A 288,358-nucleotide genomic window follows, 5' to 3' on the forward strand; every position below is an offset into this window, starting at 1 on the left:
CCAACCCCCTGATCAGCCCTGCTCTGTGCCTGACAGCGGGAAGCTCCCCAACCCCCTGATCGCCCTGCGGCTCTGTGTGTGACAGGGTGCGGCGCCCCAACGCCCCTCCCCCATGGGCCCTGCTCTGTGTGTGACGGGGTAGAGCCATACTTCCCCATCGGCCCTGCCCTGAGTGTGAGAGTGGCAGCGCCCCAACCCGCTGATCAGCCCTGCTCTGTGCATGACAGGGGGGAGCTCCCCAACCCCCTGATGGGCCCTGCTCTGTGCGTGACAGGGGGCAGCGCCCCAACCCCCTGATTGGCCCTGCTTTGAGCCCGACCAGGGGCTGCACCTAGGGATTGGGCCTGCCCTCTGTCACCCGGGAGCAGGCCTAAGCCATCAGGTCGTTATCTCCCGAGGGGTCCCAGACTGCAAGAGGGCACAGGCCGGGCTGAGGGATCCCCTCTCCCCCCCAGTGCACAAATTTTTGTGCACCGGGCCTCTAGTCATTTAATATTGAAGAACAAAGAAAGAGCTTCCCAGACAAGAAAAAGGTAAAGGAGTTTATTAGCACCAAACCAGTATTACAAGAAATGTTAAAGGGCCTTCTTTCAGAAAAAGAATTAAAAAATACAGAAGAACTTAATTAAAAGATTAAAATGGCAATAAATACATCGCTGTAAATAATCACTTTAAATATAAATGAATTAAATTCTCTAATCAAAAGACATTGGGTAGCTAAATGGATAAGAAAGTAAGACGCATATGTATGCTGTCTACAAGAGACACACTTCAAAATGAAAGATACACACAGACTAAAAGTAAAGGGATGGAAAAAGATATTTCATGCAAATGGAAAGGGGAAAAAATGTAGGGGCATTTGTGAATGGGATTAGCTCCAAAATCACCTGCTTGTACTTCAATTCTTTTTTTTTAATATCTAAGGAAAAAAAAGTTTAAATATGATAATGTTACATGCAATAAACACCAATTATTCAAGAAAAATGATCTTATATATAACAATATTACATGCAATAAACATTAATATTTCAAGAATAAAAGGATTTTAAGTATAATAATATTAATGAAATTGTACTAACATAGTATGATATCACAACAGTTGTAGGAAGTATTAAAAATCTGCAAATAACAAGATTACTTCTATTATATTCTAGTATATTTTCCCCTCTGGCTCTATTTTTGATCATTAGTTTATGTTGTTCATTATATTCCATAAATGAGTGAGATCATATGATATTTATCTTTCTCAAACAAGGTTATTTCGCTTAGCATAATGATTTTAAAATCTATTTTGTCGGATATGAGCATTGCTACTCCAGATTTTTTTTTCTTTTCTATTTGCATGGAAAATGTTTTCCATCCCTTCACCTTCATCCTGTATGTATCTTTTGTTTCGAGGTGGGTCTCTTGTAGACAGCATATAATTGGGTCATGTTTTTGTATACATTCAGCTACCTTACACCTTTTGATTGGAGCATTTAATCTATTTACAATTAGGGTTACTATTGAGAGGTATTTATTTATAGCCATTTTAATTCTGTAAGGCTAGGTTTCTCTCTCTGTTTCTTCTTCTCAGCAATCCCTTACAGCAATCCCTTTAGCATTTCTTGTAATTCTGGCTTGGTGGTGGTGAACTCCTTTAACCTTTTTTTTTGCCTGGGAAGCTTTTTATTTGGCCGTCTATTTTGAATGATAGCCTTACTGGATATAGTAATCTTGGTCTCAGATCCTTGCTTTCCATTACGTTGAGTACTTCATGCCATTCCCTTCTGGCCTGTAGAGTTTCTGATAGGAAATCAGGTGTCAGCCTTATGGGGACTCCTTTGTAGGTAATAGTTTTCTTTTCTCTTGCTATCTTTAAGATTCTTTGTCTTTAATTTTTGGCATTTTAATTATGATGTGTCTGGGCATGAGTCTGTTTGAGTTCTTGTTTGGGATTCTCTGTGCCTCCTGAAATTATGTGACGTTTTCCTTTACCAGGTTAGGGAAGTTTTCTACCATTATTTCTTCAAACACCTTATCTATTCCTTTCTCCCTTTCTGCCTCTTCTGGCACACCTACTATTCTAATATTGTTACATTTCACATTGTCCCACAGCTCCCTTAAGCTGTCCTCTGTTTTTTAATTGTTTTTTCTTTTTGGTTCTCTAATTGAGTGATATTTTTAACTCTGTCTTCTAATTCACTGATTTGATTCTCAGCTTCCCCTAATCTGGTGTCTATTCCTTCCAATGTGTTCTTTATTTGTGTAATGTCATTCTTTATCTCCACACTGTTCTTTTTTCATATTTACTATATCGTTGTTCATACTGTTGAGAATTTTCTTTCTTTCTTTATTGATTAAAGTATTTGTTGAGCATTTTAAACATCATTACTCTGAATTCTGTTTCAGATAAATTTCAGGGCAGCGGAATACTTCATTTATCTCTTCTTCTGAAGAATTCGCTAGTTCTTTCATTTGGGGGTTGTTTCTTTGTTTCCTCATTTGGGTTGTCTGTTTGGGTTTGTGATTATGTTTTAGGTAGATCCTCTATACCTCTCAATTTCTAGTGCAGGACAGTGTAAAAGGCTGTTTCTGACTAATTGGATCAGGCAAAGACTTAAAGCCTCCAGATACCTCCTCAGTCTACAGACTAATAGGATTCTGGCTTTAATTGCCCCCAGGCAATTGTCCTCAGGTGTAGCGAGAGTTTTTTCAATAGGATGTGGCAGTTGCTTCTGTCTGGAGGCTAATTGTAACTTTTAATCTCTTAAGTGGCCCCAGGATAAGGTGTTTTTCAATAGGGTGTGTTGACTGTCTTTGCCCCAGGCGAGGCAGATGACTATGTGGAAAAGATGTCCTCCACTGTGTGAGGGAATGACTCATGCCCAGGAAACTTGGAGTGTCTGCCTTCTGAGCTCTATCCCTTCAGTTCCCAGTCCTGGGTTCTGCTCTCAGAGCTCCAGTCCACTTCACCATCCCTCTGCCAGAGCACAAGGTGGGTGGCTCCACAGGGAATTTTTGTGCATTGGCCCTTTAAGAGGGTGCCCAAACTTTCAGCTGCCATTCCTGGAAGACATCACCCCACTGCTTTTCACAGCTAGATGTTATGTGGGTACCCTCCTCAATTTCTCTTCTGGAGAGCCCAGCTTTGGGATTAGATCCCAGAGTCCTCAGTGGCACCCCCCACAGCTGAGATATCTCTCTGGGACTTCAGTTGCCATCTGTGGGTGCCCCGCCAGCCCTTTTGCACCTCCTCCCCTCCTACCAGTCTCTATGTAGTCTCCACCTTCGGTCCTTGGGTATCAGGGTTCTCTCCTGTGAGTTCTCCATTGATTATTCAGGAAGCATTTCCGTATTTCAATTGTAATTACAGCTTTTTCCTGGGAGCATGTCCATGCAGCATCCTCCTACTCTGATGCCACTTCTGTACTTCAATTCTTGGAGCCTCCTTTTCTTCTTTTTTCTTCTTTTTCTTTTCTCTCTTACCTTTTTTCCTTTTCTCAATATCATTTTTGCTCTCTTTTAGCTTTCCTAATTCTTTTTTATCTGGTGGTCACTTTTATTGGGGCTATTGGTGCCATGATTACATTCATGTTTTCTTCCCTTTGTGTTGTGTCTTGCTGAGCTGTTCAGTCAACATGGTAGAGAGTGAGCCACATAGCCAGATATCCTAAGAGGAAACTCCATCCATGGATGAGACAACAACTCTCAAGACCCAACTACATCAAGAGAACCCAAAATCCCAAGTAGGGGGCATACCTAGAATACCCAGCCAAGAAGACCTGAGAAATTGCACCACTGGGTCCCACAAAACATCTACTATATAAAACAAACTAATAAAATCTGTGTGGCATATCAGTTTGATCTAACACATAGAAACTATCACAAAAGAATAGCAAAAATGGGGAGTAAAGAAACAACCCCCATACAAAAGAAAACCAGGAATTGCCAGAAAAGGGAAAAAAACAAAATGGATGCAAGAAATTTGTCAGAGAAAGAATTCAGAGCAATGGTTATAAGGACACAGACAAGGATGAAAGACAAATTCAACATGTGTAAGAATTAAGAGGAAATGAAGAATGAGATAGCTGCAATAAATAACACAATAGAAGGTTTCAACAGTAGACTAGAAGAAGCTAAGGACCACATCACAGAGTTAGAAGACAGGAAGGAAAAAACCCCAAGCCAAGCAACAACTGGAAAAAAACTTAAAAAGCAGGAGGAGTGCCTAAGGAAGCTTGGGGCAACATGAAACAAAACAACATCTGCATAATAGGGGTGCCAGAAGGAGAGGAAGCTGAACAAGGAATAGAAAACCTATTTGAAGAAATAATGACAGAAAACTTCCCTGATTTGGGAAGAAACTAGTCACACAACTACAAGAAGCACACAGATTACCAAACAAGATGAACCCAAAAAGACTGACACCAAGACACATCATTAAATTGGCAAATATCAATGAAAAGTAAGAACTTAAAGGCTGAAAGAGAGAGACAGAAAGTTAACTACAAGGGATCTCCCATCAGACTATCAAGAGATTTCTCAACAGAAACACATCAGGCCAGAAGGAAATGGAATGAAATATACAAAGGAATGCAAAGCAAGGGACTGAATCCAAGAATACTATATCCAGCAAAGCTATCATTCACAATTAAAGGTGAAATCAGGAGCTTCACAGACAAAAAAAGGCTAAGGGAGTTTATTAACACCAAGCCAGCAATGCAAGAAATGCTAAAGGGACAGCTGTAAAAACAAGAAATAGAATTGGAAGAAGAAACACAGGCATAAAGAATAAAAATGGCTACAAACAAGTACCTATCAATAATTACCTTAAATGTAAATGGATTAAATGCTCCAATCAAAAGACATAGGGAACCTCAATGGATAAGAAAACATGACCCATATATTTTCTGTCTACAAGAGACCCACCTCAGAACAAAGGATTCACATGGACTGATAATGAAGGGATGGAAACAAAATTTTCAGGCAACTGGAAATTAAATAAAAACTGGGGTAGCAATACTTATATTGACAATATAGACCTTAAAATGAAGGCCACAACAAGAGATAAGGAGGGCCACTTCATAATACTGAAGGGAGCAATTCAACAAGAGGATATAACTTTGGTAAACATACACGCGCCCAATACAGGAGCACACAAATACGTAAAAAATCCTTCTGGAAGATATCAGGGGAGAGATTGACAGCAAAACAATCATAGTAGGGGACTCCAATAACCCATTGACACCACTGGATAAATCCTCTAAACAAAAAATCAGTAAAGAAACAGCAATCCTAAGTGACTCACCAGATCAGATGGAACTAATTGATATCTTCAGAACATTTCACCCCAAAGCTATGGGATATACATTCTTTGCAAGTGCATATGGGATATTTTCAAAGATAGATCACATATTGGACACAGGCAAAGTCTCTTCAAATTCAAGAAGATAGAAATTATATCAAGCATCTTCTCAGATCACAATGGCATAAAATTAGAATTCAACTACAATAAAAACAGTAAAAAAAATCAAACACTTGGAAGCCAAATAGCATGCTATTAAACAATGATTGGGTTACCAAAGAGATCAAAGAATAAATAAAAAGCATCCTGTAAACAAATGACAATGAGAACACAACAATCCAAAATCTATGGGACACAGTGAAAGCAGTCCTGAGAGGAAAGTTCATAGCTCTGTAGGCCTACCTCAAAAAACAAGAAAAAATGGTAATAAATTATCTAACGTTACTTAAGAATTAGAAAGAGAGAAACAAGAAAATCCCAGAGTAAGAAAAAGGAAGGAAATAGTAAAGATCAGAGTGGGCCGAGACCGGTTTGGCTCAGTGGATAGAGCGTCGGCCTGCGGACTGAGGGGTCCCGGGTTCGATTCCGGTCGGGGGCATGTGCCTGGGTTGCGGGCATATCCCCAGTGGGGGATGTGCAGGAGGCAGCTGGTCGATGTTTCTCTCTCATCGATGTTTCTGGCTCTCTGTCTCTCTCCCTTCCTCTCTGTAAAAAATCAATAAAAATATATTAAAAAAAAAAAAAAGATCAGAGTGGAAATAAACAATATAGAGACAAAAAAAATACAAAAGATCAATAAAACCAAGAGCTGGTTCTTTGAAAGGATAAACAAGATAGTTGAACTTCTAGCCAGGCTCACCAAAGAACAGAGAGAGAGGACACAAAAAAAAGATCATAAATGAAAGAGGTGAAGTAACAATCGACCCCACAGACACACAAAGGATTATAAAAAAAATACTATGAACAATTCCACTCCAACAAACTGAACAATCTAGACAAATTGGACATATTCCTAGAAAAATACAGTCTTCTAAAACTCAATCAGGAAGAACAAAAAAATATGAATAGGCTGATAACTGCAGATGAAATTGAAGCAATAATCAAAAAACTTCCAGCAAGCAAAAGCCCTGATCCAGATGGCATCAAAGGGGAGTTTTATGAAACATTCAAAGAGGAACTAAAACCTATCCTGCTCAAACTATTCCCGAAAATTCAAGAGGAAGGCACACTTCCAAGCTCTTTTATGAAGGCAGCATTACCCTAATACCAAAACCATATAAAGACACCACAAAGAAAGAGAATCACAGGCCAATATCCCTGATGAACATAGATGCTAAAATCCTCAACAAAATTCCAGCAAATTGGATCGAGCATTACATTAGAAAGATCATACACCATGACCAAATGGGATTTATTCCAGGGATGCCAGGATGGTACAATATACACAAATCAATAAATGTGATACATCACATAAACAAATTGAGAGACAAAAATCACATAAGCATATCAATTGATGCAGAAAAATTATTTGACATAATCCAATATGTTTTCTTGATAAAAACACTCAGCACAGTGGGAATAGAGAGAGCATACCTCAAAATAATAAAAGCCTTGTATGACAAAGCTACAGTCAACATCATACTCAATGGGCAAAATCTAAAACCATTTCTCCTAAAAACAGGAATAATACAGGGATGCCCACTTTAACCACTCCTATTCGACATAGTACTAGAAGTGCTAGCCATAGTGATCAGACAAGAAGAAATAAAAGGCATTCAACTTGGAAAAGAAGAAATAAAAGTGTCATTATTCACAGATGACATAATATTGTACATAGAAAACCCTAGACTCCATCAAAAAACTAATAGACCTAATAAATGAATTTGGCAATGTAACAGGATACAAAATTAACATCCAGAAATCTGTGGCTTTTTTATGCACCAATAATGAATTCACAGAAAATAAACTTTAAAAAAATCCTATTTACTATTGCAACAAAAAATTAACATACCTAGGAATAAACTTAACTAAGAAGGTAAAAGACTTGTACATGGAAAACTACAGGATGTTGAAAAAAGAGATAGAGGAAGACAAAAACAAGTGCAAGAATATACCATGTTCATGGATTGGTAGAATCAACATCATTAAAATGTCCATACTACCCAAAGCAATCTATAGATTCAATGCACTCCCCATTAAAATACCAGAGGCATATTTCACAGACCTAAAACAAACTCTCCAAAAATTTATATGGCATAAAAATCTTAGACGAATTCATAGGCAGCATAATACCAGAGATATGTTTTAGCAATATCTTTACCAATACAGCTCCTAGGAAAATGGAAACTAAGGAGAAAAATGAACAAATGGGAATACATCAAGATAAAAACCTTCTGCACAGCAAAGGAAATCATCAACAAAACAACAAGTGAGCCCACTGCATGGGAGAACATATTTGCCAATGTTATCTCTGATGCAGGTTTAATCTCCCAAATTTATAGGGCACTCATATAACTTAACAAAAGGAAGATAAACAATCCAATAAAAAAATGGGCAAAGGACCTAAATAGACATTTTTTGAAAGAGGACATACAGAGGACCAAAAGACATATGAAAACATGCTCAAAGTCACTAATCATCTGAGAGATGCAAATCAAAACAACAATGAGGTACCATCTCACACCTGTCAGAAAGGCTGTCATCAACAAATCAATAAACAAAAAGTGCTGGCGAGCATGTAGAGAAAAACAAACCCTCATGTACTTCTGGTGGGAATGTAGACTGGTGCAGCCACTGTAGAAAACAGTATGGAGTTTCCTCAAAAATTTAAAAATGGAATTCCCATTTGATCCAGTAATCCCACTTCTAGGAATATATTCTAAGAAATTAGAAACACCAATCAGAAAGTATATGTGCTCTGTGTTCATAGCAGCACAATTTACAATAGCTAAGATTTTGAAACAGCCTAAGTGCCCATCAGCAGATGAGTAGATTAAAAAATTGTGGTACATCTACAAAATGGAATACTATGCTGCTGTAAAATAGAAAGAACTCTTACCATTTGCAACAGTATAGATTGACCTGGAGAGAATTATGCTAAGTGAAATAAGCCAGTCAGAGAAAGATAAATATCACATGATCTCACTCATTTGTGGAATATAATGAGCAACATAAACTGATGAACAAAAGTAGATCCAGAGACAGAGAAGCATCGAACAGACCATCAAACCTCAGAGGAAAGGCAGGGGCAGGTGGGGGTTGGGGTAAGAGATCAACCAAAGGACTTGTATGCATGCATATGAGCATAACCTATGGCCACAGACAGTAGGGGTGTGAGGGCATGTGCTGGGGGGTGGGGAAAAAATAGATCCAAAAACAGAGAAGCATCGAACAGACTGGCAAACCTCAGACGGAAGGCAGGGGAGGGTGGTGGTGAGGGTTAAGAAAGCAATCAAAGGACTTGTATGCATGCATATGAGCATAATGGATGGACACAGACACAAGGGGGATGAGGGCATGTGCTGGGGGGTGGGAAGGGCCGGGGAGAGGTCAATGGGGGGAAAAGGAGACATTTGAACTAGTAATCTATATATCCTATCTAATAAAGAGGGAATATGCTAATTGACCCTCACACCATCTCAAAGATGGTGGCACCCACACCAATAAGGCAGGAATATGACAATTGACTGTCCCACCCTCAAAGATGGCGGTGCCCACAGCCACAAGATGGTGGCGTCCAGTCCCCTCAGCCCCCTGGGGCTGCACGCCCACCTCCAGAGTCCCCCAGTCCCATCAGCTCCCTAGCCCCCCAGGGCCAGCCCCAGGTGCAGACAAGCCTCAGATGGCATCTACCCAGGCGCCCAGGGCTGCTCGAGGCTCAGGTAACCAGAGCTGACTGAGGTTTGCGCTGCTGGCAGTGGCAGCAGCAGAGGTGTGATGGGGCATCGCCTTCCCCTGATCACTGGGTCGCCTCCCACCCCAGAGGGCTCTGCAAGTGGGGCAGGCCGGGATGAAAATTCATGCACTGGGCCTCTAGTACTAGTATAAAAGGCTAATATGCTAAGTGTCTGTCTGGTAATGATGTCACATAGCAACACCTTGCTTCCTCTCCCTAGTGACTAGCCTCCTTGGAGTTTCTTCAGTCCAGGAACAGGACTTGCTTTATACCCAGGTGCAAACATTTTACAGTTTAACCAAATGTTTGTGAAGTGTTTCCCATGCCTCATCTCATTTGATCCACACAGAAGTCCTGGAGTAGGTAGATAGGAGACTCAGTAGAATCCTCTTTTCTTTTCATTAGTGGGAAAACAGAGATTTAGAAAGTTTAGAAACTTGACCTAACTGAAAAGAAGTAAGACATGGTGGAACTTGAAAATGACTTCAGGTTTTCTCACTGCACAGAATGTAGTCAAACACTGCTATAGTTAAATATTTTATCCTTTGTTCTCCCTGCGTGATCTACAATAATGATATGCTTTTGTATTGATATTTACTGCTGTGTTGCTGACAATTACCTGAAAGAGAAGTTGGGGTGCTTCACTGGGCTGAAAAAAGTTTAGCTAAATCAGAAAGCAGGTCTAATTAAGCAAGTTTATTCTCTGTATATAAAAGGCTAAGTTGACTCGCGCAGGCACAATACATATAAAGCTCTTGCTGGTGCCAATCACACGCATGTGTTTTGATCTGTCATTGTCGATCGTGAATTTGGTTGACACTTCTATTATAGAGAAAGGGTGAATAGAGATATTAAAATATTTCTTCTAATTAATTTCCTTTCAATGTGCTCAAATTCATGTACCAGGCCACTATACTTTAAATAATAAAGAATTTTTAAAAAGAAATATATATATTTTAAATAGTGAATACCTCATAGGGTTATGAGGATTACATAAGCTTTATGTAAAACATTATGGGGCCTAACGCAGAGGAGGTGCAATATTTTATCTATTGCCTCAGAATAAAAAAATAAATCTATGAAGATATCTCATGCAGAAAAGTAATATGAGGTATATCTATAAAACTATTGGCTAAAGAAGTGGAAGTCAAGGGCCTACCTTTGGACTAATGGCTTTGTGGTCATATCATTGCAGTTGTGATCCAAATCTAGTTTAGGAAGCTGCTGCCACTTCTATCATCAGCACTGCTGCCACTGGTTCCTTACCAAAAACTGTGGATACACACACTGGAATGTAGAGTACATAAGCCATCAACATATCCTTGGAACTGCCTGCCAGCCAGCAAGCCCTAGGAAGATATCCTCTGCTTAACTGAAGACTTCCAAATATTGTGCAAAAGCATCTCATTGCCAAAACTGAAAATGTATAAGAACCCACATTGTATCCAGAATCCTAGCTGGAGGGGAGTCTGGGGTGGGTTTTTTTGTTTGTTTTTTAGCCTTGGGGGCAGGGGACATAAAAAAGGTAGGAATGGATGCTGAGTAGAAACATAATATCCAGCGCATATATCTTTAGATAAATAAATCCTTCCTGACTCTTGGCACCAACATTCCAACTATGGTCAAAATATAGGATATCACTGATTGGCAAAATCCTACAAAATACAAAGAGGGATGGGGATAAGATTTAAGATCAAAGAATAAGTTTGATCAGGAAAATGGATATTTTTCTAGTATTGGAATGCAAATGCTGAAAAATACAGACAGTTTATAGGTTCAGGCCAGAAGGAGAGGAGTGAAATTAAGGAAGGTTCTGTCTCAAGGCATGTATTATTTGTATAAAGTGGGGAGCAAATATCATCTGCCCTGAGTGAAAAAGGTCAAAACTGGCTAGGGGGCCTGATGTTGATGAAATAGGAAAGGAAGTTGACATAGCATGAGAAATCTTTCTGCACACCAGCTAGCTAAGTAAAGAAATGAATAAATAAATAAATAATAAATAAAAGTGATAAAAACACAGTACTTATTTTATAAAGCATTGTTATTCTCATTTATTTGAAAATGTCAATTTTTAAAGTTCAAAATAAAAACAAGTTAGAAAATTTGAGCCTGCGTAAGAAGGGACATGACAGAAGAGGAACTGAAAGGCCTCCAAGGGCAACAATTTAATTACAGGGTAACAGAAACCCATTTATAGAGTATTGTAAACAATACAACTATGGAGATACTGCTCTCAGGTTAACATGGCTTCATTTCCTTTATATTATTGTTTAGTGTGTGAGTGTGGACACCACTCTGCACAAGCTTTATTATCCAGACAACTGAGGGCCTCTCATCAGAAGGACCAAGTCCCCAAAACATGCATTTATACATGTCACTTTAAAATAAAGACCTTTCAATATTTTAAGCTATACCTTATCAACTAAAATATTTTGCAATCACAAAAATGTTTCCTATGGATATAGTTTGCACATGTATTGCAAGCCATTGACTAACCACAGACAGAGCAAATGCTAAGATCTGTGTTGTTTTTAATTTTTATGTGAAGGGTGGCATATCTAAACTGCTGTACTTAAAAACAGAACAACAGCCAATTCTTAGACATCTTCTTCACTCTTCAGCTTCCAAAGACAGCTGTGTGTGGTTGGCTGATGTTGGACAACAGGAATAGTCTATTTCCTGTGAATGGTTCATTTCTGCCGTGCAGCAAGCAGTGAACAGCCCCATACCATGCAGCTATCAGAACTTGATACCTCCAGTACTAGAAAGAAAAGGGGCTTAGGAAGCTGAGAGGTTCAAGCTTCAAGTTTGGTTTCTAAACAATATTTGCAAAATCCATATTTATAGGCACCTTTCAAATGTATCTAGAAGACAGCTTTGATTAGTCCACTGGCCCCTTGCCTCTTTTTCCAGTGATCTTCCCCACCTGGCCAAATTTCACCTCCTTGGGAGAAGTGATTTTTCAGTTGGGAGTAATTTGGATGTATGCTACTCTTCTGTGACCATCTTCTAAATCTGGTATGTCACAGCTCTAATTTCTGAGATGCTTACTAAGGCAATTGTTTGATTCCAGGAGAAACTTGAGTAAACCAGTTACAAATAATCTGCTTCATTAGTAACCAACACACAGCTACTAGAGGGGTACTTTTCCCCCCCTGGATATACAAACTGGACCAATAGCACATTTCTACAAATAATGCTTAGAGGTTGATGAATATTAAGTTTCTCATAACATATATGGGAGAGCAATATGTGAATTAAAGCTGTCTGCTGGGATACAATATCTCCTCAATGGCAAATTGTTTTAAAGATGAGAAGTTGCAATTTGAATATGCAATGTAGATATAATACCTGCTCACAGTCGATATTTTTTTTAAGTAAGCAAAGTACAAGCATACTACTTTACACACCACTTGGTATGGTTGGCTAAAAGCACTGAGGAAATATAAAACTTACAATGAGGCAGAAGGCTAGGGAAAAATTCTATTATGTATTGGAGAAGAGGTGGTCAACTCCATTGCTGAAGGGAGGACTGTCCAGTGGAGTTTGCTAATGGATTTGGTGTTGGCATGAATGACCCATAAAACTTTTGACCCACAGAACTAAAATGTTAACCAACACAAAAGGAAGGATGCTACTGTCTTCTTGGTCTTATAGACAACATTGGATAGTAATTAAAAAAAAAGTGCATTGAGGGGTAGCAAATGATGGTCCAGGGAAAGGCAGCTGGATCATTGGGCTAATGTGTTTGTCTTTCACTCTACTCTAGTCATAACTCAAAAAGCTTCGCTGTCAGTAAATTTGGTACTGAGGGGCTTCCAGGTACAGGAAAGCATTGGGGGAAAGTCAAACTCACCTTTAATAATCCATGCCTAGTAGCTTTGTGATAGTAGCCAGGCCCAAAAGGGTAATTAATGGTTGTTAAAGAGGCACTATGAATTCAAGGCCAACAGAAAATCAATTAAGTCATTTGCCTACATTAGCTTTCCTTTTGTTATTGAATAGAAAAAACACTGAGGAGACTTCTACCACCACCTCTTGCTTTTATCCCTGTCAGGAAAAATGTAACCAACCAACCAATAACCAAACAAAAACAAACAAACAAACAGAGGGAAGGGGGCTGACTCAAATACAAAATAAAAAACAAGGAAGTGAGCAAACTGAGCCAAATCATTCAGATGGACATTTTAAGATGCACTGAAGGCACACTCTGCCCAGGTACACGGTGATGGTTATGGAAGAATGGAGGTCTTGTTACTGGAGTCAGCCCGAATAAACTCATCAGTTTGCTTCAACAGCCTCCGAACGAGCTTTTCTAGGTCCCTTCTTGATTTCAATTCTTCTTCCAGGCATTGCTTCATTCTTTTATTCTCCTATTATGGGAAAAGACTTGATTACCAAACAAAGGGACCCCTTCTCAGGGCTCCTCTTGCTCATCCTCTTGGTGGTCTTCACTACGGACTACATTTTTCTTCCTCAAAATCCTTTCTCTCAGCTCCTAACACAAGGCAACTTCTTGATTCTCCTACCTCTCTCTGACAAACCTTTTGCATTCTTCTTTCTTGAAATACAACCATTCTCTAAGGCTCTGTCCCTGGCCTTCTGCTAATTCAGTACTCTTTTCTTAGTGTCTCTTCTCTTTCAACTCAAGTATCTATTAAGAGGCCTCCAAAATCTCTCTGGTACTTATTTCATCTCATCTCATGAGCACTAGGTCCCCAGTTCCCAATGCCAACTTGGTATTTCCTCCTAGATATGTTTCAAGCCCGTCAAACTCATTATGTCCTAAAGTGAACTCTATCTCCATCACCCCAAACTTCTCTTCCCTTGTGGTTGCTGATCTCCATGAAGGGCATCACCATATTAAACTAGATACCAAGGTAATAAGCTTCATCTTCAATCCCTGGCTCTTTCTTAATCCCAAAATCACACCATCATTTTCCACAGGCTCTAACTTTGCAATGTACCTTCTTTTACATTCGTTTTCCTCTGCTGTAGCCTCAGTAGCACTACCTCAGGTGAGAACTTCATCATGTCTCACCCTGAGTTTTGTAATAAGTCCTAACTGGTCTTTCAGAGTCTGGTCTCTCTTCCTTTCAATCCATCCTTTACCCTGTCCCTAGGTACAGTCAATCCTCAAACATAAGGAAGTGTGAACATCATGGAGCACTGGATCACATCTGCACTGGAGCTCACAAATTATGATTTATAATTCTGATTACATGCTCACAAATTATTTATCTTTTCTTAAGTTCTGTTAACAAATATCAGGAAACATGAAAGTTTTAAGTAAGTTTTGGACCCTATTGTAAATCACTAAATAGGTATAGAATCAAGCCTCAGAAGTTTCTACCCAAAGCCACATGGTAAAATCAACAAAACCCACCTTGATGACACAAGGAAAATAAAAATCCCCACCTCACCATTTTGTTCCTGGACCTTTCCCGAGAGCATCTACTGGTGCGTGACAAGGAAGAGGGAGTTATGATTTGAGAAAAAAGACTTATATTTCATTACCTGTTTCAGTTCTTTCACCTCATCCTTCAAGGCATAAACAGTGTCAACGAGGCTCCTAGAACATAAAGTTTAGAGATTAATAGCTGGCACTGGAGTATTGCTAAGTAACACTTAACAAGAAAAGCAGCTTTATAGAAATACAGATCCTGAAAAACAGAGGATTTTCTACCTGACCAGAGAAAATACTGCTATTAATTGTTCTTGTGTTCCTCCTTGTTATGGGCTAACCACCATCACCACGCATGCTCATGCAAACTCCGTGGGCACGGAGGATGGGCCGAGACCCGCCCCTGTGCCCACCACAGCTTTGTGGCCCACAGTTCCTTTCAAGGTGCACAAATTCAGGCACTGGGCCCCTGGTATATTCCATAAAAGGATAAAACACCCTAGCTGAGTTGTGAAGCAGTCATTTCTTCTCTGGCTCTTCCTGGACAAGAACTTTGGAGATCTGGGTTCCAGGTCTAATCCTATCACTTACCAAACAGTTAACCTTGGGTAACTAGTTCCTTCTCATTCTCTCTTGGTCTTTCTTCACATACAAAATGTGGATAATGCCACATTCCACTGAAAACCTCACAAAGTTGTAGGAGGGATTAATATAATTATAGACCCTCTCTCCACCCAGTCATCAGGTGCAGGTGGGCCCCAAGTCTGAGATCCATCAACCTGGCAAACATTGCTCACCCCACCTTGGAGTCTCCCTGAGATGTTGCTGCACACAACTTGCACACCAGACTGAACATCTGTCACTAGCTGTTCCTCACAAATCACTGGCCTCAGCCCACACTGCAGACTTTGGCTAAAATCTATCAAAGGTCTACAAACATGAAAGAAGCAGCAGTTGGATTTCACATGCCCTGTTCCTCTTGCTGAGCATGCCCAAGCTTGGCACTAGAGGCAGTCAGCCACAATTCATGGCATAGCTTCTCCCAGGCACCTCCACACCAAGGAAAGGCAGCTGTCAACTGCAAATCACTTTGTAGCTCCTGCCAGGTGGTCATGATCCAGGAAAAGGCAGTGGCTGGCACTTATCTCTATTGGAGACCCTCATAAGAGGCCGCAGAATCAATACACCTAGTGGCCAGCTTCAAACCACACAAGGCTACCACCCAATTAGCTCAACAAATGATACACCCAAAGGGTGTATTTGGCAGGCACCAGAGCCCCAATAAAGCAAACTCCACTCCATGAAGTCAGGCCCTGGACAACAGCTTATCCACTGCAGTCACAGCAGTCCTCTCAGTAAGTTAGCCTGAGGATCAATCCCACCCACCGATGTGCTAACAACAATCAAGACTGAACTACAACCAAAGGCCTCACACGACCTGCATAAGGGACACGCTTGGGGTATCTAGCTCAGGTGACCAGGGAGACTGTACCACTGGAACCCACAGGACACTTACTATGTAAGGACACCCTGCCAAGACTGGCAGGCATAAAAGATCCACCATTTAATAAATAGAAAATAACACATGGAGGCAGCCCAAAAGAGGAGACAACGAACATGTCACAAATGAAATAACAGAACTCCTGCCGAAACCGGTTTGGCTCAGTGGATAGAGCGTCGGTCTGTGGACTGAAAGGTCCCAGGTTCGATTCCGGTCAAGGGCATGTACCTGGGTTGCGGGCACATCCCCAGTGGGATATGTGCAGGAGGCAGCTGATCGATGTTTCTCTCTCATCGATGTTTCTAACTCTCTATCTCTCTCCCTTCCTCTCTGTAAAAAATCATTAAAATATATTTAAAAAAAAAGAAATAACAGAACTCCAGAAAAAGCACTAGACAAAATGGAGAAAGCATAATATCAGATACAGTGTTCAAAACATTGATTATAAGGATGCTCAATTAATTTAGGGAGAGAATAGATGAACTTGGTGAGAACTTACAAAAAGAAATAGAAACCATTAAAAAGAACCAGTCAGAAATAAAGAGTAAAATAACTGAAATGAAGATTACATTAAATGGGAATAAAATAACACGTGAAATGGAATCAATAATAGATTAGATGAAGCAGAGGATCAAATCAGTGAATTGGAAGACAAGGTAGCAAAAATGTAATTGGAACAGCAAAAAGAAAAAGATTAAAAAATATGAGAATTATTTAAGGGACCTCTGGGATGAAATCAATTGTCAACATTTGCATCATAGGGGAACCAGAAGGAGAAGAGGTAGAGCAAGTGATTGAAATCCTCTTTGAAGAAATAATGATGGAAAACTTCCTTCTCTAAATTGGTGACAGACATGGAAGTCCAAGAATCACAGAGAGCCCAAAACAAGATGAACCCAAATAGGCCAATACCAAGACACATCTCTATATATAAAAGCCCAGAAACTGACAGGCGGAACAACCAGAATGACTGGAATGACCGGCCGGATCTGGAGTAGGGCCAGACAGCCAACTTCCTGTGATCCTTCCCCCTGGCCGGCCCCACCCCTGATTGGCCTCTCCCACCCCAATCGAGGACAGGGAAGCCAGCCAAACGTCCCTGCAACCCCCTACCCCATTTGGGGGCAGGGCTGGCCGGCCCACCACCCACAGTCCCTCCCCATGGCCAGTGTCACCTCTGATCAGCCCCCACCACCCCGATCAGCCCACGGTCCCTCCCCCTAGCCAGCTCCACTCCTGATCGCCCCCCCACCAATCAGGGGTGTGGCCAGCCAGACCACCACCCACAGCCTTTCCCCACAGCCAGCCACACCTGCAATGAGCCCCCCCCCAATCGGGGGCAGGGCCTGTTGGCCAACCTCCTCCCATCTCCTCCTCACAACAGGCCCAGCCCTGATCTGCCCCGATTTGGGCCAGGCTGGCCAGACCCCACCCGTGCATGAATTCATGCACTGGGTCTCCAGTTTCTGTATATAAGGGGTGTATCACACAAACTGCACTTCAGGAAGAAGCCTGCACTAAGTTGCCTACCTCTGCATTGAACTGCCTTCCTTCACAGTGTTTCTTTAATCTGAGCCAGCCCTTACAGAGTAGTTCCTGGAATCCTATTTCAACCAATAGGACTGAGGCTTTCCCCCTTTAATAGGAGTTATGCAGCTGTATTTCCATCAGTATCTTCACTAAAAAACCGGAGTGTCTCCACTCTGACCAACCAGAATAGTGCCTTTTGGACCAACCAAATTGTGAAGATTTGGAGTCCTCATTTGCATGAGGACAAACCAATCAGGGACCAGAGACAGGGACTTCTGTCTATATGAATCAGCTCCCCTCTGGCTCAGAGAGTGCACTTTCCTTTTCCACCAAAGATGAAACATAAAAGGTGTCTTACTGGAGCAGAGCACAACTGTCTATGTGGAGAGAGGCTTGGCTCCAGGCTGCCTGGCCCCATTGCTGGCTCACCCTAGTGCTTCACAGCTGGGCTGTTAAACAGCTGTGATGCTTCGTAACTGAGCTATAACACTATTGAGCTGTTTGCACTGAATAAAGTTTCCTTTTTCATTATACCCCAAATTGGGAATTCCTGTTGGTGTTGAATTGATACCAACAACCATCATTTGACATGCTCAAACTATATAAAGAACTCATACGACTTACCACTAAAAAAACTAACAAACTAATTTTAAAAAATGAGCAGAGGACATGAGTAGACATTTCTCCAAAGACAACATACAAATGGTCAATAGATATGTGAAAAGATGCTGAATGTCACTAATCATCAGAGAAATACAAATTAAAACCACAATGAGATATACCTGAAGCTAACACTAAATAATAATGACTATAGAGAGAAACCAAGATGGCGGCATAGGTAAACACCAGAAATTGCTGCCTCCCACAACAACTTCAAAAATACAACGAAAAGACAAAATGGACAGCATCCAGAACTACAGGAAGTCTGGCTGAGTGGAAATTCTACAACCAGAAGGAAAGAGAAAAGCACACTGAGACCCAGAGGAGCGGCAGAGGTAAAGTGCAGAGGTACGGAGGCTGGAGCGCGTGCGGAAAGGGGCTGGCACCTGAGGACGCGGCTGCCTTTTGAATTGGGAGGGAGTCTCAAGCTCCCGACTGCTCTGAACTCCAGATCCTGGAAGTCTCTGGGGATCCATGACTCATACGGGGAGAAACTGGACTGTCTGGAAGCAGGCAGAACTCGGAACTTGAGGGCAGCTTTCCCTCAGAGGTGCTTGAAGCGATTACCGGGATACTGAGAGGCGGGGCCCCTTAGGGCAGGGCTGAGGATCAGCCATAGCTGCTTGCTGTGCCCTGTTGATTCCCTGAGACCCCGCCCCACCCAGGCTGCGGCAGAGGCTTTGGCCCTTTGAAATCTGAAAATGACCTAACAAATTACAGCTGAGCCAGACAGATCCAGAACTTCCAAGAGAAGGCTCAAGGCCTCACAGCAGCTTGCATTGCTTCACAACTGGGCCTCATCTTGGCACCTCCAAACCCCCAAAAAGGAAGGGGAATCTGCAGACCGCTTTGTAGCTCCTGCTGGGTAGCCTCAGGCAGAGGCTAAATTAGCACCTCCTTAGATCCAAGAGCCAGTGTACCCAGTGGTCCGAGTGGGACCATCCAGATAACAACTCCTCAGATCCATAAGGGACACACTCAGGGGGCAGACTCAGTGAGCACCAAAGCCCCACTAAAGCAAGTCTTGCCCCAGAAGGGTGTCTTCAGCACAAAAGTTCTCCCACTGCAAACACAGCTGATTCTCACAGCCAATTGGCCTGGAGGTCAATTCCTCCCAGTGACAACTACAACAATCAAGGCTTAACTACAACAATACTACAACAAGACGGTGCACAAAGCCCACAAAGGGGTGCACCAAGAATGTCCACCTTAGGTAATTGGGGAGGCTGAGCCACTGGACCCTATAGGACACTTAGCACACAAAGCCACTCTACCAACACAGGGAAGCATAAAAAATGCGGAGACAAAGAAACAGGACACAAATGACAGAAATGGAGGAAAGCAAACGACTGGATATAGAGTTCAAAATGACGGTTATAAGGTTTTTCAAGAATTTTATGGAAACCACAGATACATTTAGTGAGACCCTGGAGGATATGAAAAAAGACCAACTAGAAATTAAGCATACACTGACTGAAATAAAGAATAATATACAGAGATCCAACAGCAGAGAAGAGGATCCCAAGAATCAAGTCAAAGATTTGAAATATGAAGAAACAAAAAATACCCAACTGGAAAAGAAAAAAGAAAAAAGAATCCAAAAATATGAAGATAGTGTAAGGAGCCTCTGGGACAACTTCAAGCGAACCAACATCCGAATTATAGGGGTACAAGAAAAAGAGAGAGGGTAAGATATTGAAAACCTATTTGAAGAAATAATGACAGAAAACTTCCCCTACCTGGTCAAAGAAATAGACTTACAAGTCCAGGAAGCGTAGAGAACCCCAAACAAAAGGAACCCAAAGAGGACCACACCAAGACACATCATAATTAAAATGCCAAGAGCAAAAGACAAAGAGAGAATCTTAAAAGCAGCAAGAGAAAAAAAGTCAGTTACCTACAAGGGAGTACCCATACGACTGTCAGCTGATTTCTCAACAGAAACTATGCAGGCCAGAGGGAGTGGCAAGAAGTATTCAAAGTGATGAATAGCAAGAACCTACAACCAAGATTACTTTATCCAGCAAAGCTATCATTCCGAATTGAAGGTCTGATAAAGAGCTTCACAGATAAGAAAAAGCTAAAGGAGTTCATCACCACCAAACCAGCATTATATGAAATGCTGAAAGGTATTCTTTAGGAAGAAAAAGGTAAAGATAAAAATTATGAACAGCAAATACACATCTATCAACAAGTGAATCTAAAAATCAAGTGAATAAAAAATCTGATGAACAGAGTAAACTAGTGAATATAATAGAACCAGGAGCATGGAAAGGGAGTGGACTGACAATTCTTGGGGGGAAAGGGGTTTGAGGGTGCAGGAAGAGACTGGACAAAAATCATACACCTGTGGATGAGGACAGTGGGAGGGGTAAGGGCAGAGGGTGGGGTGGGAACTGGGTGGAGGAGAGCTATGGGGGGGGGAAAGAGGAACAATTGTAATAATCTGAACAATAAAGATTTAATTAAAAAATACAAAATAAAAATAAATAATGTCTATAAACTAGAATTGAAAAATAAAATATTAAAAAAATAATGCGATATCACCTCATACCTGTCAGAAGGGCTATCACCAATAAACCAATAAACAACATGTTTTGGTGGGTTTGCAAATTGGTACAACCAGTATGGAAAACAGTGTGGAGGTTCTTTGAAAAATTAAAACTAGAACTATCAAATGGCTCAGCAATCTCACTTCTGAGTATTTATCTAAAGAAATCCAAATCACTATTACGAAAAGAGATATCCAACCCTATGCTCACTGCAGCATTATTTAAAATAGCCAAGACATGGAAGCAACCTAAGTATCCATCAATAGACGATTGAATAAAGAAGTGGTACATATACAATGGAATATTACTTGGCCATAAAACAAATGAAATCTTATCATTTGTGACAAAATAGATGGACTTATAAGGTACTAGGGGCCTGGTGCACGAAATTCATGCACTGGGTGTGTGTGTGGGGGGGAGTGTCCCTCAGCCCAGCCTGCCCCCTCTCACATACTGGGAGCCCTCAGGCGTTGACCCCCATCACCCTCCAATCACTGGATCGTCCCCTTGCCCAGGCCTGACACCTCTGGTCTAGGCGTCTGGCCTGGGCAGCGGGGACCTGCAGTGGCAGCGGGGGGTGGGAGGGGGGGGCCGCGATCGCGTGGGCTCCGCCCCTGCCTCTGCAGGATGCCTTTAGCTGAGACGTCCAGCCCGGGCAGTGGGGACCCACAGCTGCAGCGGCCCCGCGATTGTGGGCTTCGCTTTAGGCCCAGGCAAGGGGCCCCTAGCTCCTGGGACTGCCAGCTTCGACCGTGCCCAGCTCCCATGCTGGCTCCACCCCTACTTCCTGCTATCACAGGCCAGGGCAGAAAAGGCACCTGATTCTCCAATCATGGCTGGGGGGCAGGGCAAAGGTGGCCCCAGGACCGCCTTTGCCCTGCCCCCCAGCTCTTAGCTCCCCGCTGGGTTTCCGATCACTGTCAGTGGCAGGGGGCTTCTTCCTGCTTTCCCTTTCTCCTCCCTGCATTGTGCCTACATATGCAAATTAGCCGCCATATTGTTGGCAGTTAACTGCCAATCTTAGTTGGCAGTTAATTTGCATATAGCCCTGATTAGCCAATGAAAAGGGTATCGTCGTACGCCAATTAACATTTTTCTCTTTTATTAGTGTAGATTATGCTAAGTGAAATAAGTCAGATAAAGAGAAATACCATATAATTTCACTTATATATGGAATCTAAAATACAAAATAAACAAACAAAATAGAAACAAATTCACAAATACAGGAAATAAACTTATGGTTGACTAGAGACCCGGTGCACGAAATTCATGCATGGGTAGGGTCCCTAGGCCTGGCCAGTGATCAGGGCTGATTTGGGCCTTCCAACTGCCGGCTGGGGCCTTTCTTCATTCTGCGCTGACCCCTGGTGATCAGCACATATCATAAGGAGTAATCAAACTCCTGGTCTCCCGGTTGAACTACCGAGGGAACTATTTGCATATTAGGCTTTTATATATATATAGATAGATAGATAGATAGATAGATAGGAGGGGTGTTGGGTAAAAAAGGTGAAAAGATTAAGAAGTACAAATTGGCATATACAAAATAGTCCCAGGGACGTAAAGCACAGCATAGAGAATATAGTCAATAATATTGTAATAAGTATGTATGGTGCCAGGTGGGTACTAGACTTATTGAGGATCATTTCATAAATTAGATGCATCTAACCATTATGCTATACTCGTGAAACTGATATAATACTGAATGTCAGCTGTAATTAAATTATAAAAATTTAAATAGCATAGTCCTATATAATAAAGAGGTGATATGCAAATTGACCATCACACCCTCACACAAGATAGCTGCCCCCGTGGGGTCACATAATGGCCAGCAGGGGAGGGCAGTTGGGGGTGACCAGGCCAATAGAGGAGGGAAGTTGGGGGCAACTGGGCCTGAAGGGGAGGGAGGGCAGTTGGGAGGGACCAGGCCTGCAGGGGAGGGCAGTTGGGGGGAACAGGCCTGCAGGGGAGGGCAGTTAGATGTCGATCAGGCTGGCAGGGGAGTGGTTAGGGAGTGATCAGGCTGGCAGGCAGAAGTGGTAAGGGGAAATCAGGCAGGCAGGCAGGTGAGCAATTTGGAGCCAGCAGTCCAGATTGTGAGAGGGCAGTCAGACATCCCTCGAGGGGTCCCAGATTGGAGAGGGTGCAGGCTGGGCTGAGAGACACACCCCTCCAGTGCACAAATTTCATGCACCAGGCCTCTACTTATAGTATAATCATTTATATTGAGTGATTACCATGTGTTAACCTTTATACACACTTATTATTCCATTTAAGCTCACAACAACCTGAAAGTATTACTACCATACCCATTTTAAAGATGAGGAAACTGAGGCACAGATAGATGCAGGAATTTGCCACAGGTCACACAGCCAGCAAGTGGTAGAATTTGGAGTTGAACCAGGATTGTTCTTCTCATAAGCCCAAGTGCTTTACCACTTGGCCGTTACACTCCATACACCAGATGGAAAAGTATTGTACACTGATGACGCCAAGCACTTTGAAATATGCTGTCTGCTGCAAATTTAGGCTTGATTTCAGAAATGACTCAAGCTTAAGCAAATGAATTATTTTGCTACTTTGTGTTTATTTTATGAGCCATAAGTTATTTAAGCTGATTTCCCCCCATTAGTCCACCCTCACTACTGTGCAAAGGTAGGCCAGGGACATAATCACCCTGAACCTCAGTTTCTTCATCTGTAAAAGTGGTGAAAATAATGCTTATCTCACTGATTGCTATAGGATTTTAAATGAGGTCATGTTGGTGAAAGTCCAGTGCTTGACTCAATAAATGTGAGAAGCACCCTCTAGGCAGGGAAATTGATGCCATGGCCTCCCCAGGTGCCCCCTACATCCATGTAGAGTGATAGTCATATGTATCCTGAAACACCTTACTGTATGAGGGAGTGGGCTCCAGGGGTAGCCACCATGAAGAGAGTTTTGCCTCCTGTGTCTCTCCTTCCCCCTTCCCTTTGCTGGGGGACAGCCCTCCCAAGGCTCCCAAGTGCATGATCAACAAAGATGGTCACATTCTCAGACAAGAAGGGATAGTCCTTCAGTATAGGCTTTGCAAGAGCCACATTGCCCTGCCAGAATCATCTTTCCAGCCCCTAGACAAATCAGAAAAGGTTTAGTCTACTCTACTCACTTTTCTTCGATGATGGTCTGACCATTGCTTCTGGTTTCTTCAATGATGAGTTTCTCTTCCTCGGGGAGTAAGACTTGTGGAACTGAATCTTTACGAGAACCTACAAATAAGCATTGCAAAAAGGTGGAGAGGGAAGAGTTCCTAGTGAGAACTATTTTTAGGTGTCAGTTCCTTTCTCCTATTGTTATTGAAGGGGACTTATTAATAGCATATTACAACCTTGCACCCAGACATCCACCCAACATTAATGACTAAATCTTCCTGACCTGAGAAAATTCTAAATGACCAAATATATTGATTAAATCTAGGGGAGGAGAGAATTTTGTACTCAGAAAAATTATGTGAAAGGGCCACTGTGATACCTGTATTCAACCACGACCCCATCTTTTCCTGTTTTGCCTCTTTCACAGCAAAAAAATTTGACCAGTGATCATTTGTCTATGCACATCTCCAGAGAAGAGCACACCACATCCTATGCTATGGTGTTATATAATTTTAGTACATTTAGAATAACACTACACTGTGATACAACATGCTTAAAGGGCCTCAGAAATATCACTCACTCCCATTTGTTCTCTTTGCAGTCCTATAAGGTGAGGTAGGGTCAGGAAAGACCATTTTGATTAAGGGTAGAGCCAGAGTTGGGAGATTTCTCTCTGCTCATACTGTCTATAAGATTTGGGATAAAAGAGGTGGCAGAACAGACATAGGACCTAACTAAACAGCTCTCCTGCACATCCAATCTCCCCCTCATTTCTGGATCCTTCCTCCTGAAGCTCGAGCCCTTAATCTCAAGTCTCCTTGAGTCACTGGTTTCCTATCTTCTAAACCAGTGGTTCTCAACCTTCCTAATGCCGTGACCCTTTAATACAGTTCCTCATATTGTGGTGATCCCCAACCATAAAATTATTTTCATTGCTACTTCATAACTGTAATTTTGCTACTGTTATGAATCGTAATGTAAATATCTGATATGCAGGCTGTATTTAGGCGACTCCTGTGAAAGGGTCGTTCGACCCCCAAAGGGGTCGCGACCCACAGGTTGAGAATCGCTTTTCTAAACCAAGCTCCTTCGTGTTGTGAACACTCACTGCCTTCACTTGACCACCTCCCCTTTCCTGAGGTGGATATGTCTCTACCTCATAGCACTTCATAGGTACTTAATAAATGGATAGCAGACTGACTGACCAACAATTGAATGCAGCAAGAAATAATAACAGTTTTAGAGAAACAGAACTTTTGGCTGGAGAGGGATAAAGGGTGGTAGTCACCATGATGCTAAAAGGCTTACTGTCTGCCAAGAACTGCACTTTCCACATGTAAAAGGTAGGCTGCGGAGGAACAAAATGTGATTCTTTAGGTTAGAGTACCTGCCTGCACCTCCAAGTATATCTATCAACTCTATTGATGTGAAGAGAGGTTGTGGGAAGAGGAGATGAGGTCAGATTTTGTATGAAGGATGTTGCTTCTGGTATCTCCTTGTGCCCTACTCATTCCTACTTTTCACATTAAAAACTGCTCTCACTTCCCTTTTCTGGATCCTCAAAACTTGTTAGCAGAGCTGGGTATGCCCAAAGCCACAGCCAGGTTTTGCCTGTGAAGCAGAAGTTGTGACAGTCCCTTCTTCATGGTCAAATGTGCCAACTTCCATATTGAACATTTTCCTCATGACAGTCACTTCAAAAGCATATGTCAAGGCAGTCCACCTAAGTGATCCTCTCTCACACTCGAGATGTGTCAATGGCTGTCCAAAATGGAGCATGATGGAGAATTCATTTTTTACACAGATATCAAAGCCCCACATAACCTATCCTGAGACATGATCGATGTGACCTGGCTTTTTAAAAAGCACAAAGATGAATCAGAAAACATTATCTCGCTTTCATTTTGTAACCTGAAAGTTGTTCAGGGACATACCCTCACCTAATAGTTCCCTGATAAATTGTATACATTTGAACAGCCCCTGCTAAGCAGCTACATTTCCAGATTTTCAGAGCAACTTTGAAACTTGAATTCGGTGAAGTACTGTTTGCTTAAATATGCAGCTGATCAAAGATAGTATTTTGACTTCCTTTCCAAATCTGCCTATAAGAAGAGATTAGCATCAGTTCACAGACACAGGAACTCTCTGGGCTCTTTAATTCCTAACTAGTGTTGATGAAGGTATCTGTGTACTTCAAAGGAGAATGACTTTTTTTAAAAAAAAATTTTTTTCATTTCTATCACCTCCAACTTTTTTACTCTTGCATCTCTCTTTCTCTCTGGGTGAAAAGAAACTGGGTAAACAAACCGCTTGGTAGGTAAAACCACCTTATCTGAAAGATGCAGTCCTGTACAGCTCCTCTGCACTGTTCCTCTGCACCAAGTCACCTGTTTTAAACACCCTGCACCAATGTGGGTTGCTTTTCTCTTCTTTTAAGAGGCAGTGAGCAGTAAAAAAGAAACATTACTCATTAGAGAAAGTGGTTTGGGGGAACCTACTTGAGCCATGGCCTTGTTGAATATTTGCGCTGGTACAGTAGGCTTCAATCACTTTAAGAATCTGAGCGTCCTCTTCCAGAGCAGCTGTACCTGTCAAATTTAATTAATAATTACTTTTCATAGTGATATATGCCTCTGGAGCCTCAAAATTATGCAGTGAACTCCACTGCTATGGACTGGCCTCTCTGACCAGTGGTATTTCTGAAAGACAGGAGCAAAAGCTTGTTCAATTCTCATAACGGAGTGAGAGTGACATTATTCCCAAGGAGAACTGGGACCAGCACCAGTGAGTTCAGCACCAAGGGTGGCATGCTCCCAAAGCCCATCCAGAGCTCTAAACTGGGGAGTCCTGTCAGTCTCCTCCTCAAGGCCACGTTTACAGCACTGGGCTTGATACCAGCCTCAGTTCTCATCCAATACAACACATCCTTCCTCTCAAATGTCAAGGCGCAACTTCTCTAGGAAGCTCTCTCCATTAACCCTAGACATTTTCCCAACCAACCAGGATAGTCACTGATTCTCCCTCTTCCTTCCTCCTCCTCCAACTCATTCTTGAAATGACTAGATGGCATAACCTTATTAATATGCTGACATGCATACCCAAGTGAGTGGTGAGGGAGAGGGAGGGGGATGCAGAAGCCAGAGTTAATTAACAATTTATCCAGACTGTATTTTCAACTAATACACACAGTTTTGTCACACCTGATGAGAAGCTAAGAGGGGAAAATGTATCCATAGCAAATGCTCCTTTTAATGGTTCTAAACCAGGTGGGAAAAATATTCAACATGAAAACCATACAGATGGTGTCTGCCTCAAATGACATGAAGTGCAGAGGAGGCAACTTATTAAAAAATTTTAGAGGTAACCAAAACTTTCTATGCATTTGTTGTTATATAACAGATGATGCTGGGGGGAAAATTGCTCTAACTGCTTTTAAAAAAAATTATCTGTTATTTAATCCATTACCAATTTTCAGAAAGTACAAAATGCATACTTTTCCGAATTACATATTCCTCTTCTGATGGCTTTCTTTCAGTCTTTCTTTTATGAAGAAACTTCTTCATGGTTTTGGGGCTTTTACTAGATTCCTGTAAGAATAGAGGTTTCTTTATGAATTAAACTTATCCTCCAAAAACAAATTAAAAAGAGCAAATAAAATTAAATAGAATGGTTCTCTCTTATTTTGTATGTCAGTATGAGAAGTGCATCAAAATGTAATACTATCCACAACTTTAAAAATGGTTCCAATAAATTCTGAAAGGTTAAGTAAAACAGAGGTAATGACATTGTCCTCTCAATTGCTATAGGGATGGGAGTAAGACTGGAGCGTGCCTACTAAAGATGCAGCAGATTCTCCAGGAGACCAAATGCCTTTAGGGTACCATCTGCAGAGAAAGTAATGGATGTCAATCCTAGGGAAATACAGTATTCCTAACGTGGTTTATATTCCCCACTGATACAATATTAAGGGAATTTAATAGTAATTAAATTATAACTACTACTGTACTATATACCTCTTTTCAAAGAGCTTGAAAATGATTTAAATTAATCTTCCTGTGCAACAGTCCCACAATGAAGAATATTAATTTTCATTTGTCCGATGGGAAAATTAAGACAAAGAGACTAAGTAATTTCCCCGTGGTCAGAGAGAAAGGCCAAATGAAGGATTTCCTGATAATAATTTTGGGTTAGGGGTAACGTTCCTACAGCCAAGCTCAATATACATATATAAAACTTTTTTAATTAGTATATTTAAAAAGATATAAATTATATCAATTATTGAATTTGTTTTTGCCATATGCATAAAACGACAGACATGAAAAACTCACATGTGACAAAAATAACAAAAAAATATACCTTTAAAATACAGGAAAACAGACATTTTTAAAGCATTATAAAATGACAGTTTCATATGTATTTCACAAGAGCCTGCTTTTTGAAGAAAATACTTACATGCCAGAATTGCATCTTCATATTTTAGCCACCAATAATAACAAGGGACAAAACAAGCACAAAGGAAAGCTTCATTCATAAAAGGTTACAGCACAACATTATGATGTCACTGTAAGCCAAAGATAGTGTTCTACCCTTACCTTCAAGATATAAGACATCCTCTAAAGTGAATATGTAAAGAAAGAGAAGATGAGCGTGAGAGGTCGATGATTACAATGACCAAATCCATTTATCAATACTTCTAAAACAACATTTGAAATGTTAGTGTTATCATAAATTACACAGAGAGAATATCATCACGTTTCCCACATTAGTTTTAGATGCAATATCATCATGCAAAAGCCCAAGGAATACAGTTCTGTGCAGAATAACAAATGTTGAAAATAACTAAAATACACACTGCATAGTAAGAATTTATTAATAACTCTCTTCTCCCAGCAGAAAAAAAATAATCATGCCTTAGTTTTAATGGATTAGTTCTGTGAAGGATTAAGTCAATTTTACCCCCTCAAAGCTCACCTTAATTTGAATTTAGTAACTGACAATTATGAAATATCCATCATCAAAAAGGGGACCTACATAAATATGAAGTGGCACTCCTGGTTTAGGTAATCAAAGAAAAAAATTGGATAATTGCAATTATCACAGGTCAATTTTCAAAGCAAACCTGTGGGACTGTTTCATGGCCAAATTCTGAAAAAAGGTACATAATGAAAATTCAGCTCAAGAGTTATTTTTCCTATCCTATTGGGTTGAAAGGATAAAATAGTTTTCCAGTGTCCAAATATTGTTCCATTTTTACTACACTAAGAGTTGAGGCAACAATCGAAACAGTAGCATGTGTTTCAAATAAAAACAAACTCAAAATTCAGCTAAGTCTTCATCATTCATCAAAACATACGATAGATAAATATATGCTGTCTTTGCATCATAACTCTAAGACGTGTCTCACAACTGTCATAAACTTAAATCTTCACTCACTAAGGCCTATTTAAAGAACAGTTACAAATAAATGATGATCTTTTATAAAAGCTGAAATGGTGAGCAACAGGTTAGGGGGAAAAACGACTGGATGGAAAAGGTAAACTCCACACAGCTATGGAAGCTAGTGACTGACATTTCCTGATTGCAACTTCGAGAGAAAATAAAGCCTTGAAATCCCCACACTACCCAAATACCAAATGTCCTCTACAGTTGACTTAGAAGACTCTTTTTTAAAGACATTCCTTTCATTAACCTCTTTTCCCTTTTCAACTGTAGCAAATAGTTCAGACTTTCATAGTTCAGACACATGGCTTGTTACCATAAGACTACTGATTTGGTTCAATAGATCAAAATGATCCAAAAAGTAGAATTGGGTCTGTTTGGTTGGAAATTCAACTCTAATGAAGTGGCTCTTGTTTGAGATGTGTATACATCACACCAATTTAAAAATTATCATATCATCATAAAGGTAAAACAAAGGCACTTCAAGAGAAGTTTGGGGAAACTCAGTACACATGAACCCTGTGGAAATTCAATAAATATTTGTAGATAAACAATGGGGAAAAAGAAAATTAAGAACTAAAAATCACCCTAGCTGGTTTGGCTCAGTGGATAGAGTGTCAGCCTATGGACTGAAGGGTTCCAGGTTTGATTCTGGTCAAGGGCACATGCCTGGGTTGGGGACTCGATCCCCAGCAGGCGGCATGCAGGAGGCAACCGATCAATGATTCTCTTTCATCATTGATGTTTCTCTCTCTCTCTCTCTCTCTCTCTCTCTCTCTCTCTCTCTCTCTCTCCCCCCCTGAAATCAATAAAAATATTTTTAAAAAGAAATAAAAAATCAATGAATCAAGCAATTGACTGACATGTATCACCTATCATAAATTCTAAGCACATTCCCTCAGAACTATTGGTAATAAGCTACAAAATTAGCTTGTCAGAAGCATTTTATATCATATATAGTAAAATTACCTCTTTATAACTTAGTGCTGCTGATGGTCTAAGTGGAGGTGCAGGTCGTAGACAACTTAAACTCCATGGTTTTATAATTTGAGGAGGCTCCAAGGGTCCTCGGGGCTGTCCAGTAGAGCTAAAAGACTGGGAAAATGTCTGATGAGATATTGGAAATATGCCATTTGAACCCAACCTTATGCCCCACAGTAAGAGAACATCAATAGTGTCATTGGATCAGCAGTGCCAGCCACAGAAAGGAAAGAACAAAAAACAAAAGTCTCCAGTTTAAGAACTTGCACTTTCCAGTAAAGATTATGGGGTCTCTAATACCTTAACCAATAAAGAAATTTTTTAAAAAAAGCAAAACTGGGAAAAAAAAGATTATGGGGTCTCTATGGAACAGTACTAAATGAATTCAATATCCCATACTCCTGTTCTCCCTCTCTCTTCTGCAATTTCATTAAAGTCAGAATTTTTTTCATCTATAACGGAGAACAGTCAAAATTTAATGAGTTCAGTTATATGTTTAGCACTCTATTAGATACTTAAATTGGTTATTTCATCCGAACAAACATAAGAAAAACTGTAACAAAATGAAGTAATTAGCCAGTAATTGGCAAAGCTAATATTTGAACCCAGATCTGAGGCCAAGGCCCTTGTTCTTCCTACCACAACACACAGTTCCCCAAACTGGAATTTTGGTATCACAGGTTTGAGTGTTAATAAACAACACAGCATATCTTCAGTATCACTCAGCAAGTACAGTAAAATCTCATCAATTCAAATTCCATAAATAGCTAAATTTATGATAACTTGGAAGAAAACAAACTAAGAGTTTACCCTTGAAGGCTACTGAGTGAATATCTATACTAATAAAAGGACAATATGCTAATTAGAGCAGACATCTTCCGCATGACCTTCTGGACATCCTTCTGGACAAAGCCGCAGCGGCTGCAAAGGCCAAGGCTCAAGCCAACAGTGGCAGCAGCAGCGGGGTAATGGGGACGGTGCCTTCCCCTGATCCTTCAGGTCACCTCCCACAGAGGGAGGCTAGACTGTGGCTTAGGCTGGGGCTGGAGCCAAGGCAGAGGCAGTTAGGGGCAATCAGGCTGGCAGGGGGGCAAGTTAGGGGCGATCAGGCCAGCAGGGGGGCAAGTTAGGGTCGATCAGGCCGGCATGGGGTACGTTAGGGGTGATCAGGCAGGCAGGCAGAGGGGTTAGGGGCAATCAGACAGGCAGGCAGGTGAGCAGTTAGGAGCCAGCAGTCCTGGATTGAGAGAGGGATGTCCAACTGCAGGTTTAGGCCTGATTCCACAGTTGGACATTCCCCAAAGGGTCCCAGATTGGAGAGAGTGCAGGGTGGGCTGAGGGACCCCCCCCCCACTGCATGAATTTCATGTCCTAGGCCTCTAGTGATAGTATAAATGAGATTACATGGAGATGCTTCAATACTTATGAAGGTAAACTGATGGTTTTGACTTAGCACACTATTAATATGAGAACAACAGTTGCTAACTAAAAATAAATCTTGCCTATCATTAAAACATTTTAGCAGGACTTCTGGTTAGAAAAATATTGCTAGCAGTTAGTTGGTATTCCAAGTTAAGGTCAAACTAAACTGCACACATTTAAGTAAAACTGTATTAATTTAGGAGGACCTCTCTGACAAGAAATACAAATTAGTGAGGCTTAACTGTACTTTAAAACCTACAGATATAGACTACCCAAAGATTAAGGGCATGCTCACTGCTTCTTATAAGTCCTCAGCAGACAGGATTTGACGATTTAGTAATCCCTGGACAGAACAAATGGACTACTTACAGAATGAGCACTACAAGATGATGATGATGTCTTGGATAATGAACTGCAGGAGGCAGGTCCTCTAATCAGTCTATACAGCTGTTCCAGCCATTCCTGGAAGTCCTGGTTGTTGCTGCAGTGGACCACAATTCTCTCTAATATGTGACCTGAATCACCCGCATTTGGAAACAAAAGGCAAGGAGAACCTTGAGCTTGCCTCATTCAAAAACACTTCACACAACTTGGACTCAAGTGTCTATTTTCAGGAGTTTTTATACTTAGGGGAGAACGCTTTTGAAACTACTATATAAAGAACAGATATGCTGTGATAATAAAGAAATAGTTATATCTGATTTGTAAAACCGTCCTTGATTTCTACTGCTTACAGAATCTTAGAAGTAGTATAAAACTTCACTCTAAACAAACTCACAATCCAAAAATTTAAGTAGAGTGCATTTAATTCATAATCTAAAGTGAGAATATTGTAGTTTTACCCAATATCAAAGTTGAAACAAAATCCAACTAAGACTGGTTACACCTAACACCAAATCTTTAACTCCCTATTGGGAAAAAGGAGGGTAAGGTCTGGGACCATTATCCTAGTGTTCACCATTGCACCATATCAGTGCATAAAGTACAAACCATTGACCTGGCAAAAGGGACAACAGGCTAAAATGTCAGAGAGCCAGGCATTTTCTCAATTTGTGAAAAAAGTTTTATGGCTTTTCAGCACTTTTTAGAAACATAATAAAATCTTGCTAATTCATAAGCTAATGATAAAATTGCTGATAAAATTCCACATCTTTGGCTTCTCTGCCACCAGGGAATAGATGGCAGAAAGGGGAGAAAATTGCATTAACATCAGTCCATTTTGTTATTTCTTAGCTCTAACAAGTAGCTCTTATTCAAGAGAAAATTGAAACTAATGGCAAAGCTGAGGCTTTTGAATGACCAGGAGGCTTCTCTGTTCTATAGCTGTACCCTAATTATCCCAGGAAATGATATATACTTTGTTATGCCCATGCAAAAGTTACTCGTGGACTATATAACAGAAAATAATCGCATTTATTTATTTAAACCCCACTTCTTTCCAAAAAGGATTTGAAGTAGCTACATGAAAAAAAGAAAATTACCTACCTGTGATTTCAAATGTGTAGTCATTCCCTTCAATTTCATCTAATCTAGTCACCACCATTCCTGCTATTGGTATTTTTCCCTACCAGGAAAAAAAAAAGAGAACATTTCCCATTAATTCTGTGGTTGCACATGTCTCTTCTTAGTTCTATTAGATTTTCTGACCCTCTCAGGAATCACTGCCAGATTATGGCTAGATATATTTCTCTGGTCTGTCAATAGATAATGTTTCCCTGCTTTAAATTTCAATAAGATAAGAAAGAGGAAAAACTGAGTTGTGTTTTGCTAGCACATCCTAAACCATAAGGTCAAGATTTATAAACAGCTTACTTTTCTAACAGATTTTCATGAAAAATCAGTAAACGAAGACTCAAATTTTATGAAAATTAATAATTGCTAGGCCATGATAAGAGGCAACAGTAATTTATAATACTCCATATTTAGGAAACAGACTGAAGGAAGTTTAATTTCTTAAGGAGTTTAATGATTTGCATCTCAGAAATTCAAACCATATGATGAGACTGTTAGGATGAGGTTCCAGCTTTATAGTTTTTTAACAGTAATGATATAATATGGACCTGTAAAATGCTTTTGCTAATTGATCTAGTTGCAGACTTATATTTATGTTTATACATTTATAACCAGCAGTGGACATTCAGGATAAACCCATTATAGTAATACAAAGGATCTAAGGCACATCCGCTCTTCTAAGCTATGTAATTACAATGAAGGTTCAGAACATTCTGCCTTTTTTGGATGGAGCTTTTAATGTTATAGTAGAAATATTGCATCTGAATGGAAACCTCTGTTAATTATGAGTCCTGCTATTGGTTCTATATGAAATCTACTAACCTGATAGATAAAGCCACTCATCCGAGGACTTGCAGATAACATTATCAAGACATTTGAAAATAACATGAGGTACCGCTCCTCTTTTTCCTGAAGTGGAATGAAAAATATTAAGTGAAGAATAGAAATTGGACATTTTATTTGTTAAGAATTTCTGGCCCTGGCCAGTGTGGCTCAGTTGGTTGGAGCATCATCCTGTACACCAAAAGGTCATGGGTTTGATTCCCGGTCAGAGCACATATCTAGGTTCCATCCCCAGTTGGTGCATGTACGGGGAGGCAACCTATCAATGTTTCTCACATCGATTACTTTTTTTCTGTCTCTCTCTCCCCCCATTCCTCTCTCTAAAATCAATAAACATAGCCTCTGGAATTACTATTTTGTAACATAGATCTTACATAAGGCAATGAAACATGAACAGCAAATTTAAAAGAAAGATACTCAATTTAAAAGCACAGAACTAGTTGAATTTTATTTTGAAATGGATATAAACCAAGTCTCTCTCCTTCCCAGACATACCAATTAAATACAAATAACCCTGGTTGTTTCCCAAGTATGTAAGCCTGAGAGTCACATAATTAATGCCTTCCTGCCCAAGCTGCAGCCAGAGCACAAGATAACTATCTAGGTTCACAAAAAGAAAACTATTTTATTTTGAAAAGTAGCAAAATAAAGAGTTTTTCAGGTGATAGGAAATTTATTATGTTCTAACATGTATGTTAAATTCTTATTTATAAAATTACTTTTAATCAGTAAGAACAAGATAGTTTTTGCATCTATAAAGAGAAGCAAATACTTTTTAATGGCACGAAAGAAAATTTTACACAGAAGGATTTCTCTGAACTCCTTAAACAGATATGCAATTAGTAGATGCAAACAATTACATTCAGTTTACATGTCCAGCCATCTTAGCTGCAATTATCCTTATACCTATCTCCATCTTCTTCTTCCCACTTGAGAAGAGCAACCTTTTGAAGCTAACTCTTCTAACAAGGGCTCTCCATCCTTTCACATCTTTCTCTTCCTTGGCTTCCTTCTATAGATATCTCACCTCTGTCTTCTAGCAGCCTCACCTATTCAATCAGCTTTTTCTTTTTGCTTTTAACATATGCACATTTCCTATCATAATAGGCCTTCACTTGCCCCTGTGACTACTTATACAAAATACCACTTCTTGTTATATTTCACTGGTCTATAAATAGATAATGTTTCCCTGCTTTAAATTTTAATCAGATAAGAAAGGGGGGAAACTGGGTTGTGTTTTGCTGCCTTCATGTTCTCCCTATTGATCCCTACCTACTTGCTTTGTTCTCTTAAAGTAATCAATAACTGCCTTCTAGCAAAATCCAATGGCTTCTTCTTGGTCTCCATGCTCCTTGACCTCTGAACCTTCTGTAGCACTCAGCAGGCTGACCATTTTCAAATGATTTTCCTGGAATTTCCATGACTCCACACTCTCCCAGTCCTTCTCTATCTTCCTCTTTGTCTTTTCTTTCAGGTAGTGATTCTTCCTCCCTTCATCAAAGAGGTTTATCCAAAGGTGTGAGACTCTAATAGTTAAACTCTCTGCATTAACCTCCCCCAGAGTATTTACATTTTAAATGAGATTGCTTATTAACCCTATGTAATGAATCTCTGACAGAGACCTGTCCGGGAGCATAGGAAGATGTTTTAAGAGTGGGAAGGCAATTCTAACACCAGATAAATCATACCAGTTGACATAATCAACCTTCTTCCCCTACTCTACCCCCTTCCTAAAAGACATAATACATCTTCAGCCCTCTGTGCTTCTCTCTGGATATTTACTTCCTTGGAAGGCCCATCTGTCAGAGACATCTAAGTCTCTGCCTCTAACTCTGACCTCCTACCCACACTTCTATACTTTTTTTTAACAGCTACCTACAAGACATTTTCACCTGGATACCTACAGTTACTTGAAAGCTAACACATCTAAATTACATTTGTTATTTCCTCTAGCCCACAACTTCCTATAGACTTTCCCATCTAAACATGCCTGAGATTTGCCCCTTAAGTTTCATTCTCTCCACCACTACCTTCATCAGGGGTACTTATCACTTTCCAACTCATCTATACTTTCTGTTTCTAGCCCCACCCCCTCCAGCTTACCTAACATATATGGTTGTCAGATTAAATATCCCTTTCATTATGTTTCTCTTCTACCAAAGTCTCATAGTTTCCTATTGCCTGCTGCGTCAATGTGAACTATTCTTGTCTGACATCCAAGGTTCTTCATAACCTGACTCTGACTCAATCAACTTCTCCACTCTGCCCAACATGCTTCCTCTGCTCCTAAGAGACTGGCTTCCTCACTGTGTTGTAGAAAAAAGACCATTTCCTGTTCTCTTCTGGAATAAAAATGACCTCTACCTTACAAAATCCTCTCCTTCCCTCTTCATGACCCTCCTCCTCAAATCTTATCTCCATAAAATATTCTCTTTTACTCTCCATAAAATATCCTTCTCTGAACGTCAATAGAATCTATTGTTGAGATTGCACAAACTGGCATTGATTATTTTGGTTTGTTTTCTACTTTCAACTTGTGTTTTAATTTGTTCTTAAGGAATTCTTTGAAGGCAGAGAACAATGTGTGTTCTGTCTTCCTATCTCCCATAGCACCTAGCAGTATTGGGCAAAGAATAGGTGCTCAGTTTCTTTGAATGTTCGAGCATTTGACCTTGATTAAAGAACAAATAAAGGAAGAAAAACGTGAAAAATGGGAAAAAATGGTGTTGAGATTTGAAACATCTTACCTCACATGTTCCGTACTGTACCATTACTTGTGACATAAAAATTACATTTCCCAATGTTTTAATATCCTCCCCTTCCCATGCCTGAATAGGTTCAGAAAGTATCTGCAACTCCAGCTGTTTTCGTTTTCTTAGATCTTGGCACTGTCCCTATAGAAGAAAAGCAGAGGAACAGAAATTCTTATGAAACAGACCTAAAACAAGACCAAAGTAAGATGTGGCTTTTGAGTCTCATAGACTTCCACAGTGTTCCTATTCTTCACCATGAATCCCATCACCAATGTCTTGACAGATGGAAAAATCCACTACTCTCAATTTCTAGCCTTGAGTCTCCAAAAGTTTTGTGAAGAAGAGCTACTTTTCATCTTGCCAAAATATCAAGATAAAATGGAGGAAGGAGCTTGTTTCTCCTTCCCTGCAAGGAATATGGGAAGACAAATAGCAGAATCACATCAAACAGAACCAGGAGACCAATTGGTAGATTCAGAACTTCTGGGTGATGTCCCTGCTCTAGTTCCTCTCAATCTTGTCTACCTACATAAATAGTGTTTTAATTGCAAAGCAATTTTATTTTTCTAATACATGCTCAGTTTCCAATCAACTAACATCTTAATTTTTTTTCAAAAAAGTGACTCCAGACCTGGCCAGCATGGCTCAGTGGTTGAGCATCAACCTATGAACCAGTAGGCCACGGTTCAATTTCCGGTCAGGGCACATGCCCGGGTTGTGGGCTCGATCCCCAGTGGAGAGTGTGCAGGAGGCAGCCAATCAATGATTTTCTCTCATCATTGATGTTTCTATGTCTCTCTCCATCTCCCTTCCTCTCTGAAATCAATAAAAAAATACTAAAAAAAAATAAAAATAAAAAGTGACTCCAGGAATTACAGAAAAAGAGAAAAATTAAATCTTTATGCCACAACGAATCAAACTAATCTTATAATAAAACATATGTACTATCCTATACTTTATTTAGGAACTACTAGTAAATTCTATTAAAAATACTAAATTAATTTTTATTCCTAAAAGGATTGGAAGAGATACACCTGAATTTCATGAGTACAAATGGAAAATACAAACCAAGAAACAATAGGTGGGATATAAATACAATACAATACAACACACACACACACACACACACACATACATACACACACACACCATTGCTTCAGAAAGTGTGAAATTATCTTAGAGTAATTTAACAGTACTCATTCCAAATTAAATATAAAAATAAGCATATGATTAGTTATGTCACTGTTTGCAAATGAATGTCAGGTTTTTTGGATGTGTTTTCTATAAAATTTATGCTGCCACTTTCAGCAAAATGGAAACTTGAAGAAATAAATTCATTGTACATATATTTTTGAAGCATCTATAGTGCAAATAAATATACTATCACCATTAAAGCCAGTTTTACAACATGTGTTGAACCGTGTAAAACTGCCAATATTAGACTGTTTTTGATCTATAAGAGCAATTTTAACCTAATTCCTTATTATGGTCTTCAATTTTCTGTTTAACCACGGACATGTCAGGTACTGATCTTTCAACAGCAATAAAAACGAGGTGATAGTGAATGTTGCATCACAACCTTACAGCAAGAATCAATAACTAAACATTAATCTCAATCACTTAGAATGCTACAGAAATGTCTCAACTGAAGCTAAACTTAGTCAGTTGCCCAAAATAATGTTTTATTTCCTTCTAAAATGCCACCAAGTGGTTTTACATCAGTTGGTATCAAGAAGTCATTAACTATCATGCTCAAGATACAAGATTACAGGCACATTTGATAGCAATCTATATAAAGCAATTGTATTTTAGTAGGTTTTCTTTTCCTTTTACATTTGATGAAGATTTTTTTCATATGCAAAGAATAAATTCACACCTTTTGGCATAAGTAGATGAATCTAGTATTGATGTCAGTCAGTGAACAACAAGTTGCACCAACATAAGGTGAGCAACACAAAGAGACTAAAGGAAACCCCCCACCTACACAGCAATGCTTAATGTGGCAGAGACTTCAAATGTGAGTGCTTTATACCCTCAGACTGGCAACCTTTCTTAGGTAAGCATGATTTTTGGAAGACAAATTTAAATGAATCAATCCCGGCAATATTGTCACTAGAGCTTATTGTTTCCACTCTAAAGACCTTTTCATAAGAAAATAAATGTTACACACAAATTACTCTTTTAGAAACACAGCATAAAAATGGAGAAATATAATTTTAGAGCATGACCTACCATGAGAGTTTTGAATGCTATGATGGCTTTCAGAACATCTTGATGATCTGGATGTGTATCCTATTAAATGAATACATTTTAAAACAATATTAAAAGAGAACAGATCAGTAGTTGCCAGGGGTTAGAGGTGGGAGAAGGGTGTGGCTGCAAAGAGACAAAATGAGGAAATTTTGGGGATGATGGAACTGTTTTGTATTTCAATAGTGGGAGTAGTAACACAAATCTATGCATGTCATAAAACGGACATCAAAAGAAAAAAGTCAATTTTAATGTATGCTAATGTAAAAATTTAAAGAAAGCATTTGAGCATTTGGAATGTCAGCACCACCAATTATTAGATGATTAAGAAATTAAAACCTTACTGGAGAGCTCATTTGGTTAAAGTATTGCCCTGATGCACCAAGGTTGTGGGTTTGAACCCCTGTCAGGGCATATTCAGGAAGCAACCAGTGAATGCATGGATGGGTGGAGCAATGAATCAATTTTTAAGCCCTGGCCACTCTGGCTCAGTTGGTGGAGTGTTGTCCATACAAGGAAACACCAAAAAGTTGTGGGTTCAATCCCCAGTTGGGGCGTATGGGGAAGGCACCCAATTGATGTTTTTCTCTCACATCGATGTTTCTCTCTCTCTCTCTCTCTCTCTCTCTCTCTCTCTCTCTCTCTCTCTCCTCTCCCCTTCCACTTTCTAAAATAAAATTAATTTTTTTAAAAGGTATGAAAATGCGTGGTAACACATCATTATATTTGATAACCACATATTAGGTATGGTTATTGAGGCAAAAATTACCATTTCCTTTTTTGCTGTTAATAAAAAAATAATTGGGGGCATCATTAGTCACATTGTTAGTAAATGACAATAGATAGGGAATTATGGAAACAGAGTGGTGGTTAAGAGAAAAATCAATCCAATTTTATCTCCTAAAATCCTTCTTTTTTCTTTCAGCAGACTCAAATGGCAAATGGGGGGGGGGACCCAAGTTTTATACCATATATGCCTTCTTAAGCAAAGTTATTACATATGGTCTGCAATTCCACAGTACTTACAACACCAAAAAGTGGACAGCTTCAAAAATTGCTTTGAGCAGGATTGGGGGGTGGGGGAGCAATGGGGGACCACACATTTTTAATACCTTAATCAATAAAAAATTGCTTTGAGAAATACACATCTCCATAACTGTTTATGAAGGAAAAGTAGAGCTTCTTGGGGATAGATATACACCTATATGGGGTTATATGAAGTATAGATATGTATCTAACATTGGGGGTATATATGTACCTAACCTTTGGAATTCAGCTGGAGTAATGGGAAGACAATCTGCTGCTCAACCAGCCTTGGGTGATAAAATACAGAGCTGAACAGACTAGGGGTCTGACCCAAGCCAAAACCAGCATTGTTTAATGAAAGGAAAGGTTGTATTCTTTTTATACTTAAATTTATCCTTACCCAAATCAGCTGTAAAGTTCAGGTTCTATCTTCCATTAGCCATAAGCCATACTAAACAATCAGAAAGCTGGATCAAGTGTTTCACTTGTGGTGAATCAGTGCTAAGGGTGTGTATTATCTTATGGTGGAAAATGGAAGGCAGCCAAGACAGGTAACTGACAGCAAATGGAGGTAGAAGTAGAAATGGGCTCTGATACAAGGAAGGCCAAGATAGAGGATCCAGGCAGTAGGAGATCTGGGGATTTATCTCTCCAAATTAAGTGTATATTCGTAGTTCAGCACTGAGCAGTAACAGAAACTGAGGCCACTAGTTTCTGGATTTTTGTGACAAGCAAGGAGGGGCAAACCTCAAACGGTTCATCAAATTGTTTAAGCTTTCGGAAAGGCATCCAGAGGTCAGCACCTTCCCAAGCCCTAACTGAAATTTCATTCCCGCCGGCTTTACTACTAGTTCCCCACTGCCTCCAGCTTTCTGGCAGGTCAAATAACCTGAGAATGTGGTTTTGCTCAGAGTAAATACTTTCAATCCTTACAAATGCTGACAAGACAAGCAGTGTGCAACCTTTTTTTTTTTTTTTTAGAGATAATCAAACCCTTTAAAACCTCAAACCTTTCCCCAGACACAGGAAGAGCAAGTAGGGTGAATGCAGCCTCCCCTAGCAGGCTCTCCTTTCCCACCCACACCTCAAAACCCCATGTTCATGAGCAGCTCAAGAAGCTATCCCTGTTATTTGTTTTTTAATAAAAGTGCCTGGGCTCTTGGTAAAAAAATAAAAATCAATTATCAGGCCTCACTGAAATCTTAATATTTAGAAAACATATGGCTATGTTATAGCTGTGGCAAGTTAATTGTAAGTTTATAAACAAAAATGTGAGGGGACCTTGATGTAGATGTATAGATGCAAAGAGAGATAAACTAATATTGGACCCATTTATTAATCTTTAAGGAAATACAAGAATCTTCCATTATAATCCAAAGTCAGGCAGCTGAATGACCACAGAGATCAAGAGATAAATATTCCTGTCTATATCCCACAATAAGGTTGTTCATATACCAGAACATAAGATTTCCTGGATGATTTTGATTGAACCACCATCTACAGATGAGAGGGCAGAAGAAAACCTAAGTCAACAAGTTAGCAGAGACTTGAGGGAAGCAACAGGACCAAGGCTGGGAGGGGAAAAGGAGAAAGAAGAATGATCATGAATATTTAATAGTAAAGGGTGGATAACATAAGTTCATGGTGATTATAGTTTATAACATTGTATTGTATACTTTTGCTAAGAGAGTAGATATGAAGAGTTCTCAGTATAAAAAATGGTAACTATGTGAGATGATGGATGTGTTCATTAACTTGATTGTGGTGATCATTCCCTGACATTTGTGCATATTGAATCATCACATTATACACCTTAAGAAAATCATGTTGTATACCCCAATATACACAATTTTTATTTGTCAATTATACTTCAATAAAGCTGGAAAAAATAAGTAAAAATGCATAAAGAGTAAAGAATATTCTGAAGGGGGGAAATACCCCCTTTTTGCTGCACAAAAAGAAAAACCAAAAGTCTGGGAAGAGGGGAGATTGGATCAAGTAAATTTGGAAACTACGGCTTTTTCTGAATTCTGCAATAAGGTTAAGTTTGAAGGCAGACTGACAGCTTCCTCTAAGAGCAGAGCCCCATAATTTGTGCATGAGCTTTAAAAAGCTCACCTTCCCTTACCTCCATATGCCGTTCCAACTCTTGCAAGAGAGTAACATACTTTTCCAGTCTCATGAATGGTTTGCTGAGGCTTGTTGTTAAAATGAGGATACCTGGGCTGGATGCACCTTGATTTTCCATAAATTGCTCCAGTTCATCACTACCAAAATGACAAATACAAATTTGTTACTGCTTAATCTTTCATGAAAAAAATTAACTGAACATTATTTAACGTATTTCACATAACATAGAACAAAATAAAATTTTGTTTCACTGGACTAAATGCTGTCCCTTTCATTTTAACTTAATCCAATAAAACTTTATTCAGTTCCTCTATGCAATTAGCAATGCACAGAGTGCTGGGGCTACAGTGGTAAGCCAGACATTCATGAACCCTGGCTTCATTTACTCATCCAACAATTACTGCATCTACTAAGCAACAGGCTCCATTCTCTGTTGGGAATACCACAATGAACAAAACAGAAATCCCTACCTATAAGGAGACTGCATTCATGGGAATAGGGCATACAGTCTATCAGATGACCTTGATATCAGGTTTTAAAAGCTATTTGCTTGTCGCTTCAAACATCCTAGCTATTGGCTGGTCAGATGCCAAGGGTAGCAACTCACCAAGTGCTCCCTATCACCGGAGCACCCACTTGTATTGTTCCAGAATCAAGTACTAAATTCTGATAGCAGCATGTTTGTATGACTAACTATAAAGTCACTTAGCCTAGGATCTGAAACCAGTATAGCAAGCTACCCAAACAACTTGGTTAAAAATAAAGGAGAGTGTATTAATAGTTTATTAACTATGTCCTGTAAATATCTATTCTCAGCTTGTGCTTTCTCTGCCCTTTAAGCACCCTGTGGATTGTCTTCACCAACAGGATATTGAGTCCCAAGGCTGCAAAATCATTTTAATATACATTTACACAAAATATAATTAAGAATACCTACTGCCTAACTAAACCATATTTTGAAACTTTTGTCTATCACTTGATCCCTTTACCTCTTTGCATGCCCAAGCATATCCTATCAGTCACAAGTCTTCTTGTATCTGTTTATTCCTTTCCATTCCCACTGCCACTGCCTCAGTTCAGGCTTTCTCATCTTATCTGGTTCACTTCAATAACCCAAGTGATCTTCTAGGCTTTTTCACTTCTGAACTATTCTGAATACCACCATTTTAATCCCGTTGCTTTCCTACTTGAGAACCTCTGATTGCCTATGAGATCATGTCTTATTTTTTTTTTTAGACGCCTACTGGCCTCACCAATCTTTTTCATCACTCTCCAACAGAAACCCTGAACAACTTATTCTCCCTAGGACACATCTTATCCAGTGGTCCCCAACTGTGATGCATTGCAATAAGTTGTGAAATGTGTTCAATGAAACTTATCATTATTAAATACTAGGAGGATTGAGAATGGGGTGGGTTACAGGTTATCCCTATTAACAGACATTCTCCTTCTATGATTTTTTTTTTAAGCAGGAGGGAAAAGGATGGAGATTCAGCTAATGTCTCAGCTTCCTTGAGTATCACATATGTGCCAGAGGGGGAAAAGGACTAAGAATTGCTGCCTTAAGGAAAGCTAAATCACATCTGAGTGGTCACATTTAATGATTAATGTTATTTTAGCAGTTTTTGCAATCTTGCTCCAAAAGCAGCTGAAGGGAGTGAAGTGCCCAAAACTTGGAGTCATAAAACAGATTTGCTGTGGGCACACAGTGCAAGATACAGATCTTGTAACATAGAAACCCACACCAGAAGCCTATATGATCATATTAACCAATGTCACCCCAGTAAATTTAATAATAAAAAATTTAAAAATAATAATAATGGATTTTCAACTAAAACAAAACAAACAAAAAACAGATCTGGTGACCCTGGATCAGTGACCTAGCCTCAGATGACTCATCTGTAAAATAGAAATAAAACCTACTTCCTACTACAATTATTAAGATTAAATACTTGGGGCTTGTAAGGCTACTATTTCATGCTAAGATCATTGCATACATTGGTTCTTATTTAATTCTAGAGGCCCGATGCATGAAATTGGTGCAAGAGTAGGCCTTCCTTCCCCTGCTTCCGGCACCGGCTTCCCTCTGGCACCTGGGACCCGGGCTTCCCTCGCTTTGGTGTAATGATATAAAGGGTGGGCAGAAGTCCTGGCTTCGTCTGGAAGGTCATCTGGAAGGATGTCTGGTCTAATTAGCATATTACACTTTTATTATTATAGATTCACAACATTTCAACACAGGTGTTATCCTCATTTTACAGATGAGAAACTTGAGTCTCAAGAAGAATGAGTAACAGAATGTGCATGGCTAAGTTGGGGTTCATACTCAAATGTGAAGTTAAAGCCGCAGGTCTTTCCATAACACCACACTGCCTCTGTATAGGAAAGTATTTTATAAATTTTAAAGCAGTCACTAGATGCATTTTTATTACTATTATTATTATTCCAAGGCAAATACCTTGCTAAAATAGCATCTTTAAAGCCGAAACCAGTTTGGCTCAGTGGATAGAGCGTCGGCCTGCGGACTGAAAGGTCCCAGGTTCGATTCCGGTCAAGGGCATGTACCTGGGTTGCGGGCACATCCCCAGTGGGAGATGTGCAGGAGGCAGCTGGTCGATGTTTCTCTCTCATCGATGTTTCTAACTCTCTATCTCTCTCCTTTCCTCTCTGTAAAAACTCAATAAAATATATTTTAAAAAAAAATAGCATCTTTAAAAACTACATTTTTGCAGAAACCGGTTTGGCTCAGTGGATAGAGCGTTGGCCTGCGGACTGAGAGGTCCCAGGTTCGATTCCGGTCAAGGGCATGTACCTGGGTTGCGGGCATATCCCCAGTAGGAGATGTGCAGGAGGCAGCTGATCGATGATTCTCTCTCATCGATGTTTCTAACTCTCTATCTCTCTCCCTTCCTCTCTGTAAAAAATCAATAAAATATATTAAAAAAATAAATAAATAAAAATAAAAACTACATTTTTAATTGAAATCCAATTGATGTTTAATTTCCAACCAAAAGCATAAAGTGCACAAAGAGGTTTAAAAATTCATGAAATATAAAATATAATTAGGAAAATAACTGGAACTTGGGGAGTGCATTTGAGTAGAAGTGTAATTTAGAGAAAATCACTTTCCTAATTTCTTTTCAATTTACTAAACAAGTCTTACTTTTTTCTTTCCATGACTAAGTAACCACCCATATTCTCAACATTCTACTCTAACTAATACAAGTGATACAACACTTAAAAGCAAATGCTAATGTGTTCGCTGTTATTGTTTCCCATGCAGCATTTTAACTTCTAGACTTATTAAATATTATAAAAAAGCTTTCAAAGTTTTTAGTATAATATGAGAACACTGGTTATTGGAAATAAAACACATTTTACTACTGTAATTGAAAAATAAAATTTTAAAGAGGAAAGAACATTATACTAGTACAACAAAAGAACAAAACTATCACATAAAGCAATTGTCTGTTATGATAAATAGATTATAAAATGTATATTTTCATTTAGCCAAATAAATTTAATATACAAATTAACATACACAAAAATCAATACAGGTTAAGACAAAAGTAGGTATACAGTTGTGAGTACAGGATACACAGAGTTTATTCTTGTATTATTATTTATTAATTATTATTTATTAATTATTGTATTATTTTCTATATGAACAACTGTAAATCTACTTTTGTCCACCCTGTATATCATTACACCAAAGAACAATCTGTCTATAAATGCAGTTTTTAATTTTATACAGCTTGTTTGAACAATCTGTCTATAAATGCAGTTTTTAATTTTATACAGCTTGTTTGAAAATGTGAGTTAAGACTTTCTTTTCAAGCTTAATATGTTATATATATATATATATATATATATATATATATATATATATATGATATGACACAACAGAAGCATTTCTCAATGTATAAACTTTGTTTGAAACTCAACATACATTTATCTCATAAAATTCATGGTGGATGAGGTTCTGGTATGTTCTGGGTTGGGCTGGAAAGCTCAAGAAAACTATCTCACATTGTAATATAACTACAGAGCTTAACCATATCATGTACCTGTGTTTTTGTGGAACCTCTGCATAAGATTGCTACTTTGAATAGTGATAACTCTACCTAGAACAGCTAGAAAAAGATCAGATATTTATTTCCTCTCCATACCAGCCTTTCATGGGAATCACTGTGGCCTAGAAAGGGGAGGTGAGACATGAGGATCTGGGAGGCCCTGGCCTCTAGCCAGTGGAAAATTTCAAGGATGCCGCTCAGTTGGGTTGGGTAGTTATCTATTATCCTTTTTTCATTTATCCAGTCTCAGAGACTAGGCTGTCTGCTGCTTTTTTTGTCCCCACCACATTTTGTTTGTGTCCAGTCTCACTTTCTCCTTTCCCTGGATGCTCAAAGACAGAAACAGAACAGAATCTAATCTGATTTTTTTCCTATGCTCCTTGTCCCCAAAGCAAAGACACAATTCTTTGGGTTTTTCCTAAAGTCTTCACTGCTGACAACAGTGATAACAGAGACTTAATAAAACTAACAAGAGGAAAAGTACACTGTGGTTTTTATGGTAGTTCCTGCAATAGAGACAGAAGTAAGGTCCAGATCTGTCTTAGCACCAAATCTCTTCTCCTCTCTATTAACTCCGGGTTCCTCTCCCTCACGCAAAGAATGGACATCATACTGAAGCATGGGAAGAAAGTGGGTATTTTTGTAAGGGAGAAACATAAGCTACAGCAGCAAGCCAGAGGGGAGAGAAAGGGGAAATCCCAAAAGACCTCACCCAGGGGATAGTAAAAGACTGGGGCAGCTATTCAAATATATGTAAATCTGTGAACACACCAAGGCTGGAGTCTGCTTATATATCCAAATTCAGATGATACATTACTGCATTTTTTACAAGGTACCAACAGGCAATCATAGTGTTTATTAAGGCTGCATGTTTTCTCATTGCCAACTGCCACACTAATTTCTGGTATGATATTGCCACCTGCAGGCCAAAAGGATTCAGTTCAACTGACTGGTCTGCTCAGGCTAGGAGTGATTTTCCTGCTTGTAAATATCTTACAATTCATCAGGAAAGGAACAGAAATCCATCAATGTCCTTATTTCATCTGCAACCTTCCGCTAACACAGGATTTCTATCTGAATTTTATGCAAATTTTATTCAGCTATGCTTTTCCTCTAGTATGTCAGCATAAATTAAAGATGCATATAAAGTAGCTGAGATAATATTAGAAGCACATCTGAGGAAAATCCCAAGTATTATAATTGAATTTTCACCCCTTACATGTAAATAAACCAGTAAGATAAAAATTCAATTCTAGAGGACTCCAGTGAATCTTCTTCCATTTCTAGGGATAGTATAAATCTCAAAAAAAAAATCACTAAGCAAAATCAAGCAAACAGCATAAAATAATTCCTCCAAAAGTTGTGAATCTTTAAATTAACAAATGTAACACACTTTAAATCATAAAGTTAGAAGAAATATCTATTATTATTTATAAAATTAGATTCATAATATAGGTAAATTCAGTCAGTAACATTTTAGCACACAGAGCTACCACAGAAAGTTCTCTAAATACTACAAAAGGCTGTTGTTTGAGGTACACCATTTCTTCCTGATATTTATCCAGAATGCTGTTCCCAGACTAAAAGGAAAAGAATTGTAGGTATCTCTTTTTGTTGTCATTAAGAAATCTGTCCTTATACATACAGGATGTTTATGTACCCATCACAGGAAAAACGCCCTTGAATCATTTTTTTCTTTATTGAAGATAGGTTGTAATATATGCAAACATTCTTGGAAATGATAAAAACAAATTCAGGACTGTGGTTCCTTCTGATGAGGGAGGGGGAAACAGGACATATTGGAAAGTATACACAGGACTCCAATTGCAGCTATAATTAAGCTGAATGCTTTGTGTACTTGAAATATCGCATTTTTTCAAAAAAATAATTAGAAGCTGTTAGAAGATGAATAAAGTAGAAATGGGGAGTTACAACAACTACCTTGTGCTTTATGCTGTAGACTTCGTATACATTATTTCATTTGATCCTCATACCAACCCTACAAGGTAGGTGATTTTATCCTCATTTTACAAATGAGGAAACTACAGATTAGAAGTAACAAAACTTCTAGGTGGCAGAACTGTAAACTGAAACAATATTAAAGTGGTAAAAAAATTACACTGAGATCAAGGAGTGGCACAAAGGAGCTTAAAAGGAAATGGTAAGGAGTTTTACTTTCAGCATGGTGGCATGAGATGCTCCATGGACCTTTCCCAGTGAAACAAGCATAGCTGGTGGAAACCACAAAAGCAACAGTTTTAAGTCTCTAGAAATTGTCTTAATGGCATATGATACATGAAAAAACACTTATTCAAGAAAAATATTCTAAAACTCAGAACAGGGAGAGTTCAGGCATTTGAGCCATGACCTGCTATCTCCCACTCTCCTTTCTTTTCAGCTCAGCTTGACACAAGCTCCAATCCAGGCAAGTGTGGCCAAGACAGGCCTCTCTCTCCCCTCAGCTCCCAATTCAAGGATAAAATATCTCACTAGCACATCTCATCAGCTTCAATTCTGAGTTGAAGAAGCTAAATTCCTGGCAAGTGTGGATTTAAAAAAAAAAAAAAGAAAGAAACAGGAATGTGTGATCCATACACAGGTTGGGATGGAGAAGACAACAGAAATGATCTGTGAATGTGACAAAATGTCAGATTTAATAAAGACTTCAAAGTATTAATTATAATGTGTTCCAAGAAAAAAGGAAACCATGCTTAAAGAATTAAAGGAAGCTATGACAATGTTTTATCAAATAGAGAATATCAGTAGTGAGAAATTATTTGAAAGCACCAAATAGAAATTCTGGAGTTAAAATGTACAATAACTGAATTTTAAAATTTCACTAGAGGTTCTCAATGATAGATCTCAACTAAGAAAGAATCAATGAACCTAAAGATAGAATGACAGAGATAATACAATCTGAGAAAAAAATAATAGAAAAATGAATGAGCTTCAGAGAAATGTGGGACATCGTTAAGCACAACAACATATGCATGATGAGAGTACCAAAAGGAGAGGAAATAGATAAGTAGAAAAAATAGTTGAATAAATGATTAAAAATTTCCAAAACTTGAGAAAAAATATCAATATACACATCCAAGAAGCTCAATGAATTCCAAGTAGAATAAATGCAAAGAGACCCACAGACAGAAAAATTATAGTAAAAATGCTGAAAGACAGACAAAAAGAAAATCTTGAAAAAGAGAAAGAGGAAAAACAACTCGTCATGGGCTAGGGAAGCTGAATAAGATTAATAACTAATTTTTATCAGAATTAATGGAGGTCAGAAAGCAGCGGAATGACATACTCACAGAGTCATGAAAACACTAAGCTACTAACCAATAATTCTGTATCCATTCAAAGTATCTTGCAAAAAATTTGGAATGAAAACAATCTCAGATAATAAAAAATTGAGAGAATTCTTTGCTAGAAGATCCACCTTACAAGAAATACTCAACTTACAGCATAAAAACAAGTAAATTCAGATGTTAACACAAATCGACATATAAAAACATAGAATACCAGTAAAGGTAATCATGTAATTATGAAAGGTAATTATGCAATTATAAATACATATTTCTCCTTCTTCTCTTAACTGATATAAAAACAATATTATAAAGTAATATTATATAATTGTACTGTTGGACCTATAGCATATAGAAATGTAATATATTTTATAAAGGCAGTACAATGGAGGTGGTTGGGAGCAAAGTTCTATCGGAATAAGGATATGATACCAGATAGTAACTCAAATCCACAAGAAGAAATGATGATAAACAAATAACAAATAAGAATGTTAATAAAACAAATGCCATAAATATATCCTTGCTCTCCTTTTTTCTCCCAGTTTCATTCGTAGATATAAAATTATATTAAACAATCATAACTATGTATTATTGTGCTTGTAATAGCATATATAACAATAATAGCACAAAAAGGAAAGAGGAGACAGCTATACTAGTAGTAACATTTGTATATCTCACTAGAATTACATTAGTGTAAACATGAATTAGATTTTAACAAGTTAATATACATATGGAAAGCCTCAAAACAACCACTAAATTTTTTTTAATTAACAGAATTTTTGCAGCTCTGACATGTAAAGAGCTTAAAAGTCATCCTTACTGTCTTCGTAATAAGAAAAAAACACTGAACAAACTAAAAATTGTTTGTTTGTTTTTAGATCCAGTGAGAATTGAAATTACAAGAAAATCACCACCCTCAAATCTGCAAAGACAGGCAAATACGGAGAATTAGAGCTGAAATCAGTTTCCCTCAGAAGAAGCCACTGGAGATGATAATTGATAGGAAAACACAAATGGTAATTTTGATGAATTGCAAGAGTCTGAATGTTAACTAGCTTGACAGTTAAAAACTCCCAGGAACCCAGCCTTGGGGACCCCAACACTTTTGTGGGTTCTGCATCTCAGGTTCTCATGGTAAAAATCTAAGAAAAATCCCCTTGTGGTTCAGAGAGGGAGAGAGAAAAGCAACCGCTGTGAAAAGCTCCTAGAACATTCTCCATAATAAAAGCTTGCTCTCCAAGAGAATCTAGCTTGGGGTCAGCTCCAACCCTCTCTCATCTTCCTGTCATAAGTGAGAGGAGAAAAAGAAAAGGCTAAGGAATATTTCTAAAGGTCAAAGTTCAGGAACCCAGGTCCATTAAAAATGAAATTTATTCATAACATTATAGCCTGCATCCCCTCTAGCACACCTTGCCACCACATCAACAGGACTCCAGTATAATAACAGGAGAGAGAGCTAAAGACTCAGACTCTATTTTAAAAGGAGTTCTTAGAAACACAAAGATAGAGAGACAAAAACAACAAGGAAATTCAAAGAAACTGAAGCCCAGTACTTACAAAATGCACAGGTAACAAAAGAAAAAAATAAACAAATTGGACTATTCAAACTAAAAAGCTTCTGCATAGCAAAGGAAACCAACAAAATGAAAAGGTGGCCTATTAATGAGAGAAAATACTTGCAAATCACAAATCTGATTCATACAACTCAATAGCAAAGAAACAATCAGATTAACAAATGGTCAAAGGAACTGAAAAGACATCTTTCCAAAGAAGACATACAAATCACCAACAGGTACACAAAAAGGCGTTCAACATCACTAATCAGCAGGAAAATACAAATTGAAACCACAATAAGCTATCACCTCGCATATGTTAGAATGGCTATCATAAAAAATACAAGAGATAACAAGTATTGGGGAGGATGTGGAGAAAAGGGAACCCTTGTGCATTGTTGGTGAAAATGTAAATTGGTGCAGAAACTACAGAAAATAGTATGGAAGTTCCTCAAAATATTAAAGATATTACTACCATATGATTTAGTAATTCCATTTCTGGGTATTTATCCAAAGGAAACAAAATCACTATCTGGAAGAGATATCTGCATCCCCATGTTTATAGCACCATTATTTACAACTAGAGGCCTGATGCACGAAATTCATGCACTGTGGGGGGGGGGGGGTCCCTCAGCCCAGCCTGCACTCTCTCCAATCTGGGACCTCTCAGGGGATGTCCGACTGCTGGTTTAAGCCCAATCCCACAGGCAGTCAGACATCCCTCTCAATCCGGGACCACTGGCTCCCAAAGGCTTGCCTGCCTGCCTGCCTGACTGCCCTAACCGCTTCTGCCTGCCAGCCTGATCACCCCCTAACCACTCCCCTGCCAGCCTGATCAATGCCTAACTGCTCCCCTGCCGGCCTGGTGGCCCCCAACTGCCCTCCCCTGCCAGCCTGGTTGCCCCTAACTACCCTCCCCTGCCAGCCTGGTCACCCCTAACTGCCCTCCCCTACAGGCCTGGTCACCCCCAAATGCCCTCCCCTGCTGGTCTGACAGCCCACAACTGCCCTCCCCTGCTGGCCATCTTGTGGCTGTGGGTGCCGCCATCTTTGAGGGTGTGGCAGCCAATTAGCATATTCGTTCCTTATTGGCTGTGGGTGCCGCCATCTTTGAGGGCATAGTAGTAAATCAGCATACTCCCTCCTTATTGGCTGTGGGTGCTGCCATTTTTGAGGGCAGGACAGTCAATTAGCATATTCCCTCCTTATTGGCTGTGCGTGCCACCATCTTGTGATGGTGTGAGGGTCAATTAGCATATTCCCTCTTTATTAGATAGAATAACTACGCACAAAATATATGGAAACAACCAAAGTGTCCATCAATAGATGAATGGGTAAAGAACATGTGATTAAATAGATGATAGATAGATGATAGATGATAGATAGATAGATAGATAGATAGATAGATAGATAGAGTGAAATACTACTCAGCTATAAAAAAAGAGGAAACATTGCCATTTGCAACAACATGGATGTATCTTGAGAGTATTATGCTAAGTGAAATAAGTCAAATGAAAAAGAACAAAAGCTGTGCAATTTCACTCATATGTGGAAAATAAAACTAAAAAAGAAACAAACCAACAAAACAAAAGCAAACATATAGATACAGACAACAGATTGATGGTGACCAGAATTGAAGAAGGCGGGGGAGGGCAAAATGGGTAAAGGTTAGTATATGGTGACAGATGGAAACTAGACTTTTGGTGGTAAGCACACTACAGTGTATACAGATACCAAATTATAGTATTCACAGATAATAGAGTAGTGAAGGCCTGGAAGAGGCTGGTGCGGAGTGGAAGAGGTCAATGGGGCAAACAAACAAACAAAGGGGACTTCTGTAATATTTTCAACAATAAGAAAAAAGAAAAAAATTATAGTATTGTCCACCTGAAACTCATATAATGTTATTAACTAATATTATCTCAATTGTAAAAAAAGAAACAAAAACTACAGGCCAATATCCTGAGTAATATAGATGCAAAAATCCTCAACAAAACACTAGCAAACCAAATTCAACAGCATATTAAAAGGATTATACACCATGACCAAATGAGATTTATCCCTAGGATGCAAGTAATAGTTCAACACATGAAAATCAATCAATGTTATACACCACATTAAAGAGACAAAGGATAAAAATCACACAGTCATTCCAATAGATGTAGAAAGGGCATTTGACAAGATTTAGCACTCTTTTTTATTAAGAAAACACTCAACTAATTAGGAATAGAAAGAAATTACATCAACATTAAAAGGGCATAGATGAAAAGCATGCAGTTCACATCATACTCAATTGTGAAAAACTGAAAGCTTTCCCTATAAGATTCAGAACAAGGTATGGATGTCCACTATTGCAACTTCAATTCAACATAATACTGGAAGTCCTAGCTAGAGCGATTTGACACAAAAATAATTTAAAGTCATCTAAATAGAAAAGGAAGTGAAATGATCTCTGTTTACAGATCACATGATTTTATATGTAGAAAACACTAAGTAATCCAGATCTTAGCTATTGTAAATAACACTTCTATGAATATAGGGGTGCATACATTCTTTCTGATTGGTGCTTTGGGTTTCTTTGGCTATATTCCTAGAAGTCAGATTACTGGACAAATGGAAGTTCCATATTTAATATTTTAAGGAAACTCCATACTGTTTTCCATAATGGCTGCACCAGTCTGCATTCCCACCAGCAGTGTACTAGAGTCCCCTTTTCTCCACATCCTTGCCAGCACTTGTCATTTTTTGATCTGTTGATAGTAGCCATTCTGACAGGTGAGAGCTGATATACTTCATTGTTGTTTTAATTTGCATCTCTCTGATGATTACTGACTTTGAGCATTTTTTCATACATCTCTTGGCCATCTGTATATCCACTTTGGAGAAGTCTCTATTTAGGTCCTTTGCCCATTTTTTAACTGGGTTGTTTATCTTCCTTTTGTTAGGTTGTATGTGTTCCTTACATTAACTCCTTATCAAATATATCATTGCCAAATATGTTCTCGCATACAGTGGGCTCCCTTTAATTTTGTTGATGGTTTCTTTTGCTGTGCAGGAGCTCTTTATTTTGATGTAGTCCCAGCTGTTTATTTTCTACTTGGTTTCCTTTGCCTGTATCGGTAAAGATATTGCTACAACAAATGTCCGCTATTTTGCTGCCTATAGCTTCTTCTAAGATTTTTATGGTTTCCCATCTTATATTTAAGTCCTTTATCCATTTTGAGTTTATTTTTGTGTATGGTGTAAGTTAGTGGTCTAGTTTCATTTTTTTGCATGTAACTGTCCAATTTTCCCAACACCATTTATTGAAGAGACTATCTTGACTCCATTGTATACTCTTGCCCCCTTTGTCAAATATTAATTGGCTTGGGTTGATTTCTGGGTTCTCTGTTCTGTTCCATTCATCTATATGCCTGTTCTTGTTCCAATACCAGACTGTTTTGACTACAGTGGCTTTGTAGTATAACTTGAAACCTGGTATAGACTTTTAAATCATGTGCCTGGCACATAGTCAATGTTATTATTAGCTAACTAGAGGCCCGGTGCACGAAATTTGTGCACGGATGGGGAGTTCCCTCAGCCCAGCCTGCACCCTCTCCAATTAGGGATCAGGCCTAAACCGGCAGTTGGGCATCCATCTCACAGTCTGGGACCACTGGCTCCTAACTACTCACCTGCCTGCCTGCCTAATCACCCCTAACTGCCTCTGCCTGTCAGCCTGATCACCCCTAACTGCCCTCCCCTGCCAGCCTGGTTGCCCCCAACTGCCCTCCCCTGCTGGCCTGATCTCACCCCCAACTGCCCTCCTCTGCTGGCCAATTTGGTTCTGATTGGTCAGTTTCTATGCCAGTCAGTGTCAGAAGCTCCGCCTCCTAGGCAGCCATTGGTTTTTCACAGCACCCACATTTGGTTCTGATTGGTCAGATCCTATGCCAGTAAGCATCTCTGGGCCTATCTCTGGGCCTGATCAGAGAGGCGGAGCTGAACAGTAGCCCCTGCAGAGGCCAAGAGAGAAAGAAAGGCCTGGCTGCTGGCGAAGCACGGAAAGAAAGAGGGAGAGAAAGAGAGAGGCAAGTACTGATCAACAGCTGCCACTGAAGCTACGGATCAGACCCTGCCTCTCTCTCTGGGTCTCAGCCCCCTGGGCAGTCAGTGCTGGGTCACCAGGCTGCAGCGGGACAATCAGTGCTGGGTCGCCACAGCAACCCAGTGCTGACTGAAGGACTTCCGGGTCAGTCAGCCTTCGGTCATGATTGGTCGTTACAACCCTGGCCTTTTATATATTAGGTTATGAGCTTTAAGCACTTGCCTAAATAACCCAGAGTCATGGCTTCTCTTTCTATAAATTCAACTTCCATATTTACTATTCCATAAGAATTCATAACTTTGATCAGGAGAATAAAATGTACCTTCAAATAGGAACTACTGAATTCTACATTAAAAATGTCCTTACATAACAGCTCTATGAAGTCAATAAAGCTCCTTACAAATCAGAAAAAAACACACACAAAATTACTGCCACTTCTGAGGGTCGGTATCAACTAGTGTTCTAGCCTGGCTCTAGGAGTTCAAGTTTGGGTCAGGCTAAGAGAAGAATATTCTTTTGTGTTTGTTTGTTTGTTTTTAACTAAATTTTTATTGTTCAGACTATTACAGTTGCTCCTCTTTTTTCTCCCCATACCTCCCCTCCACCCAGTTCCCACCCCACGCTCTGCCTTTACCCGCCCCCCCCCCCCACTGTCCTCATCCATAGGTGTATGATTTTTTTCCAGTCTCTTCCTGCACCCCCCACACCCGAGAATAGTCAGTCCACTCCCTTTCTATGCCCCTCATTCTATTATATTCACCAGCTTATTCTGTTCATCAGATTATTTATTCACTTGATTTTTAGATTCACTTGTTGATAGATGTGTATTTGTTGTTCATAATTTGTATCTTTACCTTTTTCTTCTTCTTCCTCTTCTTAAAGGATACCCTTCAGCATTTCATATAAAACTGGTTTGGTGGTGATGAACTCCTTTAGCTTTTTCTTATCTGTGAAGCTCTTTATCTGACCTTCAATTCTGAATGATAGCTTTGCTGGGTAAAGTAATCTTGGTTGTAGGTTCTTGGCATTCATCACTTTGAATATTTCTTGCCACTCCCTTCTGGCCTGCATAGTTTCTGTTGAGAAATCAGCTGACAGTCATATGGGTACTTCCTTGTAGGTAACTGACTTTTTTTCTCTTGCTTCTTTTAAGATTCTCTCTTTGTCTTTTGCTCTTGTCATTTTAATTATGATGTGTCCTGGTGTGGTCCTCTTTGGATTCCTTTTGTTTGGGGTTCTCTGTGCTTCCTGGACTTGTAAGTCTATTTCTTTCACCAGGTGGGGGAAGTTTTCTGTCATTATTTCTTCAAATAGGTTTTCAATATCTTGCTCTCTCTCTTCTTCTGGCACCCCCATAATTTGGATGTTGGTACACTTGAAGTTGTCCCAGAGGCTCCTTACACTATCTTCATATTTTTGGATTCTTTTTTCTTTTTGTTTTTCCTGTTGGGTGTTTCTTGCTTCTTCGTATTTCAAATCTTTGACTTGATTCTTGCGATCCTCTAGTCTGCTTTTGGAACTCTGTATAATATTCTTTATTTCAGTCAGTGTATGCTTAATTTCTAGTTTGTCCTTTTTCATAACCTCGAGGGTCTCACTAGATTTATTGAGGGTCTCACTACATTTATTAGCAGTTTCTAGAAAGTTCTTGAAAAATCTTATAACCGTGGCTTTTAACTCTATATCCAGAAGTTTGCTGTCTCCATTTCTGTCATTTGTGACCTGTTTCTTTGTCTCCGCATTTGTTATGCTTCCCTGTATTGATAGAGTGGCTTTGTGTGCTAGGTATCTTATAGGGCCCAGTGGCTCAGCCTCCCCAATTACCTGGGGTGGACACTCTTGGTGCATCCCTTTGTGGGTTTTGTGCACAGTCTTGTTGTAGTTAAGCCTTGATTGTTGTTGGTATCACTGGGAAGAATTGACCTCCAGGCCAATTGTCTGTGAGAATCAGCTGTGTCTACAGTGGGAGAACTTCTGTGCTGAAGACACCCTTATGGGGCAAGACTTGCTTCAGTGGGGCTTTGGTGCTCCCTGAGTCTGCCCCCTGAGTGTGTCGCTTATGGATCTGAGGAGTTGTAATCTGGATGGTCCCAATCTCACCACTGGGTACACTGGCTCTTGGATCTCTAAGGAGGTGCTAATTTAGCCTCTGTCTGAGGCTACCCAGCAGGAGTTATGGAGAGATCTTCAGATTCCTCTTCTTTGTTTAGGGTTTGGAGGTGCCCAGATGAGGCCCAGCTGTGAAGCAATGCAAGCTGCTGTGAGGCCTTGGGTCTTCTTTTGGAAGTTCTGGGTCTCTCTGACCCAGCTGCAGTTTGTTAGGTAATTTTCAGATTGCAAAGGGCCAGGCCTTTCATATGCAAAAGCCTCTGCAAACAGCTTCGGTGGGGCGGGGTCTCAGGGGATCAACCGGGTGGAGCAAGCAACTATTGCTGCTCCTCAGCCCTACCCTAAGAGGCCCTGCATCTCAGTGTCCAGTAATCGCTGCAAGCACCTCTGAGAGAAAGCTGCCCTCAAGGTCCGACTGATGCCAGACAGTCCAGTTTCTGGGTATGGGTCTGGGTCCCCAGAGACTCACCCGGAACTGGAGTTCAGAGCAGTTGGGAGCTTGAGACTCCCTCCCGATTGAAAAAGACAACCATGTCCTCAGTTGCCAGCCCTTTCCATGTGCGCCTCCATACCTCTGCACTTTACTCCCGCACCTCCTCTGAGTCTCAGTGTGCTTTTCTCTTTCCGTCTAGTTTTAGAATTTCCACTCAGCCAGCCTTCCTTTGGTTCTGGTTGATGTCCGTTTTGTCTTTTAGTTGTATTTTTGAAGTTGTTGTGTGAGGCAGCTATTTCCGGTGTTTACATATGCCGCCATCTTGATTTCTCTGAGAAGAATATTCTTTTCATTATTGAGCAGTCTCCAGAATCTGTGTCCATTATGAATCTAGTCTCCAGGTTAAGTCCTAAGAGCCTGTGTGTGTTGTTCTTGCTACTGTCCCACCCATATTTCTAGCACATGATTTAAAAGTTAAAGCTGCATCTTTAAGCCTATCATACAGTGTTCTCTCCCAGATAAATGTCTCAGCAAATGTGTCAGGGATAGGTAATCAGAGGGTAAAGGAAGGTAGAAGATTTATCCTAGTTCCTTGCAAGAACTCTTAAAGGAGACACTACTATTCTGTTGTTCTCCTTGGAATCAGAAACATTTATATTCAGTGTATAATTATTATAAGCCCTTTGCTTAAAGTACCTGCCACAAAGTTCACAGTGTTAGTTTCCTTCCACTTTTCCATGTTAATAGCTGCCTTTTAGCCATAACCCTGTCTGAGACTTCCCCTACCAGAAAATAGAAAATTGAAAGAGATTAACCTAAGTGGTTTAGCTACTTGCCAGCATCCCAGATAAAACATTCACTGGGGCAGGGAAAGGCTAACCCATTGGATCTAAATAGAATTTTACTTCAGGAACACCTTCTCCAATCTTCCCCTCACCCCACACTGAGTTGATACCATGTTGCAAATTCTCACTGCATCTTTTTAATTACCCTTTAGTATACAACATGTTTACAATATTTAATTTCATGCCTGCATTTCCGTCAAGATTCTATGCTCCATGAAGAGAGGGACCTTCTCTTCCTTGTTCACTGCTTTATCCCCACCAGCTAGTACAGGATCTTGCACATATTAGGTGCTCAGTAGATTATTTGTTGAATTGATAAACACTCAATACAGTGGGGCCTTGACTTATGAGTGTCCCGACTAACGAGTTTTTCAAGATACGAGCCGTCTCTTGGCCGATCTTTTGCTTTGAGTTGCGAGCTAAAATTCGGGTTACGAGCCAGTTTCAAATACCCCACCACTAGTTGGCGTAGCGAACGTCACAGTGAACGCCACAACATCAGCCCAGCATCACGTGTCTCACTCGTTCACTTTTTGATTTGACATACGAGTAATTTGAGTTACGAGCTCCGTCACAGAACAAATTAAACTCGTAAGTCAAGGCCCCACTGTACATGTAACAGTGAATCAATTCCTGGCATGATGAATGGGAATAATTAAGAGTTCTACAGGAGAACTTAGATTTCCAAATGAGATGGTTCTAGGAAAGGGTCTCACTGTAAAACAGTTTTTTTGGGAAAATGTTAATGATTTACCTGTGTTGGGTGAGTACATTTACAGCTGAAGGATGATTCGCACAGTAAGCCAAATACATGGATTTAAAATGAGGCATGAGGTTCAGTAGACAACCTCCTACTTTGTGTTGGTTTTCTGGAAATCTGTAGGTAAAACAGGTGGAACATAATGTAAAACAGAAAACAGGGGAGAAAGGAAGATGATTCAAATTAATACCAGGAACATGCAAACATTTCGAATTCTGCCAAAGTTAAAGGAGAAACTATATTACAACCATTTTATCCATGAAACACAAATTCTTGACTGCTGCTGTAACTCTAATCACCAAACATAGGCCAATACATAGGGTCAGATACTTATTTAGAAACAGTAGGTAGGGTTTTCTTCTAAAATGCTTGTTCAAATTATAATATTCAAATTTTACTGGCCATACTAAAAATACTCTTAGCTAATTTAGATGAAGGTCAAGTATAAACAAAACTAATAAAATCCAAAAAGAAGTATTACATAGTCTTGGTGGCCTGGTGCTTGCTAGGCAGGGTGGCCTCAGGATTTTTAAAATTACAAACCACCTGCTTTCATTTATGGAAAAATCAGACAAATACCAGGAAGAAAAAAAGTACTCAGGATTCCACCATTCAGAGATACCTATGATAACAATTTTGTCATATTCATTGGACTTTCTCCTACATGTTTCTCTGTAAAATGGAAAATAAAGATCACAAATCTAGTTTGTAATCTGCTCTTCTCACTTAGTGAACATCTTTCTATATGAATAATCTGGATCCTTATCTGCATTTGGAATGGCTCCTCAGATCTCTTTAGTGTGGGCTTTTACCATTGCCTTCCCTAGACAACCATCTGTGTCCCATAAAGAAATAGGTGGGGGGTGGGGGTGGCCGGGCAGAGGTCAATGGATGAAAAAGGAGATATATGTAATACTATATGTAATACTTTAAACAATAAAGAATTTTTTTAAAAAAATAAGAAATCAATTACTATTAAATAAATAAAATTTTAAAAAAAGAAACAGATAATAGCCCCAATTTCCCTATAGATGATGAAAGTCACCAACTTTTCCAAAATACACTGCTTGGAAAATTAATCCTTCTACAGAAATATGTTGCCTGACAATCATTATAGTTCATTTTGTAGTATGAAGTTGAATACTTCAACAATCTAGCTAGCCATCAAATATGTGTTTTGGTTCACAGAAAGATACTTTTCCTTTCTCCACTTTTCATCTCTTTCAACTATTAGTATAATAGACATGATACCAGGAGTAATTAAAAGAGAAAAACAAGTTTGTGAAACCGAATGAATAATCTGAATAACTTTTCCAAGTAATTTACAATGTACAAAAGAAAATACCTAATCTATGTCAAAGGCTTCATCCATAGTTAATTGAGACCTTATTTCTCTCTTATACTGACCAGAAACAGTAAACTTATATGATTTTAAAATAAAGACAAAAATACAAGTGATTTGACATTGTACAACCACCTGGTGCATCCCCTCTGCTCTGGGACAATATCAAGTTGTATTAAAAGCATAGATATAAAGTACCCCTGTCTAAGACAAAAATTAAAAGGAAAATAAAACAAAAACAATGTTGCTAGCTATCCTTATGGCAATATGTGACACTTACTTTGAACATTCTTCTAAGGCTTGGCAGAGTGTCTGCTGAAATGTGCATACTTCCTCAAAGTTCCCCAATAAAGATGTAAACTCCACAGTACTCAGACTGAAAAAAACAACAACATATACATATACATATATATATATATGTGGTGTCAGTGAATAGAACTTGACTCTAGTTATTTCTCTCTAGTCCAGTGAGCTGATAATTTGTTAGGAAGTAGCATATGAGTCAAGGGAAGCAATCCATATATTTTAACTTTTTTTTATTTATGCCAACTCCAGTTTTAAGCAACTTTCTAAAGCTTCTTTCCTTGATTTCTCTTTTCTATAATAAGAATAATGATCCTAAAGAAAACAAGTGTTTATAAGGTATTTTATGTATTTATCAGGAATTTTACAAAATGAGTAAATTAATAACAAGTACTGAATATCTAAGTATCTACAGAGAACAGATTGGTGTTTGTCACATATGAGGGGTAGGGGTTGACAAAATGGGTGAAGTCAAAAGGTATAAACTTCCAGTTATAAAATAAATGTGATGGAGATGCAATGCACAGCATGGTGACTATAGTTAATAATACTGCACTGCATATTTGAAAGCTGTTAAGAGGGTGGATCTTAGTAGTTCTCATCACAAGAAAAAAAATTTCTGTAACTATATAGGGTGATGGCTGTTAACTAGACTTATTGTGGCAATCATTTCACGATATAAACATATATCAATCAAATCATTATGCTGTACACCTGAAACTAATGCAATGATATATGTCAATTATACCTCAATAAAAACATCTTAGCATCTAAACATGTAAAATACATCATAGGTGGAGATAAATGTAAAAAAAAATGAGTACTCTCTTCTAGAGGAGCTGGGAAAGTAATTGAAAGGTATTATATATGCTAATATAATGCACAGGGGGAAAAGAAAAATCCAGTTTCTCCTATATTAAAATGCACATAAATCAACTAAAAAAATTCTATATGAGAGGAAGTAGGAGGAAAGAAAATAGCACTGATTTCTTTCTTTGTTTTTGGAGTGGAATGGAGTCAAACAAAAACAAACTGAACAATTTTGGCCAGGGCCTCTATATTAAAATTTTTCTCATTCATTCTTCCCCTATCAAAACAGAAACAGAATCACAGATACACAGAACAGACTGATAGCTGCCAGAGGGGAGAGGGGTTGGGGGACTGGGTGAAAAAGATGAAGGGATTGAGAAGTACAGATTGATAGTTACAAAATAGTCACAGGGATATCAATCACAGTATAGAAAATATAGTCAATAATCTATACTAATAAAATGGTAATATGCTAATTACACCAGACATCTTCTGGGCAACCTTCCAGATGTCCTTCTAGACAAAGCCACGGTGGTGGGGCTGAGGCAGAGGCAGTTAGGGGCGATCAGGCCGGCAGGGGAGAGCAATTAGGGGGATCAGGCTGACAGGGGAGAGCAGTTAGTTAGGGGGATCAGGCTGGCAGTTAGGGCAATCAATCTGGCAGGGGAGAGCAGTTAGGGGGATCAGGCCGGCAGGGGAGAACAGTTAGGGGCAATCAGGCAAGCAGGCAGAGTGGTTAGGGGCAATCAGGCAGGCAGGCAAGTGAGTGGTTAGGAGCCAGCGGTCCTGCATTTCAAGAGGGATTTCCGACTGCCAGTTTAAGCCTGATCCTGCAGGCATCCCCCAAGGGGTCCCAGATTGCAGAGGATTCAGGGTGGGCTGAGGGACACCCCCCCACACACATGAATTTTGTGCACTGGGCCTCTAGTATTGTAATAACTATGTATGGTGCCAGGTGGGTACTGGAAATATCTAGCCACCATGCACATTTGAAACTAATACAAAATAATATTGAATGTAAACTGTAATTGAAAAAAATACTAGTAGGTGATAACAACAAGAGCTAACAACACTCATATAGCACTTAACACTTATGCAAGCATTTTACAAATAATAACTCATTTGAACCTTACAATAACTTTATGATGTAGGTACTATTGTTTCTATCTTACATGTAAGGAAACCCAGGCACAGGAAGGTTATGCAAATCACCCCAAGTCACAAAGCCAGTAAATAGTGAAGTCAAAATTTGAATCAAAACATGCATGCATATAAGCATAAGTGATGGATGTGGACAACAGGGGGTGAGGGTGAGGGCAGGACTGGGGGGATGAGGGGACAATGGGGGGATAAGGACACATTTGTAATACTTAATCAATAAAAAAATACATAATTTAAAAAATAAATTTAAAAAAAATTCTAGCTTCAGAGCCCATACTCCTAACCACTTTTTGGAAGAAAACTTTGCTGAAGATTTACTTAAAAGGCCAGTATCTGCCACATGTCCTTTCTCCTTAGTATAGTAATACTAAGGGAATATTTCCAAGAGAGTAATTTTTTTAAAATATATTTTATTGATTTTTTACAGAGAGGAAGGGAGAGGGATAGAGAGTTAGAAACATCAATGAGAGAGAAACATCGATTAGCTGCCTCCTGCACACACCCCACTGGGGATGTGCCCACAACCAAGATACATGCCCTTGACTGGAATCGAACCTAGGACCCTTGCATCCGCAGACCAACGCTCTATCCACTGAGCCAAACCGGTTAGGGCCAAGAGAGTAATTTTTGCTGACAAAGAAAAGGAAGACCCCCAACAAATGTTACCAATAACCCCTAGAGTATAAAAAGCTCCCAGTTCCTCTACTCTAATGTCTTCCTGAACCGAGCTGGAAAACCCCTTTTATAGGTGTCGAAAGTGAAACCTTCAGCCAGCTTCCCTGGTTGTTACTCTCTCACAGCCCCAAAGAACTTGACTGGCCTTATTTGGCCCCTTTAGGATCAGACAATTAATAATCTGGTTTGGCTCAAATCATTCTGGGGTCTCCAAGACAGAACCAATGGAAATTTACTATAACTGCATTTTGAATTTATTTGGGAACAGTTCAGTTCTGACTCAGGTCTCTCACCTCCTCTAACCTGGCTCTTTTCCTTTCCTTTCCTCGTACTGTTTCTTGACTACTAATCAGTCACTACTTCATTTGAAATCTTACGATCTCCCCTCCCAGGGTTACCACTTCAGTGTCCCTCTTCTCCTCTGCCTGTCACCTCAAAAGGCACATTTCACTCGGTGGCAGGAGACAAAATGATCCAATCTGGCCACTGACTGGTTGTGTGATGGGTACAGCAGAAAGCCTTTATGGACTTCAGTTTTCTTATTTATTTAGTGGGGACAGTCATTTATTCCAGGGCACTAGACCCAGTGATTCATTGAGGTTCCATTCAGCTCTAAGAACCATGATTCATAGAACACTTCATGTTTTACATAATAATGACAAAAGACATTTTATTGATTATGTTTAAACTCTTACAAAACACAGGAATACAAAGTCCTTTCATACTGAAGTAAGATTCGCATAGTGCCAAGAAAATAACCAAGTGCAAAATTTAGCAAGACATTATGCCTAAGCAAACATGATTTGGAAAAAAAAAGAAAAGTGAAATATATTAAACTTATTCAAGCCTGAAGTCAATAGTTTAGGCAACTGTCTAACAAAATAAACTCTTACTCAAGTAAAAGAGGAGGCTTTTGTTTTCCATTATATGAACCAACTGCTAAATTTTCTATTTGACTTATAGATCATAATCTGTAGTAAAGATTAATAAATTAACATAAAAATACAAACAAATGCAGTGAGGCACTATTTGTTAAATATGTTATTCCTACAAGCACACAAAAAATGAATGGCCAATATTTTTCATTTGTGAAAATTAAGTTTTCAATTCAGGCCTCAGACAGTCACCTCAGGTTTCTAAGACCAGAATAAGTTCAGAACATTTTATTAAAAAAAACATTTTTGCATCCCTTTATCATTCACTTTTGCCTGGGTAAAATACTGCTTTGAATTGTTCTTATGAACATTCATAAAATGCCACACTTTTTCCACTCTCGGTGCATGGGAAAGAATTTCCGCCCTGGCAAGCAAACGTCAGAGTGAACAAAAGAATTTTCAGTTTATGCGCTTTCTGGATAAAAACACCAACAAGGTCTTTTTCTGTGATGTAAAACCAGATGTATCGCTTAAAACATATAGCATAAAAATTGTGAGACAGAAATGCAGATCTACTCATCCCTTCCACAGTCAGAAGAGAAAGAAAACCACGCTCTTTTCTGTTGCCTTGATCATGTTCTTAGCAACCTGTGATCTGTGGAAATTCTTCTAAAGGGCAATATCAATTATTCAGTGACATGAGAGCAATGACTCCATATTGCTGATGTTATCTTGCTTTATTTAGTGAGCGGTTTCAAATATAAATCTTACTTGTTATTGGACTGCAGGGGTCTTAAGTAAGTAACAAGAAGAGACTGAAGTTCTTTAGCATAATCTTTTTCAGTGTCTAGTATGTTCTGTAACACCTGTGGAGAAACAAAGATCAAGGCATTATAATTGTCAGGACAGTCAGTCCAAGATAAAATTAGAACTTTAGATCTTTTAATCAAATTACTAGATCAACATCCCATTTACTCAGGCTAGCAGTGTAAGTAAAAGCACAAAGTCTGAATGCACTTTGTTTCATTCTAGCAAACTACTTTTAAAATTGCATCACAAGAAAAGTCTCAGTTAGCTAACAAAGGATCATCATTCCCATTTTATGTATGGAAAAATTGAGACCAGCTACCTTAATCCATAGAGCAGGTCGTTGAATAATGTTATTTTGTTCAACATAATTTTATTACAATGTTAATGAGATGCTGTAGGAATCTAACTCTCGTTGATATCAATTAGTCCAGTGGTCGCCAACCAGTGCTCCATGGACCACTGGTGGTCTGTGAGGCCCGAAAGGTTGGAAACTGCTGATAGTCTATGGCAGTGGTCGGCAAACTGCGGCTCGCGAGCCACATGCGACTCTTTGGCCCCTTGAGTGTGGCTCTTCCTAAGCCATAGGAGTACCCTAATTAAGTTAATAACAATGTACCTACCTATATAGTTTAAGTTTAAAAAATTTGGCTCTCAAAAGAAATTTCAATCGTTGTACTGTTGATATTTGGCTCTGTTGACTAATGAGTTTGCCGACCACTGGTCTATGGTAAAATTCGTTTTGTTATACATCATTTCACTTAAAGTCATAGAACCTCTCGACGGTGTTGTGAGGAATTACTCTAGAGATTCAATCAATATCAAGATAATATAACAATAACTGATGTCAAACATCACAAACGATTTTTTAAGTTATGTTTTTGATAAGACCCTTAGGGAACAAAATCTGAGGACACTGAATTTTCAAACAGGGTTAAAACTGGTCTTTTAATAAAGATAAAAGGTGCTAGTATAAACAATTCAAAGAGAAAAGGAAGCTGAAATGTGAGAAATTTAACAAGGGAAATAATACTTACCAGTATTAATGACAAACCAATTAAATCCTATAGGCAAAACAACCAATGTATAGGCCCATAATTTCTCTTCCCCTTTTCCTAGCCTCTCTGGAGGCACCTACAGCTTTCACTTTGAGCTCCTAGGTATAACCAAGCTTACATTTTTACATATTTTCTCTCATATAGCCCTAATTCTTTCAACAAAAAATTCATTGAATATCCAGTCAATGCCAAATGCCATGTTGTCCGCAGGAAGTTTCCACTTTATTTGTAGAGGGAGATATTAAACAAGACAATGAGGGATCACAAGACAATGTAAAGCATTCTTAGCTAGGAGAGGCCCCCGAGTCTACCAATATGCCAGACATATACTCACAAGACAATGCACGATGACCTGATTTTGAAAGATGGAATGAACAATGCAAGTGGAGCCCAGGTATCAGTGGGCTTTTTTGGGAATCAACTGGTCTAGAGCGTGGTCATCCACACTTTGCTATTGACTGACAGGTTGCTTCAAATTTAAGGCTTTGCTCACCTCATCTCAAATCATGACATTTCACCTACCTTCGGTGACGACTGTGAAGAGATAGTAAGACACCTGTACAGGTAGGGGCTGGGTGAGTGGGAAACAGTCCGAGCAATTTAAGGGGTTAAAAAGGTTTCTGAGTGGCAGCAATGTTGACATTTCAGACCAGATAATTATTCGCTGTGAGGGGATGCCCTGTGCACTATAGGATGTTGAGCAGCATCCTATATCGACTAGATGCCAGTTGCATGCCATCCTCTACCCCAGTTATGACAACCAAAAATGTCTCTAGACATTGTCAAATGTCACCGGAAGGGTAATATGACCCCCTAGTTGAGAACTACTGGTTTAGAAGAACAAGGGACACAAGGGTGGCTTCAAAAACTGGGGATTATAAACAGAGAAAGACAAATACCACATGATTTCACTTATATGTGGAAACTAATTAACAAAATAAAGTGGCAAACAAAATAGAACCAGGGGTATAGATACATGGAACAAACTGACAAGTGTCAGAGGGAAGAGGGGAGGGGGGACTGGTTGAAAGAAGGTGAAGGGATTGACCAAGGAACATATATGTATACCACATACACACAAACAACAGTGTGGTGATGGCCAAAGGGAAGGGGGCTGGGGCTGGTGAAGGCTGGCAAAGGGGTAGAAAGTGGAGATATGGGTAACTGTAATAAGGTCAACAATAAAAAAGCAAAAAAAAAAAGAAAAGAAAAAGCTGGGGCTTAAATGGTAGCCCTTCCTCCCCAGCCACTAATGTCTACTCTCAGTTCCTCTATTCTTCAGAAACTATTCTTTAAAGTTATAAATGTAAATCCAGGGGCCTGGTGGGACTAAAGTTCTCTGAAATTAATCCAATAATGAAATATAAATGTCACCCTTATACAAAGTCTAAGGACAATAAAGGGAATTAGAAACTAACTTGAGGTTAATTTTTTAAAAAACATAAAAAACATATGGAATTCAGTTAAAGCAGTGCTTAGGAGACAAATATATAGCTGTGAATGCCATCAAATAATGACAATAAATACATATCCATCAACATGTGAATCTAAAAGTCAAAAATAAACAAACAAAGAATCTAATGAACAAAATAAACTGATGAATAAAATAGAATCAGAGACATGGAAGCATGGAACAGACTGACAAATCTCAGAGGGAAGCAAGGAGGGGGACGGGATGAGCTTAACCAAAGATCTTACCTATGGACAAAGACAGTAGGGTGGTGAAGGCCTGGGGCGGGGCGCAAACCAGGTGGAGGGGGGTAATGGGGGGAGGACATCTGTAGTACTCTCAACAATAAAGACTTAAAAATTAAGTTAAAAAGCCCAAAAAAAGAGATGTATTTGGACTTCTGATTTCCAGTCTTGCATTTAAGAAGCTTGTAAGTCATTACTCTATCCTAATAACAAGTAAATAGCTGAACACACTGAAAGAAAACTTGTCTTCTCTTCTATCTGTCAGTGAATTGTGGTCATGGAGAAAACACTACTCCCTAAATTGGAGAAACAGACAGAAAGATACAGAGAATCAAAACTTGCTGGAGAGGAAACCCAGGAGCAGAAGTCTCCATGGGAATTGGAACCTGGGTAGGAAAACCTGAACTGAAATGAATAGCTGGGGGTTCAATGCAAAACAGTATGAAAGTTAAAAACTCTAGGGGCCCAGTCACAGGGGAGTATACCCACACTTTTGTGACTTTTACTTCCAGTAGCTCTAAAGGGTTCTCACAATGAAGATAGGAGGATAATCCCACTCATGCTTCAGAAAATTCTGTTCTTTGTAACAAGGTTTCCTCTCAAGAGAGCAATAATTTTACCATAGCCTAACCTATTGGGGTTTTATCAGAGCCTAACATATCTAGGAGAAGGGAAATACCTAATTTTGATCTTGAAGTCCCACCTAAGGGAGGAAAAAAAAAACTGAGAAGCGCTGGTGAAGCTTACAATCTAGGGACATAAGCTCACCAAAAGATGGAGAACTAATCATAGAACATTAAAACACTTCCTCACACCTCACCATCACATTACTAAAGGCCTATTTACTACAATTCCTTTTACCTAGTACATCATGTCTGGTTTCCAAAAAAAAAATTACAAAGCATACTAAAATGTAAAAAAAAAAAAAAAAAACAGCTTAAAAAAACAGAGCAAACATTAGAATGAGAGTCAAATATGGCAGGAATGTTGGCATTATCAGACCAGGATTTTAATGTAACTATGATTAATATGCTAAGACCGGTAATAGTAAAAGTAGATAACATAAAAGAACAGATTGATATTGTAAGCAGAGAGAAATACTAAGAAAGAATAAAAATGAAATGCTGAAAATAAAAAACACTATAAAAGAAATGAAGAATGCCTTGGATGGGTTCATTAGTAGGCTGAGCCACTGAAGAATCTCTGAGCTTGAAGATATGTCAATAGAAACTTCCAAAACGTAAAAGCAAATAGGAAAAAAAGACTAAAAAATTGGAACAGAATACTTCAAAAGTGGGGGACAATACCTAACAATGTGTGATGAGAATACCAAAAGAAAGAGAAAAAGGAACAGAAGAAACATTTGAAACAATGACAGAATTTCCCTAAATTAATGTTAGACACAGAACCACAGATCCAGAAAGCAGAATAAATGCTCCCCCTGCCCCCACCAAAAAAAACCCCACCTAGTCATATTATTTTCAAACTCTAGAAAAATCAAAGATAAAGAAAAAATCTTAAAAGAAGCCAGAGGAAAAAAACAGCTTACCTATAGAGGATCTAAGATAACAATTATATTCCACTTCTCCTTATAAACCATGCAAGTAAGAGGAGAATGGAGTGAAATATTTAAAGTGTTGAGGGGAAAAAAAAATCACCAACCTGGAATTCTGTATCCTGTGAAACTTTTTTTTCAAAAGTCAAGAAGCAATGAAGACTTTATCAAGTATACAAATATTGAGGGAAATTTTTTTCAGTAGACCTGCCTTGAAAGAAATATTTTTAAAAACTTCTTCAGATCCTTAGCCAGTTTGGCTCAGTGAATAGAGCGCCAGCCTGCAGACTAAAGGGTCCCAGGTTCGATTCTGGTCAAGGGTACATGCCCCGGTTGCAGGCTCAATCCCCAGTGGGGGCCGTGCAGGAGACAGCTGATCAATGATTCTCTCTCATCATTGATGTTTCTATCTCTCCCTTCCTCTCTGAAATCAATAAAAATATATTTAAAAAAAAAACTTCAGAGAGAAGGAAAATGCTAAAGGTCAAAAACTCAAAAAGCGTGGGGGAAGGAGTAAGTGAAGGTAAAGTAAAAAGTTATTTTTCTTATTATTAGTCAATCTAATAGATAAGTTTGTTCAGAATAACAGTAGAAATAAAAATAATAGATCATATATGCTTATATATAATGCTGATATACACTTATGTATAAGTGAAATGAATGAAAAAAATGATAGAGGGGTGGGGGAAAGAATTAGGAATATGTTGTTATTATGAGGTACTTGCACTACCTGTGAAGCCATACAGTATTATTTAAAAGTGGACTTGGACTAATTCTAAATGTATATTGCAAATTGTAGGGCAATCACTTAAAAAAGTAAAATAATTTCTAGAAAGGCACAAACTACCAAAACTGACTCACAAAAAAATAGAAAATCTGAATAGATCTACAACAAGTAAAGAGGTTGAATTACTATTCAAAACAACTTGTCATAAGTTAAAGCCTAGGATGAGATGGCTGATTCTACCAAAAGCTTAAAAAATGCATACCAATCCCTCACAAACGCTTAAAATTTTGGAAAAGAAGTGCAAAGTTAGAGTGTACACTTTCCAATTTCAAAACTCACTGCAAAACTATAGTAACAAGAAAGTTTAGTACTGGCATAGGATAGATACATAGATCAATGGAATAGAATTGAGTGTCCAGAAATGAACTTATGGTCAATTGATTTTTGACAAGCATAACATAACAAGACATTTCAAAAGGAAAAAAAATAGCCTTTTCAACAAATGGTGTTGGGACCACTGGATATCTACATGCAAAAGAAAGAATTTGTATTCCTACTTCACACCACATACAAAAATTAACTCAAAATTGATTCAAGTCTTAAAATTGCAAAACTTTAAATGAAAACAAAGAAGGAAATCTACATGACCTTGGATTCATCCATGAAATCTTGGGTGACACCAAAAGCACAAGCAGAAAGAGAAAAAAATAGAGAAATTAGAATTTATGATAATTTAAAAATCTGTGTGACAAAAAGACATTATCAAAAAAGTAAAAAAGCCCTAACCAGTTTGGCTCAATGGATAGAGCATCGGCCTGCAGACTGAAGGGTCCCAGGTTCGATTCTGGTCAAAGGCATGTACCTTGGTTGCAGGCACATCCCCAGTAGGAGGTGTGCAGGAGGCAGCTGATCGATGTTTCTCTCCCATGGATGTTTCTAACTTTCTCTCCCTTCCTCTCTATAAAAAATCAATAAAATATGTTTTTTTTTAAAAGTGAAAAAACAACCCACAGAATGGGAGGAATATTTACAAATTATACATCTGATGAGGAATATATAAAAAACTCTTACAACTCAATAATAAAAATAATCAATTAAAAGTTGGGAAAATATTTGAATAGACATTTCTCCAAAGAAGATATACATGTGGCCAATGAGCACACAAAAATATGCTCAACATCATTAACCACTAGGGAAATGCTAATCAAAACCACAATAATGAGATACTACTTCACACTCATTAGAGTGGTTATAATAAAAAGAAAAAGAAAATATACAATAAGTGTTGTTGCGAAGGTGGAGAAACTGTAACCCTCATACGTTGCCAATTGGAATGTTAAAAGGTGTAGATGCTGTGGAAAACAGTGTACCAGTTCCTCAAAAAGTTAGACATAAAGTTACCAAATGACCCAGCAATTCCACTCCTAGGGAAAAGAAAACATATGTCCACACAAAAATTTGCACATGAATTTTCACAACAGCATTATTTATAGTAACCAAGAAGTGGAAATAATTCAAAGATCCATCAACTGATGAATGGATATACAAAACCTGGTATATCCATATGATGGAAGATTATCTAACCTAATAAAAGAGAAACATGCAAATTGACCATACCTCTGCTACACCCAAGCCACGCCCACCAGCCAATCAGAACAACTATATGCAAATTAACCCAACCAAGATGGCGGCCGGCAGCCATGGAGCTGGAGCAAGCAGAAGGCTTGGTTGCCCTGGCAATGGAGAAAGCCAAGCTTCCTCCCTGCCCTGGCTGGCTGTGGCCTCCACTCAAGGCAACAAAGGTTCAATTATAGAAGATAAATAAATCCCAGATACCTGCTTCCAGCCAGCCTCCACTGGGAGCTTGCGTGGCTGGGGGCCATAGTCAGCCTTCAAACAGCCATCAGCCCCTCACCCAGGATGGCCACACCCTCATGAGGTGAGGGTCCCTGGTGGGGGGCTTGGCCAGCCTGCAAACAGCCATCAGCCACTCACCCAGGCTGGCCACACCCTCATGGGGTGAGGGTCCCCACTGGGGGGCTTGACCAGCCTGCAAACGGCCATCAGCCCCTCACCCAGGTTGGCCAGGCACCCCAGGGGGGACCCCACCCTGAATGGGGTGTGGCCAGCCTGAAAACGGCCCTCAGCCCCTCACCCAGGCTGGCCAGGCACCCCAGAGGGACCCCCACCCTGATCTGGGACACCCTTCAGGGCAAACCAGCCTGCCCCACCCCATGCACCAGACCTCTATCTTATATAATAAAAGGGTAATATGCAAATTGACCCTAACTGCAGAATGACTGGGAATGACTGGTCACTGTGACACACACTGACAACCAGGGGGCAGATGCTCAATGCAGGAGCTGCCCCCTGGTGGTCAGTGCACTCCCACAGGGGGAGCTCTGCTCAGCCACAAGCCAGGCTGACGGCTGCCAGTACAGCGGTGGTAGTGGGAGCCTCTCCTGCCTCCTCAGCAGCACTAAGGATGTCCAACTGCAGCTTAGGCCTGCTCCCCGCTGGCAAATAGACATCCCCCGAGGGCTCCCAGGCTGCCAGAGGGATGTCTGACTGCCAGCTTAGGCCCAATATCCCAGGAGCAGGCCTAAGCCAGCAGGTGGTCATCCCCCGAGGGGTCCCAGCCTGGGATAGGACACAGGCTGGGCTGAGGGACCCCCCCGAGTGCACAAATTTTTGTGCACTGGGCTTCTAGTTCAGCCATAAAAAGAAAGGAAGTACTGACACATTCTACAGCATGGATGAACCTTGAAAACATTATGCTAAGTGAAAGAAGTGAGACACAAAAGAACAAATATTATATGAAATGTCCAGAATAGGCAAAATCCATAGAAACAAAAAGATTAGTGGTTGTCAAGGGCTTGGAGGGAGTACCTGCTAATGAGAATTTCTTATTAGGGTGGTGAAAATGTTATAAAATAAGCTAGTGTTGATCACACAACTCTGTTAATTTACTAAAAATCAGTGAATTTTACACTTTTAAATGGTAAGTTTAAAAGTGGTATGTGAATTATATGTCAATAAAGCTGCTATTTTAAAAATTCAAAGCACAAATTTCGCATCTGTCAATAAAACCTTCTGTTTATTTCTGACTTCAAGTCTTTATACAGTATCATGTCCCTCCAACTCAAATTTGTCCATCACTATAGCTCTCTGCCCAGCTGTGCTGTTGTTCACTGCAATACTTCAAGTAATTACTTACACTCATATATTCATATTTATATTCTTAGAAATGGAAAGAACTGCACTAGAATTCAATGGTACCATATTATACTAAGCAAAAGGTAAAGCTCATATTCATATTGCTTTATTAACAATATTTGTTTTTCTATATTATTTGTATAGGGGGAAAGATGGTGACATACCTTCTCACTTATATTCAGGAGAGAATCAAGTTATCTAATCAACTCATTTTCACATTTTTCTAAAAAGCCCATGTTTGATTGCCCAACCAGTGATGAGCATCAACCTATGAACCAGGAGGTCACGGTTCGATTCCCAGGCAGGGCACATGCCCGGGTTTCGAGCTCAGTCCCCAGTGGAGGGTATGCAGAAGGCAGCAGATCAATGATTTGCTTTCATCATTGATGTTTCTATCTTTCGCTCCCCCTCCCTTCCTCTCTGAAATCAATAAAACTATATTTAATAAATAAATAAATGAATAGACCATATTTGGTAATGAGCCATCCACATCCTTACCCTCCTTTTAGGCACTGTTGTCTATAATTGTCACAGTACCAAAATTATAATGTCTGTTGAAAAAAAGCAAAACAAAATAAAAAACCAAACCAAATAACCTTTGCCTGAAGGGAATTTTTAAATTAGAAAAATCACAGATATTATTTACAGCATAAAATGTGATTTGTATATTGTAATAACTATGTATGGTGTCAGGTGGGTACTAGACTGATCAGGATGGTCACATCATAAGGTATATAAATGTCTAATTACTATGTTATACACCTGAAACTAATATAGTATTGCATGTCAACTGTAATTAAAAATTTAAAAATCATATTGACATATTTAAAAATGTGATTTGTAAACCAATTAAACAACTTTATAATTTTTAAAACAATATAAGAAGCTTTAATTTCATGGTTGCTATAATTCAGCCTCCCTCTCCCCATTGAAACAGCTTTATCATTTTAACTTCCTTTAAAATGCTATTATCTGTGGCTTATTTATTTATTTATTTATTTATTTATTTATTTTGAATTTTAGTGTCCCGGTGCATGGATTCATGCACATTGAAAGGAAATTAATTAGAAGAAATATTTTAATATTGCTATTCACATCTTGCTAATGAAAAGAAAATAGGATTCTACCGAGTCTCCTATCTACTTACTCCAGGACTTCTGTGAGGACCAAATGAGATGAGACATGGGAAAACACTTCACAAACACTTGGTTAAACTGTAAAATGTTTGTACCTGGCTATAAAGCAAGTTGGGTTCCTGGGCTGAAGAAACTCCAAGGATGCCAGTCACTAGGGAGAGGCAGCCTGGCGTTGCTACCTGACATCATTACCCAGCACCCACAGCCACAGTTTCCAGGCTGGGCTGGGCTGTGGGCCTCATTTTGTACCATGGGGTCTTGGCAGCATTGGCTGAAATTTGGTGGGATGTCACTCTGGGGTGGTGGTGGGGCCTGTGTTCCACTTGGGAGATGCCAAGTGTTGGTTTGTCGGCACCAGGTCCATGGTGCCATTTATTTTTAAATGGCCAGTGCGCATCATGGCAGCTCCTGTGTCGAGTGTCTGCCCCCTGGTGGTCAGTGTGCATCATAGCTACCGGTCGGATGGATGGATACTTAGTCTTTTATATATATAGATTACAGTTGACATTCAATCTTATTTTGTATTAGTTTGAGGTATACTATCTGGGGCTCTTGTAAAAGAAATCACTAAGATTTTGCAAGAAAGGTACCAACTGTCCTGTTCCATGGGTTTACTTGCTAGGTGAGGCAGCACACTTTTGAGGAGTTCCATCTCTGTTGAAACCACTAGCATGGGACACACAGAAGGCAAAGGTGAGGTAAGCAAAAAGACATTTCCTGTGCCTTTGAGTGAGTTCTGGAGAGCTAAACGTAACATGTACATTGAATTCATATTGTTACCAGTTTTGAGGATGGCTGAATGCTGAATTTATAAAACTAAATTGATAAGGCTGATTAATGAGTCCTTCATTAAATAATGCAAAAAAAGGTTTTGAATGGTAATGCATTAAACAATACTGTTCATTCTGTGGTTTGAGAGGTAGACATGCTCATCAGGGTGAATGTTTGGGATTCTTTCCCAAATTTGCTTGGACATTTATTGCTTTCCTCAGTCTCAAAAGACCAACTGATGAACTTCTGATACTGGTTCTTTATTTTTCAAACCACAGGACATCTACTGCAAAAGGATAAAAAGGGAAGCAGACAGAGAAGGCTATGTGCTCCCAAACAGAAGGCCTCAGTGGTGAGTCAGAAGGCAAGGAGTTTGGCAGGCCAACCAACTTCAGAGCAGTACAATTTGATCGAGATGAAATCCATTCAAATTTACTAAAATAGACCGTGTCCAGACATTGCCTTCGCTTCCCTGTCTCTGTCTTCACAAGGACAACTGAGTATCCTTTTGTTCAATTAACCTTTGACTAAATTCAGAACAAAACAGATGGTAAAAAACCATAGAAAAAGAGGTGAAGGCCTTTTGTACCTCCATCCTAGGCTACTGATTTTCCACTAAAATATATTTCCTACATTTCCTGGAAAGTCTTTAGAGTGAGTTCATTTTTTTTATAACTCTGAGGGAAACAGTCATATAAGAATGAAGACATTATTTTATAAAGTTAATATGTATAAACAAAGGCTGAAAATAGAGATATGAAAACTACGATGGCCCCAGGAAACCTTAAATCAAATAAGAAACATCATATTATAGGATTTCTAAGATAATTATGATGCCTGTAAAAATGAGTTAATGTTGGTGAAGTCTTATGAGACTAAAAAAAGCAATATATTAATATACTGTATTTATGTTATATCTGACTTATATTCCAGTAGAGCCACCCATTTACATTCAAGTGCAGTAATTGGCTTCACAAAACAGGCAGCACTATCCCCCATTATTGACAGACAGACTCTGCAAAATACTGTCATCTCTTCTATCTACCTTCATCCCTCAGATGAAAAAGATGTGTGGAAGAGTAAGACAAGATATTGGTAGGTAAAAAAGAAGAGGGAATATAGATAAGGAATAAATAGATAGATATGTAAGGTAGTTTAGGTTGTTGGATTTTTAAAAGGTGGATGCACAGAGGATTTTCAGGACAGTGAAAATACTTTGTACGATAATATAATGATAGATGCATGTCATTACACATTTGTCCAAACCTATAGATTGTGCAACACCAAGAGTGAACCCTAATGTAAACTATGCACTCTGGGTGATAACGATGTATCAATGTAGAGTTTTCATTTATAACAAATGCACCACTCTAGTGGGAGATGCTGATAGTGGGGGAGGCTGTGCATGTGCATGGGCAGGGGGCATATGAAAAATCTCTGTAACTTCCACTTAATTTTGCTGTGAACCTAAAACTGCTCTAAAAATATAAAGTCTTTTTAAAAGGAGGGGCGGATAAGCACTAAAAAAGGTAGAGAAAATTCAGGGTAGGAGCAAGTAGGTAGATAAATGACTGAGAAAGAAAATAGGGGTAAGCAGAATGTGGGTGGCAAAAGCAAGGATTCCAGGTTTCCTGGAATTTTTATGTGATTAGCATGCCACAGACTTCTTCCTACCTTTCCAATTGCATATAGGTTCTGTGAGAAATACCCCTTAGGCATCTGTCACAAGTTATAATACAGTAGAAGAAAGTTAGAAAAAAAATAAATAATACTAGTCATTATTGATTATATTTTTTCTAATTGGAAGTAGGGAAATATCACCTCTCATTCTGCAGACAGATGCTCATATCCAGAGTTGAATATTAGTCTGAGAGTCCAGCCTATTTGTGGCAGCACAAACAATAGCAATCTTAAAGTGAGCTACACTAGTTGCAATGAATAAAGAATTCCACCTTCAGAGGGACATCTGGATGGGGGAGAAATGGATTGTAGTCTACACTATGACCTGTAGGGATGGATTGTAGGCATGTACATTCCTACCTGGGTGAATCTGCTCATATAGTTCCCCTTGCCTGAATTCTCTCTCAGCTCATCTCTGCTTATCTGTCTCCTGACACACCTAGAATCCTATCTCTTCCATTCAACCTATCCCTTTGTTGGTTCTCAAACTTTAGTTCAGTGAGCATCCAAATCACCTGGGGTGGAGGAAGGATGAGAAAGAGGCTGAGGAAGTTGTTAAAATGCCTTTTCCTGGGATCTGTGGCCAGAGATTCTGATGTAGCAAGTGTGGTGTGGGGCCCAGAGTTCTAAAGTTTTAACAAGCTCTTAGGGGCTTCGGATGCAAAGGATCCCCAACCACATTTGGAGAAACTCATTTTAGGACCTTTTATAAATTTATATCATTCTCTGCCATGCTTATGCTATCATGTCTGTACTGTCTTTCCCATAAGATTATGGGTGCCAAGAGCTAAGTACTGCATACAAACTAAGCTTGATAACTAATATAGATTCCTTTTTCTGTTCTTTACTTTTTCAATTTTGTTGAGATATAATTGACAAAGAAAATTGTATATATTTAATATAAACAACTTGATGTTTTAATATATGTATACATTGTAAAATGATTACAATTAAGCTACTTAACACACCCATTACCTCACATAGTTACCATTTTCTTTTGTTGTTCTTTATTTTTTAATCCCTCCTGGCATATAACATCAAGTTAAAAAGGACAATGAGGAGAAGGTAATTAGAAAAACAATTACTAAAAAAATGCTTTTTTTCAATGGTGAGAGAAGTTTAATAAATTGCATTGAATTTTGAGGACAATGAAAGAACCAAGGTCAGGGATAACAAAAGCCTCCATTGGCCTTCCATGTCCCTAAAGGATGCTAAACTCCCATTCAAAACAACAAGCCAGGAGTGACTAAGCCTCAGTCAGACACATTAAATATGCCTCATTGCAGATGCTGGTCTGAACTGGTTGCCTAAAGCCATTTGATCACACTGAAGAATTTAACATTTAAAATTGATTTGCCACCAGAATCACTTCAAGGCCTGAATGGGCCTGAAATCTGCAGATAATTTCTTGGAAACTTGAAAAGGGGTGGGGGGGGGGATGTCTGAACACTTGCAAATTCTAAGAGTTCTCTATCCTGTCCAAGTTTATTGGATGTGATGGTTAATCTTATGTATCAGTCATTACTTCTGGGTGTGTCTGTGAGGGTCTTTCCAGATGAAATGAATCAATAGACTAAAGAAAGCAAATTGCCTTGCTTGTGTGGGTGTGCATCATCTAATCTGTGGAGAGCCTGAATAGAACAAAAAGGTGGAAGAAGGCAGAATACATTCTCTGTCTGACTGCTCCAGTTGGGACATCAGTCTTCTGTTCTCAGAAAAGAACTTACACTATTGGTTCTGATGCTTTTCAAGCCTTTGGACATCTTTCCAGGGTCTCCAGCTTGCAGATGACAGACTGTGGTACTTCTCAGCCACCATAGTGTGTAAGCCAATTCCTTATAGTAAATCATTGGCTCTGTTTCTCTGGAGAACCCTGACTAATACACAGGACCAAAGTAAAGGGAACATGTGAACCTTCAAGGACTCACTGAATGAAAGAGTCTAAGAACATGTTTGGTCAGATAAGTATTGTCAAGGTGTGAGTATAGAAAAATCTCCATAGGCCCTGGCCGGTGGCTTAGTTGGTTAGAGCATTGTCCCAATATGCCAAGGTTGCGGATTTAATTTCCAGTCAGGGTATATACAAGAAGCAACCAATGAATGCATAAATAAGTAAAACAACAAATTGATCTCTCTCTCTCTCTCTCTCTCTCTCTCTCTCTCTCTCTCTCTTCCTCTTCCTCTCAAAAGGCAATTTTTATTTTTTTAAATATATTTATTGATTTCAGAGAGGAAGGGAGAGGAAGAGAGATAGAAACATCAATGATGACAGAGAATCATTGATCAGCTGCCTCCTGCACACCCCTTACTGGGGATCAAGCCCACAACTCAGGCATGCGCCCTTGACAGGAAATGAACCTGGGACCCTTCAGTCCCTGGGCCAGTGCTTTATCTACTGAGCCAAATTAGTCAGGGCTCAAAAGTCAATTTTTTTAAAAAAAACTTTTTAAAAAAGAAGAATCTCCATAAAGGAGAAATAATAAAAAATGCATAGTTCCACCCGGTCAGTGTAGCTTCAGTTCCCATTTTTATTTTTTGAAATATATAAATATGTATATATCCATATACATACATATATCCCAGGCTAGATATATGCACATGAGTACACACACACCTCTTACTTCAAAGAAAATTTGGCATGAGATTCACCAACATGTTACTAGTGACTATCTATGAGTGGTAGGATTACAAGTGATATTTATTTTCTTCTTTATGCTTTTGTGTTTTGTGTGTTTTTTTCAAAAAAAAAAAAACACACAACAGTTAGTTATATGATGTTATGGAATCAGAAAAAAGTCCTATCTGTTTTTAAAAAATGGATGAAAAAATCCTTCGCTGGTGTTCTTACAAAACTAGCAACAGAAAATATCTACAATTAATGACTCTTAGAGGGAAGAAGAGTTAATATAAGATCAATCATATAGGGAAAATTTGCATGCGGGTAAACTTGATTTTCCAGATCTCCAAATACTATGGGAGGGCTAGAATTTTTTTGATTTGTCTAAGCCAATCAACACAGATTGGGAGGATGATCAGAACGTATTTTGAATTAATTGCCTCTAAAATTTTGCTTAAATACTCAAAGCAAAAGAAATGTGGATAAAAACAACAACAACCAACCCAAATCCCTTCATATACTTATCTAGTTGCAATAATATATCTAACTGGTCTCAATAATTCAGGAATATTTATAAGAAAGATCTACAGCTCCTTCACAGGCCATCATGAGCTCCCCAAGGCATTCTATTTTCTTTATTATGCTTTGGGTTTTAGACAAAATCTATCAAAATTTAAAAATAAACATACAGGAGTGGGAAAAATTAGGTTTAAGTTGTTGGTGAAACACAGTTTATTCTTGTATTAATTATTTTCCATATGAACTATAAACCTACCTTTTCCCACCCTACGTGTGTGTGTGTGTGTGTGTGTGTGTGTATACCTTTTGATCTAACAATTTAACTTCTATGAACTTAACCTACAAATCTTTATATAATTTGCCAAGTTTGTAGAAGATGTTTACTGCTGAATTGTTTATAGTAGCAAGGAACTAGAAACAACATACATGAATTCCAATAAGAGGTGGATGATAAAAATAGAGTTTGTATATAGTATGTACAAGATTTACATAAGGCCCATAAGAATCACAGAGGTTAATCTGCCTTGGATAATTCCAACAATATTATAAATTGGTAGAATCAACCGAGGCAGAGAGAGAGATAAAGCAGAACGATGGATGGTATGCTCCAAATCCACAGGGAAAAGAAGCATGGTAATATATTCATCCACCATTTGAATGTATCTATCTTTGAAAATTAAATCATTGAGAGTCACCTAGAAGCTAAAAGAAGTGGTCAGAGTGGAAGGAATAAGGGAGCCTAGCTCTGTTGGGTAATATATTTTAACCTCAGAAATGTAAGAGAAAAAATAGTGACAAAATTGTCCTTGTTGATATGAAGTTCTGTCTTGATTTTTCATACCAGCTACTGCTGATATCATTATGGAGCAAATTCACTGAAGAGTGAAATTTATTTTTTTGAAAGCAAATGTATAGAGATGTTTAAAAACTGTTCATCCATGCACAAAATGAAAGGAATATGCAGTACAAACACACATAGAACACTAGGTGAAAAGTGAAACTGTATTTCAGCAGTGCAGGGGTGTGGGGGAACGATGTGGCTACCGGTCAGAGAAACTCAGAGGTTATCATGACGTGACCTTTTCATTCTGGACTGGGCCAAGTCAGGAAAGGAGACATGAAGGAAAACAGAGAGAATATTAAGGAAAAGGATATTATATCTTTTTCAAAAGGAACTTCTTTTGAGTATTGCACATGCCTTATCTATACCTAATATATTTTGACATATCTGTGTTCAAACCAGAGCCATTTGATTCCTCCCTCTGTGCCAAAGGACAACCTTCCTTTTGGCCTCTCCTCAAGAATAAAGCTGATAATATTTCAGAGGAAATCATAATGAATTGATCGATTCTAAAATAAAACCACAGTATGTAATCACTGAAAACTTACTGCATTAGAGGAACTTGATAATTCAGCTTCTAAATATCTGGTAAGTACTACTCTTTGTAATATTTTAAGCAATAAAAAAAATAAAAGTGGTAAAATATACAAAAAAAATATCTGGTAAGGCTATTTAGTGACAAAATTGACTACCTAACTGCTGAATTTCCCCATCATGTCTGTAATTTCTCTTTCACTACAGTTTAATAGGCTACAAATGAATTTTTCGGGACAGTAAATGTAAAACTTCCAGACATATATAAAAGGCCTACAGTAGAAGAGCTCTATTGTAATGCAGCTTATATTAGACCCTTGTGATGCAACTTTATCCAGTCTTCCACTTGTTTCACCTCAATACATCAGTGATTCAACAAGTGAAAAGTTTCCATATAGTCAAGAAAATTTTGTTCATCATCTGATCACTCACCACGGAATAATAATTCTTGGTAAGTGGAGTAGTTTCAAATCCTTTGATAGCCTTGGGGGAGAGAGGTCTCTCTGTGAAAAAAAATTTAATTATATTAATATCATACAAATATAAGATGAACATTTTATAACATAGGTAAACTAAAACACCATAAATATTATCAAGCGGAAAGATCAATGGAAATATCCTAAACAAGAAACCATAATTTTACCAAACCACATATGGTCAAAGTTAGATCTTCTTATCCAGATCCATCAATTTATGAGGGGGAGAATAAGACAAGGAGTTAAGGTTTAGCTACTTAATGCCAGGGTGGGGGCAAGAACTTCACTCCCAGCTTCAGGTTGTTCTACTCAGCTTATCAAAACAGATAAATAAGGAAGGCCAATGCTAACCAAATGCATATTTGTAACTTGCAACTTACAATTCAAGTATAATATAAATAATAGTAACCATACTTTCTTAGGGCTATCTACTGTGCCAAAAATAAAATAATCAGAATATATAATATACTAAAACAAGCAGAAAACTCTTCTCTTTTATGCATCATTTTAATATTAATACATTATGCTATAAAATGCTGTCTTTCTTTTACAAATTTAAGTTTACCTATTAAACTCATGACTAAGAGACATCCTAGTACCTTTTTTCTTTAGAAAAGAAAAGCAGTTAATAAAAATACAAGACATTAGTGATAAATGTTTAACAGTCACTACATACTATCTTTCCTACCCTCATTTTCTCCTTTGCTTCATTTTGTTTTATATTCCACTTTTATCTTGCTACATTGTATGTGGTTTTAACCTTTCTGAAGTATGAGGGAGTATAAATAACCAAACAATATACTAACATCAGGCATTGATTTTTCTTTTTTTTTAAATTATATTTTCTAGTTTTAAATCTATTACATATCTACCCTAAAAATGCAAAATATAGAAAATTTAGAAAAAAGAAAAACAACGGTTGGCCCATCACTCAGAGTAACATTTTGAAGTGTGTCTTCTCAAACATACACACATACAAACGGATCTTTCTTACTTTACCTACAGTTTTATAATTCTACTACTACAACATTATTTCATGGATGATTTCCCATTTAACCTTTATTTCTAATTATTATTATATTTAAAATATCCCTTATGTTTATTTGACTCATAACAGCTTTTAAAACATTTTTTTTATTTCTACAACAACCCTGTCAGGCAGAAATGATCTCATTTTGCAGGGGTCACTAAGGTTCAGAAAGGTGGTGTCAGCTGCCTAATGATATGAATCCGGGAAACACAGGTGTGCCTTGATAAGAGGCTATGCTTCTAATCAACATGAGGTCCTGAGATAAAGCTATTGAAGGTTTCAATTGATGAGTAATGGTTCCTACTGGAGTTCAGAAAGATCATCAGTTTGACTTGGGATGGTCAGAGAAGACCTTGCTGGGCAGAGGGCACGTGATCTGGCTCTGGAAGGTGGCTAGAATTCAAACAGGCATAGAAGACAATAGGGAGTTTTGTAGTCAGGGAAGATTCCAGAAACACAGCTATAGTAATGACAATGCTCAAGGCAGAACTGTTCCTGTGATGGAGAATTGTACAGCTTTGCCAGGCTGAGCAGAGTGGAAACAAAGTAAAAAGGTAACAATGAGGGCCAATTCGATCATTTCCCAGTGATGACAAATGGGGTATGGCCAGTTTGAGGAAAGTTTATGCTATTTCAAGATCTGCCTGGATCCACTTGGTGGCTTCACAAGGCTTTACTGGGTGAACCTGAGCAATGTGGAACCACCTTGCGTATTACTTGAGATTGTAAATGGCAATGACAGTACTCAAACCGAAGTATTGCATTACCAAATCTGGTGTTCTTTCCAATACGCCATGGTTTTGCACTCTTAGACATATTAAAAATTGACCATTACCAAATTCTTTTAGTTTTGTATTAGGCAAATTTTCTATAATGTAGCTATAATGGTTCTACTTAGACCTCAGTTGTTCTGTGGAATTATAATGTAAACCAGTATTGATAAAAATAAAACTTTCTAGCCCGGCCGGCATGGCTCAGTGGTTGAGTGTCAACCTATAAACCAGGAGATCACAGTTCAATTCCCGGTCAGGGCACATGCCCGGATTGTGGGCTCGATCCCCAGTGTGGGGCATGCAGGAGGCAGCCAGCCAATCAATGATTCTCTCTCATCATTGATGTTTCTCTCTCGCTCCCTCTCCCTTACTCTCTAAAATCAATTGAAAATATATAATTAAAAATAAATAAATAAAACTTTCTAAAAATAACATCAAGATGTGGTTACCTTTCAAAAGCAAGGCCAAAGGGAAGAGTAAACAGTAATTAGAGCCTGCCAAGACATAGAAGAGGAAAGGAAAGGCCATAGGAATGGGTCTTTGTAATTGAAACAAAATGTTAACTAAGTAACTTAGAACTGAGAATCATGACTTGAAAAGAAAGAAGTGGCTGCCATGGAGATTACTGGGTGGATGAACAGATGCAAAAGAGCTGGTGCTTTGATAAGGTCAATAAAGTTGTCAAAACTCTAGCAAGACTGACAAAAAAAAAGTGAGAAGACATAAATTACCAATATGAGGAGTGAAACAGGAGATAACACTACAGACCCTAGAGATATAAAAAATATAAAAAAGAGTACTATGAAAAACTCTACACACATAAAGCTGATAATTAGAGTGTAATTAACCAATTACCCAGAAAATAAAAACTATCTCAACTCACCCATATGAAGTAGACAATTTGAATAGCTTTATAACTATTAAGGAAATTGATTTTATAAATTTAAAACTCTGGTAAAAGGAAACCACCATGTCCATACCATCTCACCGGAGAATTCTATCAAATGTTAAGGAAGAAGGAATACAAATTCTTCACAATCTATTATATAAAATAAAAGAAGACCACTTTCCAACTCATTATATAAACTCACTCTTATAGAGTCACAAAAAACAGACCAAGACAGCACCAAAAAAAAGAAACCTTCAGACCAACATTCTTCATGAATATCTTAACAAAGTATTAACAAATATAATTAAGCAATATTAAAAGAATTATATACTATGTAATTCATCCCAGGGATGAAAGGTTGGTTAAATATTCAAGAATCAATCAGTGTAACCCACAATAATAGTCTAAACCAGTGGTTCTCAACCTTCTAGCCCTTTAAATACAGTTCCTCATGTTGTGACCCAACCATAAAATTATTTTCGTTGCTACTTCATAACTGTAATGTTGCTACTGTTATGAATCATAATATAAATATCTGATATGAGGGATGGTCTTAGTCCACCCCTGTGAAAGGGTCTTTCGACCGCCAAAGGGGTCGCGACCCACAGGTTGAGAACCGCTGGTCTAAACAGAAAAATCATATGATAATATCACATAACAAAACTGAACACTCTTCAAGAAAATAAAACTTCCAGTCCTGGCCGGTGTGACTCACGGGTTAGAGCATCAGCTGGGTTCGCTTCCTTTAGTGACCACATACCTGGGTTTGCAGATTCGAGCCCCAGTCCCTGTTGGGGTGTGTATAGGAGGCAACCAATCAATGTGTCTCTCTCACATCAATGTCTCTCTCTCCCTCTCTCCCTCCCTCCCTCCTCTCTCCCTACCTCATTCCCTCCTTTCCTTCCTTCCACTCTCTCTAAAAATCAATGGGAAAATGTATCCTCTCATGAGGATTAACAAAAAAGATAAAAGACAAAACCTTCCAGAAAAAAATAGGAATAAACATCAACTTTTGCAACGCAATAAAGAACATCTATGGAAACCTATAGCTAGCATCTTCAGCAAAGTATTGGAAGTTCTAGCTCTTCTTGCAGGTTTGGCAAGGGCAATCAAAACAAAAAGAGTAGAAGGAAGACAGATTTGGAAGTACATACTTGGGAAGTCAAAAAAAAAATGTAGCCCTTGTAAATTACTGGCCCTATTGGGGTGTGGGGAATCAAGGAGTGGTTACAAAAAGAAAAACACCAGCACTGTGCCTCGGTGACAGTTTCCTACCTCTGGTTCCTCTTTGCCCCCCACCCCCACTGCTACCATTGCTTACTCTTACTATGTGCAGTTCTCTCTGAAACGTACACTGAGCAACATGCAGAGAAAAAGCAAAGATGTGGAGATTCAGAAGAAACATGTTCAATCCCTAGGGGTATTTCAATGTGACCTAACTGGAACTAACATCAAAACATGTAATTCCTGGCTGATTCTCACAGCCACTTGGCCTGGAGGTCAAATCCCCCCTAGTATTAGCTACAACAATCAAGGCTTAACTACAAGACTGCGCACAAAGACCACTAGGGGGTGCACCAAGAAAGCATAAAAAAATGCGGAGACAAAGAAACAGGACAAAATTGTCAATGGAAGATATAGAGTTCAGAACCACTCTTTTAAGGTCTCTCAAGAACTGTCTAGAAGCTGCCGATAAACTTAATGAGATCCTCGAGAAATCTAATGAGACCCTCGATGTTGTGATAAATAACCAACTAGAAATTAAGCATACACCAACTGAAATAAAGAATACTATACAGACTCCCAACAGCAGACCAGAGGAGCGCAAGAATCAAGTCAAAGATTTGAAATGCGAAAAAGCAAAAAACACCCAACCGGCAAAGCAAAATGAAAAAAGAATCCAAAAATACGAAGATAGTGTAAGGAGCCTCTGGGACAGCTTCAAGCGTACCAACATCAGAATTATAGGGGTGCCAGAAGATGAGAGAGAGCAAGATATTGAAAACCTATTTGAAGAAATAATGACAGAAAACTTCCCCCACCTGGTGAAAAAAATAGACTTCCAAGTCCAGGAAGCGCAGAGAACCCCAAACAAAAGGAATCCAAAGAGGACCACACCAAGACACATCATAATTAAAATGCCAAGAGGAAAAGACAAAGAGAGAATCTTAAAAGCAGCAAGAGAAAAACAGTCAGTTACCTACAAGGGAGTACCCATATGACTGTCAGCTGATTTCTCAACAGAAACTATGCAGGCCAGAAGGGAGTGGCAAGAAATATTCAAAGTGATGAATACCAAGAACCTACAACCAAGATTACTTTATCCAGCAAAGCTATCATTCAGAATTGAAGGTCAGCTAAAGAGCTTCACAGATAAGGAAAAGCTAAAGGAGTTCATAACCACCAAACCAGGATTATATGAAATGCTGAAAGGTATCCTTTAAGAAGAGGAAGAGGAAGAAAAAGGTAAAGATACAAATTATGAACAACAAATATGCATCTATCAACAAGTGAATCTAAGAATCAAGTGAATAAATAATCTGATGAACAGAATGAACTGGTGATTATAATAGAATCAGGGACATAGAAAGGGAATGGACTGACTATTCTTGGGGGGGAAGGGGTGTGGGAGATGCGGGAAGAGACTGGGCAAAAATCGTGCACCTATGGATGAGGACAGTGGGTGGGGAGTGAGGGCGGAGGGTGGGGCGGGAACTGGGAGGAGGGGAGTTATGGGGGGGGGGGGGAAAGAGGAACAAATGTAATAATCTGAACAATAAAGATTTAATTTAAAAAAACATGTAATTCCTTAACTAATAAAGAATTTAAAGATAAAAAACAAAACAAAAAAAAACAAACATTTTAGGTGGTGATTCTAAGGCAATGAAAAGATTGGTCGATTCAATCACTGAAAAAACATCAGCGTAATATATAATTCAAATGGGTTATTTGGCACAATATAACTCAAATAACAACAGTGTCACATAGATATATATGAAGCACTTCAAATCCTGATATAAAGATTCCTTTCCAATTAACTTTTTTTTGTACCAGTTAACTTTTGATTCTTTCCCTTCCCTTGCTGATATACAGATTCCCCCACCTATTGGTGGTGACAAGACAAAAAGAAATTTAGTGACAACTAGTTTCTCTGATATGAAACATCTATGTGATATACCCAAGGGATTAAACAGGAAGTCTAAATATAAAGCTCAATCCAAGTTTTGGTATATAATCAGTAGAGCTATTTCTTAATCTGCCTTAATACAAATTTAATTAGTCATCTACCTAACTCCTTTATTTGATATCTGTATTTACCTACTAATAAGAAGTTTTAGAAGAAGGATTTAATGACCCCTTAATTGAATCAGTTGTATGACAGTGGGGTTTAAAATTCTAAATTGAAGGTTTCATTTCAATGAGATGTATATTTAATCTATGACTCATTTTTTTAAACAACTTAAAGATTAATCTTCTTTCCTAAGCTTATACATCAGTATGAACTTCCTGGAAAGAAATAAAAGTTGATAAGTATTTTCTAGACCAAACATAAAACAGCATAGCATTGAGTTTAAAATGTCCCTCTGCAGCATCCTACTCACTATTTTGTGAAGTAGCAAGAGTTGGGATGGGAAAGAATTTAAGTCAACAAAGACTTGATACCTACTTTCCTAACAAGACATTTTCATTACATCAAGCTAATCTCTCCCACTGTTCCCCAAGCTCACTCTGCTCAATCCTACTGCAGATCTTTTGTGGTTTTTGTTCTCTCTGATCAATCACTGATTTAGATTGTCCCCCACTCTCTTTTGGGCCTACCCATAGCCTACATGTCTCTGGGGGTTTAATTCAAGCTCTTCCTTCTCTGTGAAGCCTTCCCCAGCCTCTCCAGCCACTTTCCTTTCCTTTCCTTTCCTTTCCTTTCCTTTCCTTTCCTTTCCTTTCCTTTCCTTTCCTTTCCTTTCCTTTCCTTTCCTTCCCTTCCCTTCCCTTCCCTTCCCTTCCCTTCCCTTCCCTTCCCTTCCCTGTGCATTCTCTGTCCACTGATGATCTGCTATATATTTTATACTTCATCATCTACCACTTTATACTGTCAGTTGTCAGTTTCATCTCCAGCTCTTCTATCTCTCCCATGCTCTAAATCCATACTGCCAACTACCTGTTGAAAATCTTCAGAACTATGATTTGCTGGCACCTCCACTCAACATGCCCAAAAGAATAACTCGTCATCTTCAGTGCCAATAACCCACCCAACACACACACACACACACACACACACACACACACACACACACACACCCCTCCTATCTTCCCTATCGTCTCTATTAATGGAGGTCAGCACTTATCAGTCATTTCCAATGTCTAAAGCACTGTGCTGGGCACTTTGGAGACAGAGAAGTATACAAAGATGAATTAGTCTCCTTTGACTTCCCTGTCAGGATGAATTAGTCACCTCTCTTCTACTCACCATTCTCCAAAACACCCTGTATTTAGCTCTATCACTAATCTTTCACATTGCATTTTTATATCTCTCCTTCACTAGATTATGAATACCATGAAGGCAAGATTTATGTCTTAGGTTTCTCTGCCTCACCAGTGCCTAGGAAAGACTAAGATCCTAGTCACAGGGAATAAACTTTTGCTGACTGGCTAAGTGGATTAACACTGCATGTCCCTAAAGAGCTCACCATCAAGCTGGACCCCTAGACTTGCAATTATTCTCATCTCTTCCCTTTTCCCCATAACTAATCATCAGCAAGTTTTCTTGATTCCATTTTAACAGTATATACTGCATACATCCACTTTCTCTTCCTCTCCACTCTCACAGAAATAGCCTACACCACTATCTGGATTGCCTGGACCTCAGCAGTTATCTCTACTGGCTTCCCCACATCCTCCTCAGTTATCCTCACCACTTCCCTGCAATCCAGCCCCCACACTACCACTAGAAAGATCTTTCTAAACCACATATTATCCCCTGCATTGACACCCCTCTTAATGCAGCTCCCGCTCAAGGCCCCACTCCTCTTTGTTTACCTTACTCTCAAATCATCCTACCACCCACCTCATGCTCTCCTACTTCCATGCTTTAACTTACTAACTCCTTCTAACTTTCTTCTACCAGTCAGAAGCTTCTTTCAATTCTTCAATACCCAATTCAAGTACATTTCCCCCACCCCTTAAAGTTATTGATAATCGAACTGTTTCTTTACTGGTTCCACAGCATCTTATTTAGAGCTTTGTCTGTATTATTTATGCTGTCCTATCTTGCTATGGTTGTGTTCACACCTATCTTGACGACTAGAGTGGCAGGTCCTTGAAGATAGGGGTTCATGAAAACAGATTATTATAGCCCTCTCCCAGTAGGAGATGCTCAATAAACAATCTGAACAGAATTTAATGACCTACCCTACAATATTCATTCATCTTACAAATCTTTATTGAGCATAAACGAAACAAAAAAAATCTCTACTCTCACAGAACTTTAATGGTAAGATACAGACATGAAATGAAATAAATAAGTAAATATATACTGTGTTAGATGGAGAAATTGGTAAACAAAAATATAAAGCAGGAAAGGTGGCAGGGCAGTGAGGATAGGGTTCAATTTTCTCTCAGGTGACCAGGGAAGACCCTACTGTGGAGCTGATAAGTAAGCAAAGACCTAAAGAAAGTGACTGAATCAGTCATGCTGATTCTGCCATGACAGTGTTCGAGGCAGAGAGACAGCAAGTGAGGGAGTTACCTGTCTGGCATAGGCAACCAGGAGGACGAAGGCTGGTGTGGCTGAAGTGAATGAGTGAGAGGGAGAGAGCACAGAGAGGAAATCAGAGGGAGAATGGGAAGCCAAATCCTGTAGGGCCCTATAGGTTATTGGGATGACCTTGACTTTACTATTTTTTAAAATATATTTTTATTGATTCCAGAGAAGAAGGGAAAAGGAGAGAGATAGAAACATCAATGATGAGAGGGAATCATTGATTGGCTGCCTCCTGTACACCCCACACTGGGGATGGAGGCTGGGCTAACATGACCTTCTGGTTCATAGGTCAACACTCAACCACTGAGCCATGCCAGCTGGGAGACTTTACTATTTTTTAAGATGGGAAGCCATTACCCAAGTTAAATTTTAAAACAATAACTCTGGCTATTGAGTGTAAATTAGATTATAAGAGTGACAAGGACAGGAGCAGAGACATCAGTTAGAAAGCTACTGCAGGAACACAAGATAAATTACCTGAATCTGTGTCTCCTGGGCTTCAGCTCCTTTTTGCTCAAATAAGTGCTTTTTTATTCTTTGTCAGAAAAGGGCGGGGGGGGGGAGGGAAGGGAAGGGAAAGGAAGGGGAAGGGAAGGGAAGGGAAGGGAAGGGAAGGGAAGGGAAGGGAAGGGAAGGGAAGGAAAGGAAAGGAAAGGAAAGGAAAGGAAAGGAAAGGAAAGGAAAGGAAAGGAAAGGAAAGGAAAGGAAAGGAAAGGAAAGGAAAGGAAAGGAAAGGAAAAGAAAGGAAAGGAAAGGAAAAACTACTGCAATAAGCTAGGTAAAGAAATTTGTTCCACATACTTCCCTGACTAGCTTTCTACCTGGCCCCAGCTGTTCAGACCTAACCTGAACAGTTGGGTAAAATGCTTCCCCAAGGGAGTGCCCAAAATGTCCTATGAGGCAAGGACATTATAATGAAGGCATGCTGTCTGTCCACTTCCCAAGGAAAGGCAGCAAGTGCTGTGCCTTTTGCAGATGAAGACATGAGTCAGAAAACAAAGTCAGAGTAAATCTGGAAATTTATTTAGAAATCCTAACAATCAAATGATACCAATTGAAAGATGTAGCACAGAGGTAAAAATCAGCTGTGAAAATCATCTAAACCAAGAAAATTCTAGGCAAGGCCTATGAAATTACTCCAGGGTTCAACAAAAATTTCTCCACTCCCAGTAATAAAAAATGCTAAGAAGTCTACACATACCTATATAATTATAAATCTGTTGATAACATTTATTCCATTAAAGGAGACGCTCCTTCCCTTAACCCAACATACAATACAGAAAAGTGTGCAAACTAAATTTTATATTAAATGCTTTAGGGAAAAGCTCCTAAAAGTAGTTATCTGGGGAGGGGGCAAAAGGGAAAGAAATTTTAATTATCTATATTATACATTTCTGTAATGTTTTAATTTATTTATAGTGAACTTACAATTTTATTAATTAGTAGTATTAATTTTGAGGCATTAAAAAGCAATAAAGACATGTACAAAAATGCACTGAGGAACTAACTATTCAAAGGAGCTCTTGGGTAAATATTTTTGAAAAGTGAAGAAATATAATAATGTGAATGACTGAACACTATTTTATCTGCATTGTAACATATTTCTATATATCGGGGGGGTTGTAATATAGGCAGGACCTACCTTCTTAAGTAATAAAAATCAAGTAAGTTACCTAAGAAAGCTTTAGAAAGACTGCTGAACAGCAATTAGATTTCACTTTCTGGATATTTTTATGAAAAATGCGCCTAGCCAGTTTGACTCAGTGGATAGAGCATCGGCCTGCAGACTGAAGGGTCCCGGGTTTGATTCCACTAAAGGGCACATGTCTGGGTTGCTGGCTCAATGCCCAGTAGGGGGCATGCAGGAGGCAGCGGATCAATGATTCTCTCTCATCATTGTTGTTTCTATCTCTCCCTCTTCCTTCCTCTCTGAAATCAATAAAAATACATATTTTTTTAAAAAAGGAAGAAGAAAAATGTAAGCAGTTATCAGTATACAATGAGTTAAGGGCAATTTTATCCAGAATCAGAGTGGCCAGACAGCTTCCTGCAATCCATCATTATTTCTCAAACACATCTTTGAAGCATTTAGACTTAGGTCTGCTTAAAGAACTTAGGGCTAAAAAAAGGAAGTTAACACATGGGCTCTCTTATTATTATATTCTGCCATGGTGATTCTTAGAGGAGCAGGAAGGACTATGTACTATGTTACATGAGCTAGAATTAGAAGACAGAGGGTTCATAGTTAAGGTGAAACAGTTGTCTTAGCTTTGAATTCTTTTGCTTTTTTTAGGTTTTTTTTTTTTTTGCTGCCTTGCTGTAATATAAATACAACTTCATTTCAAAATATCTAATCACAGATTTTTCCCAGTTCTGTTCTAGTTTTATTTTTGACATATACATACAATTACAGTTTCTGTTAACCAATTAAAACTACAATTATTTTCAGTAGAATGCCAAGAAAGTTCAAGAGTCACATTCAAGGCTTGTAAAAGATTCACTTACCACTGGATTTAATTTCTCGGACATAATTACTAGGGAACCAGCCTGTTCTCCCATTTAATGTGCCTTCCCACCAGCCTCCTTCTTCAACTCTAGTGACGTAAATGATGTCCCCTTTACAGACTGACAGTTCATCTTCATTAGTCTGCTTAAAGTTGAATCTTGCCTTTACTATCAACTGGTGACTTCCATTTTCAGTCATCTCCTAGAGAAACAAAAGCCACACCAGATGAAGCACTCATCTAAAAGAGGCAGGGGCAAAAATTATATGAACTTAACCAAATTGAGTGGGGTAACCTAGGATAAACCCAGGACCATCTCAGTCATGTGTTTTTAACTTAGGAGTTGGCCTAACATGGATAGGTCTCAGTGGGAATTAATAAACCCCTCAAAACTGTATGCAAACTTTTGTATTTGTGAGACTGTGTATTTTGGAAGGAGTCATAGCTTTCATTTTCCTCTCCCCCTATCAATTATCTAAACCAGTGGTTCTCAACCTTCCTAATGCCACAACCCTTTAATACAGTTCCTCATGTTGTGGTGACCCCCAATTTCATTGTTACAAATTGAGCATAATTAAAGCATAGTGATTAATCACAAAAACAATATGTAATTATATATATATTTTTCCGATGGTCTTAGGCGACCCCTGTGAAAGGGTCGTTCGACCCCCAAAGGGGTCATGACTCACAGGTTGAGAACCGCTGATCTAAAGATACTTATTTTAAATGATCCAGGAAACAAAGGACAGTGGTACACTATTCTATCCTGCCTCTACCCAACACATAGACCTATCTTATGTAATTATATAACCAAGATTAGGTACTAACCTACTCTAATAACATGTGTCTTCCACATCCCAATTATTAAGAATATCTTAAATTGGCTAAGACTTAGTCGTAGGCATAGATTAAATACCCCATAGTTACTTAAGTCAGTAGTTCTTAACTTATCACAAGCCCCTTTGAGAAACTGATGAGTACAATTGAACTTTTCCCAAAACACATCTACCCCTAAGTTCACACACAGAAGATTTTGCACACAGTTTGAGATGGTCCAAGGAATATAGAACCATAGTATTTATGAGCTTCTCAAAGGGTCTGTGATCTCCAAAGGTTAAGTGCTTTGGAAGTAATTAAAGTGTTTTGGAAGTAATAGCTCTTGATAGCTTAAAGCAAGTGGCTGGCTTTGACAAGAAATAATGTCTCAAAAGGGCAGAAGATGGGGTGTTCCTTCCTAAACAAAAGCTCCTGTTAAGACTAAATGCAAAGATAACTGGGCTATCCCAATACAGGAGCTCATTATAAGCCCAATATAAGTACAAAGAGAAAAATAAAATGACAATTGCAAGTAATATTGATTGCCTACTATGTGCCAGGCACTATTTAGTTCTCCTAATAAACTGAGTGATGGGGAAAATAACAGCAATCTGCCATCAGGAAGTAGTCATAATGACATATATACATAGTATTCTCAGTTAAACAACTTGCTCAATTTTAGGAAGAGAGAATTTGGGAGCTTTAACCTCAATTTTCTGACTCTGTGCCCCACATACCTTTGATTTGTTCCAGGGGCCAGCCTGAATTTGTGCTAGGTTTAAAATTAGTTTTCTCCAGACTCCCCAAACAAACAGGATGGCTATCTTACTATATATGAAAATTCAACCGAGTTATCGATCAAGTTTCATGGATTTTAAAACAGGCAGGGGGAATTGGGAGCAATACTTACCACTGCCTTTGACTGCCTTTGCAGCCTTGGAGCTGTGCTAGAAACTGCTCCCTGTGGGTTTGTCTGAGAACTATTAGCAGCACTAAGAGAAGAGGAACGTCCACATGGTCTTTCTGATAGCTGATCTGTGAAAAGAGGAAAAGGCATGGTAAAGGGAACCACTCATGTCAGAAAAACATCTACAACATAACATCTTTAATGGGACACGATCAAAGGCAACCTGGCTATAATTCTAACTATCACCATTATGAATGTGCCAAGTGTATTTCATCCCCCCTCCCTTTTTGGTGGCCAACTTCTTTTTCTTAACCTTACTGGCCATTGCTCTCCAGTAGAATGAAAAACAGCGACAGAGCCACATTTTCTCTTAACCCATTTCCCTACAGCTCTTCCCTCCTGAGCCAATTGCAACAGTATGCCCTGTTATCCCAGGCAGAACTATATTGGTTACCAAACAGCTGTTTGTGGCTCTTATTACTTTGAAATATTTCAAATTTCTATCTTTGTTTTCTGGCCTATAGCTGAGTGCTTCTTTTCTTCCTCACATGTAACAATATGTGTGGCATATATAATGTAAAATCTCCCTTTGCCTGGTGGGGGGAGGGGAGAACAAGAATGAGTGAGTGTGTCTGGGAAAGATGCAATCTTAACACTAGAATAATTTTTTTAATCAAACTCAAGAGTCTTCCCTTCCTTGAGACCTTATGAAATTTGATCCCACCAGCGCTGAGCTAGATGTTTTCAGTATGTTGATAGTGTACTAAAGAGAGGAGCTGGCTTCGTGACAAACTCAAATGAAGGTTCTTTTTCTCTCCATTTATTTTTAAAATATATAAACTGCAAAAGTATAAAGCCAAAACATTCCCTAGGCGACAAGCTCAGTATCCAAGTAGTTTTCTTGATACTGTGGGTTTTAACTTTCACCTCCTTGTATTTTATAAATATCTGTGGTGAAGGAAGAGACTATAAAACTTGCTAGAAGAGTTTGGCAAAGGAACATATAATTTTCATGGCATATGTTAGAATTATACGGTTCTCCCTGCCCAGAACTCGAGAGTTGTCATGTGTGTTAAATATAGTTACTTGAATTAGCTGTACTTTCTGCTCTACGCCTTGCAATAAGCACAAAAGTATTTTTTTCCCAAATAGCAAAAGAACAACTTTGGAGAAGTATTTTTACATTTATTGCTATCATATACAGCTCTTTTGACTAAAACTATAATTACTTGATAGCTTCCTAGATGCTCCATCCTATTTGGCACTTGATTATATTGTCTGCTCTTCTTCTCTAATTGTTTCACGTGGGTAAGCTGAATCTCCCTAAATAGATGGCAATTTTCTCAAAGGCAGGGACCATATCTTACACTTACTTTGTAGTATCTGGCAGTGCTGGACACACACTCTGTTGACTCTCCAATAACTGGAGCACCAGGACTAGTGTTTGGGCATAAGTGCTCTGGAGTCAGTCAGATGTGGGTTTGAATCCCAGTTCTGCCACATACTTTCTAGATGGGCAAGTGTAGGCCTGACTTTTCTTATCTATAATATGGGCCTAATAATAATACCTACTCACAGGGTTGTTTCAAAGATAGAATGAGACTACCTAAGGCTTGTAGGGCAGCTAGATCCATGGTAAGGGCTCAAAGCACTTTATGATTATTACTGCCCATTTGAAGGTAAGATACTATATCACATAAGGTGTGAAATTATACTCTAAGGTAGTGATTTTCAACCGGTGTGCTGCAAGAATTTTTAAGACATGCAATACCTGACTATTTAGTCAGGGGTATTGACATCTTTTCCCTTAGATTATCAAATAAAAAACTGACAACAGCCAACACAATAGTCATCCAGTGTGAATGCTGTCTTGAACCATAAATATGTAGGTCATATAATAAAGTTGCATCTTATTGGTCACATTGCATAATAAGGTTGCATCTGGTTGGTTAATTCTTGGTATCAGAAATCCTTATATACAAATATATGCACCTGATTTTTTAAAAGTCACTTTGGAACAAAAAGGGTATATAATTACTATTTTTTTGTAAATCAATAAAAATTACATCTATTTTTTTTAATTACACCTATTTTTTGTCAGATCAGCAAAAATATATTTTTGGTGTGCCACAGAATTTTAGTAGTTAGTTTATATGTGTCATGAGATGAAAAAGATTGAAAGTTGCTGCTCTGAGGTAATCATCAAATACCTCTAATGTGTTGGGTATTAACATCTAAATAAAAGATACTCTTTCACTCACTATGAATCTGAGGTTTCATTTCCAGTGCAAGATTCCTGAGGGGTTCCTTCACATGGACAAAGACATACAAAAAACAATGAGAAAAAATGTCTCTAGTGGAGAGAGGGAAGTAACAACTATAGTCTTGTAAACTTTATGAAAAAGGTAACTTGTCGTGTTTTTTTTTTCTGTCTTGTTACACTCAGTTGCCTATTCAATAGCTTTGAATGAAATAGTTTCTTGATTCTTGTCATTAGAATGCCATCTGTGATAGGTATGTTTAAATTCTAAACCATCATGGACCTGGAGAGCATTATGATAAGTGAAATAAGCCAGTCAGAGAAAGACAAGTACCATATGATTTCACTCATATGTGGAATTTAATGAATAAAATGAACTAACAAGCAAAATAGACAGACTCGGATAGAAATTAGGCTGGCAGCTATTGGGGGTGGGGGAGTGGAGGAATTGAACAAAAAATAAAAAAAGAGAAAGAACTCATAGACAAACAGCAGTGTGGTGATTGTCGGGGGAGGAGCTGGAGGATGGACTATGGGGATACTAATAAATGCTGATGGAAGGAGACTTGACTTTGGTTTGTGAACACAATACAGCATACAGACGATGGGTTGTGGAATTGTGCACCTGAAACCTATATAACTTTTGCAACCAGTGTCACCCCAATAAAAAATAAACAATAAATCCTAAAACCATAAAAAATTAAAGCATTTGACACCCATTGAAGTTTATTTGATGGAAGGGGAGAACTTTGCACCAATCAAACAGTCCTGGCCATAGTTGGCTCCTTGGGTATTCAGAAACATGTGAATCCAAACATGTCAACCAGAACTCATAAATCACAATTCCTACTTACCTTCTGTTGCTTTGTTAACAGCTAAAAGAGTGCTCAGAACCTTGGAGAAATTGACTCCTGAATAAAGGTCGTCAGGATTAAATACCTATGAGAAAGGAAATTGAAACTGTAAGACACCGTTAAGTATTCAACTCAACAAACCCAACTATCAAAAGACCATTTCCTTTAGCTCTAAGAAGAAGAAAAAGTAAAACCCAACACCCAAACCTCTGTATACATTTTGGAGAAATGAAAGCAGCAGCTGAGTCGCCTAATGACATGTGGCAAGCCATCAGGGAGTTAGAGCAAATGGGAAATGAGAGCCTAGATGAGAACACAGGGCCCACCAGGAAATGCACAGTGCATACTCAGAACCACTCTTCTAATCTGAACATAGCAATACTCTTAGCCCAGTTACAGGAAACTTGTATGCATGGGTTACAGTTAATGCCCATCACCTACACAATGTCCGTAGGAGTAGACAAAAAAGGGGGTGGAGCCTTTTTGACACTTTTTCATTTGTAAAGTTTATTCATTGTACTCAGTAGGGGCACTGTCAGGTGTGCTTTTCTCTCTGCTCTCTGTCCTCCCCACTGCCACTCACTGGATCCCAAAGTCTGTGATCCCAACTCCACATTGCCCAAACGTTGCACCCAGATAGGCATTTTTCTTCCAGCCCCTATTTCTGATTTTTGCTGCTTAACCTTGACCGCCCTCAGCTCATCTTCATGAATTTGAACCTCTGCCTGCCTGAACTTCTAGATTCTTCCTGGCCTTAAATGACTTTCCCAGATATGACTTCTGGCCTTTCTGATAGATACTACTAAACTGTCAGCAACACAAGATTAAATAAATAGAATATTCCACTTTGTCATTTTCAACTGTCATTCTGATATGCCACTGTTCCTAGTGAAGATACCAGTCAGTTGTTGTTTTGAAGAAATTTACTAATTTTAAAATGTATTCCATGTATTAAAATGTATTGAAACTTCTTTTAGTCTCACATATGTGTATTTGAAACTAGAAGTACTCTCAAGTACAGGCACAATCTATTAATCTCCCAGTCAATGATCTAGATATGTACATCTGTAGGTAACCAGATGCCCACTTTATGGATGGAAATGCACCTACTAAAAACATTTTGTTCCAAGATGTCTGAGTTTGCATCCCCCCACCCTCACCCCAAATGTGGTGATGAGAATAGAATGTACCTTTTCATATGGGACATGTTTGGACCTAACATTTTGAAGGATCTATCTTCCCATTAGGTAGAGCCATTTGCTCCATTTCAAATCTGCCTGTTTTCTAGCAGCCATATCTAGACAACATTTTATCTTCTTTGTGTATATATTATTTTTTTTTCCTGTTTCCTGATTTTCTTTCTTTTTTTTAATTTATTGCTTAAAGTATTACAAAGGGTATTACATATGTGTCCATTTTATCCCCCCACCCTAGACAGTCCCCTAGCCTCGCCTATCCCCCAATGTCTTATGTCCACTGGTTATGCTTATATGCATGCATACAAGTCCTTTAGTTGATCTCTTACCCCCCTACCTCCTGTGTGTATATATTATTGAAAATCTAAAATCATCTATAGAATGAAAATATATGGAATCTTTTTTTTCAAGTGAAGGGGCATTCATGTAGATAATATATGCAAATATGTGTTTATAGCAGCCTGCCTACTCTGGAATTCACAGCTCTACTATTCATTTGCTCAGTGGATAGAGCGTCAGCCATGTGAAGGGTCCCAGGTTCAATTCTGGTCAAGGGCACATGCCTGGATTGTGGGCTTGATCCCCAGTAGGGGGAGTGCAGGAGGCAGCCAATGAATGATTCTCTCTCATCACTGATGTTTCTATTTCTCTCTCTCCTTATCCCTTCCTCTCTGAAATCAATAAAAATATATTTAAGAAAAATGAGGCATTAATATACTTTTAGTAAAGAGCTAATGCCAATATTACTAAATAGTTAAATGATATTACAATCCAAATATATTTCTGAGTGCTACTATATATTTCAAAGTTTTCCAGGAATAAATTGATAGGCATGCTGTTTTAGTTTGTCAAAGCCTGGGTGAAGAAGTTCCAATAGATGCTGGTAAGAGTATCTAGTATCCCAAGGGATTCCAGACTTACTGACTCTCCCTTAATATAATGACATGTATGCCAAAATAGTAACAAAACAAAAAAAGGTCATTTGTTTTTAGTTCATAATTCCTCATAGGAATGTGAATATGTGTGTTTGTATATATGGATACATTTGTTGGGTAGGTTGGGTGGACATGGGTAGAGTCTAAAATAATAAAGAGAAGTAAATATTTGAAGAATAAGGCATGAAAGCAAATGGTGTGATAAAAACCTTCTTCCTGCCCTAGCTGGTTTTGCTCAGTGGATAGAGCGCTGGCCTGCAGACTGAAGGGTCCCGGATTTGATTCCAATCAAGGGCACATGCCTAGATTGCGAACTCAATCCCCAATAGAGGGCGTGCAGGAGGCAGCCGATCAATGATTCTCTCTCATCATTGATGTTTCTCTCTCTCTCTCCCGTCTTCTCTGAAATCAATAAATATATATATATTTTTTTTAAAAAAAACTTCTTCCCTTTTTTATGTTGCTCCTTATCTAGGTTAATTGACTGCCCATATGTAGCAACACTGGCATTATTCACTTGTACTGGTACTTGACTAAATGGGAAAATAAATAAATTGATGGAAAAATAAAACATGCATCAACAAAAGTCATTGTGTCTGCTTGAGGGAAGTTGCCTGGGCTATGTACAGTTTCCTTTTTAGAAAACTAGAGTTTACCCACAGACACTGTTCTCACTGCAAGCTTATTCTGTAGCACTAGGAACTACACAGAAGAAGTTGGAAGAGGTCTCTAGGGACTAGTAGAGAAGGCAATGCCTAAGGGTTATGATTCCAGAGCAGTTGGAAGATTATATATAACTACGAACACTCCCCACTGTACCACACCCGTCCAAGCCTCAAATTGAATGCTATTGAAAATTCCACCCCAGATCTTTCTTCAATGCACTTGAGATTGGTCCCCTGCTAAAATGGGAATATTATTTGGAGGGAACACAGCAACTTAATTATCAGTCTTTTATACCTTACTGGAAATGAGGAGCGTAAGACCAAGTTTAGAGATGATGATGTGGAGAAAAGCTAAGGTCACTGGTGCCCAACTAGGAAAAAGTAAGGGAGAACCCCCCCCCCCCAAATGTGGAGAGGAGTGTAAGAAGAACAAGGAAAAGTAGATTATAGTACAGGCCCTTTGCCTGGGACTAAACCCAATCATTTATATATAAAATGGAAAACCAATCCCTTTTCCAAACTACAAAGCACTCTGGGACTTGTTAAAAGGTAATGCAGCCCTGGCCAGGTGGCTCTGTTGATTGGAGCATCGTGCCATGCAATGAAGGGTTATGGGTTCGATTCCCAGTCAGAGTACATACCCAGGTTGCAGGTTTGAACCCCAGTTGAGACGCAGTGAGAGGCAACTGATCAATGTTTCTCTCTCCCTCTCTCTCTCCCTCCCACTCTCTTTGTAAAGTCAACAAAACTGTATCCTCAGGTGAAGATTTTAAAAAAGGTTTCTAGCCCTAGCTAGTTTGGCTAAGTGGATAGAACATTGGCCTGTGGACTGAAAGGTCCAGGTTCGATTCCAGTCAAGGGCACATGCCTGGGTTGTGGGCCTGAATCCCAGCAGAGGGCATGCAAGATGCAGCGGATCAATGAGTCTCTCTCATTATTGATGTTTCTGTCTCTCTCTCCCTCTCCCTTCCTCTCTAATATCAATAAAAAATATTTAAAAATAAAAAAGGTTTCCAATAAAAAGGTAATGCATATTTGCATATTTATGCTGTATGTGATAATACTCTTCTTCTGGTACACTGTGTAAACTTTGCTAGCATGTTTAGTATGATATCAAACTAACTTTCTTTATACCTATTTTGGTCTAGAAATTAGCTGGTTAGTTCCAGTTGGATCTGTGACGGTCAAATGAACAGCAAGATTTCCTCCTTCCATTTACCATAACTGTAATGAAGACAAGAAAGAAATGACTGCTTCTTATACTATCACTAGATGGTTTCAAGGTCCCACTCCTGCAATGGGATGAGGCAAAGCTCAAGTATAACAGCAACAACAACAAAACTTTTACTCTACTCTGGGTAAACAATAGGAGAGACATGGATTAAACTTCATTGAAGATTTTTTATAAGTATTTATATATAGCTTGTCTAAGGTCCAATCCTACATCAGCAGCTCAAATCAGACAAAGCATTTAATTTTTCAATGTTTCTCCACATTTTTCCATTTTGAACATCTACAATGACAGCAAAACCTATTTTCTATCCACTAAACAGCAGGTGTTAATTCTGAGCTGTTGGGGATCTGCCAGTATAAACTGCACAGAAGTTAATATTTTTATGCTTTACAAATAGATCCTTTTGAAGTAGTTTTCACTTTCAACATGTATGCTGTTTTAGACATTTTTCCTGAACTGATAAACACAAGGAAACACATGAGGAAAAACTTCCACAACCCCTTGTTCCATTTCCTTACTAATCTTACAGCTACAATTTACTGATTTACTGAGCACTTGCTATGTGCTGACACCATGTTTGATGAGGATGGATGGATGGATAGATAGATAGAAGATAGATAGATAGATAGATAGATAGATAGATAGATAGATAGATAGATATTCATCATTGCACTTGATTTTCTCAGTAAGCCTGTATTGTGGGTACAATTATTTCTCCCATTTTATAAATGAGTAAATTGATATTCAGAGTACTTAAGTCACAAAGAAAGAAAGTGATGGAATCAATAAATATACACTAAAAAGTGTTATAAGGGACATTTTAGTACTGCATGTATACTTATGTTTTCATGAGCCATTTTAAAAAATGAAAAAGGAATCCATGGGTTTGTACATACAAAAAAAATCCTTTGCTGCATCTGTACCATCTGCAGTAAGTTTGTTACAACCTCTAACATGACTAATTCAACAAATCATGGCAAAGAGAAAATATCCCATATGACAAGACTTTTTCCACAGGGGTCTTCCCTAATTCCTGTGCAATACTTTTCATTTCAAGGTGGTCTTGACCCAGCAGCTACCTTTTTCCAGAAGTGGGGAAGGGCTACAGTGATCTATTCTTATTTGTTCATTGGGTTACATCTTGTAAGCCACCATCCATATTTGTGAGGTGTTGGTAGGGTGGGGGTCCAGCCCATGGTTACCGGACCAAGCTAAACCATTCCTTGGCATCATGCTCTAAACATTTAAGTTAGCAGTCATAGCCCCCGCCAGATCTTTGTTAAGAGAAACCATACTGTATACTAGTTCAGAACTGGATAATGTCTCTAATGTCATGTGGCTTCAGTCCTACTCAATCGACTTCCTTTTAAAGGTAATTTAGGGTTTGAAGTGATCACAATAGGCTCCATCACTCAATTTTTAAATCTAATCAACCGAAAAGGAAGGGATTCAGTGGAACCACATGGACAGAGCTTGTTTCAGGCCCATTAAAAAGAAATTCCAAATATTTTAGGAGCATTCCATCTCTCACTTGTTCTTATTGTTCTTACTGAATAAAATCTTAAATTAACTTAGCCCATCTTGAATCACATTTTCTAATTCTCACAGCTGAACAAGCTGCTTCTGTTAACCCCTGAACTTTGGAGGAAATGTCATTACATAGTGCAACAGAGCAAGCAAATCTGAGCTGCTTAGTCATATTTCACTGGGTGGTACTGCTCTTGGCTCTGTGAATGCTTCCACATAGCCCCTATGAAAAGTAGTCACAAAGTCAGCAACAAATAATGCTCTAAGCTCAGAAATTAGATTCAATTAGGCACTGATATTCCACTTACTAGAATGCAATGGATGGCATTTGTACCTGCCTGGTTTTAAATAACTGTTCCTATTTAATATGGAGCAAACTTAAGAGTGCAAGCCCTGCTCTCTATTCCTCTCTTATTTCTTTCCTTTCTCTCCATTTCAGCAGTTTAGGAAACAAGATCTGACTTGTGCATATAGTTGTAAAAACATCGATGAACTGAAGATAGCACTGGTGCAAGGGTCAGAAGACCTTGACTCCAATCTGAGGTTTGTCACTGCTGAGTAGTTGTGAGGATTTAGGAAAGCAACACCAGTTTTTCTGTGGCTCTGTTTCCCATGTGGAGAGTGAGAGATGTGCTGGCCTATCATCTAAATAGGAACTCTGAAAGGCAGCATCTTGCCTGTGTGCCCAAGGTCCAGAATCTGATCTTCAGTTCTCAAGACTTTTGAGAATGGATTCACACCATCCAAGTTCATAAAAGGTCAATGCATAAACCAAAATGCCAATTTGCTAATTTTTTCTTTAAAATGAAGCATTAAGAATATTAAACATTCCCATTTTATGACCAGATCACTCTCTCCCAATAGAGAATTCTATGTGGAAAGCCAAATTCGAATTAGGAATTTGTTGGATAATATAGAATCAAAGCAAAGGGAGTCTGGGGTAGCACAGCCTACCATAATTGTTGTTTATAAGTTGACTTTTTAAAAATGTCATTTTAAAATGACTTAATTATAAATCCTGGCTCAATCTTGCTGGTACTGCCTGGTGGGACTTGGACTGTTATTGTAGGCAGGTTTAACCATCTATGTTCTTTTGTCTCTGTGGCTTTATATATAATCACTACATAACTATTATGGGCTTCTAGATTACTTGGACCTCATAGAATCCAGAACCAGGCAGTTCAGCTCCATAGAGCTCCTATGACAGGAACAAAGATCCAAGGGTAATCCCTCACTGCTCACTCCTCATTGCGAAGTCACCATATCCACTTCCTCAGCATCACTAACATCAATATATCACACACTTTTACTTCCATCCTTCCTTGCTACAGTCCTTTAGGGGAAAAACATTTTCTCCACAAGAGATTCATCTTCAGTTGAGTATTAAGTGTTCAGGAAAGAGGAGAATGAATGAGAAATGATACAAGCATCTTGGTGGGGACAGTCACAGGATTAAGGAGAAAGAGAGAGAACAACTGGCTTTGGATAATCTACCAAAAAGAGAACAGAAATAAAGGAAAGAGAAAGAGAAAACCTCTCCTATCAATAATGCTTGCCAAGCCAAGCATAGGAAGTGGGAGGCCTAGACCCTGCTGCCTGTCAGCCAGCCAGCCAATATGGCCTGCCCACGCCCCCTCCTCCTGTGCTCCTGTCACTAGAGCCTTTGCAGGAGCCATACTGGCTGCCAGTTTTGAGTGATACTTCAGCTGCTGGAGCATCTGTGTGCCAGACCTGGGGATGTCCTCCTCAAGCCCCTCACCCCACCCCTTCAAAAAACGGGACTTATTTTCTAGTGTTCCAAATTGGAATGCAGAACACATTTTCCCGAAGACATAGCATCACACCTGCTACTTAGTCTCTGAGAGTTCTAAAGTCAACCACATTAGTTATTAAGCAGGCTGTTGTGAGCCTGCCAGAAAACATAATCATTGTGGAACCTAGTTTCTTTGGAAAAATGTTTTCTGTGTTCCCAACAATAACTTACAAATGATCTTTAGGAAAATAATCCATTTTTGCATTGAAGAATGCCTGAATGTGTGGTCCCAAATCAATGTCCACATCCTTCATAGTTTTCCCTTGTCCTGTCACATAAAGGATAAACAAATACCATAGACCAGTGGTCGGCAAACTGCGCCTCGCGAGTCACATGCGGCTCTTTGGCCCCTTGAGTGTGGCTCTTCCTAAGCCTTAGGAGTACCCTAATTAAGTTAATAACAATGTACCTACCTATATAGTTTAAGTTTAAAAAATTTGGCTCTCAAAAGAAATTTCAATTGTTGTACTGTTGATATTTGGCTCTGTTGACTAATGAGTTTGCCGACCACTGCCATAGACATTCAAAGTACTATTTATTTTAGAACTCTTTGTGGTGAGAGAACCAAATAATACATATGAAGACTATGAGAATATCCTCAGAAATTATAATAGTTAATAGCCCCTGCATATGTAACAGTCCATGCAGTTAAGGGGGAGATTCAGCTGTGAAGAAAGCTCCTGCAGCCCGTGCTTTCCTAGGAACCTGCTATGATTTATGGTAAGAGCCTGAAAGTCTAGCAGAAGCAACTGCTTCACTATGACTTCCACAAACAGGAGAGACTGGTGTTAAATGAATCCCACACAAAATTAAGGCAGGAGGAGGGCAATGAAAAAAAGGAGCCTGTCTTAGCTGGTTTGCCTCAGTGGATAGAGCGTCAGCCTTCAGACTGAAGAGTCCTGGGTTTGATTCTAGTCAAGGGCACATACCTGGGTTGCAGGCTCGAACCCCAGTGTGGGGTGTGCATGAGGCAGCCAATCAGTTATTCTCTCTCATCATTGATGTTTCTATCTCTCCCTCTTCCTTCCTCTCTGAAATCAATAAAAATATATTTTTTAAAAAAAGAAAGAGAAAAAGGAACCCCTCCCGGTTGCTTTAAGCAGGAGCTTCTCTAGCAGTTTCATCTGCAGTCTTCCCTAAGTCCTCCACTGACTTACCCTCACATGTTTTTCTTCTGAAGAGCTACACTCTTATAGTCTGTACAGAAGCTGCACTTTTAAGCCCTCAATCATCCATCACTGTAATATTCTCTATTTATTCTGTAGGTGTTAAGATTAGCCCTGGATTTGCTATTATAAGGCAGACTCTTTGAAATCCAAATTGCCTCCCTAGCCCTGGCCCAATATTCAACATATGTGAGGCATTTGATAAATAACCATTCATTGGTTGATCAACAGGATGTACTGTCAGAGAAAATTAAATTGTGCCTAGAATATAAGCCCCACAAAGCCAGTTTTCAAAAAACTTCTTTACCTTTGCATCCTCAGTGTCTAGATAGAAGAATGCCTGTCACATAATAGTTGCTCATAAACTATTTAATAGATTAATGAATCTTTAGAAGCTCTCACCAATACATGATTCATCATAATTAAAGAAAAAGTATTGCTGAAACTACAGTAAAGTAAAAAAAAAATTATCTTTCCTTCTGTGACAATATGGATGGGCCTTGAGGGTACTGAACTAAGTAAAATAAGCCAAACACAGAAAGATGAATACCACAAGAATTCACTTATATGTGGAATCTACAACACAAAACAAATAAAAACAAAACCCAGATTAATAGATACACAGAACAGATTGGTGAATGCCAGAGAGGAAAGGGGTTAGGGGAGTGAAATGAGTGATTAAATCATAAGATCTTAAGGATTAATAAGTACACATTTTCAGTTATAAAATAATTAAGTCATGGGGATGTAATGTATGGAATGGGGAATATAGTCAATAATATTGTATTAACTTTGTGAGGTGACATGGTAAGTAGACATTGTGGTGACCACTTTGCAATCTATAGAAGTGCCAAATCACTATGTTGCACAGTTGAAACTAACATAACGTTGCATATCAATTATACCTAAATAGATAAATTGAAAGACATACATGTATATATTATTAAGGATGAAAAAATTCCATGCATTTATTAGGAAAGATATTACCTAAAATAACATACACTTGTACTCATTAGCAAAATTAAGCCCTGTGACCATGAGGTGACCAAAGGTGCTTCAAACTCCATGCTTATGTATTTCATTGAGTTGTGTGTGAGAATGGGCAAAGTCTGCAATTGCTGACCTGCCCAGACTCCTTTAAATCTCACAAAGCACCATGACTTAAGCATTATAGAGAAGAAGAGCTGAAAAGAATTGTGGGGTTTATTGCTTTGCTGGAGTAGGCTACATATATATTTTTTCATTTTTTTTATTTCAGAGAGGGAGAGGAAGAGAGAGAGAGAGAGAGAAACATCAATGATGATGATAGAGAATCATTGATTGGCTGCCTCCTGCACCTCCCACACTGGGGATTGAGCCCACAACCCGGGCATTTGCCCCGACCAGGAATCGAACTGTGACCTGGTTCATAGATTGACACTCAACCACTGAGCCATGCTGGCTGGGCAGGCTATATTTTTTGGACTATTTTACTGTAAGATAGCTTAAATGACAAACACTATAAGCCACACTCACCTGTTCATACTCTGCTCTAAAACAAACTCCAGGTGCAGCCAGAGCAGAATGGGACAGGAAAATGTGGCAAATTAACTCATGAGAAGCAAGAAAGGTGTGGCAGGCAATTTGAAAGAGACCATAAACCACACGCACAAAGTCCCTCTTATACCAGCTAATCTGGGTAGGAAAGATGTTTTTCCAAAGTCGCTACCATTTTCTTTATTGGAGACTAGAGGCGCAGTGCACAAAATTTGTGCATGGGGGGGGGGAGTCCCCTCAGCCCAGCCTGCACCCTCTCTAATCCGGGACCCCCTGGGGGATGTCCGACTGCCAGTTTAAGCCCAATTGCCTAAACCGGCAGTCGGACATCCCTCTCACAATCCTGGACCGCTGGCTCCTAATCGCTCACCTGCCTGCCTGCCTGGTCGTTCCGAATTGCCCCCCCTGCCGGCCTAGTTACCCCTCACTGCCCCCCCCCCGCCAGCCTGATCGCCCCAACTGCCCCCCCTTCTGGCCTGGTTGCCCCCAATTGCACACCCCCACCAGCCTGGTTGCCCCTATCTGCCCCCCTGCCAGCCTGGTCACCCCCAACTACCCCCCCTGCCGGACTGGTAGCCCCATGCAGCTTGCTGTTCAGTCGTTTGGTTGTCCCTCACTAACCCCCCTGCTGGCCTGGTCACCCCACACAGCCTGCTGTTCAGTCATTTGGTTGTCCCTCACTAACCCCTGCCGGCCTGGTTGCCCCACGCAGCCTGCTTGTTCAGTTGTTTGGTCGTCCCTCACTAATCCTTCCTGCCAGCATGGTCGTAGGCAGCCATCTTGTGAGGGCATGAGGGTTAATTTGCATATTACCTCTTTATTATATAGGATTACCTTCAATAACACATTAGGCAATGACTTTTGGCACTCCTTGCTTATATGTGAGTCACTTTTTCAAAAGTATGTCATTTTCAGAATTGCCCATCAATGCCTAACAGACATTAGTTAATTAATTAATTAGTTAATTAATTTTCCTCTATCTGATCACAAACAAGATTTGTGCCTAAGAAACAATCCAAACATAGTAGGGTGGGTGTTTGAGAGTTCAGATGCCGGTGACATCAGGAATGGTGCTTTCCGTTAATATCCATGTCTCTCAGCCTAATGGAACCAAGCCTATAACTACCTACAAGTTCAAGTCCACTCTTTAGACTAGCATTCATATTTCTTCTCAGCCTGGTCCAACCCTTAGCAAGCCCATCATTTCTCACCATCATCTTCTTGTTTGCTCCACAATTCTTCACTTTCTTCACTATGCTTCTCTGTGATATGAAAAAGTTCCCTCAACTATTTGAATCCTATATGTCCTTCAGGGTCCATCCTATATCACTCCTTTCCATGGGGTCTTCCCCAAACACTACACCTCAGTACATGGGGGGCTTCTCTTCTTCTGAACTCTGCATTATGCTCTATACCAGTGATGGCGAACCTTTTGAGCTCGGCGTGTCAGCATTTTGAAAAACTCTAACTTAACTCTGGTGCCGTGTCATATATAGAAATTTTTTGATATTTGCAACCATAGTAAAACAAAGATGTATATCTATGATATTTATTTTATATATTTAAATGCCATTTAACAAAGAAAAATCAACCAAAAAAATGAGTTCGCGTGTCACCTCTGACACGCATGTCATAGGTTTGCCATCACTGCTCTATACTCTGGAGTCACTAACTTGGATACCTACCTATACACTGTTAAATTCCACTATTTCCCATGTACATTTTCCTCTTTCCACAATGCCAGACACAGCACTTACCATATATATGGTGAACAAGTATTTGCCATCAGTCTTTTCTCTCAACCTAAAATTTAAAAAGATATTTCTTCCAACAGAAATACCTGTCCTTTTGGCATGCATTTCCCAGAAGGGAAGACAGGAAAAGGCTCATTTTTTTTTCTGGTAGACCTTGATAAATCAGGGCTCATATATATTCCATCACTTGGTAAAATAGATTCTTCCTTTTGAAGAATATGATTGTGAGAAGTGAAGAATACTGTCAAAGCATTTACACCTCACCAAAAGGAAGCAAAGTTACTGCCTGGGAGAATCAAAGTCACAGAGTCCTAATGTGCAAATCTCACACCTTGAAAACCCAATGAAATCGAGAGACTTTTGGTAAGATAAGAAATAACAAGTGACCTGAGGACTAGATAATAGAATGGGAAACAATGGTTTACCAGTTTGTGCACCTGAAGAGTGATTTTTTAAATCTCAAATCAAGATTTCTCAGTTCAAAACACATTCCCAAACACCAGCATGTCTTCATAGAATGCAAACTGGTTATACTACAGTACAAATGCTTATTGATACATTCACAACATACATTTCCCAAAGGTAGTGGTTAAATTTCTATTTTAGTAAAATACTACATTCAATTGATAGTGCACATTAATTATACCTAAATAAATCTCTTGATTTACATACATTTATCAGCAATCATTGGTAAATATCCCCAGTTTGCTAGAGACCTAGCCAAGAACAGACAAATTACAAGACAGAATGTTCCTTAGCATACAGGCCTGCTTCACAGACTGGGCTCTTCATAAAAGATATTAAGAGCTTGACACCTCTTAAAATAATGTCCATGCTTCCAAGGGGTAGGGAAGCCTGTATGTCATTGTCTCTGGTGAAACAAGTCCTTAATAGCTCACTGCTTTGCAAACTGCTGCATTTCATCTCATTTTAATTTAATTCCTTCTTTTCCCTATTGCCCTGTTCAATTCCTCAACTGACATGTCTGATCTCTGTAATAATATTCAAGTCTCAGGAAAGTATAAAACTGGGATTTTACTCTATTTGTCTAAGCAGAACTTAATTAGAAAGGTAAATCTTCTGCCAGAAGTCAAATAGAAATGATGTGTGAGTGTATGCTATTTCAGATGATCCACATTTCGGAACCCACACAGCTTTCTGTGTGGTAGGGTCCAATGTGCCAGGGTATGACAAAGCCTAGAGCTAGTCAGACAGATGTCTGGTGTCATGAGTGTTTTTTTTTTCCCAGATGACAGCAGAGGAAGTGGCACTGTAAGTGTTGAAATCCAGATATAGAGCAGCTTCTGGACTGAGTGGACATATACCTCCTCTAAAAAGTTGGTAAGCAAAGGCCCTAAAACTGGCGAGTGTCCCTCACACTTCTTCATTTGCAATTCAAAGGCCAGACCTTGCACATCCTTTTGGTGTTAACTCCAATGTCATCACGAATGGTTTTGCATACCTTATGCTGTGCTGGCAACTCTTTACCTCTCAGACTGATCCTTGGGGTGGGCGGGGGCGGGGGGGCGACTCAGAGATAACATATGACCAAATTAGAATGGGGCTGGAGTAGGGAATAGCTTGCCAAGATTGTATGATTTTAATAAAGACCTATGTTGTGCTCCATTGCCCCCAGAAGCAGCCTGGATTAGAATCAACATGAAGGCCTGAGGGAGGGCGGGAATAGGGTGGAGGAGTCAATGGGGGGAAAAGGGGGAACATTTGTAATACTTCCAACAATAAAGATAGTGCCCTAGCCCCATGGTCGGCAAACTGCAGCTCAAGAGACACGTGCGGCTCTTTGGCCCCTTGAGTGTGGCTCTTCCTAAGCCTTAGGTCTTACCCTAATTAAGTTAATAACAATGTACCTACCTATATAGTTTAAGTTTAAAAAATTTGGCTCTCAAAAGAAATTTCAATCGTTGTACTGTTGATATTTGGCTCTATTGACTAATGAGTTTGCCGACCACTGCAGCCAATTTGGCTCAGTGGATAGAACATTGGCCTGAAGGATACCAGGTTCGATTCTAGTCAAGGGCACATACTCAGGTTGCTGGCTCGATCCCCAATAGGGGGCATGCTGGAGGCAGCCAATCAATGATCAGCATTCATGTTTCTATGTCTCTCTCCCTCTCCCTTCCTTTCTGAAAGAAAAAAAAATCTATTTTAAAAAAACAATAAAAATTTAAAAAAAAAATAGAGTGAGTTAGATTTAAAACAAGATAACTTTTACATCTTCTGTCAGGAAGATTCCTTGATCAAATTTTCTAACAAAATACATTACTTTTGGTATTATCAGTATACATTCAACCCATTCAGAAACAATCTTTTTCCTTTTCAAGTGTTATATACTGTGGGTTTTTTCGTATAGAGGCAATTGATTTTTATTTTCCCCCCTCAACTATGCCCAATTCAATAGGTTTATTACTTTTTCTGAGGGTATGGGGGAATGTTTTTGTTAGTCATCATCAAAAAAAAACAACAACAACAAAAACAATTTGGTGAATTGTTTAAAACAAAATGCATCTTGCTCTGGGGTGTATTTTCAAATTTCAAGCTATTGTGACTATAAAATAAACATGCTTGCTTTAAAAGACAAAAATTAAACCACTCTATCCAGGTAAACATGAGAAACTGAAAATACTCAGTTTTCACATTCTTCTAGTTTATGGATAGATTAAGAACAAGTGGAAAGCTTTCCTGATTTTTTAATTCCAAGAGGAATCTATCAAATTGTTTATATTATTAGCATAAAATGGTAGATAAAGAAGTTAATGTGGTTAACAATTGAATAATTCATAGTCTCTGAAGAATTCAGTTGCTTTGTCTTCTCTAGTTCCTCTTTTGAACTGGATCCCCAAACGTATTTCTAGTCCAGAGTTGTTATAAAGAACATAATATACAAATTGTTTTCAGCAGTTAAAAATTGGTGATGCTAAGCATTGACAACAGCAGCAAGACAAACATCTGGAGACTTAGCATGAACTTTTATAACCAATTCTTAAAATTCTTAAGACTACATGCTTATTGTCAGAAATTATAGTTAAAAATTCCAATCTCTGTTCCATGAATATCACTGGGCTCTACAATATCACTGAAATTTAAACTGTGTTTATATAGTCTTCCAAATACAAGATATAAACAAATTAAATAAGACATATAAATAATTTTAAACACATTTCAACATCCTCTCATTTAAATTCAAATTATTTTCTATTATGTGAAGCACTAAAAATTTCAAGTCCAGAAAAAAAGCACTTCAATTTGTGAGTGAAAGATGTTGATAATGTTAAAAAGAGTAATTTCTGCTGTTAACATGAGAGCAAAGCCTGCCATCACTATTCATCTAAAGTTCCCAGAAATAATCAACTTTGTTTTGTCTTCAAAAGAGGAGTATTAAGTATTAGAAAATATGTGTGGGGTTTTAGCTTCAACTTTATTTTTCAAGAATGTTTTTCCAAAAATAAGTGGTCTCTGCCAAATAAAGCATGGAACTAAGAAACAAGATGGTTGGATTTATTTTCCTGTTTCATCCCTGTCTAAATTCTCAATGTAACTAGTGTAAAACCTCAGAACCCTTGGAGAAGCCATTTCTCCAGAGTCCACAATTTACCCTTTCCTGTATCCAACTTTTCTTTAATGTTAAGATTTCAAAAGGAAATCTTTCTATAAAGCATGACTCACTTTTTAAACGGAGCTTGCGTAACATTACTGAGTGAACTTTTTTTCATAATGCAATGCTATCATTTGTGAACACTAGTCTAATGAAATATATTAAAATTCTAATTAGTAACTAGCTTTACCCAGTGCCAGGCACTGTGCTAAGTGCTTTACTTGCAGTCTCCCATTTAACATTAAGAGGTAGCATATATCTAATAAGCATATAACTAACAATAAAGTAGCATATACCTAATATAACATAGCACTACCACCAAGGAAGTTAAAACATACCTAATATAAAAAAAAAGAATATACCTAATAATTGGCTAGCCCGGGTCAGTTCAAGTCCAAAGCTCAAGCTCTTAGCCACTGCAATACTATACTACTTCTCAAGAACAAAGTCTCCTTGACAGGAATTACACCCAGAACAAGACAGGGAGAGTCACAAATTCTAGCCACTAGAGCAGTGATGGCGAACCTATGACAAGCGTGTCAGAGGTGACACGCGAACTCATTTTTTTGGTTGGTTTTTCTTTGTTAAATGGCATTTAAATATATAAAATAAATATCAAAAATTTAAGTCTTTGTTTTACTATGGTTGCAAATATCAAAAAATTTCTATATATGACACGGCACCAGAGTTAAGTTAGGGTTTTTCAAAATGCTGACACGCCGAGCTCAAAAGGTTCGCCATCATGCACTAGACCAACCACACATGTACTGGGTTGCCTGACCCCACACCAAAAGGCCCCAGATGGTTATACGTTTGGGTGTCTGCTTTTTATAGTTTTTCTGTCTCTTTACTTGATGTGTTGTTTATTTCACTTCTTCCATGTTATATTTAGATATATACTCTTTCTGCCATTGCCAGCACATCTAATCTATAGGAGCCCCTCTTCTCCCTCTATCACAAGTTTCTATTCACATCTATTTTCCACTTTACAAAGTGTTTCCACATAGCTTATCTTGTCTAATCTAATTTGCTATTTCTAATCAATTTTGGGATGAGCAATGGGAGTACCCATAATTATAACATGCTTAGATAAATAAAAGTAATTTAGACTCTGAGCGAGGGTCTACGGCAGTCTCCTAGGAATAAAGTGCATAAGTTTTAGTGCAAAGATGTGGCATTTCTTTGACAGCCCAAACCTTCTCTGACCATTCAGTCATACTATGAATCACTCATTTAATGAACATTTACTGAGCACCTGCTATATGCCATGTTCTAATACTAAGTGCTGGGATCATAAGCATGATCAAGCTCTGGTTCCTGCCTTTGAGAAGTTCCAAGACTGGTAGAGAGACAAATGTGTCCACAGATTACCATAGTGAGAGTGGGCAGACAGAATAAAGGTACCTTGGCACAAGGGAATATAAGAAAATGGACAACAGCTGCCCAATCCAGCAGAGATTTTTCTAGAAGATCTGAGGCTGAGAAGGATGCTGTTATCTCTTTATTGTTCTCAGCTAGGTGGCAGACACTAGAGGTTGCTATATTGCTGAACTCTAGATTAGCCATCAAAATGGTTCTCAACTCTGGATGCATATTAAAATCTCTTGGGGAGCTTTAAAAAATGAAATAATAACAAGACCTGGTCACTTTGGAAAACTGTTGGGCAATACCTACTCAAGCTAAACATGTACACACCCTATGACCCAGCAATTCATTCCTATGTATAAATTCCAACAGAAATGTGCACCAGAAGACATGCACAAGGATAGTCACAGTAGCTTCATTCATAGCAACCAAAAACTGGAAACAACCTAGATGTCCATCAATAGGTGAATGGAGACACAAAATATGGTACATCCACATGATGGAATACTACTAGCAATAAAAAAAGAATGAACCACTACTACCTGCAAAAGCATGGCTGACTTGTAAAATGCTACCTTGAGTGAAAGAAAACATACAAACGAGTACATACTGTATGATTCCACTCATATAAAGTATCAAAACAGAAAAAAAAGAATTGAGTTTCTTAGAAGTCAGGACAGTGGTGTCTGTTGGGGAGGGGTAGTGACTGAAAAGGGGCACTAGGGTAGCTTCTGGGTGCTGAAAATGTTCTGTTCCCTAAATGGTGTGCTGGTTATTATATGGATGTGTTCAATTTGTAAAGATCCATCAGACTATACTAGTATACTTAGGATTTGTACAGTTTCCTGAATTCATGTTATATTTAATATAAAGTTCACTTAAACATTAAAATAAAAAGAAATACCAAGGCCTGGCCCTCATTGAAGACCAATTCACATAGAAGGTCAACATTTGCATTTTTTAAAGATTTTTAAAATTGATTTTTAAAGGGAGAGGAAGAGAGAGAGAGAGAGAGAGAGAGAGAGAGAGAGAGAGAGAGAGAGAGATCCATGTGAGAGCAAAACATGGATCAATTGCCTCCCATATGCTCCCCCCGACCTGGGATAGAACCCATAACCTGTGCATACGCCCTGACCAACAACTGAACCAGGAATCTTTTGGTGCGTGGGACTACGCCCAACTAACTGAGCCACACTGGCCAGGGCAACATTTGTGTATATATATAATTTTTTATTGATTTCAGAGAGAAAGGGAGAGGGACAGAGAGATAGAAAAATCAATGATGAGAGAGAATCCTTGATCGGCTGGCTGCCTCCTGTACACCCCCAATGGGATCAAGCCCAAAACGTGGGCATGTGCTCTGACTGGGAATTGAACCGTGGCCTCCTGGTTCATAGGTCAATGCTCAACCACTGAACCACACCGGCCAGACTCTAGTTACAGCCATATCTGAAAACCAAGGGGCTAGGTGTTCCTGTATTTTATCATCAGTTCCTTTGGAGAGACAGCCTGACACATGACAAACAGAATGATTTCTGGAGTAAGGTATACATCAGTGATTAGATTTTGGCACTATGAGACCGGCAGTTGAGACATTTGTCTGAGACATTTGTCTAGATCAGTGAAGGCGAACTTATGACACGCGTGTCAGAGGTGACATGCGAACTCATTTTTTTGGTTGATTTTTCTTTGTTAAATGACATTTAAATATATAAAATAAATATCAAAAATATTTATTTTACTTTGTTTTACTATGGTTGCAAATATTAAAAAATTTCTATATGTGACACAGCACCAGAGTTAAGTTAGGGTTTTTCAAAATGCTGACACGCCGAGCTCAAAAGGTTCGCCATCACTGGTCTATTTCATCCACAAACCAGCACTGTGTAATGGGCACAATGCCACCTTCCTCTTGTGATTGTTGTGAGGATTAAGTAAAATAACATAAATCATCCAGCACAGTACCTAAAACAGTAGGTACTTGAGAAATGCTGGGTACTCAACTCCTTTTCTTCTTTTGCATCTAAGTCCCCTATGTACAGTGATGAGCAGATTGCTTTAAATGAACAAAACTCATACTCTCCAATTTCTCCTCCTGAATGAGTTTCTTTGTAAAGACTGGAGTAATATTATACTTGAACTAGTGATGTCAGACAAATATCAGACATTTTTGGGCCCTAGTGACTCACTCTATTCAGCACCTGTTATCCCTGAAGATGAATGGAGAGGAGGCCATCCGTGGGAAATACAAACCACAGACCCTCCTTTCAAAAGCTTTGCTCCTGTACTCTCTCCTAAGAACAGTGCCAGCCTTATGCAAAGACAAGGCCAAGATGTGAGTTGGCACAAAGAATAGAAAAAAAAATGGTAGCTCAGAAGATATACCATCCATAAAACATGTGCCAAGTGAAATACTTTTGTATAAAATGTCATGTTTTAGTAAAAACAAACAAACACAACCTTGAGCTGAAAGCAGGAGATCCAGGTCAGAATTTTGATACTACCACTGGTAAGCTGCCTGACTTTGGTGAACTAAACTTTTGTTTCTCTGTCAAATGAAAGCAATGCCATCTTTCCCGCATGCTTTACAAAGGCCCAGTAAGTTGCAGATAAATAGACGACATTCCAAAAAAAATTAAGCAGCAAAGAAATGCAAGATGATAATACCAGCTAGAAATTTACTTTGTTCCAAACTCCAACCAGCACCACCCCTCAAGACTGAGAACTCTCTGATATTAACTGCTTCAAGCACACTGGGGGGAGACTATGATAGCCTGAAGCTCATTTATGTAAGAAGGGACTGAAGCATTGCCGCGCAGGTATCAAAATACTTCCCTTAAGAGAAATCCCTGGAAATGCCTCAGCTGAAGTACAAGAGCAGGCCCAAGCCTTACGTTTTGGAGAGAAGTGCTTTCAGTCACGGAACACCAGAACTGTTGCTGGAGTAAATGATGTCATTGAAGCTCCTCTTACCATGGTCAATGTCAAAATTAAGATAGGAAGTTCAAGGACAAATTGTGGGGTTGTCAAGCAAATATAAGTTAGAAAAGCAGTTGCTTTAAATTTTTTAAATACTTTACAAAACATCAACTGAAATTTATCCTAGTCTATAACTTGTTTGTTTTATGTAAAGCTTTTATTGACAAAAATATACACAGTTGCATAGAAAAATATATTCCTTTACTCTATTTTTATTCCCACTACACATTAAGAAAAAAGTCATGTGAGTCACCTCTATATCCAAAACCAGTAACGAACCAAAAATACAAATATAAAATTTTTTAAGACATAGAGATAAACTTAAGGGCTCCCCACTCTAGAGATAAGAAACGAATAGCTCAAATACCTGTTGGGTTTTTTAATGTCTAGAAAATGTAAACTAGAAAATAACTACAGGCAGGTTGGAACGTCTTGTAGAGTATAGGTCTTTCCCCATCCACAAACCATTCCTGCGACAGACCTGTATACTCATCGCCGAAAATATCCCCAAATGTACGGATGCCAGGGATGGAAAGGGGAGGCATCACATTCGTATATATATTAAAAAACAAAAACAACAACAAAAAACAGTACTGTGGACCCCTTCCCCTGGTTGGGGTTGTGGGAAAGGAATCCGGTCTGATGCAAATCTTGCGGCCAGAGCCGGACAACTCGCCCCTAAGTTTGGCGCGTCCTCTCTCAGCGCCCTCAGCCCCCGCCCTCCCTCCGGGCACCCCGGATCTCAGTTCACTGGGAGGCCTTGGCAGAGAAGGAACCCCGAGGCTGGGGCTGGGAGCCAAGGCAGTGGAAGGGCAGCTCCCCTCTAAGGGGGAGTCCTTGGGCACCACCCCAAACCCTCGCGCTCTCCCTTTCCCCTGACCCTCTGCCCCCCAGGCAGGTCACCTGGCTCGGCCGCTGCCCGCTTGTCCTCCGGCTGCTCGCTGACCCCAGCCGTGCCGCCGCCGCCTCCTGGAAGCGGCTTGTCCTCCGGAGTCACCGGGCCGGCGAGCGGGCGGGCTAGCCTGTGCCAAGGCTGCGGGAACCGTTCAACCCAGCCAGAGCTGGGACCCTGCCCTAAGCGCAGCCGCCACCAGGGCGAAACTGGAGAGCTGGGCTCGGCTTCCCCGGGCGGGGAGGGGCGGCTGCAACTTTGCTCTTAGACGCCGGCGAGGAGGGGGCGCCAGTCTCCAAACTCTGTGCCACGCCCGTAACCTCTCCAGTCCAGGAAATTTTTTTATCCCTTTATGTTTTTTTAACCTAAAAGGAAACCAGATTCTTGCCCTCAAGTTCTTGCTTCCAGTATTGTGCCCTTCGGTGGGCTGAGGACCAAGGGGCCGAATGCGAGGGAGGGGGTGGCGGGAGATGAGCCCGGCTGAGTGCGCTGGCCGTGAGCGGGCCAGGGCTCTCGGGCGGCGGCGGCAGGCCTGGATCGGCTGCCTGGGGGACCTGCCTTTGCGGCTCTTCAGGACCCTGCTCAGCTGCCCACGCTGGCCCCCTCCTGCCTGGGAAGGAGGGAGGCCTCGAGAGGCCGGGCCAGCGGCGGGGAAGCAGTGACCCGGACCTGGATCACCCAAGTAGGAACTGGAAGTGACTGAGGCGGACGGCAGAGCAGCAGCAGCAGCAGCAGCAGCAGCAGCAGCAGCAGCAGCAGCAGCAGCAGCAGCCGCCGCCGCCAAGTAGCCGCAGCAGCTGCTGAAGCTCCGGTGTAGCGGCAACGGCCACACTGCGCATGCTGCTGCCTCCCGCTTCAGCCCTGAGTTCAGGGCTGCGGGCGTCTGGCCTGCGGTGGGCCAGTGCCAGAGCCTCAGGCGGGAATCCTGGCCTCACAGACTAGCCTGTCCTAGTGGCCCATGTCCTCCTCCACCCCCGAACTCCACTCAGAACCCCAAGTTCGATGGTGAGCCGCGGAGACACCTAAGCAAGGAAGCATTCTCCAAGGGCCCTCCACATGCCTACCTTCCCTGAACTAACCTTGATGCCCTTCCTGGATCTCTGATAACAGGCCCCAAATCAGAAGTCTCTTTGAGGGAGAATAAAAAGGTTCATGATAGATGGAAAATATTTACAACATTATTGAAGTCCAATTTTTAAAGAAATATAATGCATTCAGTAAAAGATTAGGATGGCCAGAGTCATGGGTGCCATTTACTGTAACTCATGAAACTCACTAAGAGTGTCAGATTTGTTCAACAGAAAAGAAAAATTTACCCAAATCCTCTTTAGTCTTCCCACTAGCTCAAATTGAGCAGCTAAATATACAAAGTTTTGCCCAGTAGAAATTGATGGAAAGGGGCCAATTAAAAATAGTGTCCAACAGTTAGACATTAGCAATCCCTACTCAGTTGGGGGGGGGCAGTTGGGGGCAATCAGTCAACAGAAGCCTAGAGAAGGGGACTCAGACTTCATACAAGTGTCAGGCTCAGGGCTTGAAGGAAGGTCTGCTGATAACCATTACAGTTACTGAGTAGTTGCCTGCCCTTATACCTCACTCCTCCAGGGAGGTTCTACCTCCTAGAGCTAGAGCTCTTTCATGGGAAATTTAGCCTTGATCATTAGTAAATCTGCTTTCCTTCCAAAACTGCTTCCCTGCAGAGCAGCCCCTGTGAAATGGCAAATCATCCTTCCCACAGGCCCCACTTTGGGTAGGGCACCCATGCTACTCCAGTGACAAGGCAGATGGAGTGAGTCAAGGAAACAGGAGGCAGTGAGGGGGTGGGGGCAAAGAGAAAAAAACCCTTACTGACACCAGCTGGTGAGAGAGAGAGAGAGGGAGAGAGAGAGAGAGAGAGAGAGAGAGAGAGAGAGAGAGAGAAAGAGAGAGAGAGAGAGAGAGAGAGAGAGAGAGAGGCACAAACTGAGCCTCATATATATTCAATTAAATGCTTCATAAATAAAACATCTTTTACAAAGTAGGCTTGGCCTAGGAGCAGGATAGGAGATGGTAGCAGGTCCTTGGCAATGGGTTGGTTGTAAGGGTGGCAGGAGACAAAGCAAGAGGACCTGCTGGGAATGAGGTAGGGGAAGCCTGGCTGTAAGGAAAACTAGCCACAGAACAATGCAATCAGAGAGGTACCAACTATCCAGGCCACTCCAGAAGGATCAGAAGAACTGTGTATGTCCCTGACTCCCACCAAGTTCAAAGGCAAAACAAAATCAAAACTACCATTGCTAGACTACTGTTGTCAAGGGACTTCCTAATCACATTAGTAATATTCTACCTAGACAATGAAGATTTTTTCATATGTTCTGGAATACTTACTCTTGAGGCCTATATATCAACCCTGCCTTCTCTACTCTGTAAACAAATAGGACAGATATACATATTTGATTCACAGAAAAAGAAATACAAATGGATAAAACGGAATGATAAGATGTCCAAACTCACTGAGAATCATGAAATACAAAAATATAGCAATATATAAAATACCATTTTCACCCAGCAGTTTAACAAACATTAAAGATAATATTGAGAGCTGCCAGGGACATGAGGAAGAAGGCACTTTCTATACTATCAGTGGGAGTAGAACTTCATATAGCATTTTTGTAGGGGAATTTGAGAGTACCTATAGAATTTTGATACAGTAATTTATTCTATGAACAAAGATGCTTCAAGAATAATCACAGATGTACACAAATTTCTATGTGGGTATCCAAGATGACACAATGGGATTTATCCTGGGAATGCAAGATTGACTTAACATATCAAAATTAATCAATGTAATACCACATATCTACACTAATAAAAGAGAAAAATGGTAATTGGCGTACGGCGATACCATTTTCATTGGCTAATCAGGGCTATATGCAAATTAACTGCCAACTAAGATTGGCAGTTAACTGCCAACTAAGATTGGCAGTTAACTGCCAACAAGATGGCAGCTAATTTGCATATGTAGGCACAATGCAGGGAGGTGAAAGGGAAAGCAGGAAGAAGCCCCCTGCCACTGACAGTGATCGGAAACCCAGGGGGGAGCTAAGAGCTGGGGGGCAGGGCAAAGGCAGCCCTGGGGCCGCCTTTGCCCTGCCCCCCAGCCATGATCAGAGAATCAGGCGCCTTTGCCATCCTGGCCAGAGATAGCAGGAAGTAGGGGTGGAGCCAGTGATGGGAGCTGGGCACGGTCGAAGCTGGCATTCCCAGGAGCTAGGGGTCCCTTGCCTGGGCCTAAAGCGAAGCCCACAATCGCGGCGCCCCCCGCTGCCACTACGGGTCCCCGCTGCCTGGGCTGGATGCCTAGGCCAGAGGCGTTAGGACTGGGCAGGGGCGGAGCCTGCAACCGCAGGGAGCTGGGGGTCCCCTGCCCAGGCCTGACACCTCTGCCGGAGGCCTCAGGCCTGGTCAAGGGGCCGATCCGGTGATTGGTGATCAGAGGGTGATGAGGGTCAACTCCTCTGGCCGAGGCATCAGGCCTGGGTGGGGGGCGGAGCCGGGGATTGGGGGGATATGATGGTCCCCTTGCCCAGGCCTGAAGCCTGGGTCAGAGGCGTCAGGCTTGGGCGGGGGGTGGAGCAAGCGATCAGAGGGAGATGGGGGTCCCCTGCCCAGGCATGATTCCTGGGCCAGAGGCCTCAGGCCTGGGCAGGGGCCAGAGCCAGTGATCGGGGGGAGATGGGGGTCCCCTGTCCAAGCCTGACACCTCTGGCGGAGGCGTCAGGCCTGGGCAAGGGGCCGATCAGGCGATCGGAGGGTGATGGGGGTTTACGCCTGAGGGCTCCCAGTATGTGAGAGGGGGCAGGCTGGGCTGAGGGACACTCTCCCCCCACACACACACCCAGTGCACAAATTTCGTGCACCGGGCCCCTAGTCTATACTAATAAAAGGGTAATATGCTAATTAGACCGGGAGACCTTCCAGACATCCTTCTGGACAAAGCCATAGTGGCGGGGCTGAGGCAGAGGTGGTTAGGGGTGATCAGGCCAGGAGGGGAGGGCAGTTGGGAGCGAGAAGGCTGGCAGGCAGAGTGGTTAGGGGCGATTAGGCAGGCAGGCAGGTGAGTAGTTAGGAGCCAGCAGTACCGGATTGCAAGAGGGAGGTCCAACTGCCGGTTTAGGCTGGATCCCACAGAGACATCCCCCGAGGGGTCCCAGATTGGAGAGGGTGCAGGACAGGCTGAGGGACACCCTCCCCCAATGCACGAATTTCATGCACCGGGCCACTAGTCAATATAATAAAGGACAAAAACCAATGGTCATCTTAGCAGAAACAGAAAAGAACTTTGACAAAATCCAGCATCCTTTCATGATTAAAAAACCAGCAAAAAAGTAGGAATAGAAGGGAACTTCTTTAACATGATAAAGGGCATCTATGAAAAATCCACAGCTAATGCCATACTTAATGATGGAAGACTGAAAACTTCCCCTAAGATAAAAAACAAGACTAGGATGTCCACTCTCATCACTTATAGTCAACATTGTACTGAAGGTTCTAGCCAGGAAAATTAGGCAAGAAAATGAAATAAAAGGCATTCAAATTTGAAAGGAAAAAGTAAAACTATCTCTATGAACAGATGACATGTTGTACAAGAAAACCACAAAGAATCTAAAAAACTATTATAACTAATAAATAAGTTCAGCAAAGTTGAAGAATACAAGATCAGTATACAGAAATCAATTGTATTTTTATACACTTAAAATGAACAATCCAAATATAAAATTAAAAAAACAATTCCACTTACAGTAGCATCAAAAGGAATAAAATACCACCAAGGAATAAAATACCATCAAGATATTTTCTTATATCACATAAGATATTAAATATCACCAAGGAGGTACAAGGCATGTGCACTGAAAACTGCACAGCATTGTTGAATGAAATTTTAAAAGACCTAAATAAATGGAAAGACATCATGTGTTATGGGTCAGAAAACTTAGTGTTATTAAGATGGCAACACTCTCCAAAGCAATATACAGATTGAACGCAATCACTATAAGAATTCCAGCTTTTTGTTTTGTTTTGTTTTCTTTTTTGTGTTTTTTGTTTGTTTGTTTGTTTGTTTTGCATAAATGGACAGGCAGGTCCTAAAATCCATATGGGCACAAAAGGGATTTAGAATAGCCAAAATTATTTTGAAAATGAAGAACAAAGTTGGAAAACTCACACTTTCTGATTTGAAAACTTACTGCAAAGCTACATTAATCTATTCAATGGGGAGAAGAATAGTCTTTTCAACAAATACTGTTGATACAACTGGATACCCACAGGTAAAAGCATGAATTGGGAACCCTACCTCACATCACACAAAAAAAAATTAACTCAAAATAGATCAAAGACATAAATGTAAGAGCTAAAACTATAATACTCTTAGAAGAAAACATAGGAGTAAACCTTTGTGACATTGTATTAAACAACTAGAGGCCTGGTGCACAAAAATTTGTGCACGGTGGGGGGGGGGGTCTCACAGCCCGGCCTGTGCCCACTCGCAGTCTGGGACCCCTCAGGGGATGACCACCTGCTGGTTTAGGCACGCTCCTCGAGGGATTGGGCCTAAGCTGGCAAACAGACATCCCTCTGGCAGCCGGGGAGCCCTCGGGGGATGTCCATTTGCCAGTGGAGAGCAGGCCTAAGCTGCAGTCTGACATCCTTAGCGCTGCTGAGAAGGCAGGAGAGGCTCCCACCACCACCGCTGTACTGGCAGCTGTCAGTCTGGCTTGTGGCTGAGCAGAGCTCCCCCTGTGGAAGCGCACTGACCACCAGGGGGCAGCTCCTGCATCGAGCGTCTGCCCCCTGGTGGTCAGTGTGTGTCACAGTGACCAGTCATTCCCAGTCTTTCTGCTGTTAGGGTCAGTTTGCATATTACCATTTTATTATATATATTAGAGGCCTGGTGCATGGGTGGGGGCTGGCTGGTTTGCCCTTCAGGGTGGGGGTCCCCACTGGGGTGCCACTGGGGTGCCTGGCCAGCCTGGGTGAGGGCTGATGGCTGTTTTCAGGCTGGCCAAGCCTCCCCAGCAACAGAAGCTCCCAGCCTCTCCTTTTTTTCTTTTATTTTTCTGGGATTTATTTACCTTCTATAATTGAAACTTTGTAGCCTGGAGTGGAGCTCAGAGCTGGCCAGGGCTTGGCTTCCTCCATCGCCAGGGGGAACCCAAGGCTCCAGCTCAGTGGCCACGGCCAGCTGAAAGCAGGTATCTGGGGTTTGTTTAGCTTCTATAATTCAAACTTTGTTGCTTTAAGTGTAGCTTAGAGCTGGCCGTGGCAGGCGGGGAACCTTGGCTTCCTCCATCATTGGAGCAAGCAAGCCTCCTGCTAGTTCCAGCTCTGTGGCTGCCAGCCGCCATCTTTGTTGGCAATTAATTTGCATATCTCACTGATTAGCCGATGGGAGGCATAGCAAAGGTATGGTCAATTACCATGTTTGTCTATTATTAGGTAAGATAGTTTCTTAGATATAATAGCCAAAACACAAGCAACAAAAGAAAAAAATGGATGATTTTTACTTCATTGAAATTAAAAAAGTTGTATTTCAGAGGATACTGTCAAACTTGGGACGGTGTTTCAGATAGTGCTTTGTTTCGCAGGTGTCTCAGCAGACTTACCTGACCAGCTGCTAGCTGTGTGATTCTCTGAGACCCTAGGACACTATAGCCATATGAGAACACAAAGATGGAGGTCATTTGTAAAGGCCGACTAGCCACCCAGAGGGTCACATGGCAGCAGCTCTTTAAGGTGATCACTATGACCCACAGACAATATTGAAACTTTCAGTGTGCTATTGCATATCTAGCTTCATTGTTTTGCATTTCCAAACTGACCATTTCAAATTTATACTCTTTCTTTAGATAATAGTGTGTTCTGGGCAATATTCAAACCCTGTTTTTATATTTTTTGTACATTAACAGTTTTACATCATCAACAAAAATCTATTAAGCATGCCCTATACTAGGCAACTTTCATGTAAGCATGCCCTATACTTTAGGCCTGAGATATAATCTATCTAAACTGTCATAAGTATCCATCAATGAATAAATGGATAAAAAAGATGTGGTGGGACTAAAATCATTTCCCCTAAGAACAGGAACAAGACAGGGATGCCCACTCTCACCACTCCTGTTCGACATAGTACTGGAAGTATTAGCCACTGCAATTAGACACGAACAAGAAAAAACAAACATCCAAATTGGAAAAGAAGAGGTAAAACTGTCCTTATTTGCAGATGACATGATATTGTACATAAAAAACCCTAAAGACTCCATCAAAAAACTATTAGATGTGATAAATGAATTCGACAATGTAGCAGGATACAAAATTAACACCAAGAAATCTATGGAATTTCTATACACCAATAGTGAACTTACAGAAAGAGAGACTAAAAACGCAATCCCATTTACCATCACACCAAAAAAATTAAGATACCTAGGAATAAACTTAACTAAAGAGGTAAAAGACCTCTACTCAGAAAACTACAGGATATTGAAAAAAGTGATAGAGGAAGACATAAACAGATGGAAGAACATACCATGTTCATGGATTGGTAGAATCAACATCATCAAAATGTCCATACTGCCCAAAGCAATCTATTAATTCTATGCACTTCCCATTAAAATACCAACAGCATATTTCACAGACCTAGAACGAACACTCCAAAAATTTATCTGGAATAAAAAAAGACCCCAAATAGGTGCAGTGATCCTGAGAAAGAAGAACAAAGTAGGTGGGGTCTCAATACCAGATATCAAGCCGTATTACAAAGCCACTGTTCTCAAAACTGCCTGGTACTGGCACAAGAACAGACATATAAATCAATGGAAGAGAACAGGGAGCCCAGAAATCCACCCGAACCAATATGCTCAATTAATATTTGACAAAGGAGGCAAGAACATACAATGGAGTCAAGACAGTCTCTTCAATAAATGGTGTTGGGAAAATTGGACAGATACATGGAAAATTGGACAGATACAGAAAACTGGACAGATACATTTTTTCACATGCAAAAAATGAAACTAGACCACCAACTTACACCATACACAAAAATAAACTCGAAGTGCATAAAGAACTTAAATGTAAGATGGGAAACCATAAAAATACTAGAGGAATCCAAAGCAACAAAATCTCAGACATATGCCAAAGCAATTTCTTCACCCATACAGCTCCTAGGGCATTGGAAACTAAAGAGAAAATAAACAAATGGGACTACATCAAAATAAAAAGCTTCTGCACAGAAAAAGAAACCATCAACAAAACAACAAGAAAGCCCACTGCATGGGAGAACATATTTGCCAATGTTATCACCAATAAGGGTTTAATCTCCAACATTTATAGGGAACTCATACAACTTAACAAAAGGAAGATAAACAATCCAGACTTTATCTAAAACAAAAGGAAGATAAGCAATCCAATAAAAAAATGGGCAAAGGACCTAAATAGACACCTTTCAAAAGAGGACATTCAGAAAGCCAAGAGACATATGAAAACATGCTCAAAGTCACTAATCATCCAAGAAATGCAAATCAAAACAACAATGAGGTACCATCTCACACCTGTCAGAATGGCTATCATCAACAAATCAACAAACGACAAGTGCTGGCGAGGATGTGGAGAAAAAGGAACACTCATGCACTGCTGATGGGAATGCAGACTGGTGCAGCCACTATGGAAGACAGTATGGAGTTTCCTCAAAAAGTTAAAAATGGAACTCCCATTTGACCCTGTGATCCCACTTCTAGGAATATATCCCAAGAAACCAGAAACACCAATCAGAAAGGATATATGCAACCTTATGTTCATAGCAGCACAATTCACCATAGGTAAGATCTGGAAGCAGCCTAAGTGCCCATCAGTAGATGAATGGATTAGAAAACTGTGGTACATCTACACGATGGAATACTATGCTGCTGTAAGAAAGAAGGAATTCTTACCATTTGCAACAACATGGAATGAACTGGAGAGCATTATGCTAAGTGAAATAAGCCAGTCAATGAAAGAAAAATACCACATGATCTCACTCATTTATGGATAATTAAGACCATTATAAACTGTTGAACAAAAATAGATACAGAGGCAGAGCAACATCGAACAGACTGTCAAACTACAGCAGGAAGGCCGGGGAGGGTTGGGAGGGTTGGTAAGAGATCAACTGAAGGACTTGTATGCATGCATATAAGCATAACAAATGGACACAAGACACTGGAGGGTAAGGGAGGCTAGGGGAAGGTCAAGGGGAGAAAAAAAAGGAGACATATATAATATTCTTTGTAATACTTTAAGCAATAAAACAGTTTAAAAAAAAAAGATGTGGTGGGGAGAAACCAATATGGAGGCATAGGTAAACACCGGAAATTGCTGCCTCACACGACCACTTCAAAATTACAGATAAAAGACAAAATGGACATCATCCAGAACAACAGGAAGGCTGGCTGAGTGGAAATTTTACAACTAGAAGGAAAGAGAAAAGCACACTAAGACTCAGAGGCGGTGCGGGAGTAAAGTGCAGAGGTACGGAGGGCCATGCGCAGAAAGGGCTGGCAACTGAGGACACAGTTGTCTTTTTCAATTGGGAGGAAGACACAAGCTCCTGACTGCTCTGAACTCCAGTTCTGGGCGAGTCTCTAGGGACCCAGGCTCATACAGAGAAAAACTGGACTGTCTGGCAGTGGACAGAACTCGAGGGCGGCTTTCTCTCAGAAGTGATTGCAGCCATTACCAAGGGACACTGAGACCCAGGTCCTCTTAGGGCAGGACTGAGGATCAGCTATAGCTGTTTGCTCTGCCCTGTTGATTCCCTGAGACCCCGCCCCACCCAAGCTGTGTACAGAGACTTTTACATATGAATGTCCTAGCCCTCTGCAATCTAAAATTACCTAACAAACTGCTGCTGGGTCAGAGAGACCCAAAACATCCAAAAACAAGTCTCAAGGCCCCACAGAAGCTTGCATTGCTTCACAGCTTGGCCTCATCTGGGCACCTCCAAACCCCAAACAAAGAAAAGGAATCTGAAGATCTCTCCATAGCTCCTGCTGGCTAGCCTCAGGTAGAGGCTAAATTAGCACCTCCTTAGAGATCCAAGTGCCAGTGTACCAAGTGGTCAGAGTGGGACCATCCAGATTATACCTCCTCAGATCCATAAGGGACACACTCAGGGGGCAGACTCAGGGAGCACCAAAGCCCCACTGAAGCAAGTCTTGCCCCATAAGGGTGTCTTCAGCACAGACGTTCTCCCACTGCAGACACAGCTGATTCTTACAGCCAATTGGCCTGGAGGTCAATTCTTCCCAGTGGTACCAACAACAATCAAGGCTTAACTACAACAAGACTGTGCACAAAGCCCACAAAGGGGTGCACCAAGAGTGTCCACCCCAGGTAATTGGGGAGGCTGAGCCACTGGGCCCTATAGGACACCTAGCACAGAAAGCCACTCTATCAACACAGGGAAGCATAAAAAATGTGGAGACAAAGAAACAGGTCACAAATGATAGAAATGGAGGAAAGCAAACTACTGGATATAGAGTTCAAAACCACACTTATAAGGTTTTTTAAGAATTTTCTAGAAACTGCCAATAAATTTAGTGAGACCCTCGATAAATCTAGTGAGACCCTCGAGGATATGGAAAAGGATGAACTAGAAATTAAGCATACACTGTCTGAAATAAAGAATATTATACAGAGAACCAACTGCAGATATCAGCACAATTTACCATAGTACTGCAAGAATCAAGTCAAAGATTTGAAATATGAAGAAGTAAAAAACATCCAACCAGAAAAGCAAAAAGAAAAAAGAATCCAAAAATATCAAGATAGTGTAAGGAGCTTCTGGGACAACTTCAAGCATACCAACATCTGAATTATGAGACTGCCAGAAGAAAAGAGAGAGAAAGATATTGAAAACCTATTTGAAAAAATAATGACAGAAAACTTCCCCTACCTGGTGAAAGAAATAGACTTACAAGTCCAGGAAGTGCAGAGAACCCCAAACAAAAGGAATCCAAAGAGGACCACACCAAGACACATCATAATTAAAATGCCAAGAGCAAAAGACAAAGAAAGAATCTTAAAAGCAGCAAAAGAAAAACAGTTAGTTACCTACAAGGGAGTACCCATATGATTGTCAGCTGATTTCTCAACAGAAACTATGCAGGCTAGAAGGGAGTGGCAAGAAATATTCAAAGTGATAGCAAGAACCTACAACAAAGATTACTTTACCCAGCAAAGCTATCATTCAGAATTGAAGGTCAGATAAAGAGCTTCACATATAAGAAAAAGCTAAAGGAGTTCATCACCACCAAACCAGTATTATGTGAAATGCTGAAAGGTATCCTTTAAGAAGAGGAAGAGGAAGAAAAAGGTAAAGATACAAATTATGAACAACAAATACACATCTATCAACAATTGAATCTAAAAATCAAGTGAATAAATAATCTGATGAACAGAATAAACTGGTGAATATAATAGAATCAGGGGCATAGAAAGGGAATGGACTGACTATTCTCAGGGGGGGAAGGGGTGTGGGGGGTGCGGGAAGAGACTGGACAAAAATCGTACACCTATGGGTGAGGACAGTGGGGGGGGGGGCGGTAAGGGCAGAGGGTGGGGTGGGAACCGGGTGGAGGGGAGCTATAGGAGGGAAAAAGAGAAACAACTGTAATAATCTAAACAATAAAGATTTAATAAATTTTTAAAGATATTAAAAAGAATAAAAAATGCTATAACATAATCATTTATATGAATTACATATATGAAATATAATGTAAATAATACTAAAAGCTATAGTTTTTTTTCTAAGCACTGTTTTAGCTACATCTCACAAAGTTTGATATGTTGCCTTTTTCATTGAATTAAAAGTATTTTCTCAGAAAATAAAAAAGATGTGGTGTATACTAGTATACATGGTGGAATATTATTCAGCCATGAAAAAGATGGACATCCTGCCATTTGCAACAACATGAGTGGACCTTGAGCACATTATTCTAAGTGAGATATGTCAGAGAAAGACAAGTAGGGTATGATATCACTTATACGTGCATTCGAAAAGAAGTGAAACTTCAAAAAAACCCCAGAAAGTAAAATGGTGGTTATCTGGGAATGAAGTAAGGGGATAAAAATTGATGTTGTTTGAGGGTACAAACTTGCAGTGAGTCATAGTGATCTAATGCACAGTATAATAAATATAGACAATGGTATTGTACTATAATTATTAATGTGGGCATATTATAATATAAATGTATCAAAGTAACACATTGTACACCTTAAATTCACACAATGTTACATGTCAAGTATGGTCAGTTAAAAATAAGTTAATTTTTAAAACTTTGCAAAGATTTGTGTTTAGGCATGTCTCTTAGCTCTCTAGAATCTTAAAACTGGATGGTCCGTATTCATGGCTGCTGGGCGCACCCCTGCTCAGCTTTCAGTCTCATGTATTGATTTAATTAGACTTCCCTCAGGGTTCTAGGAGGGCCTCAATAGTCTTCTATATACTCCCTACAGGCATAATTTTGCATACAATATTACCTAATATTAACAGTAACATTGAGCAGCTAGTATGCATGCCTTATGTACAGTAATATATTAAATGCCTTAGATGTATTTTCTCATTTAATCCTTAAAACAATCCTATGCAATAGATATTATGGTTATTTTTTTTTAATCCTTGCCTAAGGATATGTTTTTCATTGATTGTAGAGAGAGAGGAAGCGAGAGGGAGAGATAGAAATATCGATGTGAGAGAGAAACATTGATCAGTTGCCTCCCTTATGCAAACCCACAACCTGAATATGTGCACTGACCAGGAGTCAAACTCTCAACCCTTCAGTACAATGGGACAATGCTCCAACCACTGAGCCACACTGTCCAGGGCTGTAATATATGATTAATGTTTTCATTACACAGATAAGGAAACTGGAGCTTAAAGAGGCCAAGTAACTGTCTTGATCATCACTCTATTTCCAGTGCCTCGTTCATATAGCAACCTCCCCATAAAAAAAAATGAATAATTGATTTAGAGAGAGAATCTGGAATATTGGGAAGCACCAGGAATCCTTCTTCCCACCTAGACAGCAATTGTACTGGCAGAATCTGTCTGATGTAACCATTTAGAGGTCTGGAGTCTATTCAAAGTTAATTTCAGTCTATTTCAGCTTTTAACATTTTAGCAGCTACCAATCCCCACACTCTCCAATCCCATTTCAGGAAGCAGTGCATGCATTCCAAGAGCTGTTTGCAGAAGCCAAAGTGGGCAATAAGACCTCATCCCCCGCCCCCCACCAAAAAAAGAGGCCAAGTAACTTTTCTCAGAGTCATATAGTCAGTAACTGACCAAGCCAAGACTCTGGCCAAAGTCTATCCAACTAGAGAAGGTATGTGCTTAACCATGATGCCAATATTGCCTTATTACAATAGTTATATAATGTTCAAGCCAGCCTGAATTATCAAAAAGAGATTTAAAATATGCCAAGTGCCTTTTATTTAAAAAAATGAAAATTATGATATACTTTTTAGAAATACTTCTATTCAAAGTGGATAAAAGTATTTTAAGCATTAGTGCTTAAAGAAGTAAACATTAGTTATCAGACAAGTTCACTTTTATGAAACAACTCATTTTCCAGCAATGCCCATGAGGTGTTTCTGTATTATCTAGTATTCTTAGAACTGCAAAGCAGCTTAATATACCTTCTGGCAGCTTCAGAGTGCAGAAATCATTGGCAACCTCACCATGTTTTTATTTGCCAAATAAAAATGAAAACACTATTACCTGTTCCATAGTAGCCGTCATTCTATAAGGGATATAGAGTGATCTCAGGCCATACCTACTACCTCAAAAGCCATACACACAGGTGCTCATGCTCACACATGTGAACATATGGACATGTGTGTGCATACACACACATAGATCTAAAATTGGGCAATGGAGAAACCTGGAATAAAATATTCTGAGACAAGCATAGCCTGATGCTATGGGTAACTTTAGGAAAAATTCTGAAGCAAGCAAAGTTTATGTAGGGCAAAAACTACTTGTATTGCTATTAATAATACTAGCTAACATTTGGAGAATACTATGAGAATACTATGTGTGAGAAACCCTTCAATGAACATGAATTTATTGATATCTCACACCAATCCTATGAGATAGGCACTGCTATTATTCCCACTTTACAGCTGAGGAGAATGAGGCATAAAGGTATTGTTAGGCCCTAGCTGGTTTGGCTCAGTGGATAGAGCGTCAGTCTGTGGATTGAAGGGTCCTAGGTTCGATTCCGGTCAAGGGCCTTGGTTGTGGGCACATCCCCAGTAGGGGGTGTGCAAGAGGCAGCTGATCGATGTTTCTCTCTCATCAATGTTTCTAACTCTCTATCCCTCTCCCTTCCTCTCTGTAAAAAAATCAATAAAATATATTTTTTTAAAAAGGCATTGTTAGCCCTGGCCTGTTTGGCTCAGTGGATAGAGCGTCAGCCTGCGGACTGAATGGTCCCAAGTTCGATTCTGGCCAAGGGCACATGCCTGGGTTGCGGGCTTGATCCCCAGTGGGGGGATTGTGGGGGGCAGCCGATCAATGATTCTCATCATTGATGTTTCTCTCTCTCTCCCTCTTCCTTCCTCTCTGAAATCAATAAAGAAATATATTTAAAAAATAAATAAATAAATAAAAATAAAAAGGCATTGTTAGGTAACATGTTGAAGTTCACAAAGCTACTGGTGAGAGAGAACTGAAACAGTCTAGTGTCAGAGTCCATGTTCAAACTACCACTAATACTTCCCCAGAAATACTACTACTAATGAATATTTATACTCTTATGTCCCTGATCCTGTACTAAGCACTCTACATATATTATGTCATGCTAGAGGCCCAGTGCATGGATTCGTGCACCAGTGGGGTCCCTCGGGTTGGCCTGTGGGGATTGCGCCAAAATCAGCTCTCCAACATCGCCCAAGGGGTCCTGGGTTGTGAGAGGGTACAGGCCAGGACGAGGGACCCCACTGGTGCACTGGGCCTCTAGTATGCATATAAGATCTTTGGTTAATCTCTTCCTGCTCTCCGCCCTACCCCCTTTCCTCTGAGGTTCATCAGTCTGTCCCATGTTTCCATGCCTGCGTTTTCTGCTCCTGCATTGAGTGTCTGCCCCCTGGTGGTCAGTGCACGTCATGGCTACTGGTCAGTTAGTCGGCAGGTTGGCTGGTTGCTTAGGCTTTTATATATATAGACATGTTTTGAGGTTGGAGGTTTTAGTTCTAAATTATTATGCAGCATCTTATTTGATCTTTAAAACAACCCCATGAAGTACCTATTATTTGTGTCCATTTTACAGATAAAAATACTGAGGCCCAACCCTGACTGGTTTGGCTCAGTGGATGGAGCATCAGCCTGCAGACTGAAGGGTCCCAGGTTTGATTCCGGTCAAGGGCACATGCCTGGGTTGCTGGCTTGATCCCCAGTGGGGAACATGCAGGAGGCAGCCAATCAATGATTCTCTCTCATCATTGATGTTTCTATCTCTCTTTCCCTCTCCCTTTCTCTCTGAAATCAATAAAGATATATTTAAAAATAAAAAAACTGAGGCCCAGAGAAGTGAAGTAATTTGGCACACAGGCAAAAGTATCAACTGAGTTTCAGTAAACCCCCTATAAGTACAGTAAGGATCCATGTAATATAAAATAATGCAACGTAAGTTAATATACAATTTCTACCTCAGGGTCAGGTTCTCTCAGCTTTTCAAAGCCTCTGTCCTAAAGTGTTAATGGAAAAAAGTAACAATAGACTTTCCTTTCTTCCCAACTCAAGGGGAATACAGTGACCCTCTGAAGCAGCCAGTTCCCCTTAGTAGGGAAGCACACCATAGAAGCTTTGTCACCAGAAGCCTGCTTTCAGGGCTTGGTATCTAAAAGAGTTTTGTTTTCTTTTGAAAATGGTTTCAGGAAAAGCCAAACTAGCAAGCCACCACTGGAGCCACCAATCTCAACCACGGTTTCTGTAAAATGCTTCCTCTATTTAACAGTGAAAATAAACCAAGAACTTTTACTACAATACTGTCTTCACTAGCAGTGAAAAAACAATGACAACAAGAATGGCAATCTGGGTGGGCTTACCTCCACTTGAAGGGTTACACATCCTTTCAGGAAGTCATTGATGTTGTTGATGCAGTCAGCTTCTGTTTGGGGCTCCAGACAGTACTAGAGAAACATGGTCAAGTGTCACTTGGAGACTGTCATCCCAGATCAAACATACCATATTCACCATTCACTAATAACTGCACAGGCAGGCTTTTTTAAGGCAGGGAGCTACATTGCTGTCAATCCAGGAAGAGAAATAACCACCAAAGGAAGTGATGCAAAAATCTAAACGGTTGGTCTTTATTTCAAATGTCACCAAACCTTTAGTCTCAAGCCATCTCTACTTATAAACTTTTTCTCATGCTTTTTGCCTGAGTATGGTGATAGCAAATCAGAGAAACCCAGATAGGTTTTTGAGTTTGGTTTTGCTTTCAACTTACTACCTCGCTCCCTCCTCTTCATGATGATTTATTCAAGAATATTTTACCCTTTGTTTTTCTCTGCATCTGATCACAAAAATCTACATTTTACCACTATTTTCTCACTGCTTTTTAAGTTTAAGAAATTATAAGTAAGTCAACTTTTTTCAATAAAAATACAAACTAGTTCAAGAAGGCAAAAGAACTATACTCAGAGTCACATTCCTGCTAACCTTAAGAACATAATTGCATTACCTTTAAATTACCTTTAAACTGACTTAAAGTGCCTGCTTTGAAAATTATCCATTCTCATGACCATGGGTTTCCAACATTAAAAGTTTTGGCTTTTTAAAAGAGAATAAGGGTAGTTTCACTTTGAACACATGTTGTACTTGAAACATATATTTGGTTTTTATTGTTTTAACAAACCTATGTGCCATTTGGGATTATTTCTCCTAATTGCTAAATAGCCTCTCTTTCAATGGATATTTTATTCTTTTTGGAAAGAAAATCTACATTGATTTTAGTCAAACTGTCACTAAACACCATCAACATCTGTTATAAATCATCCCATTATTTCACAGACTCATATGTACCCCAAGTTTAAAACATGTCCTCGGTACACAGGGAGGTCACGTATCTCTATGACAGAATAAGCTTGTCAGGTTCAGTGTTTTTTTAGAATAAGCTTGTGATATGGGTGTTCTCTTTGTCCCCTAGTATCAGTGGCTTAAGAGTTTTTTTATAATACTATTACTTGGTGGCCAATTACTAAAGGATAACATTTCATGTTCTGATTTTTTCAAACTACAAAAACAGTAAGAAAGAATATCCAACTCTTAGAAAGAGATTAAAGTAGGAGAAACCCAAGACCGGGACAACAGAAAATCTCAAGCATTACATTATTGCTGCTCTCTCACAGTTAGCACTCCTAAAGATACTGTAAATATCCCTTACCTTTTCCACAGAGCCAGGCCTCAGTCTGTTGATCAGTTTGCACAGCACTACCCCATTTTTCAGCGAGGACTTCAAGAACTCCTCTGGATCACAGATAGTTTTCTTGGGAGAATCTAAAACTCCCAAGGATATAAGCCATGTCACGATTTGCTCTTCTGGATTCATTCCTTAGAACTGTACGCTCGGAACAGCTCTCTGGGGCAGCTGCAAGGACGAAGCCACATCCGCGATTGCATCTGCTGTTGTCTTCCTTTTTATGAGTTCTCTTCTGGTGCTTGCAGAGCAAAGCTTTAAAACAACTTTCTTAGACAACGTTGGAACTCACTCAAATTAAGGGATTTTAAAACCACAGAGATCACACTCAAAGATATGGGAAGAAAATTAATGTAAAAACCCTGGATAACACTGGTTTTCTTTTTCAAAATCTGCAAAACAAATTCATTAGAATAAAAAAAGAAGAAATACACACGAACACACACCAAGGGGGGGGGGGGGAAACACAATGCAAGAAGCTGTAAGGGAAGGAAGTGAGGAGGATGCTGGGGAGGGAGGCGAAAGAAGGAAGCAAGCACTCTTGGAAAACAGAGGTGAGCCAGCACTTCAGGGGACCTTGAAAATGAGACACTCTTGGGCCAGTCTGGGAAAATGCTGTCAATAAATAGTCTAGCCCCAGTGAAAATCTGGCTTCTGTCAGGAGGAAGATGCCAACTGGCTCTTAGGTCAGACAGATCTGAGCCTCATGGGGAGCTCTGCTGGCACAAAATGTCTCAAAGAAGGTAGGTTCATAAAATTATTCCATGAAATGGCCGAATCTCCATCTCACAGAGATGGTGGGTTATGATCATTGCTTGCAAAACATGTTGAGTTGCATGGTGACACCGTGCCAAGCAAATGAAGATTGTGCCTGCTGTCAGCCATCACTGTACATAGTCAGAAGCGAAAGGAATGGCATTTTACTTTGCAGCCAAAAAGTTATGTTTAGGGAAATAGGCTAAGGATAACATCTGACATCCTGTTTACTTGCATTCTTGAGCAATTCTTTTTCTAAACCTGATTCCACTGCACAATCCAGCTGCAGTACCCTTAGCAGAGGCTCAAGCACACTCACATAAATGGGGGGGAAAAACACACTTGAAAACAGAACTTTTGAGAACAAAAAAGCACTTGACCTCTGTCTATACTACAGTCTGGAAGGTTGATGTTTCCCCAACAATAAGCACTTTACATTAAAAATGCTTCTCTGAAGATAAAAACTGGGCTATAATAAAAGTCCTTGAATTATTCTTGAACATTTTTAGAACCAGTCAAAATAGTCATACTATTGGGAAATTTATAAGGCCGACTTTAACAGTATGGCCTCCTCATATTGGTAAATGCATGGAACTCACCATCACTACCCATCCTCATACGTGGGATCCTCCTAAGCTTCAGAATCCTTTTCAACACATAGTAGGCATATACACACTACCAAATAATCAGCTTATATTATCCTCTTAAATGTTTCCCAAAGCTTTCCCTACTTGCCCTGTCATAACACTTACCACACTTTACTATTATTACTTTTTGATCTGTCTCCTCTATCAGAATGTAATCTTTCTAGAGTAGGGGTCTTGTCTGTCTTGTTTAACACTGTTTCCAGCAGAGTGCCTGGTACACAGCAGATGTTCAAAAATGCTGAATGAATGGATGAATGAACTCATATAATGTCCCAGGTATAGACACTACCTAATTATAACAAGGATTTTTTTTATGTTTTAATGTCTTAAAACATTTTTTCTTGCTAATTATTTTTATACTCTTATTGAAGTATAACTGACATAATAAACTACATATATTTAATACTAGAGGCCCAGCGCACAAAATTCGTGCACTTAGGGGTGTCCCTCAGCCTGGCCTGCACCCTCTCGCAGTCCGGGAGCCCTCAGGAATGTCTGACTGATGGCTTAGGCCTGCTCCTCACAGGGAGCAGGCCTAAGCCAGCAGTCGGACATCCTTAGCGCCACTGTGGAGGCGTGAGCCCAGCTTCTGGCTGAGCAGCGCTTCCCCTGTGGAAGCACACCAACCACCAGGGAGGAGCTCCTGCTTTGAGCATCTGCCCCTGATGGTCAGTGTGCATCATAATGACCGGTCATTCTGACGTTGAGCTGAAAACTGGCTCTCTGACATCCCCCTAGAGGTCCCAAATTGTGAGAGGTCACAGGCCAGGCTGAGGGACCCCACTGGTGCACGATCTGGGCCAGGGAGGGATGAGGGAGGTTGGCCAGCCGGGGAGGGACTGCAGGAAGGCTCCAGGGTATGTCCAGCCCATCTCGTTCAGTCCCTATCAGCCAGACCCCAGCAGCAAGCTAACCTAACAGTCAGAGCATCTTCCCCCTGGTGGTCAGTGCATATCATAGCAAGCCGTTGAGTGGCCTTAGCATATCATTAGCCTATTATACTTTGATTGGTAGAATGGCCAACTGGACAACCGGACACTTAGCATATTAGGCTTTTATTATATAGGATGTACAATTCAATTAATTTTGACATATGTATACACCTGTTATACAATCACACACACACACACACACACACACACACACACACATAATCCAGATAAACCTTTCTATCACCCCCAAAATTGTCCTTGTAATCTTTTAACCCTTCATCCCTTCCTTCTCCCAAAATCCCAGACAACCACCAATTTGTTTTCAGTTATATATATTATTTTGCCTTTTCTAAGATCTTATGTAAATGGAAGTACACAGTTTGGTACCTTTTTGTCTGGCTTCTTTCAATTAACATCATTCTTTTTAGATTCATTCATGTTGTTGCATCTATCTATAGTTCTATAACAAAGATTTGGCCTCCAAATGATTGGTTTGATGTAATTACACTTATAAGCAAAATAGGTATAACCAATCAAAAGTTTTAATTGACCTTTGACCGATGGCTAAGTTCATGTAATGGAAATAAAATCAAAATCCATTTGTTGATAAAAGAAATTTCCAAATCTGACCTGCTTACTTACATTTTTAAATGTCATTTGGACAGTTTTCACAATTGTTCATCAAAATTGTACTCTTTAGACAAATAAATTTGGCAGTATTGAGGTATCACTTACATTCTCTGGTGAAGACCAAAGAAGCCTGAGTAATTTCAGGAACTCAGCCTAGTTCAAAATAGATTTGAGTCCACTGAGGTCATCTGGGTGAAAATCTGCCTCATTTTGGACACTGACTGTAGCAAATTACTCTAAGTCATCAAGTAAAATCAGAAAGGCAAGGTCTCCTCCTCAAGGCAGAAGAAATAGTTCTATAAGTATAAAGATTGGAAGTCAGGGTTGGTATGTTAAAATGTCAAGAAAGCAAGGAATTCTGGGACAGTAGCAAGCATGTGGGTGAAATGAGCAACCATGAAACCCTGGCTGGGTAAGGAAGCCAGTGATGATAGAAAGTATCTGATGAACTGGGGAATCAGGGAGGAGGGTTGAAAGACTGGAGGTCACAGCAACACAAAGAGCAGACTTCATACAAAGGAATGAGTGAAAAAAGCAAAAGTCTCTCACTCTACTTCAGATCCTTAATACCATACACCATGAGCCATAACCTGTGTCCTCACTGGCTTTCCTACCTCCTCCTTCTTGTCTAATGAACTCTCTGGCACAGCAGTTTGGTTGATTTTCCCAAAATACCCCTTTAATAGTGTAATAGCCCTGCTCAATAACCATCAAAGGCTCTCCATCACCTAAAACAATGATTTACAAATAGCAATGTACAAAAATAATCATCTTGTGTGGGAAGGAGAAAGGAATGAGTGGAACTTGAGCCAAATTAGGTAACATTTTATTAAAAACTAGAGGCCTGGTGCACCAAATTTGTTCATGGGTGGGGTCCCTAGGCCTGGCCAGCAATCAGGGCCCATCGGGGCCAGGCCGATCAGGGCCGGGTCAGAGAGGAGGCGATGGTTGCTGGGCTAGGCGCAAAAGGAATGGACTCCAGATGCCGAAACTACCATTATCGGCGCCCTGCCACCATTCGGTTCCCTGCCTCCCCCCTCCTCCTTCCCTTGCTGCAGCGCCACCACTGTGGCGGGCAGGCAGAGGGCCAATCGGGGCCTGCCAGCCAGGAGGAAGGACAGGGCATGGGAGGTTGGCTGCTGGCCCCAAGAGGGAACTGGCCCTCGGCCCCCCTGGGAAAGGGGCTGCATCTGCCACCACCCACCCCTGATTTCCCATCCCAGCGAGGGACCACGGGAGTTTGGCTGGCCGGGGGAGGTTGGCTGTGGGTACACACTGACCACCAGGAGGCAGCTCCTGCATTGAGCGTCTGCCCCCAGTGGTCAGTGCGCATGATAGAGACTGGTCGTTCCAGTCGTTCTGGTAGCTTAGGCATATATATATATATATATATATATATATATATATATATATATAGAGAGAGAGAGAGAGAGAGAGAGAGAGAGAGGAAATATGCAAAACGGGTCATGACCAAACAGGAGGAGGTGCGCAAGCAGGTGAGGCCCAGAGTGGAGACGAAGACAGAGACAGGGGGCTGGTGAGCTGCCATACCCCGGCTCGGGCTGGCCCCCCAGAGCAGAAGCGAACACAGATAGGGACAGGGGGGCCTGCCCACAGCCTCCACTGCCGAGCGCAGGCCTGGAGAGGAGACAGCAGGCCCATCTCCCTCCCGCCTCCTGCAGAATCAGCGCGGGTCCCTCCCGGCTCCCGCAGAAGTGGCGTGGCTCCGTCCTGGCTCCTGTGGGTGCCAGCGGCTCGCTACCACTCCCCACAGAAGCCGCACAGCTCCCGTGGAAGCAGCACGGCTCCCAGCGGAGCGTTGCAGTTCCCGCCAGCTCCCCCGGAAGCAGTGGGCAGCCTACTGCACACGATATCATGCAATGGGCTACTAGTATCCTATCTAATAAAAGAGAAACATTGGCTAATCAGCGAGATATGCAAATTAACTGCCAGTCAAGATGGTGGCCGGCAGCCAGGCAGCTTGAAGCTAACATGAGTCTTGCTTGCTTCAGTGATGGAGGAAACCAATGTTCCCGGCCTGCCTTGCCGGCCTCTGAGCTTGCAGTTTGAAACATTGTTACAAATATAGAAGCTAAACAAAACCCCAGAAACCTGCTTTCAGCCCGCTGGGATCTTAGAGCTGGAGTTGATACAGTGTTTCGATTATAGAACCCAAACAAACCAGATACCTGCTTTCAGCAGCAGAGGCCTCAGAGCTGGAGCCAGAGCTAAAGCTGGCCCAGAATAAAAAAAAAGAAAAAAGGAGCAGTTGGGAGCTTCAGTCACCCGCCAGCCTGAAAACAGCCCTCAGCCCCTCACCCAGACTGGCCAGGCACCCCAGTGGGGACCCCCACACTGAAGGGTGTGTGACCAACTGCAAACAGCCATCATCCCCTCACCCAGGCTGGCCAGGCACCCCAGTGGGGACCCCCACCCTGATCCAGGACACCCTTCAGGGCAAACCAGCTGGCCCCCACCCATGCACCAGGCCTCTATCCTATATAGTAAAAGGGTAATATGCCTCCCAGCACCAGGATCAGCAGAGCCGCGAGGCCTCCCGGCACCGGGATCAGTGTGACAGGGGGCAGCACCCAAACCCCCTGATCGCCCTGCGGCTCTGTGTGTGACAGGGTGTGGCGCCCCAACCCCCCCCCCACATGGTCCCTTCTCTGTGTGTGATGGGGTAGAGCCATAACCTCCCCATTGGCCCTGCCCTGAGTGTGACAGTGGCAGCACCCCAACCCCCTGATCGGCCCTGCTCTGTGGGTGATAGAGGGCGGCACCCCAACCGCCTGATGGGCCCTGCTCTGTGCGTGACAGGGGGCAGCGCCCCAACCCCCTGATGGGCCCTGATCTGTGCATGACAGGGGGTGGCGCCACAACCTCCCCAATCGGCCCTGCTCTGAGCCCGACCAGGGGCTGCACCTAGGGATTGGGCCTGCCCTCTGCCACCCGGGAGCAGGCCTAAGCCAGCAGGTCGTTATCTCCTGAGGAGTCCCAGACTGCGAGAGGGCACAGGCCGGGCTGAGGGACCCCACTCACCCCCGAGTGCACAAATTTTTGTGCACCGGGCCTCTAGTATATATACAAAGATCTGTAAGAACTTAGGTAAATGTCAACATTTCTTAAAACTGGTTGCTAGTTACACTAGAATCTATTATACTATTTTCCTTATTTTTATGTGTTTGAAATATTCATAATTGATTTTTAAAATTTTAAATCTACTGGGACACATGTTAAAAAGATTTGGGGGCCATACTCCCCAATACCCTAGTTCAAAGGATCTGCAATGGGACAAAGGAATCTGTATTATTAAAGTGCCCCACTTGATTCTGGTACAGGTAGACCAAGGTCACACTTGAAGAAATAACTTTATTTCTGCCAATACCTGAGTCATCCACAAGATCCACAAGAACAATAATCCAAGATTAGAACTATTAGGTCCTTGACCACCTGAACCTGTGAAAATGGATCTGAGTCCTTTAAATATTTTTTAATTTGCCAGTTGGCATGACATGAAGTTTTATCAGTAGACAGTGGTAGGAAGACATTGCAGGAAAAAGGGCTTTTTTATTTCCTGTGTGTTCACTGCACAGGCTCCTGCCAAGCTCACAGCTTTCCTGATGCTCACCTTTTGTGTCATTGGCTTCCTCAATGCACAGTGGATAGAAGCTTCCCTGGGCACCACCTTTGGGTGGTTCTGTAGTGAGTGTCTCTGGTGAGACACCTCCCCTATAACAGGCACCAGCACCTTAGAGAGGCACATTTTCAGCAAGTTCAAGAGGGTGGGTGTCCAGGGAGATCCACTGACTCAGCACCATAGCAACTTCTCTAACAAGGCCTGGATCTCGACTATGGGTGGAGACATGGAGTATCACAGCTCTAAGGGAATGGCTATAATATATTATTTTTATATTGCCTGCTATTAGATAGTATATATGCTATTTCTAGATCCTTTTAGAGTTCCCTTTACTTATTACTAGCCAATCCCTCATTACTCCAATCCCATTATCATTAAGAATTCTTTATGTTAAATTTTTTCTGTTCAAATCCCTCTTTGATTTTTCTGTCCTGATTAGACCCAGACTGACATGCCTCATTATCTTCAATGAACACTCCTCCACATTACCCAAATACTTGTAAGGTCACATCTTGTACTTTTGTCATCATACAAATTTCTCTGCCTCCTAAATAGTGAATTCGAACACTACATTTTTCTAACCACAACCTACCATTTTTCTTTCACCTTGCTTGTTAAATTACTCCTACTACTAGTCCTTAACCTCACCAGGATGTCCAACACATTGTTTTCCAAAATGATTATATAAATTTACATTCCCACAATCAGGGTATGATTTCCCATTGCTCCATATCATAGGTAACACTTGGTAGCTCAGACTTTTAAATCTTGTTGTTTTCATGGGTGTGAAGTCTACTTTTCTATTACTACTAACAAGGTTGAGCAGTTTTTTTATATATTGATTGGTCACACATACTTCCTTTTCTGTGAAATAGTTAAAGTGGGAAAATTATCTGAATAGACATTGCTCCAATGAAGATATACAAATAGCTAGTAAGCATAAGAAAATATATCCAATATCATTAGCCTTCAGGGAAATGCAAATCAAAACCACAGTGAGATTCCACTTCACATCTACTAGGATGGCTATAATCAAAATGTCAGATAATAACTAGTGTTCGTGATGATGTGAAGAAATCACAACCTTCATACATTGCTGATGGAAATGTCAAATAGTGCAGCTGCTGTGGAAAACAGTTTTGCAGAGCCTCAAAATGTTAAGCATACTTACCTTATGACCCACCAATTCTACTCCAAGAGAAATGAAACTGTGTCCACATAGGAACTTGTACACAAATGCTCATAGCAGCATTATTTGTAATAGCCCCCAAAGTGAAAACAACCCAAATGTCCATTGTTTGATGAATGGATAAATAAAATGTTTCAACAGCAACAGAATATTATTCAGTCATAAGAATGAAACATGTTACATCATGAATAAACCTTGAAAACATGCTAAGTGAAAGAAGCCAGTCACAAAAAGATCTTATATTGTGTGATTCTATTTATATGGACTGTTCAGACTAGGCCAGTGGTCGGCAAACCACGGCTCGCGAGCCACATGCGGCTCTTTGGCCCCTTGAGTGTGGCTCTTCCACAAAATACCATGTGCGGGCGCGCACGTACAGTGCGATTGAAACTTGGTGGCCCATGCACAGAAGTTGGTTTCTGGCCTGGGCGAGTCTATTTTGAAGAAGTGGAGTTAGAAGAGGTGGGGGGTGTCGGTCGGTTGGGCCGCGGGATACGCAGCATAGGGGAGGTACATTGTTTTGAGGTACATTCGTTGAGGTCCACCCTTTTCAACTCTCCCATCCACACTCGTCTATCTGAAACTAGTATACCAGTGTGGATGGGAGAGTTGGAAGGGGTCGACCTCAGCGAACGTACCTCAATTAGATTGAGGACATTTTTAGCAAAGGCCAGCTTAGGAGTATGCTAATTAAGTTGATAACAATGTACCTACCTATATAGTTTAAGTTTAAAAAATTTGGCTCTCAAAAGAAATTTCAATCGTTGTACTGTCGATATTTGGCTCTGTTGACTAATGAGTTTTCCGACCACTGGACTAGGCAAACCTGTAAAGACAGAAAGTATAACAATAGTTGCCTAGGACTGGCTGGGGTTGAGAAGGTATGAGGGGATTTGGGGGACAGTGAAGAAAATGTCAAATTGATTTGGTAATGTTTGTACAATTCTGTGAATATACTAAAAAAAATTGAATTATACATAGGTGCAGTGGCTGCATTTAAAAAAAATAAATTATGAAAGTAAGTTGCAAACATCATATTACTTCTCCCCAAACACTTCAGCATGCCTTTCCTAAAATTAAGGTAAATTTTCAACATAACCAAAGGTCTATTATCACAACTAAGAAAATTAATAATAAATCACTAATGCCATCTAATTTTTATTCCATATTAAGATTTCCCCAATTACTCCTGAAAATATCTTTTAGAGATTTTTTTTTCAAAGCAGCATCCAATTAAGTCATCCCTCCTGGTGTCATAGTACTGAATTTGCTTTAGGGCAAAAATCTAAATGGCATGGGGTTCTTCCTTTGAGGATCAAAGTCCTACATTGCCTGTTGTCTCAATGTCTGGAAAGAATTGTTTCATATATACTTTTTCCAGTTTTCTAGTTGTTTATATTGGGAGTACAAATCCATATGACATAATCCTTCATGGTTAGGAGCCGAAGTTGGCTTACTCTACTTTCTTTTTTTTCATTTCAAGAAAAACGATTTTAAATATAATAATGTTACATGCAAGGAACCTTAATATTTCAAGAAAAATGATCTTAAATATAGTAATGTTACATGCAATAAACATTAATATATCAAGAAAAGTGATTTTAAATATGATAATGTTGCATGCAATAGACACCAATTATTAAAGAAAAATGATTTTACATATAATATCACATGCAATAAACATTAATATTTCAGAAATAAAAGGATTTTAAGTATAATAATATTATCAAAACTGTACTAACCTAGTATGTTAGCACAAAAGTTGTAGGAAATATTAAAAATCTGAAAATAACAGGATTACTTCTATCATATTCTAGAATACCCCCCCCCCCGCTTTGTTTTTGTTCATCAGTTTATGTTGTTCATTATATTCCACAAATGAGTGAGATCATATGATATTTCTCTTTCTTTGATTTGCTTATTTTGCTTAGCATGAAGCTTTCAAAGTCTATTTTGTCGGATGTGAGTACTGCTACTCCAACTTTTTTTTTTTCCATTTGCATGAAAATTTTTTTCCCATCCCTTCACTCTCATCCTGTGTGTGTCTATTGTTTTGAGGTGGGTCTCTTGTAGACAGCATATAGTTGGGTCATGTTTTTGTAGTCATTCAGCTACGCTTTGCCTTTTGATTGGAGCATTTAATCCATTTATATTTAGGGTTATTATTGAGAGGTACTTATTTATAGCCATTTTAATTCTGTATGGCTAGGTTTCTCTCTGTTTCTTCTTCTCAGCAATCCCTTTAGATTTTCTTGTAATACTGGCTTGGTGGTGATGAACTCCTATAGCCTTTTTTTTTGTCTGGAAAGCTCTTTATTTGACCATCTATTTTGAATGATAGCCTTGCTGGATACAGTAATCTTGGTCTCAGATCCTTGCTTTCCATTACCATGAGTACTTCATGCCATTCCCTTCTGGCCTGTAGAGTTTCTGGTGAGAAATCAGGTGTCAGCCTTATGGGAACTCCTTTGTAGGTAACAGTTTTCTTTTCTCTTGCTGCCTTTAAGATTATCTCTTTGTCTTTAATTTTTGGCTTTTTAATTATGATGTGTCTGGGCATGAGTCTGTTTGAGTTCTTCTTGTTTGGGGTTCTCTGTGCCTCCTGAAATTGTGTGACTTCTTCCTTTACCAGGTTAGGGAAGTTTTCTACCATTATTTCTTCAAACACCTTCTTTATTCCTTTCTCCCTTTCTGCCTCTTCTGGCACACCTACTATTCTAATATTGTTACGTTTCACCTTGTCCCAATCTCCCTTAAGCTGTTTTCCTGTTTTTTTAATTGTTTTTTTAATTGTTTTTTCTTTTTGGCTCTCTAATTGAGTGGTATTTTCAACTCTGTCTTCTAATTCACTGATTCAATCCTCAGCTTCCCCTAATCTGCTGTCTATTCCTTCCAATGTGTTCTTTATTTGTGTTATGTCATGCTTGATCTCAGACTCTTCTTTTTTCATAGTTACTATATATTTGTTCATACTGTTGAACATTTTTTTTCTTTCATTATTGATTAAGGTATTTGTTGAGCATTTTTAACATCATTACTCCAAACTCTGTTTCAGATAAATTTCTTATCTCCCTTTCATTTTTCTCTTCTTCTAGAGAATTCTCTAGTTCTTTCATTTGGGGGTTGTTTCTTTGTTTCCTCCTTTTGGTTCTCTGTTTGGGTTTGTGACTATGTTTTAGGTAGATCCTCTACACCTCTCAGCCTCTAGTGCAGGACAGTGTTAAAGGCTGTTTCTAATTGGATCAGGCAAAGACTCAAAGCCTCCAGAGACTGCCTCTGTCTACAGACTAATAGGATTCTTTTTTTTTTTAATATATTTTATTGATTTTCCACAGAGAGGAAGGGAGAGAGATAGAGAGTTAGAAACATCGATGAGAGAAAAACATCGATCAGCTGCCTCCTGCACATCTCCCACTGGGGATATGCCCGCAACCCAGGTACATGCCCTTGACCGGAATCGAACCTGGGACCTCTCAGTCCGCAGGCCGACGCTCTATCCACTGAGCCAAACCGGTTTCGGCGACTAATAGGATTCTGACTTGAATTGCCCCCCAGGCAATCATCCACAGGTGTGACAAGAGTTTTTCAACAGGGTGGGGCAGTTGTTTCTGCCTGGAGGCTAATTGTTACTTTTAATCTCTTAAGTGTCTGCAGGGCAAGGTGTTTTCCAATAGCGTGTGTCGACTGCCTTCCCCCCAGGCAAGGCAGATGTCTATGTGGGAAAGATGTCCTCCTCTGTGTGAGGGAATGACTCAGCCCAGAAAACTTGGAGTGTCTGCCTTCTGAGCTCTATCCCCTGAGTCCTCAGTCCTGGGTTCTGCTCTCACAGCTCCAGTCCACTTCACCCTCCCTCTGCCAGAGCACAAGGTGGGTGGCTCCACGGGGAATTTTTGTGCATTGCCCCTTTAAGAGTGTGCCCTAACTTTCAGCTGCCACTTCCTGGCAGACAGCATCCCACTGCTTTTCACAGCTAGATGATATATGGGTAGCCTCCTCAGTTTGGTGCTCTCTGCTGAGGAACCCAGCTTTGGGATTAGATCCCAGAGTTCTCAGTGGCACCCCCCCACACACAGCTGAGATAACTCTCCAGGACTAGAGTTGCCGTGGGTGCCTGGCCAGCCCTTTCGTGCCTCCACCCCTCCTACCAGTATCTATGTGGTCTCCACCATCGGTCCTTGGGTATCAGGGTTCTCTCCTGTGAGTTCTCCATTGATTATTCAGGAAGACTTTCCATATTTCAGTTGTAATTCCAGCTTGTTCCTGGGAGCATGTCCATGCAGCATCCTCCTACTCTGCCACTATTTTGAATCTCAACCCTCCTATCAGCTTACTCTACTTTTAATTATGTCATCTACATCATGTAACAAATAAAGGCTCTCTAGGTATTAAGGATACTAACCTTTTGATATATATTTTAAAATAACTTTCCTAGTTAGTATTCACTTTAAAATTTTATTTTTTAACAAATACTATACACAAGTTTTAAATTTTGTCTATAATTAAATATACCAATCTTTCCTTTTATGATACATACCTTTTATATCATACTTAAAGTCCTTCCACAAGGTTGCTTTAGAAATTTATCTTCAGGAAATAATGACAAGTTCAGAAGATACATATTGATGACAATAAATATCCCAATCCAAAGAATCAATGAGTCCTAGCTGGTTTGGCTCGGTGGCCTGCAAACTGAAGGGTTCCAGGTTCGATCAAAGCCAAAGGCACATGTCTGGGTTGTGGGCTAGATCCCCAGTGAGCGGCATACAGGAGGCAGCCAATTAGTGATTCTCTCTCATCATTGATGTTTCTATCTCTCCCTCCCTTCCTCTCTGAAATCAATAAAAACATATTTTAAAAAAGAATCAAGCCGAAACTGGTTTGGCTCAGTGGATAGAGCGTCGGCCTGCGGACTGAAGGGTCCTGGGTTTGATTCCGGTCAAGGGCATGTACCTTGGTTGCAGGCACGTCCCCAGTGGGGAGTGTGCGGGAGGCAGCTGGTCGATGTTTCTCTCTCATCGATGTTTCTAACTCTCTATCTCTCTCCTTTCCTCTCTGTAAAAACTCAATAAAATATATTTAAAAAAAAAAAGAATCAAGAAGAAATTAATAAATTAGTCTTTTGCTCCTCAAAATTTTTTAAGTGGAATTGCTTTATGACCCAGTAATTCTAATTCTGAGAATATATTTCCTCTAATTAATCCCCTTTTAATGTGCACAAATTTCATGCACCGGGCCACTATTAATGATAATAATAATATATCACATGATCTCACTCATTTGTGGAATATAATGAACAACATAAACTGATGAACAAAAATAGATCCAGAGACAGAGAAACACTGAACAGACCGTCAAACCTCAGAGGGAAGGTGGGAGGGAGGGGCGGCGGTTAGAGATCAACCAAAGGACTTGTATGCATGCATGTAAGCATAACTAATGGACACACATGGGAAGGGGGTGACGGGTGAGGGCTTGTCCTATGGGGTGGGAGTGGCCAGGGAGGGGTAGATGGGAAAAAGGAGACATATGTAATACTTTTAAAAAATTTAAACATCAGTTATATAATACAATTAATAAAAGCATGGTTATTTAAAAAACAAACAAACAAAAAAAAACACCAAACCATAAACATAGGTTTCCTTATACTGCATCCCAGAAATAGGCAGACTGACTGTAGTAGCCACTGGTGTTTGCCACTCTTCTGACCAATGCACCCATCCTTTAGCTCCTGGGAGAGATGCAGCTAACAGTTTAAAACCAACTTTAGAATTGTTCTTAGCTCTTGGGGACTACCTTGCTCTTAGTTTTTTATTGTTGCATGAACAGATTGCTACAATTTTAGTGGCTTCAAACAAAACAAAGATTTGCTATTTTATAGTTCTGGTGGTTAGAAATTCAGCACAGTTCTCATTGGGCTAAAATCAAGGTATCAGCAGAGCTGTGCTCCTTACTAGAGACTCTAAGGGAGAATCCACTTCTGTGCTTTTTCAAATTTCTAAGGGCCATCTGCTGCTATGGTCTGAATGTTTGTGCCTCCCTCCTCAAATTCATCTTTTGAAGTACTACTTCCAAAAATGTTGTAATTAGGAAGTGGGGTCATTGAAAGATGTTTCGCTGAAACCGGTTTGGCTCAGTGGATAGAGCATCGGCTTGTGGACTGAAGGGTCCCAGGTTCGATTCCGGTCAAGGGCATGTACCTGGGTTGCGGGCACATCCCCAGTAGGAGATGTGCAGGAGGCAGCTGATCGATGTTTTTCTCTCATCAATGTTTCTAACTCTCTATCTCTCTCCCTTCCTCTCTGTAAAAAATCAATAAAAAAAAAAAAGATGTTTCAGTCATGAGGGCAGTGTTTTATAAAGGAGGCTCCAGAGATCCCTAGCACTTTCCAGCACAGTGAGGACATAGCCTGAAGGCACAGACTATGAACCAGGAGGAGAATATTTACCCAACCATGTTGGCACCTTATTTTTGGACTTTCCAGCATTTAGAACTGTGAAGAAAAAAAATTATATTGTTTGTAAACTACCCAATCTGTGATATTTTGATACAACAGCTTCAATGGACTAAGGCACCTACATTCCTTGGCTTTTAGCCCCATTTCACCATCTTCAAAACTAGCAACAGACAGCAGGTTGAGTCCTTACATCACATGTGACCCACTCTTAAGATTTTCTCAGGGAGAAACCAAGATGGCGGCATAGGTTAACGCCGGAGATTGCTGCCTCGAACAACCAATCAAAAATACAACTAAAAGACGGAATGGACATCATCCAGAACCACAGGAAGGCTGGCTGAGTGGAAATTCTACAACTAGGAGGAAAGAGAATATCATACCCCGACTCAGAGGGGGCGCAGTGCTGAAGTGAAATACTAAGGTGCAGAGTGCGCGCGGAGAAGGCTGGCGGCGGAGGGCGTGGTTGTCGTTTTCAATCGGGAGGGAGTTTCAGACTCTGAGCTCCAGATCCAGGCGAGTCTCTAAGGACCCAGACTCAAACGGGAGAAGCGGGACTGTCTGGCATCGGTCAGAACTCGAGGGCAGCTTTCTCTCCGAGGTTTGCAGCGGTTGCTGGGACTCTGTGAGGCAGAGCCCCTAGGGACAGAACTGAGAGCAGCCATTACTGCTTGCTCCGACTGCCCTGTAGATCCCCAGGGACCCGCCCCGCCCAAGCCCTGCACAGAGCCATTTACTGGATAGCCTCAGGCAGAGGCTAGATTAGCACCTCCCTAGAGGACAGAAGTTCTCTCACTGCAGACACAGCTGATTCTCACAGCCACTTGGCCTGGAGGGCAAATCCCCCCTAGTATTACCTACAACAATCAAGGCTTAACTACAACAAGATTGCGCACAAAGACCACAAGGGGGTGCACCAAGAAAGCATAAAAAATGCCGAGACAAAGAAACATGACAGAAATGGAGGATATAGAGCTAAAAACTGCAATTTTAAGGTCTTTCAATAATTTTCTAGAAACTGCCGATAAATGTAGTGAGATCCTCAAGAAATCTAATGAGACCCTCGATGTTGTGATAAAGAACCAACTAGAAATTAAGCATACACTGACTGAAATAAAGAATATTATACAGACACCCAACAGCAGACCAGAGGAGCACAAGAGTCAAGTCAAAGATTTGAAATGTGAGGAAGCAAAAAACACCCAACTGGAAAAGCAAAATGAAAAAAGAATACGAAAATAGTGTAAGGAGCCTCTGGGACAGCTTCAAGCGTACCAACATCAGAATTATAGGGGTGCCAGAAGATGAGAGAGAGCAAGATATTGAAAACCTATTTGAAGAAATAATGACAGAAAACTTCCCCCACCTGGTGAAAAAAATAGACTTACAGGTCCAGGAAGCGCAGAGAACCCCAAACAAAAGGAATCCAAAGAGGACCACACCAAGACACATCATAATTAAAATGCCAAGAGCAAAAGACAAAGAGAGAATCTTAAAAGTAGCAAGAGAAAGAAACTCAATTACCTACAAGGGAATACCCATACGACTGTCAGCTCATTTCTCAACAGAAACTTTGCAGGCCAGAAGGGAGTGGCAAGAAATATTCAAAGTGATGAATAGCAAGAACCTACAACCAAGATTACTTTATCCAGCAAAGCTATCATTCAGAATTGAAGGTCAGATAAAGAGCTTCACAGATAAGGAAAAGCTAAAGGAGTTCATCACCACCAAACCAGTATTATATGAAATGCTGAAAGGTAACCTTTAAGAAGAGGAAGAAGAAGAAATTGGTAAAGATACAAATTATGAACAACAAACATGCATTTATCAACAAGTGAATCTAAGAATCAAGTGAATAAATAATCTGATGAACAGAATGAACTGGTGATTATAATAGAATCAGGGACATAGAAAGGGAATGGACTGACTATTCTTGGTGGGGAAAGGGGTGTGGGAGATGCGGGAAGAGACTGGACAAAAATCATGCACCTATGGATGAGGACAGTGGGTGGGGGAGTGAGGGCGGAGGGTGGGGTGGGAACTGGGAGGAGGGGAGTTATGGGGGGAAAAAGAGGAACAAATGTAATAATCTGAACAATAAAGATTTAATTTTTAAAAAATTAAAAAAAATTTAAAAAATAAAGATTTTCTCGTCCATTTTAAGAACTGTTGTGATTAAAGTGGGCCCACCTAGATAATTCAGGATAATCTCCCATCTCAAGGTTCATCCCCTTAATCACATCTGCAAAGTCCTTTTTGCCATATAAGGTAACATTGACAGGTCCCAGGCAGTAGGCTATGGACATCTTCAAGGGCCATTATTTTGCCTAAATTGGAGAGATATAATTGAAAAAGAAATTCTCTCCAAACACATAAATCCTTTCCACAATGGTAGTAAAGAAAGAAAACACTTTCTATTATTGAATAAGCCTTAAACCAGGATGTGATTTGCATCACAGGTAACCTACTAAAAGATTTCGAAGACAGAACAGAATCTCACCCTTTTTACATGATATACATGTTCTCAGGACAAAATGATGGCCAAGACTTCTTAAGAAAGAGGACTTGACAGCACCATTTTTCACACATAGTTAATCCTAACTTTACCTGGTTATTGTGGTGATCATCTTTGTTAGCTAATTAGCTATATAAAAATAAAAAACGAACTTCTCATATCTTTATGATAGGTAGTAGTTTTGCAACTGGAAGCAAGGTGCCTACTCCTACCCTGCCACAGAAACTAGGAGATAGGGGTGCAATCTCCCTTGATGTTTGCATCTCAAAGAGATGGCCCTCAGGTTCTTAAAAAAATACATTCCTGGGTAACAAAGCTGACAAAAGGCCTATATCATCTTCAGAGAATTTATATACATTTCAAAGAGATGAGAAAGTACTTAACAATTACAAGTTTTCTAAAGTAAGTGCTTTGAGGAAAAGGAGAGGAGGGAAATCTTATACCTTATTTTCAACAGGGAGAATTAAGCTTATTTTAAATTTGTATTTGTCCTTACAATCTCCTCCCTGTTTTAATATAAAATAGTAACATTAGATTTTTTAAATGATCCTTATTGCTTTTTTTCCCTTTCTCTGGGAAAGTTGTAGCCATTTAAGTCCAGCCCGGTTGGAATGGCTCAGTGATTAAGCATCAACCCATGAACCAGGAAGTCATGGTTAGATTCCGGGTCAGGGCACTTGCCCAGGGTTTTGTGCTCAATCCCCAGTAGAGGGCATGCAGGAGGCAGCTGATCAATGATTCTCTCTCATTGATGTATCTATCCCTTTCTCCCTCTCCCTTCCTCTCTCTGAAATCAATAAAAAAATAATTTTAATTAAAGAAAATTTTTAAAAAATCCAGCAAATCTAGCCCTGGCCAGTGTTTCTCAGTGGTTAGTGAATCGGCCCATGCACTGAACAGTAACGGGTTTGATTCCCAGTCAGTGGCATGTACCTGGATTGCAGGTTAGATCTCTAGCCTCAGTCATGTGGGAGGCAACCAATCAATGTGTCTCTCTCAAATTGATGTTTCTCTCTCCTCCTTCCCCCTTTCACTTTCTCTGAAAAGCAATGGGAAAAATATCCCCAGGTGAGGATAAATAAATAAATAAATAAATAAATAAATAAATAAATAACTGTAGCAAATCCATAGTAAAATACAAAGCAAAACAATTATCCAAATTGTGATAGAATAACAGAATTCCTGAATTTTTAGAAAGTCAGGATATTATTTACCTTGGGGAAATAACCTATGAATATATCATACTTATGATGAACAGTTAAATCAGATTCTTGATTTGCAACAAACAACCTTTTTTAGTTATACATCAATTTTACAAATTGTTGTGATGGTTTTATTAGTTGTGCTTTCAAATGATTAACTATTGAATTTTATTTTGTACTTTCTTATGCAGTCTTTCCCAATACAAGCCTAAGAAGATTGATCATTTAAAATTTTAATTAAGAGTTTTCTTTTAAGCCATGGTCGGTGGTTAGAGGATCAGCTTGAGCACTGAAGGATTGCAGATTCAATACCTGGTCAAGCTTTGATTGCAGGCTTGATCCCCAGCCCCAGTCCAGGGCACATGCGGGAGGCAACCAATCAATGTGTCTCTCACATTGATGTTTCTCTCTCTCCTATCATTATTTCTCTCTCCCTCCCCCTCTTCCCTCCCCTCTGCTCTCCCTAAAGAAAAAAAATTAATGGAGAGAATATACTTGGGTGAGGATTTTTTTTTTTTAAAAAGAGTTTTCCATTAAAGCAAATAAATTTCTCCTGAGGTTCCATTGATTATATAAGTAACATCTCATTTAAATGATAACTTAAGCACTTCAGTAATTGTTCATCTTTCCACATATTCTTTTCAGATGTGAAATACAAAGCTATCCATATCCATCATCTGGAATCAAAGTCTTTTTTAATTGATTTTAGAGAAAGAGGAAGGGAGAGCAAAACATCAACATGCGAAAGAAACATGGATGGGTTGCCTCCTGCATGCGCCCCAACTAGGGATGGTACCCCCAGTCTGGTTATGTGCCCTGACTGGGAATCAAACCTGTGGTCCTTTGGGCCACAGGATGATGCTCAAACCAACTGAGCCACACCAGCTAGGGCTGGAATCAAAGTCCTATTAGAAGGTACCAGTTAAAGAATACACATGAAAGTCCCAGTATTTAATATACGTGGCTCTAGTGTTTTAAGTCTTAAGGACAAACCCATCCTAGGGGCCATTTTTCACATTGGTCTAAGTTAATACTTATATTATTATAACAGTCAACTAAATCTCTATAAATAACAGTCAACCATCTTTGTTTATCCATCTATACTGTGACTGGAGAGAACTTGACTCCCCATGATAATCTAGTGATACCAAACCTGTCTTTTGCAGCTTCTATCTGTAGATGCCAGCTTTCTCTGTGTGTAGTAATTAAGTGTTCCTCCTTTCTACATAAACCTTTCAATCAAACCGGTTAACAAAACATTTCTGTGTTAAATTTAGAGCTTGAGTACATAGACACATACTTACTACTTTTACTTTGTTATAATAAAAATTACTAATAAAGATGGTCCCACTTGTACTCTGCAAATGATCAGATTACTGTATTTATAAATCCAGATCATGTCCATGACAGGAGCATAATTCAGAGCAGATCAGAAATATGTGGTTGAAGAACAGAAAGAAAAGTATAGTAACAATGTTTGTTTTCTTGAAAAATGTGACTCTTAACATAATTGGAATAACCACTGCCATGAGTAGGACTGCCATGCAGCCTATGAGAACAGTAATCAATTTTATAGGATCTCTTTTTAGTTGACTTCAGTTTCAATATTCATTACTCTATAAAAATCCTTTGTGGGAATCACAGTGCAACTCTCCTGTGAAGCTGACTTCACATGTAAAGCATGAATCGAGCTAAATTTCTCCTTTATTTTGGTAGCTGTATGGGTGATCAGCAGAACTTGGAAGTGTCCCTTTCAACTCTGTGGGTGACAGCTGTCTTTTCTCCAGAATACCTTTATGTAAATGAAGTTTCCCAGTTGATAGGGGTGGCAGACTTCCTAAGGCAGGTACTTCCAGGTACTATGACCTTAAGTCTCAATGTTTCTAGAGAAGAGAGAAGCCCTTTTAAGTACTGAACATGATTACAAGAGGATTCAATGAAATCAGGCACAGTACATGGTCTCAGACCCAAATTCATAGACCTGCTAAACTAAATTAATTAATTAAGTTCAGAGGGAATCACTTTAATTTTTAATAAGGCTCTAAGTCATTTTAACCTGGTAGACTGCTGAGTCTTAGCCAAGGAGTTTGGTTCATTTGCTCTACATATTCAGAAGATTGAGCTTTACAAGCACCTACAAACATTTGCACAATTCCTGGATAACAGAAAAAATAAAATGACTACCTTTTTCCTTGTCAGTGTATTCTAGTATCCCCAAATGGGAATCATGTGTATTTAAAAAGCCTGGTCAGGGCACATGCCCAGGTTGTGGGCTTGATCCCCAGTAGGGGGCATGCAGAAGGCAGCAGATCAATGATTCCCTCTCATCATTGATGTTTCTATCTCTTTCTCCCTCTCCCTTCCTCTTTGAAATTTATAAAAACATATTTTTAAAAATAAGAAGCCAAGAGAGCTCCCTCACCCCTTCTGTCATGTGAAGTTACAGCAAAAAGATGGCCTCTTATGAACCATGAAGCAAGTTCTCACCAGACAGCAAATCTGCCATCACCTTGATCTTGGACTTCCCAGCCTCCAAAACTGTGAGAAATAAATGTTTATTTTTTACAAGCCCCGCAGTCTCTGGTGTTTTGTTTTAGCAGCCCAAACAGTTTAAGACAGAGGTCAACTGCCTAATGGAAAATCACAACCCCATTTGGGAGGGGTTCATCATAGTGTCAATGCAGAAATGACTTCAGAAAGAACTGTTGGATTTGCAAAATGATCCACCTCCCAGGATGACTTTAAATGAAAATAGCAATTACACAGTGGATTGTAAACATGGAATGTGCACCAAGTACCTTATATGAAGGGGGAAATGTAAACTTCTTTTGCATGTTTAGTAGTCAATGTCCTTTTGACTCTCCTCAGGTCATGTTTCCTGGTGAAAATATCTTTGTATATCCTCATGTCTACAGCAATGGTCATATCTGTTTATTCATTCTAACAAAAGACTGGTCCCCAGTGCTCTCAGTCCAGTCAGTTTGTCTTAGTGATATTCACCTGCTTTCCAGCTGCAAAGAAATGACACGACCACCAGATCATTCTTTTTAAGTTCAAACATGTAACAAGAATAAAAGGAAAACAAAATGGTGGTATCATGACGATACTTGTTGATGCCGCTGTTATCATCCTCCTGGCAGGATAGTCCTACTGAGAAAATGAACACTTTGATCATTCAGACTTTGAACTTCAACCTTTGACTGGAAGTGACCCACAGGCAATGAAGACTATTTCATTTTACTGCATTATTACTTGTGTGCATTCTGGGTACATGTTGATTGCTGGTTCAGTCCAGGGAATTGACATGCTTTTATTAATCATATGGTATTTGCAAGTGTCAGAAAAATGTAACATGTAATTCCACTCTTTGTTTTTATTTTTTTTAAGCTTTTGGAAAAGTTCCAGGTCCTCATGTATTGTGCAATAACAATGATTTCCTTGGCAGTTTTGAGATGTTTATTGTTGACAATGGACATCACAACAGGAAAAAGTTTCATTAACTCCTGTGACTCAATAATTAATTCATGATTAAGCCTATGAAATGAACTTACCAATTGTAATGGGATTATAATTAAACTGAGAAATCCAACATTACTTTCAAAGTCACCTCAACTCATTCCTATTTGGATTCTAAGCACTGTTATCCTAAGGTTAGCAGCATGAATTAACATGCATCTTTAATGGACTGTAATGAAAGATCATTGCACATTTATTGAATTGTTTATATTTGCTGTCAAATTGTTTTGACATGGAAGGTTTTCAAGTAACATTAGCAGAGAAGTCCAATATGTTATCCCTGTGGTAAAAATAAATTCATTTGTTGTATATAGTTCTTCAGTCTCTGAAGGAAAGATATGAGTAATATAGGGCATGAATGGTTTAATCAAGGCTTTATTTTGGAAGTAAGAAAAATGACAGTGATGATTAAACTACTGCAATCCATAATTTGGGCTTGTTATTGTACATTAACGATTTTTCCAAGTGGATTACACTCATTACTTCCTGATAGTTATCAAATGAGCCCTACTGCTTAAACACTATTTCTTTTATGCTTGGAAAAAAATCCATAAACATTTTTGTTTGCAATTTTGTTTCTCTTGTTATGTTTTAAATCAAGTTTGAATGTTACCCTTAACTGAAAAAGTTTTGTCAAGAATTTTCTTGTAAATTTTCTTTACTTGTATCATCTTGTCCTTCAATCCAGTACCCTAAAATAAGAAACACAGTTTTGACAGAGGCTTAATGTTTAAAAAGAAAAAAAGAAAGACACAACACTTTTCCAATTTCCAGGACTAAATCAGTTCTCAGACCCCAGAACCCATAAAATGAAAGAGAGGCCAGGTTCTCATGAGGAAGGACCATACAACAATATGGAAATTATAGCCAGTAGTTATTTCCCCATTCCTTCTCCAAAAGGATCTATGACTATTCACTCAAATAGCTGGGGAAAGGGGAATACACAAAACTTTTGAGGCCTATTGGAATCAGAAAGTAAGCAGACACTGATACCAAGGAGCTCAATTATGGCTGCCCTGTAAGAGAGAGATTTATGGGGGTCAGGTAATAAGAAAATGAGGAGAATTGGCTTATATCTGTTTCACAGTAGGTCCAGTAATCATCTCCATAGCTCCCAGATGAATAATTGGAATTAATATATTAGCAATTAGCAGAATCCTTATACCAGTTCCTTGATCTATAGAGTAAGAGTTATTGTAATAGAAAAGGCCCCATGGAAGCCCCTGAAACTCCTCTCCCCCCCAAAAAAAAAAAAACCTCCAGTGGCAAAGATAGTAAATAAAATGAAACAATATCACAGCCCTAGAAGGGGGATAATAAAGATTAGTGTCAACCTCAAAACATTAAATGATACAAGAGTCATGGTCCCCATCATATACCTATTTAATCAGTCTTGCACCTACCCAGTAATAGCCCCAATTATATTTACTGAGCTGAATGTGGTATCTTTACCAGAGTAGATTAACACAGCCTCTGGTAGGTGGTAGGTGGTAGCTGGCTACAGATTTGGGCAAATATATTGTTTTCATACCATCAGGAAGGAAAATAAAAAACAGGTTCCATTCAGAAGTAAAATGTTTCTCAAAAAGTTTACTGGATTCCAAAATGGTGACAGATTAAGTGGAAGCTACAGACACTCTCCCAGGACCAAACTTTAATTACAACTAAAATATAGAGAAACCATCTTAATATATAAAAACCCAGGGTCCAGAACGACTGACCGAAGGCTCGACCAAACACGGGAAGTCTGTTCTGCAGTCTCTGCTGTGGGCGCAGCCACCCAGCACTGACTGCCAAGGGGTTGTGGATCAGGCCTGGAGAGAGAGGCAGGGTCTGATCCACAGCCTCTGTGGCAGCTATTGATCAGCCATTGCCTCTCTCTTTCTCTCCAGGCTTCTCCAGCAGCCACGCCTCTTTCCCTCCGGCCTCTGTGGGGGCTGCTGATCAGCCCCACCTCTCTGATCAGGCCCAGAGATAGGCCCGGAGAGGCCAACTGGCATAGAAACTAACCAATCAGAATGAAAGCTGCATGAACTGTGAGGAGCCAATGGCTGCCTAGGAGGCAGAGCTTTTGACACTGACTGGCATAGAAACTGACCAATCAGAACCAAATTGGCCAGCAGGGGAGGGCCATTGGGGTGAGATCAGGCAGGCAGGGGAGGGGAGTTGAGGGTAAGATCAGGCCGGCAGGGGAGAGCAGTTAGGGGTGAGACCAGGCCAGCAGGGGAGAGCCATTGGAGGTGAGGTCAGGCTGGCAGGGGAGGGCCATTGGGGTTGAGATCAGTCCTGCAGGGGAGGGCAGTTGGGGGCAACCAGGCCGGAAGGGGAGGGTAGTTGGGGGCGAGATCAGGCCGGCAGGGGAGGGCAGTTAGGGGCAATCAGGCAAGCAGGCAGAGGCAGTTAGGGGTGATCAGATAGGCAGGCAGGTGAACGGTTAGGAGCCAGCAGTCCCATATTGTGAGGGGGATGTCCGACTGCCGGTTTAGGCCCGATCCCACAGGGATATCCCCCTAGGGGTTCCCAATTGGAGAGGGTGCAGGCTGGGCAGAGGGAACCCCCCCCACACACACACACACACACACTAGTCTATATATATAAAAGCCTAAGTGACTGAACAATCCAACTACCAAATGACTGAACAACTGGTTAACTGGTTGCTATGATGCGCACTGACCACCAGGGGGCAGACGCTCGATTCAGGAGCTGCCCCCTGGTGGCCAGTGTGCTCCCACAGCCAACCTCCCACGGTCTCTCCCCCTGGCCAGCCGGCCAACCTCTCATGATTCCTCCCCCTGCTGGCCAATCTCACACAGTCCCTACTCCCCACCCCCCCAGCCAGCTGGCCAACCTCCCATGGTCCCTCCCCCGCAGCTGCCATCCTTCCCCGCCGTCGGCCTCAATGGTCGGCCAGGCCAAAGGACCCCACCCATGCACAAATTTGTGTACTGGGCCTCTAGTCTTGAATAATCAACTGAAGACTAGCTGTAGAGAACCCTTATAACCAAGGACATAAAGTGGAGACCGCATAAGACTGGTAGGAAGTATGAAGTCATGAGAGGGCTGGCCGGGCTCCCACAGGCAGCAGCTGAAGTTCCAGAGGGATATATCAGATGTGGGGGGTTCCCACTGAGAACTCTGGGGTCTAAACACCAAGTTGGGTTCTCTAATCCAAAGCATCAGAACTGAGAAAGGTGCCCACATAACATCTGGCTGTGAAAAGCAGCAGGGTTGCTGTCTGCCAGGGAGAGGTGGCTGGAAATGCTGGCACCCTCTTAAAGGGCCAACGCACAAAATTTTGTGTGCAGCCACTCACCTTGGGCTCTGGCAGAGGGAGGGCAGAGTGGATTAGAGCTGTGTGAACAGAAACCAGTTTGAGGGCTCTGGGTTAGAGCTCAGAAGGCAGCCACCACGGTTTCCTGTGCTGAGTTATTCCCCCATACTGCAGAGGACACCTGTCTCAGGCAGACATTTACCATCCAAGCAGCTTTTGCATGGGGGAAAGTAATTGTCACACCTGGTTAGAAAACCTTTCACCTCACTCTGTGGAGTTTGAGGCTCATTACGAGATTGAGGATAACAATCAGCCTGCAGGCAAAGGCAAATCTCTGGATATTTGTTTATCTTTTCAAAGAGCCAGCTCTCACCCTGGCCAGTTTGGGTACGTGGACAGAGTGTTGGCCTTCGGCCTTCAGCCTTCGGGCTGAAGGGTCCTTGGCTTGATTCTGGTTAGGGGCACATGCCTGGGTTGTGGGCTCAATCCCCAGCAGGGGGCATGCAGGAGGCAGGCAATCAGTGATTCTCTCTCATCATTGATCTTTCTCTCCCTTCCTCTCTGAAATCAATAAAAAATATTTTTTTTAAGAAAAAGAACCAGCTCTTGGTTTTATTGCTCTTTTGTATTTTTTCTTAGTCTCTATGTCATTTATTTCTGCTCTGATCTTTATTATTTCCTTCCTTCTACTTACTCTGGGCTTTTCTTAGTGTTGTCTTTCTAATTCTTTTTTTTTTAATATATTTTATTGATTTTTTTTTACAGAGAGGAAGGGAAAGGGATAGAGGTAGAAACATCGATGAGAGAGAAACATCAGTCAGCTGCCTCCTGCACACCTCCCACTGGGGATGTGCCCGCAACCAAGGTACATGCCCTTGACCGGAATCGAACCTGGGACCTTTCAGTCCGCAGGCCGATGCTTTATCCACTGAGCTAAACCAGCTAGGGCTCTTTCTAATTCTTTAAGTTTTAGGGTTAGATAGCTTATTAAAAGTGTTTCTTGCCCTGGCCAGTTTGGCTCAATGGATAGAGCGTTGGCCTGCGGACTGAAAGGTCCCAGGTTCGATTCCAGTCAAGGGCATGTACCTTGGTTGCGGGCACATCCCCAGTGGTAGGGGGGGGGGGATGCAGGAGGCAGCTGATCGATGTTTCTCTCTCATGGATATTTCTAGCTCTCTATCCTTCTCTCTTCCTCTCTGTAAAAAATCAATAAAATATTTTTTTTTAAAAAAGTGTTTCTTATTTTTTAAGGTAGGCCTGTAGTAGTGCTATGAACTTGCCTCTCAGAACTGCTTTTGCTGTGCCCCAGAGATTTTGGGTTGTTGTGTGTTTATTTCATTTGTTTCCAGGAAGTTTTTTTATTTCTTCCTTGATCTCATTGGTAATCCATTCATCTATAACAATAAAAGGGTAATATGCTAATTAGACCGGACATCCTTCCAGATGAATCCAGGGCCAGAGTGAAGCCTGGGTCCTGGGTGCCTATCAGCAGCCGGAAGGAAGCAGCCTGGGTGCCAGATGGAAGCTGGTGCTGGCAGTCAGGGGAAGGAAGGTTTACTCTTGCACAAATGTCGTGCATCAGGCCTCTAGTTGTTTCATAACATGCTATCTAGCCTCCATGTGTTTGAATGTTTGAATGTTTTTGAGTGGAGTGTTTTTGCTGTAGTTCATTCTAATTTCATGCCATTGTGATCCAAGAAGATGCTTTTCCTTTCACTGGACCACTTGTCATAATTCTTGTTGTACAGTTTCTCTCCACCAGGTTACAAGCCCTGCTCGCACAACAGGGAATACCACTTCTAGACACCATTGCCACCTTCTTCCATGCCCAGGCCTCATCGTCCCTCTGACACGGCACAAGGTTTTCTTGGCCCTGAAGAAATACGTCACCCCCTTTAATATGGGATTTATTTAGTCCTTTTCCAGTCTGTTAAAATTGTGTCTTTTATATAAATATAAACTTTTGGTCAAATAAGTTTGACAAACTTCCCAGAGTTTGAATTTTAAGAAACTAGCCTTAGACTTGTGGTGGCTAGAGGGGGTCCTAGTCCTTACTAGAATTGTAGGAAAGCCTAGGAGGGAGGTACAGCATGCTTCTGGTGCCTACACCTCCCTGTGTGCTAGAGGGCTTATGAGCCCTGGAGTAATGGACTTTTTCCTTTAATATGAAAAAACAAATAAAACAGAGGACTGGGAAGAGGAGGGTCAAAAGGGACTAGATCAAGCCCTCCAACATTATTTGTAGTGTCCCTCCATGTTCCCAGATAGACAATATACCAAATACCTATATCATCAAGAAGATTTCCTCACCAGTGGGTTTAGAGTCCTAGTCTTGGCTAGAGTTCCATCCTGGTTGTGGGCTTGTTGTGCCCAGATTTCAAGGTTCCCAAAAAGCCCACCAGGGAGCCAGTGAGTCCAATGCAAAAGCAAAGAGTCCTTCATTTTGAACTAGTTTGGCTCCCCGACCACACTCACCAATGCAACGGTAAGCCCAGTGGCAGAGAGAGCGAGGCCTGATGGGATTGTGGGTTTTATAGTAAGGGCAAGGGAGGGGACTGTGGGCCCCGCCGATTGGCCAGGCGCGAGTCATGTCTTGTTACACAGGATGTGGTCATCTCTATGGCGCGCACATTCCTTGATTGTCATTGGTTAGTTTAAAGAAATCCCGGGCATGGCCAGCAGGGGCCTGGGCTTCCGGGAAGAAGGTACTCTCCTGAGCACATGGCAGCTGCCCCAAAAATGGAGGACCCAGGGCAAGATGGAGGGCGCAGTCCTAGCCCCCACCCCCCCAGGGCGAACTGAGCCCGGGCTCCAGGGGCCAGTCCGGTTGCCGGGGGTCCAGCAGATCGACCAGTTCCAGCCCAGACAGGAAGTCCACGTCCTCCGTCTCGTCCCTGGGGGTGCCGGCAATAGCCTCCTCCTCCATCTCCTTGGGCGAGGGCACGCGCCCCGCCCCACCGCCACCGCCGCTGCGCGGGTCTGGTCCAGGGGCAGCGGGCGGGTGGCGGCCTGCGCTGGGCCCCCGCGGTGGGCTGGGGAGTCGGTGCCCGAGGCCGCCAGCAGCATGGTCAGGCTGTGCCTCATGGGGCACGGCGGCCAGCCCACATAGGCCCTGCGACGACTCGCCCTTTCAGGCTCAATCCCCAGTGTGAGGCATGCAGGAGACAGCCAATCCATGATTCTCTCTCATCATTGATGTTTCTCTCTCTCTCTTTCTCTCTCTCTCTTTCTCTCTATCTCTCTCTCTCTCTCTCCTTTCCTCTCTGAAATCAATAAAAGTGTATTTTTTTTAAAAGTATGCTAATACAGAGTTAAAATTTGGTTCTTTTCTCCTTTGTTAAAAGGACAAGAATTTTCCTCTTGTTTTTCAGATATAAGGAGATTTTTTTAAACAATTTGGTAAATTATATATTTTTTCTCCCTACTTATCCCTCCAGAATTTGGCAATTCTTAATGAGTAAGTCATGGCAATATGTTTCTTTGCAAAAATTCAATAAGATCAGTTTCAAATTGTGGTTTTATTAACCAAGACTTTATCTGAAATTTCATGTCTGAGAGAGACATGCCTGGACTCTGGATGTTACCAGAAAGCCTTAAGGAATGAAAATTCCCTTTGAAGCCAATAAGAGCACCTAGGAGAAATAGCCTAGTACCTTGATCGGTCACACAGTTCATGGTAGTCTTTCCAGCTAAGGAAGGAAGGCTGCTTTCCTAAGAGATAGCAAGGAAGGAACCTGAAGACATCATTGGGGACATCAAGAACTTGAGGAATTCACCCAAGACTACAGGTATTGCAGGCAAACCTGATGGCAACTAGATGGCTCAGCTTCGTTGCCCTACTGGCTAGTTAAAGCTCAATCATGAGATTCCAGCAAAGCAGATTTTTAAAAGCATATTATGATCAATTGCTATTCTTATTATATTTATGCAAATAACCAGGTCAAATTGAAACTAGACTTAGTGCAGTAAATAGATTGGTCTTACTTTGGCTCTTCAATAGAAATGAGGGTGATTTTAGGGTGGAAAATTGTTTCAACAGACTATAATACACAGTTGTGAATATTAGTTTCTAATTCAATTAGTTATCTTCAAAGTTTTATTTTTCACCTATGAATTGAACTGGATACTGAATTTTTCTAATGTCCTTAAATATTTTATTACAACCTCCAAACTAATGTTTCATTTTTCTCCCATCCATTGATTTAGAATTAATGAGAACTAAAACTTTTTCCTCCCACTTGATCATTTGTCATAATTCTTGTTCTAGCTTTTGCCCCAATAACATTAAAATTTATAAGTTTGTCTCCTTCAGGTTACAAGCCCTACTCATACTCAGGGAATACCACCTCTAGACATCATGGCTACCTCCCAGGCCTTATTGTCCCTCTGACAGAGAGCAAGGTTCTCTAAGCTCTGAAGAAAAATGTCACCCTCTTTCAACAGGAAACAGCTATAGAAGAGACCCTGTGCCCCTTTTCCCTGGAAGAATTCAAAGCAAAGATCCTTGAGGGGAGGATGTGGTAGGCAGTTAGACAGACATGACCAGAGCAAGGATGATGGGCCAGGTACAGAAAGGCACCAGGATGGAAAGCCCCAGGTGCCTAGCAAAGGACAATTATAGGGTAGGACCTGGCCCCTATGGTGAACTTTTCTCCAGTAGCATATCGCTGGTCATGCGGTTTGGACCTCCTGACCTTTCCTCCCCAGAGATTTCACCTATGCCTCAGTTATATTTCAGCTCCAGGTCCAGAAAAGCAACAAAACCAGACCAGTGACCCCAGGGCTGACCTCAAGACAAGCTTCATTGAATAAGGACCCTCTGCCCTAATGCTGGTCAATCAATCAGTGGAGAGCACACTTGGAAAACTGCTGAACCTTCTATTGAGATCTTCTCCTGGGGCCTCCCCTAAAATCTCAACCCTTAGGAAGGAGGACCCAGTGTGCTCACCCTCCCCACCTTTCCCTTCCCTTCCCTTTTCCCTTCCCCCTTCCCTGACCCACCAGGCACTTTATCATTGTCTTCCTCACTCCCAAGCTACTAGAGGTTTGCCTCCATAACTCATTTCCTCAGCCCATCTCTTGTATGAATTATTTCTTCTACCTCTGTAATTTTGAAACTGGAAAACCAATGGGTCTGTCACTACTTGAGCCAATTAAGCAGAGACAGGATTGAATCTCATATGAGCATTCATTCCAATAATGCTGGCAGTATGAGAGAGCAGCAAGTCATCCACAAAAATCTGCTCTGCTACTCCTCATAAACCAGCTGCCTATATAGGATAGAACAAGGATTATATGGGGAAGTAGGGATTATAGACATGGAGAATTAGGTTATGCAGGCTGGGGTAGGGCTGCATTGTTTGGGCAACAAGGTTGCTAAACTTTCCATGATAATAGGCAGTTCTTGAATGAGAATGGACCACAAGGTTGACTCCCAGGTCCAAGGTTGACTCTTAGGTCCCAGGACATACAACTCCCAGCCAGTTTAGAATGTCATTACTTTAACCAGAACAAGGCAATCACAATTAACAGAGCATGAATAATATTTCCCATAACCATAGCTAGTCCCCAGTATTCTATTTTTGCGCCTAACAATTTTATAAATAAGTGTTCTCATTTAAAAACAGAAAGAAAGAGTATAAATGTAGGCCTCTTTAGGTCCAGAAGCAACGTTGTCTGCTCTTGGGAATACTACACTGGTCCATTTATTGAATGACATGGAAGGCTACTAATTTTGAGTTGGGTTCAAAGTTAGGAAGGTTTCTGTATTACGTACAAGCTGTAATAATGCAATCCTCCCACTTCGGTCATCTGATCCAGAAAGAGCCATGACACTAGAGGTATCTGTGGTAAAAAAAAAAAAAAAAAAAAAAAAAAGAAAGAAAGAAAAGAAAAGAAAAGAAAAGAAAAGAAAAGAAAAGAAAAGAAAAGAAAAGAAAAGAAAAGAAAAGAAAAATACTGGGTGGAGTCTCTGAACAGTCCAAATAGGAGTGGTACAATAAGACCTTTAGGGTTCTGGAGCAAGGACATGCCATTTGGAAGCAGAGAACTATATACCATTTGAAAAGAATCGCCTATCATGCTATTGAGTCCTTGTAGATATTGAGCATCTGACCTTGGGATATCAAGTGACCATGTTCCCAGAACTTCCCATCATGAGTTGGGTTCTGTCAGACTTAACCAGTCATAAGGTTGGGCAGGCCCAGCATAATTCCATTGTAAGGTAAAGTGGTACATCAATAGGATTGGACTCAAGTAGGCCCAGGGGGTACAAGTAGGCAGTAGGAACAGGTGGTCCAGTGTTGTAGTAAAATATAGAAATTTTAAAAATGTTTTAAAATGCCAAAAAATGTTTAAAAGGTTTTAAATGTGCCCTAACTGGTTTGGTTCAGTGGATAGAGCATCGGCCTGCGGACTGAAAGGTCCCAGGTTCGATTCCAGTCAAGCGCATGTACCTGGGTTGCGGGCACATCCCCAGCAGGAGGTGGGCAGGAGGCAGCTGATCGATGTTTCTCTCTCATCGATGTTTCTAACTCTCTATCCCTCTCCCTTCCTTTGTGTAAAAAATCAATAAAAAATATATATTTATTTATTTTTATTTATTTACTAGGGGCCCGGCGCACAAAATTCGTGCACTGGGTGGGGGGGCGGGGGGAGGAGAGTGTCCCTCAGCCCAGCCTGCCCCCTCTCACATACTGAGAGCCCTCAGGCGTTGACCCCCATCACCCTCCGATCGCCTGATCGGCCCCTTGCCCAGGCCTGACGCCTCCGCCAGAGGTGTCAGGCTTGGACAGGGGACCCCCATCTCCCCCCCATCACTGGCTCTGGCCCCCGCCCAGGCCTGAGGCCTCTGGCCCAGGAATCATGCCTGGGCAGGGGACCCCCATCTCCCTCTGATCGTTTGCTCCACCCCCGCCCAAGCCTGACGCCTCTGACCCAGGCTTCAGGCCTGGGCAAGGGGACCATCATATCCCCCCAATCCCCGGCTCCGCCCCCCACCCAGGCCTGATGCCTCAGCCAGAGGAGTTGACCCTCATCACCCTCCGATCACCAATCACCGGATCGGCCCCTTGACCAGGCCTGAGGCCTCCGGCAGAGGTGTCAGGCCTGGGCAGGGGACCCCCAGCTCCCCGCGGTTGTAGGCTCCGCCCCTGCCCAGTCCTAACGCCTCTGGCCTAGGCGTCCGGCCCGGGCAGCGGGGACCTGCAGTGGCAGCGGGGGGTGCCGCGATCGTGGGCTTCACTTTAGGCCCAGGCAAGGGACCCCTAGCTCCTGGGACTGCCCGCTTCGACCGTGCCCAGCTCCCATCACTGGCTCCACCCCTACTTCCTGCTATCACTGGCCAGGGCGGCAAAGGCGCCTGATTCTCTGATCATGGCTGGGGGGCAGGGCAAAGGCAGCCCCAGGGCCGCCTTTGCCCTGCCCCCCAGCTCTTAGCTCCCCCCTGGGTTTCCGATCACTGTCAGTGGCAGGGGGCTTCTTCCTGCTTTCCCTTTCGCCTCCCTGCATTGTGCCTACATATGCAAATTAGCCGCCATCTTGTTGGCAGTTAACTGCCAATCTTAGTTGGCAGTTAATTTGCATATAGCCCTGATTAGCCAATGAAAAAGGTATCGCCGTACGCCAATTACCATTTTTCTCTTTTATTAATGTAGATTTTTTAAAATATATTTTATTGATTTTTCACAGAGAGGAAGGGAGAGGGACAGAGAGCTAGAAACATCGACGAGAGAGAAACGTCGACCAGCTGCCTCCTGCACACTCCCCATGGAGGATGTGCCCGCAACCAAGGTACATGCCCTTGACCGGAATCGAACCTGGGACCCTTCAGTCTGCAGGCAGATGCTCTATTCACTGAGCCAAACCAGTTATGGCTAAAAAATATATTTTAAAAAATTAATAATAAAATAAAAGTTTTTAAATGTTTGAGTTAACTTTCCTGAAACTTAAAGTGTGATATTAAGGACACATTCCCCACTGTCCTGAAGTGTGTGTATTCTATTGATAAGGATTTGAACTTAGACTGCTGACTTAGAGTGACTCGCCATGATAACCATATGTCTGATGACATATACTCCTCCTCCTCCCCAGAGTGAAACCGAGTGCTTGCAAGTTTGTTTACTGATATGCCCATTGGAACTAATGTTAAACTTGAGATCTTGTTATGCATTTTGCTTACCAGAATCCCTCTACTCCCCCGCTGGACTGCGGTGGGTACTACAGGCTATTTAAAGGGTCCCCAAACACCAAGTTGATCATCACTTGATCACTGGAAACCTGGTTGTCGCTGATCGCTTTGATCCCTGCGCTGCACTGGTTACTCTGATCACTGGAAGTTTATCTTCGCTGATCGCCTTCAGTTTGGGCGCAATCCTCCTCTCCACTTCACTCAGCTCCGCTCCGTGCCAGAAGACAGACAAACGGTGGGGCCTCAGATAGATCCACGCTGTGCATAGGGAACTCTGAAGGCAATGCAGCCCTGAAACTGAAACTTCGTTCCTGATTTGACCAGCCAGTCAGAGAAAGCGCCACTGCTGCCACCAGAGGAAGCCACACTTTGGGAGCTCCCTTTAAGACTGTACCCATGGCACCAGGAATTTTGTAACAGTGTGCTGTGTTTTAATAAGCTTTGTGCCCACTGCAATGATAAAAGAAGAATAAATAGCTGTGTGAATTGCAACTGTAACTATTTGTGTGGCATAATTCCTCTGGCAGTCATAATTATCCTATCTAATAAAAGAGAAACATGGTAATTAGCATACGTCCGCTACCCTTCCCATTGGCTAATCCACGAGATATGCAAATTAACTGCCAGCCAAGATGGCGACTGGCAGCCAGGCAGCTTGAAGCTAACATGAGGCTTGCTTGCTTCAGTGATGGAGGAAACCAACGTTCCCCGCCTGCCTTGCTGGCCTCTGAGCTTGCAAGTTTGAAACATTGTTACAAATATAGAAGCTAAACAAAATCCCAGAAACCTGCTTCCAGCCCACCGGGATCTCAGAGCTGGAGTTGATACAGTGTTTCGATTATAGAACCCAAACAAACAAGATACCTGCTTTCTGCAGCAGAGGCCTCAGAGCTGGAGCCAGAGGTAAAGTTGGCCCAGAATAAAAAAATAAAAATAAAAATAAAAGGAGCAGTTGGGAGCTTCAGTCACCCGCCAGCCTGAAAACAGCCCTCAGCCCCTCATCCAGACTGGCCAGGCACCCCAGTGGGGACCCCCACCCTGAAGGGTGTGTGACCAGCTGCAAACAGCCATCATCCCCTCACCCAGGCTGGCCAGGCACTCCAGTGGGGACCCCCACCCTGATCCAGGACACCATTCAGGGCAAACCAGCCGGCCCCCACCCGTGCACCAGGCCTCTATCCTATATAGTAAAAGGGTAATATGCCTCCCAGCACCGGGATCAGCGGAGCTGGGAGGCCTCCGGGCACTGGGATCAGTGTGATAGGGGGCAGTGCCCAAACCCCCTGATCACCCTGCGGCTCTGTGTGTGACAGGGGGCGGGGCCACAACCTCCCTATCTGCCCTGCTCTGCTCGTGACAGGGTAAGGTGCCCCAACCCCCTGATCAGCCCTGCTCTGTGCCTGATAGGGGGGAGCTCCCCAACCCCCTGATGGCCCTGCGGCTCTGTGTGTGACAGGGTGCGGTACCCCAACCCCACCCCCCCACGGGCCCTGCTCTGTATGTGACGGGTTAGAGCCATTACCTCCCCATTGGCCCTGCCCTGAGTGTGAGAGTGGCGGCGTCTCAACCCCCTGATCAGCCCTGCTCTGTGTGTGACAGGGTGTGGCGCCCCAACCCCCTGATCCGCCCTGCTCTGTGCAGGACAGGGGGCAGCACCCCAACCCCCTGATTGGCCCTGCTCTGTGCTGACAGGAGGTGGTGCCACAACCTCCCCATCGACCCTGCCTTGAGTGTGACAGGGGGCGGTGCCCCAACCCCCCAATCGGCCCTACCCTGAGCGTGACTGAGGGTGGCATCGCAACCTCCCAATCTGCCCTGCTCTGTGCATGACAGGGAGCGGCACCCCAACTCCCCAATCAGCCCTGCTCTGAGCCCGGCCAGGGGCTGCACCTAGGGATTGGGCCTGCCCTCTGCCACCTGGGAGCAGGCCTAAGCCAGCAGGTTGTTATCTCCCGAGGGGTCCCAGACTGCCAGAGGGCACAGGCCGGGCTGATGGACCCCCCCCCCCCCCGAGTGCACAAATTTTTGTGCACCGGGCCTCTAGTACTAATATAAGGTCAGATGAAATTGCCTGCCATGGTCCTGCCTGCATAAAGTAGTCATTTTGCTGGCAACTACTTTGAATGTTCGAATACCTGCATGGTTAAAGTTTATCTCAAGGGATGCTTCAGATAAATGCCCCTTCCTTTTCTCAGACATCAAGACACCCATATCACCCACCACTGTTGCTTTAGTGCCTCTCACTCAAGTCACACCTATGGGCACATGAAAGAGGGACCATCCCTTATTACCAACCGACATAAAAGGAAAGACCTCAAACTTGTTTCATGGATGGGTAGGCTCAGTGAAAATGTGTAGCTGCTTTCCTATGGCCCTTCTCAAAGATGTCCATGAAAGGCAGTGACAGAGCTTTTGGTGGTATGCTTGGTCATCCATTTTGTGTGGAAGAAGTTACCTGAGGTTATCATATTGATTCATGGGCAACAGCTAATGACTTGGTTGGTTGTTTAGGGACTTGTAAGGGAAAGATGGAAAGATTGGGGTCAAGGAGGCCTGAGGAAGAGACTTGTGGGTAGACTTATGGAAATGGGTAAAAAGTAAAGGTTTTTGTCTTTTTGTATTAACATCCACCAGAGAGCATCCACTGAAAAAGGATCACTAAATCACCAAAGAGAAAGGATGACCTGGCCTATTAATATCAGCCAGTTTGTCTTCTACCACCCTAGTGCTTGGACAATGAGTAGCCACAATGGCAGAGATGGAGGATATGCATGGGACCAACAGCATGAGCTTCCTCTTATCAAGGCTAATCTACATATTACTATTATCAGATGTCTAAGCTTCCAGCAACAGAGACCAATACTAAGTGCCCAGTATGGCACTATCCCTTGAGGATATCAACCTGTCAAAATGATTATATTTGACCCTTTCCCTTTGTTTCAGTAGTTTATTCTGCCAGATTGACACCTATGCCAAGTGTAGATTGCCTTTACTGCCCACGAAGATTGAGCCAGCATCACTACCTGAAGGTTCACAAAACATCTGATATACCAACATATGCCAAATTCCTAATTCCAAATTCACAATTCAGCATGTCACTTCTCCTCCCATAGGGGGAGGTGGGGGCACAGAAAATCCAGCAGTAATAGATGTCCCTCCACCTGAAAACTGAGGAATAGGAATAAGTAATACCCCTTGTCTTGGGTTTAGTTCTCCAGAAGCAGCTGCTGAGATAAGGACTTATGTACATGCAATTAATTTAAGGAAGTCCTCCCAGAAGAACCTGATAAGAGACTGGAGGAAGCAGGACAGGAAAGGGAAGAAACTAAACAATTGTGTAATTTCTGGCAACATCTTGTGGAGAGTTGCTTCAGCATGATCCAGTAGGGGAACACTAAGTGTAAATTCGGCCTCAGAGTTTGTGCTTTCTTGAAGCAAAGGAACTAAATTTTCACACCCTCATTGGGTAAAGACAGTCCACGGCTTGCAGGTGGGGAGGAATGGGGTTGTGTAAGGGTGACTATAAACTCATACACATTGCCAGCTCTCTGCATGTGCAAGCAAAGCAGCTCCATTAACCCCAAAACAGGCTTTCAATATAATTAAAGAGACAGGTGCATGCATTGAGAAGCAAACATACACAAATTCCAGGGGAACTGGCCCTCAGGAATTGTTAAAGGGATCAGAAGTATATAGAAAAACACACTCCTGTTCTCCCTTACACACTCACTACTCTCAATACTGGTCACCAAAAGTGTGAGGGTGTTTTCCCACACCAAGCAATTCTGCAGTACCATCTAGGTGTCTTATAACTCAATTCTGACACTCTAAAGATAGTGTTAGATCCACAGGTTAAGATGATATAGTAAAGGTAGAAATTTTTTTTCAGCTCTTAAGGTAGTGTTACAGTAGCCATAGCATTTCCAAGAGCACAACAAATGAAAAGTCCTAGCGGGATTTGAGAGAACAATTTCTTGTTATAATAAACCATAAATACAAGATTCTACTGAAACTGAACAGTTGACAAAATATGGTTGAACTTACAAACCTTCAAGGGAAATAAGAGGGTCAAACAAAGCCAATGTATGGAAAAGCCCAAGACTGGTTTGGGATAACCCTAAGAATTACATTCAACGTGGGTATCTTCTAACCCCTCCCCAGCAGGTATCTGCCATAGTTCTGTCATCTCTTCTGAAGCATCTGCTTAACCAATGGCCTTTCCCTCTCTACTGCAGGTGTAAGCCAACCCAATAGCAACCCTTTGTACATGATGCAAAGCCAAGAGGCAAGTTTATAAATATTATTCCATGGTAGAAATAATGCACACACCCAAACCAGCTTACATATGTGGTATCAATGCACATGGTAGTAACTTCCATCAAATCAGAGCTGCCACCATGTATAACCTGTCATGTGACACTTTAGCTAGGTCAATGTTCTTAATTTACTATACTAAAATATCAATGTGGCAGAATGCATTTTTGAACTCCAGATTTTCTAACCACTTCTAACTGGCTATTAAAGTGATATAGAACAGAACTGTATCACAGACACCTAGGCATTGGGGAGGAACATTGAATGAATTCTTTCTGGGACTTTCAGAGGGTAGAGAGATGAACAGAGGAAATGTTAGACAGTCAAAGCATATATGGCAGGTGAGGGGAGGCAAAGGTGGAAAGAAGGCTAACATATTCATGTTCAAGGAGAAGTCTGGGAGAAGGAAAAAACAAACAAACAAAGAAGCCCATCAACAAAATGAAGCCAAACCCAAGTCAGAGGAAAAAAGGGTTTCATATAATAGATATCAAAAAAGTAAAAGGAACACACTAAATGCACACACTGGTCACAAGTAAGTCCATAGTCAATTGTGATAGGTCAGTGGTTCTCAACCTTCTGGCCCTTTAAATACAGTTCCTCATGTTGTGACCCAACCATAAAATTATTTTCATTGCTACTTCATAACTGCAATTTTGCTACTGTTATGAATCGTAATGTAAATATCTGATCTGCAGGATGGTCTTAGGCAACCCCTGTGAAAGGGTCGTTCAACTGCCAAAGGGGTCGCGACCCACAGGTTGAGAACCTCTGTGATAGGTCCTTCCAGCATCAGTCAGGTAGGCTCTTCTCATCTGGCATCTCAAGGTTATTTACACACATGGCAACTTTTAACAAGTCTCTCAGAGAAGGGAAGGCAGGCTTCAATCATTGGTTTCAGGATCTGTGCCATGTAGGCATCCAACTCCGCACCCAGGTGTCCTTTTGTTTTTGACATGTATTCATCCAATTGGTTGTCCAGCTGGTCCTTGGTCAGTACAGGGCGAGAAAGGGCACCTCTCCCTCGTCCACGGCCTCGGCCTCCAAAGCCTCCTCTTCCCCGACCTATCATACCCCGACCTCGGAGCAACATCCCGCCCCTAAGAAGGGTTCTTGTGGCACATCCCCCACGTAGTCCTCCTCTAGGCAAGTTGCTCTGGATTATGGGTAGGCCTCGTCCTCCGCTGGCTCCCCTGGCCAGGGCCCCTATGGGTCGGCCTAACCGTGCCTGGATGTTACTCTTACCCAGGCACTGCTTTAAGCTCTGTTTAAGTTTTAATGCTGCCTGGACAGAGGGTCTATTTTCCATCTGCTGGGCCAGTCTTCTGTTTCTGGCAGTGGCTAGCTGCTGCTGTTGCTGCATCGAAGCCCGAATATTCACTGGCATCAGCTGTTTGTTCTTCAGCATATTAGTAAAGCACTCATTTAGAGACATCTTGGTGGTGCCTTTTAGCACAACTTTCGGTGCTGACTGTGCAGCCATCTTCAAATCCCGAGGATCGAAGGAAAAGGATGCCAGTGCTCCTCTCAGGGCTGCCACGATGGCCGGGCCGGCAGAACCTGAATTGATGGTGAAGTGGCTCAGGTGAACTGGTTTGGTTGGCTAGATGCGTAAGTGGTAGACTGCTAGGTTAGTTCGCTGTTGGCTGGCTGTCTGCTGGGCTCAGCCGGTCCACCTGCTCACACGGCGTGCCCTTTCCTGCCTTTAGTTGGTGCCACCACAACCACTGCCATCAACTCCCGCTTGGTTCCCAAACAAAATGGCCACCACCAAGGTAGAAATTTATTGAAGAACAAGTACAGACTCCCATGTGGGGAAGGGGAAAGAGTCCCACTGAGTCCCTTTTTCCACAGTTTATAAGGGCTGCAGTTTTTTCTGCTTCAATATTGTCTTTGATTTGGTCACTATAGTAACTCCTGAGCTCAAAGGTCAAACCTCACATGGGACATGTGATGCCCTCCTCCCTCATTGTTCTCCTATTCCCTCTGGGCTTTCTCCGTCCTTCCTTATTTTGTAAATATAGACCTTTGCTACTCCCAGTTCCCTTATCTTATGGAAATATAACTGCTGCCTCTCCCAACTTCCCTGTCTTATGGAAATGTAACCTTTTTCAGCTTTGCAGCCTGTGCTTTTTACATGGATCCCCTTAATTTAAAAAAAATCCCTAAAAATGCCTATTTCACCCCTAAAAATTCCTATTTCAAAGGCTCAGTCCTGTGCTCCCAGGAGGGTATACTCCCAGGAGGGAGAGCTTGCTCAGTCCTCCTTTCTAAGGGTTTTAAGGATAGAGAATTCAGGGGAGGTCCAAATGAAGATCTTAATAGAATATTCAGTAGTTTTCCAGGTGTGTCCATTCAGGGTTGTGGTCTCCAATGATTGACTGGCCAGCATCAGGGCAAGGGGTCATTATTTCATGCAGCTGGTCCTGACAGGAAGGCAGTGTGGCTGGTTTTGTTGCTTATCTGGGCCTGGAGCTGAAATAAGACTGAGGACTAGATGTTATTGCCAGGGAGGAAAGGTCAGGTGGTCCAAACCTCAAGGCCAGCGATATGCAAGGGGAGAAAAAGTCACCTGGGGGCAAGGCTCCAATCTACAATTGATTGTCCATTGCTAGGCAACTGGGACTTTCTATGCTGATGACATTCTATAGCTGGCCCATCATCCTTGCTTTGCTCATGTCTGCCAACTGCTTACAGCAGTCCCACAAGACTGTCCCCATTTAAGACATAATCAAAAGACCAGGTTATCACCTGTTTTTCTGACCAACAGGCTAGTAATCAGAGGTTCCCATGACTCTCTATTTAGGTTTATTATTTGTAGTGTGGCTCACAGAACTCAGGTAAAGAGTTTACTTAATAGATTACTCATTTTTTTAAATTAAATATTTATTGTTCAGATTATTACAGTTGTTCCTCTTTTTTCCCCCCATAGCTCCCCTCCACCCAGTTCCCACCCCACCCTCTGCCCTTACCCCCCGCCCCACTGTCCTCATCCTTACTTGTACGATTTTTGTCCACTCTCTTCCCACGCCCCCCACACCCTTCCCCGGGCCCCGAGAATAGTCAGTCCATTCGCTTTCTATGCCCCTGATTCTATTATATTCACCAGTTTATTCTGTTCATCAGATTATTTATTCACTTGATTTTTCGATTCACTTGTTGATAGATGTATATTTGTTGTTCATAATTTGTATCTTTACCTTATTCTTATTCTTCCTCTTCTTAAAGGATACCTTTCACCATTTCATATAATACTGGTTTGGTAGTGATGAACTCCTTTAGCTTTTTCATATCTGTGAAGCTCTTTATCAGACCTTCAATTCTGAATGATAGCTTTGCTGGATAAAGTAATCTTGGTTGTAGGTTCTTGGCATTCATCACTTTGAATATTTCTTGCCACTCCCTTCTGGCCTGCATAATTTCTGTTGAGAAATCAGCTGACAGTTGTATGGGTACTTCCTTGTAGGTAACTGACTGTTTTTCTCTTGATGCTTTTAAGATTCTCTCTTTGTCTTTTGCTCTTGGCATTTTAATTATGATGTGTCTTGGTGTGGTCCTCTTTGGATTCCTTTTGTTTGGGGTTCCCTGTGCTTCCTGGACTTGTAAGTCTATTTCTTTCACCAGGTAGGGGAAGTTTTCTGTCATTATTTCTTCAAATAGGTTTTCAATATCTTTCTCTCTTCTTCTGGCACCCCCATAATTCGGATGTTGGTACGCTGGAAGTTGTCCCAGAGGCTCCTTACACTATCTTCATATTTTTGGATTCTCTTTTCTTTTTGTTTTTCCGGTTGGGTGTTTTTTGCTTCTTCGTATTTCAAATCTTTGACTTGATTCTTGCGATCCTCTAGTCTGCTGTTGAAATTCTGTATAATATTCTTTATTTCAGTCAGTGTATGCTTAATTTCTAGTTGATCCTTTTTCATATCCTCGAGGGTCTCACTAGGTTTCTTGAGGGTCTCACTAAATTTATTGGCAGTTTCTAGAAAATTCTTGAAAAACCTTATAACCTTGGTTTTGAACTCTATATCCAGTAGTTTGCTTTCCTCCATTTCTGTCATTGGTGACCTGTTTCTTTGTCTCTGCATTTTTTATGCTTCCCTGTGTTGATAGAGTGGCTTTCTGTGCTAGGTGTCCTATAGGGCCCAGTGGCTCAGCCTCCCCAATTAACTGAGGTGGACACTCTTGGTGCACCCCTTTGTGGGCTTTGTGCATAGTCTTGTTGTAGTTAAGCCTTGATTGTTGTAAGTATCACTAGGAGGAATTGACCTCCAGGCCAATTGTCTGTGAGAATCAGCTGTGTCTACAGTGGGAGAACTTCTGTGCTGAAGACACCCTTATGGGGCAAGACTTGCTTCAGTGGGGCTTTGGTGCTCCCTGAGTCTGCCCCCTGAGTGTGTCCCTTGTGGATCTGAGGAGTTGTAATCTGGATGGTCCCAATCTCACCACTGGGTACATGGGCTCTTGGATCTAAGGAGGTGCTAATTTAGCCTCTGCCTGAGGCTACCCAGCAGGAGCTATGGAGAGATCTGCAGATTCCTCTTCTTTGTTTGGGGTTTGGTGGTGCCCAGATGAGGCCCAGCTGTGAAGCAATGCAAGCTGCTGTGGGGCCTTGGGCCTTCTTTTGGATGTTCTGGGTCTCTCTGTCCCAGCTGCAGTTTGTTAGGTAATCTTATATCTCAAAGGGCCAGCCCATTCATATGCAAAAGCCTCTGGGCACAGCTTGGGTGGGGCGGGGTCTCAGGGAATCAACAGAGCGGAGCAAACGGCTATGGCTGATCCTCAATCCTACCCTTAGAGGCCCCGTGTGTCAGTGTCCCAGTAATCACTGCAAGCACCTCTGAGAGAAAGCTGCCCTCGAGTTCCGACTGATGCCAGACAGTTCAGTTTCTCCCCGTATGAGTCTGGGTCCCCAGAGACTCGCCCAGAACTGGAGTTCAGAGCAGTTGGGAGCTTGAGACTCCCTCCCGATTGAAAAAGACAACCGTGTCCTCAGTTGCCAGCCCTTTCCACGTGAGCCTCCGTACCTCTGCACTTTAATTCCATACCTCTGCACTTTACTTCCGTACCTCCTCTGAGTCTCAGTGTGCTTTTCTCTTACCTTCTAGTTGTAGAATTTCCACTCAGCCAGCCTTCCTGTGGTTCTGGATGATGTCCATTTTGTCTTTTAGTTTTATTTTTGCAGTGGTTGTGCGAGGCAGCAATTTCCGGTGTTTACCTATGCTGCCATCTTTGTTTCTTTCAGATTACTCATTTTTTAAAAAGGATACAACTCAGGAACATCTATATAGAAGAGATGCATTGAGCAAGGTATGTAGGAAGGAATGAAGAACTCCCATGCTCTCTCCAGGCACACCACTCTCCCCACATCTCCTAGTGTTCACCAACTAGGAAGTTCTTTGCACCCTTTTGGGTTTTTATGGAGGCTTCAGTATTAGTTAGGCATGATTGATTAAATCATTGATCATTGGTGATTAATTCAACCTCTATTCCCTCTACCATCCCTGTAGGTTGGAGGGTGGGGTTGAAACTTCCACTCCTCTAATCACTGCCCTGACAACTGGCCCCACCCTTAGGCAGCTTTCATGAAGTCACCTCATTAACACAAACTCAGGTGTGGTTTAAAGGGGCTTGTTATGAATAACAAAAGATATCTCAATCTCTCTTATCTCTTAAGAAATTCCAAGTTTAAGGAGCTCTGTGCCAGGAATAGTGAAGAAGATCAAATATATAGTTTTTAAAAAATGTATATTTTTATTGATTTCAGAGAGGAAGGGCGAGGGAGAAAGAGATAGAAACATTAATGATGACAATCATTGATCAGCTGCCACCTACACGCCCTCTACTGGGGATTGAGCCTGCAATCCAGGGATGTGCTCTTGTTACAGAAGACCAAAGAAATACCAAGCACGCTTTCAAGAGAAAGGGAGGGACCCCGTTTATTAACACTGGTGGGTTCCGGGAATAATATTCAAATCAGAGTGAAGAAACATGCAGAGAGCCTGTCTATATATATCCCACTGTGGTCTTTGTCTTGTAAATATGGTTCTGCCCCCTTTCATGGGCTTACAGGAAGGCCCCCAGGTTTTGGGGGTCCGCAGGCCATATCCGATGATCTGTCCAGGGGGCCAGCAATAACAACCTTCCCACCCCCCCATGGCAGTGCATTGTTCACAGTTTTTATGGTCTGACACGCCTTGCAAGACCATTTTCCTCCTCATCCCCCCCCCCCTTGTCCCACAAGCTTCTTTTAGCCTTGTGAAACAATGAATCCGCAGGGGGTGTTTCTGGTATCCGGGTGTTCAGTCCTACAACCTGTACAGGAATGTTCATAAGCAGCATTATTCATGATAACCAAAATGTATAACTACTCAAATGTCCATTAGTTGTTGAATGGATTAAACAGAATGTTTTTTCTTGCCCTAGCTGTTAGGTCGAAGAGAAGCCCAGGAGCAGATGCATGCCCCAGCAAGTCAGATGGTGATGGAGATAATGGACCCTCCCTGGAATCCACAACGACCCCCACACAGATACTGACTCCTTCCTGAATACCTTGTCAACGCCCCGTGGCAGGAACTTCCTCAGCTCATGCCCCCCACCCCTCATTAAACACCTGTATAAAAAGGAGCCCCCCCTTCCCTGTTGGCACGAATTCACTGGCCCTGTCTTTGGGGCTCGTGGATTTTCGCCCAGGGACACAGATTAAACCTTTCCTTTTCTTTCTTTTCTGGATGACTCGACTCTCTTTGTTTTCCTGCGCCACTAACTTTACACTAGCCAGTTTTGCTCAGTGGATAGTGTTGGCCCTGGGACTGAAGGGTCCTGGGTTTGATTCCAGTCAAGAGCATGTACCTGGGTTTCAGGTTTGATCCCTGGCCCTGGTCAGGGCAGGTATGGGAGGCATCCAATGTGTCTCTCTCACATTGACGTTTCTCTGTCTCTTCCCCTTCCTTCCATTCTCTCTAAAAATCAGTGGGAAAATACCCTCAGGTGAGGATCAACAAAAACATTTTAAAAAATGTGTTATATCACCCTAGCCAGTTTGGCTCCGTGGATAGAGCATTGGCCCATGGGTGGAAGGGTCCTGGGTTCAATTCTGATCACTGGCATGTACTTGGGTTGCAGGCTTCATCCCCAGCCCTGGACAGGGATTAGGCAACCAATCAATGTGTCTCTCTCACATGGGTGTTTCTCTCTGTCTCTCCCCTTCCCTTCCACACTCTCTAAAAATAAATGGAAAAAATATCCTTAGATGAGGATTGACACACAAAAAACAAATAAATAAAAACTAGCCCTAACCAGTTTGGCTCAGTGGATAGAGCATCAGCCTGTGAATTGAAGGGTCCCAGGTTCGATTCCAGTCAAGGGCATGTACCTTGGTTGCGGGCACATCCCCAGTAGGGGGTGTGCAGGAGGCAGCTGATCAGTGTTTCTCTCTCATCAGTGTTTCTAACTCTCTATCCCTCTCCCTTCTTCTCTGTAAAAAATCAATAAAATATATTTTTTTAAAAACAATTTTAAAAAAGTGTTATATCCATACAATAGAATAATTGACCAAAAGAGGAATGCAATACTGATAAAGCGTGTCCCAAAATTCACGCAAGTAATTTCGATAGAAAACATAGGTTTATAATTAAAAATTGTAAATTTTTTATTGATTCATAAAGTATACAGTATAGGGTTATGTATAGAATAGCATATTGGGTAAATGGCTTCCACGGCTTTGCTGGCACATATGCACTCTTTTGTTGAAATTTTCCATGACCATTTTGCATAAATGTGGCTGAATTTCGTTGATACAGCGCTCAATTTCCTCCTTCAAGGCGTGGGTGGTCGTGGGCTTGTTGGCATAAACCTTAGACTTCAAAAAAACCCAGAGAAAAAAGTCCAACGGTGTTAAATCACACGATCTGGGTGGCCAATTCTGATCACCAAAATGGAAAATTACACAACCAGGAAATGACTCATGCAGTAATTGAATTGTTTCTTGGGCTGTATGGCATGTGGCACCATCTTGTTGAAACCACATGCCGTCCACATCCATATCTTGCATTTTAGGCACAAAAAACAGGATTATCATGTCGCGATAGCGAGCACCATTAACTGTTATTGCCTGAGCAGCGCATTTTCGAAGAAGAATGGTCCGATGATGCCTCCAGCCCAAAATCCACACCAAACAGTGACACGTTGTGGATGCATTTGTTTCTCAACAATTACTCGTGGATTTTCTGAACCCCAAATGTGACAATTTTGTTGATTAACCAAGCCATCAAGATGAAAATGAGCCTCATCTAAATTCAGCCACATTTATGCAAAACGGTCATGTAAAATTTCAACAAAAGATTGCGTATGTGCCAGCAAAGCTGTGGAGGCCATTTACCCGATATGCTATTCCATACATAACCCTATACTATATACTTTATGAATCAATAAAAAAATTACAATTTTTAATTATAAACCTGTTTTCTATCAAAATTACTTCTTGCATGACACCCTTTATATGCTACAACATGGATGAACCTTGTAAACCTTATATTAAGTGAAAGAAGACAATCACAAAAGGCTATATATTTTATTATTCCATTTACTTGCAAAAAAAGAATAGGCAGAAAAGGAGCAGAGCCCGATCGCAGTTTCTCTTCAGGTTTTGTGGGGTGAGACTGTCAGGGACAGGCTCAGCTATGGACCCACTTTCAGAGCTGCAGGATGACTTGACCTTGAATGACACCAGTCAGGCTCTGAACTAGCGGAAGCTAGTCTCCATTGACGAGAAGAACTGGCCCTCAGATGAAATGCCCGACTTTCCCAAGTCAGATGACTCCAAAAGCAGCTCCCAAGAACTTGTCACCCACCTGAATGCGATAACCCTTACTACAACATCGCCAGGCACCAGAATGTGGAGGTGGCAGGAGATGACAAGTATGAGCAAAAGATCATTATGTTTAGTGCCTGCTGAATGCCTCCCAGCCACCAGCTGGACCACAGTAAGCTCCTGGGGTACCTGAAGCACACCCTGGACCAGTACATGGAGAATGATTACACACTGCTTACCTGCACCATGGTCTGACCAGCGACAACAAGCCCTCCTTTAGCTGGCTCCAGGATGCCTACTGGGAGTTTGACCGAAAGTACAAGAAGAACATCAAGGCCCTGTACATCGTGTACCCTACCATGTTCATCAAGACCCTGCTCATCCTCTTTAAGCCCATTAGCTTCAACTTTGGGCAGAAGATGTTCTATGTGAATTACATGAGTGAGTTGAGCGAGCACGTGAAACTAGAGCAACTAGGTATCTCTTGCCAAGTTCTCAGGTATGATGACTTCTTGATGTCCACACAGAAGAGCGCTGCAACAGCCCCCAAGCCCATGTCACCACGGCCCCCTGTGCCCAACCAGAAGTTTGGGGTCTCACTGCTGCATCTCCAGAAGAACTCAGAGCAGGAGCCCATTCCTCTTGTGCTCCGCGAGACCATTGCCGACCTGCAGGCCCATGCTCTCACCACTGAAGGGATTTTCCGGAGGTCCGCCAACATCCAAGTTGTACAAGAGGTGCAGCAGAAGTATAACACGGGGCTGCCTGTGGACTTCGACCAGTACAATGACTAAAACCTGCCAGTGGTCATCTTCAAGGGTAAATTATATCTCAATGAAGCTACTATATTTAGAAATTTCCCTTTGACACTGCTTTACATGAATCCCATATATTTTGATATGTTGTATTTTAATTCTTATTCAATTCTATGTCTTTTTAAAATTTCCTTTGAGATTTTCTCTTTGATCCATGGATTATTTAGTAGTGCTAAAGTTTTATTTCCAAGTGTACATTGATTTTCCTGTTGTATTTTTATTGATTGCTAGTTTGGTTCCATTACAGTTAGAGAATACATTTTGTGTGGTAAGTAGAAAAATGGCCCTCACAAAAATGTCCATGTCTTGATCCCCAGAATCTGTGAATATGTTATATGGAGGAGTTATGCTTGCAGATGAAATTAAAGCTGCTAATCATTTAAAATAAAATTGGGAGATTATTCTGAATTATCAATGTGGGACCAGGGTAATCACATGAGTCCTTAAAAGTAAAAGAGGGAAGCAGAAGGTCCAGAGAGATGCAACATAAGGACTCAACCTGCCATTGCTGACTTTGAAGATGGAGGAAGGGGGATACAAGCCAAGGAACCTGGTAGCCCCTAGAACAGTGGTTCTCAACCTTCCTAATGCCACAACCCTTTAATACAGTTCCTCATGTTGTGGTGACCCCAACCATAAAATTATTTTCGTTGCTACTTCATAACTGTAATTTTGCTACTGTTATGAATCGTAATGTAAATATCTGATATGCAGGATGTATTTTCATTGTTACAAATTGAACATAATTAAAGCATAGTGATTAATTACAAAACAATATGTAATTATATATGTGTTTTCTGATGGTCTTAGGCGACCCCCGTGAAAGGGTCATTTGACCCCCAAAGGGGTTGTGACCCACAGGTTGAGAACCGTTGCCCTAGAAGCTGGAAGCATTCCTTAGTTTAGAGCCTGAAAGAAAACATGGACCTCAGTCCTGTAAGGCTTATCCAGCGATTCTCAACCTGTATGTCGCGACCATCAGAAAACACATATAGCATATCAGATATTTACATTATGATTCATAACAGTAGCAAAATTACAGTTATGAAGTAGCAATGAAAATAATTTTATGGTTGGGGGTCACAACATGAGGAACTGTATTAAAGGGTCGCGGCATTAGGAAGGTTGAGAACCACTCAGGAAATGAAATTTGCCACCACAAATGAATAAGGAAATGGACTCTCTCCTAGAACCTCCAGAGATGAATGCAGCAATTCATTTAATATAACACTTTGATTTTAAACCTGTTGAGACTAGGACTCTACCTCCTGTGTTGCAGTTGTCCCCAGGCAGAGAACTGGAGTGAATGTGTTTCCCTTTTCTCAGAGATTATACTCTTACTAGTGACCCAGTGCATGGATTTCTGCACATTGAAAGGAAATTAGAAGGTGGTTGGCGGGGCAGGACTGGGCGAGAAGGGCCACACACACCCTGGAGCCAACCTCCTGCAGTCCCTCCCCAGCGTCTATGGAGTGAGTGGGGTCCCTCTGGCAGGTGGGGTCCCTTGGCCTGGCCTGTGGGGATCGGGTCAAAACTGGCTCTCTGACATTCTGTGGGGTTCCAGAGTGTGAGAGGGCACTCTGCAAAGTTTCTGTCATATAGGGTATGGAACGCGAATGCAAGTGTGCAGTAAACCAGATTTGGGGCCAACATTACCCCAGCAACAGCATAACACATGGCCAAAGGTGGAATCGTGTGGCCCCACAAGGAATAGGGCTCCCTCCTCTCTGGTTTCGGTGTGCGTCACCCGTGAACTGGGGCTGCCAAGTCACTGCAGCTTGGCAGCTCCTGTGTTGGGTGTCTGCCCCCTGGTGATCAGTGCATGTTATAGCAACCGGTCAGATGGTTGGAAACATAGCATATTAGCCTTTTACTAGTATATATACAGATAATGCTTACTGTGTAATGCCTGAAAATAATTGTCTCATATTTTGTCCAGTTTTACAGTTGTTTGTGGTGGGCAAGCAGGGTCAGCACCAGTTACTCCAGGTCATCATAAGAGGAAGTGATTTTGCCCACAGGTTCTTTCCCCATTGGATCTGAACACCAGTTTTGGTGGTTGTTAAAGGAGGAAAAGTAATACTGAAGCTGGCCTCATGGTGCTTGTAGTCTGCTCTATAGCATGTGGGCTAATTTCAAATAAAGCAAAAGGGGTGGGGAGAAGAAAAAGGAAAAAAGACATGGAAGTGGTTTAGTTTACTTTTCTGTGTTATACTTCAATTTTTAAAAAATGTTTTTTAAAAGGTAAAAATCAAGCAAAATGGTGACAGACTCAGAGAGAGCAGACTGACACTTAACCATTGTACCAGTAATGACCATAAAGACTGGTGTTGAGCCCTAGCCGGTTTGGCTCAGTGGATAGAACATCGGCCTACAGACCAAAGGGTCCCAGGTTCAGTTCTGGTCAAGGGCATGTACCTCGGTTGTAGGCTCCTCCCCAGCCCGGGGCCCTGGATGGGGACATGCAGGAGGTAACCAATTGATGTGTTTCCCTCACACTGATATTTCTCTCTGTCTTTCTCTCTCTCTTCCACTCTCTCTAAAGATCAATGGAAAAAATCCTGAGGTGAGGATTAAAAAAAATAAATAAATAAAATTCCTGTCTTAAAAAAAGAAAAGACTGGTTTTGGGAGGATTATTTTGAGTTCACTTGAGTGCTTACAAAGAAAAAAATTACAAGCTCAAGTCCATTAACTCTCAGTCCATCAGTCTATAGCTGCAGTCCTCATATTCCTGAAAATCAACTGAACTGGATGATGAATTATGTGTTGAACTTGGTCTCATCAAGTTTCTCACGTGAAAGGGCATTTATAAGGAATGGGACTCTGAAACTTGGAATGGAGACATCTATCTGTTTGGACCCAGATGAGACTGACAATCTTGAATCAAGTCATTCTGAACTTCCCTTACCAGTTGAAGCCCTGCAGTGTCTAGAATAACTCTTTCACTGCTTAAAATCTTGTGATAACCTTACCTAGGACAGACCCCTTAAAATGCTGTTTTTAAGGTCCACCACAACCACCTCAAAATGCCACTAGACTCACAACTAGGGTCAAATCTCAGCATACTTCAGGTAATATATAAGCCAGGAAGAAATAGCTTACATACCAAACAGGCAGAGTAGATGGCAAATGATGGGAGATGCACACCATCAATTATGATGCTATAGCTAGAATGAACTAGATGTATATTTTGCAACATGGGTAAATCTTCAAAACATGGTGATGAGAAGTTAGAACATTATATATATATATATATATATATATATATATATATATATATCTAAGTGACCATTCGACCAGTACCTATGATATGCACTGACCACCAGGGGGCAGACGCTCAATGCTGGAGCAGAAACCACAGGCAGGAAACATGGAACAGACTGATGAATCTCAGAGGGAAGGGGGGAGGGGAGAGGATGGGGAGTGATTATCCAAAGATCTTACATGCATACTAGAGGCCCAGTGCACAGATTTGTGCACCAGTGGGGTCCCTTGGCCTGGCCTGTGGGGACCAGGCCGAAACCAGCAGTCCGACATCCCAAGGGGTCCCAGATTGTGAGAGAGCACAGGCCAGGCCAAGGAACACCACTTGTGAAAGAAATAGACATACAAGCCCAGGAAGTGCCGAGAACTCCAAACAAGAGGAATCCAAAGAGGACCACACCAAGACACATCATAATTAAAATGCCAAGGGCAAAAGACAGAGAGAGAATCTTAAAAACAGCAAGAGAAAAGAAGTCAGTTACCTACAAGGGAGTACCCATAGGACTGTCAGCTGATTTCTCAACAGAAACTATGCAGGACATAAGGGAGTGACAAGAAATATTCACAGTGATGAAGAGCAAGAACCTAAAACCAAGATTACTCTACCCAGCAAAGCTATCATTTAGAATTGATGGTCTGATAAAGAGCTTCACAGACAAGAAAAAGCTGAAGGAGTTCATCACCACCAAACCAGTATCATATGAAATGCTGAGGGGTATTCTTTAAGAAGAGGAAGAAGAAAAAGGTAAAGATAAAAAATTATGAACAACAAAGTGACAACAAATACATATCTATCAACAAGTGAATCTAAAAATCAAATGAATAAAAAATCTGATGAACAGAATAAACTGGTAAATGTAACAGATTAAGGGGCATGGAAATGGAATGGACTGACAATTCTCGGGGGGAAGGTGATGAGGGGGATGTGGGAAGAGATGGGACAAAGATCTTATATGCATGTATGCAGTACCTATGGACGCGGACTGTGGGGTGGTGAGGGCCTGGGGTGGGGTGGGAAGTGGGTGGAGGGGAGCTATGGGGGGGAAAAGAGGGACATCTGTAATAATCTGAATAAAGATTTAAAAATGTATATATAGAATGAAAAATGATACAAGAAAATAATATCCATAAAACAAAGGACCCTGTGTGAATAATCACAATAATGTACCCAAAAAATGAGGAATATGACTCAGGAGAAAAAGGAAAAACCTTGGCTTGCAGTAGGGACTTTCAGTCCTTTACAAGATGCTGATCTAACATAAGGTGCTGGCTCCCTCCCCAATTCCAGCCCTAAAGATGACACATGAGAAAAACTGACAGATGAAATCTGCTACTTATGCAGCATTTACCACATGCCAGGCACTATTAACTCAGTTAATCTTCTCAGCCAATGCTATTAGATATTATGAACCCCATTTTACAGATGAGAAAACAAGTATAGAGAGGTTAAGTAACTTCCCTAAGGTTACACAGCTGGTAATGCTGGAGCTGAAATTTGAACTCAGTCTCTACCTATAGCAGTGGTTCTTAACCTTGGCTGCACAGTAGAATCACCTGGGAATCTTTTTAAAATCCTGATTTCTGGGCCTCATCCTCCAGAATTCTGTTTCTTTGTTATGGGGTGGGGCCACATTAGATTCCCAGGTGATTCTAATTTGCAGCCAAGGTTGTGAGCCACTGACCTATAGAGATGAGTCTGGGGCAGGGATGAAGGTCAGGGGAGAGTGGCCTAAAATGGTATAGGGGCAGGCACCATTACAGAGATGCCAGGAGAAATTTCTAATTGTGCCCTCCCCCCACACTCCATTCCAACATTGCTGAGATCATTCTCTACTTCATCACCATGGCAAGACAGAGAAGAGCAGTTCCCAGTCAACAGGAGCTGTTGGAGTGGAGAGCATATTACATGTGCAGGCCGTGTCAGACATACACTGAAACCCCAACCCTCCATCTTGGGCTAGGAAAAACAACTTAGATCTTCAAGGCAGGAATTTGGCCAAGATTTCCTTGAGGAATATTACTAACCCAAGAGGAAAAACCTAAAGGCATTGGAATCAGGGGTTCCCCAACAAACAGTTAAGTTCAAAGCCGAAAAGCCTTCAGAGATTACAAACATTTTAATCTCCTACTCTTATAATCATAAGCATGAAACCAAAAATTTCCACTCATTTTAGGAAAGCCTCTAACATGGAAGATGGAGTTTGAGGAAGAAAAAACAAATAGCAATTACTTTAAGGGGGGAAAACACTCTGCAGGAAGAAAACTTTTTTTAAAAAGTAGTATCTTTACAAAATTTACTATAAAACTACAGTAATCAAGATAAAGGTAGACATACTAATAAGAAAAAGTACAGTAATGTACCGAGGGGTATATATGGCTCCTACAAATATACTGAGATTCTCAACAAAAGATGCTAAAATAAATGGATATCCATGTTTGTTTTAAAACATTTTTATTGATTTCAGAGAGGGAGAGAAACATCAATGATGGCGCATGACTAGTGAGCTGGACTGGGACAGGTCGCATCGTGACCACCCAGGTGGCAGGGACGCAGGGCCAGCTGCTGGGGGCAGGGGAGCTTTAAAGCTTTATTCATTCAGAATAGAGAGCCCAGAAATCGGCCCGAACCAATATGCTCAATTAATATTTGACAAAGGAGGCAAGAACATACAATGGAGCCAAGATAGTCTCTTCAATAAATGGTGTTGGGAAAATTGGACAGATATATGCAAGAAAATGAAACTAGACCACCAACTTACACCATACACAAAGATAAACTCAAAATGGATAAAGGACTTAAATGTACGACAGGAAACCATAAAAATTCTAGAAGAATCCAAAGGCAACAAAATCTCAGACATATGCCGAAGCAATTTCTTCACTGACACAGCTCCTAGGGCACTTGAAACTAAAGAGAAAATAAACAAATGGGACTTCATCAAAATAAAAAGCTTCTGCACAGCAAAAGAAACCATCAACAAAACAACAAGAAAACCCACTGTGTGGGAAAACATATTTGCCAATGTCATATCTGATAAGGGCCTAATCTCCAAAATTTATAGGGAACTCATACAACTCAACAAAAGGAAGATAAACAATCCAATCAAAAAGTGGGCAAAGGACCTAAATAGACACCTTTCAAAAGAGGACATTCAGAAAGCCAAGAGACATATGAAAACATGCTCAAAGTCACTAATCATCCGAGAGATGCAAATCAAAACAACGAGGTATCATCTCACACCTGTCAGACTGGCTATCATCAACAAATCAACAAACGACAAGTGCTGGAGAGGATGTGGAGAAAAAGGATCACTTGTGCACTGCTGGTGGGAATGCAGACTGGTGCAGCCACTATGGAAGACAGTATGGAGTTTCCTTAAAAAACTGAAAATGGAACTCCCATTTGACCCTGTGATCCCACTTCTAGGAATATATCCCAAGAAACCAGAAACACGAATCAGAAAGGATATATGCACCCCTATGTTCATAGCAGCACAATTCACCATAGCTAAGATCTGGAAACAGCCTAAGTGCCCATCAGTAGATGAATGGATTAGAAAACTGTGGTACATCTACACGATGGAATACTATGCTGCTGTAAAAAGAAAGGAACTCTTACCATTTGCAACGTCATGGATGGAACTGGAGAGCATTATGCTAAGTGAAATAAGCCAGTCAATGAAGGAAAAATACCACATGATCTCACTCATTCATGGATAATAGAGACCATTATAAACTTTTGAACAATAATAGATACAGAGGCAGAGCTGCCTCAAACAGATTGTCAAACTGCAGCGGGAAGGCCGGGGAGGGTTGGGGGGCAGGAGGTAGGGGGGTAAGAGATCAACTAAAGGACTTGTATGCATGCATATAAGCATAACCAATGGACATAAGACACTGGGGGATAGGGGAGGCTAGGGGACTGTCTAGGGCGGGGTGATAAAATGGACACATATGTAATACCCTTTGTAATACTTAAAGCAATAAAAAAAAAAAAAAAAAAAGCTTTATTCATTCTCATTCTCTCTCTCTCTCTCTCTTCCACCTAGCAGTCAAGAAGGATGGACTCCCCCACGATGTGGATGAAGGGGTGTCCCTTAGACTTTTAAATTTCATTAGCCAGTGGTACCTGGGCCGAAAGAGATTGACTGGCCGCCTCCTGCACCCCCGACTGAGGATCAAGCCTGCAACCAGGGCATGTGCCCTTGACTGGAATCGAACCCGGGACTCTTTAGTCCAAAGGACGATGCTCTATCCACTGAGCCAAACAGGCTAGGGCTTATATCCATGCTTTTAAAAAATGTTTCAAATCCTACATCATAAAAATATCAAAAAATGGATTACTAGTATAGACCTAATGAACAAAACATCACTTTCTTCCTTACATCTGACAGCTGTCAGTCTATGTATGTTTCTATTTTACTTTGATTAGATTCCACATATGTGAAATCATATAGTATTTATCTTTTGCTTTGACTGGCTTTTTACTCAGCATACTTTCCAGGTCCATCCATACTGTTGCAAAAGATTTTCTTTAGTCGAGTAGTATTCTATTGTGTAAATATACCACAGATTTTTTTATCCACTCTATTGATGGGCACTTGGGTTGTTTCCAGATCTTGGCTATTGAAATAATGCTGCAATGAACATAGGAATGCATGTATTTTTTCAAATTAGTGTTTGGAGTTTCTTCAGATATATTCCCAAAAGATCACTGGTTCAAAGGGTAGTCCTTTTTAATTTTTTTTTTAAAAATATATTTCATTATTGATTTCACAGAGGAAGAGAGGCGAGATAGAAACATCAACGATGAGAATCACTGATCGGCTGCCTCCTGCACGCCCCCCACTGGGGACCGAGCCTGCAACCCAGGCATGTGCCCTTGACCGGAATCGAACCCAGGACCCTTCAGTCCGCAGGCTGACACTCTATCCACTGAGACAAGCCAGCTAGGGCAATCCTTTTTAATTTTTTGAGTAAACTCCAGTTTTCCAGTGGCTGCGCCTGTCTGCATCCCTATAACAGTGCATGAGATATCTCATTGTGGTTTTAGTTTGCATTTCTGATTGATATTGAGCATCTTTTCCTATCTGTTGGCCATCTGAATGTCCTCTGAATAAGTGTTTATTCAGGCCTTTTGCCCAGATTTCTAATTGAGTTGTATGCTTTGGTGTTAAGTTCCTTATATTTTCAAAACTAACCACCTATCAGATATAGCATTGGTATATGTTCTCCCATGCAGTGGGCTGCCCTTTTCATTTTGTTGGTTCCTCTTGCTGTGCAGCTTGTTTGGTGTAACCCCATGTTTTTTTTCCTGTATTGCTGAGTTGTCTGAGATTTTACGGCCTGTTTTCTCTGAAGATTTTTATGGTTTTGTGACTTTTAAGTCTTTTATCCATTTTTAGTTTATTATGTATGGTGTTAAGTTGGTGGTCTAGTCTCATTTTTTTTTTTTTACATGTACCTGTCCAATTTTCCCAACACCTTTTATTGAAGAAACTGTCTTTATTCCATTGTATGCTCCCGTCTCCTCTGTCAAGTATCAACCATAATGGTATGGGTTTATTTCTGGGTTCTCTGTTCTGTTCCACTGATCTATTTGCCTATTCTTATGCCAGTACCAGGCTGTTTTGATTACAATGGGTTTGTAGTATAGTTTAAGAAACATAGACAACAGTGTGGTGATAGTCAAAGGGAAAGGGGGAGGGATAAATGGGGATGCAGAGACTTGACTTTGGGTGAACACACCAGACAGTATCCAAATACTGAGTTGTTCACTTGAAACCTATATGTAGAAGACAAAAAAATCTTAATGACCTCAAAGTAGACAGTTTTAATAGGTCACAGGCAGCAATAACCACAAAATTTGATAAATTGCTCATCAATAATAATAGACAAGCCCCAGCCAGTGTGGCTCAGTTGGAGCATCATCCCGTGCACCTAAAAGTCTCCAGTTCTACTCCCAGTCATGGCACATAACCAGGTTGCAGGTTGGACCCCTGGCCAGAAGTGCATGTGTGGGGCAACGGATCCATGTTTCTCTCCCTTCCTCTAATCAATAAAAACATATTTTAAACAGACAGACATCCTCAGGTGAGGATTACAAAAAAATTAGGATGAAGACTAGGAGAAAATATTCACAACACACAATATCTGAAGATAAACTTGTATCCAGAATACATAATATTTGCAGTATTTAAAAGATGATCCAGCTCTGGACAGTATGGCTCAGTTGGTTGAGCATTGTTCTATGCACCAAAAGGTTGCTAATTTGATTCCCAGTAAGGGATCTTGCCCAGGTTGTGGTGTGCTGGAGGCAACCAATCATTGTCTCTCTCCTCTCTCTAAAAAGAAAAAAAAAATTAAAAAGTAAAAAGACGATCCAGTTTTTTGGAACTGACAAAACACTTGGACAGTTTGTGAAAGATATACAGATGGCTATAAGAACACGAGGAACTGCCCCATTATAAAATACAATGTGACACACTGGATTGGATCCTGGAACGGAGAGGATAGTAGTGGGAAAATTGTGAAATTTGAAGTTTGGTTAAGTCATATTCCAGTGTTAATCTCTTAAGTTTTGACAAATGTGCCACAGTTATATAAGATTAAAATCAGGGCATACTGGGTGAAAGATATATAGGAACTCTATGCTATCTTTGCAACTTCTGTAAATTTAAAATTAAAAAAAGTATTTTTAAAGTGCTCAGTTATCATTAGTCATCAAGGGAAATGCAAATTAAAATCATAATGAAAAGACAAATAACCTATGTTTCATTTTATGTGGAGAGTAAAAAACTAAATCAAGAACAAAACAAAACCTCATAGAAACAAAGTAGAGAGGCATAGAAGCATTGAACAGACCAGACTATCAAACCTCAGAGGGAAGGCAGGGGAGGGTGGGGGCAAGAGATCAACCGAAGGATTTATATGCAAGCACATAAGCATAATCAATGGACACAGATAGTAGGGGGGGGTGAAGGTATGTACTGGGGGGTGGGAGAGGTCAATGGGGGGAAAAAGGAGACATACTTAATATTTTCAACAATAATTTTTTAAAAACCTCAAAGAAACCACTTATGGTTAGAGGTGTAGGGGAATGGGTGAAAAAGGTGAGGGGTAATATATATAATCAATGCTGTGATAAGTATGCAATGACAGATGGTTACTAGACTTATTGGTGATCCCATTGTAAGGTATTGAATCACTAAGTCGTACACCTGAAACTAATATTGTATGCCAACTAAACTTAAAAATGGTTAAAAAGAAATAGATCAATAAATGTTGGAAAGCAACCAGAACTCTTCATAAATTTTAGTCAATAGCCCAAAACTGGTAATAGCCCAGATAACCAATGGATAAACTATGCACATAAAGTAAACACTGAAATTCTACTCTATAACAAAAAACTACCCATAATTATAACAATCTCAAAAACATGCTGAAAGCAGACATAAAAGCCATATTCATGTAGGACTTAATATGAAGTTATTAAAATATGCAAAAGTATTCTAGTGATATAATCATTGCTTCTCTGGGGGTGGGAGATGCTGTTGACTGGGATGGCATTTTTCTGGAACTGATTATGGGCTGAGGTTATTTATAGAATGACAACAGTTGGGCCTTTCTGTCATCCTAATTCTCAGTAGTTAACATTCCTTTTTCATGTGGTTAAAGTTCCATGCAACTGGCTATAACTCAAAGGCAATACACTATTTTAGGTGCTAGGAAAGTTAATTCATATATTAGGATCCACAAAACGGAAGCTGCCCCAGTGGCCTGGCCCATGTCACAAATTTAAGCCTATATTTATATGTAACACCTGTCAAGGAAATCTTTACACCAATCACAATCCTCCAACTCAACTTTAGCTAGCTCACCTTAACCTAGGGTAACTGGACCTGTTAATACCTCAGTCCATGATTTTCCCTTGAATAAAGGACAAATGTTACAAGTTGGTTTGGCATTAAGTATCAGAGGTCAGATATATATATGTAACTGGCAGAGAAACAAAATTGTGAATACAGAAAATACATTAATCATGTGCTGATTTAACAGCAATGCTGAAGGACTTTAGTCCAAGGTGGATTCACTGCCAACTGAATTTCCATACCAATTTTCCCGAGTTAAGTAAGCAATATTAAAAGCAATACAGTACATCTTTGCTATTTTAACTCCTAGTTTGTTATTGCCCCCATTTCATTTCAGGGTAAGGATTAAATGAAACCATCCAAATTACCTTGATGCCTACCTGGAGCTCACTCCCCAAAAAAACCAAGTCCTGTGACAGCAATAGGCCACCTCAGTGACTATGTTACTTAATAACTGCTCAAGTGCCAACAGTGGATGAGAACTAGTTTTGGGGAAGGGGCCAGGTTAATGTCGTATTTAAAAGTTAAGTGGCCTGGCCAGTGTAGCTCAGCAGTTGAGAGTGGACCTATGCACCAAGAGGTCACAGTTCAATTCCTGGTCAAACCACATGCTGGGGTTGCAGGCTTGAGCCCCAGTGGAGGATGGGGTGGTGGTGGTTTTCAGGAGGCAGCCAATCATTGAGGACTCTCTCCCTTCCTTTCAGAAAAAAGTCTAAATAAATTCCTTATTGCAAATAAGAACCCAGGGACACAAAAATGAATATTAAGTTTTATTAAGTTTCAAATACAAAACATTCCAAAAAGAGAAAAGTGATCTATTAATACCTATGTTCTATATTCAGATAAACAAGGAAAACACTATCATTCTGGGGTTTGTTTTTTTTTTTACAGCCAGTATAAAGCCAGAAATATCAAGACCAATTCTTTTCCAACGAGAGCAGAATTAAGTCTGCTGGGTCAGTAAACTACTTGCCAAATGACTGTCTTGGTCATTTAAGCATACTTCCTAATTTGAATTTAGTATTGATATTTACTATAATTAATCTCAATGTTCTACACTATCTTCAAGATATCTAAATAAAATCTCAGGACTCAAAAGCATAAGCCCAAGTAATTTAAGATTATAGAATTGAGGAAGACAGCTATATATAAGTGCAATAGCCATTTAAAATTTGGCCAGTACCCTCATGGTCTGTGATTAAGAGCCTGTCAAATGAGGGTTACATCTTTTTTATTATTTCCCACAATCACAAATATTGGACATCATAGTACTGCTATTTTATTATGCAAAAAAATCTTGAGTTGATTTTTCTAACCCAACAACTCAACTCTGTTTCTTTTGAGAACAGTAGCTTTTATACTATTGGCTCTGGAGTCTCCAACATAATGAAGCTGTATTTGGATTTGTTTCCAAGATAGGAGGTGGGGGTAACATAAGCTAACAAAAATATAGTTTAAAAACCCAAGTGGCCCAATTTTGTTTCCAGTTTTTAAATGTGCTTTCAATCATTTCAGCCATGTTTCCAGTTACTTTAGTTTCCAGATACTACTCTTCCCTTTAGTTTTATGACTTAGTTCCAGTTCTGGATAATAAACAGCAGTGTTTCACTTGCTGGAAAATCAGATAAGAGCTACCACTTATGCCTTTCATTTTTTCTAATTAACTTTCTGACATTGATAATTAGGAAGTTCTAAATTAAAGTTGTTCCTAATGACTTTAGCTAAACAATGAAAGCCAAAGCTATAAAATCTACATAAAGAACCATGAGCGCTCACTACCTCCACTTACCAATTTCCTTAATTGCTCCTTTCTCCATCTGTCAATTATTATTTATCTACCACTCCCTAGTTAAGAGTGCTAACCAACACTGATGCCTTTGTCCAACAGGAACCCTTGAAGGCAAAAATCTATTGCTTGCACCAAACCAATTCTGATGAGCACTGCTTATGCAACTGTTGTGCCTTATGCACATTCTGCATTCTTCTGCTTCAACAACTCTGTAAAATGAAAAGCATGTGATCAGGTCAATTACTCCTCCTTACTTAGTCTTTAAATACATGCTATTTTGTTGCTTTAACTGACAACAATGCATTTTCTTTAAAAGTTGTAAACTCTAAAAGCAACCATAAATACCCAGTACAATTCCTGTAAGCATCAATTTAGTGTAATCAAGACTATATAACTATCATAACACCAATAAAATTGTTTTTCAAACTGGGAACTTAGCAGCTGCATCTAGTCTCCCTTTAGTGGATTTGTACTGTGTCCTGCAATCAACCAGGTACTGATAATAGGAAGCTTGCTCATGTGCCAAAACAGAAGCTATATATCTCCAGTCAACAATTGCTTATGCAGAAAAAGCACTAACAAATTTTATACACTAAAAAACAGCAAAGCATTACATGACTGAGCCATAATGGAAATACACCTGTGTTTAAAATAGCTTCACCCTACATTCAAATCAGCAGTTAATATGCAAGGTGTTGCATATTACAGCACTTAAGTTGATCCCCCCTTTACAATGTGCCAATATCCTAACCATGCTAAGTGGCAAACCTAGTCTTTAAACCTGTAAAAGCTACCATGCTTTTGAAACTTACCTTAGCGTTTGATTTCTCTTGCTGCCAGCTTTAGTCAGCTTTATCTAGTGTGAATAAATCAGCATTCCGTGACCATAATCCTCAACCTGTAAAAATTAAATAGGTAACTATATCTTTAGTCAGAAATACTTCAAAACTTGCCTATAACTTACTGCCCCCTGTGCCAGAAAGAAAAGGCAAGTTCAGACTTGCAGCTTAAGGTATTGCATGGTCTATTTCTCTTAAGTGGTGGAGATTCACTGGCTTGGGATGGACTGGAATGGCTTAAATGGTTAAGTTGCATGGCTTATGGATTCTCATTCTGTTCCAATGGTGCACTGCCATGTTAAATCCATAAGTTGAACGGACAAAACTTATTTGAAGGAATATGTGCAGTACAAGGATTTTTAGTTGGAGGTCTTCAAGTTTACTATATTCAAGAGCATCTTTTTCAACTTCGTGGCTGGACCTGGGTCATGCTGCCTCAGGTTTTGCTTTTTAAAGACCACTTGCAAATAGATTTTCTCCAGTGTAGTTTCACAGAAGTAAAAACAAGTCAGGCATCCAACTAAATGTCAAGTTTGCAATGGCTTACAGGGGTAGGGAGAGGGGCACCCCAAACTTAAGCCATTTCCTATATTGACTAAAAAACTAATTCAAAAAATGTTAAAATATGTGAAGCATGTTTAAAGGTCTTCATCAAAAACTTAAAAAGTTACCCCCTCCCAAGCCCCAGGTGGCTATTGGTAAACAGCTGTATTAAAGGCCTTTAAGTGTCATACATGCTTTAAAAAAAAAAATCCAAGAGTTGAATTTGGAGAACTTCTAATACGCTATAGAACACTTGGCTTTTCCAAAAAGATTTTTTTAAATCTAGAAAGCATTTCCACTGCCATGAGGTACAGTATTTCACTGTACTATGAGGAAGTGTTCAATTTCGACTTAGACGGAAAAACTAGTTTGCTTTGCTTACCATCTTTGCTGTTTCACAGGCATTTGATGCTTTAAATCTGATGTGGAATGCTGATAGATTCACTTTTTAGAAGTCATAAGCCTTTGAGAAGTTGGAGATAACTTCATTGCTTATCTATTTTCTCCTTTGCAATCAAGCTGTTCCTTAAAAGTGAGACACTACAGAGTTGCAAAAATTTGAAACAGTAAGAGCAAGCACCGTTTGCAGCTTCATGGTTGGTTTTGGCAAAACTTTTTATTTAGTATTCTGTAGTTGCTTAACACACACTTAAATGATCTTATTGGGGGTGGGGGGAGGGAGAGGTTCTTGTAGATTCCCAAGGAAATGTCAGAAAGACAAAATATGGCCAGCACTATCCATTTGTTTTGGGTTTACTGGGTGAATAGCACTTTCTTTACATAAGTATCTGATCTCAGATTTTTCATACTGATAACATTTGAGATTTCAGTTTGAAGAATGTATGATATCCTATGAGTAACATACCCCAACCACCCTCTAATAGCTAGCTTGTTTGTATAGGCAGAGGGATTCATCTTTCCATTTTAGATGGCTAGATGTTTGTAGAAGATCTTAGAATTGCTTGCCTCATTAACTGGGGAAAAAATTAGAAAGTGGCCTTTTGGGACACTTTTACTTGGAAAATTACACTAGTACACAAGTCAAGCCTTAACACATTTAACATTTGCTTGCTGAAAGCAATGTCATAAGATCAAACATGTTTTACTTTTTTCCTCACAAGAACATAAAAATTATGAAAGGGGAACTTAACAGGAAATTTAAAAAATGTAACACAATTTTTCCTTTTAGTAGTCCTTGGGTAGTTATGACAGAATAGGTTCCACTTTCTGTTTGTTTCTTTGAACAGGGATTTTGGTCCAAAGTTTTGTTTTTAATATCTGCTTCTGCCTCCCCCTCTATCAGATCGGCTTCCTCCACGGCCACCACCCCTGGGTGCTCCGCGGCTTGAACTGCTGTAGGAATCACGTGGAGGAGGGTACCCCCTTTCCATAGAAGGGGGAAGCCCTCTTTCTTGTCTGCCAACCCGATCACGACCACTTGAGTAGAGATCACTTCGGCTGCTTGAGTAACTGTCTCGACTTCCACCATATCCGTCACGTGAGCTGCTGTAATCATCATAGCGACTGCTTCCACCATAAGATGGCGGGGGCCCTCGTGTAGGTGGAGCACTACGTGAGTTACCTGCAGGGTCAATGGTCAGGTAATATGGCAACACTATAAATTGTATATATACAACATTTAAATCTGAATTTACAGAATTTCTGTATTAAACTTTTACTTTCTCAACTGGGAGGTTTTAAACTGTGCCATTGCTGGCCATTAACAGGGATTTGCTCATTTGCTGAGATATGGAAATGGATGGGTTTTAATGTTTGTTTGAAAAGACTGAAGACGGTGTGTATTTCAAGAGGATATTCCAGACAGCTTGTTATTTTATAGTAGACACTCAGCCACTTTCCAGTGATAAGTTGCAATTTTGAACTGTAGACTTTCCTTCATATTGGAATGGTAAACATTTGTTGTTGTTAATAAAATTTTTAAATTGTATTTGCACTGTTGGGGGAAAACACATAAGGCTGCCAATTTAAGCAAGCAAAATCCCCTCCAAAGCAAGCAAACAGCCTCAAAAAAAACAACTTATAGGAAAAAAAAAACAACAACAACAAAAGCCCCTCACAAAACTAGGAAAAGCCCAGCTGATAGTTATCCCCTTAAAAGCAAGCAAACATCCCTTTAAAAGCAAGCACCACACAGCCTAGTAAACTGGCTCATGAACCTAAAAACTCAAGCTGGTGATATTTAAAGACACTAAACCAGTATCTTACCATAACTGTCATATGAATCCCTGTAGGAACCACCACTTGGATGATCTGAATAGTCACGATCACGACCATAGCCATCTCTATCACTATATTAAAGAGAAAAATTTAAGCCCAGAGCATCAACCTTTACAACGTTTTACAGCAAAATCATGGAAGCAAAGTCACTTACCTATAGCCTCTTGATGGATAGTCATCACGTGAACTGGAATGACCATAATCACGGTAAGTATAATCTCTTGGTGGTGGAGCATAATCTCTTGTATCACGAGAGCTTGGGTAATCTCTACTTGAGTAGCTACCAAAACAAAAATAACTTGTTTGATGCTTTGGATGAGCTTTCCCTTCAACACTAATCATTCGTAAGAGGGAGCTATTACATTTTCCGGTTACCTGTCTTTAGTAGAATATCCATCATCTCTTGGGGACAAATAAACGTCTCTACGGGAAGGCAGGGGTTCCCTTCGAGGTGGGCCTCCATAACTATCTCTTCCACGTGACACAGGAGCTTAAGGAAAAAACATTATTAAAATATACTCAAAGATAAAAAATGAAATGTGAATTTAAGTCAGTCAATAAAAAACAGTGATTCAGTGACATATGACCTAGAACTCTATCATGGTATTTTGTTCTTTAAAATTTTCTATTCACACCTAAATTCTTTTTAATGTATATTTACTGCATGTACCTAGATCACCTGGGGTCTGTAAGTCAGTTTTAAGTATTTTTAGGATTCACCTCTCAATCTTTTGTGTTATGGTGGTAGGTTAGATGGTTATAAATGGAAACTTACCTCTTCCTCCCATTCCACTGCTGCTGCGAACTGGTCCTGAAGGAGCAGATCTTTTAGGAGGAGGACCCCCACTTCTCGGTGGTGGTCCTCTTTTTACTGGAAGTGGTCCCCTGGAAGAACTCATGTTAAAATTCATGGAATAGCCACCATCATCTACATTAGAAAAGAAAAATGTTAGTATTAATAAGAATCAAGAAAAGGCTATAAAAGTTCTTTGCTTCATCGAGAATACTTGTTCAGTTGGGTAATCTTGCTTTAGTTTTCACACATACAAGACTTGAGCATGTGCCCTGCCAGTGTGGCTCAGTGTTTGAATGTCAACCTATGAACCAGGAGGTCATGGTCCGAGCACATGCCCTTGTTGTGGGCTTGATCCCCAGTGGGGGCTGTGCAGGGGGAAGATCAATGATTCTCTCATCTTTGATGTTTCTATCTCTCTCTCCCATCCTCTGAAATCAATAAAAATACATTTTTAAGAAAATACCGAGCATGAAGTCTTTATAGGCTAGTGAAATAAAACAAAAGGATAATCTTAAAGTTATCTGATAAATTGTTTAATTTTCATATGCCCAATCAGCTAGGCCTATCATAATTTTTTAAGTGTCTTTTCCTAGAGTGAACTATTTGGATAAATAGTATATTTCTCATCATTTAAAAACACTATGTAATTTAGGATTTGATGTCCCATTTTTAAGTCACTATCACTTTGGTAGCTAAGCATGTGTTCTCAATTTCAAAAGTTGGAGCCCTTAAACAGACTTATACAAAGCACACATGGTATGGATTTGCAATTCCTAACTTAAACACCAAGCATGAGGTAGATCCAAATTACCCATGTGCCCTCCACGTGAGGGAGGTCCCCTGGTTCCTCCACTTCCTCCTCTTCCGCCTCTAAGACCCCTTGGAGGGCCTCTGCTTCTTGGAGGTGGAGGTGGTCCACGCCTACCAGTTTCAAATGATGGTTTAGTGGCTTGTTCTACCTTGATGGCTTTTCCATCTAAGGACTAAATAATATCAAAGTGGTTAGTTACATCAACGTTTAAAAAGAACTTGCACATCCACTGCACATTGACAGCAATGGTCTTAAAAAGGTAAATTTTGCTCACTAATTAATCTAAGAAAAATAATACAAATAGTCAGTTACTTTTCCATTTACTTAAAACGCTTACTCATCTTTAAGACTGATACTGATGATTTGAGCCAAACAAGGTAGACCCACTGCACTACTGGTGGATAAGATTTTAAAACAAGGCCAGCTATCAACTTATCAATACTAGTAACCAAAAGGAAAAGCCAAGTTATTAAAGCAGTTTATAAATCCCAGAAAAAATAAACATCACACACTATTCTGAACTTAAAGACTTAATACCTGTAAAGTTGCCTATAAAATTACCAAGGGTTACAATCAGAGTCCTGGAAAGTTATACACCAAAAACAAAATCCAAGAGATGCCATGTCCTAGGCCTGACTTGACTAACACTGTGCCATTTTATGCAGTAGGGAACACTGCATTAGTATGCAGACAATCTCACCTTTCCATTCATATCTCTGGCTGCATCCTTAGCATCTGCTGGGCTTTCAAAGGTGACAAAAGCAAATCCTCTGGATTTGTTGGTTTCACGATCTTTCATCAAGAGTACTAAAAAGTCATTTTCGGGGGGGAAAAAAGTGTTATTCTGGTTCAAATGAATTAACAAAAGTGAATCTTTAAAAAAGAAAGCTCAGAACTTCTTAGAGGACAAAATACATTATCATTTCAGATGATCATTGCAATTAAATTCATCATAGCTTCCCTTTTTAATTACAAAATAGCCCTGCATATACTTTCAGATAAACTCACCTTCCACTATCCGTCCATATTTGCCAAATACAGCTTCAAGGGCTTTCTCATTTGTTTCTGTATTGAGGCCACCAATAAAGAGCTTTCCTGGGCGATCAGCTTCAACCATGTTTCCCTCCTGGTAAGAGTCTATTGAAAAAGAATATATATAGTATGTCACTGGGAAAAGTTCCAAGTTTATCGGACACATGAATTTACCGGGGTGCATTTCTCTTATTTTTCTAAAACCAGTATTCCTTAATAACTAGACACCAAAAGTGAGCTCTTCTAAGCAGGAAACCCAAATTAACTACTTAAGCCATAAGTGCAGTTTCCATTAAACTGATTAAAAGGATCAATTTAATATATGCGTTTACCCTTAACCCACCCTGGCAATTTTAATCCAGTAACGGCTACTCAACATTTACAAGTTTAATCTCGGAATTGTAGCCTTTTAAAGGTACAATTACATCCTAATTACCCTGAAGACTATCGACTCATTCAAGGTCACACACAGGCCAGACGCAAGTCCTTAACATCAAGCTCTCTTAGGAGGACTTTGTATTTTCTTATTAGGATTCCCTGGTAAATTTATTTAGAAATTTAAAGTTTGAGCCAAGTTATGCCTCCCGTTCACCAGCCCGTGGCCCGCCGAAAAGGTCACAAGAATCTTAAAAAGTGTCAATATCATTTCATATTAAATAACGGTACGTGAAATCACGCACTGGAATGTACAACATTCCCTGGCTGCAGCAGAACCCAATTAAAACCGTCACTAAAAACCGCGTGGAAAACACAAAATGGCGACACTTGGACTCGGCCCAGAACCGGCATCGGTCAGAGGAGTAACTTTTACCATCAGCAGTAGCTGAGAAAATTCAAAGGGCTTCCTCTCCAAGGCCCCACCAATGAACAAGGTCCCCACATAAAACTGCACGTGCCCATCTGTAATGCCGACGCCATCCCAATGCAGGTACCGCGCGCGGTGGCGTGGTCTCTCCTAGTCCAGCCAAAACCCGGACCTCCACCACCGCCCCGGCAGGCGACAGTCACACTTTCTCCAGGCATACAACTATACGGACCCGCCGCATTTGTTTCCCCGCGACACTCTGCTTTATCTAAATAGGTCGGCACCTTTGGGTTCTTAAAATGGCGCCCGCCAGCCCCATCTCCTCGGAGATAATCTCAGATTCTAACATGACAAGAGTGCCAAGAAAAAGGTCTAAGGAAAGAACACACTTACCGGAGGGGTGACGACGGTTTCAAGCTCCTACGAGCTCGCTGACAGGGGCTTCCTAGCCGCTCAGCACAGGGAAGGCCGCTGGCTCAGAAGACTGAAGAGAGAACCTGCAGGAACTACTGCGCAACGAGGGCGAACAAAGGAGACAGCAAACTTTATACTGCCCGGGAACGAGGCTGAAGGACCCGGATGAAAACGGAGCTTAGAATTTGAAACGCAAGGGAGAGGTGGGAGCAGTTCTCAGTCTCCCCATTGGCTGTCTTTTCTGCCAATCATTCTTAGTTCCTCCCCATTTCCGGGCCCTCCGCTCTTGGCCAGGGCTGGTTCCTAACCGTTTTCCCAGCCCCCACCCGTGCGCTGTAAACCCGCGTTTTTGCTTTCCGGTGAACTGGTTCACTGGCTGCATTTACTAAATAACTGAAATTAATTGCGTGTTGTAGTGACCGGGGGACGTTGCTAAACTTTAACATCCCTTAAATGGTTTAATTCTCAAAAGTAGCGTGATGAGGGTAGATACTGCCACTTTTGCAGAAATGGAAAACAAAGAAGTATAGATGATAAAATATTTTTCCCCAAAAATACATTTAACCAGAATTTTTAGTGGATGGATAAAATTCTGATAAATTAATATCTCTTTGGGGGCATACCAAAAGGCAGCAGATAAACTGAACACCTAAATGGTGGGCTCTGTGCTTGGCTATGAGAATACAACCCAGAACAAGTGAGACAAGGGCAGGGCACCTCCATGGGTAAGGCTGCCAGATTTAGCGAAGAAAAATACAGGACTCCCAGTTAAGTTTGAAGTTCAGATATTTTATTTTCAGTTTAAGTAAGTATCATATATAAAAAAAAAACTTATTTATTGTTTATCGGAACTTCAAATTTAACTGGGCATTGTGTATTTTGTCTGCCATTGGGGGGGGGATTACAAAAATTAAAAATTTTCTAATTTCTTTAAAAGCTAAAACAACAACAATTATTTTTTTTTAAATATATTTTATTGATTTTTTACAGAGAGGAAGAGAGAGAGAGTTAGAAACATCGATGAGAGAGAAACATCGATCAGCTGCCTCCTGCACATCCCCCACTGGGGAAGTGCCCACAACCCAGGCACATGCCCTTGACCGGAATCGAACCCGGGACCCTTCAGTCCGCAGGCCGATGCTCTATCCACTGAGCCAAACCGGTTTCGGCAACAACAATTAAATAAAACAGTTTATTGCATATTGTGATTAGGGCCAGGGCTGAAGTAAACTAGGTGCTCTGATGGACAATATTTGGGAGACCAAATTTGATTTAGACATCAGGGAAGGTCTGTCTAAAGACGTGACTTTGGTGATCAGATGTAAAGGGAAAAAAGAAACCAGCCATGGAAAAGCTAGGGGAAGAGCTTTTCAGGAAAAGAAAACAGTACTAAGCAAAACTTTGCAAACTCTACTGGCACATAAATAAAGGGGGCATTATCCTTGTTATCTACATTTGCTCTCATCTTTTTATTGCATCTTCTTTTGATTTATAAATGAGGCAAATATATAAAAATGCCTACAACAGTGCATGTTATGCGGTATTCATTTACCCTTTTTATTTATTCTGAGTCATACTGTGCTCTTATTAAGTGCCCGGATTTGTGCTAAGGATATGAAGATAAGGAAGAAATGGATCCTGTGCTCAAGAAGTTTACTTTAAATAGAAGGAGAGACACAAGTAAGCAAATAAAATGAATAAAGTGTTCTTCACTTTTCTACCAAAATACCCCTAATGGCACAGGAGGTAGAACCTATATCTCCTTGGAGTTTGGGCATAGCCTACATTAAGAAATTAATTTCTTTGAATTTTACCTTTTAAAAGCCTTGCAAATTTTGCATTCCACACCACAAGATAGCTCCATTTGTTTTGTTGTTGCTTTTGTTACACAGCAACCAGTCAAAATAGTGGTGTTTATTCTGGAAGCACAAGGCTGATTTAATATTTGAAAATCAATGTATTATATGAATAGTCTTAAGAAGAAACGGCTGAACCCGGTTTGGCTCAGTGGATAGAGCCTCGGCCTGCGGACTGAAAGGTCCCAGGTTCGATTCCGGTCAAGGGCATGTACCTGGGTTGTGGGCACATCCCCAGTAGGAGATGTGCAGGAGGCAGCTGATCGATGTTTCTCTCTCATCGATGTTTCTAACTCTCTATCTCTCTCTCTCTCTCTTCCTCTCTGTAAAAAATCAATAAAATATATTTTAAAAAAAGAAGAAATGTGCAATCATATAAATTGATGCTAAAAATGGGATAAAATTCAATATCCAATCATGATAAAAAAACAAAAAGCCAACTTCTCAGCAAACTAGGTAGGGAAGGGTACTTCCTTTGTTTTGTTTTCTTTTTAAAAAATTATTGACAATGTTACAGATGCCTTCCATTTTCTCCCTTTTTGCCCCCATCCACCCAACCCCCACCTACCCTGGGGGGGAAGGGTACTTTCTTAACCTGATAAAGGGCAGCTGTTCAAAGTCTATAGCTAATATATTTAATGGTGAAAGTCTGAATATTTTCCCTCTAAGATGGAGAACAAGGCAAGTGTGTCCACTCTCACCACTTCTATTCAACATCATATTGGAAATCCTAGCTAGTGCAACAAGGCAAGAAAAAAGAACAAAAGTCATACAAGCATTAACCTGCTAAATTTATACATGCTTCTGCTAATGGCTAGCTCACTGCCTTTGTCTATCTTGAATCACCACCTGTCAATCAGCAGAAGACTTAGACCTCTTGGAGGGAGGGAACTTCGATAGAAAGGCACTTGGGGAAGCTCACATGTCTCAGCATAGATGAATGACCTTTTGTTCTTCAAAGTTCTGAGACACTGTTATAATGTACCCCTCGAATCACAGGAGGACGCCTCAAGAAGTCGAATTAAAGGGTCACATTTATTGCAAATCCGGGACTATGAGGGGGCATTTCACTCTCCCAAATCTCATAATGATAAGATGGCCGCAACACCAGATTTATATAGGCAGAAATCACAAAGGTATTGATTACATCCCAGGGTTTGGAATGAGGACCCTGGTTTGCACAAAGCTGTTACAGAAGTGAGATTGAGCCGATTAGTTATCTACAAAGATTAATTATAGTTTTGGGTCTTTGGACCACTGAGTTGACAGAAACACATTATCTAGAGCCCTCGGGTCTTGGGACCACTGAGTTGACCGGGAAACATTATCTGGAACCCTCAGGTCTTGGGATAATTGTGCTGTCCTGGTTCCCAGGTACAGAGGAATTTGCTTTCTAAAACCAGTAAGATCACAATCAATGGGATATTCACATTACAATCAATAACGCATTCAATCGAATGGGATGATTTATACAATTCAGAAAATCACAGTAACTTTTCTCTTGTTAAACAAAGCAAATAAGTACAGAAACCAAACAGCAGGGTTAAAGTTAAACTACAGTTTCTACCTGAGATGATTGCTACCATACTTCAACACAAGGTAGAAAAATAAGCTCTTCTGCTATCTCTGTCCTATGATACTGACAATACTCTCTAGGTTCTAATACAAGCACTTTGCCAGCACAAGGAGCAGAAGGTACTGGCGACAAGGATTCTAACAGAGGTTGCAAAATAAGATCCCTGCCATTAAGAGAAACTTTTTCTCAGAATTGAAGAGAAACTCCCTTTCTCCTCCGCTCTTCTTTAGTCTTATCCCCTTCCTTCCTCCTTTCCCAGACCTGTGCAGTTCAATAGAAATATAACACAGCTACTATAAAAGTAATTTAAAATATTCTAGTAGTCACACTTGAAAAATAAAGCAACTGCTGAAATCAATTCTAATGTTTTAACTTAATAAACCCAAAATATTATAATTTCAGCATGTAATCAATATAAAATGGAGAAGTTTTGCATCTTACTGTGCAAATTCTTTGAAACACGGTGTGCATTTGACACTTACAGAACAATTATTTCTGACTAGCTGCATTTCAATCGCCTAATAGCCACCACACTGGGCAGCAAGGATCTGGAATTCCCCTTTTTCTTTCTCCTCGCCCCGCCCTCCACCCTCAGCAGCTAGAAATGAAAATGGCGGGGGCGGTAACCCTGCTACTTTGAAACTGAGAAAGGCAAATTCGGAAGGACAGGAAATCCTGTGATGTTGAGATGTTGAGACCTATCACACTGCCTCCCCCCGCCCCAAACCCATCCCAGAGGCAGCTCTGAAGGCAGTGGGTGAGGCACCGCCTCCCCCCCTCCCCCCAGGAACCACGGGAAAGTGCCTGGCTGTGGGTGGGGGCTGGGGAGTGAGGGAGGGGCTGGCGGAGGGGCGGGGTAGAAAAAAAACAAAACAAAACTCGCTGCCCGCACGCATGCGTACTGGGTGCACATACAAACCCAACCAGGCAACTAGCAACCCGGTTCCAATCCAGTGTCTCGCCAGAATAAGTGGTCTTCCTGGGAGTTCGGTTCCCACTAGTTGTTCTTGGCTCTTCTCTGTCCACGTTCTTCCTTATCATTTTTGCTTCTCCCCTCCACTGGTACCCATCTCGCTCATGGTGTGTGTCCCCAAGCACTGAGCCGGCTCCTAAAATTAGTACTCGTGGTTTCCGCGTGGGAACCAACCTCTACCCACTCTTCCCTGGGCTGAGGTGCTGCTGGGGCTGCTCCAGGGGCCTCAGGCCGCTGCCCCACATTATACCTCCCCAGGTTGGCTCAGGTCAACTATTGCGAGGCGGACCAAGAGACTGCAACCTGCAACATGAGGACAGGAGTGGATGAGGGAGATGTGAAGGGAGTTTCAGGTAGGGCCTCGGGGTACATTGGGGCAGGGCAGGGTCTGTGGCTCTTTGACTTGGACCCGGATGCCAGAGCCCTCTCTGTGGATGTGTCTCAAGGTCTTAAACTCTGAGCCTCCCACTTTGCAGATTCCAACCTCTCTTTTTCTCTGATCTTCTAGGCTCCTCCCCCTTTCTCTTGGTCCCTCCAACTACCCCTCTCCCTCACAGTTCCTCCTTTTCTCCTTTTTATAAGCTCTATCCCTTCTGTATCTGCTACTCCCCTTCTCACTTTCAGCTCCCCACTCCCTTACCCTTTTCCCTCTCCAGGGGTGGGCAAACTTTTTGACTCGAGGGCTGGAACAAAAGCATGGATGGAGTGTTTGTGTGAACTAATATAAATTCAAAGTAAACATCATTACATAAAAGGGTACCGTCTTTTTTTTTTTAGTTTTATTCATTTCAAACGGGCCGGATCCGGCCCGTGGGCTGTAGTTTGTCCACGGCTGCCTAGGCTCTGCCATTCCCCTAGGCCTTGTCCTTTTTATCTTGGTACCTTCCTTTCCTAGGTTGCTTTTTTCCGTAAACAATTATTTATAAGAATTATATAGCTTCTCTTACAGTGTATCATCAGAGGCAGAAAGATGGGTGGGCAAAAAGGATAAACTGTATGGTAAATATTGAGCTACATATACTAAGTACTAGGAAGAGTGGCGAAGACTGAGATTGAATAATTCGACAAATATTTATAGAGCCTCAACCAGATGCCAGTCACTGTTCCAAGTAAGTAGAATATATTAGTGAACAAAGCTGACACAGAGTTCTGTTTTTATGGAGTTAAATTCTTGTGGGCACAATATATTTCAAAGTTAAGTGAGTTCTCTAATATGGTAGAGGGCAATAAATACTATAGAAAAAGAGTAGGGCAAGATAATGGAGTACAGGAATGCTAGTGGGGTGGGGGGAGGTAGATCAGGGTGCCAGCATGGTTGGGTTGTTGTGAGAGCCCTCTTCCTGGCTTACAGACAGCAATCTTCTCTCAGTGTATTCACATGGGGAATAGTCTTGATTGCTTTTTCACTGCAAATCAGTGTTTCTCTCTTTTTTTCTCTCCCCCTTCCTCTCTCTAAAATCAATTAAAATACAATAAGTTTCAAACATGCACTTAAAAATATAGTTCAAATATTTTGTACTTTGTTGGTATTGGGACTCTAGATGAGAACTATTATCCTTAACTATCTGCCGTCTTTTAGAAACTTGTGCCTATTTACCTTTATAAAACTATAACTGAGATATATTGCTATTGCAAAATTTCTGATTAGATACAACTGCAGGATTGTGAGTAGTCACCTATCACCATTTAGTTTGGGGGCAATGTATGGAATTTTGAAAAAGAATAAAGTTATTACCAAGTTGTCCTGTTTTAGTGATTTAAAAAATCCTATTTGGTAAATTATTAAGAACACAGCTGAGATCTAGAGAAGTAAGCAAAAATGTTCTTTGAAGAGCCAGACTAGATGTCATAATATTCATGCACTAACTCACATGTCTCAGAGAATCTTTTTGACATAGTTTTAACAAATCTTGTTTTTATTCCACAAATGGAGGGCTTGCTTGCTAACAAATTAGGGGAGGAAAAAGGGAGAGGAGGCATATTGACTGCTGATCACCAAAAGAAAAGAAAGACAACATTTTTGCAAACAAGTTAGAGTTCTTTGGTAGGAGTGGGTGTGGGTAACAGGGTTGTGAGTGGTCACCTATCACCATTTAGTTTTGGGGCAAATTGCTCTTCTCACATCATTTGATACTAAAGATGTCATAGAGTAAAAGCAGGTGCAATGATTGATATTCAAAATGACCTTGAACATTGTGATCACTGTGTTCTGTTTAGGGTAGAAAAGACAGAAGTGCATTTTATTTTTTTAAAAAAATTTGTATATTGATTTTTAGAGAAAGAGAGTAAGGAGGGAGGGAGGGAGAGAGAGAAAAGAAAAACATTAACTTGTTGTTCCACTTATTTATACATTCATTGGTTGATTTTTGTAGATGCTCTGACCAGGGACTGAACCCACAACCTTGCTGTAACCAGGACAACCCTCTAACCAACTGAGCTACTGATCCAGGGCCAAGACTAAAGTGTATTTTAAAATGGTTCTTATAAAAATGGTTGAAATAATACAAGAAAAGCACTTATGCAGGTAGCTCTAATTGTTTCAAATTTTTAACCTAATTTCCATGGACTCTAGGGGCCCTATGAAGTCTCTTAAAATGAACAGAGAATTTGGTGAATATGGTGCTTTTCTGGGGAGAGAGGCCTTACCTTTCATCATTTTCTCAAAGGGTTCTATAATTTAAAAAGGTTAAAGCCAGGCTGGTGTGGCTCAGTGGTTTAGCATAGACCTATGAATCAGGAGGTCATGGTTCAATCCCTGGTCAGGGCACTTGCCTGGGTTTCAGGTATGATCTCCCATAGGAGATCAATGAGTCTTTAAAAAAAATGTATATTTTAAAATTTATTTCAGAGAGAGAGCAAGAGGGAGAGAGATATAGAAACATCAATGATGAGAGAGAATCATTGATTGGCTGCCTCCTGCACGCCCCACACGGGAATTGAACCATGACCTTCTGGTTCATAGTTCAACGCTCAACCACTGAGCCATGCTGGCCAGGCCGATCAATTATTCTTTCTCATCAGTGATGTTTCTGTCTCTCTCTCCCTCTCCCATCCTCTCTGAAATCAATAAAAACATTTTTTTTTTTAAAGAAAAGGTTAAGAATGGCTGAGGTATCTGAAAAATTTATGTATTTGGGAACCCAATGATGCCAGATAAATGAAATGTTATGAATTTATAGCTATACTGTGTTAAAAAATTTATAACTTAGTACAGCGTTATAAATTTATAACATAGTACAGTTATAAATTTATAATTATGTAATTATAAATTGATGGGAGCAATAGACTCAATAACCTTTCAGTTACTTCATTATGTATTTTGCAAGAGCTACCTTATTTTACTTTGTATTACTAATCAATGTTTTTTTTTTTTCCTTCTTGTAGTCACACTATTTGTAAATAGGTTGGATTCAATGGAATCTGTCTTACCTTAGGAATATAATACGTAAGTCATAAGTATTATAATTATAACTGATATAATTTTGATTGTGTTAAAATGTGCCTTAATTTTTTTAAAGATAGTGAATGAAAGCCCTGGATATATTAAGAAACGTGGTGGTAATTTTGTAATAAAAGTAACAGGAAAAAAATGATTAGGATAGAGAACTTTTGATGTGAGACAAATGCTTAAAAAATTAGGAAGTTGTCATACTTCTTTTCCTTTCTAAGAAAAGCAAGTCATAAATTTACTACACTTTGAACTTTGAAAAATATTTTGCAGAATTATAGCTTATTTGTAAAACATGGGATTGCTATACTTATACTAGTACTAAGGTTTTTAAGAGATGAAAGTGCTTAGTTTAATAGTGAGCAGTTATTACATAATCAAGATTAAATATGATTAGTCATTTGATAATAACAACACATTACTTTTTTTTTTTTTTTTTTTAAATATATTTTATTGATTTTTTACAGAGAGAAGGGAGAGAGATAGAGAGAAACATTGATGAGAGAGAAACATCGATCAGCTGCCTCCTGCACATCCCCCACTGGGGATATGCCCGCAGCCCAGGTACATGCCCTTGACCGGAATCGAACCTGGGACCCCTCAGTCCGCAGGCCGACGCTCTATCCACTGAGCCAAACCGGTTTCGGCCACATTACTTTTTTTAAAAAAAAATATTGTAGTCCACTTTGATATTACCTTATTTCCACTAATTACACAGAAATAAAATCAGGTCAAATTTTTATTAAAATACAAGGTGTCAAGGGTGTTAGTATGAGTATTTAAAATATTACATAGGCTTAAAATTTTATCTTTTACTTAAGCCATTTTATTTTTTATATATTTTTATTGATTTCAGAGAGGAAGAGAGAGGGGGGGAGAGAGAATGAGATAGAAACATCAATGATGAGAGAGAATCATTGATTGGCTGTCTCCTGCATACAACCCAGGCATGTACCTTTAACCAGAATCAAACCCAGGACCCTTCAGTCCACAGGCCAATGCTCTATCCACTGAGCCAAATCCACTAGGGCTACTTAAGCCATTTTATATTCAAATTAGAGGCCCTGTGGATGAAATTCGTGCGGCGGGGGGGGGGGGGGGGGCAGGGTCCCTCAGCACGGCCTGCACCCTCTCCAATCCAGGACCCCTCAGGGGATGTCCGACTGCCTCTCTCAATCTGGGACTGCTGGTTCTTAACTGCTCGCCTGCCTGCCTGCCTGATCACCCCTAACCCCTCTGCCTGCCTGATTGCCCCTAACCACCTCTGCCTGCCTGCCTGATAGCCCCTAACTGCTCCTCGACTGGCCTGATTGACCCTAACTGCTCCCCTGCTGACCTGATCACCCCTAACTGCTTCTGCCTTGCTTCACACCCAGGACCCAGGATTCCCTCCCTATGGCCGGCTGCAGGCACCCAGGCCCCGGGCAGGCTTTGCCCGAGCCAGCTGCAGCCACAGGGGACTGTGGGCAGGTGGCTTTGCCTGGGCCGTAGCCGCAGGTGCCCAGGACCATGGGGTGGGTGGCTTGTCCCTCTCCTTGGCTGCAGCCACAGGCGCTGGCTCCAGGGACCATGGGGTGGGTAGCTTGTCCCTCTCCCAGGCTGCAGTCCCAGCTGCTGACGCCCAGGACCGCAGAGCGTGCAGCTTGTCCCTCTCCCAGGCCAGGACGCAGGCGCAGGCACAGCCGCTGGTGTCCGGAACTGTGGGGCGTGTGGCTTCTCCCTCTCTCAGGCTTGTCCCTCTCTCAGGAGTCAGGCTCAGGTGCAGCTGCTGGCACCTGGGACTGCAGGGTGGGTGGCTTGTCCCTTTCCCAGGCCGCATCCTGGCTGGTCCCCATTCCTTTCTTGCGAGCTCATTTGTACCTGGCTGGTCCCCATTCCTCTCTCCCCAGTGTTGAGTGTCTGAGCCATTGCAGCATGATGGTGTGAGGGTGTGACAACCATTTGCATATGAGCTCTTTATTATATAGGATTTTCTTAAACATACTTGTAATTCTATTCACCTAGTACCTATTTGATTTGGGAGTGAGTATGTATGAATGTGTTTGGGGCGGTTTTTAGCTTTGACCTCTGTTAAGAGTCTGAAAAGGAAAGCCCTTTCTGAAAATTTTGGATAAGTATTATTTGGAGAATGAATAACATCATCTTCTTATAAGGTTAGTCAGCTGATCTTATTATTAAATCATTTTATTTTAAGATGAGTTCTTTAATTTTTAAAAAATATTTTTTTTTATTGATTTCAGAGAGGAAGAGAGACGGGGAGAGAAATAGAAACATCAATGACGAGAGAAAATCATTGATTGGCTGCTTCCTGCATGCCCCCCACTGGGGATCGAGCTCATAACCCCAGTATGTGCCCTGACCAGGAATAGAACTGTGACCTCCTGGTTCACAGGTCAATGCTCAACCACTGAGCCACGCTGGCTGGACTTAAATCTTATTTTAAAATAAATCTCAAAACTGACTATAGATGCTCCTCGAATTATGATGGGGTTATATCCTAATAAATCAATTTAAAGTTGAAAATGTTGTAAGTTAAAAATGCACTTAATAATCTACTGAATACCGCAGTTTAGCCTAGCCTATCTTAAATGTGCTTGGAACACTTCATTAGCCTAGAGTTGGGCAAAATCATCTAACCTAAACCTATTTTATAATAAAGTATTGAGTATCTCTTGTTATTTATAATGTGTATCGCTTTTGCACCATCATAAATTTGAAAAATTGTAAGTCAGGGACTGTCTGTACATATAATTGTAGCAAAGAGTCTTTGTTTTAAAAGGAGGTAGAAAAAAGGAAAGGAGGGAGAATCTGGTGTTGCCAGAAGAATGCATTAATATATGGTCTTTAAGCCTTCTGCAGAAGTTAGTAGTTCCTCATAAAGGTTTTGCCTTTTAAGTTCTTTTTTGCTCTATAAAGAAAAAAGTTTAATTTATTGTTCTTGCATTATTTTAAAATATGTTTTTTTAAAAGATATTTTTATTGATTTCAGAGAGGAAGGGGAGAAGGAGAGAGACATAGAAACATGAATGATGAGAGAGAATCATTGATCGGCTGCCTCCTGCACGCTCCACATTGGGGATCTAGCCAGCAACCCCAGGCATGTGCCCTCTTGGTTCATGGGTCAACACTCAGCCATTGCCCCACACTGGTCGGGCTGTCCTTGCATATTTTGGATAGGGTGATATAAGCAAATATAATTGGACTCTTAGTGTCTATTGATATTGCCTTCAATGTCTTAATAGGTATGGAGGTAGGATAAAGATGTTTTCACAAGCAGTTGTTAAAATGAAGCCATTAACTTCTTTCTTCAAACTTCATTGAAGTATAATTGAAGTACAATAAACTGCACATATTGAATGTGTATAATTTGACCGATTTAATATATGTATACATTTGTGAAACTATTACACAGCTTCTTTTAAAACTTTTTTAAAAATAAATCTTTATTGTTCAGATTATTACAGTTGTTCCTCTTTTTTCCCCCCATAGCTCCCCTCCACCCGGTTCCCACCCCACCCTCTGCCCTTACCCCCCCCCCCCCACTGTCCTCATCCATAGGTTCACGATTTTTGTCCAGTCTCTTCCCACACCCCCCACATCCCTTTCCCCACTGAGAATTGTCAGTCCACTCCCTTTCTATGCCCCTGATTCTATTATATTCACCAGTTTACTCTGTTCATCAGATTTTTTATTCACTTGATTTTTAGATTCACTTGTTGATAGATATGTATTTGTTGTTCATAATTTTTATCTTTACCTTTTTCTTCTTCCTCTTCTTAAAGAATACCTTTCAGCATTTCATATAATCCTGGTTTGGTGGTGATGAACTCCTTTAGCTTTTCCTTATCTGTGAAGCTCTTTATCTGACCTTCAATTCTGAATGATAGCTTTGCTGGATAAAGTAATCTTGGTTGTAGGTTCTTGCTATTCATCACTTTGAATATTTCTTGCCACTCCCTTCTGGCCTGCATAGTTTCTGTTGAGAAATCAGCTGACAATCATATGGGTACTCCCTTGTAGGTAACTGACTTTTTTTCTCTTGCTGCTTTTAAGATTCTCTCTTTGTCTTTTGCTCTTGGCATTTTAATTATGATGTGTCTTGGTGTGGTCCTCTTTGGATTCCTTTTGTTTGGGGTTCTCTGTGCTTCCTGGAGTTGAAAGTCTATTTCTTTCACCAGGTAGGGGAAGTTTTCTGTCATTATTTCTTCAAATAGGTTTTCAATATCTTGCTCTCTCTCATCTTCTGGCACCCCTATAATTTGGATGTTGGTACGCTTGAAGTTGTCCCAGAGGCTCCTTACACTATCTTGATATTTTTGGATTCTTTTTTCTTTTCCGGTTGGGTATTTTTTAGTTCGTCGTATTTCAAATCTTTGACTTGATTCTTGGGATCCTCTTGTCTGCTGTTGGATCTCTGTTTATTATTCTTTATTTCAGTCAGTGTATGCTTAATTTCTAGTTCGTCATTTTTCTTTTTTTAAAAATATATTTTATTGATTTTTTACAGAGAGGAAGGGAGAGAAGATAGAGAGTTAGAAACATCGATGAGAGAGAAACATCGATCAGCTGCCTCTTGCACTCCTCCTACTGGGCATGTGCCTGCAACCAAGGTACATGCCCTTGGCCGGAATCGAACCTGTGACCCTTCAGTCTGCAGGCCGATGCTCTATCCACTGTGCCAAACTGGTTAGGGCTAGTTGGTTCTTTTTCATATCCTCGAGGGTCTCACTAAATTTTTCGGCGGTTTCTAGAAAATTCTTGAAAAACCTTATAACCATGGTTTTGAACTCTATATCCAATAGTTAGCTTTCCTCCATTTCTGTCATTTGTGACCTGTTTCTTTGTCTCCACATTTTTTATGCTTCCCTGTGTTGATAGAGTGGCTTTCTGTGCTAGGTGTCCTATAGGGCCCAGTGGCTCAGCCTCCCCAATTACCTGGGGTGGACACTCTTGGTGCACCCCTTTGTGGGCTTTGTGCATAGTCTTGTTGTAGTTAAGCCTTGATTGTTGTTGGTATCACTGGGAAGAATTGACCTCCAGGCCAATTGTCTGTGAGAATCAGCTGTGTCTACAGTGGGAGAACTTCTGTGCTGAAGACACCCTTATGGGGTAAGACTTGCTTCAGTGGGGCTTTGGTGCTCCCTGAGTCTGCCCCCTGAGTGTGTCCCTTATGGATCTGAGGAGTTGTAATCTGGATGGTCCCAATCTCACCACTGGGTACACAGGCTCTTGGATCTCTAAGGAGGTGCTAATTTAGCCTCTGCCTGAGGCTACCCAGCAGGAGCTATGGAGAGATCTGCAGGTTCCTCTTCCTTGTTTGGGTTTTGGAGGTGCCCAGATGAGTCCCAGCTGTGAAGCAATGCAAGCTTCTGTGCAGTCTTGGGCCTTCTTTTGGATGTTCTGGGTCTCTCTGACCCAGCTGCAGTTTGTTAGGTAATTTTAGATCTCAAAGGGCCAGCCCATTCATATGCAAAAGCCTCTAGGCACAGCTTGGGTGGGGAGGGGTGTCAGGGAATCAACAGGACTGATCAAACAGCTATGGCTGATCCTCAGTCCTGCCCTAAGAGGTCGCGAGTCTCAGTGTCCCGGTAATCACTGCAAGCACCTCTGAGAGAAAGCCACCCTCGAGTTCCGACCGATGCCAGACAGTCCAGTTTCTCCCCGTATGAGTCTGGGTCCCCAGAGACTCGCCCGGAACTGCAGTCAGGGCCGTCGAGAGCTTGTGCCTCCCTCCCGATTGCAAAAGACACCAGAGTCCTCTGTTGCCAGCCCCTTTTTGTGCACGCTAGAGCCTCCATACCTCTGCACTTTACTTCCGCACCTCCTCTGAGTCTCAGTGTGCTTTTCTCTTTCCTTCTAGTTGTAGAATTTCCACACAGCCAGCCTTCCTGTGGTTCTGGATGATGTCTGTTTTGACTTTTAGTTGTATTTTTGAAGTGGTTGTGCGAGGCAGCAATTTTTGGTGTTTACCTATGCCGCCATCTTGGTTTCTCTCTAAAAGTTTTTTTTATTGTTGACACTGTTACAGATGTCCCGTTTCTCCCTCTTTGTTCCCCTCTATCCAGCCACAGCCCCCCCAGACCTTTGACATATTATTGTCTATATCCATGGTCTATGCATATATGCATATGTGTTCTTTGATTAATGTCTTCCAGTCCCCCCTCCACATCCCCTCTGAGATCTGTCAATCTGTTCTATGGTCCTATTTTGTTCATTAGATTCCACATATAAGTGAGATTATGTGATAGTTGTCATTATCTGACTGGCTTAGCATAATGATCTCCAGGTCCATCCATGCAGTTGCAAATGGTAAGAGTTCCTTCTTTTTGACAGCTGTGTAGTATTCCATTGTGCAAATGTACCACAGCTTTTGTGTCCACTCATCTACTGATGGGCACTTGGGCTGTTTAAACGTAATATGCTAATTAGACTTGACAGCCAAATGACCTGCTGGACGTCATTCTGGACTTCCTTCTGGATGAAGCCATGGCTGCAGGGGCAGAGGCAGAGGCTGTTAGGGGTGATCAGGAAGGCAGGCAGAGTGGTTAGGGGTGATCAGGAAGGCAGGCAGAGTGGTTAGGGGTGATCAGGCAGGCAGGCAAGTGGTTAGGGGCGATGAGGCAGGCAGACAGAGTGGTTAGGGGTGATGAGGCAGGCAGGCAGAATGGTTCGGGGCAATCAGGCAGGCAGGTAGGCGAGCAGTTAGGAGCCAGCAGTCCCAGATTGCAAGAGAGATGTCCAACTGCCGGTTTAGGCCTGATCCCGCTGGGATACATCCCCTGAGGGGTCCCAGATTGTGAGAGGGTGCAGGCTGGGCTGAGGGACTCCCCCACCCTCCCCATCGTGCATGAATTTAATGTACCAGGCCTCTAGTTGTAAATAAAGCTGTTATGAACATAGGGGTGCATATATTCTTTCTGATTGGTGTTTTGGTATTCTTAGGATATATCCCCAGAAGTGGGATCACTGGGTCAAATGGCAGTTCCATTTTTAATTTTTTGAGGAAACTCTATACTGTTTTTCACAATGGCTGCACCAGTCTGGATTCCTATCAGCAGTGTACTGGAGTTCCCTTTTCTTCACATCCTTGCCAACATTTGTTGTTTATTGAGTTATTGATGGTAGCCAATCTGACAGGTATGAGGTGATAACTCATTATAGCTTTATTTTGAATCTCTGATAATTAGTGACATTGAGCATTTATTCATATACCTATTGGCCATCTGTATGACCTCTTTGGAGAAGTGTCTATTCAGGTCTTTTGTCATTTTTAAAGTGGATTATTTGTCTTTCTGGTGTTGAGCTGTATACTTTCTTTATATATTTTTGATATTAACTCCTTTTCAGACGTATCATTGGTGAATATATTCTCCCATACAGTGGGTTTCATTTTGTTGATTTTTTTTTTCTGTGCAGAGCTTTTTAGTTTGATGTAGTTCCATTTGCTATTTTTCCCTTTGTTTCCCTTGCCCTAGGCCTAGGAGATGTATCATTGAAAATACTGCTATGCAATATATCTAATATTTTACTGCCTATGTTTTCTTCTTTTAAAACCTTTTATTTTGAAACAATTATAGATTCATAGGAAACTACAAAAAATGAACAGGGAAGTCTGATGTACCCTTTACCCAAATTTGCCTGGTGGTAACGTCTTGAATGATTATAATACAAGATCAAAACCAGGGAGTTGACACTGGCACAATGCACAGAGCTTATTTAGATTGCACTAGTTTTACATGCAGTCATGTGTTCGTGTGTGTGTGCGTGTAGTGTGAATGAAAGGAGAGAGAGAGAGAGAGAGAGAGAGAGAGAGAGAGAGAGAGATGAGAGAGATTCTTTGAAATTTTATTACCTATGCAGATTCATGTTCCCACCATCACAATCAATACACAGCATAGTTCCATCACCATAAAGCTCACTCACTCTTTTCGTTTATAGTCACTCCAGCCTCCCTCCACTATCCTTACCCCAGATAAATGCTAACTTCTTCTCTATTTCAATAATGTTATACAAATGGAATCATACAATGTGTGACTTTTTTAGGATTAGCTTTTTTCACACAGCATAATTCCTTTGAGATCTAGCCAGGTTGTGTGTATCTACAGTTCGTGCATTTTTATTGCTGGATATTATTTCATGGTATGAATGTAGCAGTTTGTTTACTTATTGAGGGACATTTGGATTGCTCACAGCTTTTAACTGTTATGAATAAAATTGCTATGAACATTTATGTGTAGGTTTTTTAGTGCAGATAGTTTCTCATTCTTCTGAGATAAACACTCAAGAGCATAATTATGATATGATAAGTTGCATGTTTAGTTTTCTAAGAAACTAACTGACTTCCAGAATGGCTGTACCATTTTACATTCCCACCAGTAATTTATGAGCGATCCAGTTTCTCTGTATCCCTGCAAGCATTTGGTGGTGTTATTTTAAAATTTCAGTCATTCTGATAGGTGTATCTCATTGTGGTTTTAATTAGCATTTTCTAATAGCTAATGATGTTGAATATCTTTTCATGTGCTTATTTGCCATATGTCTATCCTCTTAAATGAGATGTCTCCCCTTTTGCCCATTTTCTATTTGGATTTTTTGTTCTTTTACTGTTGAGTTTTCAGAATTCTTTATATATTCTAGATATGATTCCTTTCTTGTAACAGTAATTTGTAAACAGTTTCTTCCAGTCTGTAGCTTGTGTTTTCATAATCTTTTTTTTTTTTAAATATATTTTATTGATTTTTTACAGAGAGGAAGGGAGAGAGATAGAGAGTTAGAAACATCGATGAGAGAGAAACATCGATCAGCTGCCTCCTGCACATCTCCCACTGGGGATGTGCCCGCAACCCAGGTACATGCCCTTGACCGGAATCGAACCTGGAACCCCTCAGTCCGCAGGCCGACGCTCTATCCACTGAGCCAAACCGGTTTCGGCGTTTTCATAATCTTAACAGGGTCATTCAGAAAGCAACTTTTTATGATTTCCATGAGGTCCAATAATAAAAATTTCCTTTTATGGATTATGCTTTTGGTGCCAAGTCTGAGGACTCTGCACAATGTTCAGTTCTGAAGATTTTCTTCCATGCATTCTTCTAAAAGTTTTATAAATTTTTCTTTATATATTTAAGTCTGTGATCCATTTTTAGTTGTTTTGTATAAGGTGTGAGGTTTGGATTGAAATTCTTTTTTTTTTCTTTTTGCCTGTTGATGTCTTTTTTTGTTGTTGAAAAAACTATCCTTCCTCCATTGAACTGCTTTTGCACCTTTGTAAAAAAAAAAAAAAAGCTACTTGGATATAGTTGTGTAAGTCTGTTTCTGGGTTCTCCATTGATCAGTTGGTCTTTGTGTCAAGCATTAGCTTTTCCATGATTAAAGCTGCACACAGTAGCCCTGGATTACTCTTGTCCTAACAGAAAAGTATAACTTTTCAGGAAATGCCACCCCTTGGGCTGAAGAAATGAGCCAGTGTTATTCAATTCAACTACCAATAAAGAATTTTTAGGTTAGTATTTGTATGATTTTAGGATATGAAGTGCTAAATGACTCTTTTCATAGTTTATTCTTGTTCATTAATTTTTGATTAATAACAATGGTGCTTTACCCTGATAATCCCCCATAGCTAGACCTTGTAAATAAGAGGTTTCATATTAAAAGTATCAAATACTTTATTATCACTTTTTATGGTAACAGCTTTATTGAGAGATATTCACATGACAAATAATTTACCCATGTAAAGTGGTTTTAGTATATTCACAGAGTTGTGTAACCATTACTATACTCAATTATATTATCACTTTTAAGTGAAGAGTTCTATATCAGGATAGTTTTTAGGAAACTACTGTATATTTTATATCCCATTTTATATGTTATAGAAGAAGCCAAAATCAGTGGTGAAAGTATTGTGTCTAGTGTAATCATTTTAAGTATGAATTGAAACTTATAGGAGATAGTGTTGAGGATGATGGCATACTGAAGCCCATAAGCAACAGTTTTATCTTAAGATAAAATGCTTACTTTGTGACATTTGGTTATAAAATTCAGTCGAATCTCTTAATATTTTTAATTCTTTCTTAACCGTTTTCTATTAATAAGACAGAAACATGTATAAAAGTTTGTGTAAGGTCTTGATATAGCAAATGAAGACCAAAAGAAAAAGCAGGCTTTTTTGAAGAAAGGAATGCAGCTTAATTATTAACATCACTGATAGGTTTGGCAGCTGAAAGACATAATTGAATTTTTCATTTTCTTTCAGAAGTAGTTTTAATAAAAATTTGAAATTTTATACTATTTTTTGTGACTTCAGTTTCATTAAAAATTTGAACTTAAATATACATAAGATGGTGTTAGAATTGCTTGACATGAAATATTTGTTAATTATTTTCTTTTAAAAATATTTATATTTAGGATTATTGATAATATGCCAGTAATATGGTATCATGATATGGAAGGTGAAAAAAGTATTGTATGCCAGGATTTCTGATAGGATATTTTATTACCAAAAGTGGCATATCAAAAGACTTGCATTATCAGTGTGTGTTGAGAACTTACTATAGAAACATAAGAACATTGCTTCACTTACAATTTGCTTTCTATTATAGTAAGTTAGCAAACATTAATGGGACACTTCCCACCTTCTAGGTTTTGTGCTAAGTACTGGGGATACAAAGACAAGTAGACATGGTCCCTGTCCTCTAGAAGTTAATAGTCCTAAGTGGGGAGATAGACATATAAACAAACAATGCAATAAAATGTTATATGATAGGAGACTGAGGAGCAAGGAGGATATAATGGAGGGGATGAAAAAGTATTTGTCAGATAAATGGTTAGGTGAGCATTTCTAGTGGGGAAATCAGTGTGATCGAGAGCTTGGAAGTCTGAAACAGCATGCTATTTTTTAAAAAAATATATTTTATTGATTTTTACAGAGAGGAAGGGAGAGAAGTAGAGAGTTAGAAACTTCGATGAGAGAGAAACATTGATCAGCTGCCTCCTGCACACTCCCCACTGGGGATGTGCCCGCAACCAAGGTACATGCCCTTGACTGGAATCGAACCTGGGACCCTTGAGTCCGCAGACCGACACTCTATCCACTGAGCCAAACCGGCCAGGGCGAAACAGCATGCTATTGTTGGGAGACTGTGAGTAGTTGAGTCTGTGGCATAAAATTTGGGGTTTGGGAGTTGCAGCTAGAAATAAGCTAAAAGGGGGGTAGGTAGAAGTCAGATCATGGAGGGAGGTCCTGTGTGCAATGGTAAGAAATATAACATTGAATGCCTGTTATGTGCCAGGAGCAATGTTATATTAATCTATATTCAGTGACTAATGTAATCCTTAGAACAGCTCTCTTGCTAGAATCTACTACTGCCATTTTACAGATGATGAAGCTCACTCTCAGAGAGGGTAAGGGACATGACTAGGGGTATATGGCTAGTAAGTAGCAGAGGTAGGACTCCATCTCAGATATTTTTTAGCTTGGAAGTCCCAATCACATTGTGTTTGAAATCTACCTTATGGTTCTCAAACTGTCTTGACTGGGCTCTAGGGTAATAGACCTGTCTTGGGGATGACACGGAGGCTAAGAAAGAGGCACGATGGACATGCAAGAGCTCAACCTGGGCAGCACTGCTTACAATCTGTTTTATATGTGGAGACTCCATGTGGATTAATGATGGGGATGAAAGGGAATGAAGAGGGAAGAGTATAGGATGATGGCCTGGTTTCTGGCTTGGTTGTCTAACTGATGGTACTCTGTTTTTATTTTTTTGTTAATCCTCACCTGGGGCTATTTTTTTCCCATTGCTTTTCAGAGATCGGGGGAGAGAAAGAGAGAAACATTGATGTAAGAGAGACACATCGACTGGTTGCCTCCTGCACTCTACTGAGGGTGGGGAGTGAACCCGCAACCCAGGTACAGGCCCTTGACTGGGAATTGAACCCGTGACCCTTTGGCTGGACACTCTAACCACTTAGCAACATTGCCAGGGTGATGGTACTCTTTTTTTTCTTAAAGTTTTTATTCATTTTACAGAGAGAGTAGGAGAGATGGATAGAGGGAGAAACATCCATGTGAGAGAGGAACATCGACTGGTTGCCACCTGTATGTACCCAGACCAGGGACTGAACTCATAACCTAGGCATGTGCCCTGACTGGGATTTGAATCAGTGGACCTTTCTGTGCATAGGACGATACTCAACCAACTGAACCACACCAGCCAGGGCAACTTATGGCTCTCTTTATTGTTTCTTTCCAGAAAAAAGGGCATGCTTCTCAAATTATAGTCATTCATGCATCACCTTACCTTGGTGATTTTTGCCATATCTGAGTCACTTGTATTATTATTTATCTATTAAAATCCAGGATTTAACTTAAATCAATTTAGAAAATAAACTATAGTAGCCCAGAAATTATAAGTTTTGTGTACTACTTACATTTTTTACTCATCTAATTTCAAATAAATAGGTAAAAAAGTGAAGTACCAACTGTTTTTTTATCTACCACCTGAAATCATCTCATATATCCCCAGTGATATGTATTCTTCACAATGGTAAACATTGAGGTAGAGAATATGGGAAGAGGAGCAACAAACAACTGCTTCACTGATAATTCTTTTAAAATAAGGGAAGAGTGGTGGAAGAGGGGGTTCATGAACAGGAGAAATTTTGATTAATATAGCCTGTGTTTAACACTATACATGAAAGTGGCTTCCTTGGGACCTTTTAAAGACCATGTCTGTGGAGATCAAGTCTGAGAAGAATAAATGAACCAATAGGAAAAAAGAGCCCCAGTTGGCCAGAGTAGCAATAACTTATCAACATTTGTGGTTTGCCATCCTGAAATTACCAAGGTTAAATAAAACCAGCAGTTGCTTTTTGTTATCTCTTTTATGCAGAGAAGAACTCTTTCTTGTGACTTTTCGCATTTATTTTTGCTTTAAGGCTATTTATCTTGGATATATGTTGACATTCTCCTCTTTGCCCCCTTTGCACATAGGCCTCTTTCATTGCAAAATTAAAGCTGTAGGCAAGTTTCAAAGTTATTCATAGTATTTATAGGGTTATTGACCATTTTTTGTGGGAATAATTATATCAGCTGTTCTCAAAGTGAGGTCTGGGGTCCATTGAGAACTTTTCAGGGGGTCTGCAAGGACAAAACTATTTTCATAATAATATTAAGATGTTATTTGCCTTCTTTACTCTAATTCTTTTATGAGTGCACAGTGGAGTTTTCCAGAGGTTATATGAAGTGTGATGATGTCATCACTCTGAAGGTTAATGGAATGTGTACATCTGTATTCTTGTGTTTAAAAATTTTGCCATTTTAACTTATAATGTGGTCAATATGGGTAGATAAAATCCACATAAACAAAAGCTCTTTAGAGTCCTTAATAGTATTTAAGAGTAGGAGTCCTGAACCTAAAAAGTTTGAGAACTGCTGAATTAGATGATTATAATCAAAGTGGCAAATATGATTTTCTGATCAATGTTTTTTTTTTGCTTTAAAATTCATTAAGTAAATTTAACTGTGCAAACACCATCACTATGATTGCAAAGTTAATACATATTTGTAAAAACCTCATACAACACAGAGGTATAAAGAGTACACAGTGGGAGTCTCCCCATAATCCTCCCTCAGCTTAATCCCTACTGTTTTTTACAGCTAGAAGCTATGGAGTTTCTCTTCTTGGCACTGGAACCCTGGGCTGGGGGGCCTAGTGTGGGACTCCTTGCTTCTCTGGGGAGACCTCCATTGGCAGCCAAGATATCCCTCCCACATGTGGGTGTGGGATCAGCACGTTCCACATCTCTACCCCTCCTACTAGTCGATGTGGCTTCTTTAATTCCCTAGTTGTAGGATTTCCATTCAGCTAGATTTCAGGTAGTTCTGAATGATGGTTGTTCTGTAGTTTAGTTGTAATTTTGATATGGTTGTGGGAGAGGCAAGTACCACATTTACTAACATGGCCATCTTCATAGTTTCTTAATCTAAATGAGATTATACTATATATATATATATATATATATATATATATATATTTCTGTTATCTGCTTGTCTGTCTTCAATTAGAAGTTTATAATGGACTTCTTATCATGTTCACCTACATACATAGATAAAAAGAGAATATAAGAGCAAGAAAATATACTTAAAATTATTTCACAATATTCCATTGTATGGATGAATCATATTTTTTACCCATTCCATCATGAGTAGGTGTTTTCAATTTGTGTTATTAAGAATGCTGTAGCGAACATTCTTTTACCCTTGAGTCTCATTGGTAAAATGGGAATAAGAATAGTATGTACTACATAGGGTTGTTGTGAGGATAAATAGGATAATACTTGTAGAATGCTTAAAGCAGTGTCTAATACATAGTAAGCACTCAATAAATGTGTACTCTTCTCTAATTATTACCTTAGAGTAAATTCATGTAAGTGTTAATTGCTGGGTCAAAAGATAAGGACTTTCCAAAACCACACAGAACAGATATAGTGTTAAGGGGAACACTTTTGTAAACTTTAGCCAGTTAAGAAATAGAATTTCACCAGCCACCCCAGAAAGTATGCATGTATCCTTACACATTTACAATAACCCTCCCTCTCCTAAACCTACTCTTTTATCCTAATCATTTCCTTGAGTTTATTTTATAGTTTTATCATCCAGGTCTACATCTGTAGACACTATAGTTTAGACATGATCATTTTATGTATCTTTATTTAATATTTTATTAAGAGTATTTTCAGCCGAAACCGGTTTGGCTCAGTGGATGAAGCGTCGGCCTGCGGACTGAAAGGTCCCAGGTTCGATTCCGGTCAAGGGCATGTACCTGGGTTGCGGGCACATCCCCAGTAGGGGGTGTGCAGGAGGCGGCTGATCGATGTTTCTCTCTCATCGATGTTTCTGACTATCTCTCTCCCTTCCTCTCTGTAAAAAATCAATAAAATATATTTTAAAAAAAAGAGTATTTTCAAACACACAGAAAAGTTGAGTGAATTATATAGTGGCTACTCATATACCCAGCACCTAGATGCTATAATTATCATTTATCCAAATAATTTTGCATACTCCTTTTGTCTTTATTTCCTACAAATTGGCAGATGGATCCAGTGGCTTGATCAGATTCAGGTTTGATCTTTTTGGCAAGATAAGGTAGTGGTGTGTTGTTTCATCAAGAAGCATGTGATATCTCATTTTTAAAAATAGATTTATTATTTAGAGTAGGTTCAAAGAAAAATTGGCAGGTACAAAGATTTCCCATGTACTGCCTGGCTCCACACATGCATAGCCTCCCCCATTATCAACACCCCCACCCCCAAATGATACATTTTTTATAATTGATGAACCTACACTGATACAGCATATTCACCTAAAGTCCATAGTTTATATTAGAGTTCAATCTTGGTGTGCTCATTCAATGGATTTGGACAAATGTATAATGACATTTATCCACTGTTATAGTATCTTACAGAGTAGTTTCACTGTCCTAAAAATCCTTTGTACTCCACCCATTCATTCCCCCCGTCCCACCTGATGTCTTTTTGTGGTTATATATGGATCCATTAATTCATTAAAGGTTGTGCACACTGGAGATAGAACATGTGGAGTGAGCTCCCATCAACCAGCGCCCTCTACTGACAGTTTCATTCAGTGCCAGCTTGTAAAGGAAAAATATTTAAAATATTTAAAAGGCCCAGAGAATTTTCACGTAGGTAAAAAAGCAATAATTTTTTTGCTGCTCCTTTTTTTTAAAAAAAATTTTATTGTTGAAAGGATTACATATGTCCCCTTTCTCCCTCATTGACCTCTCCCACCCTATCCCCTCCCTGCCCCTGCCCCCCACTCCAGGCCTTCACCACCCTATTGTCTGTGTCCATGGGTTATGCATATATGCATACAAGTTTTTGGTTGATCTCTTCTCACCCACACACCCATCTTGCTCTCTCTGAAGCAAAGAGGCAAAAGGCTGTTTTGTTTTGCTTTTAATCCTATTTGTAATTCCTTGAGTTCCCTGGATTGGTGCCTTTTATCAGTTCTGGAATTTTCAGCCATTGTCAGATATTTTCTTCATTCCTTTTCAGATATCAATTAAAGCCATATTAAATATTCTCATTTTCTCCTCCATGTATCTTAACCTCCTTTCGGTATTTTCCACTTTTTTTTCTGCGCTCTGTTCTTCTGGCCTATCTTCTAGTCTATAAATTCTCCACTTGTTCCTTCTCTCTCTTTTTTTTTTTTTTGCCATCAATAAGAAATTTACTTGTTTTAAAAAAATCCAAATGCTGGCATTGTCCAGAAAAATTTAACAGGTTTATTTATATTGTTATAAAGTTGAACTGCTGAAACTTGTTCACTGAAACATTTGACTTGCATTAATGCTTTATGTCCCCGCATTTATATTAAAAAAATTCACACACAAATGAAAATGGAAAAACTGCCAAATACCTGATTTGTACCCTATTTTCAACTTGCAGTCATATACTTAGGTACCTTTTGACCCCATGGGAAAAAAAAACAAACAAAACCTAACGTTCAGAACTACCAATAACAGGAAGAAGAGAAAAATTTTTAAAAGAATGAAATGTTTCCATCATAGTGGATTCTTAAGCACGTTCTCCACGTATGCGGCGTGCTAGCTGGATGTCTTTTGGCATAATTGTTACACGTTTGGCATGGATAGCACACAGGTTGGTGTCTTCAAACAGGCCAACCAGATAGGCCTCACTTGCCTCCTGCAAAGCACCAATGGCCGCGCTCTGGAAGCGCAGGTCTGTTTTGAAGTCCTGAGCAATTTCTCGCACCAGACGCTGGAAGGGAAGCTTGCGAATGAGAAGCTCAGTGGACTTCTGATAACGTCTAATTTCACGAAGTGCCACGGTACCAGGCCTGTAGGGATGCGGCTTCTTCACCCCTCCGGTGGAGGGCGCACTCTTCCGAGCGGCTTTGGTCGCCAGCTGCTTCCGAGGCGCTTTGCCCCCGGTCGACTTGCGGGCGGCCTGCTTGGTACGAGCCATGGGAGCCATGGCGCAGGGACCTCGTCACTTACGCCCCTTCTCCTTCGGCTGGAGCTCGGCGAGCTGGAGGTGGCGCAGGCGTTGGAGAGCGGCGGCGGCGGCGGCGGCGAACACAACCTTGTTCCTTCTCTTAAGCATAGGTATTGCATTTTTAATTTCAGTAATCATTCTACAAATTTTATTTTGTTCTTTTCAAATCTGCTAGGTCATTATTTTATATTTATATATTTCATGCATGTGCTTTCATACTTACATTTTATTTCTTTTAAATATATTAGATTTTGTTAATTTTAAATAAGCCCCTGACCATTTCTGTGTCTGAAATCTGGGCAGAGTATGACATAACCTGCAGCGCGGAAATACCTGAGTGACTAACCATGTACCTTATATGTACTATACATTGAACCACCAATCAACACCTACCAAATACCATAAGCCCTTGTTCCTATATGGACCATACATTAAGCCACCAATCATCGCGCGCCGAATACCCTAAGCCCCCATTCCTTCCCACTCCTCCCCTTAAAAGGTGTGCTCACCTCTGCATGGGTTGCTGTTCTCCCATTGCGAGACAGCCTGGCAGGTCTTTTTCCCCTAATAAAGCCTGTAATCCTGGTTTTTCGGCTCCCAACTGGTCTCTCAGATAACCCATCCCACCACCCCTGTTCTGTTTAGCATCAAGCATCTGTTTAGCGTCTTTTCTATTGTCTGTTGGAGGTGTGGAGAAGGCTCACATCTGGCTCACCTTTAGCCTGAGGGTGTTGCTTTGGGAAGGGTGGATGGTCTTACCTTAATTTGTAGAGGATCTCATATTAACCTTTTCACCTGGGAGGCAATCATAGGGCTCAAAGAAGGTAAATGACTTGCTTATGGTCATATAGCTAGTAAATGGCTGTCTGGTTGCAAAGCTCTTATTAACCCTTGTCTTAGTTTGCTAGGGCTGCCCTGACAGAGTATCACAAAACAGGTAACTTACAACAACAGAAATTTATTGTGTCACAGTTCTGGAGGCTAGAAGTTCAAGATCAAGGTGTTGGCCGTGTTGATTCCTTCTGAAGACTGCGAAGGAGACTCTCTTCCATGTCTCTCTCCCGTCCTCTGGTGATGGCTGGCATTCTTGGTATTTGTGGCTTGCAGTGGTGTTGCTCCAGTCTTTGTCTCTGTCATCACATGGCCTTTTCCTCTTATAAAGACACCAGTCATATTGGATTAGAACCCATCCTAATGGCCTTATCTTAATTTGGTTTTGTCTGCAAAGATGCTATTTCCAAATAAGGTCTCATTCACAGGTACTAGGGGTTAGGACTTCAACACATCTTTTTGGGGGACATAATCCAACTCATAACAAGTCTTATACAAAAAATTGCCCCCAAGCCCTCTTGGAAAAATACTTATTCACTCTCCCTTAACAACTTCTGCCAGAAAAAAGTGGTCAAATGTTTTCTTCTTCTGGATTAGAGCAGTGGTTCTCAAAGTGTGTTCTAGGACTAAGAGCAGCACCCAACCACGTCCCTTGGGACAGGCACAGCCGCTCACTGGGGAAATGACATCCGCAGGACTGTTGGTGTCGGGGGATTTGAGATCTGGGTGCCATAATTACGGAAGACTGAGCACAAAGGGGGCAGCCTGAAGCACTGACCAGACCATGAGGTGCCAGTAAGAGAGGAGCTCACAGAGACTCAGTCTTCCCTGTTTCTGCAGCCGGAGTTTGTTTTTTTTTTCACCGAACCCTGTTCATAGGACATTTCAGATATAGACACTCAACTGTGCTGAGGAGCAGGAGAAGGTGCAGACAAGTGGAATCTGGGGAGAGGCTGCAGAGAAGGCGGTCCAGGAGAGGTGGCAGCAACTTGAGTGCTGAGTCATGCCTGAGCCCAGGACCTGGGCAGCCATTTTCTCCTGAACATATAATCCCTCCCTTCAGTCTCCAGGCAAGGAATACAGCCACACCCAGATTCCACCCTGAATGGTACCAAGGATTAAAAAAAATCTGATTAGGAGAAACCAAGATGGCGGCATAGGTAAACACCAGAAATTGCTGCCCCACACAACACTTCAGAAATACAACTAAAAGACAAAACGGACATCATCCAGAACCACAGGAAGGCTGCCTGAGTGGAAATTCTACAACCAGAAGGAAAGAGAAAAGCACACTGAGACTCAAAGGAAGTGCGGAAGTAAAGTGCAGAGGTATGGAGGCGCATGTGGAAAGGGCTGGCAACTGAGGACATGGTTGTCTTTTTCAATCAGGAGGGAGTCACAAGCTCCCAACTGCTCTGAACTCCAGTTCAGAGCAAGTCTCTGGGGACCCAGACTCATACGGGGAGAAACTGGACTGTCTGGCATCAGTCGGAACTTGAGAGTGGCTTTCTCTCAGAGGTGCTTGCAGCAATTACCGCCCGTGAGACACTGAGACTCGGGGCCTCTTAGGGTAGGAATGAGGATCAGCCATAGCTGCTTGCTCTACCCTGTTGATCCCCTGAGATCCAGCCCCATCCAAGCTGTGCACAGAGGCTTTTGCATATGAAAAGCCTGCCCTTTGCAATCTGAAAATTACCTAACAAACTGCAGCTGGGTCAGAGAGACCCAGAACATCCAAAAGAAGGCCCAAGGCCCCACAGAAGCTTGCATTGCTTCACAGCTGGGACTCATCTGGGAACCTCCAAATCCCAAACAAGGAAGAGGAACCTGCAGATCTCTCCATAGCTCCTGCTGGGTAGCCTCAGGCAGAGGCTAAATTAGCACCTCCTTAGAGATCCAAGAGCCTGTGTACCCAGTGGTGAGATTGGGACCATCCAGATTACAACTCCTCAGATCCATAAGGGACACACTCAGGGGGCAGATTCAGGGAGCACCAAAGCCCCACTGAAGCAAGTCTTACCCCATAAGGGTGTCTTCAGCACAGAAGTTCTCCCACTGTAGACACAGCTGATTCTCACAGACAATTGGCCTGGAGGTCAATTCTTCCCAGTGATACCAACAACAATCAAGGCTTAACTACAACAAGACTATGCACAAAGCCCACAAAGGGGTGCACCAAGAGTGTCCACCTCAGTTAATTGGGGAGGCTGAGCCACTGGGCCCTATAGGACACCTAGCACACAAAGCCACTCTGTCAACACAGGGAAGCATAAAAAATGCGGAGACAAAGAAACAGGTCACAAATGACAGAAATGGAGGAAAGCAAACTACTGGATATAGAGTTCAAAACCATGGTTATAAGGCAGCTGTGGGCAAACTATGGCCCGCGGGCCAGATCCAGCCTGTTTAAAATGAATAAAACTAAAAAAAAAAAAAAAAAAAGACCGTACCCTTTTATGTAATGATGTTTACTTTGAATTTATATTAGTTCACACAAACACTCCATCCATGCTTTTGTTCCGGCCCTCCGGTCCAGTTTAAGAACCCATTGTGGCCCTTGAGTCAAAAAGTTTGCCCACCCCTGTTATAAGGTTTTTTTAAGAATTTTCTAGAAACTGCCAATAAATTTAGTGAGACCCTTGATAAACTTAGTGAGGCCCTCGAGGTTATGAAAAAGGACCAACTAGAAATTGAGCATACACTGACTGAAATAAAGAATATTATACAGTGTTCCAACAGCAGACTAGAGGATCACAAGAATCAAGTCAAAGATTTGAAATACGAAGGAGCAAGAAACACCCAACTGGAAAAACAAAAAGAAAAACAAATCCAGCCCTAACCAGTTTGGCTCAGTCGCTAGAGCTTCGGTCTGCGGACTGAAGGGTCCCAGGTTCAATTCCGGCCAAGGGCATGTACCTTGGTTGTTGGCATATCCCCGGTAGGGAGTGTGCAGGAGGCAGCTGATCAATGTTTCCAACTCGCTATCCCTCTCTTCCTCTCTGTAAAAAATCAAATATATATATATATAAAAGAATCCAAAAATATGAAGATGGTGTAAGGAGCCTCTGGGAAACTTCAAGCTTACCAACATCCGAATTGTGTGGGTACCAGAAGAAGAGAGAGAGAAAGATATTGAAAACCTATTTGAAGAAATAATGACAGAAAACTTCCTCTACCTGGTGAAAGAAATAGACTTACAACTCCAGGAAGCGCAGAGAACCCCAAACAAAAGGAATCCAAAGAGGACCTCACCAAGACACATCATAATTAAAATGCCAAAAGCAAAAGACAAAGAGAGAATCTGAAAAACAGCAAGAGAAAAACATTTAGTTACCTACAGGGGAGTACCCATATGATTGTCAGCTGATTTCTCAACAGAAACTATGCAGGCCAGAAGGGAGTGGCAAGAAATATTCAAAGTGATGAATACCAAGAACCTACAACCAAGATTACTTTATCCAGCAAAGCTATCATTCAGAATTGAAGGTCAGATAAAGAGCTTCACAGATAAGGAAAAGCTAAAGGAGTTCATCACCACCAAACCAGTATTATATGAAATGCTGAAAGGTATCCTTTAAGAAGAGGAAGAAGAAGAAAAAGGTAAAGATACAAATTATGAACAACAAATACATATTTATCAACAAGAGAATCTAAAAATCAAGTGAATAAATAATCTTATGAACAGAATAAACTGGTGATTATAATAGATTCAAGGGCATAGAAAGGGAGTGGACTGAGTATTCTCAGGGGGAAAGGAGTGTGGGTGGTGCGTGAAGAGACTGGACAAAAATCGTACACTTGTGGGTGAGGACAGTGGGGGTAGGGTAAGGTCAGAGGGTGGGGTGGGAACTGGGTGGAGGGGAGCTATGGGGGGGGGAGAGGAACAAGTGTAATAATCTGAACAATAAAGATTTAATTTTAAAAAATAAAAGTTAAAAAAAAATCCGATTAGCCCCTGGGAGTTAACAGGGTCTGGTCTTAGAGAGGCCTTCAGGCCTTCAGTCCCAGCAACAAAAACAAAACAAAAAAAAAATCACAGACATTCCAGAAAACTGGGATCTTAAGCCAGCCAAGGGAAAGACATTTCAATTTTTCATTTTTATTTTATTATTATTTTGTTAGCTCTTTTTTTCTTTGCTTTTTTCTTTGTTTGCCTTTTTTTGTTTGTTGCTTTATTTTCTACTTCTTTTCACATTATTTTTTCATCATTCAATTTTGTTTTATTTTTACTTGCTATTTTCTATTTTTATACCATTTTTTAAAATCAATTTTTTTGCAAATATATTATTTTGTTCCCATTCTTTCTCTTCTTATACACTCATTCCTTTTCTACTTCCTCTATACTGAATTGAGGGCCTCCCTATATTTATCCAATTCTTAACCTTATTTCCTGTATATCAGCTCAGCCTCTACAGATTCTGCCCCCACCCTCCTTATTGGGTGTTTGGTGTTTGTATTTGTTTGGTTTATCTATTGGTTCTGTGGTGTGTTCTCTCTCTCTCTCTCTCTCTCTCTATATATATATATATCTTACCTAATAATAGACAAACATGTAAATTGACCATCCCTCCACTACACTCACCAGCCAATCAGGAGAGTATGCAAATTAACCCAACAAAGATGGTGGTTAATTTGCATACGGAGGCGCGAAACGAAGACTGAAGGCTCTGGTTGGGGCTCCAAAGACTGAAGGCTCTGGCCGGAGCGAAGGCCTGGGTCCCAGGTGCCGGAGGAAAACCGGTGTGGCAGCCAGGGGAAGGGAAGGCCTATTGCACGAATCTCTTTGTGCAATGGGCCTCTAATATATATATATATATATTTTTTCTTTTTTTCTCCTTTTTCTTTTCTCTCCTATTTTTTTTTCTATCTTAGATATCATTTGTGCTCTCTTTTCTCTCCCCTAATTCTCTTTTCTCAGGTGGTCACTTATATTGGGGTTATTGGTGTTGTGAGTACATTCATGCTTTGTTCCCTTTGGGTCATGTCTTGTTAAGATGAATTTTATCCTGTCTGGCTAAAGTGCTAGAGAGCAAGCCACATAACCAGACACCTGGAGAGGAAACTTCATTAATGAACGGGTCAATTACGACCCAGCTACAGAGGCATGAAGAATGCGGCAGCAAGGGAGCAAAAGTGGAGCATGTGGTTGTGTGTGGGGTGTGTGTGTGTGTGTGTGTGTGTGTGTGTGTGTGTGTGTGTGTGAATGAGGCACAGTTAGACCCCGCGGGACCTTCAGTGGCAGGCTAACCAGGCTAGCCTAACTAGGCAGCCTCTGCTACCATTGCAAACAGTACCAGGAGGCCAGCCAGCTCTTCTTCAGAGGCCTCACCTTTTCGAAGGGGAGAGCTGATGTAACTGAGAGCCCAGCCTCACCTCCACCCAGGGTGCCCACAGGTAACACCTGGGACTCTACAGCCACCCCTGCCAGGGACCTGCTACCTCCGCTGTGGTCCCACAGTCACCGAGTCTCCAGTCACCCCAGGCACAGGTTCCTATGAGTTCTGAAGCATGCTCCCCTATGACCAGCCAAACACTTTAGTCCAGGGCACTGCAACCATGTGAGTAGCAGACACGTGAGTAGCACGATCCTGTCTAAGGAGCATCAGCCGCGGGAGCAGCCTGCCCCAGGCCTAAGAGCAGCAGCCTCATGTAGCCTGCCCCTGTCCAAGGAGCAGCAGCTGTGTGTGCAGCCCACTCCCCTGTCTAAGGAGCAGCAACCATGAGAGCAGCCTGACCCATTTGAGGAGCAGCAGCTGCACGAGCAGTCTGCCTACATCTGAGGAGTGACAGCCCTGTGCAGCCCGCCCCCATCCGAGGAGCAGCAGCTGCACTCAGCCCGCACCCTGTACCAGTCCGAGGAGCAGCAGCTGTGCAAGCATCTTGCCCTCATCCAAGCAGCATCAGCTGCACGAGCAGCCTGCCCAATCTAAGGAGCAGCAGTTGTGTGAGCAGCCCGCCCCCATCTGAGGAGCAGCAGTTCTTCGAGCAGCCCATTCCCATTTGAGAAGCAGCAGCATCCCACCCTGGTCCAAGGAGCAGCAGCCACATGAGCAGACTGCCCATGTCTGAGGAGCGGCAGCCCTGCGCAGTACGCACCGGTCCAAGGAGCAGAGCTACACACAGCCTGCACCTGTCCGACAAGCAGCAGCCGGGTGAGTGGCCTGTCCCTGTCCGAGGAGGAGCAGCCACACGTGCAGCTCACTCCCATCCAAAGAGCAGCTGCGTAATCTTTACTCCCTGGAATGGAGATAAGAAATGCTGGAGATCCTGGCTAGAACCTGGCAGACAGAACCTGGCTATGATGATCAACTGAATGCTGCCTCTGTGTCATTCCTTCTTCACTGACTCCGTCCACACCTATGGGAATCCCTGGACCTGCTGGGGCTGGACCCCAACAAATGGCGCCTGAACAGGATTCCCCTAGGTAAGCACTCGGGACGGATAGGACTCCACCGTAGGAAGAGGGTGGATAGTATTTGCTGACTCCGTCCACACCTTTGGAAACCCCTGGAACAGGATTCCCCTTGGTAAGCCCCCCCATTGAGAACCCCCACAGTCGGGATGGATAGTACTCCACCAGGGTGCTGCAGATCCCCCTATAGAGGATAAGTAGGGTAAAAAGGTGGATAGTACAGAACTTAGATTGAGAAGATGTGCCATACTGAGTCCAAAGAAAGAAGACTCTGTATTGATCTTTAGATTAAGAAGATGTGCCATACTGAGTCTAAAGAAAAAAGACTCTGCATTAATCTTTTAACACATATGCTTGCTAGCAGAGGAGGTAAGGTTACTCCCAGTCACACGGAACGTTTTATACAAGAAGTATGTCCATGCTTTTCTGAGGAAGGAAAGGTAATGTAAAGGCATGGGAGAAGGTAGGCCCAAGGAGCCTTATCCTTAACCCCACTGCAGCCTTTCCACCCCAGGAAAGTGCAGGATTGGCAAGCTCTCCCTGGGGAGATAGATCAGGACTCAGGTAATAGCTGAAAGCGCCAATCCTACTCTTAAAATGGATACAAGAGAGCATTTGGTGTTTTTCTTTTTCTTTTTTCTTTTTATTAATTTATTTTTTTGATTTTTATATTAAATAAAAATTTAAGTAGAAATAGTATATGTTCTACTACTTGCCACAAAACTGCAAAGAGGAACGCCGGAGATTGCTGCCTCGAACAACCACTTCAAAAAACAACTAAAAGACGGAATGGACATCATCCAGAACCACAGGAAGGCTGGCTGAGTAGAAATTCTACAACTAGGAGGAAAGAGAATATCATACCCAGACTCAGAGGAGGCGCAGTGCTGAAGTGAAATACTAAGGTGTGGAGTGCACGCGGAGCAGGCTGGCGGCAGAGGGCGCGGTTGTTGTTTTCAATCGGGAGGGAGTTTCAGACTCTGAGCTCCAGATCCGGGCGAGTCTCTAGGGACCCAGACTCAAACGGGAGAAGTGGGACTGTCTGTCTTCTGTCGGAACTCGGAGGCAGCTTTCTCTCTGAGGTTTGCAGCGGTTGCTGGGACTCTGTGAGGCAGAGCCCCTAGGGACGGAACTGAGAGCAGCCATAACTGCTTGCTCCACCCACCCTGTAGATCCCCAGGGACCCGCCCCGCCCAAGCCCTGCACAGAGCCATTTGCCGGATAGCCTCAGGCAAACGCTAGATTAGCACCGCCCTAGAGATCCAGCACAGAAGCTCTCCCATTGCAGACACAGCGGACTCTCATAGCCAGTTAGCCTGGAGGTCAAATCACCCCCGGTATTGCCGACAACAATCAAGGCTTAACTACAACAAGACAGCGCACAAAGAACACTAGGGGGTGCACCAAGAAAGCATAAAAATGCGGAGACAAAGAAACAGGACAAAACTGTCAATGGAGGATATTGAGTTCAGAACCACTTTTAAGGTCTCTTAAGAACTGTCTAGAAGCCGCTGATAAATGTAGTGAGATCCTCAAGAAATCTAATGAGACCCTCGATGTTATGATAAAGAACCAACTAGAAATTAAGCATACACGGACTGAAATAACGAATACTATACAGACTCCCAACAGCAGAGCAGAGGAGCGCAAGAATCAAGGCAAAGATTTGAAATGCGAAGAAGCAAAAATCACCCAACCGGAAAAGCAAAATGAAAAAGAATCTGAAAATACGAAGATAGTGTAAGGAGCCTCTGGGACAGCTTCAAGCGTACCAACATCAGAATTATACGGGTGCCAGAAGATGAGAGAGACCAAGATATTGAAAACCTATTTGAAGAAATAATGACAGAAAACTTCCCCCACCTGGTGAAAGAAATAGACTTACAACTCCAGGAAGCGCAGAGAACCCCAAACAAAAGGAATCCAAAGAGGACCTCACCAAGACACATCATAATTAAAATGCCAAGAGCAAAAGACAAAGAGAGAATCTTAAAAGCAGCAAGAGAAAGAAACTCAATTACCTACAAGGGAATACCCATACGACTGTCAGCTGATTTCTCAACAGAAACTTTGCAGGCCAGAAGGGAATGGCAAGAAATATTCAAAGTGATGAATAGCAAGAACCTACAACCAAGATTACTTTATCCAGCAAAGCTATCATTCAGAATTGAAGGTCAGATAAAAAGCTTCACAGATAAGGAAAAGCTAAAGGAGTTCATAACCACCAAACCAGTATTATATGAAATGCTGAAAGGTATCCTTTAAGAAGAGGAAGAAGAAGAAAAAGGTAAAGATACAAATTATGAACAACAAATCACAGCCACTTTCCCCTTCAAGATGGCATGGTCTCTGCGGCAGAGCCGGTTGCTCCAGGAGAGATTTCAGCAGCTGTGGAGACTGTGGAGACTGCCTGGTCAGGGGAGTCCAGTCCGGCAGTCCCCAATAGTCCCTTGGAATATAGCTGTCCCTCACTCACAATAGACAATCCCCGTATGTCCACACTCTCTCCTTTCATTCTCTCATTCACACACTATCTTGCAGTTTACCTTCCCATCGGCAGCCATCTTCTGAAAAGCAACATGTATGGCCCTGACCGGTTTGGCTCAGTGGATAGAGCGAAGGCCTGTGGACTGAGGGGTCCCGGGTTTGATTCTGGTCAAGGGCATGTACCTTGGTTGCAGGCACATCCCTGGTAGGGGGTGTGCAGGAGGCAGCTGATTGATGTTTCTCTCTCGTTGATGTTTCTAACTCTCTATCCCTCTCCCTTCCTCTCTGTAAAAAATCAATAAAATATATTTTTTAAAAAGCAACATGTATGTCTTCTTTGAGAAATGTCTATTCAGGTCTTTTGTCCATTTTTATTTTATTTTTTATTTATTTAAATTTTTTTATTGATTTTAAAGAGAGAGAAAGGGAGAGAGAGAGAAATATCAATTTGTTGTTCTACTTATTTATGCATTCAATGATTGATTCTTGTATTTGCTCTGACTGGGGATATGACCCGAATCCTTGGAGTATTGGCTTGAAGCTCTAAACAACTGAGCTACCTGGCCAGAACCCTTTTGTCCAATTTTAAATGGAATTGGTTTATTTTAATTAATTAATTTGTCTTTTACAATGCTCCCATATTATTGAAATTTGTTATAGAAGACACAATTCCAAATAGAACCACTGTGTGGTTTTAAGGCCTGTAGAAATCTGAGTTATGTTTTCCTACAAAAGAATATACAATACACTAAATTCAAACTATAGTGTAAATAGAAATTTAAAAAACAAATAGTATGTTCTCACGAAATTAAATATTTTCAAATGTTTTTTCCTAAGCACATACCAGTAGTTATAGCTCTTTTAAAAATTGAAATAACCAGCTTCAATTTAATGAGAAAACCTACACTTATTGTAGTGTAAAGTTTCATAAACTACAGGAAATTTGGAGATACTTTGTTGCTAGATGAAAATATGTCACTTATATCATGGGAAATTATACTAAACTAGAGGCCTGGTGAATGAAATTCATGCATGGGGGGGGGGTGGTTCCCTCAGCCCAGCCTGCAGCCTCTCCAATCCAGGACCTCTCAGAGGATGTCCAACTGCCTCTCACAATCCGGGACCACTGGCTCCTAACCGCTCGCCTGCCTGCCTGCCTGGTTGCCCCTAACCCCTCTGCCTGCCTGATCATCCCTAACCACCTCTACCTGCTGCCTGATCACCCCTAACTGCTCCCCTGCTGGCCTGATCACCCTTAACTGCCTCTACCTCACCCCGCACCCGTGACCCAGGCTTCTATCCCTCTGGCCGGCTGCAAGCACCCAGGACTTGGGCCAGCTTCACCCAGGCCAGCCTCAGCCACAAGGACCGTGGGTAGGTGGCTTCGCCAGGGCCGCAGCCTCAGGCTCTGGTGCCTGGGGCTGTGGGGCGGGCGGCTTGTCCCTCTCCTGGGCTGCAACTGCAGCCGCAGGCGCTGGTGCCTGGGACTGTGGGGCATGCGGCCTGTCCCTCTCCTGGGCTGCAGCCTGGCTGGTCTCCATTCCTCTCTTGTGAGCTCATTTGTGCCTGGCTGGTCCCCATTCCTCTTGCAAGCTCATTTGTGCCTGGCTGATCTTCATGTCTCTCTACCCGGTGTTGAGTGTCTGAGCCGTTATGGCATGATAGTGTGAGGGCATGATGACCGTTTGCATATTAACTCTTTATTATATAGGTTTAGCAGTTTAAAAAAATATTTTTATTGATTTCAGAGAGAAAGGGAGCGGGAAAGAGAGATAGAAACATCAATGATGAGAATCATTGATCGGCTGCCTCTCTTTATTAGCAGTTTTAAATGAGCAATAGTTCGAAATACTATTAGAGAGAAATCACCTCTTGCCTTACAAATGCAAAATAAATACTCTAGACTCTCCTCTCAGTGGGGATTATTGCTATCAAGGCTCTGAAACAGTAAGCACAATTAGTGAAAAAACAAGACAGACTTCAACATGAGAATTGGCGAAAACACATTTCCGGAGGGAAGCATTTTTGATTGTTTTTGTTAGTCTCTTGATTTTTAATCTCTTTATAAAAACCTACTCTATTCTGAAGATAACTTTGAGAATTAATAAATATGATGGCCCTCACAGCAACCTTCAACATGTCAAGGCAATATTTTAACTTGTGTCCTCTGATATTTCATTCCATTTCCTACTGACAGTGTCCCCCACTTCCCTTGCAGTGGTTCTCAACCTTCCTAATGCCGCAACCCTTTAATACAGTTCCTCATGTTGTGGTGACTCCCAGCCATAAAATTATTTTCGTTGCTACTTCATAACTGTAATTTTGCTACTGTTATGAATCATAATGTAAATATCTGATATGCAGGATGTATTTTCATTGTTCGCAACCCACAGGTTGAGAACCGCTGCCTTAGAGTATTTGAGGCTTTCCATAATACAAAGCAATCCTTACATTTTTTAGCTTTAGAAAAAAACACATCTTTTGAAAAATATGTCTAATAAATACCCTTCGAGTCCTGTACTTAATTTCCTGACATGTAAAGCATATAAGCAGGTGATAACCCCTGGGACTGTCTAAGGCTTACTTTAGCACCAACTATTTCAGAAGTTCTCTTGACTCCTAAGTTTGCCTTTAGAGATTAGAATTCAACATAGAAATAAATTCAGTTGTCAAACATCTGTTCCTAACTTAGAACAAAGGTATACAATATCACAAAGCTCCATTTATTAAACTTTATTTCAAGGAAACTTAAAAATTTTAAAATATTAATTCCAGGCCCCAGTGTAGACCATGAACATACTTACACACACACATGTCAAACAAAATCAAGAACTTTTCCAATTTTCCTAAAAGAAGTGTGATGTTTTTGGCTGATACATAAACATTAGAGATAAAATCTGTTGCCAAGGAACACAATTTTTGACGTCGTAAGGAAATCATTCTGGTAACCTGACACATTGCCAATATTCTAAGATTAGAATTAAAGGCATTCTTTTGGATTCTGCCCTTTGATAATTTTCAGAGGAAAACTGTGAAGCGGCTTCTGGCTCAATAGAGACATTGATCAAAGCTTGGTAAAAATGGCAGGTTTGCAGTCCTTGGTTACTGTATGTCAAATTCAGGGAGACATCTGTAATACTTTCAACAATAAAGTTAGTATAATTATATATTTGAAAAAAATAAAATAAAATGTTAGTTTATGTCATTCCTCTTTTTTTTTATTAAATCTTTATTGTTCAGATTATTACATTTGTTCCTCTTTTTCCCCCCCATAACTCCCCTCCTTCCAGTTCCCACCCCACCCTCCGCCCTCACTCCCCAACCACTGTCCTTATCCATAGGTGCACGATTTTTGTCCAGTCTCTTCCTGCATCTCCCACACCCCTTTCCCCCCCAAGAATAGTCAGTCCATTCCCTTTCTATGTCCCTGATTCTATTATAATCACCAGTTCATTCTGTTCATCAGATTATTTATTCACTTGATTCTTAGATTCACTTGTTGATAGATTCATATTTGTTGTTCATAATTTGTATCTTTACCTTTTTCTTCTTCTTCCTCTTCTTAAAGGATACCTTTCAGCATTTCATATAATACTGGTTTGGTGGTTATGAACTCCTTTAGCTTTTCCTTATCTGTGAAGCTCTTTATCTGACCTTCAATTCTGAATGATAGCTTTGCTGGATAAAGTAATCTTGGTTGTAGGTTCTTAGTATTCATCACTTTGAATATTTCTTGCCACTGCCTTCTGGCCTGCAAAGTTCCTGTTGAGAAATCAGCTGACAGTCGTATGGGTATTCCCTTGTAGGTAACTGAGTTTCTTTCTCTTGCTGCTTTTAAGATTCTCTCTTTGTCTTTTGCTCTTGGCATTTTAATTATGATGTGTCTTGGTGAGGTCCTCTTTGGATTCCTTTTGTTTGGGGTTCTCTGCGCTTCCTGGAGTTGTAAGTCTATTTCTTTCACCAGGTAGGGGAAGTTTTCTGTCATTATTTCTTCAAATAGGTTTTCAATATCTTGGTCTCTCTCATCATCTGGCACCCCTATAATTCTGATGTTGGTACGCTTGAAGCTGTCCCAGAGGCTCCTTACAATATCTTCGTATTTTCGGATTCTTTTTTCATTTTGCTTTTCCGGTTGGGTGTTTTTTGCTTCTTCGCATTTCAAATCTTTGCCTTGATTCTTGCGCTCCTCTGGTCTGCTGTTGGGAGTCTGTATAATATTCTTTATTTTAGTCTTGTATGCTTAATTTCTAGTTGGTTCTTTATCACAACATCGATTGTCTCATTAGATTTCTTGCAGATCTCAATAAGTTTATCGGCGGCTTCTAGACAGTTCTTGAGAGACCTTAAAAGTGTGGTTCTGAACTCAATATCCTCCATTGAGAGTTTTGTCCTGTTTCTTTGTCTCCGCATTTTTATGCTTTCTTGGTGCACCCCCTAGTGGTCTTTGTGCGCTGTCTTGTTGTAGTTAAGCCTTGATTGTTGTAGTTAATACTAGGGGGATTTGACCTCCAGGCCAACTGGCTGTGAGAATCAGCTGTGTCTGCACTGGGAAAACTTCTGTCCTCTGGAGAGGTGCTAATCTAGCGTTTGCCCGAGGCTATCCGGCAAATGGCTCTGTGCAGGGCTTGGGCGGGGAGGGTCCCAGGGGATCTACAGGGCGGGCGGAGTGAGCAGTTATGGCTGCTCTCAGTCCTGTCCCCAGAGGCTCTGCCTCTCAGAGTCCCAGCAACCGCTGCAAACCTCGGAGAGAAAGCTGCCCTTGCCTTCCGATCGATGCCAGACAGTCCCGATTCTCCCGTTTGAGTCTGGGTCCCTAGAGACTCGCCCAGAACTGGAGCTCAGAGCCTGAGCCTCCCTCCCGATTGAAAACGACAACCACGCCCTCCGCCACCAGCCCGCTTCGCGAGCACCTCTGCACCTTTGTATTTTCTGCACTGCGCCTCCTCTGAGACCCGGTATGCTGTTCTCTTTCCTTCTAGTTGAAGAATTTCCCCTCAGCCAGCCTTCCTGTGGTTCTGGGTGATGTCCATTCCGTCTTTTAGTTGTATTTTTGAAGTGGTTGCTCGAGGCAGCAAACTCCGGTGTTTACCTATGCCGCCATCTTGGTTTCTCCCGTCATTCCTCTTTTAAGAACTTCCAGTTACTTCCCATCCCATTTAGAGTGAAAGCAAAACTTCTGAAAATGGCCTATAAGGCCTTATACACTCAGTGGCCAGATTATTATGACCACCTGATGTTTGTAGGCAAATTAGCTATAATTTCGCGCTGAAGTTGCTAGAGGGCCAGACCATTATAAATAGGGAAGTAGGTTGTTTACCACGACAGTAGAAGTGATTTTTTTTCTGAAGATACGGGTAGACAACACAATTTAACAGCCTTTGAACATGGGGTATATATATTTATGTATAACCTTTAGGGCTTCCACCTTGATTACAGATCTTAACAGTTTTTGTTGCATAATCTCTCTCATGAAATACAGCTATTTCTTATGCTGAGTTTAAGTAAACAGTAAACCTTGATATGTACTATCATTCAGTAATTTAATTTTTCTTTTTAGTGTTAAGTTTTGATCTGTAAACTTAACATTTATTAATTCTTTAATTCATAAGTGTTTTAAAATGTATTTTGGCCCAGCTGGCGTGACTCAGTGGTTGAGCATCGACCTATGAACCAGGAGGTCACAGTTTGATTCCCAGTCAGGGCATATGCCCGGGCTGTGGGTTCAATCCCTAGTGTGGGGTGTGCAGGAGGCAGCCGATCAATGATTCTTTCTCATCATCGATGTTTCTACCTCTCTCCCTCTCCTTTCCTCTCTAAAATCAATACAAATCTATTATAAAACATATTTTATCTTTAACTAGAATATGTTCAACCTACAAGCACTTAATAAGGGCATATTATCTTCTAGACACTAGGATTATAAAAATGAAGATTTAGAAGTGCACATCAATAACCTTTACATTTGTGAGTGAAGGTTTTATTGTACATATACATGTAGAGATGACAATCCCATAAGGATTGTATATTATCCTTTAAACAGAAGCCAAGAGATAAATTGTATATTGAGTAAATACAGCATAACTATTTTTTCTTTTGGTTTTTCTTTCTCCCTTTTATTCTTCTACTTTTCAAGTGGTATAAAAGCCTCTTTATTCATGGCTAAGCATTTGCCAGCTTCATCAGTCTTGTCTAGTTTCATCTAGTTTCAAACTTTTCTAGTTTTTGATTTCCATCTTCTTTTTTTTAATGATCATTCTCTTTTTCAAAAACGGGATTCACATACACTATGTCCTCAGTATCCTTTATTGCTAAGCATAGCATTTTATGTTCAGTAGACCCTCAAATCTCTGGGTATTTATAAATATGATTTTTACTTCACCTATTTGATTTTTTTTAACCCTACAGTTAAGGTTACAAGACAAGTTATTTAATATATTGAAGAGAGATGAGATGAAATATGAAAAATAAAGCCATTTGCTAATAAAAGGATTTACAAAATCGATCCACAAGTTCTTAAGTATTGCATTTTGGGCATTACATTGAGCTTCATTTTAGTGTTAGGGACATTTACAAACAAAAATATTTTAAATAGTAAATAATTTTAAATGCGGAATACAATGAAAGGCCCGGGTTTTTTAGCCTGCTATTGTTACATAGCTGATACACTATGAATTGGAAATTTACAATGTCAGAATGGAATAAAAATTTCCCTCCTTTCCTTTCCCCCCTCTTTTATTAGCTATAAGCAGTTATATGAAATTGACCTAACTTTTAATGGACTACCTATGGAAATTTCTGGAGAATATACAGATAAGTTGAATATAACCTACATTTATCCTGTGACATTTAAAGTATTCCATGACATCATCCAACTTTATTCCAAATCAAGTATATAAATATCATATACTTCATTAATATCAAAGCCTTAATTTTCATCGATTTAAAGTTGTATAATACAGCTAAGGAGCTCAAGAAAGTAGGTAAGTTCTTTATGTTAAAGCTATTCAAAGGACAATCATTAAAGGAATTGCTGTATTAAATCTACTACATTTCAGGTAATGTGCCAGGTACTTTACTTTCTCTTCATATTGAGGTTTGAAAAAAGGTACATGGGCGACCAAAGGGATGCTGCCTGGTGTTAGAAGGCTGGATGGCTACTCAAGTGGAACCTTAAAAGAAGAATATCTTTTTTTCTTCCTGCCTGATGTTAATCAGCGAATCTAAGTCGTATTAAAGTACATTCATTATTTTGGGGTTACCCTATTGATTTAGCAGCTATTAATTGACTCTGTTCCCAGCAAAGTACTGTGCTTGGTACTTCGAGGAATTAAAAAGACCCTCATTTTTGTATTTTGTTCTCAAGGAACTTAAAGCCTAGAAAGAAAAAAGCCTAACATACTACATAGTATTTCAGAATAAAAAGTGAAAAATGAAAAAAAAAAGAATATATTTTTTTAAAATTTTATTTTATTGTTTAAAGTATTACAGATAGTAGTACATATGTCTCCTTTTTTCCCCCCCATTGACCTTCCCCCGGCCTCCCCTACCCGCCAGCACATGCCCTCACACCACCCCCCACTGTCTTGTGTCCATTGGTTATGCTTATATGCATGCATACAAGTCCTTCAGTTGATCTCTTACCTCCCCGCCCCCAACACTCCCCAGCCTTCCCACTGTAATTTGACAGTCTGTTCCATGCTTCTCTGCCTCTGTAACTATCTTTTTGTTCATCAGGTTATAATCTTTATTATCCATAAATGAGTGAGATCATGTGGTGTTTTTCTTTCACTTCCTGGCTTATTTAACTTAGCATAATGCTCTTCAGTTCCAGAAGAATATCTTGTGGCCCAGCCTGTTTGGATCAGTGGTTGAATGTTGACACATGAACCAGGAGTTCACCGTTTGATTCCCAGTTAGGGCATATGCCTGGATTGCGGGCCTGATCCCCAGTAAGGGTTGTGTGTAGGAGACAGCCAGTCAATGATTCTCTCATTATTGATGTTTCTATCCCTCTCTCCCTCTCCCTTCCTTTCTCTGAAGTCAATAAAAACATATTTAAACAAATAAACAAAAAACAGAGAATATAATGTAATGAAAAGAACACACATATTGGACTCAGACTGATCAGAAGTTAAATTGAGGGTTGGCCACTTACTAGCTGCAGGAGCTAAGGAAAGTCACGTGGTCTTTGAGGCATGATTTCTTCTCATGTCATTTAATTTTATTTATTTATTTTTTAAAAAAATACATTTTATTGTTTTTTTACAGAGAGGAAGGGAGAGGGATAGAGAGCCAGAAACATCGATGAGAGAGAAACATCGATCAGCTGCCTCCTGCACGCCCCCTACTGGGGATGTGCCTGCAACCAAGGTACATGCCCTTGACCGGAATCGAACCTGGGACCTTTCAGTCTGCAGGCCGACGCTCTATCCACTGAGCCAAACCGGTTCTGGCATCTTCTCATGTCATTTAATTCTTATTTTCAGAATATGTAAAACCCTTAGCATGACACAGAATAGGTCCTTAATATATGGCAATCATTATTGTTTGTACAGCTAGAATTTTTTCTTTCATAAATCACTATTTTTTATAAAGATTGAATATATTTTTGGTAGATATTAACATTCTGGTGAATAACCTCTTAGCTCTCTGACACTTGTGCCTGTCAAAGGGTTTTCTGGAAATTAGTTGCTTCATATTTGATTTAATTTATTTTACTTGGTATTTTAAAAGATGTTATGTGAAAAAAAAAAAAGATTCTATGATGAGGTTCCTTTGGATAATGCTAGGTTAAACAATGTTAACAAAATGGCTTCAAGAGTATTCAGTATGTTAAAAACCATGGTGAATTTTCAGAAGGTGATTATAATATGCATCATTTTATGTATCAGGCAGAACTCATGGGGATATAATGTTCTGTAAAATATACAAGGGAAACTGCACATGGTGCTAAGAAATATGTGACTTTCTACAAATGGGATATTACATGTGCTATTTTCACTTAATGTGTATGTCATGGACATCTTTTCATGTCAACAACATAGAGTCACATCCTTCTTTTTACTGATTGCATAGTACATTTAATGTATCAGTTATAATTGACTTACTTAGTGCCCTATTGGCAAAAACAATCCAAATGTCTAATTTTAATTATTGAAAACAATGCTTTAATGAACATCCTTACTTTTATTTTTTTTTTACTTGTGAGATTACCTCATAGAGTTAAATTCTTAGAAGTAGGATTTTTTAGATTAAAGGGTATACAGTACACATTTTGATAACATATGCCAAATTGTTTTCCAGAAAAGTTGGTAGGCCTGAACACTCAGAAAAACTAGGTTTTTGTCAATCTTTAAAACTTTGCTTCAGAATTTTAATTCTGTGAGTATACCAAAGGGAGATAGATTCATACTAGGCAAACTCTTAAGAGTCCAATATTAATTTATTAGAATACCTATTTATTAATTTATGTGGGGAAATATAATGCCTAGTGAACCATGCCATTTATGTTAGTTGGTTAGTACATCTGCCTATAACAAAAATATATTGAAAAGCAAATGTAAATAGAATAGAATAAATATAAAGTTTCTTGGTAGCATAGGACCCCAGAACAAAGGGAAGTGAGGTATTAAAAAATGATACTCATGGCATTCTAGTGCTATGCTTGCTCATGGACCAGATGTTTATATTCATGGGTTAGGTATTCTTAGCCATGGACATTACTAGAGGTGCTTCAGCAACAGATTAACTTTGAGACTTTCCTTTTATAGGGAAAACCTTTTATGACTATATAGGTCTATATATTTCCCCTTTTAGCCTTTTTCAGATGATCATTTTGTTTTGATTCAGCTTTGATTTTGTATAAGGCTTATTTCTTATAGATTTAGATGTGCTTTCCTGAGACTAAACCCTAATCACTTTATTTGGGATTAGATTTCAAATCTCTTCAAACATTTACAAATTGTGTTTGGTTTGTGTCATTTCTATAGATAGCCTGAATAGCCATTATAACATGATTCTTCCTAATCTTTTTCTGAAAACAATTCCAGATTGGGGATGCCTTGCTTTTGTCCCTATGTATCACCTATAGTTGTTATCTCCATTTTATAAATGAGGATCCTAAAGCCCAGTGAGATGAAGTAATTGTCTCAGGATCATAGCTAGCAGGAGGTAGAAGTGATATTCAAATTCTAGTCTGGCCCCCAAATTCATAGTTTTTCCACGATACCATTCTGGCTTTCTATATTAAAGGTCTATTATGTTTTCTACCTACAGAGTTATGGTAAAGAAAATGAGAAACATTTATGTTAGAAATGTGTGTGTGTGTGTGTGCTTTGAATCATCTCGCTAGAGGTCAGAATTACTTGATCCTATATCCTGCAGTTTACCTAAAGTACAATTGGCAAAAACAGGCAATTTACTAGTCCAATAAGTATAGTCCAGTCTTATAGACTCTGGATGAAACACAGAAGTGTAATCTGGGGGAAGGAATGAAATATACCCTGAAGAAATGAAAATAACCTTTCCCTAATGATTGAGAATACTATTCAAAGTGTAAGCTATTATCAGAAGTTGATCGAAGTGCTGAAGCCCTTCTACATTTTTACCACCTATTAATTGGTTATTGAAAATTTAAATGTGGAAACTCTTATGGTAACAATAAAAGCCAAGGGGAAGCACATTTAAATTAAAGTTCAGATTCATACCTAGAGTCTACATGATATGGTGTTCTGTCTGTCTCTCAGAAAGTTAGTGTGGCTAGCAAAAGAGCTTAAGCACAAATTCAGATACAGCTAATACCAAATGGGAGAATTTTGGAAATCATCTTATTTAGGGTTAGGTCCTTTTTATATTAAATACTAGAGGCCCGGTGCACAAAAATTTGTGCACTCGGGGGGGGGGGGGGGTCCCTCAGCCCGGCCTGTGCCCTCTCGCAGTCTGGGACCCCTTGGGAGATAACGACCTGCTGGCTTAGGCCTGCTCCTGGGTGGCAGAGGGCAGGCCCAATCCCTAGGTGCAGCCCCTGGTCAGGCTCAGAGCAGGGCCGATTGGGGAGTTGGGGTGGTGCCCCCTGTCATGCACAGAGCAGGGCAGATTGGGAGGTTGTGATGCCACCCTCAGTCACGCTCAGGGTAGGGCCGATTGCGGGGTTGGGGCACCGTCCCCTGTCACACTCAAGGCAGGGTCGATGGGGAGGTTGCGGTGCCACCCTCGGTCACGCACAGAGCAGGGCCAATCAGGGGGTTGGGGCACTGCCCCCTGTCACTCACAGAGCAGGGCCCATCAGGGGGGTTGGGGCTCTGTACCCTGTCACACACAGAGCAGGGCCAATCAGGGGGTTGGGGAGCTGCCCCCGTCACACACAGAGCAGGGCCCATCAGGGGGTTGGGGCACCGCCCTCTATCACCCACAGAGCAGGGCCGATGGGGAGGTTACGGCTCTACCCCTTCACACACAGAGCAGGGCCCGTGGGGGGGGGTTGGGGAGCTCCCCCTTATCAGGCACAGAGCAGGGCTGATCAGGGGGTTGGGGCGCCTTCCCCTGTCACGAACAGAGCAGGATGAATAGGGAGGTTGTGGCCCCGCCCCCTGTCACACACAGAGCCGCAGGGTGATCAGGGGTTTGGGCGCTGCCCCCTGTCACGCTGATCCCAGTGCTGGGAGGCATATTACCCTTTTACTATATAGGGTAGAGGCCTGGTGCATGGGTGGGGCCGGCTGGTTTGCCCTGAAGGGTGTCCTGGATCAGGGTGGGGGTCCCCACTGGGGTGCCTGGACAGTCTGGGTGAGGGGCTGAGGGCTGTTTTCAGGCTGACGGGTGACTGAAGCTCCCAGCTGCTCCTGTTTTTCATTTTTTTTTTTTATTCTGGGCCAGCTTTAGCTTGAGACTTGCCTCCAGCTCTTAGGCCTCCGCTCCTGAAAGTAGGTTTCTGGCCTTTGCATACAATGTTGCGAATCTGCTGGCTGAAGTCCCATGGTATTAGTTACAATGTTTCTTAAACTGCCGGCTCAGAGGCCTGCAGCCACAGGCGGGGAATGTTGGAGTCCTCAGTCACTGAGGCAACCAAGCCTCATGTTAGTTTCAAGCTGCCTGGTTGCCGGCCGCCATCTTGGCTGACAGTTAATTTGCATATCTCGCCGATTAGCCAATGAAAAGGGTAGCGGTCGTATGCCAATTACCATGTTTCTCTTTTATTAGTGTAGATATTGGGTTGACATTGATCAACATGATCATGTAGATTTCAGGTATGGGTTTTCATGTTACAAGACCTGTATATTGCACTGTGTGCTCACCACCCAAAGTCAAATCTTCTCCTGTCACCATGTATTAGGATCCCCTTCTATCTCCACCACCTTCCCCCTGGAAACTACCACACTACTATTTGTGTTCACGCGTTTCAGTATTATGTCTCATGTATGAGTGAACTCATATGGTTCTTAGCTTTTTCTGACTGACATTTCACTTAGCATAATGTTCTCAAGGTCCATCCATGTTGTTGCAAATGGTGCTATTTCATCCTTTCTTATGACTAAGTTGTATTCCATTGTGTATATGTACTACATCTTCTTTATCCAGTCCTCTATTGCAGGACATTTCTATTGTTTCCATGTCTTGGCCACTGTGAATAATGCTGCAATGAGCATAGAGGTTCATATATCTTTGCAAATACATAACTTTAAGGATTTCAGGTATATACCCAGGAGAGAAATTGCTGGGTCATATGGTAGCTCTATTCTCAATTTTTTTGGGGGAATAGAACCACCAGACTGCTTTCCATAGTGGTTGTACCAGTCTATATTCCCACCAGCAGTGAATGAGGGTTCCCTTTTTTCCACAATCTCTCCAACACTTGTTATTGCTTGTCTTGCTGTTAATAGCCACTCTAACAGGTGTGAGGTGGTATCTCATTATAGTTTTGATTTGCATTTCCCTAATTTTCAGTGAGGTTGAACATCTTTTCATATATCTATTGGCTATTCATATGTCTTCTTGGGAGACGTGTATTTTCAGATCCATTGCCTACTTTTTGACTAGGTTGTTTGTTTGGTGTTGAGCTCTATGAGTTCTTTATATGTTTTGGAAATTAAACCTTTGTCAGAACTACTGTTTGCAAATATCATTTCTCATCTGGTTTTCTGCCTCTTTGGGGTTTTTTTTGTCAGTTTATTTTGTTGTGCAGAAGCTTTTTAGTTTGATATAGTACCATTCATTTATTTTTGCCTTTACTTCCTTTGCTTCTGAGGTCAAGTTAATAAAATGTTCTCAGTGACCAAGGTCCATAAGTTTGATACCTATATTTTCTTCTATGTAACTTATTATTTTGGGTCTTATGTTTAGGTCTTTGATCCATTTTGAATTAATTTTTGTACATGGGAACAAACTGTAATCCAGTTTCATTTGTTTGCATGTGGCTTTCTAATTTTCCCAGCACCATTTATTGAAGAAACTATCTTTACTTCATTGTCTGTTTCTGGCTCCTTTGTCAAAAATTATCTGTCCAAAAAAACTTCTGGAAGATATCAAGGGAGATATTGACAGCAATACAGTCATAGTAAGGGACTTTAATACCCCACTAACACCACTGGACAAATCCTCTAAACAAAAAAAATCAGCAAAGAAACATCAATCCTAAATGACTCACTAGATTAGATGGGATTAATTGACATCTTCAGAACATTTCACCCCAAAGCCACAGAATGTACATTCTTCTCAAGTGCACATGGGGCATTTTCAAAGGCAGACCATATACTGGGACACAGGCAAAGTCTCTTCAAATTCAAGAAGATAGAAATCATATCAAGCATCTCCTCAGATCACAATGACATAAAACTAGAAATCAACTACAATAAAAACAATCAAAAAAATCAAATACCTGGAGGCTAAATAGCATGCTGTTAAACAATGACTGGGTTACCAGAGAGATCAAAGAAGAAATAAAAAGCATCATGGCCACTAACGACAATGAAAACAAAACAATCCAAAAGCTATGGGACACAGTGAAAGCAGTCTTGAGAGGGAAGTTCATAGCTCTACAGGCCTACCTCAAAAAACAAGAAAAAATGGTAATACATTATCTAACCCTACAACTCAAACAGTTAGAAAGAGAGCAACAAGAAAAGCCCAGTGTAAGCAGAAGGAAGGAAATAATAAAGATCAGAGCAGAGATAAATGACATAGAGACCAAAAATATCAATACAAAAGAGCAACAAATATAAGAGCTGGTTCTTTGAAAGGATAAACACAATTGATGAACCCCTAGCCAGGCTCACCAAGAAGCAGAGAGAGGACCCAAATAAACAAAATCATAAATGAAAGAGGAATAAAAAAAGACCCCGAATAGCCACAGCAATCCTGAGAAAGAAAAACAAAGTTGGAGGGATCACAATACCAGATATCAAGCTATATTACAAAGCTACTGTTCTCAAAACTGCCTGTACTGGCACAAGAGCAGACATATAGACCAATGGAACAGAACAGAGAACCCAGTAATCGACCCAAGCCATTATGCTCAATTAATATTTGACAAAAGAGCAAGAGCATACAATGGAGTCAAGACAGTCTCTTCAATAAATGGTGCTGGGAAATTTGGTCAGATACATGAAAAAAATGAAACTAGATCACCAACTTACACCACACGCAAAAACAAACTCAAAATGGCTAAAGGACTTGAATGTAAGATGGGAAACCATAAAAATCCTAAGAGGCTCCATAGGCAGCAAAATAGCAGACATATGTTGTAGCAATATCTTTACTGACACAACTCCTAGGGCATTGGAGACTAAGGAGAAAATAAACAAATGGCACTACATCAAAATAAGAAGCTTCTGCACAGCAAAAAAACCAAACCAAAACAAAAACAAACAACAACAATAACAACAACAAAAAACCCATCAACAAAACAACAAGAAAGCCCACTGCATGGGAGAACATATTTGCCAATGTTATCACCGATAAGGGTTTAATTTCCAACATTTATAGGGAACTCATACAAATTAACAAAAGTAAGATAAACGATCCAATAAAAAAATGGGCAAAGGACCTAAATAGACACTTTTCGAAAGAGGACATACAGAAGGCCAAGAGACATATGAAAACATGCTCAAAGTTACTAATTATTCGAGTGATGCAAATCAAAACAACAATGATATAGCATCTCACACCTGTCAGAATGGCTATCATCAACAAATCAACCAACAACAAGTGCTGGCGAGGATGTGGAGAAAAAGGAACCCTCGGGCACTGCTGGTGGGAATGCAGACTGGTGCAGCCACTGTGGAAGACCTTATGAGTTTCTTCAAAAGGTTAAAAATGGAACTCCCATTTGACCCAGTAATCCCACTTTTAGGACTATATCCCAAGAAACCAGAAACACCAATCAGAAAGGATATATGCACCCCTATCTATGTTAATAGCAGGACAATTTACAATAGCTAAGATTTGGAAACAGCCTAAGTGCCCATCATCAGATGAGTGGATTAAAAACTGTGGTACATCTACACAATGGAATACTATAAAAAAGAAGGAACTTTTACTCCAGTTTCGTTCTTTTTTTCTCAGGATTGCCTTGGCTATTTGGGCTATTGTGGTTCCATACAAATCTGATGATTTCTTGTTCTACTTCTTTAATAAATGACATTGGTTATATATTGCTTTGGGCAATATGGCCATTTTAACCATTTTGGTTCTTCCAATCCATGAACATGGGATATTTTTCTATTTGTTGTGTGTTTTTTTTTCAATCTCTTTAACAATGCTTTGTAATTTTCAATATATAGGACTTTTGCATTCTTTGTTAAGTTTACTCCTAGGTATTTCATTATTTTGGTTGCAATTGCAAAAGGAATTGTTTCTTTCATTTCTTTTACTGAAGCTTTGTTGTTAGTATACACTGAAAGGTACTTGTTTGTAGTCATTTCTATTTTTGTGCCTGTGTTCTTTCTTACCTTTTTATTTCTTCTTTTTATAGCATTTCCTTTAGCATTTCTTGCATTGCTGGCTTGGTAGTGATAAACTCCCTTAGGCTTGTTATGTCTGCGAAGCTCCTGATTTCCCCTTCAATTTTGATTGATAATCTTGCTGGATAGAGTATTCTTGGATTCAGTCCTTGCAACACTTTGTATACCTCCTTCCATTCCCTTCTGGCTTGATGTGTTTCTGTTGAGAAATCATTTGATAATCTGATGGGGGATCCTTTGTAGGTAACTCTCTGTTTTTCTCTTGCAGCCTGTTAGATTCTCTCTTTGTTGTGTACATTTGCCATCATTATTATGATGTGTCTTGGTGTGGGTCTTTTGGGGTTCATCTTGCTTGTGACTCTGTACTTGCGTAACTTTTTTCTTCCCCACATCTGGGAAGTTTTCTGTCATTATTTCTTCAAATAGATTTTCTAATCCTTGCTGCTCTTCTTGTCCTTCTGGCAGCCCTATTATGCATATGTTACTTTGTTTCATGTTGTCCCAAAGTTCCCTTAGGCTCTCCTCCTGCTTTTTAATTTTTTTCTCCAGTTGCTGTTCAGATTGAGCTTGTTTCTCTACCTTATCTTCTAACTCACTAATTCGGTCCTCTGCTTCTTCTAATCTACTGTTGAAACCTTCCATGGTGTTTTTGATTGTAGCTATATCACTTTTCATTTCTTCCTGATTCTTGCATAGGTTGTTGATTTTCTCATCCATCCGGTGAATGAATTGTACAACCATTACTCTGAATTCTTTTTCTGTCATGTTGCATGCTTCAATTTCATTAATTTCCTTTCTTGGCAACTCCTCATTTTCTTTCCTCTGGGGGTTGTGTCGTCTCCCCATTCTGACTATCTTCAGATGGTTCAAACGTCGAGTTGTGTTGGCCTGGGCTGTGTGCAGTGGGAGCTTCGCACCACCCTAGTGTCACTGAAGAGCTCTGACACTAAGATGTGTGGTTGTCATGGGTTGGTGGGAACCAGGCTCGCTCAGAGTCAGCTTTACCAATGCTCAATGTGGCCTCGTGTGCGTACTTAGAATCCGGGACCCCGCCTGCACCGTGCTGAAACAAAGACCCCCCTGGAGTGTGTTGAAAATCAGAGCCCCCTAGCGTGCGCCAGGAGTCAGAGTTCCCCAAGAATCCAGTATCAGAGTCTCTGTTGCTTCGTGCTGCCTCGCATGGAGAATCAGGGTCCCTGTGTGCACATGCACTAAGAATTGGAGTCACTGGCTCTTCGTGTGAATGCACAGGGAATCAGGGATCCCAGGCGCAGGTGATAAGAAACACAGTCAAGTCACTGGTGCTTGGTGCTGCCTCCTGCCTGGAGAATCCGGGTCCTGTAGCCTGTGCTGCAGGAAACCAGTTCCCAGTGTTCGTATATTAGCTCCCAGGCTAAGGTTCCTGTAGCCCGTGCTGCGCGAGACAAGTTCCCAGTGTTCGTGCTTTAGCTCCCAGGCTGAGATTCCTGTAGCCCTTGCTGCGCGGGACAAGTTCCCGGTGTTCGCGCGCTTCCAGGCTAAGGTTCCTGTAGCAGCACTGAGGCCCGGGCAAGGGGTGGGTCTATCAGTAACTATGGCGCTGCAGGGAGGGGGATGGGCTCTGTTACAGAGATCTGCCGCAGGAATGTCTGGATTCTTGGTGTCCAAGGGTCTGTAGCTGTGGTTGCAGGTCTCTGTCCCCAGTGGCTGCAGGGTCCTGGTTTGCATCTGAGACCAGACTGGGTGGTGCTGAGGCCAGGATCCTAGTCTCAAGCAGCTCTGTTTCTCAAGATGGCGTAGTCTCTGTGCCCACGCTGGCTGCCCAGGAGAGTCCGCGCTGGGAGCAGGGCTCCGTCATCTAAGACTGCCCGGTTTGGCAGCCCCTTGGAAGACCTGCAGAATCTAACTGTCCCTAGCTCATACACACACATACCACACACGTCCACACACTCCTCTATCACTCCCTTGCACTCTCACACTCTCTCCCTCCCTACCTTCCTGCCGGTCGCCATCCCACTCATATGAATTAGACTTCAGAATCCAGGCTCTTAATACAGCCTCTTTAATACATATAGTAGTGTGAGTTTAGAATGGGAAGGAGTTGTGGTGGGTGAATTTGCCAAAAAGGCTTTATAAGAGATGGGTCTTGAGCTGAGTTTTGAAGGATGCTAAGGATAATTTGGATAGAAGGGACAGAGGTATGCAATGCTTGTTGGGAAGGCCCAGGGACTGAGTTAAAAGACCTGGCTAGATTTTAGGATTTTGGAGAGGAGCTATAGGTAGGGCTTTCCAGGTAACAATGTATGTGGTGTATGTGGGGAACAGTGAATATGCTTGTCTGATTGAAACAAATTTTTTGCATTTGGTTATTCATTCATTGACAGACAACAAATGCATTCTATGTGGTAGCTGTAAGGTACTGATGTATATAAAGGACAAAAAGATTCAGTCTAACATCCCATACTTTGTTACAAAGATTTATTTGAGCCAGATTTTGAAAAGCCTTGAATGTTAGGCTAAGGTATTTCTATTCACAATACTTTTACTTTAGGAACTTACTGTTTTTATATCAACAACCAAAGGTTTTTGTTTTTTCTTAATCCTCACCCTAGAATACGTTTTATTGATTATTTAGAGAGAAGGAAAGGGACACAGAGAGAGAGAGAGGTGCAAGATAAACGTCTTTGTTACCTCAGGTACCTGCCCCAACCGGGGATCAAACCCACAACCTAGGTATGTGCCCTGACGGGAATCCAATTTGCAAGCTTTCAGAGTACGGGGGATGACATTCCAACCAACTGAACCACACCAGTTAGGGCCAAAGGATTTTTGGTTTCACTGTAATCACATTAATTTTAGCTATGTATGGGAGTTATATAAGCTTTATTTGTGGGTTAGCCTGGGCTACTGGCCACATTTAGAGTTGCTGCCCCCCCGCCCCGCCCTGCCACTCAAGATGCATTCTGGATATTTAGGCATCATGGATTGAGAATCAGAAAATTTTAGTGCTGTTTTGCCTTAAAATTATACTGTGACCTTGGGTAAATTCATTTTCCTCTCAATCTCAGTTTCCTCATAATAAAGTGAAGGAGTTGAACTGGATCGATAATTCTCAATTTTATCAGGTTGATGTCCTCTTTTAATAACAAATGTCTATAATTTTCTTTTCCTATTGTAAAATTCTAGTAATAGATACTAGGTAATTAAATCTACCTATACATATAGTTACAACAAAGATCAATATAATACCCTAATTATGATATAAAGGAGAAATAAGAAGAAACTCTTTTTTGCAAGAGATTTTCTCTTTTTTTATTAAAGTATAATCGACACACATTATAGTAGTTTCAGTTATACAACACAGTGAAAGAAGAAAATACCTTTGAATAAAATATATATTTCATTCATCATATGTATGCACCTATGTGTGTCATATTGTCAATATGACAGCTATGAATGCAGATGGATAAAAGAATGTTTATGTTGGTGACTCAAATGTCACATCCTTTTCAAATGATTACATGATTTTATGAAGTGCTGATTAATATTGGTAAAGTTTCAAGTCAAACATACTACCATTTCCACTCAATTTACGTGGTAGTTGCTTTCCTGGAAAAAAAACAAAACCCAATGTATATTAAAACTATGTAAAAATACTTTATATTTATCTATAAAATGAAGTTAGAATCTAGGCTCAGATAGTCATAAGCAGTTTTAAACTCACACGAATGTTAGATGGGGCATTTGTAAGTTCTTTATTCATTGTGAGGGTCTCCCAGTGCACAATACCACTTCTGGCATTCTACTATGCTGCTAAATGCCAGTAGCATCCCCACACATTTTCATTATGCCCCCTAGGGGGTGCTGCTCCCCCTGTTGAAAACAACGGGACTAAAAGTTTTTTTTTTCTAAAATGAATATTTATTATTACAAGTTGCATAAAAACATACAGCCTTTACAAAAATGGTTTTTGATAGAAAAATATTTGAATCCATGTGATATTTGTAGGAACACCACACTATTGCTGTACCTCCAGGTAAAGCTTCAAAGAAACTGTATTTCTCATCAAAATAGCCAATATTTACCACAACTATCTTTGGAGAAAAGTTCATACATAATGTTTTCTGAACAAACCAAAGCATTTACTCCTGAGTCTGCATTCCAGGCCTGGTGGTCACTGTACGTGTGTCCAGCACAGTGACCTGCTGTGATAATTGCCGGCCGCCTGTGGGGAAGGGCCTGGCAGACCATGTAGGTACCCCTCACTTCACAGAGGCCCCCACACTGGTCTTTAGTTAAGTCATAACCACAAAGATTTAAAAGAAGTTAATGATTTTTCTCACATTCATTCCTCTACAGAGAATACAACTTCTGGTGACTGGGATGAGGGATGGAGGGTTATATGCCACTGAATAGTGTGAAAACTCACTGACAAGGGCACGCGGGCTGAGCACTGGCTCTGACTGCTGAGACTGGGTCTGCTCCCCGGGCCTCTGCCTCATCGGTCACTTGGGTGGGTCGACACTGAGGTGACAGTTCAGCTGCCACTGGACCTGCGGTCCTGTACTGTGAGCTCCTGACAGGTGACTGTCATCTGAGAGCACTGGTGGTTTTCTCTTTGACCGACTCCATGACAATTCAGAAGGTGAAAGGCCTGCTGTCCCATCTCCTCAAGGTCCCTTTGTCGGACCTGCTGCTGGCCTATAAAAGCCCCAAGGTGAGTTGCCCGGAGCTGTCAGCTCAGTCCACAGCAGTGGCAGCTGTGAAACTGCATCTCCATGACTAACTCTCCGCAGTCTTGGGGGCGGGTGCATCATGTAATACGCTCTGGCAGGTCTGTCTTCATCATCCCAAGCCTTTGTTCTGACTTTAGATGCTGGGCATAGAGATTGAACTAGAAAATGACCAACAGTTCTTACAGTTCTATTCTGTGGAAAATGGAGAGTGTCTGTTAGTGCGTCAGTGACAGCCAACTCATACAGCTCAGAGACTGGACTGTTGTTCCCGGGGTTCACTGGCAAGAAATGATCTATTGGAGCAATTCTCTGAGAGGTTGTACTTTTCTTTAGGAAAGAGACTGTTTCTAGGCTTGTACATTATAGCGACAGTAAAGGCTTTGCACCTACTAATGATTTTCTGATTTTATTTCATATTTATAGTTCGTAATTGCATTTCATTATGTGAAGATTCCAATACTAAATAGAACCTAGCTAGTCTAATAAAATCTGAACACAGTTCATGTCTGTCATAAGACCAGTTTAATGGAATCCTCTATTGATACTACTGGTTTAAAAGGCTACTAAAGTGATTTGGTTGGTCACTTAAGGAAATGTCCCTTAAACTTAGGGGCATACCCTCCACTATGTACAGCAGACATGCTATGATCGCTCTTCTTGAGTAAGAGTACTTCTAAAAGTTAGTTACACCTATAGGAGCATATATTCTTCTGTAAATGATTCGCAGCACTGATCAAAATTCACTCATATTAGGTAAACTTTAGGCAATGACAGCAGGAAAGCATAATTCTTTCAAAGTGTCAACTATTTAAAAATATCCTTCCCTCTGGCACTAAAACCCCGAGAGTATTTGATTTTACTTATATTCACAAAAATGTAGCATTTTAAATAGGAGTACTAAACTGTGACTCCCAGGATTTGTGTGAAATGGCAAAAGAAGATGTGCATTAGTCCATTAATAATAAATCAACTTTAAAACCAAGGTCCAGAGCTGAGAATTCACTGGGTTCTTTCCCAGGTCTAAGTTGCCCCCTTTGCTCAGACATCCACAGAAAGTGATGTTATTTCCAGAAACCCACACTTTGGTACAAGTGACTACTGCTCAGATGCAATCACAGCATCACACAGCATTTCTATGAGTTGTTTTTTGGCCCATATAATTGTCCTAATCATGCTAGATGAAGCTATTCTGCAATCCAGGCTGAAAGTCCAACTCTCAGTCATTCAAGATTTCTTAACAAGCCAACTTTTAACCAAAACCGATAGCTAGTGATTGCTAACTAGAAATGATGCAGCTGGATTTATAAACTATTCAGTATTTTTCAAATCTTCCAATATATAAATAAAGTTTTTGTTATGCTACATCATCAGGGTTGATTCTTAAAGAGGAAACTGCGAACATGAAGTGACACAACGCTGGTCCAGGGGAGCCTGCCTGGAGCTCCTGAGGGAGCACGCATCGAGCTGCACTTGCTCTCCTCCAGTTCACGCAGACACCCAGACCCCTCCCCAAGAGTCACCTTCATCTGGCCTCGCAATGACAAGGGTCACCACACAGCTCCTTCAGCCTCCACAGGTCTGTGAGCTCCTGTGGGGAGTACTACGGGGAGGACAGCATCTTGTTTCACAGGTCTTCTCACACAGCCACAGGCTGTCCTGGTATCTTTTAGGTCCTATGGCCGCCATCCATATGCCTATGCTCACATCTTCACCTGGTAGGTCTTCAGCCTGCCCGAGTTGCTAGCCAGCCAGTGGACGATGCCCGGGAGACCACATACCCCGACCCGCACGCAAAGGCAGGGTACGCAGGGCTCGGGTACTCCAGCTCCTGCCACTTCCCCGTCTGGTCCACGGCCCAGTTCAGCCTGAAATCTCCCCACCAGACACTCGGGCCCTGCAGGGTCCTGTGGACGATTCTGTTGAACATGGCTTCCAAGTATATGTAGCAGTTGTCATCCGTCTTCAGCAACAAATCAAAGCTGGTGGCTTCCACGGTCCACTTATAGAAGTTCAACAGCTTCCACGGTCCACTTATAGAAGTTCAACAGCTTCGCGGGGACGTCCCAGTAGATGTCAATGACGCCCACGAAGACAATATCGCCATGGCGGCTGCTCTCCTCCTGCACCAAAAGGCGTCTTCCTCGCGGAGGTTCCTCAGATGATCAGTGTGTTGTCTGGGGCGAGAGTGGAGGTTTTGTAAGAGAGCATCACCTTCCTGAATCGTATAAATAAAGCCGCCAGCCACGCCCTCCACACCTTCCGTGAGTTCAGGAGGCCACACACCCTCCCGGGCTGTCGTGACCCTGAGGACTCCTCCCCCATTATGGACCGCCACCCTGCGGAGCTCTCTGGACACCAGGCCGTGCAGGTCTTGGCTCTCACACACAATAGTACCTTCAAAGCTCTCTGGTAAGACGAACTGCTCCGCGGGCTTGTACCACAGTCTGTTCACCTGCACCCCACAGTTCGGGGGACTAAAGCGAGCGATGAAGAGGGCCTTCTGGGTCCGAGATGTTGAGCAGCCGGCAGGAGTAGGGGTCCTCCAGGTCTTCCACGGGCACCTCGCAGCCACGGGCGCCGATGATGAACTTGACCAGCACCCGGTGACTGAGTGCGGGGTGTTGGAGTGAATGTTTCAGCCAGGTGCTTCTTAACACATTTCGAAGCTCATGGTTATTGCGGGCGGACAACACACCAACTACCACGTCATAGTGACTGTGTTTTCCCTGAGGAAATGGGGCCAATGGATCTCATCTTTTAAAGAGCCTTCGAGGTGTCTTTATTTTTTTAAAATTTGTTTTATTGCTTAAAGTATTACAAAGAGTATTACATATGTCTCCCCCCCCCTTGACAATCCCCTGGCCTCCCCTATCCCCCAGTGTCTTGTGTCCATTGGTTATGCTTATATGCACGCATACAAGTCCTTCGGTTGATCTCTTACCTCCCCGCAACCCTCCTCGGCCTTCTCGCTGTAGTTTGACAAGTTCAATGCTGCTCTGCCTCTGTATCTATTTTTGTTCATCAGTTTATAATGGTCTTTATTATCCATAAATGAGTGAGGTGTCTTTAAAGGTCCTAGGGGTGAGCCCTACAGGGGACACGGTGGAGGCGCGCCTGGGCTGCGGGGAGCGCAGCCTAGCCAGAGGTGCAGCGCCGCCCCGGAGCAAGCACAGGCCCAGCAGCCAGTTTCGCATTGGTGGCCCCGCCAGCCCCACCTCACGCCCCCATCTCGCGCCGGGCCCTTCTCGTCCTGGCGGAGGGCAGGGAACCTGCCGAGGGGGCGGTTGACGTCAGTGCGACTGCTCCAGGGGCTCCCGCCACCATCCAGGTGCCTTATGGTTTCCGGCCGCGGCCCTGAGATCCTCTGATGCTGGCAGCGGCGGCCTGGACTAAAAGTTTAAATTGTCTGCCAGCTTGGTTCTTTGAGCCAATGTATTTTTACTGAGACCCATCATGGTGTTTTATTGTGCCAGGAACTAAGAAGTCCTATCTTTGTTTCTACTTTTACTGACTTCATTAAAGACCGGTTTGACTCTTATGATTTTATGAGAATTATTTCTTATAAAAATCTTTGAAACTCTAGGATATACAGATGCACAATAATTTGAGAATTTTAAGTGGGTTAAAAATAAGTTACACCGCTTTCTTTTTTGCATGTGTAATTTTGTTCTCAAATGTGCCTTAGGATTTTAAAATGATTTTTTATTTTCTTAGGGAAGAGCAATATGTATTATGGTTTCCAGCAGATGGCAATGTTTGGTGCAAAAACTACTTGATTTACCAACTGCAGATTTTTAAGATTCTCTTTGTTTTAAAATCCAAACTTCATAGTCCATATTTGAAAGTACCCTTTTAAAAAGACTCGATGAGTTAACTTGCTTAAGGTACTGGGTAGGCTGGTGAAGAAATACATGTTATTAAAATTTTGACAGATTAAGTTACATTTTACTGTAGGAACAATATTTTAATAGACTACCTAAGATAAGTCCTTTCATGCAATGAATATTTATCCTTGGATTTATCAGTTCTATAAATTCTGATTTCCTCATAGATTTAAAAAATAATTTATTTTGAAACAATTTCAGATGACAGAAAAAGTGCCAGAACAATACAAAGAACTGCTGTAGTCCCTTTAACAAGATACCCCAATTGTTAACACTTTACCTCAATTGCACTATTGTTCACTCTTCTCTCTCTGTGTCTATTAGCATTAGTCTGTGAGAGCTGGATGTCCCATCACCCCTAAACACTCCAGAGTGTCTTTCTCCAAAACAAGCTCACTTTCCTGCATAACTAATATACAATCCTCCAAATCAGGAATCAATATTGGTATCACATAACCATCTGATGTATAGCCATCAATTCAAATTTCACCAGCTGGCCAATATTGTCACTTTGCTCATTTCTGATGATTATATTTTCCAATATTATCTGTTGTGTGTAGGTTTCCTCTAATCTGAACCAGTTCTTTAGTCTTTCCCTGTCTTTCATATCTTTAAAGTTTTTAGAGTATGGACCTTAAATTCTGTAGGATGACCTGGGTTCTGTCTGATAATTCTTCATAATCAGGCTCTCAGGTCATTCATTATTGGCAGAAATACTACAGAAGTGATACTTTACATCAGGAGGCACATGATGTCAATCAACCTGCCCTGTCACTGGTAATGTTATTATGATTACCTGGTCATCAGGTTTTAACTAAAATCCATTGTTGAATTAAAACCCATTTTAATTAAAACTTATTATTTGTTTTTTAAAAGCAGTATACATTTACTTTCTTCACACACTGCCCCCAAACTTCAGAAAAAACTCTTAAAGATACCCAATTTTAAATAAGAAGTCATTTCAAACAACGTGGTTAGTCTGTACCAGTGTTTTCCTTTTGCTAAGAAGACATCATTGATTTGAGGAGTAATAATACTACATTTATGGTTTAAGTGTTTATTGGAAATTACCAGTTAAGATCATCATCTATTGCAGATATTTTATAAGAAAGCTATTGACAGTTTGAATTTGATCACACGTCAGCAGAAACAGCTTGACTAGTAATTGTATTTTCTTGTGTTTTATTCAGTATAAAAACTATAGTATTTAAAAAACAAAACATCTTTTATAAATGTGTCATTACAACATCTCAAAATACTTAATATACAAAAATGTAAAGTATTAGTGTATTTGATAAGAAATGACAAGTTGAACAGTGTTTTTATATTTAACAAAATACCCTAATAATAAAGATATTTGAAGGAGGAATTGGTGGGTTAAAGTGGAGCAAGTTGTCTTTTAGTTCAATTTAAATAATAATATTGATAATACTTATATACGATGAAGACATCAAAACATATAGAAAAATATAAGTAAAAATTTCCCTCACCTTACCATCCCCAAGTCCCAGTGTTTCTTTTCATAAGTATAACCATTATTTTTCTTATTTATTCTTCCAGAAAAATGTTTGCATCTACAAGATACATATATTATTTTTTTTTTTGGGGGGGGGGAGAATGGAATCTTGTTATGGAATATTTGAACCTTTCTTTTTTCACTTAATGCTATTATATACTAGTAGACATATCATCACCTATAGATGCATTTCTTTCTTTTAATAGTTACATAGTATATTTTAGCATGAGCTACCATAGTTTATTTATCCCATTTTAGTGGGCATTTTTAGTTGCTTCTAGGTTTTTAAATTTACAAACAAAACTGCAGTGATTCATTACATATATCTTTGTGTACCTTTGCAAATATGATATGATTAAGATGACAATGTGGTGGGGTGGGCTGATCACATGGCTGCTGCTCCTGGGACAGGGGCGGGCTGCCTGCAGGGCTGCTGCTCCTGAGATGGGGGCAGGCTGATCACACGGCTGCTGCTTCTTAGGCCAGCAGCGTTGGGCTGCCCCTCAGGTAGGTGGGGGTGAGCTGCTTGCGCAGCTGCTGCTCCTCAGAAGGGGTCAGGCTGCTTGCAGGGCTGCTGCCCTCCAGACAGGGGTGGGCTGCTCGTGTGACTGCTGCTCTTTGGATGGGGGCAGGTTGCTCTTGAAGCTACTGCTTGCATGGTTGTGGCTCCCTGGGCTAAAGCATCGGGCCAGCTGGAGAGGAGCATGCTTTGGGATTCACAGGAGCCTGTAGCCAGGGTGGCTGGAATCTCTGTGCCTGTATCTGAGGTAGCAGGTCCCTGGTGGAAGTGGCTGTAGAGTCCTGGGAGGTGTCTGAGGGCACTGTGGGTGGAGGTGAGCTGGGCTCCCAGTCACAGCAGCTCTTCCCTTCAAGATGATGAGGCCTCTGAGGAAGAGCTGGCCGCCTGCGGACTGTTTGCAATGGTAGCAGAGGTTGCCCAGCTAGGTAAGCCTGGTCTGCCAGCCCCCGAAGCTCCTGTGGATCTAACTGTCCCTCACTCACGTACACACACACAGATCCACACACTCCCCTTTCACTCCCTCCCTCACTCATGCTCTCTCCCTCACTGCCACCATCTTCCTGCCTCTGTAGTTGGGTCTGGAGTGTTATTGACCTGTTTGTGGATGGAGTATCCTCTCTGGGTGTCTAGTTATGTGGCTCTCTCTCTACCACATTGACCAAACAGGACAAAATGCAACTTAACAAGACACGACACCAAGGGAACAAAATATGAATGTACTCACGACACCAATAACCCCAATATAAGTGGCCACCAGAAAAAAGAGAATTAGGGGAGAGAAAAGAGAGCACAAATTATATAGAAGAGAGAAAAAATGGTAAGAGAGAAAATAAAAGAGGAAAAAGGAAGAAAAAGGAAAAAATATAAGGGGAGAAAACACCACACAACAAACAGATTAAACCAAAAATGCAAACAACATACACCCAGAAAAGAGGGTGGGGGCAGAATCTGTAGAGGCTGAGCTTATATACAGAAATTAAGGTTAATGAATTGGATGAATATGGGGAGGACCTTTGTTCAATATAGAGGAGGTAGAAAGAGGATGAGTGAGTAAGAAGAAAAAGAAAGATAAAGAAAAAGGATAAAAATAAAAATAGAATGATGAAAAAATAATGTGAAAAGAAATAAAAAATAAAGAAACAAATGAAAAATTAAAAAAAAACAACAAAGAAAAAAGGAGATAACAACAACAAAAAAGTGAAGTGTTGTTCATTTCTGCCGAGTTACATAAAGGAAAAGTACACAATTTCTGCTGAGTTTTAATGCCTCATGGGGGCTGGTTGAAGATCCCACTCTTCTGTATTGTATGCTGGGTTCTTGTCCCAGCATCAAGAAGTGTTCAGGAATCTGGAGAAGGCTATGCATAGACGTTAAAGAGGAGTCCAGAGACTAATAAGAAGTCTGAAGACAAGATATAATTTTGAAAGGCATTTTTTGGGGTCAAAGGAGCTTAGCTAAAGGAGCTAAGTTCTAAGGTCTTATGTCTAAGGTCTTAGGTTCTCCTCGTCCCCAGGACCCCATGCTTTTTATTAACACAATTTGTCCTGAGGCGAGGCAGAGATACATACTTCAAAGGGTCAGGGTTTGGTACAGAGTCCATTGTCAGAATGTGGGAATTAGCCTACGGCTGTTCAGGTGTTTGGCCAGTAGGAGGCAATAACATGTAGATTAAGAAGCCCTTTAACTGTCTGGCAGCCAAGAAATCAATTTAATGTATCCTATTCAGGTTTGGGGAAATGCCTCAGCCATTCCCAGATGCAGCCTTGCTGTCATGCTGGAATTGGTCTCCTGCAGTCTGCCACTTCTCAGTTTCCTATTAGGTAGTCAGCACCATGTTGAAGTTCCAAGTGATCCACCGCTCCCCTGTTTGTGTCTATCTCCACCACCTGACTGCCAGTAGGCGGGACCAATCTTAGCCTGTCTGCCCACTTTCAATCTTAATCTCTCAAGCGGCTGTTTCTGACAGGGCTATATCTGGGGAGGTTGCTGGGACTGAACAGCCTCTCTTCAGCCCAGTCCCTGAGGGCTCTCAGGAACTATTCAGATTTTTTTTTTGTACCACTCAGGGTATAGTCTAGCTGTGGCTGTATTGGTTGCCTAGAGACTGCAGGGAGGGGCTGGCTCTTCAGGAGTAAATGTCTGCTTAGGTCTGGAGTGTCAGGCACGTCTCAGTGCCAGACTCCCGTCCATCTCTCCCTGACCTGGTCCTCTTTCCAGCCTCTCCCCAGATTCCACAAGTCCACACTTCCACCTGCACCTCAGCCACGGGTGAGTGTTTGTATTTTAAAGGTCCTATGAACTGGGTTTAGTGAGTAAAAGCAAAAACTAAAAAGAGAGGAAAGAGCTGCACCACTGTGAGTTTCTCTCCCACCAGCACCAGGGGGCTTGGGCAGCTGTTCAGGTTGCCCCCTCCAGGCTCAGCCTCTTTTGGCTGTGGGCTTATGTCTAGAATCCCCTGCTGCCAGGAGCCCTGTGGACTTCCTTTCCACAGTCAGATGTTATGCCTGTCCAAAGGGACCCGACCTCAGTGCTGAACAGCTTCCTTCGGAACCTCTGGGCTTGGAGGTTTCGCAACTCTCTCCAGCCCAGATCCCTGATCTTACCTTTCTCCAGGTGTCCTCTGCCCTTCCCGGCTGCAAATTGTCTCACCAGCTGTGTCTACTTCGCCAATTCTGGGTGGATGTTATTCGATTTAGTTGCTCCTTCTATCTGCTCCAGGATAAGGCTCAGGACACTGCCTATTCGGCCACCATTTTGCCTCCCACCTATCCTCTCCAACTTTTTTTTGGTATTATTATTTTGGCTATTCTGGAACTTTGCATTTGCACATGAATTTTAGGAAGAACTTTTCAATTTCTTTAAAAAGCTGGGAGGGATTTTGATAGGGATTATATGGAACCTGCAGGTTATTTTGGGGGACATTACTATCTTAACAAAATTAAGATATTCAATTCATAAAGAGGGAACTATTGGGTATTCTTATTTTCTTTCATTGATATTTATTATATTTTGTATGATTTAATATCTTTTAAATTTATTGAGACTTGTTTTATGCCCTAACATATGGTCTGTCCTGGAGAATATTCCATGTACCTTTATGAAGAATGTGTATTCTGCTCTTGTTGGGTAGAGTGTTAGTAGATGTCTGTTAGATCTGATTGATTTATAGTGTTATTAAAGTGTTCCATATCCTTATTGATCTTCTGTGTAGTTGTTATCTATTATCAAAAGCGGGGTAATCAAGTCTCCAACTATTATTGTTGCATTATTTGTTTCTTCAGTTCTGTCCATTTTTGCTTCATGTATTTTGGGGCTTTTTTGTTAGCTACATATATGTTTATAATTGTCATATATTCTTTTTTGTGGGTGTGTTTTTTTAGTCCTTACTCAGGGATATTTTTCCATTGACTTTTTAGAGAGAGTAAGGGGGGGGGAGAGAAACATCGATGTTAGAGAGACACAATTATTGGTTGCCTCCCAAATGTGCCCCAACCAAGACCAGGGATCTAACCTGTACCCCAGTTACTTGCCCTTAACCAGGAATTGAATTGGTGACTCTCAGTGCATGGGCCATCACTCTACCACTGAGCAACACTGGCCAGGGCTCTTATAATGTTTTTTGTCTTAAAGTTTATTTTGCTTAATAGAAGTATAGCCACTTTAGCTCTCTTTTGGTTACTGTTATATGTATTCCTTTTACTTGCAATCTATATTGTGTCTGAATCAAAATTTTGTTTCTCATAGATATATATTTGAATCATATTTGGGGTACATTTTGCCAACCTCTGACTTTATTTGTTTGTTTTTTATTGTTAACGGTATTACAGATGTCCCCCATTTCACCCAGCCCTTCCCCACACTATTGTTTGTGTCCATGGGCTATGCATATATACATATATGTTCTTTGGTAAATCTCTTCCCATTACTTCTCCCTGATCCCCTCTGAGATCTGTCAGTCTGTTCCATGAGCAATGCCTTTGGGACCTATTTTGTTCATCAGTTTATTATGTTCACTAGATTCCACATATAAGTTTGATCATGTGATATTTGTCTCTCTCCAACTGGCTTATTTTGCTTAGCATAATAATCTCCAGGTTCTTCCATGCTGTCACAAAAGGTAAGAGATCCTTCATTTTTACAGCTGCATAGTATTCCATTGTGTAAACGTACTGCCGTTTTTTACCCACTCGTCTACTGGTGGGCACTTGGGCTATTTCCAGATCTTAGCTATTGTAAATAGTGCTGCTATAGAAATAGGGAGGCATATATTCTTTCTGATTAATGTTTTGGGATTCTTAGGATATATTCCTAGAAGTGGGATTATTGGATCAAATGGCAATTTCATTTTTAATATTTTGCAGAAGCTCCATACTGTTTTCCATAATGGCTGCACAAGTATGCATTCCCACCAGCAGTGTGCTAGGGTTCTCTTTTCTCCACATCCTCGCCAGCTCTTGTTGTTTTCTGATTTATTGATGGTAGCCAATCAGGCAGGTGTGAGGTGATAACTCATTGTAGTTTTAATTTGCATTTCTCTGATGATTAGTGACATTAAACATTTTTTCATGTCTCTTGTCCAACTGTATGACCTCTTTGGAGAAGTGTTTATTCAGGTCCTTTGCCCATTTTTTAATAGAATTGTTTATCTTCCTTTTGTTGAGTTGTATGAGTTATTTATATATTTTGGTAATTAACCCCTGACTTTTAACTGGAATATTTCATCTATTTACATTTAATGTAATTATTGATAAGGAAGGATTTATATCTGATATTTTGTTATCTTCCTTTTATAAATCTTAGAGCTTTTTTGTTCCTCTATTTCTCCATTGCTGCTTTATATTGTGTTAAATATTTTCTAGAGTAGCATTTTTATTCCCTTATCATTTCTCTTACTATATTTTGAGTTATTTTCTTAGTGGTTCCCTTATGGATTACAATTAATGTCTGAATTTATAGCAATCTAGTTTAGATTAATACCAACTTAATTGCAATATATATATATATATATATATATATATATATATATATATCCCAAATATGCAAATAGACCGAACGGCAGAACAAGTGAACAACTGGTTGCTATGATGTGCACTGATCACCAGGAGGCACATGGAACATGGCGGGTCGGCAGCAGGAGGCAGAGTGTGGAACATGGTGGTCATTGGCCACAGTGAGATGGTGGAGCAGGTGAGCAGGGGTGTCAGACCAATGTGGGACACTGGTTACTGTCATCGGGGTGAGCCTCTGGAGGTTACTGAAAATTCTTTGCTACTGCATGCCGCAGTCCTGCTAAGCACTCGCACCCGCTGCCGGCACCGGAGCCACTGCTCGCACCCTCTGCTGGTGCCTGGTGCTGGCCCTGATCGCTCAGCACCATCAGCGGATGTGAGCGGTGGCTGCCGGCCCCAATTGCTCCTCAGGGCTTCTCCACCTTCCCCTGCTCCTGAGGGATGATTGAGGCCAGCAGCCTCCTCTCAGACCCACTGCCAGAGCTGGTCCCGCTCACACCTACAACCAGTGCTGGTCCCGCTCACACCTGCAACCAGTGCTGGAGCCGCTGCTCGCACCCACTGCTGGAGCCAGGTGCTAGTCCCAATCATTTGGTGCCATCAGTGGGTGTGAGTGGCAGCTGCTGGCCCTAATTTCCCCTCAGGGCCTCTCCACCTCCCCCTGCGATCAGGGCAGCAGCTGCTGCTTGCACCCACTGCTGGTGCTGGCCCCAATCACTTTGCACTGTCAGTGGGTGCGAGCAGGGCTGGCACCATCAGTGCATGGGAGTGGTGGTGGTGGGAGTGGGGCTTCTGGCAGACAGGGGACCAGAGGCCATGGCAGGAGGGGCCAGGTGGGGGCACAGAGCATGGGCCTAGACCTGCCCCTGTGCCCACCGCAGCCTCATGGCCCACACTTCTTTTCAAGGTGCATGAGTTCATGCACTGGGCCCCTAGTGTTATATAAAAAAGAGATTTGCTCCTATATAGCTCCTTTACTCCCTCCCTCCTTTGTGCTATTATTGTCATACAATTTACATCTTAATATTTTGTATGCTCATCAACACAAATTTATAATTAGTGCATTATTCAGTTGTCTTTTAAATTAGATAGACAAAAAAGAGTCTCAAATAATATTTGCTAATCATGAGACCCTGGGCAATTTATTTCAAGTCTCTAATCTTAGATTTCCTTATCTATTTCATATGGTTGCTATGAGGATTAAATGGGATAATGAATGTAAAACATTTTGAACTGTGCCTAACACATAATAAGTGTTCAATAAATGGTAGCTTTGGTTATTAGCTGTTATTTTTTGTTAATCTTCAAGTGAGGATATTTTTCTATTGATTTTTAGAGAAAGTGGAAGGAAGAGGGAGAGAGAGATATTGATGTGAGAGAGACACATCATTTTTTTGCCTCTTGCAACCTGCAGCTGAGGTACATGCCCTTGACTAGAATTGAACCCAACACCCTTCAGTCCGTAAGGCAACACTCTATCCACTGAGCCAAACCAGCGAGGATAATTAGCTATTATTTTTTTCTACCATCATGCCTTTTCTCAAAATGTTTTATCTATTCTTAATCCCTTCTTTCCTATTTTTCAATGCCAGGTTCCACTTCATTCTTTAAGTCCCAGTTCAAATACCACCACTTTCATGTTCTGAAATTGAACAGGCTATTACTATCATTACAACACTTATTACTGTCTTCCTTAGATTGCAATAATTTGTGATATATTTTAGCTCTCATTCTACATTCTCAAATTCATGAGGGTGGCTATTATGTATGGTTTTGTGTATCTTTCACAGTGTGTAACCCAGTGCGATACATGGAGTACAAGTGCCTTATATGAAGTAAGTACTCAGTAAATGTCTACTGTATTATTTAGTCATGTGAATAATAAAAAAATGCAAAAACGGATTCAATTTCCTAGTTCTGTTAGTAGAACTGAGTGCAATTTTAGTGCAATTTTAAACCAGGCATGATACAAAAGAAATATTTCCTTCAAGTGATTAAGGAACTGTCTTAGGTAGATGGGAGAGAGAATCACAAAATACTGAAATTCTTATTTCTTAGAATGTGGTAGTTTGAAAGACTTTCAGTGCCTCTCAATATATAAATGGGTAGTGTAAAAATGAATTTAAATGGAAATGAAGAAGCAGTGCTCCCTAAAAGAAATCAAAGAAAGTAAAATCACAAAATTGTGTACTTTTCCTTTATGTAACCTCAAAAGTGGTAGGTAGGAAAGAAAAAAAAAATCAGTGTAGTTTGATGGGCATGTACCAAATCTTTAATATTAGAACAAGAAATTTTGAATTCCAGCACTCAGTATTAGGTAAGTGACTTTGGGTAAGTCCTATAGTCTTTCTGATTGTCCATTTCCTTGCCTGTAATGCCTGTGTCACAGAGTTGTTTAGAGAAGTCAATGAATTAATGGATTGTGAAATCATTTTGTGAGCTATAAAGCATTTTTGGTCACTCTTTTCTCTGCATTTCTACTGCTATGCTTTTATCATCTGCTATAGCATTTCCCATGTTGTATTGTAATTTGTTTGCTTATCTCTGTTCCCCACTAGACTCAGCTTTTTTTAGAGCAAAGATTTTTGTTTTATCTTTGAACAGCAGGGCCTAATATATAGGTTCTCAATAAATGTTTGATGACAGTGTGAATGAATGTTTCAGGTTGGAGATGAACCCAGATGACTTCTTAAGTTTCCTTTTCATTCTACTGTTTAAGATTCTATGAGACGATCTAGAAATAATTAGATATCGACAAAAGAAGAAATATTTAGAATTTAAAAACATGAAATTGAAGGACAGTTACAGAATTGTTAAACACATATTAATATTCTAGAGTATACTTTCAAGGGGGAAGTTGTTGAGATGAGTTAATTGAGTTTAGGTATAAGAAGGGAGGTTATGATTTGTCAAGTGGAAAGTAATTTTTCTGGCCATGGAATGATAAGAGCTGAAATGAATCTTTTAAAAGCTAGGAAAATTGTCAGAAGAATATTGTGCCAAAAAATTCATTAGAGCAGAAAGGTATTAAAAACATTTTAAGAAGTATGGTTAAATAATGACAACCAGATTCCCTTGTTAAGATGCTGATGAGACTGATAAGACATAAGTGGAAGTTTTGTTGCATTTGTTGTTTGAAAGGATTCAAAACTACATTTTCAATAGGAGCAAAGTATGAGTCCTTAAAAAGCAGAACAGAAAAACCTACTGGCATAGGTTTTAGTAGACAGAAGAGATCATAAACACAAGGTGTAAAGGTGAAGTAGAATTAGTAACATGAAAGAACAAATGACTGAAGTTGTTTTAGAAAGGACCAAAATCACTTCCAGTGAGAAATAAGGAAGAATAAAAAACAGTGATCCTAAATAAGAAATTGAAGAGAGATGGCGAATACAAAAATAGCATTAGAATTCTAGAATTGGGATGGACTTTGAGAGAACTTACAACTAAAGAACTAAACCACAGATTCCTTATACTGGAGACCTCAAAGCCTAACCTGCTATATCATAAAGTGTCTGTTACCACATTCCCTCTACCTGATCATTGACAAAATACCTGGGGTAGGATAAAATAGATGTGATTTGTGGGTGGGTTCTCACCATAGAGGCTTTATTGGGTCATTGAGGAATTAAAAAATTTGCTTTTAAAATATCAGACACTAATTTAGAATACCAGCTCTGCCTCTTATTAGTTGTCCAACCTGAGCAATTACTTACTTCCCTAAAAACATTAAGAAAGATCTCTATTTAGGTAACTTCTATTTTTTTATATGCCTGGGTTGGTCATCTAATTTTCCTTTTTTATTTTTTGCCTGTTCTCCATTTCTTTTTTAAAATGCTACTTTCTAAGAAATTTCACGGCTTTATCTTTCAACCCTTTTATTGATGACTTAATTTCTCTTGTCATATTTTTAATTCAAAAGAACTTTTATCTTCTCAATAGTCTTAAAATTTCTTCTACTTGTGTTCTAATCTCTCCAAGGATGTCAACCATAGATTTTCCTTTTGAAAGTTTTCCTTTGCACTTCAGGGATCTTCTCTAAGAGACTAGACCCCCAGGCTTCTGTTGGGGTGGGGAAGGAAAGTTATTTTGCTCTGCAGAGTAGGAGATACTGCAGGTCTATCAGTATCTTAGGCTGACTTTCAACCAGTCCTACTGGTTTTAGGAACTCCTTTCCCCTAATTACAGAGGTACCTGGCACTACAAATTCCTGACATTTTTTTTTTAAGTTCTGTGGTGTAAATTGAGTTGTTTACCAGCTTTTCCTACTGATGACTTGGGATACAGGTTTCCCAGTTCTACTAAATCAGTTACTACTTGTCCATCTGCTATCTGGTTTCCAAAATTTGTTGCTAATGTCTTCTCTCTTGTATCCCCCATTTTGTGTACTTATGTAACTTTAAAATGCCTTTACTATAATTTTATCAGTTTTGAGTAAAGAGCAGAGCTAAATGTATGAGTTTGATCTGCCATCTTTAACCAATTCTCGTATTTCTTTATGCCTTTTATGTCCATCCTTTACATTTTAACCATCACCATATTATACAGATTTTTACCACTTTATATCTAATCTCCTTGCTTCTAGCACTTCCTTGTCTCTAGTGTGTCTCTAGTCTGTCCTCTGCAATGCTGTAGATTCATCTTTCTGAAAAAATTGAACTGTGTATATCACAGCTTTGAGTGTAAAAATTCTTCAGTTGCTTCCTGATGCAGACAGGATCAAGTCTACGTTCCTTAACCTGACATTTAAAGCCTTCCCTAATCTAGCCTCTTCCCATCTTTTCAACCTCATCTTAGGCTTTTAGAAACACTCACATCCATACCCATACCCATACCCATACCCATACCCATACCCATACCCATACCCATACCCATACCCATACCCATACTCATCTGTAGCTTTGATCAAACATATCTGGAACAAATGAGGGCACAATAGCTGGGCTTACCTGGTGATTTACCAGTAGACTTAGCAGTTGACCTACTGATTTTGAGCAACTAATTACAAACTCTCTGCTGTAAGTGAATACTTGTCTGACTTGAGGCCCATTTCAGTCTAGGCTTCTAAAATCTGTTTTTAATAATATGTATTTTCTTATGTTCAGTATATTGCATGTTGAGGTTTTTCATGCTATAATACTCCACACCTTATTTATTTTCTACTAGAATCTGGAGGTGCAAAGATGAATAGGAGGTGGAAATTATGTCCTACTAGAGGCCAGGTGCATGAAATTCATGCACCGGTAGGGTCCTGAGGCCTAGCCAGTGATCAAGGCCGATTGGGGCCTTCTGGCTGCTGGCCGGGGCCTTCCTTCCCCCAGCTACCAGCTGCTGTCCAGGGCCTTTCTTCATTCTGCACCACCCCCTGGTGGTCAGTGCATGTCTAAGCGGGCAGTTGAACTCCCAGTTGGTTGAATTTCTGAGGGGACAATTTGCATATTAGCCTTTTATTATCCTATATAATAGAGGTAATATGCAAATTGACCATCACTCCAACACACAAGATGGCTGCCCCCATGTGGTCAAAGATGGCCACCCCCATGTGGACACAAGATGGCCTCCACAAGATGGCCTGCAGAGGAGGGCAGTTGTGGGTGATCAGGCCAGCAGGGAGGGCAGTTAGGGGGGACCAGGCCTGCAGGGGAGGCAAGTTGTAGGGGGGCCTAGGCCTTCAGGAGAGGGCAGTTGTGGGGAACCAGGCCTGCAGGGGAGGACAGTTGGGGGGGGCAAGGCCTGCAGGGGAGGAGAGCTGGGGGGGACCAGGCCAGCAGGGGAGTGCAGTTGGGGGCAATCAGGCCTACAGGGAGGGCAGTTAGGGGCAATCGGGCTGGCAGGGGAGCAGTTAGGCATCGATCAGGCTGGCAGGGGAGTGGTTAGGAGGTGATCAGGCTGGCAGGCAGAAGCAATTAGGGGCAATCAGGCTGGCAGGCAGATGAGTGGTTGGGAGCCAAAGTCGGAAAAGTGGTAGGATTATAAAGTGGGGAAAGAAAGCAAAGGTATAGTACAAGATATGGAGTTGTTTCATTTACAGATTTGAAGTTAACCTATTTGATGTGAAGGGAAAAAGAGCAGAATACTGATAGACTAGATAATTCCATACTTCAAACTCATGTATAAAAATATAACATGAGTTTGCAGGGGAGAAATCAGACAAGACAAAACAAGAGGGGGAGTTCCATAGGGAGCAGAAAAAAAGAAAGGAAAATTTTGTAAAACTATTGATAAATTTTAAGGCAAAGTATTTTTAAATGTTTTTATTATTTTATTTTCAATTATAGTTGACATTCAATAGTATTTATTTGTTTTAGGTGTACAGCATACTGGCTAGCCTTTTATATAATTTACTAGAGGCCTGGTGCACAAAAATTTGTGCACTCGGGGAGGAGGGGGGGTCCCTCAGCCCGGCCTGTGCCCTCTCGCAGTCTGGGACCCCTCGGGAGATAACGACCTGCTGGCTTAGGCCTGCTCCCGGGTGGCAGAGGGCAGGCCCAATCCCTAGGTGCAGCCCCTGGTCAGGCTCAGAGCAGGGCCGATTGGGGAGTTGGGGCGCCGCCCCCTGTCATGCACAGAGCAGGGCGCTCGGGAGGTTGTGATGCCACCCTCAGTCACGATCAGGGTAGGGCTAATTGGGGGGTTGGGGCACCGTCCCCTGTCACACTCAAGGCAGGGTCGATGGGGAGGTTGCGGCGCCACCCTCGGTCACGCACAGAGCAGGGCCAATCAAGGGGTTGGGGCACTGCCCCCTGTCACTCACAGAGCAGGGCCCATCAGGGGGGTTGGGGCTCTGTACCCTGTCATGCACAGAGCAGGGCCAATCAGGGGGTTGGGGCGCCGCCACTCTCACACTCAGGGCAGGGCCGATGGGGAGGTTATGGCTGTACCCCGTCACACACAGAGCAGGGCCCGTGGGGGGGTGGGGGTTGGGGAGCTCTCCCCTATCAGGCACAGAGCAGGGCTGATCAGGGGGTTGGGGTGCCTTACCCTGTCACGAACAGAGCAGGGCGGATAGGGAGGTTGTGGCCCCACCCCCTGTCACACACAGAGCCGCAGGGTGATCAGGGGTTTGGGCGCTGCCCCCTGTCACGCTGATCCCGGTGCTGGGAGGCCTCATGGCTCACTGATCCTGGTGCCGGGAGGCATATTACCCTTTTACTATATAGAATAGAGGCCTGGTGCATGGTTGGGTACTGGCTGGTTTGCCCTGAAGGGTGTCCTGGATCAGGGTGGGGGTCCCCACTGGGGTGCCTGGCCAGCCTGGGTGAGGGAATGATGGCTGTTTGCAGCTGGTCACACACCCTTCAGGGTGGGGTTCCCCACTGGGGTGCCTGGACAGTCTGGGTGAGGGCCTGAGGGCTGTTTTCAGGCTGTGGGTGACTGAAGCTCCCAACTGCTCCTTTTTTTCTTTCTTTTTTTTTTTATTTTGGGCCAGCTTTATCTTGAGGCTTGGCTCCAGCTCTTAGGCCTCCGCTCCTGAAAGTAGGTTTCTGGCCTTTGCATACAATGTTGCGAATCTGCTGGCTGAAGTCCGGTGGTATTTGTTACAGAGTTTCTTAAACTGCCGGCTCAGAGGCCTGCAGCCGCAGGCAGGGAACGTTGGTTTCCTCCATCACTGAGGCAACCAAGCCTCATGTTAGTTTCAAGCTGCCTGGCTGCCGGCCGCCATCTTGGCTGACAGTTAATTTGCATATTTCACTGATTAGCCAATGAAAAGGATAGCGGTTGTACGCCAATTACCATGTTTCTCTTTTATTAGTGTAGATGAAGTTATGCATCCCAGTAACTCTACTACACACCTGGCACCATACTAGTTATTACACTATTATTGATTATATTCCCTACTAGAGGCCGGTGCACAAAATTCGTGCAAGGGAGAGGGGGGTCCCCTCAGCCCAGCCTGCACCCTCTCCAATCCGGGATCCCCAGGATCAGGCCTAAACTGGCAGTTGGACATCCCTCTCACAATCCTGGACTGCTGGCTCCTAATCACTCACCTGACTGCCTGCCTGGTTGCCCTTAACTGCCCACCCCGCCAGTCTGATTGCCCCTCACTGCCCCCCTGCTGGCCTGGTCACCCCTAACTGGCCCCTGCTGACAGCCAAGTTGCCCCCAACTGCCCCATCCTTCTGGCCTGGTCGCTCAAAACTGCCCCCACCCTGCCAGCCTGGTCACCCCTTACTGTCCCACCCTGCTGGCCTGGTTGCCTCCAACTGCACCCCACCACCAACCTGGTTGCCCCTAACTGCCCCACTCTGCCTGCCTGGTTGCCCCTAATTGACCCTCCTGCCAGCCTGGTCACCCCCAACTGCCCCCCTGCTGGCCTGGTTGCCCCTCACTAGACACCCTGCCGGCCTGGTCGTAGGCAGCCATCTTGTGAGGGTGTGAGGGTTAATTTGCATATTATCTCTTTATTATATAGGATGTTGTACTTTACAGCTCTGCAGCTATTTTGTGACTACCAATTTGAACTTCTTAATCTCTTCACTTTTTTCACTCAGCTCCCCAATCCTCTCCCAAATGACAAACATCAGTTTGCTTTTTGTATGACAAATTCTGAGAGAGAAGGTGTTTTTTATATTTTTACTTATTTTTTATTTTTAAAAAAAATATTTTTATTGATTTCAGAGAGGAAGGGAGAAGGAGAGAGAGATAGAAACATCAATGATGAGAATCAATGATTGGCTGTCTCCTGCATGCCCCACTCTGGGGATCTAGCCTACAACCCAGGCATATACTTTGACCAGGAATCTTGGTTCATAGGTCAACTCTCAATCACTGAGCCACACCATCCAGGCAAGAATGTGTGTGTGTGTGTGTGTGTGTGTGTGTTTTAAATATGTTTTTATTGATTTTTTTTAAGAGCGAGATGAAGGGAGAGGGAGAGTGAAACATCAATGTGAGAAACATCGATTGGTTGCCTTCTGCACACCCCTCCTGGGGATTGAGCCTGCATCCTAGGCATGTGCCCTGATGGGTACTCAAACTGGTGACCTCATGGTTCATGAACAATGCTCAGCCAATGGTGGCACACTGGCCAGGGCTAAGAGGGAATATTTTTTCTTTTTTAAAAATTTCTTTATTGATTAAGTTATTACATATGTGTCCTTATCCCCACATTACCCCCCCATCCCCCCACTCATGCCCTCACCCCTCTGTTGTCTGCGTCCATTGGTTAGACCTATATGCATGCATATAAGTCCTTTGGTTGATCTCTCCCCCTTACCCCCACCCTCCCCTACCTTCCCTCTGAGGTTTGACAGTCTGATCAATGCTTCTCTGTCTCTGGATCTGTTTTTGTTCATGTTTATGTTGTTCATTATATTCCATAAATGAGTGAGATCATTTGATATTTATCTTTCTCTGACTGGCTTATTTCACTTAGCATAATGCTCTCCAGTTCCATCCATGCTGTTGCAAATGGTAAGAACTCCTAAGAGGGAATATTTTGACATCATATATTATTTCACTAGTAAATTTTGTACAATCTCTCCTTTGAAATTTATAAGAAAGGATAAACCTACTTATTGTTTAGCTGTGTGCTATGTAGTATGGGGGCCACTAGCCACATATGGCTTTTGAGTGCTTGAAATGTGGCTTGTCCAAATTGATATGTGCTGAAAGTGTAGAATACACACAAGTTTTCAAACATTTAGAGTAACAACACGAAGAATATATCTGATTAATATTTTTTATATTGATCACAAATTTAAATGATACTATTTGGTCATGTTAGGTCAAGTAAAGTGAAATATATGAATTTCATCTGTTGTTTTTTTTTACATTTTAAAATGTGGCTACTAAAATTATTTTAATTATATATGTGGCTTGCATTGTATTTCTATTACACAGCATTGGTCTAGTAGTCTCTGTCCACATTACTGCTCTTGGAAATGTTTCACGTCCTGTTCAGATTAAGGATTCTGTAATGTGATTATATCTGTATAAATTTACTTAGATTTCATGTCATTCTGATATTCACTGGATTTATTTTGAGCAGTTTAGGTGGTCAGTTACCACAAAACAGATTCCATATCAGGTTCCTCAACAGACTTTCTTTACAAAACCTTCTTGGCATCATAGTAGGTGCCATTTTACCTTTTAGCTGTATTTTTATTCAACTATTTTTTATTCTAAACACTATTTGGTGAGTATTGCATCTTTATAGTTTCAAAAATAGTAATTGCTAATAAATTAACATTCCTATATTTCAAGGTGGTTAAATTCTGATACGGCAAAACTTGATTTGTTCCTGCTTTATCCAGGAAGTATAAATCTGGGAAAATTTCCTAGGGAACTAAGACTTAATTCATAACAATTTAAAACCAGTTTTTGATAGAAATATCTATAAATTTTTCTCTTTCATAAAGTAACTAGGGGCCCGGTGCATGAAATTCGTGCACTGGGGGGGGTGTCCCTCAGCCCAGCCTGCCTCCTCTCACAGACTGGAAGCCCTCAGGGGATTCTGTACTGACAGCCTAAGCCGCAGTCTGGCCTCCCTCTGTGGGAGGCGACCAGGCTGATCAGGGGAAGGCGCCAGCCCCATCACCCCGCTGCTGCAGCCACTGCCAGCTACCGCAGCCACCAAGGTGTTTGAATCAACACGGATTCCAGTCCCTTCACCACGAAAAATGACGACTTTAGGCATTTTCAAGATGTGTCTTTCATGTGACATTTCTTTCTTTCTTTCTTTTCTTATCCTCACCTGAGGATAGGTTTCCATTGATTTTTAGAGAGTGTGGAAGAGAGAGGGAGAGACAGAGAGAAACATCAATGTGAGAGGGACACTTTAGTTGGTTGCCTCCTGCATGAGCCCTGATCTGGGCCTCAGCCAGGGAGAAGCCTGCAACCTAAGAACATGCCTTTGATCATAATCGAACCTGGACCCTGCGGTCAGCAGGCCAAGGGTTTATCCACTGAGCCAAACTGGCTAGGGCAGGATATGACATTTCGTAGGTCCTCCAGCAGTGGACCTACATTTTTTCCTCCAGGACTGTGGTGAAAAAACACTAGATCACCTTCTTGGATTCTTATAATCCAAGTTACCAAGAACACTGCAAGTGGCAGCTTACTGGGAGCTTAGCCAATGAGCAGTGAGAAAAGGTGTTTATGTTCAAACTGGTTTGGCTCAGTGGATAGAGCATCGGCCTGCAGACTGAAGGGTCCCAGGTTTGATTCATGTTAAAAGCATGTACCTTGGTTGGGGGCACATCCCCAGTGGTGAGTGTGCAGGAGGCAGCTGATCAATGTTTCTCTCTCATCGATGTTTCCGACTGTCTATCCCTCTCTCCTCTTCTCTGTAAAAAAATCAATAAAATATATTTTTTAAAAAAGAAAAGGTGTTTCCTCTGCAGCTCATGTGCAGAGGACCCCCTGTGTTGTGTCCACTGGGCTAGGGGCGTGTCCCTGCTGCCAGGGGGGCACACTCCTGAGCCCAGCAGCCAGGCCATGTTGTGGGCGTCGGTCTGGAGGGTGTGCAGAGACCCCTGGCCACGTGTGTGACAGCCGCTGCCAGGGGCACATCTCCCAGATCAGCAGCCCCTCCTGTGTATGCAAATTAACCTGCCATCGTTGTTGGGTTAATTTGCATACTCACTCCTGATTGGCTGGTGAGTATAGTGGAGGGACAGTCAATTTACATGGTCCTCTTTTATTATATAGGATAACCCTTTTTAAAGCCTTTCCAGGTGACTTAGTAAAGTTGGTCTCAAAGTGTACTTGTCTGAACCTTTGCAGGGGTTAGGGTGGGGGAATCCCTTGGAGGGAGGTACCTAAAGATGGGGAGGGGCAACTCTGATTTGTACCTGTTTTCCATACTGGCCTTCCATGGGAAATTTCAGTTAAATTTCCACTACTGAAAATTATTTGAAGATCACTGACTTTGGGTGTTCATCTGTATTGAGCTGTAAGTAATGTTTTCCTGCCTTTCTTTTTGTCAACTGTTAGTTTTGTGTGTCAGGATGCCTGCTCTTTATAGCTTTCTTTTTTATTTATTTATGTTGTGGTTTAAGAATTCTAATAACCAAGATATTTAGAAAGCATGTAAAGTAAGAATCAGTGCTCTCTGATTAAAGTTCAACAGCTTGAGTGCCCGAGCTTTGGGACAATATTTCAGTTGCTCTGAGTCACTGATTCTTTTTATTTTATTTTGTTTTTATTTATTCATTTTTTTATTGCTTAAAGTATTACAAAGAGTATTACATATGTCTCCTTTTTTCCCCTCCTTGACATTCCCCCGGCCTCCTCTACCCCCCAGTGTCTTGTGTCCATTGGTTATGCTTATATGCATGCATACAAGTCCTTCAGTTGATCTCTTACCTTCCCCTCCTGTCCCCCAACCCTCCCTGGCCTTCCCACTGTAGTTCAACAGTCTGTTTGATGCTGCTCTGCCTCTGTATCTATTTTTGTTCTTCAGTTTATACTGGTCTTTATTATCCATAAATGAGTGAGATCATGTGGTATTTTTCTTTCATTGACTGACTTATTTCACTTAGCATAATGCTCTCCAGTTCCATCCATGCTGTTGCAAATGGTAAGAATTCCTTCTTTTTTACACCAGCATAGTATTCCATTGTGTAGATGTACCACAGTTTTCTAATCCATTCATCTGCTGATGGGCACTTAGGCTGTTTCCAGATCTTTGCTATGGTAAATTGTGCTGCTATGAACATAGGAATGCATATATCCTTTCTGATTGGTGTTTCTGGTTTCTTGGGATATATTCCTAGAAGTGGGATCACTGGGTCAAATGGGAGTTCCATTTTTAACTTTTTGAGGAAACTCCATACTGTTTTCCACAGTGGCTGCACCAATCTGGATTCCCACCAGCAGTGCACCAGTGTTCCCTTTTCTCCTCATTCTCTCCAGCACTTGTCGTTTGTTGATTTGTTGATGATAGCCATTCTGCCAGGTTTGAGATGATACCTCCTTGTTGTTTTGATTTGCATCTCTCCGATGATTAGTGACTTTGAGCATGTTTTCATATGTCTCTTGACTTTCTGAATGTTCTCTTTTGAAAAGTGTCTATTTAGGTCCTTTGCCCATTTTTTGATTGGATTGTTTATCTTCCTTTTGTTAAGTTGTCTGAGTTCCCTATAAATGTTGGAGATTAAACCCTTATCGGTGATAACATTAGCAAATATGTTCTCCCGTGCAGTGGGCTTTCTTGTTGTTTTGTTGATGGTTTCTTCTGCTGTGCAGAAGCTTTTTATTTTGATGTAGTCCCATTTGTTTATTTTATCTTTAGTTTCCAAAGCCCTAGGAGCAGTATCAGTGAGGAAATTGCATTGGCATATGTCTGAGATTTTGTTGTCTTTGGTTTCCTCTAGTATTTTTATGGTTTCCCATCTTACATTTAAGTCCTTTATCTATTTTGAGTTTATTTTTGTTTATGGTGTAAGTTGGTGGCCTAGTTTCATTTTTTTGCATGTATCTGTCTAATTTTCCCAACACCATTTATTGAAGAGACTGTCTTGACTCCATTGTATGTTCTTACCTCCTTTGTCAAATATTAATTGAGCATATTGGTTTGGGTCGATTTCTGGATTTTCTATTCTATTCCATTGATCTATATGCCTATTCTTGTGCCAGTACCAGGCAGTTTTGAGAACAGTGGCTTTGTAATGCAGCTTGATATCTGGTATTGAGATCCCACCCACTTTGTTCTTCTTTCTCAGGATTGCTGCAGCTATTCAGTGTCTTTTTTTAATTCCAGATGAATTTTTGGAGAGTTCATTCTAGATCTGTGAAATATGCCATTAGTATTTTAATGGGAAGTGTGTTGAATTTATAAATTGCTTTGGGTAGTATGGATATTTTAATGATGTTGATTCTACCGATCCATGAACATTGTATGTTCTTCCATCTGTTTATGTCTTCCTCTATCTCTTTTTTCAATGTCCTGTAGTTTTCTGAGTAGAGGTCTTTTACCTTTTTAGTTAAGTTTATTCTTAGGTATCTTAATTTTTTTTTGGTGTGATGGTAATGGGATTGCTTTTTTAGTCTTTCTTTCTGTAAGTTCACTATTGGTGTATCGAAATGCCATAGATTTCTTGGCTTTAATTTTGTATCCTGATACGTTGCCAAATTCATTTATCAAGTCTAATAGTTTTTTGATGGAGTCTTTAGGGTTTTTTATGTACAATATCATGTCATCTGCAAATAAGGACAGTTTTACTTCTTCTTTTCCAATTTGGATGCCTTTTATTTCTTCTTCTTGTTTAATTGCAATGGCTAATACTTCCAGTACTATTTCGAACAGGAGTGGTGAGAGTGGGCATCCCTGTCCTGTTCCTGCTCTTAAGGGAAATGGTTTTAGTTTTTGCCCATTGAGTACGATGTTGGCTGTGGGTTTGTCATATATGGCTTTTATTATGTTGAGGTATGATCCTTCTATTCCCACCTTGCTGAGAGTTTTTATCAGAAATGGGTGTTGAATTTTGTCAAAGGCTTTTTCTGCATCAATTGATAGGACTATGTGTTTTTTTTTTCTCTCAATTTGTTTATATGATGTATCACGTTTATTGGTTTGCGGGTATTGTACCATCCTTGCATCCCTGGGATAAATTTTACTTAGTCATGGTGTATGATCTTTCTGATGTACTGCTGGATCCGATTTGATAAGATTTTGTTGAGGATTTTGGCATCTATGTTTATGAGAGATATTGGCCTGTAATTCTCTTTCATTGTGTTGTCTTTATCTGGTTTTGGTATGAGGGTGATGCTGGCTTCATAGAATGAGCTTTGAAGTGTTCCTTCCTTTTGAATTTTTTGGAATAGTCTGAAGGAGGATAGGTTTTAGTTCTTCCTTGAATGTTTGGTAAAACTCCCCTGTGAAGCCGTCTGGCCCTGTTTTTTTGTTTGCTGGAAGCTTTTTGATGACTGCTTCAATTTCTTCCATAGTTATTGGTATATTGAGATTTTTAGATTCTTCCTGATTAAGTTTTGGAATGTTGTATTTTTCTGTGAATATGTCCATTTCCTCCAGGTTTTCTAGTTTGTTGGAGTAGAGTTGTTCATAGTATTTTTTAACAATCATTTGTATTTCTGTGGGGTCTGTTGTTATTTCACCTCTGTCATTTCTGATTTTGTTTATTTGGGTCTTCTCTCTTTGCTTCTTGGTGAGCCTGGCTAGAGGTTCATCAATCTTGTTTATCCTTTCAAAGAACCAGCTCTTGATTTCATTGATCTTATGTATTGTTTTTTTGGTGTCTATGTCATTTATTTTTGCTCTGGTCTTTATGATCTCCTTCCTTCTGCTCACTCTGGGCTTTTCTTGTTGCTCTTTTGTAATTCTTTGAGTTGTAGTGTTAGATGATTTGCTGTCATTTTTTCTTGTTTTTTGAGGTAGGCCTGTAGAGCTATAAACTTACCTCTCAGGACTGCTTTCATTGTGTCCCATATGTTTTACAGTCACTGATTCTTGACTGATCTGATTTTAGGAGCTGACCAAGTGGGGTGTTACTATTGAGGGATTTTTGGAAATGGGGCAACTGTGCATTTGAAAGATAAGTAGTAAAATCTGTTACCTTGTCAGCAAGTAAATATTTATCATGCTGCAATATAGATTATAGTAACCATATTTTCCAGATTTTTTTGTAGAAAAGTGATTTTAAAATGAAAACTAAAAGATTCATTAGACAAATTAATTTTTGTTTAAATGAGAAACAGTGTGCTATCTGTGTTTATTATATATAGAAGTGATTTTCCCCAAATTTAATCCTTCGTCCTCACATTCAGATATATATTTAAGATGAGATTTTAAAATGGGGTATTGATTGCTTAAGTGTTTCTTTTTATCTTCAGAAGGCTTTAAATATATATTGTACATCCCAGTTTAGTCAGCTATGCTCTATAATAAAAAAGAAATTACTTCATTCCTTCAAATTTGGGCCTAAATGTAATCCACACATAGATTTTTTAAAAAGTATATTTCATAAAATTATGCATGCTGTGCTATAAAGACTTGTTTGGGGGAAGCTGTCTGTCAATAAAAGTTCAAAGGCAAAGTGGCAGTTGAGTCTCTGGTTTTCTGTTGTATAATCTAGCTACAGGTATTTTTGACATTTACAACCTTCCATTAATAAAGAGAAAGCATGTTTTAATATGTGTATCAAGAAAATTATAGAGATATTGGTGGGTCTTAAATGAAAACTAAATTACATGAGCAAAAAAATATGGGTTAGTAGCAACACTGATTCTGACTAGGGAAGATATGTTTTGCTATGCTATTTTCATTCATGTGCTGAGGTAAAGGCATAAGAAACTAATGACATTTTGATGGAAAATTTAAACAGAAAGCAATTTCTCTCTCGCTAGTTACTATAATTGCTGCATAATACTCAGAGTTAACACAGAAAATATTAGGAACTGATTTGATATTTAGACATATACAAGATCTGGTTCAATGGTGTTTTCTTTGTAACAATTAAAATTTTCTTGTAGCTTAGGCCAGGATTGTGTTTTATGGGTTTGAGACTGCTGCTAAAGGCAGTTTCTCTTACTTTATTTTTTTTTTCTTACTTTAATTTCATTGTCTTTTTGTTACCATGAGCATAAATAGTCCTTTCTACCCCTACTGGTCAGAGTGTCTGCCCCCTGGTGGTCAGTGTGTATCATAGTAACTGGTCGAATGGTTGAACAAACAGTCGGACACAGCATATTAGGCTTTTATTATATAGGATTATACTTGGCTATTCATTAATTCTATGGTAAATTTTCTAAGGGAAAATCTGCAACAATCTTTAATGAGACATACAATAATAGGCATGCAATGCATATATTTTTATTTATTATAAAATGTTTTAGGGAATTCTAAGACTATCCTTATGTTTGATGATTCACTAGAAGGACTCATGGGATGCAACATATAGATGCAGTCAAAACTAGGGTTTATTACAGCAAAAGGATACATAATAGGATCAGCAAGGGAAAAAGACACGGGTGGATTCTGGAGAAATCCACGTACAGTCTTCCAATGTTTTCTCTCTCTTATGGGGGGACACACCAAGTGTGCTCCTTTCTCTAGCAGTAAAAGGACATTAATATATGTGCTATGTTTCTGCCCAGAAAACCCATTAGAGACTCAGCATCTGCAGTTTTTAAAGGGGGTTAGTTACATAGGCACACTCTGCCTAGCAACTATAAAATTCCAGGTTCTCAAAAGGAAAGCAAGTGCTCACCATAAATCACATTCTTTGTACAGTCTAGGTATAGCAAACCAGTCTTATCAGTCAATTTCAAATTTTAAGGGATGATTAAATTTCAAATTCCAAATGTAAGCCAAAGATCTACCTTTCAAACAGGCTTTTCTAAAAATTGCATTTCAGACCTGCTGTGTTAACTCTTTTTTTGCACAGTCTATCCCCTTGGCCCTTGACCACAGTACCTTTCTAGTAAAACTATTATTCACAGGAGTTCATGGGGCAGGCTGAGACTAACCTGCATATTGACCTCAGTCATGCCTCCAAGGTTCCTGAATTTAGCTGGTTAAAACAAATTACATAAAAGGTCTATCTTAAGTTTCTTTTTTAAAAAAGTCCTTATTGTTGAAAGTATTACATATGATCCCCTTTTCCCCCTATTGACCCCTTCTAGCCCACCCCTGCCCCCAGTCCCAAGCCTCCACCATCCTATTGTCCATGACCATTGGTTATGCATATGTACATACAAGTTCTTTGGTTGATCTCTTCCCACCCATCCACTCCCCCCTGCCCCCACTTCTATGTGTCTGGATCTATTTTGTTCATCAGTTTATTTTGTTTGTTAGAATGCACATATGAGTGAGGTCATGTGATACTTGTCTTTCTCTGACTGGCTTATTTTGCTTAGCATAATACTCTCCAGGACCCTCCATGCTATCTTAAAGGGTAAGAAATCCTTCTTTTTTTTTTTTTTTTTTTACTGCTGCATAGTATTCCATGGTGTAAATGTATCACAGCTTTTTTATCTACTCATCTACTGATGGGCACTTGGGCTGTTTCCAGATCTTAGCTATTGTAAATTGTGCTGCTATGAACATAGGGGTGCATACATTCCTTCTGATTGGTGCTTCGGGTTTCTTAGGCTATATTCCTAGAAATGGGATCATGGGGTCAAATGGCAGTTGCATACTTAATTTTTTGAGGAAATGCTATACTGTTTTCCATAATGGCTGCATCAGTCTGTATTCCCACCAGTAGTGTGCTAGGGTTCCCTTTTCTCCACATCATCACCAGCACTTGTCATTTGTTGATTTGTTGATGGTCGCTATTCTGACAGGTGTGAAGTGATAGCTCATTGTTGTTTTAATTTGCATCTCTCTGGTGATCAGTGACTTTGAGCATTTCTTCATATGTCTCTTGGCCATCTGTATGTCCACTTTGGAGAAGTGTCTGTGTAGGTCTTTCGCCCATTTTTAATTGGGTTGTCTTCCTTTTGTTAAGTTGTATGAGTTCCTTACATATTTTGAATAATAACCTTTTATCAGATGTATCATTGCCAAATATGGGCTCCCTCTTCAGTTTGTTGATGGGTTCTTTTGCTGTGCAGAAGCTTTTTATTTTGATGTTGTACCATTTGTTTATTTTCTCCTTTGTTTCCATTGCCCTAGAAGATGTATCCGCAAACATATTACTATGAGAGATGTTTGAA

General features: G+C 40.8%; 3 protein-coding genes and 4 pseudogenes across 8 annotated transcripts; 2 read left to right on the forward strand and 5 right to left on the reverse strand.

Moving 5' to 3' along the window:
• Positions 1-11,212: 11,212 nt before the first annotated feature.
• Positions 11,213-136,380, reverse strand: ARHGEF6 (Rac/Cdc42 guanine nucleotide exchange factor 6). The gene is made up of 22 exons (XM_081115150.1): positions 136,205-136,380; positions 134,865-134,948; positions 98,071-98,155; positions 94,960-95,084; positions 93,235-93,436; positions 82,233-82,303; positions 65,416-65,510; positions 61,101-61,196; positions 59,473-59,595; positions 42,315-42,453; positions 39,143-39,202; positions 36,905-37,051; positions 34,137-34,223; positions 33,288-33,366; positions 32,172-32,317; positions 30,369-30,494; positions 28,553-28,573; positions 27,454-27,547; positions 26,459-26,548; positions 23,978-24,077; positions 14,700-14,754; positions 11,213-13,555 (listed from the first exon to the last, which is right to left on the reverse strand). The coding sequence occupies exons 1-22, from the start codon at positions 136,367-136,369 to the stop codon at positions 13,415-13,417; spliced, it is 2,331 nt and encodes a 776-aa protein (XP_080971276.1). The 5' UTR covers positions 136,370-136,380; the 3' UTR covers positions 11,213-13,414.
• Positions 136,381-140,668: 4,288 nt separating this feature from the next.
• On the forward strand, positions 140,669-157,345 carry LOC308511818 (annotated as a pseudogene). The gene is made up of 5 exons: positions 140,669-140,698; positions 142,799-142,920; positions 155,917-156,046; positions 156,798-157,068; positions 157,151-157,345. The product of its transcript is annotated as an uncharacterized misc_RNA (transcript).
• Positions 157,346-174,373: 17,028 nt separating this feature from the next.
• On the reverse strand, positions 174,374-174,978 carry LOC308511484 (chromatin target of PRMT1 protein-like; annotated as a pseudogene). The gene has a single exon. The product of its transcript is annotated as a chromatin target of PRMT1 protein-like (transcript).
• Positions 174,979-182,134: 7,156 nt separating this feature from the next.
• LOC308511819 (rho GTPase-activating protein 1-like) lies at positions 182,135-185,156 on the forward strand (annotated as a pseudogene). Its single transcript has 2 exons — positions 182,135-183,117; positions 185,053-185,156. The product of its transcript is annotated as a rho GTPase-activating protein 1-like (transcript).
• Positions 185,157-195,007: 9,851 nt separating this feature from the next.
• On the reverse strand, positions 195,008-203,660 carry RBMX (RNA binding motif protein X-linked). 2 transcript variants are annotated; one of them, XM_081115095.1, is made up of 11 exons: positions 203,497-203,660; positions 202,275-202,403; positions 201,967-202,073; positions 201,267-201,438; positions 200,435-200,587; positions 200,035-200,149; positions 199,814-199,939; positions 199,648-199,730; positions 197,804-199,003; positions 196,852-196,937; positions 195,008-196,248 (listed from the first exon to the last, which is right to left on the reverse strand). In XM_081115095.1, the coding sequence occupies exons 2-9, from the start codon at positions 202,381-202,383 to the stop codon at positions 198,693-198,695; spliced, it is 1,176 nt and encodes a 391-aa protein (XP_080971221.1). In that variant the 5' UTR covers positions 202,384-202,403; positions 203,497-203,660; the 3' UTR covers positions 195,008-196,248; positions 196,852-196,937; positions 197,804-198,692. The 2 variants fall into 2 exon arrangements, with proteins under 2 accessions (XP_080971221.1, XP_080971220.1); XM_081115094.1 differs by having other exon boundaries at positions 199,814-199,957; positions 203,497-203,627.
• Positions 203,661-227,598: 23,938 nt separating this feature from the next.
• LOC308511338 (histone H3.3A-like) lies at positions 227,599-228,374 on the reverse strand (the record flags this gene model as incomplete). The annotated part of the gene is made up of 1 exon (XM_081081371.1): positions 227,599-228,374. The coding sequence occupies one exon, from the start codon at positions 228,372-228,374 to the stop codon at positions 227,964-227,966; it is 411 nt and encodes a 136-aa protein (XP_080937497.1). The 3' UTR covers positions 227,599-227,963.
• Positions 228,375-260,327: 31,953 nt separating this feature from the next.
• Positions 260,328-274,114, reverse strand: LOC308511820 (UDP-GalNAc:beta-1,3-N-acetylgalactosaminyltransferase 2-like; annotated as a pseudogene). Its single transcript has 2 exons — positions 273,991-274,114; positions 260,328-261,412 (listed from the first exon to the last, which is right to left on the reverse strand). The product of its transcript is annotated as a UDP-GalNAc:beta-1,3-N-acetylgalactosaminyltransferase 2-like (transcript).
• Between the last annotated feature and the right edge of the window lie 14,244 nt (positions 274,115-288,358).

This window comes from Myotis nattereri (genome assembly GCF_964212035.1).
Source record: "Myotis nattereri genome assembly, chromosome: X".
NCBI lineage: Eukaryota > Metazoa > Chordata > Mammalia > Chiroptera > Vespertilionidae > Myotis > Myotis nattereri.

Excerpts from the sequence above, each read along its gene's own strand:
- ARHGEF6 (XM_081115150.1), bottom strand. The coding sequence starts at position 136,369 with ATGAATCCAGAAGAGCAAATCGTGACATGGCTTATATCCTTGGGAGTT. Across the intron at positions 61,197-65,415 it reads CCCCTGCAGTCCAATAACAA|TCTGAGTACTGTGGAGTTTA; the intron begins GTAAGATTTATA and ends TGTTTTTTTCAG. Across the intron at positions 27,548-28,552 it reads GGATGTCTTATATCTTGAAG|GAATCTAGTAAAAGCCCCAA; the intron begins GTAAGGGTAGAA and ends CTATTCTTACAG.
- RBMX (XM_081115094.1), bottom strand. The coding sequence starts at position 202,383 with ATGGTTGAAGCTGATCGCCCAGGAAAGCTCTTTATTGGTGGCCTCAAT. Across the intron at positions 200,588-201,266 it reads CTCACGTGGAGGGCACATGG|ATGATGGTGGCTATTCCATG; the intron begins GTAATTTGGATC and ends TTTCTAATGTAG. Across the intron at positions 199,004-199,647 it reads GGATTCATATGACAGTTATG|GTAACTCACGTAGTGCTCCA; the intron begins GTAAGATACTGG and ends TTGACCCTGCAG.